Consider the following 243,793-nt stretch of genomic DNA (forward strand, 5'->3'; position numbering starts at 1 on the left):
CTTCTCCCGCCCTCCAGAGAAGCCCTTTAGCCATTTTATACACTATAATGAATCCTTTGTACCTAATCTATCTAGAATGAATTCTGTTCTCTGACACTGAATCCAGATGATATAACAGGAATGCAGAAAACAAAATATAAAGAAAAAATATGTTAAATACCGCCAAATAAAAGAGAATTCAATTACAACGAGAATAAATCCAATTATAATTACTAGAACAAACTAAACTCCAGCTAACAGAAATAATATTCTTATATTAAAATTTCGAAAAAATGCAGCTGGATGCTAGGAGACACATGAAAACAACGAAATACTACACAGTAGTTAAAAGCCACAAACACAAATGTATCTCAAAAACATAATAGGAAATGAGAAAAGTTGCAAAAGATTACTCAGCATGATGTAATTTTGAAAAACTGAAAATCGACAACTGGTGCTCTATACAGTTGGCAGATCCATACATCATATGTAATAACACTATAAAAACATGAGTAGGAATGATATGCACCAACTTGAGCCCAGTGGCGAGGGAGGAAGGAGAACTAAGGGTGGGGCTTTAGTTAGGTCTAATTTTGTATTTCTTTAATAAGCACCAAGTAAACGAAGCGGCGTGTTCTCTGTTTAATCTCGAGTGGGGGGCGTGGGTGTCGTCAATGGACTTTTCTGGACGCGTCCGCGCGTCTCTGGTTTTGTCTAGTTGACGAAACACAGCCCCACTCTCAGCGCGGTCCAGGTGCCATCGTGGGAGAGCAGCTCCGGGGCTGCAGAAGCAGGGGGACGGCGGGGAGACTGGCCCCTGGTCGGAGCCGGGCTCTGCGGAGGTCCCGGGGAGACTCGGCAAGAACCTGGACGAGGGGCCGGGGCTGAGGAGCCAAGAGCTCGCACCAGGGTGGGGATGGCGGCTCCCGGGTGCGCCCCTCCCCAGGTGGATTTTTGGGAAGCTCCGGGGCGCGCGCCCGGACGGACCATGAACTGAGCCCACCGAGGGCGGCGCGGGCCGGGGGCGGGCCTGGCGGGCGGGCGGCCGGTCGCCCCGCAGCGCGGGAGCCGCGAGAGGGAAGGCTCGAGCTCGGGGCGCCCAGTCGTCTCTCCCGGGAGCAAAGCGGCGGCCCGGGGGGCTCGGGGAGGCACGAGGGGGCGGCCAGACGCCGGCTGGAAAGTCGTAACGCGAACCGCGCGGCCAGGATGCCCCCCGCGCCGGAGCCCGTCAGTCACACAGCGGCTCCCGCACGTCGGAGGCGGCGTGCTCTGCCGACGGGGCTCGCGGCGAGTCTCGACGCCCCGGGGGCCCCAGGCCGGGCTGGGAGCGCGGGGCCGGGCGGCGGGGCCGGGGCCCGGCGGCAGGCGGCGGGCGGGCCGCGCCGAGGGCGGGGCCGGCCGCGCGGGGGCGGACCTCGGCGCGCTCCCGGCCGCTCGCTGGCTGTGGGGCCGCGGCGGCTCCTCTGCCGGGTCGCGCCGGAGGACGGGCCTTCGGGCGGCGGCTCGGGCGGCCTGCGGACGGACGCGCGGGCCGACTCCCAGGCCCCGCGCCTGCCGTCTCCCCCTCCCGCCGGGCCGGGCCCGCGCCATGGCCGCCTCGCCGGGCTCGGGCAGCGCCAACCCGCGGAAGTTCAGTGAGAAGATCGCGCTGCACACGCAGCGGCAGGCCGAGGAGACGCGGGCCTTCGAGCAGCTTATGACCGACCTCACCCTGTCGCGGGTGAGCGCCCGGGGCCGGGGCCGGGACGCGGGCGGGCGGGGACGGTCCCCGCGGCAGGCGAGAGCCGGCGGGGCCGAGGCGGCGGCGGCGGGGCCGGGCCGGGGCCGCGCGGGGGAGCGGGGTTGGCGCGGCCTCGGCCTCTCGGCGCTTCCCCGCCCGCCGGCCCCCGGCGCAGCCCGCAGAGGCGGGAGGGTCGCGGGGCCTGGTGAGCGGGGAGAGGCGAGGGGCCGGGCCGGGCGCGCGGGGCGGCGGCGCGAGGGCGGCCTGAGGGGGAGGGCGAACGGAGCCCCGGGAGGAAACCACAAACAGCTCGGAGGCGGGCGGTGCGGCTTCTCGTGGCTCCGCACATCCTCCGCCAGCCGGCCCTTCTGGACGGCGGGGCGAGGGGGGCCGCGGGGCCCGGGGCGGGGGTGGGGGAGGGAGCCGGGTGCACCGTGAGCCCGGGGCCGGCGCGGGCCAAGGGCAGCTCGGGGGGCACCGGGGAGGCGCTGCGAGCCGGGGGAGGCTTTCCTCTCCGCTTTACTGCGCTCAGCGCGGAGATTTAACGAGAACTGGCAAGGTGCACCGCGTCGCTGGTGACGGAGGAGGGTCCAAGAGCAGTGAGTAAGGCGCGAGCCGGGACAAACAGCCGGAGGTTGGGAAACTGTTGAGTGAGGCAGTGGAGGATGGAGAGCCAAGAGGAGTGTCCGCGCAGGGCTGCAGGGAGGAGGGTCAGCGCGAGCGGGCCAGGCCTTGAGGCTCCCGAATGCTGACCTTGAAGGACCATCGCGAACCCGGGGGAGGATATGCAGATGCTGGGCAGGGGGCAGGCTTGAAGGGGAGCTGAGAGCCTAGTTGCAACGCGACGGGTCCCCGCTCACTCAGCCGCAGACACCTTTTTTTTTTTTTTTGGCCAATTACGGGGTTTGGGAAAACTTCTTGCATCTGCTGCCTTTTAATTGGGGAGATTTTCATTAAAAACAAACAAACAAACAAACAAACCTCCTCTTTTTTTTTTTTTTTCTCTCTTCCTTCTTTCCTCCCTCTTTCTCTCCCTCCCTACCCGCCACCCCGCACCTTCCCTCCCCGGTCTCTCCACTCTTTTCCTATCTTTAGATCCATATTGAAAATTGGGAGGCCCGGTAGCAGTCATCCTGAATTCCCATATGACAGCTTTTGCCCGGAGCTGGGTGGTGGTTGCCCCCTCAGCTGGAACGTGGGTTCTCTAGTTGGCCACAGTTCACACATCCTGTCGTGAGCTCCCACGCCGAAGCTAGTTGTCATTGGCCATGTATCATATTTTTGATGTTTTCCTTTCATGAAATGAACAGGGAATGAAATATTTCTTATATATTTATATTTTTATGCTAAGTAAAAATAGAAAGAAGGCTGAGAATTTTTTTTCCTTTTTTTTAAGACTTTATTTATTTATTTGAGAGAGAAAGAGGGAGAGCACAGAGGGAGAAGCAGAGAGCAAACCCAGGGCTCGATCCCAGGACCCCGATATCATGACCTGAGCCAAAGGCACATGCTTAACCTACTGAGCCACCCAGGCGCCCAAAGCTGAGAATTTCAATAAAAGTTTATCCTCATGCCCTAAATAGCTTCACTCATTTATTTATCTGCCTGGTGTCCACAGGCATATATGTGTGTGACCTTGGTTAGATTCAGGGATGAACGTGATTAGCTCAGAGCACATTGAAAACAGTTGGGTTAATGCTGGAGGTGTGTTGTTACGTGTTGTTTAGATAAAGTATGTGTACAAATACAGGCACTGTTTGTCTACACTCTTAGAGTTGATCCAGTCTCTCACCCAATTCGTAAACCCTCTTTAAAGCATCCCTGATAGATAAAGCCATGAGTAATGTGTGGACTCTTTTTTTTTTTAAGATTTTTTAAAATTTATTTGACAGAGATCACAAGTAGGCAGAGAGGCAGGCAGAGAGAGAGAGAGAGAGAGGGGAAGGAAAGCAGGCTTCCTGCTGAGCAGAGAGCCTGAAGCGGGGCTCGATCTCAGGACCCTGGGATCATGACCTGAGCCGAAGGCAGGTCATGGCACCTGGCACTGCTGTATGGACTCCTTGTAGGCAAATTTTTTCACAGATCCTTCATGTTTATTTAAATGAGTTTGGTTATGTTACTTAAATATGCTCAAACATCCACTGTACATAAAGTCCTTTGGTTATAACTGTGGTACAACCATAACTAAAAGACACGCACAATATAAATTCACTCAACATTAAAAAAAGCAATAAATATTTTGCTGAACTCAGTTGAAACTCTCAGGGTGGGATGATGCAAAGACGTACAATTTAGGTTTTCTTGAGTTTAGTAAGGCTGATCAGGTATGCCCCATGGAGTAAGTCAGTTCAGCCATCACTTTCTGAGTTCTAATTACTACAAAATTAGGATGTCACTTTGCCCTTCACCCAGTACAGGACATCATTTATGTGTTAATTCCTTCTGTGTTCTTTCTCTGCTACCAGTTGCCGATAAAATACTACTACTTTGGTCCACTGTGTTTATATTTTTTAATGTATTTTCAATTTTTTAAAAAGTAATCTCTACATCCACCTGGGTATTGAACTCACAACCCTAAGATCAAGAGCCACATGCCTTACTGACGGAGCCAGCCAGGCCCTCCAGGGTCCAATGTATCTATAAAAACAAGGCAAATGAGAAAACTGCATTTGCTGAGTTGTATTTTCTTATTTAAAAATGTCAAGGATTATTTTCATAACGCAATTTGCAGAACTGAGCACTTCTCACAGTTAACGCGTAGATTCCCCAGCATGTATCTGTAAACCTACAAGCATCCAAAGATCCCAGATACAGAAGAATCCAGCGAGATCGTTTTATTCGTTCATTCATTCATTCATTCATTCACAATTAATTAATGAGAGCTCATTTTATTTATTTATTTATTTTTATTTATTCATTTGTTTATTTATTTATTTATTAATGAGAGCCAGGGGAAGGGAGAGAGAGAATCCTAAGCGGTCTCTGTTTCCAGTGTGGAGTCAGTCTCACAACCCTGAGATGACTAGAGCTGAAATCAAGAGTTGGATGTTTAACCACTGAGCCACCCAGGTGCCCCCAACTAGTTCATTATTGGTCCATGGATGGCTGATATACTGATTTTCCATTATCAGACATCGATAATCAGACTTTCTTTCTGAGCCTGTGCTGGGCTCCAAGGCAAGGCATTCTCTACATAATCAGAGTCAGTCCTTCAGAGTTCTGGTTAAATCCTATTTGCCTCGTAGGTGGGAGAGACTAGGTTATGGGGAATTTTTCACTCTAGCTTTAGGGGGTCAGCCTTAATGAGAAGCAGTGGGAATATTTCGAGAAGACAATGCTAGTGGGGTTACTTAAGTGGTGGTACCTGGGATGGTAAGAAGGGTTAAAAAGTAGAAAGAGGCTGTTCCTTTGTTCATTCATTCATTCGTCAGTACTGGAGTGCCCACTGTGGTTAGTGGGGCCTATGTGTGGCGGGGAGGTGAAGACATGGTGTTTCAAAGGTCTTCTTAATTTGTTCATCAAATACTTACTGAGTCCAGGTTAAGACAGACATTGGGGATTATAATAGTGAGCAAGCAAAACTCAGTCTCCTCTTAGATTTTAGGATTTAATGGAGAAGATATTCCTTTGACAAGTAAGGACAGATTTTAATGAATATTACAAAAGGGGAAGCGGCTGCTGCTCTGGAAATGAATGGTAGGGGGCAGTCCTGCCATTCATACCGTGGCGAGGGATGCCATTTGAGGGTATGAGGTTCAGCAAGGGGACAAAGAGGGTGGTTGGAGTTGAGGCATTCACAAGCATCAGATTGTAGAGACAGGATTTGGGACTTGATCTTAAGGACAATGATGGGGTTGAAGTAAGGGTGATTTGCATCTTAAAAGGATGCCTGAGTGGTGGATAGAACGGAGGGGGAGGTGGCAGAGAAACCTGAGGGAGGTTGAGGTAGGAGACCGGAGATGTGGTGATGGCCTCGACACTGGGGTGGCCGACACTGGGGTGGCCGCAAGAGGGAGGCAGACAGGTGAGCAGATCAATACTCAGAGCTAGAAATGACCAAACTGGGTGAATGCATGATCCCCAACTTTCAGACTTGAGCCATTTCAAGGTGTCCTGCATTAAGAGGGGGAGCACTGGTGGGAGCAGATGCCCCCCAGTGTCAGGAGATGCTGAGGGTGAGGTGCCTGTGAGGCGTTTTGGTGGAGATGGTCTGGCAGGCAATTGTCTGTATGGCCCTGAAGACATACAAGGGTCTCCAATTACAGAGGGAAGTCTAGGCTAGTGATATAAATGTGGGAACCTTTGGTGTGTGGTTGTGGTAGTAGATTCAGCTGCCTAAGAAGAATTTCTAGAACATATCTACAAATTGGTAACCTAAATTCTAATTTGGTCCTTATGGGGGGCGGGGCAGGGTATGCCTGAATGTGTTTGTTTGTTTGTTTTTAATTAGGACCAACAGTGAATATTGGCATTTTATTTATTTATTTATTTATTAGATTTTTATTTATTTATTTGAGAGAGAGACCGTGAGAGAGAGTATGAGAGGGGAGAAGGTCAGAGGGAGAAGCAGACTCCCTGTAGAGCCGGGAGCCCATTGTGGGACTTGATCCCAGGCCTCCGGGATCATGGCCTGAGCCGAAGGCAGTTGCTTAACCAGCTGAGTTACCCCGGCACCCAAATACTGGGATTTTATATTAAAGTTTGGATTCTGGCTTCTTTTGAAAAATGAAATCATCTAACAACACTCACTCCATTTCTGCATGGTAGCAGTTGCCTGGAGCTCCCATAGTGGCCCCCTGCCCTGGAAAGTGCATGTACGTGTTCGGTTTGCCTCAGTCCCCACCGCTCCCTGTGGTCCTCACAGTGGTCCCAGGGGCTTCCCTTACTTCTCTTCTGCACTTGGCACCTGTAGACATTTGAGTTTGTGAGCCCTGCTTCAGAGTGAAATGTGGAGAGGGCCAAGAGAAGCCCAGGGAGCTCCACCATGGAAGGGGGAGGCAGAGGAAGGGGGCCAACAGAAAGACCAAAGAGCAACCAGAGAGGGAAAGGAGAGCTTGTCCAGCAGCTAAGCCCAATGCTGCAGACTCGTCTGACAGGTTAAGGACGTGTCCTTCAGTCTAGTAAAGTGGAGGCCGTTGGTATCTGGGTGAGAGCCTCTGTGATCCCAGTGACCTGGTGGGGATGGAGGTTGCGAGGCAGCCAGGACCAAATGGAAGGAGAGAGAGACAGGATCGGGAGCTTGTTCTAGAAGTTCAACTTTGAAGAACAACTTGTAGTTTTGAGAAACCATGGCGTAAACACAGCACGTCAGCCTGGAGCATTCAATGAGCTTGTTTGGGGAGAATCATTTTTATATTAAAACAAACAAATATTAGATGTGTTCTGTAGCAGGGAGACCTCTAAGAGAGGAGAAAAGAGGGGTGCCTCAGTCGGTGAAGCGTCTGCCTTCGGCTCAGGTCATGATCCCAGGCTGCTGGGATGGAGCCCCACATCAAGCTCCCTGCTCAGTGGGGTGTCTGCTTCTCCCCTTGCCCCTCCCCCCTGCTTCTGCACACATGCGCTCTCTGTGACAAATGAATAAATAAAATCTTTTTTAAAAAAGAAAGGAGAAGAGACTAGACATCCTGGATTTGGGCTAACTATTGAGCACCGTCTCTTTGCCAGATGCTGTCCTTGCTCCTTTACATCCATTATCTCCTGTGGTTTTCATGGTGCCCCTAGGGAATGTGTATCTAGATTACTCGTCAGTTTGCAGATGAGTAAACTGAGGCTGGAGAGGTACGGTTGCATAGCTGCTTAGTGGCAGAGCTAGGGTTTGAGTATGGCTGTGCCCCTGCATGTCTGTGTCCTTGACTGCTTTTATTGCCCCCCCCCCCCCAGGAGATCTACTTACTCCAGCAGCATCTGTGGAAGACACTTTCCCCATTGCATTGCTGTGATACTTTTGTCAAAAATCAATTGGGCCAGATGTTGTGTGGGTCTATTTTTGGACTCTCTCTTCTTTCCTGTTGATCCCCACGTCTCTGTGACAGTTGCTCCTGCTTGAATTACTGTAGCTTTAGAGTAAGTCTGGAAGAAAGATAACAGCCTTCCGACTTTGCTGTTTTTAAAAATTGCTTTGACTACTGTAGGTCAGTTTTAGGATGATCTTGTCGGTTTCTATAAAAAGGCCTGCTGGGATTTTTGTTTGGGATTGGCCGCTGTGAGACTTTTTATCTTATTTTTTAAATTATCTTTTAAAGGTTTTTTTATTTTTATTTTTTTGACAGAGAGAGAGAGGGAGCACAAGCAGGAAGCCCGATGCAGGGCTCAATCCCAGGACCCTGGGATCATGACCTGAGCGGAAGGCAGAGGCCCAACCATCTGAGCCACCCAGGCGCCCTTGTGAGACTTTTTAAAAAGGGAGTTAGCGAGGCTTGGATTTCATTTCATACAGACATTAAAGGACATTCCACTAAAGTGTGTGGCTACAGGCTAGAGATTGCTAACTTAAGTTCCAGCATGAGGCACGTAGGGAAGAGGAGTGGAGGAGCCAGGAATGAGTAGATGGTAGCCAATCTCAGGCCGCGGAGGAATAATAGGGTGCAGTGAGGTCTTGGGCAAATGGTAGCTCAGGCTGTGTGCGGGGGCGGGGGGGGGGCAGCTGCTTCTCAGCTCCACGCACTGTTGCCACGCAGCGCAAGTCCTGCTTGATCTTGCAGTCAAGAGATGTTGGAAATCCAGGTTTTTATACAGTCTTCCAATCCAGAATGGCAGTTTAAAGCATTGAGTGGGTCAGTATCATATTTATGGGTCAAACAGAACTCTCTAAATGTGGCCCCTGGCGTGCCAACCCGTCCTCTCTCCTTAAGCTACTCATTCTTCGGCGCCCGTTTTGATCATCCAGGAAGCAGGATGGTGTTGAAGACAAGTCTCTAAGGTTCTTTTCAATTCATCGATTCTAGATTTCAAAAGAGGAGGATATCACAGTTACTCAGGGGTTTAGGAGGTAGCAGCAGGCATCAACAGTGATGATGATACTTTGAGAAGTTGTCCACAGCTTTCCGTTTTACACCCCACTGTCATGTCTTTCTCTCTTTTAATCCTTACGTTGTCTTTGTGGAGTAGAAGCCAGAGTAATTTCCCCAGCTCCGTGGGAGCTTCAAGGCACACAGGTCTTCCGGCTCCAAGTGCAGGACTTTTCTCCCCAAAGCACAGCAGTCTCTGACGACTCTAGAATAGGCACCTGTGGAGGGAGAGCAGGAATGGGAGACGGTGGGAGGGCCTTAGGCTCAGGTGAAGGCAGGTGTCCAGCTAGATTTAGAACTTGGTTGAACTTGGTTGAAGTGTCAAGGTTTTGGGTAAAAGTTGAAACCTTTGTGAGAACTCTGTAAAGGCAGGCACCTTGGCATGTGTTCATCTTAGTAAGACAACGCCTGGCACAGTACCTAACAGACACGGTTAAATGTTTTTGTTTTTGTTTTTAAGAATTTATTTGTTTGTTTGACAGAGAGAGAGAGAGAGCGAGCACAAGTAGGCAGAGTGGGAAGCAGAGAGAGAGGGGGAAGCAGGCTCTCCACTGAGCAGAGAGCCTGATGCGGGGCTTGATCCCATGAACCTGGGATCATGACCTGAGCTGAAGGCAGCCGCTCAACTGATTGAGCCAGCCCGGCACCCCACTGTTAAATGTTTTATATAAGTGAATAAATGGATGGATTGATGGAAGAAGGAATCAAAGGCTTGAGATCAAGGGGGCCAAGAATCTTGTCTAGAGAATTTCAAGGACAGAGAGTCAAAAGCTTCTGGTAAGTGCTTTAAGAGTGTTAACCTCAGAAGCTCAGACTTCATTGTTGTAATTCAGCTGATAAATGGAAAAGGCTCACTCTGTCCTTCTCATATTTGACTCTTGGATCTGGGCTCTGATGAATAGTGTATAGCTGCCTCCCAGGACAGTGTGTTTGGGAAATCAAATACTGTGGGTACAAAGAAGTTAAGGCCACCAAGGGGTTTTGTATGCCTTTAAAACCTCCAGCCAGATATAGGCTCTTATCTTTGGAGATGCATACTGAAATATGGAATGATACATCGTCTGGATTTCTTTCGGTGGGGTGCTGTGGGCCGTCAGTTGGTAAAGATGAATCAGGACTAGACATGAGATCATTGTGGAAGCTGGAAGCTGTTAGATGGGGTTTCATTGTATTCATCTCTATTTTGAATATATTTGAATTTTTCATAGTAAGTATAAAAATAATAAAATCAGCAAAGGCCCAGCAATGCTTTTGGTCAACCAAACTTCATTTTTCTCTGATCTTGTAAATAGTATGATCATTGAAAGAAATGGGGGGTGGGCAGCTGGGTGGCTCAGTTGCTTAAGCCTCTGCCTTCGGTCCTGGGATCGAGCTCCATGCCGGGCTCCCTGCTCAGCGGGGAGTCTGCCTCTCCCTCTGCCCCTGTTCTCCTCCCTGCTCGTGCTCTCTCTCTCAAATAAATAAATAAATCTTAAAACAGAGAGAAATGGAACAAAGAAAAGGACCGTGGCAGATATAAGATGATGTGAGTGTGTGTGTAAGAGAGGAAGGGTTGGGGGGGGGGTAGAGGGAAAGCGAGAGAGAGAATCTTAAGCAGGCTTCGTGCCCAGTGCAGAGACGATCTCACAACCCTGAGATTATGACCCGAGCCAAAATCAGGAGTCAAATACTTAACCAGCTGAGGCCTCCAGGGCCCGAAGAATGTGGGTTTTGTGGTAGCCATAGCTTGGTCTCCTCCAGCTGTGTGACCTTGGGCAAATGTTGAGTTTCCTTAAGTCTGGGTCTCTAGGTATGTAAAGGCAGGATGAGATGGTCTCCCTTGGTGGTGGTGGTGAGGGTTAGGGATGAAACGGGCAGAGCCTCTGAGGACAGCATCTGGCTCATCTCAGGGGCTTCTATTGGTAGCTTTTATTGTTATTAGACAAAGAGTCTAATGATGAAAGCCTTCAGGGTTCCCATCGCCTCTTCCTTCCCCACGTGAATATAAGTGCCAAGAGTTACGTAACCACAGAGAACTCTCAAAGACCAAATAGGATCACTTGGGGGATTACAAGAACTGTAACCAGTTTATTGCCTTTTAAAAAATGAAGCAAGGAAGAACTTGCAGAAGAAAGGCACCTGAAAGCAGTGGGATGCCATCTGATACCTGTTGAGTTAGCCTGCTCCTTTCCCCAGTTAAGGATGATATTCAGTGTTAGTGAGAGTTCTCTCCTGAAACGGTTTTCTCATATATACTTAGTATACCCGCTGGGATCGCATATTGAGAGCCATCGAAAGGCCTGGATGCAGAGACTCCGTAATCACTCTTTGGAATGTGTTCTTAGGAAATAGTTCGGAAGACGAAATGTTATATAGTCGTTAAAGATGATTAATACCGTAGGAAAGAGTTAAGATGTAAGCCTGCGAGATCACACCCAAGTTGTGATTACTGCCCTGCAGGTGTTACACACACGTGTGAGCGGAGACTGGACGGGCACCACAGAAGGGAGCACGGTTCCTATGTTAGTGTCACAGAGAATGGCTTAGTTTTCCTTTAAGAGACTCTTTTACTGCTGTTAGAGGTTGTGCCCACCTATACACGCACACTCAGAGACCTTGCAAAGACCTCACTATCACTGCGCCTGGGACATTTGGGACATGGGTAAATTCTTTCCAAAAATAGACTAGTCACAAATCAGAAGGCACCGGAAACCTGCAGGTTTTAGGTAGAAGAGAAACTGAAACCAAGACTTTCACTCTTGAACCGTCTCACTACCAAGTACCCATACTTCAGTGCCTCCCTCAGATCTTTGCTGTCATCTCTCAACCGTCTGGAAATCTCTTTGTTTCCAGGTCCAGTTTCAGAAGCTTCAGCAGCTACGTCTCACGCAGTACCATGGCGGGTCCTTACCGAACGTGAGCCAGCTTCGGGGCAGTGCCACGGAGTTCCAGGTACCTCCAGAATTCTCTCTCCAGGCCCAGTTGAGTGTGGAAGGATAGGCAGCTGTTGTCCTCAGAAAGATGGCATCCTGAAGGGTAAACTGGGCCCAAGTACCATTCGGAGTTCTGCTGGGAAGCCCATCATTCCGTCTCCTAGTTTCTATACCTTGACCTAGTATACCTCACAGGCCGGCTAGGGCGGCCCTGTCCAGGAGAAATGTACCGTGAGTCACGTACGTAATCAGACCTCTCTAGTAGCCACAGTAAGGATGAAGAAACAGGTGCAGTTGATTTTAATATTATTCAAATAATTTAAGTTATTATTTATCCCTGTAGATCCAGAATATTATCAGTTCGTTGTATAATCAGTATAACAAACACAAATGCGGTATTTCATGTTCTTTTTGAAACTTGTACTAAGCCTGAAATCTGGTGCACATTGTACACTTAGAGCTCGTCGCAGTTGAGACTAGCTGTATTTCAGTACCTTCATGTGTCGGTCTCTTCCATATTGGACAGTGCAGATCTAAGGCTCAGATACGTGGCCTATTACATTTAGGTTAGTACCTTAATCGTTTGTATCATTGAAGAACTTTGTTCAAAATAACATGGAATCGATATTTCAGGCAATGGTATAGGATATTGTTCCTAAGATCCAAATTAGACACCCCAGTCTCTGAAAAATAAGGTGTCTCTCATAGTTCTAATTAAGCAATTGAAGATTTGGGGTTGAGGTTGGGAACTTCAAAACAAGGTGTAGGTTGGTTTATTTGGATGTCCATATGGGTGTCCATCCATGGACATTTGGATGTCCATGTTAAAAGCACTGTCTTCTTTCTTTGCTGTAAAAGCTGGGTTCACTTGTTTGATGATGGTCCCATAAAGCAAAAGTATTATTTAAAATAGAGACTTCCATTTGAGAGAGCTAACAGGGGCTCTTAAATATAATGGTTATTAGAAAAGGCAAAATGTGAACATTCTTATACCTGTTACATTGGATCTTGTCTTTCTTGCGTTGATGTTGGAATCTCACTGTGCTGCTGCCAGTATCAGAGCCCTTCCTCAGTAGACCAGATGATCTTCTGCATTGGCCTATTGGCTCACTCAGTATCCAGATAAAGCAGGTCTCTGCTTTATGCTCGATTTCATGCTCCTGAAAACAACATTGCCAGCGTGTGCTGTGTTTGAGATCCTGACTTTGTGGTTCTTGGTAGTCAACTTCAGAGGACTGTAGGTAGAACTTGCTATACTTATACTGCCCCTGTCCTGTTGCAGTGGGGAGTGGAGGTGGAATGAACTAATAGCCCTTGACCCTCCCAGTATTCTTTCTTTGAATACTTTGGTTTTTTTTACCTCCTTTTTTTTTCTTAAGATGTTATTTATTTATTTGAGAAAGAGAACATGAGCACCAACAGGAGGAGAGAGAGAAGCAGACTCCTTGCTGAGCAGGGAGCCTGATGCGGGCCTTGATCCCAGGACCCTGAGATCACGACCAGAGCTGAAGGCAGATACTTAACCAACTGAGCCACTCAGGCGCCCCTGAATACTTTTTTTTTCTTGCTTTGAAACAATCACAAACTTACAGAAAAGTTGAAAGTTCAGTACAAATAACTTTTTTCCCCCTTGAGAAAATAAGTTGCTAACGTGGTGCTCTTTCACCTCCAAATATTTCACTGTGTATTTTCCTACAAGCAACGACGTTGTCCCTCATAACCCAAACAGAGCCATCAAAATCAGGAAGTTAACAGTGGAATGTTATTACCATCTGAGCCACGGGCGTTCGTGTGTGGCTTCACCGTGCGCCCACTGCCGTCTTCTGCAGCAAAAGGATCCACTTCAGAATCACCTGTGTTTACTGTCCATAGTCTCCTTCAGTCTGAAGGTTTTTCAGTCTTTTGACATTAAAGAAATTATTTCTGATTGTTATGACCTTAGCCACTTATTTTATTTTATTTTTTCAGTGTTCCAAGATTCATTGTTTATGCCCCATACCCAGTGCTCCGTGCAGTCCGTGCCCTCCTTAATACCCACCGCCAGGCTCACCCATCCCCCCATCCCACTCCCCTCCAAAACCCTCAGTTTGTTTCTCAGAGTCCACAGTCTCTCATGGTTTGTCTCTCCCTCCGATTTCCCCCAACTCACTACTCCTCTCCTCCTAATGTCCTCCATGCTATTCCTTATGTTCCACAAGTTAGAGAAACCGTATGATAATTGACTTCCTCTGCCTGACTTATTTCACTCAGCATAGTCTCCTCCAGTCCTGTCCATGTTGATGCAAAAGTTGGGTATTCATCCTTTCTGGTGGCTGCATAGTATTCCATTGTATATATGGACCACATCTTCTTTATCCATTCGTCTGTTGAAGGGCATCTCAGCTCTTTCCACAGTTTGGCAACTAGGACCATTGCTGCTATGAACATTGGGGTACAGAAGTCCCTTCTGTTCACTACATCTGCCACTTTGGAAGATTACCAGTGGGGTATTTTGTAGAATATTCCTCAGTTGGGGTTTGTCTGATGCTTCTTCATGATTTGATTCAGATTTGTGTCTTTGGCAGGAAGAGCACAGAGTGATGCTGTTGTGTCCCCGTAAGTGGATGACTTTCTTTTGTCCTGTTACCAGTGGTGCTCACTTTTATCGGTTACTGGTGTGTGTCAGGCCTCTTCATGTTGAAGTCTCTTGTCCCCTTTGTAGTTAACAGCTGTTCTGTGAAGAGATACTCCATCCTGACCCTCATCAGACTTTCATGCATCCTTTTATTTATTTCTGTCTATCTGGTTTTGTGGCTTCTGATTTTATTCAGTGGGTTATAATCTGGAACTGGTATTGTGATATTGGTGCTCACATTATCTTTGCTTTTTTTTTTTTTAAGTAAACTTTTTGGAGGTATAATTTACCAACAAGACAACTGACATTTTTTTTTTAAAGATTTTATTTATTTATTTGATAGAGAGAGAGATCACAAATAGGCAGAGAGACAGACAGAGAGAGAGATGAGGAGAAGCAGGCTCCCTGCTGAGCAGAGAGCCCCATGCGGGACTCGATCCCAGGCCCCTGGGATCATGACCTGAGCCGAAGGTAGAGGCTTAACCCACTGAGCCACCCAGGCGCCCCGACAACTGACATTTTTGTTTAAAGATTTACTTATGTATTTATTGTTGGGGGGGCAGAGGAAGAGAGAGGGCACGCACATCGTACACATGAGCAGGGGGAGGGGCAGAGGGGCGGAGAATCTCCAGCAGAGACTCCCTACTGAGTGTGGAGCCTGATGAGGGTCTCGACCCCAGGACCTGAGCCAAAATCAAGAGTCAGATGTGCCCCTCAAATGACCGTTCTTAGGCGTACACTTCTATGTTGTATAATCACTGCCATAGTCAAGATACAGAACAGTTCCATCATCCCCGTCCTGAAGTTCCTGTTATGTCCCTTTGTAATCTTCCTCCACCCCCCACCTCCAGACTCTGGAAATCACTGATCTGCAGCTTGGCCTACTCCCGTGTGCCCTCTAAGGGGAATCGAAAGTGTGTACTCTTTGGAGATCTTCCTTCATTAGTATATCGCATTTGAGATGCCTCTGGGTTGCTGCATGTGTTCGTTTCCTAAAGCTGCCCTAGCAAAGTGCCATAAACTAGCAGGCTTACAACTGCAGTAATTCTTCCTCTCGCAGTCCTGAGGCTGGAAGGCTGAGATCCAGGTGTCGGGAGGACGGTGCCGTCTGGAGGCTCTAGGGAAGAACCCTTCCTCGCCTCTCCCTAGCTTCTGTTGGTTGTTGCCAGTCCTCGGTGCCCCGGGCTGGTGGCTCCCTCTCTCCAGCCTCTGCCCCCATTCCGTAGGAACTTCTTCCCTGTGCGTCCAAAGCTGTCCCCACCTTGTCCCTGAAAGCCACCAGTCCTTAGGTCAAGGGCCTCCGCTAATTCCATACGACCTCCCCTTAAGCTGATTACCTCTGTCAAGATTCTGTTTCTAAATAAGATCCCAGTCACAGGTGCTGGGGGCTCACTGCGTCGCATTTATCTGTGGTTTATTCTTTTTTATTGCTGCGTAGTGCTCTGTAGTGGGGGGTACTGTCATTTCTTGATCCGTTCATCAGTTCACGGGCATTTGGATCATTTCCACGCTTTGGCAGTCGTGATAAAGCCACTCACTTGTGGTTTTTGTGTAAATACTTAGTAGTGAAATGGCTGGATCACATGTGTATCTTTAACTTTACGAGAAACTGCCGGCTGTTTTACAACGTGTCTGTACTGTTTAACTCCCCACCAGCAGTATAGAAAGTTCCAGTGATTCTGCACAGCTCTTCATATCCCAGTATTTCAGGATTGGGTTTGTTTTGTTTTGTTTTGTTTTGTTTTAAGATTTATTTATTTATTTGACAGACAGAGATCACAAGCAGGCAGAGGGGCAGGCAGAGAGAGAGGAAGAAGCAGGCTCCCCGCCGAGTGGAGAGCCCAATGCGGGGCTCGATGCCAGGACTCTGGGACCATGACCTGAGCCGAAGGCAGAGGCTTTAACCCACTGAGCCACCCAGGCGCCCCATTTTTAATTGTGACAAAATAACACAACATAATATTTACCATCTTAACCATTTGTAAGCTTATAGTTCAGTGGTGTTAAGTATATTCACAGTGTTGTGCAACTCTTCCATCTGAAACTATCTACCCTTTCGACAACAACTCCTGATGCCCTCCTCCTGCGTGGCCCCACGGCCACAGCTGTGCGCTCTGCCTGTGTGAACTGATGACTCTAGGCACTGCACGTAAGGGGGCTCACACTCGGCTGTCTTCTTGCGACTGGCTCGTTTCACTTCGCATCAGGGCCACGAGACTTATCCATATTATGGAACGTGGCAAGATTTCCTTCTCATTTAAGACGAATAGTATTCCACGGAATGTATAGACCACAGTTTGTTTGTCCTTTTACGCATCACGGATCCCTGGTCGGCTCCACCTGGCTCTTGTGAATGATGCCGCTACAGACGCGGGTGTGGAAACATCTAGAGATCCAGCTTTCCGTTCTTCGGGTGTGTGCTCAGAAGTGGCGTTGCTGGGCCATACGGTAACCCTATTTTAAATATTTGAGTACCGGCCCTACTGTTTTCCACTGCGCCTGCGCCGCCGTGCGCTCCCCCCAGCGGTGCGCCAGGGCTCGGGTCCATGCCCATCCTTGCCAGCGCCTGTCATCTTCTGTGTTTCTCTGTGGTTTCGTAGTAGTCGTCCGAATGGGTGCGAGGCGCTGGTGGCTCAGTTTAAAAGATTTCTGTTCCGGGGGCGCCTGGGTGGCTCAGTGGGTTAAGCCGCTGCCTTCGGCTCAGGTCATGATCTCAGGGTGCTGGGATCGAGTCCTGCATCGGGCTCTCTGCTCAGCGGGGAGCCTGCTTCCCTCTCTCTCTCTCTCTGCCTGCCTCTCCGTCTACTTGTGATTTCTCTCTGTCAAATAAATAAATAAAATCTTAAAAAAAAAAAAAAGATTTCTGTTCCGGTGCACGCGTTGTACTGTCTTATTATGGTTTTCATTGGTGTTTCCCTAATGTCTAATGAGGTTGGACATCTTCCTGTGTGATTATTACCTCCTCTCTTTGGTGAGACGTCTGTTCAGAGCTTTTGCCCAGTGTTTTAAATGAGTTGTTCATTTTCCCGTTATGTTGAGAGTTCTTCATATTTTTTGGATGCCTTTCCTTTTCTTTTCATTTTCTTTTTTCTTAGACAGTGAGCACTCACATACACGCGCGGCGCCATGGTTGTGGGGGAGGGACAGAAGGGAGAGAATCTTCTGTAGGCTCCAGTGCGGAGCCCGAGGCAGGGCTCCGTCTCGTGACCCTGAGATCGCGAAATCTGAGCTGAAATCAAGAGTCGGGCGCCCAACGGACAGAGCCACCCAGGTGCCCCAGATGACATTTCTTTATCAGATATGTATTTTGCAAGATATTTTCTCCCTGTCTGTGGCTTATCTTCTCATTTTCTCAACAAAGTCTTGAAGAGCAGACGTTTTAACTTCAGTGAGGCCCAGTTGATCAATTTTGTTGCTTTATGATTTGTGCCTTTCACGTCTTATCTAGAAGTTATTTGCATAACTCAAGGTCACAAAGAAGTTTTTCCTGTGTGTTCTTTGGGAAGTTTTATAATTTTAGGTTGTACACTTAGATAATTTCAAGTTAACTTTTTTTTATGTCATGCAAAGTATGGGTTGAGGACCACTTTCTTTGCAGATGGAGGTTAAATTGTGCCAGCACCATGTAAGAGAAGACTTTTCTTTCCCATTGAATTGCCTTCTCACCTTTGTTCAGAGTCAGCTGACCATGTATGTGTGGATCTGGTTTTGGAGTCCATCTTCCGTTCCACTGATCTCCAGGTCTCTCGTTTTGCTAATACCACACTTCTTATCTATCTGCCTGAAAAAGATTTTATTTTTCAGTAATCTCTACACCCAACGTGGGGCTTGAACCCACAACCCTGAGATCAAGAGTTGCATGCTCCACTGACTGATCTAGCCTGGTGTCCCTAATACCACACATTTTTAGGAAGTTGAGGTGTAATTGACATATAACGATATATTTGTATTAGGCAGCCATGGAATATAATGATTCAATATCTGTATCTATTGCAAAATGATCACCACAAGAAGACTAGCTAACTTTTGTCACAATTACCAAAAAATTGTTTTTCTTGTAATAAGAAGTTTTTAGTATCTACTCTTTTAGCAACCTTCAAGTAGGCAATACCATTTATTAAGTATAGTCACCATGCTGTACATTATATCCTCACAACTTTTTTATTTTATAACTAGAAATTTGTGTCTCTTAACCCCCTTTACCCATTTCGTCTATCTCCCCCACTCTTAAGATTCCCCATATAAATGAGATCCTACTAACACCAAACTATCTAGAGTGCTGTCTCTTTACGGGAAGGCTTGGAATCAGGGAGTGAGAGCCCTCCAACTTGGTTCTTTTTGAAGTTGTATGGCTTACTTTAATTCCTTTACTTATCCCACAATTGTAGAACCAGCTTGCTGACTGATTTCTATGAAGAAAGCCTGCTGGGATTCTAGGTGGGGTGGTGTGGAATCCATAGATCAGGTCGGGGAGAATTGACATCTCGGTAATAATGAGTCTCCCAATCCATAAACGTGGTAGGGATTGGGATTCAAGTGAAATCGCTTGTAATTTTTTATTTAAACACAGTCCTCTTCCTCTTAGGTTTATGGATCCCTTCGGAGTTTACCAAATACTTTCACATCTTGTTTTTTTACTTGATCTTTACTACAACATTGGTTTGGTAACCACAGTACTGTTTTAATATTGGTTCAAGATCAATTTTCTATCCTAATGGAGGATCTCAAAGCACATGCTTCTCCTCTCACCCATTGGGCACTTGCACAGAGAGCAGGGACTTATCAGATGAGAAAGCCAAAGCAAGCTTTTCAGGCTGCCTTCTGATAATCCTCCGTGAGGGGTGGGTCATCAGTCAGAGGTGGCTGGGGTTACAGCCCTCCTGTCTCTAGGCAGGGCCCAGCATGTGTACATTGAAGACAGAGAGGAGAAAATGGCATTATCTTCTCTGAAAGCTAGGGCTGTGTCTTCAGGGACACAGGGGAGAGTGGACTGTTCTGCGGCGTGTCCCAGCCTGCCTGAGAGCTCAGGCACCTGCTGGTTGTGGGGCTGCTACAGAGAGAGGGACAGAGGGCTGCTGTCTGTGTAGGGCTATTTGGGTGTAGTTCTGACCCTTCAGATCCTCCACGCAACCTACCTTGTCCTTTTGAATTCGATCGCTAAATCTAATGGCACTTTTTATATTTCTGATGACTGCATTTTAACAAAATTGCGTCATCTTGTTTATAACTGAGGGATTGTAAGTTCTGACTGATTTAGGGAACAGTCTGGTAGCCAAAGGAGAAAGCCGTGTTGCACAGCAGTAGAGGCGGGGAGGACCAGGTCCAGGCCAGTGATTTTCTCGAGGCCCTGCTGGCAGCCAGCGTCAGAGTGGGTAATGAGGCCTGGAGTCTGCGCAGTAGGTATGGAGAAAACCAGAACTTAAAAATCAAGTCTGGTTCCTAGTTCAATTTTTATGGCCTTCCCTCCAAATTTTTATAAGATTCTTAAAAAAAGAAAAAAAAAAAGGAAAGAAAGATTGGCAAAAGATATATGAGTCAAATTCCAGTAAATGGAAAACATTATGGTAGCATTAATCCGAGAGTGCCGTGGATAATAGCATTTATTGAGCAGGTGCTGTGAGTCAGACGCTTCATGCACTCTCTGCGTAGGTTACTTAATTTTCACAAAAACCCTCTGGGACTCTTACTGCCAGGGGCAGTCTCCTCATTTTTCTAGGACATTTTGCATTTCAAGATTTATTTCTGAGCACCTGGGAGGCCCAGTTGGTTAAGTAACCGCCTTCAACTCAGGTCAGTATCCCAGAGACCCAGGATTGAGTCCGCGTCGGGCTCCCAGCTCCATGGGGAGTCTGCTTCTCCCTCTGACCTTCACCCCTCTCATGCGCTCTCTCTCTCTCTCTCTCTCTCTCAAATAAATAAAGAAAATCTTAAAAAAAAAAAGATATATTTCTATGTTGCTTCAGCATGAAACTCGAATCATACCCGACAGTTGCCGGATTCTCAGAAAATAGGTAACATTTTCCCTGTTCACATTTTGGCTCTTTTCTCTACCCCCAACCCCGCCTTTTTTTTTTTCCTCTCTCTCTCTCTCTTAAGATTTTATCCATTTTTTGAGAGAGAGAGAGAGAGAGAGAAAGAGAGGCAGGCCAAGCAAGGGGAGGGGCAGAAGGAGAGGGAGAAGCAGACTCCCTGCTGAGCAGGGAACCTGATCACAGGGCTCAGTCCCAGGGCCCTGGGGTCATAACCTGAGCGGAAGGCAGATGTTTAACTGACAGGGCCACCCAGGTGCTCAGAAATACATCTTGAAATGCAAAATGTCCCTTTGGCTCTTTTTTTTCAGTAGTTTCCGCCAGGACCACAAATATTTTTAAGAAAATCAGCATCATATTTACTAAATGTATGATTTCATATCTTATTTTTTTTACATCGTAAACATTTTCCCATATGTTCAAATGGTCTTCAAAAGTATAATTTCTGGTGACTTAAGAATATTCTATCACAGATGTCCCTTAGTTTAACTGTCGCCTAATCATTGGACATTGGGTTGTTTTTCCTATTTATTTATTTATGGTGTGTGTGTGTGTGTGTGTGTGTGTATAAATTGTGCACTAGGCCAAAGAAATTATCAGTAAATTAAAAAATGAGAAATTGAATTCAAAGAAAATTGACAAAATTGTAATCAATTATTTAAAAAATCCAACTGATCAAACATTTAAATCCTTTAAAAGATTATTAGATATGTGGTCAATGGCAAGTTAGAATACATAAAGGGAAAAAAAGGTCACATTTGTAATAGCTTAACAATATATATGTATATATGTTTTACTTTTACTTACATTTGTTTTACTTAAGAAACTTACAAGAACTGTATGAAAAGAATCCATAAAGTCTGAGAGACTATAAAGGGCTAAAAGGTAGCCTTTACCTTGTAAATCTGATGGAAGCTGTGAGTCCCACCTGAGAAAAATATAGACACATATGCACCTGGTCTCATTCATTTTCTTTTTTTATAGATTTTATTTATTTTGTTTTTGCATATTTATATTTAAAGATGTATTTATTTATTTTTAGAGACAGTACAAGTGGGAGGAGGGGTGGGTGGGGAGAGGGAGAGAGATTCTCGGGTAGGTTCCCTGCTGGCACAGAGCTCTTCTCAGGGCTCGGTTCCAGGACCCTGAGATCGTGACCTGAGCTGAAATCAAGAACTGGCTGTTTGACCAACTGAGCCACCCAGGAGTCCCTCATTCACTTTCTTAAAGTTTTTTTTTTTTTTTTTTTAAGATTTTATTTGTCAGAGAGAGGGAGGGAGCAAGAGCGAGCACAGGTAGACAGAATGGCAGGCAGAGACAGAGGGAGAAGCAGGCTCCCTGCTGAGCAAGGAGCCTGATGTGGGACTCGATCCCAGGACGTTGGGATCATGACCTGAGCCGAAGGCAGCTGCTTAACCCACTGAGCCACCCAGGCGTCCCTCTTAAAGTTTTTATTAGGGATAATTTCAAACATACTACACTTGTATTTGCATGTATTTTGATCCCACATGAAGAATTGTTGGCCTAAGATGATTTCCATTTATTTATAAGTTTTTATTAAATATAAAAAAATCACTTTCCTTATCTTCCTATGCCTGGTTTTCTGAATCTGTAAAAGGCATCCAAAGAAAATTGTGGACAGTGTTTTAGTGACTTAGTACAAGGTTGGCCAGGCAGAAAGGGAGTTATCTGAAATCTTTGCCTTTTCTCCCTTAATCCTCAAACAGCCTTTTAGCAGCTTTTGATACCTCCTCTGTCCTCAAGCAGAAAATCCAGTCCTGTACATATACATACATATTTTTTTTAATTATTTATTTTAGGGGCTACTGGGTGGCTTAGTTGATTAAGCGTCTGCCTTTGGCTCAGGTCGTGATCCCGGGGTCCTGGGATCAAGCCCCACATCAGGCTCCCTGCTCAGTAGGGAGTCTGCTTCTCCTTCTCCCTCTGCCTGCCTCTCTGCCTACTCGTGCTCTCTCTCTCTGTCATAGAAATAATTAAAATCTTCATTAAAAAATTATTTATTTTAGAGAGAGAGAGTGTGTGTGAGGGGCAGGGGGAGGGGCAGACAGTGAGGGAGTGACGATCTCAAGCAGACTCCTCACAAGCTTGAGCACGGACCCTGATGTGGGGCTGGATCCCGGGACATCCTGGCCTGAGCTGCAAGCGAGAGTCGGATGCTTAGCCGACTGAGCCAAGCAGGTGCCCCTGCCCCAGTCCTGGATGTATATGTGAAAGCCAGATCTTGAGAGCTGCCATCTTTGAATTTCAGAGTAATGTTGTAAGTAGCATGTAGGTATTGGCGTGCACAATCTGAAACACCTTTACTTCCTGCAGCCAGAGCTCCCTGCTCAGAGCTCTGCCGGCTCCTGTCCCCCAAACAGTAGGCTTGAAAGCAGGCTGGGGAGCCATGGAGGGCTGTGCCCCCACGGCACAAAGAATGGTCCCGGCCGCAGCAGGTACGTTCCGAGCAGGTGAGAAGCTCTGCAGTGAGACAGGAGTGGACAGCTCTCCCAGAATATCCCCACAGAGGCATGGGGCGCGACCACAAGGTGACCCACACACCTGTGCATCTGGCAGTCCACCTGCCTGAAAGCAAGAGCTGAGGCTCCTTGATGCCATCCAGGCGGCTCTGGAGGGGCTGCAGACCACCCTCCCGCTGAGTCCTCTTAAGCAAATCACAGAATTCTCTGAACCTTTTGGTGATAATGACAGTGAGTCCTTGTTCTAAGGACTTAATGAACGCAGAAGAAGAGCAGCAGGGCTTTGGAAACTGGTGCCGAAGCAACCAGCAGTTGCTAACACAAATACTGCTCAGAAACACTTTTGAAGTAGGAAGGTTGTATTTACCACTTTCTACTAATTTTTTTTTTTTTTAAAGATTTTATTTATTTGACAGACAGAGATCACAAGTAGGCAGAGAGGCAGACAGAGAGAGAGGAGGAAGCAGGCTCCCCTCAGAGCAGAGAGCCCGATGCAGGGCTCGATCCCAGGACGCTGGGATCGTGACCTGAGCCGAAGGCAGAGGCTTTAACCCACTGAGCCACCCAGGTGCCCCTCTACTAATTTTTGTCTGTGTTCTTTTTTGTATTGTTTTAAGATTTATTTATTTATTTATCAGAGAGAGAGAGCGAGCAAGAGCGAGAGTGCGCGCACAAGTAGGCAAAGTGGCAGGCAGAGGTGGAGAGAGAAGCAGGCCTCCTGCCAAGTGAGGAGCCCAAGACTGGACTGGATCCTGAGCGGAAGGCAGTGGCTTATCCAGCTGAGCCACCCAGGCGTCCCTTTGTTTTGTTTTTTTAAGATTTTATTTACTTGTCTTAGAGAGAGTGAGCACACAAGCAGGGATAGTGGCAGGCAGATGAAAAGGGAGAAGCAGGGGCGCGCCTGGGTGGCTCAGGAGGTTAAGCCTCTGCCTTCGGCTCAGGTCATGATCTCAGGGTCCTGGGATCGAGCCCCACATCAGACTCTCTGCTCAGTGGGGAGCCTGCTTCCTCCTCTCTCTGCCTGCCTCTCTGCCTACTTGTGATCTCTATCAAATAAATAAAATCTTTTAAAAAAAATAAGGAAAGGGAGAAGCAGACTCTGCTGTGCAGGGAGCCCGATGTGGGACTCGATCCCACGGCCCGAGCTGAAGGCAGACACGACCAACTGAGCCACCCCGGCACCCTCTCTGCTCTCTTTTTATTTCCTTCCCCTGTACCCCCATGACTACACTCTCCAGGTATGGTAGTCACTAGCCATATGTGACTATTTACATTAAATTAATTAAGATGAAATACAATTCAGAATTCAGTTTCTCTGTCACACAGGCCCCATTTCAAGTGCTCAGGAGCCACATACGGCTGGCGGCTACGGCCCTGGGCAGCGCCGCTCCAGCCAGGGAGCGTCCTTGTGCCCAGCTCGCGTCCCCAGTCTCAGCCCCAGCTGGCCCAGGCTTCCCCTTCCTGTCCTGGCTGGTTCTTGAAGACCATCTTCCCCTCCCTTCTTTCCTTCCTCAGCCAGTCCAATTCCTGTGTCCTGGCTAAAGTGCTCATTTGGATGATAAGAAGAACATGTTGATTAAATTTCATACAAAAAATTTTTGCAGGGCACCTGGGTGGCTCAGTCAAGCGTCTGCCTTCAGTTCAGGTCACATCGTGGTATCAATCCCATACCTGTTGGGCTTCCAGCTCAGCGGGGAGTCTGCTTCTCCCCCTCCCTTTGCCCCTCCCCCCATTTGTTCTCTCTCTTTCTCTCAAATAAATAAAATCTTAAAAAAAACTTTTGCCTCCTCTGTAGCACATGCGTTTCAAAAGAGGATGCTTTGCACAATCAAATCTCTAGTGGGCAGAATGTCTCACAGTGAAAGGTAGCAGTTAACCTGAAAGCCTGTGTGATGGGCTCATCTTTAAACACATGCACACACACACGCACACTCGCGCACACACATGTGCACACACACACACACACACACACACGAGTAGGTGTTCATCTAAATGAACAGACCGACCCGGAGACAGCTTTGTGTTCTGCTCCCTCCTCTAAGAGAACTCACTACTCTTCTTTTTTGCTTCTCATTAACTGACTGATAGATAAATCATAAATCAATTCAGCACCCATTTCTTAAGCGCCTGCTGTGGTGGCAGAAATCTGGCCCTTCTGCCCGAGGCGTGGGAGACAGAAGCCATGAAGCCAGCCTCTCCCAGAACACGGCGGCCCAGTTTGTCCTCGCGAAACACCGCCAGGTTCACGTCCTGAGGTTTGGTGACCCGCGTTCAGCTGTCCCCAAGCAGTGAGCTCCCAAGTCTCCACAGAGGTCTCAAAGCTGCCTCCTGTGCCGTCTGATGTTCTTCAGACGTTCTGTCTGTCTCTGCCTCCAGCCCCCACCGCTTCATGTTTCTTGAGCGCCCCTCATCCGTTCTTTTATCCCCTGGCCGCACTGGCCCCAGGCCTCTGCTCTGCCGGGTGCTGCCCAGGAGGAGGCTGTGGTGTAAGGCAGGGTCTCCGGGTTTCACTCCACGAGTCTGGGCCCCTCTTCTACATTTCACGGCCCATCCGTTCCGTGTAAAGTAAAAACAGTGATAGTTACCCGCAGGGGATGTGGAGGGGATGGGCGACACGGAGGCACTGAGCAGGAGCTATGGGAACCAGAGCAAGTTAAGAAGTGAGGATGCAGAGCAACTGATTCCTTCCCAAGCCGCTAACTAAGCCCTGTTGCGTGTGCTCATTCGTCACAGCTCCTGGCTTCCATGGCGTAGTCATCTGCTCAAAAGTTAGAAGAGAGAGGGAATTTTGTTCCCAAGGTCATAAACTTACTTTGCCAGCCCTGCACTTGGGTACAGCACGCTCTCTGCCAGCACGAAACAATACCCTTTTATCCAAATACTAGTAGATACAATGAGATCGGGCAGTGACCTCCTGCAGGAGATATAGAAGACATTCTCACATTATCTTAGCATGTTTTAGGGAAAGATTTTCACTGATTACTAATAGCTATTTTATGTTATGTCTTAGTTTCTTTTTCAGCGAATGACGTTTTTCTGACCTTGTCCCCAAATTATGCTTTGGAGTCCGTACCTCCTAATCCACATGCACTTTGGAACTGTGACTTTTTTTCTTTCTTTTTTCTTTTGTTTCTGTCTCTGTGTTTGACTTGCTCACTGGTTCAGCTTTGACTTTGACTTCCAGCCACATGTTCGCCTCTTCTGCTTGAGGGAATCGTGAGACGCACAGAAAGGGGCTTATTTAATAGCTTTGGAATGCGCATCTGTCCCAAAATAGGAACTGTAACCAAGAATACAAGAATATGGTAGTCTTTTTTTTTTAAAGTAGGTTCCACGACCAGTGTGGACCCAACACAGGGCCTAAACTCACGACCCTGAGATCGAGACCTGACCTGAGATCAAGAGTCCAGAGTCCAGTGCTCAACCGACTGAGCCAGCCAGGCACTCCAATAGTCATATTTTTAATACAGATTTGGGTAGTACTTTCCCCCTCTGCTTTTACCTCACCTGTTGAGTAGAAGACTTAGGAAATGAAAGAGGAAAGTGGACAGCTCATGAATCTCTCGCAGTCGGGAATGAAGGCCTTTGAAATCGTGCAAGGGGCAGGAAAACATCGGCCCCACACACCGAATTAGGAACATCTGTGTCCATGGGAACGCGAGCATGGGGACTGGAATATTGCCACGTTCATTCCGCCTTTCACGTGCTCCCAATTATTCATGCACTGGAGGGTCAGGGACAGCATGGCTACGCCAAATAGTGCTTTTGAAGCTGACCTATATTCTGTTAATATAAAGTTTCAATGCCAGGAAAGTTGCAAGAGCTGGGAACTTCTGCGAAGTCCGTCTTTTGGGTGAAACCAATGAAAAGTCCTCCGTGAGGACTAAAGCACCAGCGTAAGTTTGATTTTCAAAGTAAAGCTTTAGGGTAATACAGAGGCCTCGAGGCTCACTGGCTAGAAGATCAGACTCTGAATTCCAGTCCGGTCTCTGCCGCTTCAGCTCTGAGACCTCTGGCCAGTCCCTTAAGGTCTCCCCTCGTCTCAGTTTTCAGCTGTGCAGGGGGTCATAGTGGTCATGCTAAGATCGGAGTTTTGTTGTGAGGAGTAAATGAGTTAATGTGTCTAACACTCTTTGAGCAGAACCGGGCGCGGGGGAACGCGGTGGGGGAGTCTCTCCCTCTGAGGATTGTTGCGCACACACTCTCCCCCGCACCGTAGTCCCCTCTGCAGCCGCTTCTGCACCCCGGGCTTGAGATCTGGCCCCAGCAGCTGGGCGTGCGACTCAAACCTGCCAGCCTCTGAGAAGGGGCGGGAATAAGGTCCACAGACAGCACGAGGGAGGCCCCGTGCCCCGCTGGGAGCAGCAGGTGCCGGCCCCCACGTCCCTCTCGTGACCGCGGTAGCTCAGCGGGGACGGTGCCCTCCGCTGCAAGTTGTGTCGTAGGTTAATTTGTCCTTTTTTAATAGGTAAAATGTATTTTTAAAAAGTCACGAGAGGGGCTCCTCAGTGGCAGAGTCGGTTAAGGTGGGACTCCTGGTTTGGGCTCAGGTGGCGGTCTCAGGGAGGTGGGAGCCATCTGTCAGCCGGGCTCGCACTCAGCGTGGCGTCTGCTCGGGATTCTCTCCCTCTCTCCCCTCCTCCCTGGTACACATATGTGCTCACTCGCTCTCTCAAATAATTAAATAAATCTTAAAAAAAAAAAAAAAAAAGAGCCGGGACCGAGTTATCCCCACCGTAACATTATTGCTGTTCGGCCCTATTTGGGGAAGTGCAGAGCATCTGTAGAAAGCAGACCTGCGCCCCCAGGGTTGGGCACAGCCCAGGGACACCGGTGAGCACACGGGTCCAACATCAGAACATTGAGTGTCCCGTGTGGGGGCAGAGAATGTGTTAGAGACTCGCTGGTGGTGGAGTGCGGTGCTTTCTGCCGTGGAGGGCACAACCCCCACTCCCACATTCGCGCTCCTCCGCGTGGTCCACCTGCTCGCCCTCCTCCCCGACGGCATGCCCGGCAGCAGCCTCTCCAGACATACGTCCACGCGAGGAGAAGGCGTGTTTGATGGCTGAAGTCATTTTTCACTATAGTCAACAGCTCCTGTAACTTGCCCTGACTTCTTATTCATTAATTAATATTGATTGAGTACCTGTTATGAATGAGATATTATTGGGTTTATGAGGGTTATTGAGAAAACGTCCATTTAAGAGGCTTACAACTAAGCTTGATGGACGACAGGTCATAGACGCAAGATCTGCAGGTGAAAACGTATTCCTTCAGCTTCCATTTTTAGACTTAGACATTCAGGAAAAGTAATTATTCCATAATTCTTAATTCCATAAAAGTAATTATTCAATAATTCCATAATTCTGAACGAGTTGTTCATTATAAAAGTAATACATGCTCACTGTGTACAATTTGGAAAATACATGAAATTTAAAAAGGAACAAAAAATTATATTTCATCAACAAAAATTTCCACTTAATGGAAAATTTTTTTAAAATTTTCATGCAGCTTATATATAGGTAATATTCTCCATATTTCTGCCCTATTGGGCTTTCTTTTTCATTTCAGCCGTTATATAATCATTATTTTCCTATGTTATTAAAACATTGTACAAGCAGAATTTTATTTTATTTTTTTTAAGATTTCATTTATTTATTTGAGAGAGAGAGAGTGTGAAAGAACATGAGCGAGGAGAAGGTCAGAGGGAGAAGCAGACTCCCCGTGGAGCTGGGAGCCCAATGCAGGACTCGATCCCAAGACTCCAGGACCATGACTTGAGCCGAAGGCAGTCGTTCAACCAACTGAGCCACCCAGACGCCCTATTTTACTTTTTTTTTAAGGGTTTTGTTTTGTTTTTTGAGAGAAAGAAGGCAGGAGGGGCAGAGGGAGAGGAAGAGAGATAACTTCAGACTGCACACTGACCACAGAGCCCAACGTGGGGCTCGATGTCAGGACCCTGAGATTGTGACCCGAGCTGAGATCACGAGTTGGACACTTAACAGACTGAGCCACCCAGGCACCCCTATAAGTACAATTTTAATAGCAAGATGTTTCATACATGATCTATAACCACTTCCCCATATGTTGGACGTTTTGGTTGATGACAGTTTTTCTTTACTAAGAGCAATGTAATAATAAACACCTTGGTGTATGAGTCACCTGTATTTCTGATCACAGATTTCCATAGGCAGTATTCTCCAGCCAAAGAGTAGAAACATTTGTGTTCTCTTTTTAAGAGGAGAAATATTCGTAAGATTATTAATACATGTGACTTCGTTGCCTTTCGGCACAAATATCTGACCTACAGAATTGCTTAGTTTCGCTCTGGATTTTTATTACCTTAACCATAAGAGATCCAGGGCCTTTGCACATGGAGCATTCCAGGTGTCGACTATTCGAGAATGACTCCAAAGTTCATGACATAAAGTCGTTTGCATATTTACTGAAGCACAGAATTAATCATACAGGCCTTGCGGCTGGTGTGTGTACAGTTCGGTCCCTTGGCCATGAGTGACTCAGGCTGCCTGGCACCTGTTCCCTGGGGCTTCGAGGTTCTCTGCAGTAGCTCTCATACATGGCTTTGGAAACCGAGTTCTTTCTTTTAATATGGAGAACTTCTGGGAAAACAGAAATGGCTGCTAATTTATGATGTACAAATATGCAGAGAACATCTCTGTCAGAGAAGTGTGACCCAAGAGCAAACCAGGGGTTGATACAGATGTTTACATATTAACAAGAGTGAATATTTACTAAAGTCTGCGTTACTAATTGCTTGCTGGTCTGTGTGAACCTGTCATTTCTGGAAAGTAAGTGCAATTTCATTTATAGTGCCGCCTGAAGAAATTCTTCTCTTTATAATGAATTATGAGGTGGTTAATATGTATCCTTATAAGAAAATAGGAAAATAAATATTCAGATGAAATCATCAGACAGTGAGCTGCTATAGATATTGTCCCCTTACTTGCTTTAATTTTAAAACAAAGTTCTCTGTATTTTGTGGGGGAGATGTCTTGTCCTCCAGCTAGGGAAGAGAGTGTGAGGAAGATGATTTCATCCATGTCTAGGAGTCTGAGAACAAGCTTAGCAGAAGAGACCTCTCTTGGGCCAATCACATGTTAATCTGCTTAACCTTGCACTTCTGAGCGAAACAGCTGTCCCGCCGGCCCTCCACGCCGCAGTCTGAGAGCAGCTCCCCCTCACTCCGTGGTCTGAGCTGTTGCTCCTTGAGGTTGCTTTCTCTCCTTTTGGGGACAGGGAGATGGCGGTAGCTATGGATGCCTCCCAGCTGGCCCCCAGAGCACTTCTTTCTTTTGTTTTGTTGTCCTCTGGGAAACTAGCACCCCTGACTCCTCCCCCCGCCCCCCGCCGGACCTGCCTTTTCCTCCTTCCCATGAGGATCTCAGACTCGTGCAAAATGGGGCCTCTTCGTGGGGTGTTGGCACGCCTGGACCACTCACGGAGTGACTGGCCTTGTGGCCTGCCCATTCTAAAGGCCTAGAATCGGTCTGTAATGCACCGACGTCACCAGATGATGTGGCTGTGGGTGGGAATAGAATGAGGTCTGTCTGATTCCTGGCTTCTGTGCTAGCCTCCTTTCCCAGGCTCCGGGACCACTTGACCCCTGACGAGCTAGCCTATCGCCTGTCTCTAGAACCCAGCCCCATCTGAGGCCGAGGGCCTGAGGCCGCCTCACACTCTGTAATTTGGCTTCAAGTCACCACGTTGGCCTTGTGCCTCCGCTCTGATAACTGGACTCTTGTCTGGTTCTTGGGTGCCAGAATCCCATGGTAACCTATTCGTATCCCAGTGCCGTGTTTTTTATCAGCTTCCCTCCCAGGGACTGAAGTCCTGCCCTCAAACACAGTGACCGATGCACTTTCCTGATTTTGCCTCTGACGGGATTCCAGAGTGCCCCAGATCTCTCATTGTTCTGCAGGGCCTGCAGTCAGGAAGGCTCTGTTCTGGACACTTATCTTAGCACATGGCAACTCCATTCTTCAGTGACTCAGGCCAAAACCTTGGAGACATTCTTAACACTCCCCTGGCGTGTCCCGCCCCACATCTGAGCCTTCAGCACATTCTCAGTGCTACATTAACAGTCTGTCCAGTCTCTGACTACCTCGGTTCGAGCCCTTGTCATCTCTGCCCCAGATTCCTGCAGAGAACCTCCCGAACACCCTCCTGGCTTCTGTCCTTGTCCCTTCCAGTTATCCCCACACCTGTTTAGATCAGGAGCCAGACCATATCGCTCGTCTTTTAGAGCCCTCCGACGGCTTCTCCTCTCAGAGCCCAAAGTGCAGTGCTGCCCGGGAAGGGCCCGATTCCCTCTCCACTCTTTCCCACGACTCATCTGTCTAACTCCTGCCTCCCTCGCTCTGCTCCAGCCACACTCCCCATTTTCTCTGCCTCTTGAGCTGCCCCTAGGATCTCTCCACAGGAATAGGCTCCTCCAGCCAGACTGTACGGTTCTGCTGCTTTATCTTGCTCATATTCTGTGTCCTTGTCAGACTGCATTAGAAAGCAAGCTCGCTGCGGGCAAGGGCACTTGGGTTCACTGCCTTGTTTTCCCAAGCCTGACATGACGCCGGGGCAGGGTCTGAGTTCACTGAGTGTCTGTGGGGGGCGGGGGCAGCCCTGCCCCACGCACTGAGCACGCGTTTCCTCATCAGCCCTCCCAGCACGCTTGGGTGATGGTGCTTCTGGGATTCCCATTTTGCCAGTGAGGAAACTGAGTCTTAGGTTAAGCGACTTGACTAACAGGATCCGAGCTGTGACACAAATATTCGGAGAGGGCAGCACGTTGGAACAAACATACACTTTGTTATTAGAGTTATGAGACTGTCAACTATTGTTTGAGTTAAAACTTCTTCAGGCTTAAGTTCAGTTATGAAATATGGGCAGTGATTCTATCTCTTTGGTAAGACTGTGTGAGATCGTGGCTCTGTGATTTTCATATTTTCATATCATTATTTTCTTGATCATGGGTCAGAGGTTGATATTTTGTTCACATGTTTATTGGCCGTTTTCATTTCTTCTGGCCATTTCCTGTCCATAAGCTTCGCACACTTCTCTCTCTCTCTCTCTTCCTTTTCAAGTGGCAGGAGTTCTTTGAGTGTTAGAGGTACAGGTGGTCCGTGTGTTACAAAGAGTTTCTCCCACACTAGCATCTGTCTTCTGACGTTTTTGGAGTCTTCCTTCATTCGTATGGTTAGAAGTCCAGTGTTCGTGACTGGTCAGGTCAGTGGGAATACAGGTCATTCACTGGGTGCTAAAACTCTGTGGACTCTTCTCTCAGCCGGGACAGCAGCCCTCCATCCTGGCTTTCGGTCTGCGTCACTGACGGTGGCTCTCCGCTTCGGTTTTAGCAGATTCTTGAAAGAGAATGTGTTTTCTTAGAGTCAAGTAGACCCAAACGTTTCCCAGACTTTGGCCACATAATCAGGAATTTCAAAAGAGTTCTGGAATTTGTGGGCTTGGCTCCCAATGGTCAGGCATACGTTGTGTTCTCTGCGGGCAGTTTCCTCTCAGCTCACCCCAGCCTCGTGCAACGACACAGCACAAACAGGGCAGCTGACAGATGCCTCAGACGTCCCCTGTGGGTGAGGTACACGGGCAGCCCCAGAAATCGGGCGACCAGCTTATCTGCTCCGAGCCCACGAGGCTCCCCACAGCTGTGTGACAGAAGCCCTACGGAGCCCCACGGGGCTGGGTGTCGCAGCCGAACGGAGCAGGCACAGCACCCGCGGCCCGCCTGCCCACCACGCGGGTCTGGTTTGAGTCCAAATCCTGGAAGCACCTTGACAGTCACCTGTGCTCCAGTTTGAGCACGAGTCTGTGGGAAAGTCTCGATGGAGAACTGTCCTGTCAGCCACCTGGGAGCTCAGCCACACGGTCCCTCGCAAACCTTAGACACCATACCCAGTCCCGGCTCTGAAAACGCAGCTTCAGGAAGTCTCTTCCCTGCGTCTCTACAACCCACGCCCCCAGCGAGTCAGAGTAAACCCAGTTTTCATGCTGTGCTGTGGTGTCGCAACACGGTGATCAGGAGTCCCGCCAGGGACCTGGTTCCTGGTCTCGAACCAGGAACCTTCGAACCGCGCCCAGCACATAGTTACTGCTCAGTCAATGCCGTGCAGCGGCCTCTGTGCTCTCCTCCCGTGGAGCGAAGTACCCGCCGCTGGGCCTCCCCGCCTTCCAGTTTGATTCAACAGATGGTTGACACCACTGCTCGCTCTCTCTCTTTTTTAGGATTTATTTATTTGAGAGAGAGAGAGCCTGCAGGGGGAGGGGCAGAGGGAGAGAGAATCCCAAGCAGACTCCTTGCGGAGCGTGGAGCCCGATGGGGCTCTACCCCAGAACCTGAGACCACCCGAGTGGAAACCAAGACTCGGCTGCCCACCCGACTGCACACCCCCAGGCACCCCGTCCTCTCTTTCATTGCAGGTACCCCCTCGGGGCTAGAGACCGAAGCTTTAGCTATTTATATGAAGCTTCTTCTCCTCCAGACAGGCTGGTTACATCCTACTCGGTCTTCGCTGACTAGATGAAACCACTTTCACGGAAAGTCTTCCTGGGCCTGTCCTGGGGTCAGCCGGACTGTGTGCCGATGCCCTGATCCCGTGCAGCTTCGGGGAGAGGTGGGAGGAGTGCCCAGAGAGCGGACAGGGCCGGCGGACAACAGAGCCAGCACCAGGACCCAGCCCAGGGCCCTGGATTCCCTCGCCCTTTGACTCCCATGCAGTTCAAGTCAAATAATGTGAAGCAGCTCTCCCCTCTTTCTTTCCCAGTCCATCCTTGGACTGCCAAGTCATAAAAGAGAGGGAGAAGCACTGCGTGTGGAGCCACGGCCGTCTCTAACTGAACTTTCAAGTTCTCACATTTTTTTGGCTGTGGAACCTGCCAAAGTTTTGTCCCTGTTCCCTGCAGTTTCACAATAGTTGGGAGTCAGAATCGGTCCCTGTATTATGAAACAGCCAGTTTTCATACTTTAAACTTTAAAATGAAGCTTTTGCTTGTTTATGATTACTTTGGACATTTTCCAGGAGTCATGATAACATCTGTGGAAGATTCTACACAGGCCTTGAAGCCAGATACCAAAGTGGTTTCCCTGTTCAAAGGCAACAGTCTGTGCCTCCAGGAACTCCCCGGTATGGAAATGGGCTGCCTGGACAACAGCTAGCTAACGACCGCCTGAGCCCTTCTCCGTCTCTACCCCCAGCCTCTCGGGACGCGAGTGCAGAAAGCGCTCCCCGGCCCATTTTCTCCCGCAGCCTCTCCGGGGGGCCGTCACCACGGTAACCACCTGCTTTCATGCTGGTTTGCTGGGGTGCTGGGGAAAACCCCTCCCCAGAGACGGCCGTTAGTGCCACGGCGGAAGGGAACAGAGTAGAGTCATACTACCCCCCAACTGCTGCTTTCACAGTCCTGTGCCCAAGGTCACGCAAAAGTTCAGTGACAGAGTCAGGAATCAAACTCAGATTTATCTTTCCCAGGCTTTTGCTTGTATTTTGCACATGAAACAAATAGAGACGCACAAACCGATTCGTTTTCAGTTAGGAAAAGTGTCGTCGTCTTCCTCTTTCTCAGCCTGGAGAGCTGCCTCTTTCTGGTCTCCAGGGGCCCTCAGAGGCACAGTTAATACAGTGTGACCCTTGCTTGGCTCCTTTGAGCTTCTATTCTGCTCACTCCCTCAGCTACCCGAGACCGCTTTGTGCTACTCCTTTCAGCCGTCACCTGACTATTGAGGAGTCTCTCCTGAGATTAGCCTCCCCCGCCCCGAACTAGGATTCTCACCCTGGAACGTGATCAGGGCAGGCCAGCCCTGGGAGGCTAAAGCCAGAGTAGAGGAAAGGGACCAGTTAGCCAAGGAAGGAGTGGGCCGATGGGGGTCCAAAACATTAGAGCTGGCGGGGGGCTGTTTGCCAGAGCAGACACAGCCACACAGGTCATGACTCGTCCTCCACGGAGGCTGCCCGGATGCCTGTGGCCTCAAGAGCTCGGGCTCCCAGTGCTGAATTAGAGATTGTGTTGCCTTCCCGGTATCTCCCATCTGCCATCTTGTCCTTCGTGAAATTGCCCAAGAGATGCTTTCAACTAGTCTGTGCCTGTTCAGTCTCTAAGTAGTTTGGGGCGTTAATTTAGAATTAATTAAGTTAGCGCTATCATTTAAAAGGTTTGAAGCGGCTTGTAAGTTGAAATGTAATTCAAAACAAAGCAGAGAGAATATTAAAGGGGGAACATTTATGGGAAGCAAAAGTCTCGCCTGGGCTTCTGCCAGTAATGGACGGCTCTAATTTGGAACAGAGATCTTTCCAGGACTACTTGCCCTGGCAGATGAGTTAGAATTCTTAGAGCCAGAATAGACCCCGTAGCTCTTTTGATGTAATACTCTCGCTTTATAGGTCAGAAAATTGAAAGCGAGAAAAATCAGGTAATTGGTTTAATGTTACTCTGCTAGTATAGTGAGTGGCTGGTGCTAAGATCAAAATCTGCTCACTTCGTGTGGAGATTGTCAACCACTTCCTACCATTGGGCCAACATATTTGCGCTTTGTTTCTGAACACAGTGGAAGAGGAAATTTACCCACTTCTTCCTTCCTTCCTTTCTTCCTACCTCTCTCCCTTCTTCCCTCCCTCCAGACAGGGTTACCTCTATTAGTGTAAGTGCTGCTGCTACTTCTTCCACTCCCACTGTTGGTGAAAATGTACCGCATTGGCACAAGGTACTGTCGCTCAGTGCTTTGTCCACATTATGTAATTTTCCTGGTACTCCCAGAGCTAGGCAGTTACTGTCTCTGTTTGTGGGGGATACGGCAGAGGCTAAGAAGGATTAAGCAACTTCCTTAGATCACACACCCAGACTAGAGGCAGATTTCAAGTCCAGGCTCTTTGATTCTGGAGTCCACGCTTGTAACTCCTAGCTATCCGTCTGGCAGGTTCTTTGGTTGTTTTTGTTGTTGTTCTTTTGTTGAGTTACTAAAACAGAACTATTTTCTCTGAATGCAGAAGTTGAAACCTGTTGAGGAAATTCAACCAGCGTGTTTCTTGAAGAAAAAAAAGAAATCATTTCCTGATTTCTTCATTTGTTAGCCCCGGGACGTCGTTAGGGCCGGTACCAGCTGCTCTCTCGCCCTCACATACAAGACTGAAGTGGGAATAATTCTGCAGAACTTCTGAAGCTGCCCAGGGGATCGGGCACTTGACCGTCCTCTTTGATTCTGTCCATTCTGCGCCTGGCCTTTAAGGCCGCAGAGCTCCCCATCCTGGCCGCTCGGGAGAGACAGGCTGCGAAGGCCCCGAGACTTGGCTGTGTAGTTACTGTGAACGTTCTTCTCTTCATTCATTCATTCATTCATTCATTCATCTGCTTTTACTGTAAACCCTGTCTTGCTCATTGTCAAAACCATGGCTCTGAAATGGCAGCTCTCAAGCTATGTCTGAGCCTTTGGACTTGTTAGTGTTTGCCAGGGACAGAAAAATCAGGTGCTAGGAAGTCCACCCAGCAAAGAAACCTTTGGGAGTGTGTTTGTTGTCGCTCTAAGCCATGACACACAGATTAGAACAGTAAGGAGACGCCAGAAGCAGGAGTGGTTAGCGTATGGCCATAGAGTTTAGACAGCTTGGGTTCCAAGCCTTCTTCCCCCTTTGTGAGCTACACATTCAGGAGCGTAAGATGGGGATGGTAGTAGGACCGTGTCATAGGGCCGTAGTGATGCTTCCATGGGATGACGGTAGGAAGGGCCTGGTTCGGTACCTGGAACATTGTAGATGCCAGTAAAGGTTAATTATTAGCCAAGCGGCAATTTATTCTTTTTGCTCATTAAATCAGGGTAAAAAATTTGAGTTAATCCTCAGAGCTGATGAAATGTGCTCTTGTCTGCCTTCTAGCTGTTGCTATCAGCTGGTACACATCTTTCTGGAAGCAGTTTAGGAAGGAAGAGTGTAGATATTTAGTGTGAAGAGTATAGAGATTGTTTTTTTTTTTAAAGATTGATTTATTTATTTTAGAGCGTGCATGAGTGGGGGGAGGGGCAGAGGGAGAGAGAATCCCAAGCAGGCTCCACGCACAGCACAGAGCTGACATGGGGTTCGATCTCGTGACCCCGAGATCGTGACCTAAGCTGAAATCAAGAGTCAGATGTTTGACCAACCAAACCGCCCAGATGCCCCTAAGGTATTCTTACTCTTTGATGAGTTCTACTTATGGTACTTTATCCTGAGAAAGTATTCCAGGGCATAAAATGAAAACTTGAGGCCTGATAATGTTGTGGGATTATATTTCATTGCAAATCATTGATTTGAATAAAATATCATACACCTGGAGGCGCCTGGGTGGCTCAGTGGGTTCAGCCTCTACCTTCGCCTCAGGTCATGATCCCAGGGTCCCGGGATCGAGCCCCGCATTGGGCTCTCTGCTCGGCAGGGAACCTGCTTCCTCCTCTCTCTCTCTCTGCCTGACTCTCTGCCTGCTTGTGATCTCTCTTTGTCAAATAAATAAATAAAATCTTTTTTTAAAAAAAAAATCATACACCAGCTCAGTACAGTGTAAAATTTCGATTGTAAAGGCTCTACAGCTACCTGAGGAGGCGTTGAGCAAAAAACCGAAAAGGAGATATGGATCATATGTCCCGGCGATTACAGGAGCGTGTGAAGCTTCTACGCGGCTGCTAGGACACAGCTGGTTTGTCTCCAGGGCCTTTCTGACAGGTGCCACTCTGAGACTACTTTTTCTTTTTGTGAAGCTTAAAGAAAAAGAAAAAAGAAAAAAAATCTAATAATGAACAAAGCATAGACCCCATGCCTAGATCTCATGCCCCTTGCCAACCTCTAACCTTGGGCTGGGGGTACAGGCTGGGGGTAGGGAGGCATGAGGCAGGGCTCCGAGAATTCACCTGTATCTTATGTGGCTTTGTCTTCCATCTTGACCTTCCTGGGGTAGAGCCTCAATATGGAGACGGGAAGGGACGTGCGCACATCCGCATGATCTCTTACTCTTTCCTCGGTGAAATTCTTAACAGTTTCTTCAGTAACACATACGTTATGTTAATGTTCTAATACTTCTTTACAGTGATAATTTTGGGGGCGTAACAGTAAGTTTTCAAAACAACCCACTAGGCTGTAAACTAATTAGTAAGTACACAGCGAAAGTCCCCAGGGATGAGAGGTAGGTTATGGTGAGAAAGGGTCTGGGATGCCTGTGGGCTGCTGTACACATTACTTGATTATAAAAACAGTTATCTTTACTTTGGCTTACAAAAGCCTCATGTTCTGACAGGGTGCAGCAAAATGTTCTCCAACCAAAATGACTGTGTCCCAAGGGTCTTTTCAGAATGTCTAGCTTGGGAATACAGCTATGAGAAAACAGGGCCAGGGAACACAAGTCCTGGCGGAACACTGTGGTTGTATTTGGACGGTAGGATCTTAATTCCACCTTCCTGCTTCTGGACTCCTCAACTATCTACGATGTGGTTGTATTTCCTTTGTAGTAAAAGTCCCACCTGACAACTAATTACTGAACACCAGCTACATGTCAGACATTGTGCTTGCTGCTGGAGATAGGACTGTGACCCGTACAGGCATGGTAACTGCGTGGTTGAACTTCAGTGGGAGAGGCAGACGTCTTTACAAGTCACTGTGAGAAGGACCATGTGAAAGACGCAGGGTAGAGGAGTTCAGAGATTGGGCTGAATGCATCTGAGTGCTGCCTAACTGAGGGTGGTGGGGGGGGGCATACCAGGGAAGGCTTCCTGGAGGAAGAGACGTCTGAGCTGGGACCTGAGCAAAAAGCAGCAGTGTTTGGCAAAGTTGAGAGATAAGAGTTTGTCCCGTCTGAGGAATGGGAAGTTGGGTGAGACCGGAGCATAGCTGAGTGTGAGGTGTGGTGGCGAGGGAAGGGCTGCAGGTCGAAGTAGGAACCACATCAAGAAGGACCTTACTTTCTCATTTAGACTTTGTCTAAGGGCAATGTAAAGCTATTGGAAAATACTTACTTGACCACTTGCTCACTTACTCTTCCAAATAAATTTTTTAAAAGATTTTTAAGTAATCTCTACAGCCACAGTCCTGAGGCCAAGATTTGCGGCCTTTTCCAACTGAGCCAGCGAAGTGCCCCACCAAAGTAATTTTTATATGAAAGAAATACACATTTGTTGCAAAAGCTCAGCTAATACAGAAACATATAAAATGAAAAGTACAGGTTTCCGTTGCCTTCACATTCTCCCCCAATTGCGATCCCCAGAGGTACCTCCTGTTTCTTTAGGACCCTTCCAGAAGTTTCCTGTGTAAATGCAGGCATGTATCATATGCACATACTTGTTCTTCACACCAGTGAAAGCACACCATACCAAGTAACTCCCACCTCAAGAGGGGACTTGAACATCTTGGACGTTTTTCCTGATTAGTACGTAAAGATAACACATTCTTTTCCTTGGCTGTATGGTACACCTTCATCTCGCTCTCCCATTATCTACCTAACTAGCTTCTTATTAAGGGACATTCAGACATTTAGACATTTTCACTGAAGCAACACTTCAGGGAGTGTTCTTGTTACACCGGTCTTTGAGTATTTCTATAAGGTGTCTGTAGGATATGTTCCTAGAAGGAAAGCGGCTAGGTAGGATTGTTTGCATATTTAAAATTAAGGTAGAGTGGTGCCTGGGTGGCTCAGCGGGTTAAAGCCTCTGCCTTCAGCTCAGGTCATGATCTCAGGGTCCTGGGATTGTGCCCCACATCGGGCTCTTTGCTCGGCAGGGAGCCTGCTTCCTCCTCTCTCTCTCTGCCTGCCTCTCTGCCTACTTGTGATCTCTGTCTGTCAAATAAATAAATAAAATCTTTTATAAAATAAAATAAAATTAAGGTAGATATTGTAAAGTTACTCACTAAAGAGATAACAGTTTTGGCTCCCATCAGTATCGTCAGAGTGCCTGTTCTCTACCCCAGACTTATGCCCATTGTCACCCTTGTAAGAAACATAAAAATTTACCATCTTTACCATTTTTCAACGTACTCATCAGGAATGTTACGTATATTCTCAGTATTGTGCAGCCAATCTCTAGACAGTTTCGTGTTACGAAACAGACACTCCGTACCCTTCAAACTACAGCTCCCCGTTGACCCCGCACCCCCGCAACCATCCGTCTATTTTTTGTCTTTGAATTTGACTCCTCTGTGTAAGTCATGTAGGTGGACTGTGCAGCACTCGTCGTCTTGTGGCTGCCTCATTTCACCGGGCAGGGTATCCTCAAGGCTCATCCCTGTTGAAGCAGACGGCAGGATGTCTGTCCTTTTTATTTTTTTTTTTTTAAATATTTAGTTATTTGAGAGAGAGAAAGTGAGACAGAGCATGAGCAAGGAGAAGGTCAGAGAGAGAAGCAGACTCCCCGTGGAGCTGAGAGCCCGATGTGGGACTCGATCCCGGGACTCCGGGATCATGACCTGAGCCGAAGGCAGTCGTCCAACCAACTGAGCCACCCAGGCGTCCCTGTCTGTCCTTTTTAAAGCTGAATAGTGTTCCGTTATATGTATCTGCCACATTTTGTTTATTTCTTCTTCCATAGGTGAACGTTTGAGTTGCTTTCGTGTCTTGGTTATTACAAATAATGCTCCTGTCAACATGGGATGCAGATATTTCTTTGAAATCCTGCTGCCAGTTCTTTTGGGTGTATACCCGGAAGCAGGATTGCTGGATCATGTGAGAATCCCGTTTTTGTTTTGTTTTTGAGGAGGGACCGTGCTGTTTTCCATAGTAGCACCCCACTTCATGTTCCTACCAGCAGTGCAGACGGGGGTTAATTTCTCCACATCCTCACCAATGCCGTTACTAGGGGGGTAGTGGCCATCCCAGTGTGTGTGCAGGGAGGTACCTCGCTGTGGTCGATTTGCAATTCCGTAATGCGCAGTGATGCTCGCTGGCGGTTTCTGCATCATCTTTAGGGAAATGTCTGTTGTCTGTTCAGGTTGCACCCATCTTTTCTGTCTTTGCCAGCCTGATGGGTAAAAAAACTGGTATCTCATTTTATTTGGCATTTAATTAATTAATTTAATTTATTTGGCATTTAAAGTGAAACGTGTTAATTTATTTGGCAGATAACGTTGAGTGGCCCCTATATGTAGGGTAGTGCTCTAAGGACGCAACACAAAACCCAGAGGGAGCCTCTCTTTATGCTTCTCCAGACATGTGTACTTCCTATTCTGTAGACTATGTTCTTAAGCCTGTTGCCTATTTTTTTTTTTAATCATAGTGCTTTTAATTTTTTTAAGATTTTTATTTATTTAAAAAAAAAGATTTTTACTTATTTGTGAGAGAAGGAGAGGGAGAGAGAGCGCCTGCACACAGAGGGAAAGGGAGAAGCAGACTCCCCACTGAAGGGGGAGCCTTACCCGGGACTTGATCCCAGGACGCTGGGATCCTGACCTGAGCCCAATGGCAGACACTTAACTGACTGAGCCACCCAGACGCCCCTTTTTGCCTCTTTTTCTACTGACTATTTTATCTTTTTATTGGCCTACATGAAGTGTTTATTGTGCATGAGGGAAATTGTTTCTTTGTGTATTGGTTTTCCATTGCTGTATAACAGATGACCACAAATAAAATAAAAATTACCTTTTATTATCTCACAGTTTCTGCAGGTCCCGAGTCTGGCTATAGCTTGTTTGGACTGTCTAGTGAGGGTCTCCCCAGCTGCAGTCCACATACTGACTGGGGCGGTGGTCTCCTCGGAGGCCAAGCTGGGAATATGCTTCTGAGCTCCTCCAGGTAGTTGGCAGAATTGCTGTCGCTGTGCTTGCAAGACAAAAGCATCACCTTCTTGCCAGAGACTCCCCCTGTTCCCCAACTCCTATGAGCCCCCCCCCAACTTTGTTACCCTGTGGGCTTCTCCAGCATAGCCTCTGACTTCATGGCAGCTGATTTCTTCCGGATGAAGAGTCTCTAGCAGCACTGCTAACAAGACGGTCTTACAAATACATAACATAATCACAGGAGCAATAGTCTGTCATGACATCCTGTTGACGAGAAGCAGGTGACAGGTCCGCCCTCACTCACAGGCAGAGAATTTCAGCAGAATGTGAACTCCAGGAGGTGGGGCCCGTCGGGTGAAAACCTTAGAGTCTGTGCACCACAGTCTGCCGTGTGTGTTCCACACATTGTCTCCATTTAGTCACTTTGGGAGTTTTCTGCGCTAATTTTAATGAGACAGATGTATTGGCCTTTTTTGTGGCTTCTGTATTACAAGTTGTAGTATGTTTTAGAAGGGCCTTCATCACAGTAAGATTGCTTAAACATTCATCCTTTTTTTTTTTTTTCAACTCATATTTTGTTTTGATACTATTATTACTTTAGAATTTGTGGTTTTTTAAAGGATACTTTTTTTTTTTTCTTTTTAAGATTTTATTTATTTATCAGAGAGAGGGGAGGAGAGAGTAAGCACAGGCAGACAGAATGGCAGGCAGAGGCAGAGGGAGAAGCAGGCTCCCCGCCGAGCAAGGAGCCCGATGTGGGACTCGATCCCAGGACGCTGGGATCATGACCTGAGCCGAAGGCAGCTGCTTAACCAACTGAGCCACCCAGGTGTCCCTAGAATTTGTGGTTTTTTAAAAGATTTTATTCTTAAATCATCTCTACCACCAACATGGGGCTCAGACTCACAGTCCTGTGACCAAGAGCCGCACGCTCTACTGACCGAGCCAGCCAGGGCCCCACTTTGGAATTTATTTTGATGTGAGATTAGAGACAGAGATGGTTCTTCCTGGTTTCTTGCTTTGGTTCCATTGATATGACTACCTGTTCTTCTCCGCATTCTGCATGTGGCTTTCTACTGTGGCTTTGTGATAGGTTTTGATTTTAATATGAATGTATACATTCAAAAAACAAATAGTATAAAAAATATGTATGTATTACATACATATGTATACATTTATCTGTGGTATTTGTTTTTTGGCTTTTTTTAGGATGGATTCTTTTTCCATATATATATGTTTGCACAGCTCAGGATTCAAGATGAAAGATTACACGGTGATAAATATTCCTTCCCTCTCTAGTCTACATACTTAATATATTCCCCAAAGGCTATGAGTATTGTCTGTCTCTTTATTCTCTCAGGGATATTTTATGTAGATATTGGCAGATAGAAACGTGTAATCCACTTTATCCTACCCATTTCCCCGAAGGTAGCTAAACCATACAGATATCTGTGCCTTTCTTTTTTTTTTTTTCACTTAATAGATCTTAGAGATCTTTCCATATCAGCTCACAAATAACATCCTTATTCTTGTGGTGTTTTTTCCTGAATACTCAGTAGTATTCTGTTTACGGTTCTACCATAATTTATTCAACTGGTTCCCTAATTATGAACATATAAGTTATTTAACATACTTTCAAAAATGCACACACTGTGTTGTGTTGCAATGAACGACCTTATAGACATATAATTTTATACACCTGCAGATACATCTGCAAGAAGAATTTTTAGAAGTGGACTCTCTGGGGCATTTTAAGATTTGGTAGATAGTGTCACTGTCCCTCCAGAAGTTATACCAATTTACATCCGTGTCTGCCACGTATGAGAGCGCTGTTTGCCCACATCCTCCCCGGCTCAGTGTTTTATCGAACTGTTGGATCTTTGTCAGGCTTGTAGATGAAAACTCATGCTTCTGTGTACTTTTAAATTGCATTTCTCTTATGATGAGTGAGCTAAGTTTTCTCCATGTTTGTGAATCATGTGTATTATCTCTCCTGTGAGCAATCTGTATCTTTTGACCTTAATTTTTTTGGGTGGTTAATCGTTTTCCTCTTGGTGTTTTTAGGAGCTTTCTATGTATTAGTAAAAGTAGACATTTATCTATGATATGTGTCTTTTGGCTTTCTTTAAGGTGCATTCTTTTTTTCATGCAGACATCTACTTTTTCTCTGCAGCAAAATTTAATGTTTATAAGTAGATTCTAGGTTTTTTGTCATGCTGTATTCTCTTTGTTTCTTGTAATACTTTATGGCTTCATTTTTAGATTTAAACTCTTTGATCTATCAGGAGCTTATGCTAATGTAAGGCATGTGGTGTGGATCTGACTTAATTTTTTTTTTTCAGTTCACTTGCCAGTTGGCCCAACACTATTTATGAGTAATCATCTTTTTGCCGCTAATGTAAAATGCCCCTCTTATCATATACTAATTCCCATGTGTTTTGATTATATTTTGAGACTTCCTGTTCCCTTTATTGATTTATGTGTCTATTCATACACCAGAATCTCACAGTTTTAACTGATTTTTGTAGCTTTATATTATGTCTTAAAGTTCTGGTAGGGTTAATTCACTCTCAGGCTTTTTTTCAATGATTTTTCCAGGCTATTCTTGCCTGTTTATTTTTCCGGGTGAACTTTAAAATCGGCTTGCTCGGATCTTTTTTTAAAAATCCTGTCATTAATGGGTTTTATGCAGCTGAATAATGTGATCAGATTGGTATTTTAGGAAGATTACTCTGACTGCTGTGTGGAAACCGGGTTGGAGGAAACAAGATTAGAGACAAAAAAAGACCAATTACAAGGTTGTTACAGTAATCCCGGGGAGAGTGGATAGACAGGGAATGGAGGACAGTAGTGGGTTTGAGAGGTGCTTAGAAGGTCAGAGTGGCCAGACCCAGAGATGCCTGGGATGGGGAGGTTTGGGGGAGGCAGTGCTCAAGGATGACCCCAAGCGTCCTGGGTTAGGCAGCTGGGTGGTGCCATTCTCAGAGATTCAAAACAGATGAAATTGGGCTGGTTTTGGAGGAAGGTGGCAAATTCACTTCCAAACATGTTGAGTTTGAAATGCCTGCGGGCTCTCCTAGAAGAGTCGCCCACTGGGCTGTGGAATACCCAGTTCCGAAGCGTTAGTCAGGGCTCTGGGCTGGGGAGGGAGAGTTGTTGTAGGACAGCTGTGAGGCGGGTGAGCAGGAAGTCCTGGAGTCTGCAGAGAAGACTGTGAAGAAACACCCAGAGATGCGGAAAGAGTCTGGAAGCCCGAAGAACATAGTTAAAAGAGTGAATTGTCACTAATTTCAGACGCTGCTGAGAGGTCAAATAACTTCAGCGCTGAGAAGTACCGTTGGCTTCAGTAACAAGGAAGGTCCATAGTTATCTTGGGATAACTTTTCAGCAGAGTAGAAGTGTAGGGGGCTGCGTGGTGAGTGGGGGTTAAGGCAGTCCTGGCCGGAACCCCTTCATCTTGAAGCTTGGCTGCAGAGACGAGAGAGCGACGTGGACGGATGAGCCTATGGAGGGCCGGAGAGCTGGGATCCACTTTGAGGCGGAGGCAACACTGGGATGGCTGTAGGGACTTAGCGAAGCTGGCCGGTGAGAACGGTCTAGAAAAGAGTGATCCCATTAGGACGTTGGCGTATGTTCTCGGACAGTTTTGACTCTTAACTTTGTGGAGTTTTCTAATATTTTTGTTTGGCTCTTCTTACATTTTTCGAATCCAAAGAACTAAGAATTTAGAAGCTTAGTTGGCGATTAAGTTTAAAAGCAGAGGACAGAGAAGTGTACTCATCTGCCACCATTTGTGTAAACAGAGGAGGAGCAGAAGTAATGTATATTCTTATTTTCTGTGCATGCATAATCCATGTTTGGGAGGGCTCCCGAGAGACTGGTAATCAAGTTACCCTTTGGGCAGTGGGAACCGGATAGAAGGAAAACAACCGTGGGAGGCCGCCTCTCCACTGTCAGCTGCGTATCTTTTTATTTAAGACTGTAAACATATTACTTATTCAAATCATTTGGTCTAAGCTAGGTTATCTCTAAAAGCCATGGTTCTGGCTGGCAGAGCCAGAAGTTTTAGTTAGTGATAGCTGTAATTGTCTGTGATTTCTCAGTCCTCTGCATCCACGGACCACTAAGACGGACCACTAAGAAGCAAAGCCGTGGTTTATGCTGTGAGGTGTGGATCTTTGCTTTTTCTCTCCTCTTCCTGACGGGAGACCAGAAACCTTGGGGAAGTGGATAGTCCCAGATCTGGGGTCAGGGAAGAGGACCGTGGCCTGGCACTGCATGGCTCTCTTGCGCACCCCATCCCACCATGGCCACCAGGGAGCGGTTCTCCTACCGTCAGTTCTGACACTGTCTGCCTGGAGACAGGATCCCATCCGACAGAGCAGGGGCCCTTGACTTCCCACCTGCCTGTCCCCCTCCCCCTCAAATGCACACGCTTTACGTCCCCAGCTTACCTACAACTTCTGCCCAACTTCAGGTCAGAGGTTCTTACGACCTCTCCCTCTTTGGATTCAGTTAATGTGCTAGAGCGGCTCACAGAACTCAGGGAAACAGTACTTACGTTGACCTGTTTGTTATAAAAGGATATAATGAAAGTTGCAGATAAACATCCCGATGGAAGAGAGGCACAGGGCAAGGTATACGGGAAGGGGCACCGAGCTTATGCGTTCTCTACTCTCCCCAAATCTCTGTGTGTTGAACCCCATCTTTTTGGGTTTGTACCAAGGCTGCATTACTAGGTATGAGTGATTAAATCATTGGCCATTGGTGACTGAGTCAACCTCCAGTCCCTCCCCCATCCAGGGAGACGTGGGGGGCACTGAAAGTTCCAGTCCCCTAACCGTGGGGTTGATTCTTCTGACAACCAGCCCTCACCCTTAGGTGTGTTCCAGAAGTCACCTAATTAATATAATAGAAGACATCTTTGTTGCTTTCATCACTTGGGAAATTAGGAGGCTTTTAGGAGCTCTGTGCCAGAACAGGGATGAAAACCAAAGTATTTGTTATAAATTACAGTATCAGTTACAAAGCTGGTTTATGGGGAAAGGAAAGGAGAAAGGGGATCTGTCTTTACCCTGACACCGGCAGAAGCTTCACACGGGCTCTCCCCTTCCCGCTGTGGCACATCCCAGTGACAGTCCTGTGACTTTCTGTCTCTCCGTGATGGTTATAAATTATTCCCAGGGAGTTTTTACAAGATATCTTTTTTTAAACAAGATTTTAACAAGATATCTGCACTCTTACGTTAATTGCAGCCTTAATCACAATAACCAAGATATGAAAACAACTCAAATGCCCGTGAACAGGTGGATAGATAAAAACGATGTGGTCCCTATGCACAATGGAATATTATTCAGGCCCGAGAAAGGAGCATATCCTGCCATTTGCGACACCACAGATGGACCTTGAGCTCATTAGTGGGAAGCGAGATAAGTCAGAGAAAGACAAGTACTGTACCATTATCACTTACATGTGGAATCGAAAAAGATTAACCTTGTAAAAGAGTAAAACAGTGGTGACCCGGGGATGGGGGTGAGGGGAGAGGAGTGATGGTGTTTAGGGATACAAGCTTGTCACAAGTAGTAAATGAGCTGTAGAGATGTAAGGGGCAGCATGGTGAATATATTGTGATTTTATTGATGTGACAAGTAGCGCTATACCAGCAATCATACTACAATATATAAAATGTATTAAAGTAACATGCTATATAATTTAAATTTACACAGTGTTAGGTATCAAATTTATTCAATAAAAAGGTAAGTGTAGAAATGGAAAAAAATTATTGCCTGGAACTCCAAAAGTTTTCAAAAGATCTCAAAAACCTTCCAAAGAACAAACAAGTAAAATACACTGAAAATGAAAGAAAAACCCTTTAGCATTACTCAGGAGTGTTTCATTGTGGCTTCAGAGCAAATATCTGAATTCTTGCGCAGGTTAAACATATTTTAATCTCTAGTTTTATAGTCCACACGATCACTACCCCACCGTGGAACATCACTGCAAAGTATTGAAATCCCACAGACTTAACCAAGTTCACTAGTGCTAGTTTTCCACTTTTTAGGGTACCAGGTACTGAGGAGTAGTTGATGTTAGGGCTGTGTTAGTGCCTAATCGGAGCCAGCTGCACTCTCACTCTTCCGACAGCTGAGGAAGCTGGTTGTGACTGTTTTCTTCTCTGGGTTACACTGGTGGGGACAACACAGGACCAAATCATTAGCTTTATGACCTTCATTCCTGGCCACTCAGTAGCTCCCCAGGCTCCATGGAGCTGGGCCCTGGGCTCAGAATAGGACATCCACCTGGCCCCCGCCTCCTCCCCCCTTCCCAGAAGTGAGGCTACCTGAGCCTCCCTAGGCAGGGTCAGCCTGGCTCATCCCTCCGGCCGCAGGCCAGAGCTGGAGAAAGGCCCCCCGCCCTTGTAAGGGACAGACCAGGCCGACCGCTGAGAACTGACACTTGTCATGTGCTGCCCCAGGCGTGAGCTCAGTAGCCCATCCGATGCAGGGCAAGCCGCTCCTGTCTGTTTTCCCCTCCCCGTCTGTAGGCAGAGGTCGGTTCTTGCGGATAAGAAAAAAAAGGGCTTCCTTTTGTGAGTTCTGCCCATTTTTTTTTATTTGGTTGAGAAGAGGAAGGCCCAGCTAATGCCCAGACTCGCAGTTTTAACTCAAATTCAGTGAAGAACTTGGTCCCACCAGCATAGCCTTCCACTGAGGCAGCTTGCGTCCTTCTGGAGAAGAGGATGAATTTTTAGAAACTTCTCATCCGGGCACAGTCCCTCAAGAGATTCCCCCAGGGACATGTCCCAGCCCCATGTGAGGGAGAACATGCCAGATGCACGGCTGGACGAGGGAGGAGCGGCCGGCCTGGGAAAGTGGTGGTCTGGCTCCTGCGGCTGCTGGGGGGGCTGCAGGGCCCCGGTTGCGGATGGTGTGGCGGCCACGGCCGACCTGCATGGGCCTTCCTCACTCGCGTGACTGCGAGTGCCTCCCTGAGCAGGTACCCACATGAGGAAAAGTACCCTAGGCTCTTTGAAAACGAAAACAGGATGTATTTTTTTTTTAAACTCGGTGTGCTTTATTTAGAATTGCCATGTGCTGTTGTAGCTAACTAAATAGACCAGATTATTTAATTCCCCCCAAAAACATTTTCTCATGATACTTTTCTAACTCCTTTGAGAAATTATACACTGATTTTGTCTTTTAAAGATTTTATTTATTTATTTATTTGACAGATCACAAGTAGGTAGAGAAGCAGGCAGAGAGAAGAGGAAGCAGGCTCCCCGCTAAGCAGAGAGCCCGATTCGGGGCTCCATCCCAGGACCCTGGGTTCATGACCTGAGCTGAAGGCACAGGCTTTAACCCACTGAGCCACCCAGGCGCCCCTGATTTTGTCTTTTAAAGTCATGTAAAAAAAAAGTATTTTAGTCATAATTTCTGCTGGCTCTGTGGTAGAAAACCTCCCCTTTCATGTGTCTTTGGAAGTTATTGGGGGTAAAGCTTAAAAGGGCACCCTTCATTTATTACAGTGCCACAATTTTAATTTTTAAAAAGTTAACTTTTGGGGGCACCTGCGTGGCTCAGTTGGTTAAATGTCCAACTCTTTTTTTTTTTTTTTTTTTAAATTTTATTTATTTGAGAGGGAGAGAGGAGAAGGTCAGAGGGAGAAGCAGACTCCCTGCAAAGCTGGGAGCCCAATGCAGGACCCAGTCCTGGGACTCTGGGATCATAACCTAAGCCAGACCTGAGCCTGACCTTAACCAACTGGGCCACCCAGGTGTCCTAAATGTCCAACTCATGATTTCGGCTCATGTCATGATCTCGGGATTTGTGACATCGAGTTCCCCGCCCCTCGCTCTGTGCTCAGTGGGGGTCTGCTGGAGATTCTCCATCTCCCTTTGGCCACCCCCCACATGCTGCTATGCTTGCACCCACTCTCTCTCTCACACACATAAATAAATCTTTTTTTTTTTTTAAAGATTTTATTTATTTATCAGAGAGAGAGAGGGAGAGAGACCGAGCACAGGCAGACAGAATGGCAGGCAGAGGCAGAGGGAGAAGCAGGCTCCCTGCCAAGCAAGGAGCCCGATGTGGGACTCGATCCCAGGACGCTGGGATCATGACCTGAGCCGAAGGCAGCTGCTTAACCAACTGAGCCACCCAGGCGTCCCCAATAAATAAATCTTTTTAAAAAATTAAACTTTATATTTGGAAATGTAAAATGTACCCAAAAGTAAGGAATAGAATAATGAACGCCCCCCCATACTCATCACCAGTTTCAATATTTTTTCCAGTTTTGTTGAGATATAGTTGACATATAAATTACTTTAGTTCAAGGTGTACAGCATAATGATTTGCTGTATGTTTATGTTGTGAAATGGTCATCACAGTAAGTTTAGTTAACATCTGTCACTTCAAAGCTCTATGTTTTTGTGTGTGATGAGAACTTTTATATCTACTCTTCAGCAACTTTCCGATGTACAGTAGAGTTAATTACTGCCACCATGGTATGGTGTCCATGACCTTCCCAGAGTTTATTTACCTTAACCTGGAAGTTTGTACCTTTGGACCACCTTCACCCACTCCCCGCCCCACCCGCCGTCCCCCAGTAATTTTCAACATTTTGTCAGTTTTGTTTTCTTTATCCCCCCTTGTTTTTTTTTTTTTTTTTTTAAATTCCAAATTACAGATTTCTTCTGGACTCAGTGACTTGTCTTACCAAGTCCCATCACAGTGGTGTAGGCAGCGTGATGGGGAGTGCAGCCAGAGGGAGAAGGAGAAGGGTGGTCGGCAGCGGTGGGGGGTGTTTCTTACCTCCAGCCCGTGCCAGGATGCAGCTGGGTTCAGGCGCTGAGCCCCTTTCCTGCCTGATCTGAACAACCCACCTGACCCTTCTGGCGTCTGAGGACACCTGTGGCCTCAGTCTACCAGCCAGCTGCTGTCCCGTATAGCCTGCCTCCGGGCCGGCTCCTTCGCCCTCTTACTGCTCCGGCTATAGCTCGCAAAAAACAATCCTTGGCTTCCACAGTCCCTCATATCACTGTCATCATTCCAAGAGGCAAATCAGCTTCTCCTGGGGAAATAACTGGGCAGACCCAGTTTACCCAGAACTAATATCTCGGGTCACGATCACAGCATCAGAGTTCAAGGTCAGACTGCGTTCAGCAGAAGGCCTCCCTCTCCGCCAAACACACCACACCAGGCAGGAGGACGGGGTGGGAATGGGCAGCCTCAGACTTCTCCCTTCGTGGGGCATTTCCTGGAAAGATAGTACGAGGCCCGTAGAGGCTGGGGGTCTGCACTAGCCTTGCCATGCCCACGCTTATCCCGGAGGGGCTGGAAGGGAAAGTCATCATTTTATTCTGGAAAATTTTAGCCAGCCACAAAAGAAGAAGGAAGAGAATAACAAACTCGCATATGGCTGTCACCAGTTTCAATAATTACCAACATTTGGTCACTTAAACTTTCTGATAATGCACCCTAGCAGGAAAATAGAGTTTTGTATCCCCACTCAGCATATCTCTGTTTATAAATTACATACATTTACACTCTGCTGTTACATCGTGTGCACAAGAAGTAGAAAGCTGAGTGGAGGGGCGCCTGGGTGGCTCAGCCTGTTAAGCAGCTGCCTTTGGCTCAGGTCACGATCCTGGGGTCCTGGGATTTGAACCCTGTGTCCCCAGGGTCGAACCCTGTGTCTGGCTCCCTGCTCAGTGGGGGCTCTGCTTCTGCCTCTGCCTGTGCCCCTCCCCCTGCTTGTGCTCTCGCGTTCTCTGTCAGATAAATAAATAGAATCTTAGAAAAAGAAGAGAAAAAACTGAGCGGAAACAGAGCTTCTTGTGTCTTCTCTACACCCCATACCCTCTTGTACGCCCCTCTGAGAGGCACACACTCTGCTTTGGAGCCTGGTTATTTGGAAACGTAATAATAGGGCAAACATGTATGAGAACGTGCTGTGCTGGAGAGGGAAGGTGCTGGGCGCAGGACGACGGGTCTCACGGCTTCTAGCCCACTGCACCCGTGGGTGCCATCCCCACCTCTCCAGGTAAGAAATGGTGCAGCCCGGCCCAAGATGCTGACCCACCTGCCTCTCCCTGAATGGGAGCCCCCAGTGTGAACCCTGGGCCCTGCACTCTGGGTGTGTTTTATGCTTTGCTGTTCGTTGGTTCTTTCTTCCTCTCTCTCTCTCTCTCTTTAAGATCTTGTTTATTTATTTGATAGAGAGTGTGAACAGGAGCAGGGAGAGAGGCAGGCAGAGGGAGACAGAGAAGCAGGCTTCCTGCTGAGCAGGGAGCCCGATGTGGGGCTCGATCCCAGGACCCTGAGATCATGACCTGAGCCGAAGGCAGAGGCTTCACTGACTGAACCACCCAGGCTCCCCACTTTGCTGTTATTTCTTGTTTTGACAGATTATTTCTCCTGGCCCTCTGAGGTCATTTTGATTGCTTTCTTTGTGTGTATGTGTGTGTTTGGACTTTCGCTGCCATAAAAAACAAATTTTTATGTCTTTCATTTTTTAGAGTAATCTTTTATCTTAGTTTATCTCATTAACTTTACTTCCCTTTTAGTTTTCGTTTACAATAAGGAGGAGGAAGGGGGAACATAAGGGCCCCAGATGTGGTAACAGGACAGGTCTCCAGCGGAAAGTGGGGTGCCAGCCACCCCTTCCCTCGCCCCCACGCCCCCGGCCTGCTCTGTTCTATGTAACTTCTTTGCACCTTCACGGTAGGGCTCATTTGGTCCTTTGGAGATCGCATCCCAAATTCATTTGGTCAAAAAGGCAGAGTCTCCAGGTTAAAAAATCCACAAACAAAACCCAGAACGTCCCTGTGGTGATCCAGGGGCTTTGAGGGCCAAATTCCCCTGCCAGGCTGGAGTAAGCCTGGCCCACGGACAGTGCCCACTGGCGCGCAGCTGAGAGAGAAGCCTCCCCTGGTTCCCAGGAGTTAGGAGCTTTACAGTCTGGCAGAGCCAAGACCTTGCCCTGCGGCAGGTGTGTGAGCGCCAGCCCCGGCCCGTCCTGACCCACAGATGGCAAAGGAAGAGCCTGTGGCCCGCAGGGAGGGAGGAGGAGTAGGCCAAAGGCTGGTCTGGCCCTGGAGAGTTGTAAAGGAGTTAGGTTTTTGGTTTTTTTTTTTTTTTTTAATCTTTTTCTTTTGATGGTGGTATAACAGAGTCTCTAATCCAGCTATGAAATCCTTTTTCTTCTGCACAGTTTATAAGGTAGAAATAAAATAGCCTGTGTAACCCCAAGGCAGTGAGTTAATAGCTCTTTTCTGTTGTGGGCAGGTCCTCATGACTCCCTCTCTGCATCATGAGAAACAAAGGAGATACAGGCTGTGGCCGGAATGATCCCTGGCTGGGTTCCCAAGAGGGGCACAGTTGTCCCTTTGTTAGACTTGCCCTTTGACAAAGAGCGGGCCGGTAGCAGCTTCCATTAACTAGAGTTTGCGTTAAAGCTCAAGGAACCTGCCTTACTTCCCACACTCTTCCCCGCAAGCAGTCCATTCAGTCCCTGTGGCCAGTCTTTTATAACCTTCCAAGAGCTGAAGCAGGGAACTAAAGCAGAACGCCATCACGGGCAGGCCGGAGGTCCTGCGGAGCGCAAGAGTGTAAGTGTGGCCTCGAGGCCGCGTGTGAGCTTGCCCTCTCCACCTTAAACTTCAGCCTGTCAGCTGTCCCAACCCACCATGCTGGGGAGGGGGGACACAGATGCGAGCTCCAGCACACAGAGCACTTTAGAATGATTGAGGAAGCATCTTAATTCCCTGGGAGGAAGCCTGGGGTAGACAGTAAATGGCCTTCGGACTTGTCAGCTCACCTTTAATAAAATATGAGGTTCGACACCTGCCGCAGATGGCCCTGGGGTCCACCAGCAAGGGGTAGGGGTGCCGTTTATGCCGCAGGACAGTCTGAGATCCCAGCAGGGCTGGTGTCCTTCCCTCAAACCTGAACTCTCTGGTAGATTTACTAGAACGTAATTTCTTCGGGAAAATTTCTCACTTTTACTTTCTGTCTGTGGGGTGCCAGCAAAAATCACTCACAATCTCAAAAGTATCTGATTTTATGTAGGCTCCTTAGATAAGGAGGCAAAACGGCAAGGTGAGGCCAACACTGCATGAGGCCCAGGGTCCACGGTTCAAGTTTCCTGTTGCTACCGGCTGTGTCATCCTGAGAAAAGTCCCTCCCCATTCTGGATCCCAGTTTCTCATCTAGAGGAAAGCATGGAGATTGGGGGGCCGGTGTGGGCAGTGGGCAGTAGTCCCTTTGTTGTCACTTGTGAAGCTCACCCTAATGGTCCAGCAGCCCCGTTCCCTCCTCTTGCTCATCCTGTGGCTCAGGGGGGCCATTTATTAGGTTCAGGTAAGATGTGATGGGGACCTGAGGGGCTCCCTTCTGAGTGCTCTCGTTGGGGGACTTTCCCCCCCTTTTTAAAAACAAGATTCTGTATATTTGAGAGAGAGAGAGAGAGCACACAGCAGGGGGGAGCAGCAGGAAGAGGAAGAAGCAGACTCCCCACTGACCAGGGAGCCCAATGCTGGGCTTAATACCAAGATTCCGGGGCCATGACCTGAGCCAAAGGCGACTGAGCCACCCAGGTAGCCCAGTTCTCTTTCTTTTAATAACATTGTATAGAAATGCCATCATAAGCTAGAATTGATCTTTGTGGCAAGAAAAAAGTGCTACTTGGTCCTTCACGGGTAAAGAATATATTATAGCCAGGCACCTGGGCGGCTTAGTCATTTAACCGTCTACCTTCAGCTCAGGTCTTGATCCCTGAGTCCTGGGATCAAGGCCCACACTGGGCTCCCTGCTGAGCAGGGAGTCTGCTTCTCCCTCTGCCCCTTATCCCACTCATGGTCTCTCTCAAGTAAATAAAATCTTTATTTTTTTTAAAAGGTTTTATTTATTTGACAGAGATCACAAGTAAGCAGAGAGGCAGGCAGAGAGAGAGGGAAGCAGGCTCCCTGCTGAGCAGAGAGCCTGATGCAGGACTTGATCCCAGGACCCTGAGATCATGACCTGAGCTGAAGGCAAAGCCATAACCCACTGAGCCACCCAAGCGCCTCTCAAGTAAATAAAATCTTTGTAAAAAAAAAAACAAAACACACATGCTATAGCATAAACAGGACATGCATATGTAGAATATACTGTAGGATACTTTTAATAATGATCTTCCTCTGGAGGTGACAATAAACAGCTCTCCCACTCTCAAGCTCATTTCCCACTCTTGAGCTCATTTCGTAACAAGGGCTTAGTAGTCACATGGAAGGATCTGGGGTTTCTAATAAACCACAACCTGATACGCCAACAATGTGATACATCTGCTGAAAGTTAACTCCAATACAGGGCATAGATCAGCAGTGCTAATCTGAGGAGGAAAGGAAAGGAAAGGTAAGGAAAGTCAGCGCAGCTTTTCAAACATTCGTGCTGGGCCGCTGCTCTCTCTGGGGGTGTGAGGAGGGCAGCAGACGGTGCCCACACATGCGAAGATGCTTAAATGAGATCTGGGTCCCCTGGGGGGCTGCTTGGAGCACTCGGTCCTCTCTGCTGTTGGCTCTCGACTTTTCCCCAGAAATGCACAACTCTGCTCATCTGGAAGGTTCCTACGTCCTGTTTCATCTCAGAAAGCATTCTCCATCAGTCCTGGCCCCTTCATGCCTCCGCCTCCCCCAGCAGCCATCCTGATCCCTGCACAACCTGAACCAGTTCCCATCCACGCAGAGACACCTTCAGAGAAACAGTTGGGGAACCCGAGAGCAGGGCCGTGTGCACTTGGACAGCCAGTTCTCAGCAGCTTCTCTTGAACCGTTCGAGACCTGCCTCCTTCCCCACAAAGCCACCCACAGAAACTAGTTAAGAACTGGCTGTGGCCGTCTACTTGCCAACTCAGGAGTCACTCTGACCCCTGCCCCCCACCTGAGCCCCGCTCATTGCCCCTCACTGTTGAGGTCTGTGGGCTGCGCGCCATCCTCCGTCGGCCTTCTCTCAGAGTTGGGCACTTTCCCCTGCCTCGGGTGGCCACGCTGTCCTTTCTTCCCACACTCAGCCCCTGGCACTTAGATCACAATGTGAAGCTGAGTTTGGCAGCTCGCCCCTTCGCCGGTGAGGGTCCCGGGTGAGCGTCCCAGTGTCACCCCCCATCGTCAGGCTGCTGACACGGGTCCCTCCGCGGTGCGCCGTTCCCATCTGCTCCGTGCGCCCGGGGCGCGTGTGAATACTCGTGCTCGCCCGGGCCCCGCAGAGATTGCTGGACCTCCCGTCTGCGCCTGTATTTCAGAGTAAAAACCAGTGCCCCATCCAAGGACAAACAGAAAGGAAAGGAAATCCAGCTCAATTCTGATTTTTCCCACAGTGCCACTTGGAATGTCATGGGGCGTCCTCTCAAATCAGTCCTGCCTCCTCTGTGTCGCCCCTGCCCTGCTGCTGCCCTAAACATGTGCGTGGTCTCCCCGCGTGCGGTCCAGCCGTGGCGCCCCGACTCAAGGGAGAGGAACTTCTGTAGATGGAGGCACGGAAGCCTTCTCTTCTTCATTTGGTGTCTGCTCCCGTGTTCCGAAACAGGATGGCATCGGGCAGAGTTTGCGCCTGAGGCCATCCTCAAAACATGCCGGAGCCAGTCTGTAGGCCCTTTGGACTTGGCACCCCTCTTGGGGCTCTTCAACAAAAGCAGGACTCTCCGGCTCACCACGGCCTCTCTCCGCTGTCACTGCCGTATTAGTCGGCGCCACTGTGGACCAACCATTCCTGAAACTCTGGAACTTTGAGCAAACTTTTTCTTTCTTTTTTTTTTTTTTTTTTTTTTCCCCTAACTCCGATCTGCTGCTGGTGACAGCTGTGGCTTTCCTCCATGCTGCTGTTCCCCTGCAGAGCCGAGGCTGAGCGAGTCATGGAATTCTCACAGCAGGAGGAAAAAAGTGTGAGAGTTTCTGTTTGGACAAATGTGTATCATATCTCCTCATGAGCCCTTGGCCAAGGCCAATCACAGGGCCCTGCTGACATTCTCTTCATCTCCAGGTGGCAGCTCTCAGAGGCGACCCGGCATGGGTACCTAACGAAGATCTGGGTCCCTTGGGGATCCTCGGGGAGGCTCAGAATACTGGGTGAGCCCCTAACTGTGGTGCTGCTCTTGCCATCCCGAAAGGGACTCAGGGTGGCCTCACCTTTGACAAGATGCTTCTCCGTGTCCACCCCCCTAGGCATGTGTCGTCTGCTTAGTCGCCTTGGGCTGCCCTGACAGTAGTACCACAGACTGGGTGGCCTAAACAACAGAGATTTATTTTCTCACCGTTCTGGATGCTGGACGTCCAAGATCAAGGCGTCAGCAGAGGTGGTTTCTGGTGAGGCCCCTCTTCCTGTCCTCACACGGCCTTTCCTGTGCGAAGCGCTCCCCTTGCCTCTTCCTCTGCTCGTAAGGACCCCAGAGCTGTTAGATGAGAGCCTCATTACCTCATTTCACCTTCAGTATCTTCCTGAAGGTTCTAGGTCCACAGACAGCCACACTGGGGGGTGTGAATGAGGGCGGGGGAGGGGACGCTTCAGCTGGCAACGCCCAGGATCCTTGGGATAAGGCAACTTTCAAGTGCATGATCTAATTTCGTTTTCTCCACAAGCCTGTGGGAAGTTATCGGCAGCATCATTTCCACTTTACAGATAAGGTGAAGTGACTTGCCAGTAAGGAAAGGTTCTGGGCTGGAATGGTTTGACTCCACATGGTCTTTGAACTGCAACATGGAGGGCCTCCGGAACATTGGAAGTAGAGCACTGTGCACCTGCTGAATTAGGAACTGTAAGGGTCACCAAGTATACGGAAAACTGTTTACAAAATACTGTTGAGTACAGATTACAGACCACAAAAATAGATGTGCTCTGTGGGTCTGAGCCTCGTACAAGCTGAATAAAACTTGAAAAGGAACAGAAAGCATGATGTACTTGGCCTTCAGTGTGTCAGGGCTCTGTTTCTCTTTTGTATTAAAGTTGATCTAAGAAATACATTTTTAGTGAGCGCGAGCATGGGGAGGGGGAGAGAAGAGTCCCCAGCCGACTCCCCACTGAGTACAGCAACCAAGAGTTGAAGGCTTAACCCCCGGGGCCACCCAGGCACCCCAGAAATACATTTTTAAATAACAGAGTCTTAGCCCTCAGCAAGCATCACACCATAGTGTTTCACGGGTGTCCTTGCTCCAAGTCCACTTTGGTCCCCAGCTTCCGTGACTGAACACCAGCTTGAGCTCGTTTCATGAACAAGGCTGGTCCCTGTGAGCCGAAAAGGCTAAATCGCCCAATATCGTTTGGAGGGAGATCAGCTGCCACAGGGATAGAGAGTTGCAGTAGTGCCACGGTAAGGAAGAGGAGAAAATTAAAATGGTAGCCAAGGCCATTCCCCCCAGCCCCCAGCCAAGTCCAAGTAGCAGTTACAGGATTTGGGCCCATAGGGACGAATGCAAAAGAGGCACAAGTGTCAATAGCGCATATGCGTGTCGTAGGAAGTCTCTAAGATGTTCTAAGAACTTTCTGCTTTTTCGGAACTGCTTCTGGAGACTCTCAGCCCACCTCTGTAGGCCGGCCTCTGAGAGCCCAGTGTGGTAGCGTTTGTGCTCTGAGAGCCCTCAGTGAAAATGCTGTGTCTTCAAGTACATGTAACCTCACTGTCGTGAACATCGGCTGCATTTCCGGAGAATCTTTCCTTTCATCCTGGAACAAAGTCATCTGTCCCTTATGTCTCCTGTGTAAACAGGCTCTGAAAAAGTGTGGGCATGTCTCCTCCTGATTCACAAAGGGATTTCAGCCTGTCAGTCCCTGGAGGGGTGTGCAGATCGCCCGAGACCAACGCCCTGCTTACCCATCACAATGGCTGTTTCACTCCGTGAAAAAAAGTTGTTGCTCACCTAGATCTCTTTAAGAGTTAACAGATTTGGGTTGTAAAAATAGAGTAGAACCGTTAGATTCCATTAGCCCAGACATTTGATTAGCCCACTGAAGAGAGAGAGGAGTCATCCCCAAATCCAGCGTGAGAAAATCCGTATGTTTAACAACAAAAAAAAATTAATGACCCATTCTTAGCTAAAAGCAGCTCCCTTAGAAAACCATATTCTATCGTATGATTCCTTTCAGAGTAACCTCACTATTTACATAATTCCATTTACATAAAAGAAAATCTGTTTTTAGCTGTTTCACAAACACGGCTCTTGCAGAATAGCATGTACAAATTACACGCTTGTCACATGCGCGATATAATGGGCCCGCTTGGCATTTGGTCTTTGACAACCAAAAAATTGCCTTTTATGATGCCAGGCTCAAAAATGTTACGAATGTATCCCAAGCCTTCCTTAACTAAGGACTTTGGATTTATTGAGCACGGATTTACCCTGAATCTGTTTGTGTTTCACCTGTGCCATGTTGGGGAATGAGTTGCATATTTTCAACTTGTATTGAGGTAGTATTTCTTCTCTCTTTGCTTAACTCAGGGACTACAGACTCAGATGTCTGATACAGTAGGTCAACCCAGTGGTCTGGTGTAAGCATTAAAAGTACGAGAATGGGGGTCCCACCTACAGAGAGCAGCCGCTCTCGATTTCCGGGGCTGTGGGATTGGTGTGGGCAAAGGGTTCGGGTTTTTCACTGGAAGCCTCAACCCTGAATTTTTAAACACTGTTGATTCAAAATTTCAAAAAGACTCTGTGCAGGACAGATAGTCCACGGTCTGTAGGTATCCCATTCTTGTTCTCGTATCCAGCCTTTCTCCGGCTTAGATGAGTACATTTCAAGGGTACTCCTGAGTTGTCTGGGGTGTGATGTATGAACCCATGGTCCTGCCTCAGGTTTTAATATTACCATTAATATTAAAATTTTAATATTACCATTCTTTCAGCTTTCACCTTAACACACTGAAGACTGTTCTCAATTGCTCTGTAACCTTATGGAAACAGCCCCACGTGCTACGTGATCTGATTTGCCTTGACTCGAGGCCTAGTTGTAAACACTTGTAGAAAGCTGAAACCAGTCTTTCTGTCTGCTGTTGTTACCTGTTGCTGTTCTTGATGGTGAATGGCAGTGTCAGTCCCGGGCTGACTCCTGTCCCTTCTCTCTGCAGCCCGCCCTTCACCAGGCTGATAGCGTGCGTGGGACCCGCCACCACGGGCTGGTGGAGAGGCCAGCCAGGACCCGCTTCCACCCTCTCCACCGAAGGTCCGGGGACAAGCCAGGACGACAAATATCCTTTCTCATTGTCTTGGGGGGAGGCGGGGGGGAGTATGAGTTTTAAAATGTTTGAAAGGTTTTCGGGATTTATCTTCCCCACGGTTCCCCTTTGGCCTCAAAGCCTTCATTTTATCTGATGAATGGAGGCGATAAAAATAAGTGAGTTGGAAACTAGAAACATCTCCACAGCTAAAAGCTGGTAAGATCATCGTGGGTATTTACTTGATGAAAACACAGATAGAGTTGAGTTGAGTGAAGGAGAGGAACATAAACAAGCTGTAATTCAGCCCTCTTGCAAGGCCTGCTCAGTTCTTCAGAAAGCAGCCAGGTCAGAGCAACACCTGACTTTGAACCAAGTTAGAGAGTTAGTCTAGCTAAAACAGAGAGGTGTGTGACTAATTTTTATTTCCGTTGACCTGGTGACCTGCCATTAGAACTTAAAGAGGAAATTTCATAGGATCTTCTATTTATGGAGTTTCAAACTCAGCAAATGACACCCAAGATAAAGAGCTCGTAGTTAGGAAAATTCTCAGGCACGGCATACCCCAGATCCTATGCTGTTAAGTAGGAATAAGGAGAAGGAGATTGCGAATTCCCCGGACAATTTCGTTCATCAGGGGGCTGGGGCCCCGGGGGTCAGGGACAGGCACTGCTGGGCCACCAGCTCTGTGCTCAGGGCTTTGGGGACACAGAACCGAGCCAGGTTTTGTGGGAGAGGACAGAGAAGCAGTGTGCCAGCAGAGCCGGGGTTCTCCCTGCACGCTGCTCACGGGTAGAGGAAGGCGCAGGAAGGCGGGGTGAGTGTTACTGCAGAGCCGAATTCCTGGCAGTGATGGCAGAGCTGGCTTCTCGAGAAACCAGGAAGTGGGGGGAGGGCACGCACGTTTGCTGAGCACCTACCCAGGCCAGGCACTGTGCTGGGCAACGGATGTGTCATTTAGTCCTCAAAACTACTGAATTTTCGTTTCTTTTTAACCCCCGTCTTCCAGGGAGGAAACTGAGCGTCCAGAGTCACTTCTCTGAGATGCCACTGCTGAGGTTGAAAGGGCACCAGTTCCACCCTGGGCCAATTCCACCCTGCACCACTAGGTGGGTCAGCCCCAGGGATACACACACACACACACACACACACACACACACACACACACACCGTACCACTAGGTGGGTCAGCCCCAGGGATACACACACACACACACACACACACACACACACACACACACCGTAAGAGAGGCCCTAGGGGAGGAGGTGTAGGACCCACAGACAGAACGGTTTCTCCCCTCTTTGGCCCCCAGGGACACAGCACATTTGGTCCACGAGAGACCCTGACTTGTAGTCCTTGTGTACTTTGTGACCACTGTCAGGGAGGGTGGAGATGACGACTGAGCCTGCAGGTTCTCTTCTGGAATGTGTCCTCACTTCCACAGAACGCTCGGGGGAGAGGTGAAGCCCGCCGAGTCGCCCGCTGGTGCGCATGCGCGGGTGGCGTGAGCGCATCTGACCGTGGTCTAGGCGGCGGGGAGTTCTCAAGCAAAAGGCTTTGAGTGTTTCTTTGCTTGATTTAAATATGTCTTTCTCCAATTTCTCAATTCTCTTTTTCTCCCGTCAGTGTTCTGAATATTGTAGTACGTATGTGGCATATTTATAAATACATATTTGTAGCTATCTCGGAACCTTTTTGCAGCAAGTGTGGTGTAAGGATATACATACGCTCACCCCTTTTTTAACCGAAGGAATAACGTAGAAGAGGAGGGGATCGAAGGAAAGTGACAGATGGGAAACATTTTAAGTAGTCACCAGTGTCCGGCCCCTGCCCTCGCGGTGCTCGCGGTGCTTGCGGTGCTCCCGGTGCTCCCAGCCCGGTGTGGTCAGTTGTGGCCCAGACCGAGAGGGCTGCGTGAGCTCATAGAAGGGGCAGCCTGGACCCGGAAAAGGGAACCTGGAGGCAGATCCGACCCTGGAAGGTGAAGCCACAAGTGAGGGAATAATGCAGTCCTGTATTCAGCAGAGATCAGAAGGGATATCTACAGTGTCCCTTCTCTGTACAGATACTGTTCTTTTGTTTGTTTGTTTAGATTTTATTTATTAATTTGAGAGAGAGCAGGAGCAGGAGGGGAAACACAGGGAGAAGCAGGCTCCCTGCCAGCACGGGGCTTGATCCCAGGACCCTGGATCATGAATTGAGCTGAAGACAGATGATTCACCACCTGAGCCACCCAGGCGCCCCCTGTACAAGGGCTGTTCTAAACAGAGGAGACTCGGTGGTGAATAAGATGTGTCCCTGCCTTCATGAGTTTATAGTCTGGGGGAAGGGACAGAGGCAAACAGGTAAAACAACGATTTAGGCAAATGACTGGTGGTAAGTGGTACAGAGAGAGGAAGGCTGCCAGAGAGGGAAGGTCTTGTGCAGAGTCGCACAAGGAGTGACTACACCTGTGTTCAGGGGACTCCGTCTCCTGCCAGGTGATCTACTGTAGGGTGTAACTTGACCCCATGTATGGGTCACCTTATGGGAGCAACTGCAGAAAACCAGTCACCTCCAAAGGGGAGGGGAAGCAAAAGTCAAACATGCAGATAAATTAAAGTTCATCACAGTACAGGTCTGAGACGTCACTCTGTATGCTCTTCCTGCGCACCTAACCCGGGCCCAGGGACCGGACATTTGCTGGTTCAAAAAAGCCTCTTGAGCTTGGGGCTGTCCGTAAATGGACAGCGCGTCTCTCCTGCAGGGACCGTGAGCTCCCATGAAACACAGGAGAGGGATGATTTTATGTTGACGATGCTAATAGAGTCAGGAGAAGTTAGAGAAAGATTCCATCTTTCCTTTCATGGCAACTTCATTTAGAAATAATTTGCTTAAAATGATGGCCTTTCACGTGTGTCTGGTGCCTCCCCAACGTCTGTCTCCCGCTTCTGTTCTTTGCAAGTGTTAACACTGATTTGAACATTTGTTAGAACAAAAAGAGAAACTGCATTCAGAATTCTTTTCTTTCAGCTGTTTCCTGGCTTGGAAGTTATTTTAGAAGGGGCAGACCAGCGTAGACAAGGATTCAGTCCTATGATACATAAAATGAAAGTTGTTTAATAAATATTCTGGCTTCCTCCCAGAGTGGGCAGCTACAGCAGGCAGAGCTCTGGCATGGGGAGATTCCTTCTGCAGTGGGCGGCTGTGGCCTCAGTGAAGGCAAGTGCTGTGGGCTTTGCTGCCTGCGTGGGCAGCCACCAAAGGCAAAGACCAGGACACTATCCAGCTGGGCTCTGGCCTGGGGCCACCCTCAAGGCAGAGGAGAGGCACTGCCTGGTCCCTGGCTGGGGCCCGGGCTTGAGAATTCAGAATACAGGCTCTTCTACCCTTTCCCAAGTGCTCATGCCTTCACCACCCTCCTCACTCCTCAAGGGCCGCAGACACGGGTCCCAAACACCATCTTGCTGAATTTCTGAGCAATTAACATAATATTATCCCCGTGGATAACACACTGAGAAAGAAGGGGACACACTGAAGAATCATAGAAAATGCTTTCCTCTAAATATATTTTTAGAAAGAGGGGAAAATAATAGATGTCTGGAAAATTTCTGACTTTTATTCCCAGCAAGGTTCAAGAGCATATGGTGTCTGGGAAACCAGCACGAACAGTCGGGAGGAGAGGCATTAGGACCGGCCACAGTTCGGAATGGCTTTCCTCTTTGGAACAGGCTCTGCTCTGATTCTTCTCACACAATGAGATGAGGATTTTAGGGCACCGGTTTATAGAACACTGTTTCTTTGACACAGACGGCCTGCTAGGTTTGAGAAGCCCTGCTGTCTCTCCCCCCACCCCGAGCCTCACCGTTGAAGTCGGGGCTCCAAGAAGCCGTGCGGTTAAGAAGCGTTCTCTCTTGCCAGGACTAACAAAATGTATTTAATCACAACACCCAGTTTTTACCTAATACCCATCAGTGATTTCCACTATGAAGGACAAGGAAATGGGGTGGGGTGCGGAGTTTTCAGACTTCAGGATTCCCTGTGCCACCGAGCTGTCACTCACGTGTGGAGGGAAGCAGGTCGCCCTCATGCAGGCAAGGACTCCAGAGGATCCCACTCAGACACTTTCCCAAACATCTGACTTTTAATTTAATTAATTTTTAATTTAATACATGTAAGATGTATTCTAGTAGGATGTAGTCGGGAGGCAGAAAGGGCAAGAGGAAGTAGCACGATGGTGAAGACATGGTTGAGCAATTAGGAAGGAACCAAACTGTGACCAGCTTTAGGTCTTAAATCTGACCCTGGAATTCGTCTCGGTGGCGGGTTCTATTAAGCTGACTCGGAGATCCGTCACCCCGGGAGGTCCCAGGCCTGCCCCGCAAATGCTGGCCCTGGGAGGACCCAGAGTCCCCGAGACTGGGAGAGAACGTGGCCAGCATCCAGGCTGCCTGGAGCAAGCTGCTCCTGAGCCCTGCCCCAGGTGCCCTCACCACAGGGGAACAGGAAGCCAAAAGGAGAAGCCTGGCTGTGCTCTCCAGCCACGAGGCAGGCAGCCCAGAAGAGAGGGTGGAACTCTCTGGGCTTCTGTGGCTCAGTGACCCCACCCATGGGTACGTGGGCCAACAGATGTCCTGTCTTATCAGCAGAAGAGCTACTCCCCTTCCTCTGGGGAAGAGTGAGTAAGAAGCTTCCCTCTGCCGCTGCCCATGCGGAGAAGGAGTAAGGGCGCCCCTTTGTTGGTGGGTTGAGGCAGGAACATGAGGAGGAGTTTCCTCTCCGAGCTCTAGGCACTTGGGGAACACCTTGGTCGGTGAAGTACTGGTGGACGGACTACAAAAGGGGCAGAGGTGCCAGTGGGGAGGAGGAGGAGGAGGTTTTCAGGGGGAGTCTGGAGTATGTTTGGTGACGAAGCTGAAGGGGCAGCAGGAAACTCGGACTCTGTACACTGTTGGCAGCCGGGGGTCTGGGTTTGTGACTTCCTGGGCTCCCCAGCCTGCAGCCAGAGGCCGGGGTGGGCCCAGCTCACACCTCCCCAAGTGTGTCCAGGCCCCTGGGGCTGCTCCCCATAGCGGGACACCTGGCAGTTCTGCAGCCCTTCTCCCCAGCAGCTCCCTTTGCCAGCAGTGTGGGCTGAGAGGCTGTGGGCCGCAGAACTCAGGGAGCGTTAGGACTGGAGGGAGGCGAGGAGGCAGCCAAGGAGCTGGGGAGGAGGGCCCTGGGGCGGGGTGGGGAGGGGGGCAGATACAGAGGTGCAGGTGGGACCATCTTCAACCTCACTAACTGATGTGCGCAGGACGCGTGGATGGCCAAGAAACTGGGCTGGCTCTTTGAAAACCCTGTTGCCAGTTTCTTTTCTGTTTGGTTGCTGGCAGCTGGTAGGCATTCCAAAAATGCTTGTTGAATTAGTGATAAATTCGGGTTTACAAATAGGCTCTTTTCCCCCCATCTTAGGTTATTCCGTAGGACCTCTTGGTCTAGTGGAATTGTCAGAGCCACCCAAATGAACTTTTCTGTAATCTTTTCTAGGTTGTCCTTAGGTTGGCCTTTTTTTTTTTTTTTTTAAGATTTTATTTATTTTTGTTGATAGAGCACAAGTAGGGGGAGCAGCAGAGAGAGGGAGAAGCAGACTCCTCGCTGAGCAGGGAGCCGGATGTGGGGCTCCATCTCAGGACCCTGGGATCCTCACTTGAGCTGAAGGCAGACGCTTCACCGACTGAGCCCCCCCAGGAGCCCCACCGTTTGGTTGACTTTAACTGTAAGCCAGTAACACTAGTGGTTGTCTTGATGCCAACAGTTCTTGGGTTTTTTTTAATATGCAGTAAGTGAGATATGATAGTGAGAATTAAGAATGCTCAGAGGTCACAACGTTTCATGTTTGATGCTTCATCTCAGTCGTATTAAAAATCCCAGCTGGGGGGGGTGCCTGGGTGGCTCAGTGGGTTAGGGCTCTGCTTTTGGCTCGGGTCATGATCTCCGGGTCCTGGGATCGAGCTCCATGTCGGTCTGTCTGCTGGGTGGGAAGCCTCCTTTTCCCTCTCTCTCTGCCTGCCTCTCTGCCTGCTTGTGATCTCTCTCTGTCAAATAAATAAATAAAATCTTAAAAAAAAAAAAAAATCCCAGCCGAGCATGGTGGCATGGCCTAGGCCCCAGCCTCTCGGAAGGCTGAGGGGAGGGCTTGAGCTCAGGAGTTCTGGGCTGGAGTAAGTCATGCCCGTCAGGTGTGCAGGCTAAGTTCCTCACTGACCCAATGCCCTGCAGGAGTGGGGGACCACCTGGCTACCTAAGGAGGGGAGAACCTGACCCGGGCGGAGCGGAGCAGGTCAGCAGGGCCATCGAGCCTGTCGGTAGCCGCTGCGCTCCGGCCTGGGCAACAGAGCCAGTCCCCATGAGAAAGACCTGTCAGGAGATCGCTGCATGTTCATGTCGTTACTATGTATCAGAAAGTCCGAAATGCTACCTGGAACCCCCACATTGAAGTAGTTGGTGTTTGATCATGATGTTCCCGTTGTGTCCTTGCTCGCTGTTGGTGTGAGCGGGACGAGTGACGGGGACTGAGGACGGCCGTGTACTGAGGGAAGCGGTAAGCTTTGGCTTCGTGAAATGACGCTTTTCTGGTTGGAGATTCATCCAACTGCAGGAAAGGGAAAGCTAGATAACCATGGGACGGGGGCGTCCACACCCCCTCCGTCCCTTCTGCTGGTGAAGGTGCTGGAGTGTTCCATTGCGGGGGAGGGGGTGCTTGTCCTGACTGTCTGCACCTCTCCTGTCTCCTGTGGCCACTCTAGTCAGCACTTCGCCACCCTGAAGCCTGGCAGTTAATGCTGAAGAAATGGTTCTCTTCTGAAAATCATCTCTTCTGCTATATTGACTTGGAGTCAGCTGAAGGCATAAGCTAGCTGGATAGGGCAAAATGGATCCACGGAGGGTGAAACTGGGATCATGACGCCTCCCCTCACAAAGGAGGCCGCTCACACCAGATCGCTGGGAAGCTCTGAGTGCCGCATTCTGGGACGCCCAGCCCAGGCCTGCAGGATAGGCCCCGCCCCTCCGTCCTGAGCCCAAGTACGTGACAGAGGATCATTAAAGATTTTTTAGCAGGAGAATATTATGATTAAAAAAGGTTTGGGGGCACCTGGGTGGCTCAGTGGGTTAAGCCTCTGCTTTCAGCTCAGGTCATGATCTCAGGGTCCTGGGATCAAGCCCCGCATCGGGCTCTCTGCTCAGCAGGGAGCCTGCTTCCCCCTCTCTCTCTGCCTGCCTCTCTGCCTACCTGTGATCTTTCTCTCTATCAAATAAATAAAAAATCTTAAAAAAAAAAAAAAGGTTTGTTTTAAGATTTATTGATTTTTTTGGAGAGAGAGAAAGAACAGGAGAGAGGCAGAGGGAGAGGGAAACCCAAGCAGACTCTACACTAAGTGCAGAACCCGACATGGGGTTCAGTCTCCCGACCCTGAGCTTACGACCTGAGCCAAAACCCAAGAGTTGCTCGTTTAAACGACTGCACCTCCTAGGCGGCACCCCTTGATTGAAACTATTCTATGCATTTAATTAATTTAATTAACCAGACAGCTCTCCTGCCCTCCGCACAGATAGCATCATGTCTGTTTCTCTGTGCCTCTCGAGTGTGTTCCAAGGCATGCTAGACCCCCAGAAGAACACGGAATTTATACAGTGGAGCCCCTGACAACCCAAGGAGCTTAGTGTTTCTCCACAAATCTAACGCAGCTCTCTTTTGGCTGTAAGTAATGGGAATCCTCAGCTTGGGAAAAGGACACTCACTGGCTTATGTCACTGGAAGCCCAAGGGCTCGATCCGGGGGTACATCTGATAGCATCGAGGCTGTCTGCGAGGTGCCACGTCTGTGCTGACTTTCCGTGTGGGCAGGCTTTCTCTTCTCGTAGACCTTTACAGTACTCTCAGGCTCACCAGCTGACGGCACTCCCTTTTCTCCTCCAACACACTCTTCGGGCTTGTGTCATGAGCCCGTCCCTTAGCCAGTCACTGTTTCCGAGGCTATAAGGTACCTTGACCGGAAATACTGAGCCTGATCTATCCCATGGGACAGAGGGGCCTGCGCAGAAGGGCGGCCTTACCAGGTTGGGGGTGAAGGGCAGGGCAGTTCTCAAAATCGAAAGATGCTACGCAGGCAAAAAAACAAAAACAAAAAACAAGAGACCCCACAAGAATCACACGAAGAGGGCAGTGGTGAGAGCAATAGTCCTTCCAGGGCCAATTTTCCAATAGGCTTTTCAGAGGGAGCGTGGAGGAAAAGCTGTTGGTGTAGAGGGGTAAGAACCAGAAACTCAGGTGTTTAACTCTCCATAATTCTGCCGCCTTCATTCGGTTTCAACTTCCCATTAATTTTATTTTTCCTTTATTAAATAATTTCACTTTGATGGTAGTACTTTCGGAGCCAATTACTCCTCACAGCCCTTGGATGAGAGCTGGCCAAGGTAAGCGAGCTGTGTTTTAAAAAGTGGGCACGTGTTGTTTGTCAATGTTTTCACTTTATTTTATCCTTTGAATATTGTTTTAGAAATTTCTGACATAAATCTTGTTTTCTCTTAGAAAACGTAGGTTTTTCAGGTAGGATCCTAGATTAATCTGGAAGTCTAAGATGAAAAATCATTAAAAAAAAATCTAGATCTTCATATTTAAAATCAAATGGAAACATACTCGGGCTACACCTACCAAGAGAATACCCTGATGCGGTTTCCTTGTATTTGAGACATGGGAAAATAACCACCTTTGCTCAGGGTATCTTAGTAAGCTGTTGGAAGGAGTGAAAGATTTAATAAGCTTCTCAAAATGTAATTTGCTTAGTGGGTTTGATTTAGAGTCTCTGAGTATTTTTGTATACAGAGGATATGTGCCCCCCAAAATTGAGTATTTTGGGGTCTAGAGAGTGATGGAATCTAAAACCAGCTGCAAAGACTGGTGTACCCATTGCTTGTGTGGCACGTTCCCAGTTCACCAAGTCAGAATCAGGAGACACTGAAGTGTACACATCAAAAAAGAGACATTCAGAGCGCTCTTGGCATTGAGGCTGACTCTCTGTCTGTTCTCTGGGGAAATCCTGACTGAGCACTTACGGTGATTAACACAGTCAGGAACTGCGACATCCGTATGGGTGACAGTCAGGAACTGCGACGTCCGTATGGGTGACGGGGGCTCCTGCCTCCAGGCGGTTTTCAGCTGCCCTCAAGAATCCCGGGCCCCAGGGTCGTGGGAAAATACAGTATTGTATTTTCAGTCAGAGAAAGAGATCTCCAGACGAATATTTTGAAAGTTAGCGTCCAAGGAAGAAATGTCCACAGCTGCCCAGAGCAGTGCGAGAAGTGCGAGAAGTGTTTCCATGAGTGCGACACCCGTGCCAGTTGTGTTCCTATTCACAGTATCTCCAAGGGAAGATGGTTTCCACCTGTAGGGTTGTCAGGGTGCCCCCCCCCACGCACCCTTGGGGTGTGCTGAACGGTGACTTTTTCCACATCTGGACGGAGACCTCATATCCCCTAGAGAGGAGACGGTCATGGATTTTGAACTATTTAAGGTGCTTGTTGGCCCTTTTTAAGACAAAACCAAACCAAACCTCAGTATATGCCCCACTAGCTAATCCTGTTTTTACGGATTTTGGGGGGTTTTTAATCATGGAAATCAGGATCATAGGAATCGGAGAGATCTCTCAGTCAGACCTCATTTTAACAATGTTGAGCAAAGTGAACGAGGCATGGAGCATGCGGGTGACTTTCCCTGGGTGAGTAGAAGAGCCAGTTCCCAAACTTGGGCCCGAGGCTTGCCTTTGCTCCTATGAATTGAACGTCTTTACTTTCTCTGTCATTCTGGTTTTTAAAGGCAGCAGCATCCTTGGAAAGAAGAGAAGCACCCCGGATTCAGGCTGACATCTGCTCTTAACAGGTACCCGGGTTGGTCACTCATAGAAAGAAATTTAAAGAAGACCAATTGATTTGATTTTCCTGATGTTCTTTATGTATTCTCCAGTTACTAGAGGATATGCCTGTCACATGTGTTTATAGGAAGTATTTTTAAAAAGCCTAAATCTCCCACCATTTATTGAATGTCTGCACAAACAGTACCAATCCATCGATGGGGTCCTGGGGGGACTACGGGGTTGGGTCTTACTATGTGACTTTGAGTAAGTTGTATAACTTCTCTGCGCCCCAGTTTACCCATCTGGAAAAGGCAGATCATCATACCTCTCTCAAGAGGGTGGTGTGAGAATCAAATAAGATCTGTGAGAAACAGGGGTAGCATTAGCATCCAGCCAGCGTTCCCTCCTGTCGTGATCGCGCTCGGCCCAATGCCAGGGTTGACTGTTTTGTGGAGGTCGGTGTTTTCGGTCCTGACAGCTGCCCCCAAGAACAAATATTATGTTCTGTTTTAAGAGACTAGAGGACTTGTCCAAGGCAATGTAGCTAGCATGTGATGGAACTGAGACTTTTTTTTTTAAACCATTTATAGTGTAAAATATAAAACATACACAGAAGAGAGAAGCATGACCCCAAGTCCCTGTGCCCACCCTTCAGCTTTCGTCCTCATCCATGTCCTGCCATATACCCCATCCCCGTCCCATTTCCACCCCACCCCCACCAGATCGACTACTGCCTCTGTAAATGTCTCTAACAGGAAAGATTGATGAGAACTTCTTTTAAAGAAAACACAACCACAATGCCATTTTTACACGTAACAAAATTAGTAGCGATTCCTTCATGTTAGCCAAACTCAGGCTATATACGGATTTTCCCAGTTGTCTCTCTGCGTTTGATTGATATTCTCTTGTGCCTCTTTGTATCTGTGAAGGAGCTGGAATCCAAAGCCAGGGGTCTCAGATCCCAGGGTCCATGCTCTTTCTGCTGCCTCATGCAGCTTCCGACCTGCCCTCCCCGCTCCCACTCCCACCCCATACCCTTGTCTGAACATGGCACCACCACGGTGCACAGTCAGGCCACATGGCTTAATGGCCACCTGAGGCTGTCACCTAGAAGAGACCACAGGAAGCATTTTCAGCTAATCTTACATCTCTCACAGGTTCTTTTCATGGCAGATAGTTTGACTCATGGATGAGAAAAAGTAAATAATCATCCCTTAGAGTTAAGAGTTAAGAGTAGAAATTGGAGCCATTGGGGGCAATTTCCAGAATTTGCTGTAGATCGGGGTTTCCAACCTTTTTGTCTTAGGACCCCTTTACAGTCTTGAAAACCACTGAGGCCCTCAAAGAGTGTTTGCATATATGGCTGTGTCTGTTGATATTTATCTGTTTATAAAAGATACTTATTAATTTAAAAATTAAAGAATAGCAATAATAGATTCATGACACGTCAACATAAAAGATGGCTCCCTTTGGAAGCGCGTTATTATTTTCTAAAACGAAGAATTTACCAAAAAGGGGGCGCTGTTTTACCTTTCACGACCCTCTCGAAGGTAGCTAGGTTCTCGGTTTATGCGTTCTGTCCTTCGTGACCTCACAGGTCACTGCTAGAAACTGCTGTGCTCATGAGAGAATGAGCGCGGAAGGCAAAGAGCATTTAGTATTATTTGCAGAGTCGTCTTGACCTTGCACGCCCCCTGAGCCACGGCTATAGGCAACCTTTCACACAGGAGGACTTACTCTCACATGGAGAGAATCTGGAGCAAAGAATGCACTGGGCCCACCTGTCTTCTGTGTCGCAGGGAGAACAGGGAGCCCCCTGGGGGAGGCCAGGAGTCCAAGCTCTACGTTGTTGAAATAGAGCATTATGCCATTAGCTTCGAAGTGTGAGACTATACACGTACAGATTAAGGTCTTGTTGGGTGTGGGCCACCCTCAGAGGCTGTTCCTGAGGTGAGGGACTTCAGGTAGGTTCAGACTCCTCATCTTATGGGTGCTTGAGTTCTCTCCTCTTGGTAATTTTCAGAATATTGCATTCTCACTAAGGAAAAATGGATTTTATTACTAATGGATCTTACTAATGGATTTTTCTTGCTAATATTTTCAGAATATTGCATTCTTACTAAGGAAAAATGGATTTTCAGTCAGACTCTCTCTTCCTCCCCTTAGGACCAATTCTGATTCCGCGCTTCACACGAGTGCTCTGAGCGCCAAGCCCCAGGACCCCTACGGAGGAGGGGGCCAGTCCACCTGGCCTGCCCCATATATGGGTAAGACACACAGGCCCACTGCTCACAGCGTCTGCTTTCTCATTCTGTTTGAAGTGACTCCAGCTCTGGGATTTGTCCCTCAGTCACCTCTGTCGGCCACAACAACCACTCTTGATGTGTCTTCTGCCTCCGTCTTTTCCTCTCTGATCTACCCCAGCCTACCTGACCAACACCCTTGGCTTTGTTGTCATTTCCTTGGGGCCATCCTTGACCTTCCTCCCTTTACCAGCCCAGAACCACCCGTGTCCGTGTCACAGCCTGGAGCTCCTCTAGGCTCAGGCCTACCTTGGCAGCTGTGCCACTTGGCTGCCTTCTGCCTTCTCTCCCGCTGCTTGGTGTAGATTTCTTGAAAAGTCAGCATCCTGATGGTCTTATCTCCAGCACGGTGCATGGCACAGAGGAGTGACCCTCAGTGATGGAGAAATTACGTAGTGGCTCGCAGGCACAGAGCCCTTGCTAGAACACTCTAGGGGCTGACATCTCATCTGCCAGGAACCCAACCTGCTTCACTAAGACACACTGCAAGCCTACCTTTCCTTCCGGGGATGATAATCTAATAGGAACCATGGTCTTGCATTACCTCCTTCCTATGCAGGTTGACTCTTGTCCACAACCCTTAGGGCTAGGTGGTCGGTCTTAAAACAGGGGAGAAAATAAATCTTGGTCAAGAGAATCCCAGGCTTCCTGGTTTACTTTATTTTTGAGACCATTTGAAACCCAAATAGCCTCTGTTTGGAGACTGTTCAAGGTCTTCCTTCCTTGCACATAGTAGAGGTGGGGTTAGTAATGACTTTGCTGTGTTTGTTCCATTGGTCTCACTCGTAGATGACTGCCTTGGCCAAAACATTCCCTTACACTTCAAGCACGAGATCTTTGAGAGTCGGTCTGGGCCATCTGGCCGTGTTTCCATCCATGGGAATGGGAGCATCAGGCTGGCAGGAATGTGGGAACTGGACAGGAGCCCGCCGCTCACTGCTCGGAGGAGCAGGGTCTATGGAGAGACGCGTGAGTTTAGCTCCAGGAGAGGCAGAGATGGGACCATATACACACAGGCCAGAAAGGCAGCAGCTGTGATCCGTGGAGGTGCCAGGAAGTACAGCGACATCCTGGTCTCCCCGGACTGGGAGGGAACCAGACGGATGGGTTTTGACCCTCGGAGCCCCTGATAAAGAGCCACCTTTCGGCCTCTGCCATACCTTCGCGTCTCCTGTCCTCTCTGCAAAGTTTTTGCTTCTGCACAAAGGGCCAGAGACCCAGAGACCAGAAGGCAACTGTAGATCATTTAAATAAAGAGCCTTTGGGGCCTGCACGCAGAGAGAGAGAGCACAGAAAGGGGTTGACTAGGTGAAGTAGTCATACAGGGAGCCGTCGGGCCTGTGAGGGGAGAGATGCGAGATGTCAGAAGGGGTGAGTGAGAAGGAATCAGGCAGAACTGTGGCAGAGCTGCTCTCGGCAGACGGAGCAAGAAAGAAATCGGGAGGAGAATTCCTGGGCCGACTCGAGAATCGAGGTGGTCACTCTTTGTCAAGTCAGCGACTCGAGATTGTGGGGCCGCAGCGTCTGTTGGGCATGGGGGGGTCACAGGGGGGAGCCTCCAGCCCCAGCGACCGAGCTGTGGGCCTGCTTGTGCACACTTGCCGTGCAAGGACAGCACAACTCAGAAACACGGCCAAATATGGATGTGTTTACATGGGAAAGCCAGTGTGTTTAAAATATTATTCAAGTCTCCAAGGGTGGGGATTATTTCTGGAGAATTATATTTGTCGGTGGGAGCTATTTTAAAGAGTTCTGTGTATTTTCCCCCTGTAATTCATTAAAAGTTTTTCATTTTCTTTCCCTTTGGATTTTAAAAATACCAGCTAGCTTGGCAAAAAGGTATTTATTATAGAACCAACCAAATAAAGTAAGGATTTAAAAAGTGATGGGAAAATGCAGTTGAAGCCCAGGATTCAGGCTCCGTAGCAGAAGTAGCAGTAACCGCTCTTTCCCTGGGAATCCTTCCTGAGCTCAGTGATGCAGCCACCATGTCCCCACTGTCTGTCTGTCTGTCTGCAAGCTGGTGATGAGGGAGTGCCTGCTCCTAACTTAGCCACATGAGCAATAAACTGGTACGTCTGTGAGCAGGACTGTGTATCCCCAGAGAATGAAGCCATTGGTCTGTTCATGCTTAAATTTTCACAGTGGTTATTGAGTTGTGTGACAATTAGGCGTCAGTGGTAAGTAGGTGATGTAAATAACAGGAATAAGCTTCTACACCAGACAAGATTTTTAGTTTCTTCTCTTTTCATTATTCAGAATCTACGAAGAGAAGCCTTGACCAGAGTTCCCTGGCGGCCGGGGTGCTTCGCCATTTCACATGCACACTGCCGGGCAAGCGTAAGGGCTCGCTGGGACCCTGGCTCTGTCCTGTAGCCCAGGACTGTCCCCTAACTGCCCCCCACTCCCACGTGGTCATGGACATGGGGGCTGGAGTGGTCCCTGTCCTTCCCGGGAGCACTCTGGAGCTCAGGACCGAAGAGTGTGGGAGAATGATCTTTTCTGCACCCACAGCTTGTAGATAGATGCTGAGCTGTACTGGTTTGGGAGCCGTAGCCCCGAACCCCTCCTCCGGGAAGAAGGCGAGTCTTGGACCTCTGTTTTAACGATCCTCTGTCCTCAGGCAAACACTGTGACCTGCACAGTTACGAAGAAGGTCTAAAATGCAAACAACCCATAAGGAAGTGAGCCTGTTAATGACCCCTGATTGCACGGAGGAGCGGGCGGGGAGGGGGAGGGCACAAACATCTCAGATCGAAAGAGGGGCGAAAGCATCACCCAGATGGCAGGAGTGCCCGAATGGGGAGGCTGATGCCCCAGAGGCTTGTTGCGAAGGGACCCAGCTCTGCAAATCCTGCTGCTGGAGGACTTTTATCCATCCGGCATGGAGCAGGCAGAGGGCACGTGGTCTGTGTTGCACTCAGGAGGTCAGGGCCCAGCGGCTCTGAGGCCTCCTGGGTGCCCAGAACACAGATGCAGCCTTGGCCGCGGCCGTCCCTTAGCCCTGTGGGACGGATGTGAGTGAGTTTCCTCTGATTCCAGATGTCCAGTCTCAGTGCTCCCTTTTTAGGCTCAGTGCTTTATTTCTAGTTGTATCCTACGGTATTTTGTCATCCAGTAATACAGATCCGGGTGCGGGTATGTCGGCTCTGCGTTAGCTTGGCTCTGACAAACCAGTCCTGATCGTCACCATTGTTCCGCTTACCTGGACGCTGAACCTGGGGGCCTCACCCTCCCTCCCACAGCCCTCACAGCAGTCAGCAGCCAAGTCCCAGCCCTCCTGCCCGCAGCGAGCCTCAGAGCAGCCTCTCTCCTGCCCTCAGTGCCTGGCCCCCCTTCCTTCTTGCCCGGACTGGCCTCCCAGTTTCCCACACCGTCTCCCTGCCTTTGGGCCTTCTCCTCTCCGTCCATCTCACACGCGCTGCTGGAACACTCTCTCCAGAGCTCTGCTGTCATCCTGTCACACCCCTTCCGTGTCTCCCGCTGAGCCACCGGCAGACTGCTCCAGTCCAGCCTCATCTGCCGTGTCCCTCGCCCCCCGTCTCCCGCTCCAGCCCAACGCTATTCTTGCCCCTGCCAGACACATTCGGCCTCATGTCCCCTTTCCTGTCCTCCTCCTCCCGTCTCTGCACGGGGGTGTCCCCTTCAACCTCACTCCCCAGTGTCCACATCCCTCCCATTACAGCAGCTGGACTTCCTGGAGGCACACAGGCCAGTTCTAGTCCCAGAACTTAGCGGTGCAGCACACGGTGCCTGCCTCAGGGCTGCTGTGAGGACAATACGGACTGCCTTGCAGTGCTGTGAAGCCTGGGCCGTGGTATGCGAGCCGTAATGCTGGCTCTCATTATGGTCATCCTCGTCATTATCCTTCAGGGCCTAACTGCAGTGCCACCTCCTCCATGAAGCCCTCCTTCTGTGCCCATCTGAGGGAGAGGGGTGGCACGAACAGGAGAGCCACCCAGTTTCCTCAGGTAGCCCTCCACCGGGTCCTCGTGTTCCAGGGCCAGGGCAGCTATACTAAGGGAGCGAGGGGGGCTTGGGGTCTTGATGAAGCGATGTAGGCTCATACCATGCCAGGTTGCTGAGTGAAACCAGTCTGTTGTTTGCAATGGGATAATCCTGGTGTCGTGGTCAGAATGGTCACGTTCCCAGCCCCTTCCCAAGATGAGGGCCCCAAGGAAGCCAAAAGATGCATGAGAAGTTTCTTTTCCATCCTGCTGACAGTTGCCGTTGTAGAGCTTCACCTTCCCTCTCTCTGCACCTCATTTTCTGATGCTCTGCTCACCTTGCTTTGTTTTTTGTCTGTTTTAAGGTTTTATTTTATTTATTTTTATTAAGTGGGCTCCACGCTGGGTCTGGAGCCCAACATGGGGCTTGAACTCATGACCCCGAGATCAAGAGTGCAATGCTTAACCTACGGAGCCACCCAGGCACCCCGCCCTTAAGATTTTATTTTATTTTATTTTATTATTATTATTTTGTAAAGATTTTGTTTATTTACTTGACAGACAGAAATCGCAAGCAGGCAGAGAGGCAGGCAGAGAGAGAGGAGGAAGCAGGTTCCCTGCTGAGCAGAGAGCCCGATTCGGGGCTTGATCCCAGGACCCTGAGACCATGACCTGAGCAGAAGGCAGAGGCTTAACCCACTGAGCCACCCAGCCCCCCCACCCCGCCCTTAAGATTTTAAAGTAATCTCTAAATCCACTGTGGCGCTCAAACTCACAACCCCAAGATCAGAAGTTGCCTGGTCTACTGAGCCAGCCGGGCAGCCCTCACCTTGCCTTCTTTGGAGATGTCAAATCAGAATTCAGGTCTAGCCTCGTCCAGGTCCCTCAGAAAGTGGGCCAAGGATGGTCTGCGGACAGTCCTCAGAGGTGATAGTTAAAAACAGATTCCTGGGCCCATTCTCACTCCCTCCGAATCAGTCTTTGATGCTTGGGCCCACAAAGCTACATCCTAACAGGCTTTTACCCAAGTCTTTCTGTGCACTAAAATAAAGTCTTTTTTTTTAAAGATTTTTTATTTATTAATTTGACAGAGAGAAATCACAAGTAGATGGCGAGGCAGGCAGAGAGAGAGAGATAGGGAAGCAGGCTCCCTGCTGAGCAGAGAGCCCGATGCGGGACTCGATCCCAGGACCCTGAGATCATGACCTGAGCCGAAGGCAGTGGCTTAACCCACTGAGCCACCCAGGCGCCCCTAAAATAAAGTCTTAAATTACTAAGTTGATTTCTGCTTCCTTGGGCTGAGAGAAGTTCTGTCTTCATGAGCGTGCTGGGTTTATCAACCTGTTAGTGCTCCTGGGGATTCTCAGTGTTGCCCCCACCTCAGACTCTACCGAAATGGTCGGTCTTCTACCTGTTTTCGAGAATTTGCTTCAGCGTTCCAGCTTCTCACTGGTCCTCTCCCCCCTGGCCTAGCACACCCTCCTTGCAGGAACTTGACGAATCCATGTTGAAAGAATGATCATTACAGCTGGTGTTGAAGCTGTAGAGGCTTATCAGGTTCTCCAGAAACTTATCAAAACTTTAAGAAAGCATTTAAGTATATTTAAAGGCTCAGAACTTAAAACTTTGTCCTGATTTTTTATTGAAAACTCATTTAGGGGTGCCTGGGTGGCTCAGTTGGTTGGGCGACTGCCTTTTGTTCAGGTCATGATCCTGGAGTCCCAGGATCGAGTCCCGCATCGGGACTCCCTGCTCAGCAGGGATTCTGCTTCTCCCTCTGACCTTCCCCCTCTCATGCTCTCTCTGTCATTCTCTCTCTCAAGTAAATAAATAAAATCTTAAAAAAAGAAAGAAAGACGGGCGCCTGGGTGGCTCAGTGGGTTAAAGCCGCTGCCTTCGGCTCGGGTCGTGATCTCAGGGTCCTGGGATCGAGTCCCACATCGGGCTCTCTGCTCAGCAGGGGCCTGCTTCCCTCTCTCTCTCTCTGCCTGCCTCTCCATCTACTTGTGATTTCTCTCTGTCAAATAAATAAATAAAATCTTAAAAAAAAAAAAAAAAAAAAAGAAAGAAAGAAAGAAAACTCTTTTAGTGTATTTGCTCCAAGGAGGATGGTCACCTAATTCATGGGTTTTAGCTTAGAACAATGGAAAATACTATGGTTGGTCATCTGCAGTATATTTTATGGATTAAAAATATTTGATTCATAAATAAATAAAATCTTAAAAAAAAATATTTGATCCAGCCAGAATTTATTCCAAGTCAAATGTTTAAAACTTTGTGAATAGCTATCATATATTCTATTTAAATTGACAGAGACTAGATAATTTTTAAAAAAATAACTTGACTCTTTTCAAGCAATACATATAACAACATTCAACATGGGACTTGCAGTCTGTCCCTCTAAACACGCATGGTTCGTGTGAGCCAGTCACGTAGATTTTTGGAGTTACCAGCCCTTCCCCCACCCCTGCAACTTGCAAGAGTTTTGATCTGAACTTCTTTATTTTGTGATTTGAATAGAGGTTCTCAGACTTTGTACGTTGTTCTTTCAAGACAGAGGCTGTTTTTTAAAATAAATTAAGACTGAGATCATTTTAAAGGAAGAGTAGAAAGGAGCCAATTATTGACTCAAATGGGCCATACCTATTCTAATTTTAGTAACACTAGTGCACCTTGGATGAACATCAGCATACCAAAATCACCCTGGAATTTTCACGATTCTATTTCAAATCAGAAAGAGTCACTAATTCTTAGATAAATAAAATTGAAAGCACCACATAAAAGTGTGTTTTTTTTCCCTTTCCCACCAGGTTTCTGTGATGGTGAGAACGACATACATGGGGAAGGTATGACCTGCTTTCACCTGCCGGCACTGAGCACAGCATCTCTAGGCTCCCTTCACGCTCCCAAGACTCCTGCTCTCAGGACTTTACCAAGTGCCCATGGCAGCTGCTCGGTTCACTTTCTGAGAGGCCGTATAAAATCCAGGCTAGCCATGATCAAGGGCACGGGAAGGAACCATGTACTTAGATCACAAAGGCTCCCTGTCATCTGAGTCCTCACAGTCCCATGGTCACAAGGTTGTGCAGGGAAGCAAAACTGTATCCGTATCCACATGAAAGTAGGAATGAGTCAGTCACTCGGACCATTAATTATCCCAAGGCCCCTTCCTTCTTAGCTGTCTGTTCCTACTTAGAAAGTTTTGCAAGTCAGTAATTGACACACGTAAGTAAACAATGCCAGAAAAAGGCAAATTGGTTGCAAAACGAAATTGCAGATCTGGCAGGAGATACTGAGCTTCGTGAAGCCAGCTGCTGTCGGAGATGTACCGAGATGACCCCCGAAGCCACTAACAAAGGAAAGAGTGACACGGTTCTTCTATTCATTCGGAACCACCGGGCACTGTTTTCTTTCTCTGAATCTCTATAACCTGAGCTTTAACTTGGCCAAATAAGCTCTTCAAGAGAGAGTGGCTGGAGTACCAGAATTAAGAGAGACCTCTGGGAGCGCTGGGGCAGGCCCGAGGAGCTGAGCAGACCTGACCGCCGTCTTCCTGGCGCCGAGAAAAGAGCACTGCATCTCAGACTCTCCTCTGCAACTTTGGTCTCTGTTTCAAGTGACTTCTTTCCGGGTTCTGTTATTCTTGGGTTCGGAGACTGTCCTGTGTGGGGCTGAGACGAGGCAGCCATGACCGTCACTGAGACCTAACAGCATTCCTAGTTTCACAGTCACTGGTGTCTCTCGTGATGTATCCCCTTCCTGACATCAGATGACATGATCCGCGTTTCACCTGGCCAGACTGAGAGCGATAACGCAGAAAACCGTGGGATGGTCCCTCAGCACAGAGCTGGCCATCCCACAGCTCTGCCTCAAGCCCTCTGGGTTTTCAGTTCCCTTCCCTCTCCCAGCCCGTCACCAGGCAGCCCCATGGCCGCCTTGTCTTCCCTATGGTGTTTCTCTTGTCTTGTTTATCCTCATTCATCCCTCCTGGGCCACTGTGTGATCCCCATTGCATCGGCTTCCACCATCCATCTCCTGGCCAAGGTTGGGGGCCCGTCGATCTGGCCTTGACCTTCTAAACTGGATCTCCTGCCACTCCTTTACTTAGGCCATGCTCCACTGAGAAGAGCAGCTCGACTCCATAGTGATCCACCCTCTAGTCTGTCCTCATTTCTAGGCCATTTTTTCTTTTCCTTTTTCTTTTTTTCTAAAAAGATTTTATTTATTTATTTATTTATTTATTTGAGAGCGAGAACATGAGAGGGGAGAAGTTCAGAGGGAGAAGCAGACTCTCTGTGGAGCTGGGAGCCCGACACGAGACTCGATCCCAGGACTCCGGGATCATGACCTGAGCCGAAGACAGTTGCTTAACCAGCTGAGCCACCCAGACACCCTAGGCTTTTTTTTCTTATCTCTCCATCTCCGTAATGCCCTTTTCCTGTGTCTCCAAAGTCCTTTGCTCAGTGCCCGGCTGCAGAGGCCCACACCAGCTCTTCCCCAGTCAATACACAGTGCCATATCAGTCATTTTTTGCGAAGATGATTTGGCTGAGGGTAGGATGGCTGCCTTCTAAATGGAGTGAATATGTCTTTTTCCCCCTTCAGTGCTGTCTTTTCCGGGCCCACTGAAAGAAGAGAATCTGTTAAACGTTCCCAAGCCACTGCCGAAGCAACTGTGGGAGACCAAGGAGGTAGGGGAGTCGTCTGTGTTTGTTATCACTGAATATACTTACGAGGTCACTAAAATCCAGCAGTGGGGGAGATAAGAGCTGAGAAAAAAGGAAGCAAAGATGTCAGGGGACAGAAATGGAAGAGTGTATTAGGGAATGATTGTTTAAATGAAACTGACCACAACTGTGTCGATGAATTAGGACAGGGATCTCTTGATGCTGTTCACGCAATTCACACAGTTTTCATGCGCATTTACTCATTCAGAAAGTCCTATCCATCCTTCACTCCTCATTTGTGTTTCTAGAAGCTCCGAAGCCCGGTGACTAGTCATAAGCAGATTTTTCTGTTTTAGAGCCAAACCTTCTCCCCATCACCAGCTTCTGTGCGTGGCTGGTTCACCAGATACCTGTCTCTTTAATGAAGGGTGTTTGACCTGAGTCCTTGGAGTCAGTAAGTTGACTTCTGTTTTGTGACTTCTGGGAGCCTCTGAGTATTTGCGTGTACAGCTTTGCCAGCTGCCTGCCACCACGGCTCTTGTGAACCTTGCCAGCTGTGGAAGGAGCGAGGCCCCATGGAACTTGACGTGGCCTCTCTTCCCGTAGGGAAGCTGTGTTTCCTTTGAAAGAAAGGGTATTAGTGATGCTTGTACTGCCTTATGGTCAGATTCCCAGTTTCTTCTGCCAGATCTACCAGAGTCACCATTAGCATTAAGGGTGGGCTTGAAAAGACATTTTTTAATAAAAGCAAGATATACATGATGTTTCATCTTTTGGGGATGAGAGGGGAGATAACATTTTAAATGCATGTACTTCGGGGCACCTGGCTGGCTCACTCAGAAGCACGCGAGACTTTTGATCTCAGGGTCAGGAGCTCGAGCCCCACGTTGGGTGTACAGGGGACTTAAATAAACTGAAATAAAAAATGAACATACTATAACAGGAGGAGGGGCCATACTGTCCTTGTGACCGTGGGAGGCTTGGGTGGTTTTGGAGGACAGCACCACCTTCTCCAGCGGGAAGGGTGGTAGCACCCACTCTTCCCCAGGTGCCAGGGACTGCTGTCTCTGGAAGGAGGAGCTCACCCTACTTCTTAGGGATTTGCAGCACTCCGTAAGCGATTTCTGGTAGAAGAGTTGAGTCAGTGGTACATTCATTTTTCCCCACGGTCTTTTTATCGAGCCCTTATCACCAGGCCCTCTAGCTGAATATTTATGAATGAACAGAGTTAAAAACCCTGCCCTCCTGAAGCTTAAGTTCTAGTGGAAATACATGTTTCCTTCTGAGGTTAATTTCCTCCTCCTTCACCCTGTTTTGTTTTTGTGTTTTTTTCCTTTCCTCTGAGGCCAGTTCGAAAAATAATGTTGATTTAAAAACTCTCTTAACAGCATTGGCCTTTTTGGATTTTTTTTTTTAAGATTCTATTTATTTATTTCACAGACAGAGATCACAAGTAGGCAGAGAGGCAGGCAGAGGGGGATGGGAAGCAGGCTCCCTGCTGAGCAGAGAGCCTGACGCAGGGCTCGACCCCAGGACCCTGAGATCATGACCCGAGCCAAAGGCAGAAGCTTTAACCCACTGAGCCACCCAGGCACCCCAAAACATTGGCTTTTTTTTTTTTTTTTTAATTTGACAGGCAGAGATCACAAGTAGGCAGAGAGGCAGGCAGAGAGAGAGGAGGAAGCAGGCTCTCCGCAGAGCAGAGAGCCCGATGTGGGGCTTGATCCAAGGACCCTGGGATCATGACCTGGGCTGAAGGCAGAGGCTTTAACCCATTGAGCCACCCAGGCGCTCCACGTTGGCCTTTTTGAAGGAAATAGTATTCACCTAGGAGATAATTAACAAGGCAAAAATTAAGAAAACTCACTAATGTCATGCCCCCCTTGTGCCAGGAAAAATCCGGTCCGAACTGAAATGGCTGCCCCGTGTATGTGCTCCTTACCGTGCTGGGAGCCCAAGACACTTACAAATACACTTTCAAAAAACTTGAATTTGACTTTCCAGTGAGTAATCCCAGGCTTTTTGTGTCTCTCCCCAGATTCAGTCCCTGTCAGGGCGCCCTCGATCCTGTGATGTTGGAGGTGGCAAGTAAGTTTTGCTCTTCCTGTTCAAGGCTCAGAGACCAACTGTCCCCAAGGTTTTTCCCTAAGGAAAGTCTTGAGACTTCTTTGTCCCAAAACTCTGAGCAACTTCCCTTGTAAGGTGTAACTTGGAAGTCAGCCGAACATTCACAAAAACAGCAGCTCCCTTGGTAGTCACATTTCATTTGTTTCAAATAATTCAGTGGCCGAACGGCCCTAGCAAGCTACGGTGTCATAAATACACTTAAGAAGAGCACAGCTGAGTGTCGGTGAACACACCCACCAATGCAGATGGACAGCGTGTCTGTGCGCACTTCCGGCCGCCGAGCCTCACACTTAGATGTTTGAAACCTCCCAGCAGGTAGATTTTACCAGTTTTTAAAACTCAGTGCCTGCCGCCCATCAGTCAGAGAGCCTGTCCACTGTCAGGGTGAGCCACCCTGGTTCTCAAGTTCACTTTCCTAGTCCTTGACCTTTGACCCTATCACCTTTCCTCTACATTCAGCCAATCAGAAAAACAAGGTACCACATTCAGTTTTCTACAACCAAAATCTTTCTTCCTCATCTGCCAAATTGGACAGCTTTCCTTCTTCCCCACGTCCTCCCAAACCTGCCAGTTCCGTCCATCCCCCTACCTGTACTGGGAAGAGGGAGGCCCCCAGGGAGGCAGGTTCAGCTTCCCTCCTGGCCCGGATTCCCCTGGCCATTCTCTCCTCCTGGTCTCAGAGACACAGGTGTCCTCCTGGCCAAGGCTGACGCCTTACCCACTCCCTGGTCCTTGCCCGCACTGGCCTTTCTGAGGCCTCTCCCTCCTCCCTGTCCTGCCCTCCCCTGGGTGTTCAGCCTTGTCTGCCCTGGTAGGTTTTCTCTCTGTGTTTAAATGTACTCACTAAGGAGTCTGCACAGAAAAAATCCTTACCCCTGCATTCCCTTGTAGTTACTTACAGTTACTTCCTTCCTGCTCGTTTCCAGAATTCTTAGCCACACTTTGGAAAGAGTATTTACTTCTGAGGCTTCTCCCCTGACTGCTTGTCCACTCTGCAGCCCACAGTGGCCTGGCCTCCAGCTGCACTGTTGCAAGGGAGCTGTCCTCAGGAGACATCCCTAGTACGCGTCCTCTTGTCCTGTGGAAACTCGGTGTCTAAGACAGAATTCCTTGTCATCCCCACAGCACACGCCCACCACCCCAGTCTGCTCATACGCCTCAGTGTCCCCATGCTGGAAAGTCAGGAGTCCTTCTCCAGTAGTGCCTTCTGTCTCTTCGACTCAGTCCCCACGCTCTGTCTTCGCTCTGTCTCCCTTGACTACCAAGCCCCACCAGCCACCACTCACCTCTCTGCCGCCAGGCTCCGCTCCGTATGCCAGTCCTCCTCCCCCGTCTGTTAGCCACATTGTCCTCCGTGGGATTATGTTTTTTCCTGCTTCCCACCTTCCACCGGCTTCTTTCAGTCTGAGCCTCATGTGCTCTCTGCCTACCTGTCCAGTCCTGCCGCCCTCACCACTACCTCTCCTGAACTTGACCTTCGTGTCGTAGTTCCTGCTGTATCTAAATTCCTTGGGCACACTGTGTGGTTTCATGCTTCCCTGCTTTGCCCATGCCGTGAACTCTGCCTGAACTGGTTTTCCCGCCGAGACCCACTGGGGCTTGGAACTCAGCCCAGGAGCCCTCCAGGAAGCCCCCCAGCCCGCTGGTTAGTCCCTCCACACCTCACGCCACTCCAGACTTGTATCATGTGGCTATCTCCCTGCCTTGTCTGAGTCTTCTGTGGCCCTGATGCCCGTGGCTGGTCCCTGGGAGGTGCTGTTGGACAGCAGCGCCCTCGGCGGCATCCACTACCACCCCCCCACTCCCCGCTAGCGTCTCCTTCCTCCGGCTCCTCTCTTCTTCAGCCTCGTGGGTCAGACCTGGGCCGTCGCTGCCTCACTCTCTGCCCCCTTACACCGTCCTCCAAGCTGTGACCGCAGTGGCATTTCTGAAGTGTCGTTCTCCAGCTTACACTGGGCTCCCTACCTCCCACAGCCTCTGGTCAGACTCTTGAGAACAGCATGTCGTCTTACCCTTGCTCACTTCTCGCCCCTCCTACCTCCTCCTGCTCCCCACCTTTTCCTCGCTCTGCCATGACGTCTGAGCACCCTGTCACGTGCTTGGTAAAGCGTTCCCTTCCCAGCCCAGCAGCTCCTGCAAGTCTGGTCCCTAATGATCAGCCCACCCCCTTCAGCCCTGGCCCCATGCTTCCTTCTACATTGCAAATGCTTGCTTTACCACTCTTCTGTCTCTCCTGTCTGCCCATGAACCCCAAGAGCAGTGCCCCTCAGACCGGGGCTAGGCAGCCTCCCCCAGAGCCCCACACTTTAGAGACCCCGTTCCCATGGGGTCTGGAGTCCAAGGGGCCGCTGGGGAACCACACCACCTGCCTGATGGATGCAGTCGAGGGGGCGTGGAGTATGGCCAGGGCTTGGCCTGTAGGCTGGGAGAGCTGCGTGGGGCCCCTGTGGTTGCGGAGCAGGCTGGGGCGCACTGAGGACCACGGCCACCTCCCGTATGTCCCAGGGCAGAGCTTCCAGGAGTCAGAGGATTCTGAATTTGAATCTGACCTTCCAGGCTCTTACGGAGGTGTCATTTGTCAGGACAGAAACATAGAACATAGTTCAGTTAAGGGTGTGTTAATTTGATTCATAACTTTTAGACGTGTAAACAGATGGTACGTGGGCCTCCACGCGCACTCTCGCTGCAGACCTGCAGATGCCAGGGGCGGGCCTGACGGCGAACCCACACGCTCGGCTCCTTGGTCTTTGTAGCACCAGCTCAGCCCAGCGCCTGGCACACAGCAGATAAGCGAATGCTAACACCCCTTTCTCACTTTAAAATTGATGAAAACTGTAACTAAATATATCTTGGAGGGTATCTGCTCAAGGCAGAGAGACTTGTGTATGTGTGTGTGTGTAGGAAAGATACTTTTAAAATCTAGAAAAAGAAGCATGCAAATACAAAGTAGTGCCTCCCGTTTTATATAGGGCCTTATGGTTTTCAGAGAACTTTTACACCCATCGTCTGATCTGGTCTTGGAAAAATATTCCTGCAGAGTAGGCATAGATGACGTCCTTAGTCTGACTGAACCGGTAAGGCCATTGCCCTTCAGAGAGTTAAGCCGAGGAGGCAGGTCCTCAGAACGCGGCAGTCTCCGCTTCTGTAAGGACTTGGGTTTCCGATGCCACAGCCTTTCCCTGACAAGTCTCTCCTATTCCCTAGCCACCAAATGCACTAGAGAAAGTAACACTTCTCTCTTTTTTTTTCAGTGCTTTTCCACACAATGGTCAAAACATAGGCCTCTCACCCTTTCTGGGGACCCTGAACACTGGGGGGTCATTGCCAGATCTAACCAACCTCCACTACTCTGCGCCCGTGCCAGCCTCACTGGACACCGGCGACCACATCTTCGGTAGTATGAGTGTGGGGAATAGCATGGGCAACCTGCCGGCTGCCATGACTCACCTGGGCCTACGGAGCTCTTCTGGTAAGTGTCCCCCACCCAGTGAGGACGTGCTCACGTATGTGCACCGGTGGCTTGATCACAGGTGGTCCCAGTGAGTGAGAATGAGTCATCTGAGTTAGAGATAGCGACGTACCTGTTCCTGGAGCTCTTGACCCTGCTGACTTTTCCCTTTGGTCTGTTTCTGCTGGATTCCATGAGCTCTGGAATGCTCTGCTAGACCTCCTCCTTCATTGTCTTCAGCAGCCCAGGTGTCCTGGGACTTGGAGAGTAAGATGCAAAAGCCAAGAAGAAAGTGTCCATTCCATGCCCTGTTCACTGAACAACATTAGTGGCGCTTACGAACATGCCACAATGGTTTATCATTACAGCTATCTTTCTAGAACCCTCTCATTTCCCACCGGGTTTCAAAAGAGAATATTTTGAATTTTAGAACATTTATACTGGCTATGATGAAACTGTTTTATACTCCAGAGATACGCATAGTAAATAGGAATCTGCCAGCTTATTGGTTCAGGTCTTCAGAAGCGCTTAAAGGTTCGCATGAGGCTGTACGAATGCTGCCCGCAGTGTGACCTGGGTTTTCCTGCACCATGTGTGAGCGCCTGCAGCCCAGACCCCATGCTGAAACCTGTCCATGTTTACCTGAACCTCGACAGACGCCCGCCGATGTCTGAGGCAGGCATTGGTCTCTTACTCCCAGGGCTGCGATTCAGCCCCTGGCTGGCTGGGTCCGAAGAGCTGTGGTGTGGACCATTTCCTTAGGAGGGGGTCCCCAGTGGTGGTCCACCAGTGGGGGACATGGCTGCTGGTTTCCACTCTGGGTTCAACAGGACTTGTCCATGCAAATCAGAATCCACCACTCACCTGACAGAGCTCCCCTTTACAGCAGTCATCTGGAAGGTTCTCTAAAGCTTGCAGAAGGTGCTGCCATTGTCCCCCATAATTTTAGGTTTGAAGAATTGATTTGAGATAACCTCTACTTACTCACTTAGGTCATTTTATTAATCTGCTGCTCTTCCAAGTGTCATGGTGAATTCTACATGAACAAGGACATCCAAGGTCACACAAATAATGCAACATCGGCAGTTAGCTCCCTGGGGCCTTGGGGAAGCTGGCATTCTCCAGGGAAGCCTCTGATGCGTTGCTTCAACTGAAAATCCTGTGTTTATCATTGTGTGTTATTTTCCTCAAAACATCATTTTGTCCAGAACTGGATTCAAGATTCTATAGTTTCTAGGCATTCCTTAAGATGCATGGTGAACAAACTCATAGAAACATGTCTGAGCTTTCCTTCTGAATGAGTGACTTTGTTTCTTTTTTTTTTTTATTTTTTTTTAAAGATTATATTTATTTATTTGACAGAGAGAGATCACAAGTAGGCAGAGAGCTAGGCAGAGAGAGAAGGGGAAGCAGGCTCCCCGCTGAGCAGAGAGCCCAGGAAACTGAGATCATGAGCTGAGCCGAAGGCAGCGGCTTAATCCACTGAGCCACCCAGGCACCCTAGTGACTTTGTTTCTTAACCAAAGCTCACGTCTTCAGCTCTGATTGGGACTCGAGTCAGCGGAGCTTTCCGGGGAGCTACATAGGGTTTTACCAGAGACCTTTCCGGGGAGCTACATAGGGTTTTACCAGGGAGCTTTCCGGGAAGCTACATAGGGTTTTACCAGAGACCTCCTTCCTGTGTTTAGAAAAATCATTTTCCAGGAAAAAAAAAAAAAGAAGAAGCTTTATTTTGTCCTTGCTCCATTGCAGTAACTCTTATCGAACACTTAGTTTTTTATGAACGTAAAAGAACACACATTTGTACGCACCCGGGCTGCTGGTCCCAGAGTAATAGGCTGAACTTTGAAACACAGGCACTGCCTTCTGAGATACACAGAAGCATCATTAAGTCACAGAGCAAAGCCACTCCGTGCCTGGCCCGGTGCCAAGGCTCTGGCAGGACACAGGACATGGTCCCCGGCCTCACGGGCTTGTGCCCTGGCAGTGTGTCATGGAGATGCCTTTCCCAAACTCTCCAACTCAAGTTAAAAATTGCAGCCCCTCCCCCCAAATAAAGCAGAGCACCAGCAAAAACTTCATTTTCCATGAATTGGAATAGACTGTGACGAACAATTTTTCAGGAGCCAGGAAAACAGGAGACATGAGAGGGGGGTCCCTTCCTGTGACTGTTGGGGTGTTCACAGTATTTTCAGGGTCCCCGAGGCAGCGCCCCAGAGCCATGACTCTCAGAGGAAGGCAGCAGAGGGTCCGGGCAGGGTGCCGGGACAGAGGCATTGGGGGGCTCTGAACAGAATGTGTGCACAGCCCTGGGGTCTCTTGCCCAGGTGGCTGTGTACACGTGTCCTCGTGAGTCAGACTCCCTGTCATCCCACTGCCACCAGCCCTCAGTGTGGGCGCAGCCGTTCTCCACTGTGTGCACAGGAGGACAGCTGCCCCAGAGCCGCCCCATCACAGAATCAGCATCAGAGACCGATAGGTGGAAGTTAAGTGTTCTTGAGTCTTTGGAAAATGAAAGCTTTGTCCTGCAGTTACCCCAAGTGACCTGTGCCTTTGTTGTCCCTAGGTCTGCAGAGCTCTCGGAGCAACCCCTCCATCCAGGCCACGCTCAATAAGACGGCCCTGTCCTCCTCCCTGAACAGCCACCCGCAGACGTCCGCCCCCAGCGCCTCCGCCCTTCACCCTTCCCTCCGGCTCTTTTCCCTCAGCAACCCGTCCCTGTCCACCACAGCCCTGAGCGGCCCGGCCCGGCGGAGGCAGCCCCCAGTCAGCCCACTCACGCTCTCTCCGGGCCCCGAGGCACAGCCGGCCTTCAGCAGACAGCTCTCGGCCACCAGCCCCCTGAACCCGTATCCTGCGGCGCAGGTGAGAGCCAAGCCACGGTCCGACGGGGAGGCATGCAGGGCCTGATTGGGGTCCCCTCAGCAGGTGAGGCCGCGAGGTCTCCCCTGAGATCGCGGGGAGCAGGTGTGAATGCCTCGGGAAGCCCTGCCGGTGTCCTTCCGGCGTCTGCTGTGATGATCACTGGTGGGCAAGCAACCACCTTGGGCTTGGGGCCTGGGAGGGCGTGGAGAACACTCCAGACGTGTCTTGTGTGGCTCAGGGAGACCAGGCCCGGGCTTTAACATTGGTGTGGAAAATGATCAGAAACTGAGTCTGTGAGTATTTTAAGCCACAGGGGAAAGCCAAAGACCTTTAATACCTCCCTGAAGCTTTGGTATTGGGTAAGACCTCTTCCCTAAACACGCCTACAGATGTGAGAAGCAGTGCTTTTACTGCTCATGGCATGAGTGGGATTTAATAAAGATCCTCCACAGAAGGACCCAAAGGAGTCTGTTCAGAAGGAGGCACATTTTGGGACCCCTGGCTGGCTCAGTGGGTAGAGCATGTGACTCTCGATCTTGGGGTCGTGAGTTCAAGCCCCATGTTGAGTATAAAGATTAAAAAGTAAAGTAAAGGGCCCCTGGGTGGCTCAGTGGGTTAAGCCTCTGCCTTCGGCCCAGGTCATGATCCCAGGGTCCTGGGATCGAGCCCCACATCGGGCTCTCTCCTTGACAGGGAGCCTGCTTCTCCCTCTCTCTCTCTGCCTGCCTCTCTGCCTACTTGTGACCTCTCTGTCTCTCTCTGTCAAATAAACAAATAAAATCTTTAAAAAAAAAAAAAAAAAGTAAAGTAAAAATTAAGAAGGAAGCAGAAAAGAAAAGGAGAAAGGCGCATTTTGAAATCACAAGCCTGTTACAGAAATTCAGATGTCAAAACATCATATTTTTGTCTTGCTGACTTTGTTTTTATTCTGAGCACTTAGGGTGGTTCTTACTATAATCATCAATGAATATATTTTCAACCTATTGGTCCCTCCCTAGATACACTGTGACATCATTTACTCCCCACCTCGCCATAAATGAGTCATGATTTAGCAAGAGTTGACAGAACACAGCGGAAGGACTTAGCAGATCTAGTCATTACTCACTCGTAACATGAGTAATCCCTTTCGGGAGAGGGTGAGAGGGTATTTCATAATTGTTTTTTTTAATGGTTCTTTTTATGTTATTGGATTGCTAATTTAATTTTCTTTTGCAAGTTTATTTTATAGGTTGTAAGAAATGTTACTCTTGCTTTCTAGCTACATTTTAAGGAGAGCTGTAGGTATAGAGAGCATCCTTTACCAGATGTTTCCATTTATTTTTGTTTGCCTAATATTAAAATTTTTTAAAAAATCAGTGTTATCCCTGCACAGAGTTTCATAAGAAAGGGCTTGTTATGGAATAACATTGTCTTCCCCTCCCCGACTCCCTGTACTTCTCACTCCCTAGAGATGGCGCCTTCAACACTTTAGCTAATCTCTTTGGTATAACCGTATTATTTCATGCTTGTTATGTTTTTAGTGTTAGGTATTTTCTGATGCTATCCTACCATTAGGATATGGTTCTCTTTCACCTCTCCCCACCCACCCACCCACACGTTTCTTCCTCATTCGCACTGGGCTTTGTTTTTTCATCAGAGCAATATTCGGTGTTTAGTGTTTTCCCAGTTATAATAGTGCAGAGTTGAACCACTTAATATGCCATGAAATAACAAAATGGAAAATATTTTTCTCCTGGGAGTTAATAAATGTCTTACTTTATTGTTAGTCTGCTTTTCTACGTATGTATTTCTTATCCCAACCCCACCTCTTGGAGTCAGGTAGGTCTCCTCTCAGTAGATTTAAAAACAAGCCCTCCGTGGGCGCCTGGGTGGCTCAGTCGGTTAAGCGTCTGACTTCAGCTCAAGTTCATCTCAGGGTCGTTTAAGATTGAGCCCCAGGTGGCATAGGGCTCCCTGCTCAGCGTCTGCCTGTGCGCTTGCTCAGTCTCTCAAATAAATACATAAAATCTTCAAAACAAAACAACAGGGAAAAAACCAAGCCTTCCAGTAGATTTCCGAGGAAGGCTATGTGAGCCTGGCATGATTCAACTATGTCCTCCTTCTACCCATCATTTAGCTCATAATTGGCCAGATACAGAATTCAAATCTGAAATAATTTTCTCTTAAAATTTTGAAGGTATTAATTCTTTGCCTTTTAGTTTCTAGAGTTGCTAATGAGAAATCCAGTGCCATTCTAATTCTTTTTTTTTTTAATATATGTATTTTTTAAGATTTTATTTGACAGAGAGAGCTCACAAGCAGGCAGAGAGGCAGGCAGAGAGAGAGGAAGGGAAGCAGGCTCCGATGCGGGGCTTGATCCCAGGACCCTGGGATCATGACCTGAGCCGAAGGCAGAGGCTTAACCCACTGAGCCACCCAGGCGCCCCTCCAATTCTTAATACTTTGAACAAAATGTCTTTTTCCCCTCCAGAGGCCTATAAGATCTTCTTTTTATTTCCCAGAGTTCTGAAGCTTCAACATCACATGAGTCTGGATATTTGGTGGGTTTCCTCAATCTGGAAACTCCTATCATCCTTCATTTCTGGAAATTTCCTGGATGGTTTCTTCCCTTTGATTTCTCTGTGTGCTCTTTCTGGAACACCTGTTGTTGAATCTTGGACAGCCCATTCTTTCCCTCTCATACCCTGTTTTTTTCCCTTCTCTTCTCGTCTCCTAATCTTTTCACCCTGCTGTCTGGGAGAGCTTCTCACCTTTATCTTCCTGCTGTTACACTGAGTTTTCATTTCTGAGTTCATCCTTTTAAATTCCCAAGAATTCTCTTCTGTCCTTTGAGTGAGTGTTCCTTTTTATAGCATTATACACTCGTCCTATGGATGCAATATCATTTTTTCATCTCTCTGAGGTTTTCAGTAGTAATTTTCATTCTAGTTTGTGCTTTTTTTTTTGTAACATAAGTTTTCCATGTAGCATAAAAGTAGAGAATATAATTGAACAAATCCTTCTATACCTGTCATCCAGCCTCAAAAACATTTTTGAAATCTTGTTTCATCCACATCCCCACTTTGAAAAAAAAAAGTATATAGAGATACACATCGTAAATATTTTTTATGTATTTTTAACAGATTTAACAAGGATTTTTTAATAGTTTAAATAGTATAATAATTTGGTGTTTCTCTAAAGATTTTTAATTTATTTTTGTGAGAGAGAAAGAGAGAGAAAGCACAGGCAGAAGGTGGAGAGAGGGAGAAGCAGACTCCTCGCTGAGCAGGGAGCATGATACAGGACTTGATCCCAGGGCCCTGGCATCACGACCTGAGCTGAAAGCAGACGCTTTACCAACTGAGCCACCGAGGCCCCTGATAATTTTGTTTTTCATGACAATTTCTTCCCGCACGGACTTCTCCAAGTTCCTGTTCCTTGTATGTCTGCCTTGGTCTCTGATTTCCATTCAGAGGCTTTCCTCACAGTCTGGTGACTTTTGGCACTCGGCACACGTTTAAGCTCAGGGCCCAGAAGCTGCATAGACGGGCGGGCTTGTTGAGCGTAGACCGACCCGGCGTGGCCATTTCCCTGGGGTGCCCTCGGGTGCCCAGGATTCTCTCTCCAGCTGGTCCAATCTCCAGAGGATGCTGGCATCCCTGGACTGCGCCTCCTGAGAGTCAGGGTGGGAAAGAAGGGTGGAGGCCTCAAGACTGAGTGGTGAGCTCTCTGGAGCCTATGTTTCCAGCAGAGCGCCTCACCCACTGGGCGCTGCTGTTTGCCACCCACAGACCCTCAGCTCTGCCCTCTCCAGTGTGCCGCCCCCCAGTCTCGGCGCAGGCGAGAGCTGTGAACCCTAACCGTGCCTCCTCCTGGCTCTCCCCTGCCCACTGCTGTCCCGCAGGCCCCGCAGGGACCCTGTGATGGCAGTCCGGTTGCCTCTCGGCTTGTTCCCACTACCAGCCTCCTCTTGTCATTCTCAGCTCTGCTGACCCAGGCACGGCTTGTCTGTCGCTTTTCGTTTTCCAGATTGTGCTGCCACTTTCTTCCATGCCATGATCTCTGTCCTTGTGCTGTTTATTATCCGTTTAGTCTTATTTTTTTCAAGGTGTTGTTCATTAATGTCTCCTGTTGTTTAATGTTTTTAGTCGAGGCTTGGGAGACAGAGCTATGTTTGGTTTTTTCTTTTTCCTCCGATCTTCCATCCTAAACCAGAAGGTGTGACTTTAAAAAAGAAAAAAAAAAAAAAAACACAGCATGATTTTCACTGAGGACACTGGTTAAATTGACAGGTGTTTTGTGTTTTAAGACAATAGAAATTGTTGTTGAATAGGAAATGTTTGGTGGGGAAGTGAGATTTAAGGTCACTTTGAAGGAGCAGAAGTAAGACATAGGCTTCGGGGAGCATAGCACAGCATAGTCCTGGGGAAGAAGGACTCACGTTTTTCCCTCACTTTGACACCTCCTGATTTTAAAGGATTTACCACTTAGAAACTCTAATCGAAGCTAACTAGAGGCTTTGTTTTACAGATGGTGTCCTCAGATCGCAGCCCGCTTTCCTTCCTGCCCACAGAAGCTCAAGTGTCCCCGCCACCCCCTTACCCCGCCCCCCAGGACCTCTCCCAGCCCCTCCTACAGCAGCCCCCTGCCCAGGAGCCCCAGGCCGCCTCATCCCTGCCTCCATCTGGCTTCCCGCTCCTCACAGCCCAGGTGGGTCCTAGCAGGGACACCGTTCAGAAGGGAACACTTACCTTGCCCCAAATTCCAAGCTAAACGTTCCCTTCCTTATTCCCTGAAGGGTTCATCTTTGACCAACTTCTTCCCAGATGTGAGCTTTGACCAGCAGTCCATGAGGCCAGGCCCGGCCTTCCCTCAACAGGTGAGCGGGTGTCCAGTCAGGCCTCTTCATCGGAGCAGCACGTGCATTGTTGAGGCTGCTCAGGGCACAGAACCCCCCACACCAGACAGACCAGGTATCCCATGGCCCAGATTTCAGATGTGCCCAGTGGCTGAGGGACCCTGCAGTGTCCCCTAGCTCTAGAGTCCTGGTGCTGGCTGCCTTATCTGGTGTCAGGCCTCTGCAGAAGAATTGTTTGAACAAGTGCTAGCAGAATTCTGGTGACACTCCAGTTCTAGAATTATAGAATGGCTCAGAAGGAAGGGACCACCTACAGAGGAGACAGAGACACAGGAGGGGCTCATCCCACAGGCCTAGCTGCGGGAGCCAGCCCAGTGTGGCCTCCCAGGGGAGCTCAGTGCAGTTGCGGCCAGACATCCCTCCCTAAGATACTTTCATTTGACCCCTAACTTTTGCTTTGTAGGTTTCCCTAATGTGGACCATTTAAAATAACTCTAGATTTTGTAGTGTCCATTAAGTACGGATTGGGTTCTAGGATGAATTAAGGAGAGAACGAAGGGTTTTGAGCATTTTAGAGATCTTAATAATAATTACAACAGTAAAATAAAGACAGATGTTTCCTGAGTGGGCCACGGTGAAGACTCACGGCATAAACCAGTAGTCTCTGCCTCCTCATTTTCTGAAGAAGCCCATTGAGTTTAGATGAGTCAATATCTCCCTGAAAAATGATAGAAATACCTATTTTTGTAAGATTTAAGACAATAGTTTGGCATATTATTTTCTGGAAAGGCACCTAAGATAGGCCCCAGTTCTCACCAGTCCTCCCAGAGGCTTTCTCGTGGAGAGGGGCCTGAGGTTCCTCCCTCTGAGCATCAGAGGGAAAGGGTCCCCTGCCTCCCTTTCCTAGAAACCAACAGGCAGAAGAGCCCCTTTGTCCTAACACTTCCTTGGTTATAGATGGAGCCTTGGAGGGGTTCCCACAGATGGTGTTTCCAAAGGCCTCGGTGTGGCTGGGAGGGAGGGGTGTGTGACACCAGAGGGCCACAGAGACCATGACTGCTGGTGTCTCCTTGGATGGCTTAGTGGGCCGGGCTGTGTGTGAGCCGAGATGAGTCACCCACACTGCGCCTCAGGGAGCTCTCCTCCCCCCGCCCCAGCACCTGCCTGCCTGAGAAGAGTATTCTGTGTGGGATCCTTGAGAGAAGGCCCCCAAGACAGTTTCCATGTCTGGTTTTGCTCTGGGTGTGTGTTGTGTCCTTCACGCCCGGGAAGCAGAGGTCATTCCTTACCGTGTGTCCTCTGATGCCTCCAGGTGCCCCTGGTGCAGCAAGGTCCCCGAGAACCACAGGACTCATTTCATTTGAGACCAAACCTGTATTCCAACTGCGGGAGTTTCCCCAACACCATCCTGACGGGTGAGTGCGGGCCGCCCCTCAGCTCTGCTGTCCGTCTTTTGCTGTGTTTTCGCAGATCACCACTGTAAGAGAGTTTAAACAACATGCTATAAAGCAAAGAAATGAAAGTCCCCCGGCTCAACTTTAGCTTTTCGAAAGGCACGTGTCTGGCCCCAGAGACCATTAACAGTGGGGAAAGGCCCAGTGATCCAAGCCTGTTCTCAAGAATTTAGCTTTAGTGATTGACAGCTGCTCAAAGGGAGAAAACCTGCAAAAACAGGGAGTGGTGGAACTGAGGGAAAAGACTGTAGAGTCCAGAGCAGAGGGGACGCTGGGAGTGGTGGGGGGACGTGGGCCATCGCTGTGCTGCCTGGACGCTGGGAGTTGGGGGGACACAGGCCATCGCTGTCATGCCTCGATGCTGGCTGTTGGGAGCATTGGGCCATTGCTGTCCTGCCTGGACCCTGGGAGTGGGGGGGAATGTAGGCCATCGCTGTCTTGGCTAGAAGGTAAAGGGCCAGTGTTTGTGGGGCTGTCGTCTGTTGTACATGCCTCCTAACCTGCACTGTTTTAACCCGTTCACTGCTCCTTCCAGAAGACTCGAGTACCAGCCTATTCAAAGACCTCAGCAGCGCACTGGCGGGCATGCCCGAGGTCAGCCTGAACATAGACACTCCGTTTCCACTGGAAGAAGAGCTCCAGATTGAACCCCTGAGCCTGGACGGACTCAACATGCTAAGTGACTCCAGCATGGGCCTGCTTGACCCCTCTGTGGAAGAGACGTTTCGAGCTGACCGACTGTGAACAGGATGGAATGGGCCAGAATGTGTTGCTGAAGGAGCGGAACTAGAGCGGCACAGCATGGAGCCAGCTACACCCCCTGGGCCGGAGGGGTCCTGGGCTTTTGGCATGGAAGCAGCCGGTTCCGTGAGTCCCAGCGTTCCGACGAGGCCCCGTCACACCCCGTGGCTCACTCGAGACCTCAGAGCTGCGCGCTGCCTCTCAGGCCCACGGCCCCGATGATGTGGCCACAGGTGGTCCACCTCGGGGCTTCTGACGACTCGGGTGGGGTGACACCGGGACCAGGACATCTGCTTACCAGCCATCTAGTCTGTCGGCGCATAGAAGCAGAACAGTGTGTGCCACGGGCCGCGGTAGCGGGTGCAGCACCAGAACCAGAACCACTGACTTAGTCCACACTGAAGAGCCGGCCCGGACTGCGAGGCGGTGAGGGGCTGCGGGCCTTCGGGGGGTGACTCGGCTGCCAGCCGCGGCCCCGCAGCACCACGCCGCCTTCCCCGCTCCTGCCGGCCCGGCCCGGCAGCCGCCCGCCACGGACGGGACACGCCACGATCACCCCGATGCCTTACTTCCAACATGAAGAATTTTTACCACGATGTCAAGAACAGATTTGAGTTAAGCAAAGTGAATGCTCATTCGTTTTCTCCCAAGTATGCAATGTCTCTGCTGCTTCAGGACACCTTTTCCTGTGGACAAGGGAAAGGAGAACTGTTCTATTCAGTCACTGGAAAAAAAAAAAATCCCCCGGTGATGAATGAGCCTGGAGAGAGAAGGGCTTCCTCTCGGTGCCAGGGGCAGCATCTCCAGACCCACGATGTCTTCCAGACGAGCTCCCGACCAGAGCAGGCCGCCCTCTCCACCAGCCGGCTGCGGGGAAGCCTGGCCAGCCGCCGACAGCGGCAGGGGGAGGCTCTTTCTCTGTGGAGCAGGAGTGTTCCTGGAACCCCACTAGCCCGTAAGCTCCTTGAGCGCGGGGACTGTGCCTTACTCTTTCCAAACCCCAGCAGCAAGCAGATGTGGGCCCCGGGAGATGCTGTGAGCTGCACCCCGAAGGCATGAACAAGGAACGGAGAAGTGCATGGAGGTGCCCCGCTGCCCCGGCAGTCCCGTCTTCAGCTCGACCCCTTCCTTGCCAAATCCCGGAGCTTCAGCCTTTCTAACACTTGTGCCTGTGGTGAAGCGAGGCCTGCACTTTAGTAAGCTTCTGACGCTAGGAGACCAGCTCCACGGTGATACCGGGCCCCGTTCTCCTCAAGGGGATTCTCCAGGGCAGGCGGGTGGAGACCGTCTTCGGAGCGCAGCCAGGATGGCTGGGCACGCTGAGGCCTCGGGGCTCAGTGCCAGGACCTCGGGGATCCCAGCCAGGCCCCCACCTGAAAAGATCTTCCCTTATCAGATCCATGTTTTGTTCTGAATTGCTTTTAAAGGAGATTTATTCTTTGAAGTTGTAGAAAAAATCTACAGTAAAATGAAGACCTAATTCATGAAGCCGTCATTAGTCATCAGTCCCTTCACGTAAACTAGTATGACTGGGTTTCCAGCACCGCTTGCCTCCTCTGCTTAGCCCCGGGCAGAGGCCTGATAGCTGAGTCTGAAGAGCACCTCTGGGGAGGGGTGTGGGCACGGGAAAACAGGACGGAGAGGACAGGAGTGCTGAAGGAGAGAGAAAGGATGCTGGAACTTTCGCCTGGACAGCCACTGCCCTTCCAGGAGACCCCAGGAGTGTGGCTGAAGCTCGCTAGTCTGCCCCCACCCAAAGAAGCAAGGCTCTACTACAGGTCTGAATCAGAAGGGTCAGTGCCACATGGCAAGAAGAGTCTGGAACGGCATGCTGGGCTGTTAACCTCTCTAGACCTCACCCCATTCCTGTCTCCAGAAGGATCGCCTTACCTCCGGTCTCTCAAAGAACCCCGATGGCCCGCCACTGCTGCTTCCTCTGTGGGGCCCAAGTCCTGAGCCTCACAGTCGCCCCAAATCTAGCCAGGGTCCTCACCTGAGCTCCAAGCCCCAGTCCCAGGGGAATTTTCAGATCCCTTTATCCTGAGGATCTCAGGAGGGAGTGACTCTCGCTGTTCAAGTACAAGCCCTTTGCTTGTCATGGTACACAGCTCCCTGGTGTGCCGAGAATGAAGCTAGCTAGCTCCATGCTGCCTTGCCTGGGTCAGAGGCCCCCCCAAATCTGACCTGGCCCTTCAGACAGGGAATGATGCTGATGGTAGAAGTTTGGTTTTTGTTTTTGTTTTTGTTTTTTTTTAAGTAGAGGCCCCAGCATAACCCACTCTTTGCACAGTGCCTTACCTGGAGGGGTCAGTGGCATGGGGGGTCCCAGCTCTATCTGCACAGCAGGAGCCCCGGGACCTACACAGTGAAGAACACTGCCCCCGGGGCATTCTCCCAGTGACTCATGGAAATGGAGGCTCCCAAGGAACAGTGCAGTGTCCCAGGGGTATATAATGATGACAGTAAGGTTAGCACTGAATTAAATTTGTCCTTAGGTCTGCCAGTCCAGTCTTTTCCTGTGAAAAGGTTTTAGGCATTATCCAACCCACTTTGCTCACATGGCATCAAGGACACCCATGGGCGGGTGTCACTCTGACCTTCAGCGGGTAATTCTGCCCTCACTGCTGCCTTTGCAACAAACCAGGCGTGGTCCTCTGCATCTGAAGCAACTACATGCATCAGAATAAACGATCTTCCAATATTTAGTCTTGTTACAAGAAAGCGACAGCTGTACTACTCTCGTTTACTAGCAGTTAAACAGTATAGAACTAAAAACCTACCTGTGTTCTACTTTTTCTTTGCGTACAGTTGTGGTTTTTAGGACACATGGTGTTAGGAGAAAAATTTTTTTGATCATGTCTCGACGACCATAAATTCTCCCCTGTCCTGTTTCATTTCTCCTGAGTCTACTGTATATTAACCGAGCTGAAGCCCCGTGGGTTCCAGCCCACCTGCGGATCTGAAGACCCTTCCGACTCTGACTCTCTCGTTGGCTCTGTTACGCACGGTGGTTCCTTCGCTCCGCGGCGGGACCATCACAGCAACTAATCAGACTTCCCGCCAGTGCCCTAACTCCCAGGTCCCCTGTTAAAAAAAATATTTAAAGATTGGAATTTGTATAAAGTAGCTCCCAAGTTTTATAATACGTCGTTTTACATCTTTCGTAATTAAAAGCAGCACAATAAGGTTGTATCTGCACGTGATGTTTTTCTTCGGCCTCAGGTGAGATGAACTGATGGAAAGCTGTCCCCACGCCCCCTACCCCTAGTGCCACTTGGCCCACAGGCAGGCTTCTGGTCCTTGGCTTTGGCGGGTCCTGTCCGGGGCCCACCTGTCAAGTGCTGTTAATATAAGTGCTATCGCGCCCACGTCCAAGAAACTATAGAGAAAGATGACGGGGCACAGGGTTCCTTCAGAGCCAAGGAGACTGAAGACAGAGCAGCCTGGCAGCACCCCGCTTCCTGCTACCCACGGGCAGGCCCCCGCTCCAGCCCTCACCTCACACACCTCCCCTTTTGAGGTTCAGGCCGCGGATGCGCTGTCCCTCAGTGCCCTGCTGCCCTGTACTGGCCTCCAGCCGTCCCCTCTTCACCAAGGGCTTTGGCTTTGTTTCTGCCCCAGCCCTGTCCCCTCCCCACTCCCTCAGGGTTCCCAGGCCTGTCCCCTCCCCTCCCCCAGCCCTGCTGCCTTCAGACAGATCAGCCACACCCAGCGTTGTCACAAAGGTGACTGTTCCGAAGTCTTACTCAGAAATCCCATCTTTGACCCCAACTTCCTGAGCCACCGAGTCCACTCTGGTCCAGACGCACCCTGCTCTTTGACCCCACAGAGAGTTCTGCCCGTGGTGCCTGCTCTCAGCCTCCTTGTCGTCTCCTGGCTTCCCTCCTCTCCCTGGCCTAGCCCACTGGGCCAGCAGCCTCCACGAGCAGCATCACAGCCCTCCTCCTGCTCTGGCCCTCGGCCTTGCCCTGCTGGGGGCTCCGCAGGAGAAAACCAGCAACCCCACGCTGTCTGCTGACCTGACCCTCTCCTGCCATGCCCGGGGCTCCAGACCTCTCCAGAAGCTCTCTCATTTCTCTCCTCAGGCCCAGAAATTCCAGGCCCCTGGGGGCAGCTCCCTTGGCTTCCCACCATACTGTCCCCTTTCCCAAAAGGTCCCGAATCTCTGTCCCTCCTGGCACCTTCCCCCAACCTTGTCTAGTCCTCGCTCGCCGCATGTGTGACTGACCTTCGAGGATGCCCTGCCTACCCCAGACCTCATCCCTCTCCATGTTCTACCCATCAGCCCACGCAGATGCCTTGTTACCTCCTTGCGAAGAACAAACAGAAGGAAACAACCCTTCCTCAACCTGGCTTCTCCTTCTTTGGACCACAACCTTGTCTGCTTTCCCTCCTGGAAGAGTTGCTCATGTTTTACTCACTCCCTTCTCTTGGCATCCACAGCCCAGCACCCTCTGCCCAGTACACCCCCAGACCCCTCCAGTCCTCCTCCTGCCCCTTCCCTGACCCTTGAGCCCTATGGCCACTCACTTTCCCCCCAAACCCTCTCTTTGGCTCCAGTAAACCCCCTTCTTGTTCCTTCGGCTCACACGTCCATCTCCTCGCGGACCCTCCTCCGTCTTCTTGAGATCAACTGTCCAGTCCTCCAAGTTGACGACCCCCACCTTCAACCTCATACCCCTCTGCCTGTGAGCTCAGGTTCACCTGCACTCCAGGCCGCGTCGCCGGCTGCCCTTGTCCTTTGTGGATGTCTGCGCACCAGCAAGCACTCAGAATCGGCCTTTGACACCCACCTTCCCGCACGAGGCTCTGGCCTGCGAGGACAGGAGCCTTGCCCGGCACTTGGGTGCTCAGTAAACATTCTCTAACTGCCCACCCCTGTGTGCTCTGTCTCACACTACAGCCTCCTTCCTGACACGAATGCTGGACGTGAGCCATCCCACACCCTCCTGCCCCCTCACCTCTCAGACCTAGCCCAAGTCCCAGGGCTGTCTCAGCCCCCGTTTCCTCTCTACTCAGCCTGGAGGAGCTTCCCATCGGGCTGCGTCCTCATCTCCAGCCCCATGACATGGCCTCTACCTGCCCTCACAAATCAAGAGTGATGAATTTTACTGTTACCTGTGTGCCTCAGTGTTCCTATCTATAAAATGGGACAATAAGCACCTCACCACCACAATGAACTCACACAATTAAAGGACCCGGAATGGTGCCCAGCACATGGTAAACATTCAATAAATATCAATTATTGTAAGTATTATTTGTTGCGTGAATGTGCTATCCTTCCAAAGACCGGAGGCACAAACCTTTAGTAGTACTGAACTTGTATAAAGCTTGCTTTGGAATACCAAATCTCAGCACAGGGAGGAATGATTTAAATTGATCTTATGTACATCCTGTTTGCCCAATGAATGCTGTACCTTCACAAGTGTAGAAATGAGGGGAAGTCTGTCGCAAGTGACCGTGTCCCAGTGTGGACACTAGATGGAGCTGAGACCATGAGAGTGGCTGTTCGGACCCAGAAACAGCTGCAGGGAGCCCCCTGACCGACCTACAGGCAGCCCTCAGACCTGGTTCCAGCTGGATGCCCTGCTGAACAAGACGCTAAGAAGTCTGTCCCTTTGCCCTTTAGCCACGGAGGACAGGCCCTGCACTTCAAGTGTCCCTCACCGTCACCTGAAAGTGAGGCAAAGCAAGGGTGACTTCCTAGGTTTACAGCGGAAGACACAGCCCTGGGGAGGCTCAGTCACCTGCTCTGAGCCCCCGCCGAGGACCTCCCTGTGGCTGGTGCCTGCGGAGCTCAGGAAGTCCCCGGGACCCCGTGGAGGGGAAGACACGGAGAGGCGGCCCCTTGGGGAGCTCGGAGGGTATCCCCACCCCCATTGTGGGATTGTCTCTTTTCCAGAAATGTGTTGTGTTTTTTAAGGTTTTGTTTGTATATTAGCCATGCCCGCTCACTATAAGAAACTCACGTCACACTGAGGAGTACACACAGAAAACGTCCAGGAGGTGCCAAAACCAGCACCCCCAGCAATGCTGACGGGGACCCCTTTCTACGTCCATCTTCGGAGAGTAGGCCAGGTAAAGGGCTCTTGTACAATACATGCTCTTCTGGGGAAAGTATTTGAATTTCACAGAAGGAAAGGAAGCCTACATGTAACCAAAGAAATGGCCGGACCGCAAATAATTGTGCTCCTTATGTTTCTAAATTATTTCCCTAAAAGGGAAGAAAAATACCAAGAGGCTGGATTCCTTTCTTGAAGCATATTTCCCTGTAGATGGCATCTCTCGACAGCCTGGGATTTAGGAGGAGGAAATGAGCTCACCCACTTCCTATCTCCTTCCCCTCCCAGAAGCTGTGACTTCTTATTTTTACATGGTCAAGGTTTGTGCTGTTTGCATCCTGTCCTGTAACCATCCTTCCCACCATTGTCTCGCGCAGTTCCGTGTGCACAGGGGTCCTCTGCTCCCTGCCAGCCCTTTCCAAATGGCCTTCCCAGTCCCGCTGCTGAGTTCGCTTTATTGTGGTGCTCCTCCTGCTGTCTGGACTTGGTCTTCGAGGAGTCCTTTCCCTGAGAGGGCTATGTTGGTTCAGGCTTCAAGCTTCAGGACTGGAGACCTGAGCTCCATAATGGGGATAGGGGACCATAACATTGGCTGATTTATGCGGGGGGGGGGGGACCAGCACAATTTCCCTGTTGGGGACGGCCACTACACTTTCCATTGTGACTCCATGTCGAAAACTAGGTCTTGAACTTAACACATGGCTGAAGTTTCAGACTCTGGAAATAAGGGAAATGATGGGTAGGTGGGGATGGTGAGAGTATTGGGTTCAAGGAAAGCACATGCCAGGCTTCAAGCCCAGGGGAACCTCCATGACCACGCTTCCCATCGCCACCCCCACCCCCATACTCTTCATCCCTTGGATAGCCGTGCCCTATCCTACCTTCACTTGGGAAAATCCAGCTTCTTCTTCAAGGCCTAGGACAAATGACACCTCTTCCATGCAGCCTTCTGTGAAGCTTGGATCATCATTTGGCAAAGATGCACTTCCCTCTACTCCCACTGTGGGAATAATATACCTCCAGCCCCCTTTGGTCAACAAGATGCTTGGAGACCAGGCCTGGTGCAAAGCCTTGACATGGACTTGATGGAACAGCATACCCACTACTTGGGCTGCTGTCATTGCCATGGGCATGGTTTCCCCCTGCACTGCCCACCAGGCATTGCCCACCAGGTCCAAAAGAATGAGACAAGGCAGACTTCAACCAAATCCCCGCCCAGGAGCCAATCGAGCTGCCCAGCTGAAGTTGGCAGGGCTGCCCCAGGCAATCTGCAGATGTGGGAGTCAGAAGTAAGAGCTCACAAGGCAAGCCACTGAACGATGGGGTCGTTTGTTACACAGCACTGTGGTGACAGCTGACCAGTTCACTTTTTCGGTCCATTTCCTCTTTGGGGCTTGAGTTGTACTTTGTCCCACAGATTCAATTTCTTAACCGTAGGGCTGATTTTGTTGTAGCGTCTGCCTTCTGCCTCCCCTCCAGTCTACGAGAAACTTGAGGCAAGGACTGTGTCTTAACCAATACTGACAACCCAGTGCCCAACTAAATGGCACCCAACATGATCATTTCCCTCTGCACCCTCTCCAGGACAACTCAGTCTGAGTGTCTGCTTCTGTGACACATCTGCAAATTTGGACAAGAAGATTCAGAAGCCCCAAGTTTTGGTATCCACTGCGGGAGAGGGGAGGGGCGGGGACACTCGGAGCACAGCTGTCCTTCCTGGGAGCATTGGGAGGGACCACACAGCTTCTTTCACAGCTAAAGAAGGGAAACAGGGAGAAGATCCGGTAAGTTCGCATTAGAGGGGTGGGGACAGAGAGAATATAAACAAAGAGGCTTGGAGTCATAGAAATCATGGAAACCCAGTTTGCAAACATGCCCAGCTATCCAGGGGGCAGCGATGGAGGTCTGCCCCAGGAGACTGAGCATGGGAGCCAGAGTTCTGGGCTAGTGAGGGGCAGCTGCAGACCCAGTTTTCCAAGCTCTGCCCACCAGCATCTTGCTAGGATATTCTAGGTTCCAGCTAGCCTAGTTTCCTTAAAAGTTGTCATCCAAACCAGGACACTTTGTGAGAGTGAAAGGAGGCGCCTTTAGTGGCTGTGCCGGGACAAAGCCTTGATGTGGGCTTGGTGGGCAGAGCATGCCCACTCCCTGGGCATAAACGGGGCCTGGCAAGCAGAGTTGTATGGTCAGCCTGTGCACGAGGAATAAGAACTACAGGCAGCATTGCTCTGGGGCCAAGTGCATGGGCTCTGGAATCAGAGACCTGGCTTCACACATGTCCCCACCCATCCTGGCTGCAAAGGCACTGGTGTCAGTCTCCCCAGCTGGGAAACAGGGACGGCGAGACCCACCTCACGGGCTTGCGCCTGCCCTGGTCAGCACTTCCTACCTGTTATCTGTCATGTTGGCTCAAACTCATTTTATTAAACTGGTCCTTTCTTCCTAGACTTCAGAAACACAACAGAAGGATTTGCTGAGAAGACCAAGCTCACGCTCTGAAGGGAGTACGGCCCAGAGTTTTCTCAGCGCACAGAGGGGTCCCAGCTGGGCCTCCCCACTCTCTCCCTGAGGCGCTGGTGTGACTCACCCATCTAGCCAGGGGGCGGGGGCCGCCCTCAGCTCTCTCCCGGTTCCAGAGCCCCAGCACTGACCTCAGAGGAGGCTTAGTCTTCGCCTGCTGGTCAGGCTGACCTGGTAAGCCCCGACTCTTCCTTGCCGGCTTCAGCAGAACCTTCTTTTCCGCTCCAGAGCCCTGCACCTGGCCCGCGCCGGCCTTCCTGAGCACAGGGGAGCCCGGCAGGCTGGAGTCTGCACGGAGCCCCCCACTTCTAGAAGTCAGGCCAGGCTGCCCAGGCCCTGGATCCACCAGGCCAGTCAGACGTCCTCTCCGGGGAATCTGAGGCTTGAGGCGGAGAGACAGAGAGTCTGGGTGTCACATTATGCCCTGGAGGGAAGGTCCCACCAAGGCCCCCAGTATCGTGCCTGGGTATCCAGCTGTCCCTCTGGTCTGCGCGCTGCCCCTTTCACCTCCTTGGGAGCGCCCTGGGGTGGAGAGTTAGAGACTGCCTTCCTGGGGAGCACTGTGGGGACCACTGCAGCATGGTCTGGTCCCCAGCCTGGGGGGCTGTCCCTGCCTTGCCTGACTGCCTTGGATCAGGCGGTGGTGGTGGGAGCTGCCCCGACACTTCCTGCTCCAGGCTCTTCCTGGAGATAGCCCCCCCCCACCCCCCCCCCACCCCCGCCAGCCCAGCTTTGGGGAATTCCCAGTGTCGCACTGTCACACACCTCTCACATCTCTCCCCGCCTCCCTGGCAAGGCCTGGCAGGCACCAGCGGGCAGAATGCTAATGAGGGACACACAACTGAGTTCCCCGCAGGCTTCCAGAAGTCTTCCCGGAGGAGGCCGAGATGGAAGGCAGCGTTTCTGAAACAGACTGGACCCCCAAGACGTTTTTGGTGGGACCCCCTTGTGAGATGTTCAGTGGAACACGCTGGGGAAGGCCGGGAAGCAGGGAGGCATGGGCGAGGGCAGGCTGCATGGGAGTCTTAGGGACTTGGAAAAGATCCAAAAGGGGGGGAGGGGAAAGGATGAACCCGGAACCGATAAAGGGGCGCCTGGGGGACTCAGTCAATTAAGCGTCTGACTCTTGATTTTGGCTCAGGTTGGGATCTTGGGGTCCTGGGATGGAGCCCTGTATAGCGCCGGGCGCTGGGCTTGGAGCCTGCTTGAGATTCTGCCCTTCCCCGGCCACACCCTTTCCCCCAGCCCCTCCCTCACGAGCTCGCGCACGCGCACTCTCTCGCGCGCGCTCTGAAAAACCAAACCAGAGAGAAAGAGCTAGAAGAGGACGAAGGGCAGTTGTGGCCGTACTTGTGGGCTCCCGCTCACGTTAGCCTGAGAGGTGCCCCTGACCCATGGGGAAAATGACTATGAATCTGATCACCAACTTTAATATAAACAAGTGACTCTCCGAAAAGCCACACCCGACACTCGAACCCCGGGTGAAGAACAGCCCCACCCCCACTCCTGTTACACACTTGGGGCCCCGGTCCCCAGGACACCACGGACATGCGGACCAGCAGCCTCTGACCCAGAAGCTGATTTTTTTTTTTTTTTTCTCTTCTCCAGTGCAGAATGGTCTGCCCGGCCATCGAGCCTGTGTGAATGTATGCATGGCTTCTTAAGATATTTTTGATAAAATGATCTTTATTTCCAGGTGATATGATTCTAGGCCCGAAAATCTGGAGAACATTTAATATATGTATGTACATATTTTAGGGTTGTTGACACACAAGAGAACATCAAATGGACGCCCACAGGAGCAGGAAGAGAACCCGGCGGACGGAGCGCGGAAGCGAGCGCGTAGGCGGTGCGGGGCAGAGATGGCGTCAAGATGGCCGCTGAGAACCAGTTACGGCCTCTGCGCTCCCCCCACCCTCTAAACGTGACTGAAAAGTTTTTGGGTTTTTTTTTTTTTTTTTGTATTTTATCTTTTTATTAGAGAGAGATAGATGATAATGACAGAGACAGCAAGAGCAAGCGCAAGCAAGGAGAAGTGGGAGAAGGAGGCTCCCAGTCGAGGGAGCCCAATGCGGGGCTCGAACCCAGGACGCTGGAATCATCATCCCCTGAGGCGAAGGCAGATGCTTAACCGACTGAGTCACCCAGGAGCCCAGAGAAGGTATGCGTTTCAAGCCTCTGTCATAGGACTAGAAACTGCAAACCGATATCCTTCCGTATCAGAGATGATGAGAAATACAGGGCAGTGGAAGGTAAAAATCTAGCCTGAAATGTTCAGGAAAAGACGCTAGGAAGAGAGGGAGCTAGCTCTTGGGGTGTGTGCAGGAGCAGGGAGAGTAAGGTCCAGGCAGCTCACCAGGCGACAGGTGCCGTGTGGGGAGGACTTGTTCGCAACCCCATCCAGGGCACTCAGCAGCTGGCGACAGATGCCTCTAAGGGACAGCAGGACAGCAGAGACCAAAGACAAACTGGGGGGATGGGTGGGATGCAGGGCTCATTTCCTTTGTAAACAATGAGCCCTTTATCAGTAAGATAAAGGCCAACACCCAACTGAAAAACTGGGACCAAGATAGGATCAGGCAGTTCACAGGGAATGAAATACTGAGAACTGACACCCGTATTAGAAGGTCCTGGACCTCACTCATAATTAAGGAGATGCTAATTAAAATAGGGAGCTCCTGGTGGTTCACTCTTATCAAAGATTTGAAAAGACTGCTGAGCTCAGGGCTCGTGAGGGCGTGGGCAGACAGGCTGATGTGATGTAAATCTGCACGACCTTTCTGGAGGACAATTTGACATTGGCGAGCAAAGGGAAGGTAAGGGACTGAAAGAAAATATGATAAAATATATATATTTTACATTCTTGGAGTGGGGAAACCCTACCTAAAGCAAGACACCAAAATCTAGGGCGCCTGGGTGGCTCAGTGGGTTAAGCCGCTGCCTTCGGCTCAGGTCATGATCTCAGGGTCCTGGGATCGAGTCCCGCATCAGGCTCTCTGCTCGGCACGCTCCCTGCCTCCCTCCCTCTCTCTCTCTGCCTGCCTCTCCATCTACTTGTGATTTCTCTCTGTCAAATAAATAAATAAAATCTTAAAAAAAAAAAAAAAGACACCAAAATCTAGAAAGTCTAAAGGGAAAAATGGACAGATTCAGCCTCAAAAATTTAAAACTTCTGTAGCACTAAAGACCACATCAAAGGTAAAATACAAAGTATAGACAACAGGTGCAACGTGCGTAATGACTCTAAAATACTGAGGGGCCCTTCATAATAAATACAGAGCTTTATGTTCCAATATACAAATGGTCGAAGGACAAGAACAGGCAACTCACAGGAGAATTCAAATGGCCGCTAGTTGAGAAGGGACATGTACGCTTACTAGGGATCAGAGAAATGCAGATTTAAAATTGGTAATATCTAGTGTTGGCAAAAGGAAAGGGGTGTTCTTGTATGCTGTGGTCATTGTATGCTAGTAGAGTTTTTTGATGGGCCATTGGGAGAACCTACCAACACGTAAAATGTTTAGGTAAAGTTGAAGGAATCTATTCTTTGGAAAGAATAGATTGTACCCGCTCAGGGTACATGGCTGTGCGAACAAGTATGGTCATCACAGCACTGTTTGTATTCAAGAAATACTGGACGTGATCTCAAGAATCAGAGTGTGGAAGAGAAATGATGAAGTCCCAGAACCTAAGTCAGGTTCGGTGGGGTGAGGAGGTTCGGAGCCGATGACTAAGGAAAGAATTCTTAAGACGTCGTTGGTGCAAAAGGTGATTTATTAGAGCACGGGGACAGGGCCCGTGGGCAGGCGGAGATGCGGCTGCCCCGGGTTGTGAGGAGTGGTTGGTTATATACACAGGAGTTGGGTAGGTGAGGACAAAGGGGTGTCCAGAAGGGCTATTAGGGCAAAGAATACTATCAGGATATTGAAGGCTTAGTTGCTATCAAGTGAAGACAATTGGAAGTCTGGTGGAATGTTACATTCCTGCTATCAAGCATCCTTGTTAATGAGATTTATTGACATTAGGGCTTGAGGAACTGAGTTCTGGGTCTTTGGAAATTGGGCTATTGATAAGGTTAACTTCTTTGTTGTAATCTCAAGGACATTTGCAAACCAAGGGAGACTCGTGTCTTGCAGGATTGTGATCTCAGCAAGTTAACTATTTATCATTTTATGGCAGTCAGGGGTGCCTGAGGAATGCTACACATATGGAGGGGAGCGGATGAAGGGGGGGGTGCAAGGCGCCAGCTTTTGCTTTGTCCTCAGCCAGCCTCCTGCTCCCTCATCATTAAGACAGGTTCACTTTTTATGTTTTCTTTTTTTTTTTTTTAAATATTTTATTTATTTGACAGAGAGAGATCACAAGTAAGCAGAGAGGAAGGCAGAGAGAGAGAGGAGGAAGCAGGCTCCCTGCTGAGTAGAGAGCCCGATGCGGGACTCGATCCCAGGACCCCGGGATCATGACCTGAGCCGAAGGCAGCGGCTTATCCCACTGAGCCACCCAGGTGCCCCACTTTTTATGTTTTCATATCTGAACTTTTTCTGTTTAATATTTTTTAAATTAATGACCCAGGTGGGAATGCTGTGTGTGATTTTCCAGAAACTATTATAATGAGCTGAAATTCTAGTACCTCCTATCCCGAAACCCATTTGAGCGTCCTTGAAATCAACACAAACGAACTCTTAAGACACAGCCAGCATAGAGAGGGAGAACCTTGCTCAGAATGCGGGGTCCTTATGACCCAGCCCCTCGGAATGGGAAGAGAGAACAAAGCAGATTTCCCTCACACAACCCCTTATCCACCTGGCTGGGGAGGCGGCTGTGAGGTCAGGATGTGACCTTAACTGTATGGAGGCAGAAGGAGCTCCTGGGCACTGACCTGTGCCTGGACTGAGCACTCTCCCCAGCCCAGAAGAAACCAGAATAGCAACCCAACCCTCCAGTGTCAAGTTAAAAACTGCTTGAGTAGAGCAAGGAGGGGAACTCCTATCACCCCAAGTCGTGGGGCATCATAGCCTGGTCTCATAGCTCAGGAGCCCAGGAGAACAACCCGGGTACAGGAAGAGCCAAGATGCTAGTCAGGCCGGGCGGTGACAGGCCTTTGCTCTACCCTCTTCCAACCAGCACGGGTGACTCAGCCCTCCCAGCAGTGCGCCTTTCTCTCTGCTTCTATCTACCATTTGGTCTCACCTCACTCATGACTCCCCTCTATGTGATGACTCCTGCTCACGCTGATAATCCAAATACCGAACAGCTTCGAAAGCATGCTCCCACCCCCCGCAGGCAAAACAGACACCAGTTGTGAACAATGGAAGGAGGTAGCAAATAATCCCTAAATTCACTGGTTTAGAATGACAAACATTTACGGTCTCACCCACTTATGGGTCAGGAATTTGAAGCTGCTTAGCTGGGTGGTTCTGGTTCAGGCCCTCTCAGGAAGTTATGGTCATTTGAAGGCTTGACCGGGGCTGGAGCATCCGCTTCCGAGCTGTCTCGGTCCCAGGACTGTGGGCAGGAGGTTCCAGGGCCCCACTGGTGGACCTCTCCATAGGGCTGCTTGAGCGTCCCCACCACATGGTGGCTGGCTTCCCCAGAGGGAGTGATCCGAGAGAGCAAGGCAGAGTCAGACGGTCTGTTATGACCTAGCCTCAAAAGTCACCCACCGCCCTTTCTGCAGTGTCCTGGTGGGTGCACAGATCAGCCATACTCTCGTGTGGAAGGGCTTGCGCAAGGCTGTAAATACCAGGAGGTGAGGCTTGGTGGGGGACATTCAGGAGGCTGCTCCCTCTTTGAGGTCCTCTCAGGGATTTCCACCATCCTTAGAACAAAATCCGAAGGCCTGACCCTGGCCTGGGAGGCCTGGCGTGACCTGGCCCTTGCTTACTTCCCAGGCTGATCATGTCCTTGGCCTACTTGCACTGACCTCCGGACCCAGCAACCTTCCCTCCATCCCTCAACCTCCCAGGCTCATCCTTCATATTTCTGCTCTCTCTGCCTACGAGTCTCCTTTCCACCTCTTTGCATGGTTGGTTCCCTCTTACCTTTCAGGTCTCAGCTCAATGGCAGCTCCTTAGATCGGCTTCCCTGAGCACCCTGTTAAAAAGAGCCCCCACCCCTGCTTGTGTCTGTCTCACATCACCTTGTGTGCTTTCTTCCCCCCACTATGACAAATTTGTAGATCCTGCGTGAATGATGATACAGATGATACATAATTTCTGATCGGATGTATTTAGACATGCAGTCAGTACCGATGTCATGCTGCCGGGCTACATTTTATTCCTTCAGTTCCGTTGGAGAGGCCCATCACATCACCCTGTGCTAACTTCTTCCCAGCACAGCACAGACCTGTAGCTGAACTGATCTTGTCCTCGTGTATCAGGTTATTGCCCTTCTCCATTTGCGTGCCAATGCGAGCCCTGACTTCTAAGCAACAGACTCCTTTCTGGCTAGTTTAAGCTGAAGAGGAACTTATTACAGGATAGTAAGCACCTCAGAAAACGTCAGGGAGGGCAGAGAACCAGGCTTGGGGGTCATTTGTGGGGATCATTCCTTGTAGGAGCCCCACTGCGCGCGCGCACACACACACACACACACACACACACACACTGCTGTTGCCCGGGTGGGCAGAGACCTCCGTTGGGATGGGGACCACCATTGGGATGCTTGCTACCGCCACCTTTGGGAGCCAGATGGATCTGCTGGATTCTCCAGAGAAGATTCCTTGGCACCTGCTTCTCAGTGTCCTTTAGTGTCATGCACGTGCCTCTCCTTGGTGGCATCTTGGGTCACATGCTCTGCTCCACCTGCCAGAGAGACCAGGAGCTTAACCTGATCCCACCCTGGGGAGCTGTGAGTTCAGAGGATGGGGAATTCTCAAAACCAAGGAAGAGTAGTCCATGGTTTCCGTCAACCCTTCTTTCCTACTTCAGCTTAGAAACAACAACAAAACCCAGTAGCGAGCCGAGAGCTATCTCCCAAAAGGAAAATGGTTACTTGGGAAAGGAGTTCACGGCTCTGCTCCAACACTTGAGGGCTTTCTGCCTTTCTCTGGCCATCTTGCTCTTGTATTTACTGCTTGCCTCTGGGTAAGTGCTATGAGAACTGGGACCTGCTTTATCTCTGTATCCTCCGTACCTAGAATGGTGCTTGGCCCGTCCCAAGAGCCTGTGGATGTTAAGTTAATGCACGGGGTACACGATGTCCCTTCCCATGGTGAATAAGGCTGACCTGAAGAAATGACAGTGCGTGACCTTCAAACCTCAGCTCTTTTATGGCTAACCGCCCCTTCTCCGTGGGCTAGTCCCAATTTTAGGTTCCAGACAGGAGGAATCTTGCTGGTCATCTTGTCTACTTGTACCAAGCCACTGATGGTCAGGACGGCCTATAAAGGGGAGGGGTGTCTGCCGATGTTAGCCCATCAGAAGGCCTGCGAGATCCCCATTGGGCGTGAGGTGCTGACCTGTCTGGTACAGTGGGGTCACTTCTCCCCAGAGGACAGGGTTCTAAACTCTCCATGTAAGACATTATGTCATCTGGTCAGTGACTTCTGACAGTCCCTTCCGTTACCACGAATTTCTCTCCAGTACCACCTAGAAAAATCCAGCTCAACTGGTTTCCCTGCTGAGTGGGGGCAGATGACTGTCTCTCCGGTGAAGCCCCAGGCGTAGCTGGATTTTGCCTTATGGGTCCTGTGGTGTGGAGAGCATACATGAGACACTCACAGCCTTAGAGGCACAGGGGACCTGACCCACTGAGAGAGCCACAGATGCCACCACACCTTTTTCCTGTTGCTCCCTCAGGGTCACCCACCATGAGGTGTGAAAGGCAGGACCTCAGCCCGACCTCCATTGTCCTCCCCTGCCCCCTTCTTTCTGTTTTCTTCTTTCTCTTCCCTTTTGGGCACATATATACTACTAGGTTCGGTGATTTTTTTTTAAAAGATTTTATTTATTTGACAGATCACAAGGAGGCAGAGAGGCAGGCAGAGAGAGGGGGAAGCAGGCTCCCTGCTGAGCAGAGAGCCCGATGCGGGGGCTTGATCCCAGGACACTGAAATCATGACCCGAGCCAAAAGCAGAGGCTTAAACCACTGAGCCACCCAGGCGCCCCTCAGTGATTTTTTAAAAAAATATCCACTTGCTCTTACTGGATTTACACATGAATTTTAAGAAGTCTGAATATAAGAGGAAGAAAATGAATCTGATCCCAGTGAGAAAGCCCCAGCACAAAAGTAAAAGGAGAAGGCAGTGAAATCTTGTTGATAATCCTATTCTCTGAAATAGATCTCTCAACTGAAAGGAAAAAAGATTTGAGAAAACAGCTATTACCTATTGTTGGGAGGGCTGGGGGATGAGACAAAGACAGGGCAGGGGAATGGGGGCCTGTCACCTCCGCTTGTCACTGTTTGCTGTGGTGAATAAGCTTACAGGAGGCTGGGTGATTAAACAGAGGAGCGACAGGGAAACCTGTGTGGCACGTGGGGGAAATCACTGAGAGAGGGAAGGAAAGCCGGGGACCGTGCCAGACTTCCAGGAGAAAGTGTGAACATACAGGGCGACAAAAAAGTCCCTGAAATTTCAGAAAAAATCAAGTGGAACAGAATTAATCATCAAAACAAGTTTATATTTCCTCTCCCTTTTCCTCTTTTCTCCTCTTCCTCTTTCTTCTCTCTCCTTCCTTCCCCTCCTCTCTCTGCCCCCGACCTGCTGTCTGTCTCACACACACACACAAACAGGCACATGCACACACTCACAGGTAGAGAGTCTTGTCGGTTTTCTTCACGGCTGTTTCGCCAGAACTTGAAACAGTGCCTCGTCCAGCAGTGCCTGGCTGGCTCAGTCCCTGGAACATGTGATCTTAATCTCCACGTGCTGAGTTCAAACTCCATGTTGGGCCTAGAACATACTTTAAAAAAACAAAGAGGAGCGCCTGCCTTCGGCTCAAGTCATGATCCCAGGGTCCTAAGGTCAAATCCCACATTGGGCTCTCTGCTCAGTGGGGAGCCTGCTTCTCCCTCTGCCTCTGCCCTTTCCTGCTGCACCTGTGTTCTCTCTCACTCACTCATAAATAAATAACATCTTAAAAAAAAAAAAAAAAAAACAAAACCCAAAACAGTACGTAGGTCATAGTAAGCCTTTAGTATTTGTCAAATAAACGAATGGAAGACGTTATAATGAACAGAGATGGGTCATCTTGCACTAATTAAAATGAGAGGCCCACTAGCCCTAAGATAACAACTTGGTGGGATCCCTAAACTTGATGGAAAAACAATAAAAACTTCCCCCAGATTTTGGGCAGAAAATGCAAAGTTAAATAACTTTCCAAAATCTTGATAACCAAGACAGCTTTGAACTTAGCAGGGCAACAGTCAAGTCCTGTGACAATGGAATGAAAACCACAGAGTTGAGGGAATGAGAGGCTCCCAGGACTCCTGAAGCCCAGAAGACAATGGAAGGAAATCTCTGGTGGGGAAGCAGGACAACTGGCTTCATGGGGCCTTTGGCAAAGGCAGAGGTTAAAGGCCACCTGCGGAGGGAGAGCACTTCCTCCCTCCAGCAACACTTCTGGAGCACCTTCTGAGCCCTGCCCGCCCTGTTCTTTCTCCCAGGCCCGGAGTGACAAGGGAAGGAAGATGGAGCCAATGTTCAGAGCAGGGCTGGCCCTTGACAGGCCTGGCAGGGCAGCCTCAACCCTCCTTGGCAGTCCGCTGGGCAGATCACTGCCCAGCCCACCCCTGGCAGCTTCAGCTCTGTGATCCTGCGGGCCTCTTGGCCCCAGAGGGTAACCCACAAGACCATCTTCCTAGAACCTATGATCACGCTGTGCCCTGGGTGGGCTCAGACTGGGCACTCCTTTCCCCACGCAGAGTTGGGGAAGGGACGCTAGAGGCCACGGAGGGCTCATGGGGATGACGTCCTCGGAGTCCAGTGGCGTGTTTGTATTTATTATGGTGTGGAACAGGCAGCTCGGTTCTTCTCCTGGAGCCCCTGTGGCCCCCGCCCTCCAGAGCTCAGCGCCTGTGGACCTGGAAAAGCCTTATGTCCTTCCAGGTAAGCCAGACCAGAGGCAAGCAGGCGCTTGCCCCCGACCCAACCTCAGTCTGCCTGCTGGGCAGGAGTGGCAATGGAGAGAGCACCCCTGAAGGCCAGCTCCTCGGCCCCCTGCTCTCCTTCCTTCCCCCCTGCTGGCTCTTGGCCACGTTCCTTCCAAAGCACTCACATGTGCGTCCCTTGCCCAGCCTTTCTAGTGTGTTTACTGAGTTCCCACTATGCACTACGAGCTGGTGGGCAGACGTCTCAACATGTAGTTGTGGGATTTTTGACCCTACAGAGGTCATGACCAAGGCAGATCTTCACCACAGATCAACCATTCCCAGCCCTCTGAAGCTCCGGAACTTTCGCCTTGGACACATCACCCCGCCTGTACACAGTAAGAAAGTAAGCAGCACTTTTTGTACCTTGGGGACAAAAATAAAACCCAGTCACTTCAGTGTCACTCTTACAGCAGCATTGACTTAATGACTAGGAAAAAAATACCATTGTCTGGACAAAGAGACGTATTTGGGGAATTTTATTATACTGACATACTGAATTCCCAGTCCTCTGGGGGAAAGAAAGCACCAAGTGTTCCCCCCCAAAAAAGGATGAAAATAGATTCCCAGAACAGACACAAAATAGCAGCCCCAGCTCCCTTCCATGCCAAGCACTGTCTGGTGACTGACTCACCCAGGACTCTTCTGGAAGGGACAGAGTCCTGTCCATTAGGTTAAGAGGAAAGGATGATGAGACTGTTGGTGGCAGGGCCAGCCCAGGGATGTTGGCGGAGAGTAGCCGGGGTGGGGGGTGGATTGTGGAGGGTGTAGGGGGACGTGTGGGAAGCCAAGGCCAGATTTCTGTCCCTTTGTCTCCTACGTCTATTCATCTGTCTCTCTGTCTTGCTGTCTCTCTGTCTCCTGGTCCCTGTAGGTGTCTGCCGGCTGGCCTCTCTCAGGACATGAGATCTCTCCTCTCTGCTTGCCCAGAGCATCTGCTTTTCCTTTCTCCCTCTCTTTGCAGAGAGGCTCTCTCATCTCTGCTGAACCATGACAGTTCTTTTCATGACCCTACACATGTGGTGCCTGTGCCAGCTGATGGGGTCTCCAGGTGCCCGAGGTCCGAATCTGTAGGCCCGAGGGAGCACTTCCATCAGGCCAGCCCTCCCCACTGTCCTAGGGCTCTGGGAGCATGCATGCTCGGACATGGGGCCGGGGACAGCAGGACCCCACTCTCAGGAATGGTGGTGGGTGTGAGAGTTCTCAGATACGGGGGCAAACCCTGGAGCTACACCTCCAAGAAGTCTTCTATGTTACAAACCCCACAGAAGATGTGTTCTTGGAAATCTCTGGGGCGGGCCACACGGGTAACGCTCCCTTTCGCAGGCTTTAGAAATACATACAACTTTCCAAGGCTTAAAAAAGACATAGTTCACATGTGACTATGAAATAAAATAGTAAAATAGGTCCCTGTTCTACACGATGCGGGCTGAAAGCTTTTCTAAATGCAGCAAGCTCTATTAGCATCTTCACGCAGCCTCTTCCTAATTTAAAGATACTATAATTATATATCATGCATTGACATTGCTGAAAATCTGTGTAGAAACTTGGCCTGGGAAGGACCAAACCAAAACATGCAGTTTCCTGGATTTAAAACGGCCAGAATCCCATCGGAAAAAAATCCTACATACTGTCCAAGACAGCTCTGGGAATGGTGCTCCCTATCCCTCCCACCCCCGGTTTGTGCAAGCCCTCCTCCTCCTCACCTCTCTGCAGAGGACTGGGAAGGCACCCATGCCACCAGGAGGAACCACCCAATAAACACATCTTCTTAAATGTGGGGCCATGACAGTCTGTAGGTTTCAGGGAAAACAGCCTGGGGGAGAGACTCCAGTCTCTTCTAGATCCGAATGCCCAGCAAACTGCAAGAGAGAGACGCCTGCGCTACAGAAACGAAATGCAGCAAAATTCTGCCATCCTGAATCGTAGACTCATTGTTCAAGTGGCTGCGTCTTATCTAAGGCATTTGGAGGTTCTCCTCCTTGTTTCCTGGGCATTCCTTGAAACCGTGGTTGGTCTAGTTTCCAAATGTGCCGTTAAAGTCCCGGGGATGGGTGGGACCAGATCAGCCCTCCTCACCCAAGCTCAGTGGCTTGGAGTTGATCTGTTTCAATTGTTTTCCTAATTCAATTTTTATTTTGTCCGTGGTACAATAAATATTGGCGCAATAGCAACACTCCCCGATCTAGACCCGCAAAGTTCACATTCTTTAAGTTAGTTCTTTTGGTATTTACTTCCGTAATCTTCAGTGATAAGCTTCCATGATTATTCCTTGGCTTTTCCCTTTTGAACCGTCCTTTCCTGATTCTCGACCTCGGGCTGTGCCTCTCCCCCTGCACACTCCAGCGCCCACATATAAACACACCTTTCCCCCTCCCTTACCTTCCCCAGAGAGTTCATTGTTTACGCTATTCTGACTGGCCAAGCAGCTATTAATACCCTCCCCCATCATAGGAAGGGCACCTAACCGCAAGTCGGGGGTGCAGAAAGGTTTCTGGAAGAAGACAGACACAGAAGTGGGAGTTCAGGAGCAAGCCTGAGACAGCAAAGGGACGGGACCCCGGGAGCCAGAGGCTGGAGCAGGGGCTGGGGGGCTGGGGGGCTGTGGGACACAAGCTGGGACGTCAGCAGATGTTGGGATCCACGGGGGAGCTGGGCATAGAGCTGTGTTATGATCAGACGGCATTTGAGAACCGCGCCTGTGGCTGCCCTGTGAGGACGGATGGAAGGTGCGGGCCCGAAACAGTTTCCCTGGGGGAGACGTGGTGCAGGCCTGGACCCCGGGCCCAGCAGTCTGGGAAGCCCTGGGCACCTGACCCGATGGGGACGCCAATCATGGGAGCAGAGAGAGGAGTAGCTGGCTTCCAAGGGAGATGATGTGCTCCGGTTTGGACGCGCTAAGTCTGAGGTATCCATAGGACATGTGGGTCTGGAGCGAGGGGAAAACAGCGAGGCTGGAACAAGGTGGAGAAATATATTTTTTATTTTATTATTTTTTAAAGATTTTATTTAGAAAGCGCATGGATGCGGGAGGGGGCAGAAGGAGAGAGAAAGTCTCCGGTAAACTCCCAGCTGAGCGCAGAGGACCCTGAGAACATGACCTGAGTCGAAATCCAGAGTCCACCGCTTAACTGACCGAGACACCCAGGTACCCGCTTAAACAGTCTCCTGCAGAATTTCTGTTACAAATCATGCTAAGCATTTGTTTTGGAAGGTGAGACCCCCCACTCCCGAGGGCCTGGGAGTCCACAGCCCTCAGGATTCAGAGGCCAGGAGACACTTCAGGGCATGGGGAGGTCTGGGGTTTACCACAGAAAAATGAAAGGTAAAGGGGGTGGGCAGGATGGTGGGAGGCTGTGCAAGGCCTAACGTGACCCCTGACCTGGAACACCCCAAAACCTTTAGCAAAGTCTAATAACCCCACAGTGTGGGGTATGATTACACGGCATGGGAAACCCAAGAGGAGGCTGTATTTTTCATTAGTGTCTACATAGTACGGACAGAGAGACAACATGCCAGGAAGCCAGAGCTCAAGATTAGAGTCCCTAGAGCGTCTGGAGATCAGAAGCGGCCTGGGGGAGGCCTCTGAGTTCTACCAACTGTGACGTAGGTGATTCACCCAGACTTCAAGAGAGCCCCGTGCTGAACATCCCTGGCTGACCTGGAGTGACCAGGGCCCCCAGGATTGGGGGACACAAAGGGAAGAGGGCCTGGGGAGGTGGTGTCCCACACACTCAGGATGGGGTGTTTCAAGGAAGAAGAGGCCCCAGATGTCCAGTGGCCCTGGGAAGCCAGGAATGATGAGGGCCGAACGGAGTCTGTTGGGTGACAGTGGCAAGGACGCTGGTGAGGTCCTGGGGGAGAGCTGCCTCGGTGGGTGGATGGAAATGAAAGAAGTGGGAATACAGACGGGGAGAAATAGGTGAGAACATATAGTTAGGGTAGAAACAGTGCTTCCTAGAAAATTGGCTTTGGAGATGGTCCAGGGGCCCCTGTGGTTCCAATTCTCCTCCAGAAGCGGAAAAACCATGTAATACCACCATGCAGCTGTATTGTTTGCTTCTCTTTATGGAAAGAAAAAAATATCTGCTTATGATTCAAAACCCCACCAAGGGTGCCTTCTTAAGCATCTGTCTCCTGCTCAGGTCATGATCCCAGGGTCCTGGGACTGTGTCCCAGGTCAGGCTCCCTGCTCAGTTGGGGGTCTGCGCCCTCTGCTCTCCTCCCCGCCCCCCAGCTTGCACTCGTACACATGCGCTCTCTCAAATAAACAAAATGGGTTTTTTTTTTTAATCTTAAAAACACACAGCAGGGCGCCTGGGTGGCTCAGTGGGTTGGGCCACTGCCTTCGGCTCAGGTCATGATCTCGGGGTCCTGGGATCGAGTCCCGCATCGGGCTCTCTGCTCAGCGGGGAACCTGCTTCCCTCACTCTCTCTCTCTGCCTGCCTCTCCATCTACTTGTGATTTCTCCCTGTCAAGTAAATAAAATCTTAAAAAAAAAAAAAAAAAAAACCACAGCAAAATCTGCATTCTCCTTTCACACAAAGACACATTTTTACATCTTTGGTACAAAATGAATATGGAGTGTTTTCATAAATTCCAAGAAAACTCTTATCCCCAAAAGGTGCCAGTTGCAGGACAGAGAGGGGCCTGCCTTGACAGGGAAATGGTGCTTTGATTGGAAGGCATTTTTGCTCCCAAAAGAGGCTATCAAAGGGTCCAGAAGACCCCTCTGAAGCAGGCTGTCTGGCTGCGGGCACTATGCCGGCTTCTCAAAAGGTCAAGACAAGAGGGAGTTTTGTAAAGCTGCTGTGGGCAAAGAGGTAAAGAGGGAAAGAACTATCCAGGGAGCTCTACTGGGCTGGAATGCCAGGAGACTGGGGGGGCCCCCATTCGTGCTCCCCTTTCTTGTGATGGCAGAATGTCCAACAGTCACCCCAGGACCAGAAACAAGGGTCAGGATTTCGGTTTTGTTCGTATGCCTGTTTGGTTTTTGTCCCGCTTGGCTGTGTCCATCATATCCGCCTCCTCCTCTCAGATGAACGAGAAGCCCACCCACTTCCTGGGGGAGTCTGTGCTTTCTGCAGCCTGAGCAGCGCCCACAAAATGCTGCTTCATTCTCGGAACCAAGGGCAACATCTCCCAGGACCCTGGACCTGGCCTGCACAGAGGTTCCAGCACCATTGATGGGCCCAGTCTGAGGGGTACCCCTGCTGGTCTCCAGACTCCGCTGGGAGGGAAGTAGGGTGCTCAGCTTTGTGGTAATCTTTTTACAAAGCTTTTTATGAAATATGACATATAAAAAGGCATTAAAACTAATAGAGAATGCTCACGTCCCATCACCAAGTATAAGGAAAAGAAAATATCACCAAGAGAGTCCAAAGCCCCAGAGTGTGTCTCTCTGACTGCATCCCTTCCCCATGCCTTGAGGCACCTGCTACCTTGAGTCTGGGATGTATCCTTCCAGCACCTTCCACTGCAGCAACCGAGACAGGATGGTCTTGTGTGTTGGGTCTTGTGGGTGAAGGGGCTGCCTCTCAGCGTTGCAGGAACAAGAAAGAAGAGAAATCACGGCAGCAACAAGGGGGCAGGAAAGCCCTAACAACAGAAACAAGCAATTGCATGGGGCTCCTGGCTGGCTCAATCATGGGAATGCACAGCTCTTACTCTCAGGGTTGTGAGTTTGAGCCCCACATTGGGTATAGAAATTACTTAAAATCTTGAAAAAAAAGAGAGGTGGGGCACCTGGGTGGCTCAGTGGGTTAAAGCCTCTGCTTTCGGCTCAGGTCATGATCCCAGGGTCCTGGGATCAGGCCCTGCATTGGGCACTATGCTCGCTGGGGAGCCTGCTTTCTCCTCTCTTTTTCTCTCTGCTGCCTCTCTGCCTACTTGTGATCTCTCTCTGTCAAATAAATAAATAAAAGCTTTAAAGAGAGAGAGAGAGAAATACAGTTACTGCAGCGAGAGAGAGACCAGAAACTCTCTCTCACTGATACATCAGCTCCGACAGGAGGGACAAGTTTAGTGAGTGGCCATCTGACAACACTGGGAGTGGACAATGACAAAGTACAGGGCCTAGACCAGGATGGACCCCTCCCAGTGACCTGTTGTAAGGTGTCACTGAGTTCCGAGGAGCTGAGGTGTTCCCAGTTCATACCAGAGAGTGTGCTGTTTCCAGAGGGGCCCAGTACCGTCCGGCTGGCCCAGTGCACTCAGCCCGTCGCATGGTAAGGGCTCCGTATTTCCTACAAGTCAATGCTCAGCCCACCAGGCTCACATTTGGCTCCGGAAAATCAAATACAAGCCCTATTGGACTATTGGGCTGTCTTGGAGCACTTCCTAGGGGACAGATGGATGAGAGGCTGTTGGTTGACATTTAACTACAGTTCCAAATTGATCAAATGTCTCTGCGCACTGTCCAAGCCAGCCTAGAGGTGGACCAGACCCGGTGGCCAGAGGGGCTGCGGGCTTGCCGGCTGTGCTGCCTGCCCTCTCCTCCCCTGCCACGCTGGGCACGGGCCACCTGCCTGTGTTGTGAAATCACTTGCCTGAGGTCTTATCAGGGGTAGTTTTCTGTTCAAGACGTCTTTCTCCTCTCTTTGTCCTTTGTATGGGTCCCATGGTGTATTAATCTGCTCAGATGCCAAAACAAAATACCATAGACCCAGTGGCTTAAACAACAGAAATGTATTTCTTCCACGTCTGGAGGCTGGTAGGCCAAGATCTAGGTGCCAGCAAGTCGGCTTCATCGTGAGGTCTCTTCTGGCGTGTAGGTAAGGGGCCACCGTCTCAGGGTGCTCACAGGACCTCATCTTTGTGCACGTAAGGGAGGGGCAGGGGAAGAAGAGACTGAGCTGTGGTGCCTTTTCTTCCTACAAGGACATCAGTTGTGTTAGATTAGGGGCCCCCCCTTATTATTTCATTTAATCTGAATTACATTGTGCAGACCGTATCTCCAAATACAGTCCCATGGGGTTAATGTTGTAAGACATGCATTATGGAAGAGCACAACTGAGTCCATTGCACATAGACACCCAAGAACTGCTCATAATCTGGTCTGCAACTCCACAGAGAATAGAAAGAGTCAACTTTCTGTGTTAGAAATGTTCTGTATCTGTGTGGTGGTTATACAGGTGTGTGTGTGTGTGTGTGTGTGTGTGTGTGTGTGTATAAATTATTTGAGGTATATACTTAAGAATTGTATGCTTCAATATATGTATGTTACACTTCAATTTTTTTTTTCTCAATTTTAATAAACACACAGAGAAGAGAATCCAATTAAATCCCTGAGGACTTTGGGAAGGAAGAAGGTGGCCCATGGTATCCTTAGGCTAGGAATTGACACCAAGGCCTTAACATGCAGGAATGGAAGGATCTTCGCTTTCACTGAGCATTTTGTTTGTCAGGGTAGTTCTGCCTATAGGAAAGGGAATTCTACTCACTATGTCAAGTAGAAAGAATCTTCCATGAATCCAAAAGAATCTGAAGAGCGAGACCTCACAAGGGGCAGAAATTGGGATATTCCCTCACTGCTAACTCAGTCTCTCTGTCTCTCTTTCTCTCTCCCTCTTGGTCTCTCTCTCTACCTCCCTCTCAGTCTCCCCCTCTCTCCTGAAATTTCTGCCTATGCTTGTGTATCTACTCAATTCGGTCTTTGGACCCGTTTTCTCTCTTTTCTCTTCGTGGTTCCAATATGGCTGCCACAGCTGTTGGGTCAGTATGAGTCTCCCTCCTTAGGTCATTAACTATTCCTTCCCTTTGTGTCTCTTAGGTCAACCTCCCAAGAATGGTCCCAGCACACCTTTTTGAGCCAGTGTCCCGATGTAGGTGAAAAGGCTGCCTTTGGGCCCAACATCTACAGCAGAAAGAAGGAAGCCATGTTGTACAGTTTGAGGTTATGTATGGGCCAGGTCCTGGGTTAGAAGAACCCATTTTCAAAAGAGCTGTGAAGGAGAAGGCAGCAAGAGATGACTTTCTCAAGAATGGTAAGTTTGAAGGATCTCTCTATATATTTTCTTATAATGTTTTTAGTTCAGGTCTTAAGGGAAAGCTGGTCAGAAACAGTAAGTTGGGAAGTGTTCTCTCCTTTTCGGTTTTCTGGAAGAGTTTGTGGAGAACTGCCATTCTTTCTTCCTGAAAGATTTGGTGGAATTGAACAGTAAAGCCATCTGGCCCAGAGTTCTCTTTCTGAGGTTTCTTAGCTATAAATTCAATTTCTTCAATAAATATAGGACTATTCCAGTTACCTCTTTCTTTCTGAGTTGGCTTTGGTAGTTGGAGTCTTTTAAGGAAATTGTTTGTCTAAGGGCACCTGGGTGGCTCAGTCTGTTAAATGTCTCCCTTCCATTCAGGTCACAATCTCAGGGTCCTGGGATTGAGCCCCACATCGGGCTCCCTGCTCCGTGGGGAGCCTTCTTCTCCCTCTGCCCCTCCCCTCTGCTCATGTTCTCTCTCTCTCTCTCTCTCTCTCAAATAAATAAAAAATCTTAAAAAAAAAAAAAAAAGGGGGCTGGGGAGGGTATGTGCTATGGTGAGTGCCGTGAAGTGTGTAAACCTGGCGATTCACAGACTTGTACCCCCGGGGCTAATAATACATTATATGTTAATTTAAAAATTATTTTAAAAAGGAAATTGTCCATGTCATCTAAGTTACAGAATTTATTCACATTAAGTTGTTCACAGTATTGTCTTACTAGCCTTTTCACACCCATGCACTCTGTATTGGTGTCCCCTCTCTCCTTCTTGATATTGGTGAATTGTGTTTTCTCTCTTTTTTTTTTTTTCCTGGCCAGTTTGGCTAGAGGTTTATCAATTTCATTGATTTTTCTCATTGATTTTTCAAAGATTTTTCTCAAAGATTTTCACTGATATTCTTTATTGTTCTTTTTCCTGTCTTGCTGATATCTTCTTTAATCTTTACTGTTTTGTTTCATTTGCTCCTTTTGGATTTAATTTATTCACTTTTTTCTAGTTTCTTAAGGTAGAAGCTGGGGTCACTGATGTGATATCCGTCTAATTTTCTAACCTAAGCATTTAGTGCTGTGAGGACACAGGTTTCTGATGACAGTCCATGACTTGAGCCCTGGGTTAAGTCTCATCTGAGGCTACTGGTCCCCAGCTCTGGCTATATCAGAGCCGCCCTGTAAACTTCTGAAACACCCATGCCTTGGCCCCACCCCAGGCCAATTAAGACAGAATCTTTGGGAATGAGCTACAGGATGAGGAGTTGTCAAAACTCAGCAGGTAGGTTTAAGGGACGGCTGGGATGGTGAATCACGACCACACTCGGCTAGTGTTTCTCAAACTGTAACGAAGGCAGTTCTTTTTTTTTTTTTTTTTTTCCAAGTATGTTCCCTGTTACTTTATGAAATACTTTGTAACATATGGTAAAAATGAACCTGTAATTTAAAGAAGTTTCCCTCCTGAAGAGTGGCACTTCTATTGCCTCTTAAATCTAGGTGTTCTCATTATCCTTTATTATTTTTTAACGATTTTATTTATTGATTTGACAGTGAGAGAGAGAGCACAAACAGGGGAGGGACAGAGGGAGAGGGAGAAGCAGGCTTCCCACTGAGCAGGGAGATGGATGCAGGGCTTGATCCGAGGACCCTGGGATCATGACCTGAGCCGTAGGCAGATGCTTAACTGACTGAGCCAACCAGGCGCCCCTCATTATTCCTTATTATTATCAACAACAGAGGAAAGGAGGTTAGTACAAAGAGGATTGTGCATGTGGTCATTTCAGCTGTATAGTTGTACCCCCTTATGGGATTGTAACAGTTCGTGGAACATTCCAGTCCATGGACCGTGCTTTGAGAAGCGCCGTCTACATGTCTTGATTGTATGAGCCCATAGCTTCTTTTTATTGTTTAAACTTACTAGAGTTGGGTTTTTGGAAGAGGAAGATTCCAGCGAAAGTACCCTCCCACAGACATACCCATCTATTTTGCAGTCACCTGTTAACACATTTCACGCCCTCTCCCACACAAGAGCTACAAGCATCCCAGAGTAGTGTGCAGTCCTGGTTTGTTTGATGATGACTGTGTGGTTACCATGTGCCTCATTCTGGCTCCCTTTCTGGAGCAGAGCCCAGATGAGGCAAACTTCCTTCCAGCCATTGTGGATAACGCTAAAGAAAACTGAGAACACCTAAGTTTGAGAGGCAATGGAAGCACCATTTCTTTTTATATTATAAAAGAAAATTCTAGAAGCCACAGGATAGCAGATATGGATTTCAGCATATTGGCATTTTTTTTCGACACCCAAATCATCCCACTTGCGAGCAGAGACTGCTCCTTCAGGTTGCCTCCTGTGTCCTTAAATCCACATCATGGTCTTTGCTGTTTTCCTTGCTTGCCTGTTCCAGTCCTGGGAGAGCCATTTCTCAGAAGCCCTGGCTCTTTTCAGCAGAGAATGGTACTTAAAGACTAAGTTCTTGGGGCTCCTGGGGGGCTCAGTTGGTTAATCGTCCGACTCGACTTCCGCTCAGGTCGTGATCTCGTGGTCGTGACATTGAGCCCGGAACTGGGCTCCACACTGAGCACAGAGTCTGCCTGTCCCTCTCCTTCTGCTCCTTTCCCTGCTCGCTCTCTAAAATAAATAAATAAAATCTTAAAAAAAAAAAAGATTAAAATCTAGGCAAGGTATATATGGTTGATCCTTGAAATAATGCAGGACCCCTGCACTGGCATGGACCACTCCACTGTCAAAAATCCATATAACTTGAGTCCCCCAAAACTTAACTGCTGAGAACCCCCAACCCCCTGATGACTAAAGGTTTGCCGATAACACAATTTATACACGTTTCGTATGTTATATGTATTATATATTATTTTCCTATAATCAAGTAAGCTAGAGAAAAAAAAACATTATTAAGAAAATCATACAGAGGGTGCCTGGGTGGCTCAGTCGTTAAGCGTCTGCCTTCAGCTCAGGTCACGATCCCAGGGTCCTAGGATCGAGCCCCACATTGGGCTCCCTGCTCAGCGGGAAGCCTGCTTCTCCTCTCCCACTCCCTCTGCTTGTGTTCCCTCTCTCGCTGTGTCTCTCTCTCGCTGTGTCTCTCTCTGTCAAATAAATAAATGAAATCTTAAAAAAAGAGAAAATCATAAGGAAAAGAAAATACATTTACAGGACTGGACTGTATTTATGGAAAAAATCTGTGTATCAGTGGGGCCCCACAGTTCAAAGCCATGTTGTTCAAGGGTCAACTGTATAGTTTTTAAACAGAAATTTCATGATTTTTCATGAAATCTGTTTGGTGGTTGTTTTTTCTTTTTAACCATAACTCGAGGCCTTTTCATTAAGTCAGTTAATGACCTGAAACCATCAAGTCACTTGGGATTAAGGGTTGGTTTGGATTAGAGCAGTTTCTTAACCTTAGCTCTGTTGACATCTGGGGCTGGAAAATTCTTCGTTGTGGAGACGGTCCTGTGCTCTGTGGGATGTTGAGCAGCCTCCCAGCTCTCTGCAAACTGGCGGCCAGGAGTCCCCTTCCAGCCACGACAGCTAAAAACGCCTCCACCGGTGGCCAGATCATCTCCCATTCGGAACTGCTAGATAGGCTCCGGGATTCTCCGGGAAGCGTCATGGACCAACCAGAGAAAACCTGGGCCCCTGATCGGACACCCATGGCAGCTTGTTTGCCTCTACTTCCCCCGTGGGTCTAGTCGGGATACTGGCAACAGGATAAAGCAACACGGTACGGGAAGCCCTCTGACCCGTGAGGAGTCATTGGCGCGAAAGTGAGGAGCAGACATTCCGTCATGGGCCGCCCCACACTGAAGCCACATGTCGCTCTCTGCTTACTTTGCTCAGCCCGTGCAGCATCCAGCAGGACCGTCTCCAGCCCCGAGGATTGCTCAAACTCTCTCGGAGCTCCCACCCGGCTCCTTCTCACGTTAGCCCTGTTTCAGATCTCGCATTTTCCTGTCACCCAAAGAAAGCCCCACTTAACTCACACCAGATGCCGAGGGAGTCGTCGTGAATCAATACAACATCATCCAGAAACCACCAACATGAATCATAAGGACAAACAGGACTTTCTTCCTCTCTGCAAAACAGTGACTAAAATAGTGTTTTTCCCTTTTAGAAGAAAAAAAATTTTTTTTACGAGGTCAAGAACGGGTTTAGGGCTCCGCTTGCACAACCCGCCTATCTGTGGGTGTGAAAGGGGGCAGTGCGTGTCCCCCCGCGAGACAGTGCATAAGGCCTGCTGCAGCAGGAGATGAGTCTGGACTGGGGGGTTCAGCGACCACCAGGAGCTGTCTTGCAGCTCTGTGTCCATCCAACTCTGTCAGGAAGGACGGGCCTCTGGGGAGCCTTCCAGGAAATAAGCGTCCAGACCACTCTCCCGAAAGCCTGCCTCTACTTCCCCAGATGCTTCCCCAACGCCTGTGGGTGTTAGATCCCGTGTCTGCCCTCCCTGCAGGCTGAGGCCACTGCTCCCCCCACCCGCCCCCAGAGACTCTGTCCTGGGACTCTGAGCCTTGAATGGAAGGAGGAAAAAGCCGAGAAGAGGTAGGAGCTGACCCATCCGGCAGCAGCTGGTTGAGACTGTCAGTTGCTCTTTCTGGGTCCCCAAGGCCTCCCTGCTTTCTGGCCCTTTCAGAGCAGGTTCTTCATCTTTCCTCCTCCTTCGTTGAGGGCTGTGTCCTTGCCGTGAACTTCCGCCCCCCCCAACCCCCATGGTCAGGGCCAGTGCCTGTCACTCACCACACAGCACCGAGGCCATCTGCAAAAGGCGCCTCATGCCAAGAGCATGTGGGGCTCAAACTGCACTCGATGACATTTACAAGGTGCAAGTTAGGGGGTCTCCTCTCCTTAAGGCAAAGCGGGAGCTGCCAAGGTGGACACCTCCCTGCACTTAGCACGTCATGCCAGGCCGAGACCCGGCCCACGGATGTGGCTGGTAGGGGATGCCGACAGCGGACTGAGGCCTTGGGCAGTAAGAGAAAATGGGCCTGCTAGCAGGGAGGACCCCGGTGCCACTCCAGGGCCAGGCGCGCTGTGCTGCCCCCCCCCCCACTCCGGGAATCTGTACGGACTCTGTCTCTGGACCCTCCATTCTCTTATGGGGCCCCTGTTGCTCTCTCCTGCCTGTTGTCTGACAACCCTGTCCTGTGTCACCTAGCTCTCCCCCTCCTAAAACGACTGTCTCCATTATCCATTCTTTCCAATCTCCGTGGCCTCCACATTGCCTTCACTCCTAGCAGAAGACGAGTTGAGACCATCATACAGGGACTCGCTCGCTCATACAGGGACTTTGCCAACACAAAACCTGCACTCCTTCCCCGCCTTACTGCCCCAGCTTGCGCCCTGCAGGGTGTGTAGCTGCGCCCCCTGCATGCCCACTAGATGACCGCCCCCCCCTCATGAGTCACGATGATTGAAGTGTTTCCAGACTTTGCCAAATGTCCCTGGGGGCGTAGGGTCTCCCCAGGTGAGACTCGTTAATCTAGACCAACCACCGGTCACTCTGTCTCACACTCGGGGTGCACGTCTGATCCACACAGTTGACCAACCTTCACCTGCCTCTTAAACAGAGCCCTTCGTGAAAGCCCACAGCCACAGCCTCCCCTGGATTTCTGGGCATGCCTCAGGTACCCCTGTGTATCCCCTGCTCTAGGGACCACCCTTCAGGTCCTGCAGATGGCCCCCCTCAGTTGATCTTAGAAAAGAAAAAGCACACCTTGCCTCTCCCCCTGCACTCTACTGTGCAGACATCTCCTGCAGAAATTGACTTCAGAATTCCTGGTTCCTTCCTAGGCCTCTCCAACCTCTTTATAAGCTGAAGGTGGGCAGTCAGTGTAATGACTCAGACCCAGTGCTCTGACATTTCCCTTCCTGGCCCTGCTCGGGAGCTCCAGCAGCCCACGTGGAAATGGGGGAGCGGCTGCCGCACTTGTCGGAGCCTCAGCCAGCCGGGAAGCAGAAGGAGCTGGTATTAGCATCCGTGGGCCCTTTAGAAATGACTTTGTTCCTCTTCTCTGGATTCTTTCTCCCTCCTGTTTCTTCAACTTCCTCCTCCTAACTGAAACCTTTAAACATGTTTAAATCTCTCCCCAAATTATAAAAAGAAAAGACCTGCTTTGACCCCAGAGTTCCTTGCAGCTATCACCCTAATTCTCTTCTCTTCTTCGAAGCCAAACTTGTGAAGAAGCTGTGGACATCCACTGTCTCCCTGTCCTCACCTCCCACTCACTCCAGTCTGGCTTCCACCCTCACCAGGCCCTGGAGACAGCCAGTATGGTCATGATCCGGGCAGGGCTGAGCTGTGGCTGGAGAGCAGGAGGCCGGACTGACCCCAGTGGGGACTCTGGCCGTGGGAGCGGCAGCAGGGGACGGCCACAGTCGGCCTTCCCCAGGGTTGTGAGCGGAACTGCAGATGATAGCTTGGCCCTTCTGAGCAATTCCAGAAAGAATAGCTGGCCTTGAGTCCTGGGAATGCGCCAGCACCTCCTTGCCTTCATTCGTTCCTTCCTTCGTTTGTTCTGTCTACTGAGCACAACTCAGGCCAGCCACTAAGGCACTTGGCATCCACCATGTGAATGAAACAGATCTAGTCTCCATGCCTAGGGTTCATGGTCTCCTCGGGGCAGTAGGTAATGAAGAGTCAGGAAGATACACAATGACCACCTGAATGTTTTATAGAGGAAAAGTGCAGAGCAGAGAACAGTAGGGTCTGATCTCCCTGGGAAGTCAGAAAGACAGCTTGAGGCTGAGGTCTGACTGTTGAGAAGGAATTAGCTATTCCAAGAGGACTGGGGAGGAAGAAGGTGACAAGGGGACTGGGGGAAAGGAGGAAGGGCAGTCTTCCCCCCCAGGGGACCAGGGATTCCAGAACGGGGAGAGACTGAGAGGCTGGGGAAGAGATGGACAGGGCTGGGAGAGAGGGATGAGATGGGCTGGGTAGAAATTGGGTTTTTATCTCTGCCTCTGTGCATGCCTTTCTCCTGCTGAGTTCTGAGGATTGTCCTCGGTTCCTTCTGTGGGGTCAGCTCTGCGTTTCCTCTGTTCTGTCAGGACCTAGCTCTGACCTACCCTGGATGGGAGTGTCCCACAGAATTCCACTCTGGCTCTGGCTTTCACCCACACTCTTCTCTCTTGACATGGTCTCCCAGGTCAGACCATGTGACAGATGTGCCGTCCAGAACTCTCTCCTGGTGGCCAGGTGCAGAGCTCCATCGGCCCAGTGATCGTCCCCACATGGGGATCCTGCCACCGTCTCAAACACAGCAGATTGCAGTTTTAAAATCTAGGTCTCATTTTTGTGGAAATAAATATAGAAAATAATATAAGTCATCCTTTCCTTCCCCCAACCTGATGAGAAAGGGATCAGCTAAGACGGACAATCTTGAACAAGGTGTGAACATTCGACCCAGACCTATAGAAATCGGGCACAGATGGTGAGCTGTGAACAGCCTTTCTTTACGCTGATAAGGAAACTGAAATCAGACAAAGAGCTTTGATTAGCTGATTAATCAAGTTGGAGCAAGTTCCCAGGAAAGCTAAATTTAACTATGCCCTGTTCCCAAACTACAGACTTCCTGTTTCATGATTCCTTCCAACTTAATTGGAATGTTCCGTCTGGGTGATGGGTATAGGAGGGGGTCGTTTCACTATTCTTCTGTGTGTGTTTGAAATTTTTCATGAGGATCTAAAAAAAGAAGTAACATCTCTGTGTGTGTTTTATGAAAGCAACTGGTCTGTCTTAATTGGCGGGTGAGTGCTTATCTGTCACGCAATCCTTAACCTCCTGGTTTGAGAGAATTGTCTGGACTCGTGAACGTTCTTTATTGCAGGACATCATGAGACATGAGATGTGTAACCGTGCACCAGAATTGCAGATGACATCATCAATGAATTATTTTTCTTTGTGCTTTTTTTCTTCATTCTTCCAAACATATGTGTATATAAAGTGTGTGTGTGTGTATGTGTGTGTGTGTACACGTACTCGGAGTTTCTGAGCAAGGAGGAAGTGGTTCAATCTGCTTGTCTCTGAGCAGCTGTTGGCTTTTAGAATAAAGAAGGGTCTCAGCCTCGTTTCTGATTCAGATGCAGCATGAGACTTGCTTTCCTTCACCACGTCTAAATATAAATGCCTGTCTTCTCCCTCCCATAAAACTCAGCCCTCTTCCCTGTAACACTGAAGGAAAGACTGGGGGCTTCGCATGAGGTTTAGGTTAGGGCTGCAAGAGGCGTTTCGGTGTTGGGTGTCAAGAAAGGTCTGGAAGAGGACCCAAAGCGGACTGGAAGGCTGCTGCGGTTCAGAGAGCTCCACATGGCCGAGCTCCCAAGGCGCATGCACGGGGGCGCGGGCGTGCGGGTGCGCAAGGCGGGGCCACACGTGGACCTCCAGGCTAAGGAATCGCTGGGGGCATCGGAGGGCTCAACCTGCTGTTCCTTACTACGCTTCTCCCTCTCCCGTCTTCCATTCAGCAGAACACAGACCCTCTGGACAGAGATTCAAGTCGTTCCAGATTATCAGTTGGCACACTGCACCCACTTGGTTTCAGTGTGGATCCTGAGATACGGTAGTCACCCCTTCTCTGTGGGGGATACGTTCCAAGACCCCCCAGTAGATGCTGACACCGCAGATAGTACCAAACCCTATATGCGCCATGTCTGTTCCTACACCCACATGCATACCTGTGATAAAGCTTTGGGGACCAATCAGGCTCCCTAAGAGACAGACAGCAGTCATTCACGTTCAGAACAGAACAATCATCACAGTACTCCGTGACACAAGGTAGGTGAATGTGGTCTCTCTCTGTCTGGGCATCTTACGGTCTGTCCTCTCCCTTCTTCTTGTGAGGATGCCAGATGATGAAAGGCTCCGTGATGAGAAGACAGGAGGCCCCAGCAGAGACACTGTGACTTAGCATTAGGCTGCCCAGGAGCTTCCGATGAGGACCACGGTTGACCTCGAGTAACAGACTGTGGAAACGAAAACTGGAGGTGGGAAGGGGGAGACCACAGTGACTCTGAACATTCAGAGCGCCTATAGGGTCAGGCACCGTCATAGAGCCTTTTCTCTGGCCTCGCTTTTTCTTTTTTTTTTTAATTTTTAAATTTTTTAATTTTTATTTGACAGACAGATCACAAGTAAGCACAGAGGCAGGCAGAGAGAGGAGGAAGCAGGCTCCCCACTGAGCGGAAAGCCAGATGTGGGGCTCCATCCCAAGACCCTGAGATCGTGACCTGAGCCGAAGGCAGAGGCTTAACCCACTGAGCCACCCAGGTGCCCCACCTTTTCTTTTTTCTTTTTTAACTGAAGTATAAGTAACACAGCGGGACATGAGTCTCAAGTACACAATGCAGGGATTCCGAACCTTCATTCCCAGGACTTACTCGTTCTGTCTCTTCCATCTCCCCCCACCCGCCCCCCACAACCATCAATGTTTTCTCTGTATTTATGAGTCTGTTTCTGCCTTTTGTTTTCTTTTCTTTTCTTGGATTCCTCTTTAAGTGAAATCGTATGGCACTTACCTTTCTCGTCTGAATTATTTTACTTAGGTTATACCCTCTAGGTTCAACTATGTTATTACAAATGGCTCAATCTCATCCCTCTTTAGAAATGGCTGAGTAATATTCTTCTGTGTGTGTGTGTGTGTGTGTGTACACCACATCGTCTTCATCCATTCATCTATCAGTGGACACTTGGGCTGCTTCTGTATCTTGGCTATTGTAAATGATGCTGCTGTAAACATAAGGGTGCATGCATCTCTTTGAATTAGTGTTTTCATTTTCCTTGGTAAACACCCAGTAGTGGAATTCATGAATTGTGTGGTAATTCTATTTGTAACTTTTTGAGGAACTCCATACAGGTTTCTACAATGGCTGCACCAGTTTGCATTCCCATCAATGGTGCATGAAGGTTCTTTTTTCTCCACATCCTCGCTAACACTTACTTTCTTTTTTTTTTTTTTTTAAAGATTTTTTCTTTATTTATCTGACAGAGATCACAAGTAGGCAGAGAGGCAGGCAGAGAGAGAGGAGGAAGCAGGCTCCCTGCAGCGCAGAGAGTCCGATGTGGGGCTCGATCCCAGGACCCGGGGATCACGACCTGAGCCGAAGGCAGAGGCCTAACCCACTGAGCCACCCAGGTACCCCAACACTTACTTTCTTATAAGTGTTTCTTATTTTAGTCATTCTGACAGGTGTGAGGTGATCTCTCATTGTGGTTATGATTTGCATTTCCCTGATGACGAGTGATGTTGCTTATCTTTTCCTGTGTCTTTTGGGCATCTGGTTGACTTCTTTGGAAAAGAGAACTTGTCTATTCAGGTCCTCTGCCCATTTTTAATCAGATTATTTGGGGCTTTTTTTTTTTTTAAAGATTTTATTTATTTATTTGACAGACAGAGATCACAGGCAGGCAGAGAGGCAGGCAGAGGAGTGGGAAACAGGCTCCCTGCTGAGCAGAGAGCCCAATGCGGGGTTCGATCCCAGGACTCCGGGACTATGACCTGAGCTGAAGGCAGAGGCTTTAACCCACTGAGCCACCCAGGCACCCCTATTTGGGCTTTTTTAGTGTTCATTGTGTAAGTTTGGTGTTTTTTTAAGGATTTATTTTAGATAAAGAGAGAGAAAAAAAGAAAAAAGAAGGGCAGGGGGAGAGGGAAAGAGAGTCTTAAGCAGACACCCACACACAGCAGGGAGCCTGACGCAGGGCTCCATCTCACAACCCGAGATCACAGCCTGAACTGAAAAAGAGTTGGTGCCACACAGGCACCCCAAGTTGTAGAACTTTTTATATATTTTGAATATTAACCTCTTATCAGGTGTATTGTTTGCAAATATCTTCTCCCATTTGGTAGACTGCCTTTTCATTTTGTAGATGATTTCCTTCACTGTGCGTAAGCTTATTATGTTGGTGTAGTTCTAACGGTTTATTTTTTCTTTTGTTTTTCTTGCCTGAGGAGACATATCTAGAGACATGTGCGATGGGTGATGTCAAAGAAATTACTGCCTGTTTTCTTCCAGGAGTTTTATGATTTTAGGTCTCACATTAGGTCTTTAATCCATCGTGAGGGTTTTTTTGTGTGTGTGGTAAAAGAAAGCGGTCCAGTGGCGTTCCTCTGCATGGAGCTGTCCAGTCTTCCCAACACCATCTGTTGAGCCTGTCTTTTCCCCTTGGATATTCTTGCCTCTGTTGTTGTAGGTTAATTGGCCATATAATTGTGGGTTTATTTCTGGGCTCTCTATTCTGTTCCATTGATCTGAGTGTCTATTTTTGTCTACCCTGGTCTCACTATTACTTTCTGTCTCTCTCTTTTTTGCGAAGTCTTTATAGGGTTTACCAATTTCATTGATCTTTTCCAAGATCCAACTTTTGGTTTTCTCTATTTTTGTTAGTTTTCTACTTCACAGATTCCTATTTGTCTTTATTGTCTCCTTTCTTCCTGTTACTTTTGATTTAATTTTTCTTGATTCCTAAGGTAGACCGCTTGATCATTGATTCAAAATTTCTCTTCTGTAATAAAAGCATTTAAAACCGTAAAGTTTCCTCTAAGCACAGCTTTATCTGCACCCCACATATTTTGATATGTCATATTTTCATTCTCTTTAATTTAAGGTATTTTTATTTATTTAGTGAAGATTTTATTTGTTTGTTTGTTTTAGAGGCTGGGAGAGGCAGAGGGAGAAGGAGTGAGAGAATCCCAAACAGACTCCCCACTGAACAAGGAGCTTGACTCGGGGCTCGATCCCAGGACCCTGAGATCATGACCTGAACTGAAACCAAAAATCAGATGCTCAGCTGACTGAGCCACCCAGGCACCCCTAACATATTTTTAAATTTTCCTTGTGGATTTTTCTCTTTGACTCATGAGTTTTTTAGTAGTGTGTTGCTTAATTCCTAAATACTGGAGGCTCCTCCAGGTTTCTTTTTGTTATTATTTCTCTTTAAAAGAAAACCACAGACCCAGAATTGTATCACCTAGGTTAAGGCCCTAAGTCAGTAAACCAAGACTTAACACCTAACCTAATTACAGTTTCAACGCCCCGGAAATGTAACCTTTTACCAGTGGATATGGGGATTTCCTGATCAGCATTAGGAAATACACTGATATATACTGATAGGCTCCTTCCGTTCCCCTTAAGAGGGTAACCTTGCCTAAGAATGGATTCTGTGCTTTAATTGCCTCTTTTCCACTCCTGCTCTACCTTTAAAAACCCTCCCTTTTCTGTAGCCCTTTGGAGATCTGCTCTACTTGCCAGTTGGGATGCTGCCCGATTCACGAATCCTTTAACAATACCCCTTTGATCTGCAGATTTACTTCATTAAATTTTTTTTAACATTTATAATTCCATTGTAACCAGAGAACATACTCTAAGATGTCAGTCCTTCATTATTTATTTATTTATATCATGGTCTAGCGTGTGGCTTATCTTGGGGAATGTTCATGTGTTCTTAAACAAAAAGTGTACTCTGCAGCTACTGGGCACAGACGTAGACAGAAATGATGAGCGAGAAAATTACAGTTGTAGCCAGTGTGTAGCCAACAGTTCTAGAGCCAAAAGGGTTTGCAAAACTTGTTTGGCAAATACCTTTGACTTGGTGTTGCAGATCTTCAACTGAGTAGGAAATCAAAACACAAACCCAGGAACATTCCTTTTTGAAAAAAAAAAAAAGAAAAAAAGATTTTGTTTACTTATTTATTTGAGCGAGAGAGACAGAAATAGCAACAGAGAGCACGAGCGGGGAGGAGAGAGAGAAGCAGGCTCCCGGCTCCATCCCAGGACCCTGGGATCATGACCTGAGCCGAAGGCAGATGCTCAACAGACTGAACCACCCAGGTGCCCCGCCCCTGCCTAGGAGTGTTTCATGGGAGTCGGGAGGAGCGGAGTCCCTACCAGAGCCCCCATAGCCGCTCCTCTTGAAGCACAGAGGATCCTGGTGGGCATTTCACTGATAGCTCTTGCCTTCTGGTAAGCAGCAGAGCGGCAGGCATTATCACTCTGCCTCTCTCCTCCCCTCCCTGCCTACACTGAAGCCAAATTCTCTCTGCAGTCAGAGATTCAAGGCCAAGGACTTTCTGCCATGTCTCAGTATGGCTTTTTTCCTGGTGGACTTTGATGTGTATCCCAACATAAGGCTATTCACAACTACATGGTTTATAGCGATGTTGGTTTCCTAGGTTGGGTTCCCAAAAGCAAATATTGAGACAGGAGTCAAGTGCAAATGATTTATTAAGGAAATACTCCAGGGAGAAACAAGAGAAGGAGTGGGGGAAAGACATATAGGAAAGGTAAGACGCCAGCAAGAGTGTGGTGTTGGCCATGCACCAACAGATACAGAGGGGAGCTCTGAAGGGCAAACCTTGCCTCGGGGTGGGTCCCTCAGACCCCCGCACTGGTCAGTAGCCCCGGACTCAGAGGAGAGGCACATTAACTCCTGGGCACTTCTGGCAAGCTTAGTGTGCAAGGCAGCCTCTATAGCCCAAGGGAGATCCTCAAACAGTCGCAGGGAGGAGCTGGAGGGTCACAGAACAGAAAGGGTGAAAAGGACTGTTATATTGGGATTTATAATAAGAGATATATATCTGGTCTTTGTCCCTATTCCTGGCACAGAGCTCCTAAAATCCTTGGAATTGTCTAAATGATGGGAGTCATGAAGGTGTCTTTTCAAGTTGTGTGAATCGGGTGACCTGGGAAACCCTTAGGTCTTCCTAAAGGGAAGGTCTTGCTAGGTGAGCAAATTTTGCAATCAGAGGGTTGGAACTTTCAGTCCTACCCCCTGACCTCCATGGAGTGGAGAGGGGCTGGAGGTTTGTCATTTGCCGGTGGCTAGTGATATTATCAGTTGCCTACGGAATGAATCCTTCATAAAAAACCAGAAGGATGGGGTTTGGAGAGTTTCTGGGTTGGTGAGCAAGTATAGATTTGGAGAGACAGATGGTTGGAGAAGGCATGGCAGCTCTGTACCCCTTTCCCCATCCCTTGCTCTGTGCAACTCTTCCTTTGGGCTGTTAGTAAGTTACATCCTTTTATAATAAATTGGTAATCTAGCGAGTTCAGTCTTTTTCTGTGAGCTGCTCTAGCAAATTAATTGAGCCCAAGGACAGAGCCATGAGAGCCTCCAATCTATAATGTTTGGTCAGAAGCCCAGGTGACAACCTAGACTTATGGTTGGCACCTGAAGAGGGGAACAATCTTGTAGAACTTTGCCTTAACCCGTGGGATCTGATGTTATCTCCAGGTAGATAGTGTCAGAATTGAGTGGAATTAGATAGGTGGTGATTCAGAGAATGACCTGATGTGGGAAAAAACAAGACCTGTTGGAATTGGAATCAGAATTGGAGGGACTGAAAGGGATACAGGTGAAGCACCATTGCTATGGTAGGACACTTACGAATGAAAGAGCTTGACATACATTTTTTTTAAACGCTCTGCACTACTTTAGTAAGATAGCATTTAGTATATGTTGGTTTTTAAGTGGGTGCCCCTGAGAGTATAGAAGAAAGTTTCGTGAGTCAACCCATTAATATTTACAGATGAGAAAGTTTTGTCTCTTTGATAGCTATGCATCTTGTGCTTGCAAGAACTGAGGGCAAGATCAAGGCTGTTAGATTCAGGTATCTGCACATTCCTTGGACAGTTTTGTTTTCAAATTCCTATTTTTGCCACTTTATGGCCTTGCTGAACATCTACAGTGAATTTCTTGCTGTCTCTGAGAGGCTTCACAGATTTCCTTCTCAGTATCATCTATAAAGTGTGTGTCCCATCTTATTAAAGGACAGGGGTACTTCAGATCTAACTGTGGAATCTTTCCACAGCTCTTTGATGACAATATCATCTTACATTTTGCATATGGTGATATTTCTATATCTCCTATGAACATACATTTCTGTTTCTGTGGTCAGTAGTTCTTCATCTGGACGAAATTAAACAGAATAATCCATTGTATGCTTTAAAAATGGCAGGCATGGGGCCCTGGGTGGCTCACTTGGCTAAGCGCCTACCCTTGGCTCAGGTCATGATCCCAGGGTCCTGGGATTGAGTCCACAGTCGGGCTCCCTGCTCAGTGGAGAGTCTGTTTCTCCCTTTCCCTTCCCTCTGCCCCTCTCCTCCCCTTCCCTCCCCTGCACTCCTGTTCTGTCTCTCTCTCTCCGGCTCTCAGATAAATAAATATACAAGTAAAGAAATAAACAAAATAAAAATTGCAGACACAAGAGTACTGTGACCCACAATGGGACATGTAAGAACACATCAGTAGCTCTCATCAGACTTCTTTACCATAGTTGCTTTATTCACCTGAGCCGTCCCGGGATCATGTGAGCCAAGTGAAGGAGAAGATTCTTGGGCACCATCAAGTGGCCATCTGGGGTATTACCTCAGGTCACCTGGGTGAAGAGTCCAGCCTCTCAGATGCCCCCCCCCAACCCCTGCCCCCTGAATGTGGGGGCTGGTTTTGGAGCAGAGCAACTTACAAGAAAGTTGTCAGAGGAACCTGGTTGGTAGGTGAGGAAAACAAAGCAATGGCCTGAGAGGAGAGAAACGGTTGCAGCAGCCAAAGCATTTTCAGCTAGAGGAACTTGCAAGGCTTCTTTGGAAGACAGTGTGTAAGGCATAAAAAGTCCTTAGTCTAAAGACATTTGGAGATTTCTCTTCATTGATTTACTGGTTGGCCGTAAATACGAACACCCCCAAAGTCACCTGCAATCAATAAAAACATTGATAGATTTATTAGAAGGTACGTGTGTTGAAAGTAGTCAGCCCATCACCTGTGTAGATAGGAGACATCAAAGGGGAACGTGAACTGAAACCAGTGAACAGATCTATCTATGTACAAGACAGTAAAATGTCTCTGAGGCCATTATAGTTCAGTCAGGTGGACAGTAACAGCATCCATTGAAAACCCGATATTTTAGTCAGGATCCCAACAGGAAAGAGATGGCACGTTGGAAAGGGCACATTTCAGAGAGGTTAATGGAGAGATTACAGAAGTAGGGGCCGAGTTCAGAAACCAACAAGGGATGTAACTAGTAACAGAGAGAAGCTACCCTCATACTTGAGAGGGAGAAGAGAGGCATGGTTATGGGAACAGCTCGCTAGTCCCACCCTTTGATCTACTATTGAGGCATGCCATTGGCCAAGCCCAGCTTCCTGATCCAGAGAGGAATGGACAGTGGATCTGGAGTGCCAAACGGACAAAAATGTAATATACTCAACTTCAATTTGGCTTTAAAAATTAAGAGCATTTTACTTACTTAACAAGATTTCCTGAAGTGGGGAAGCTCCGTGGTTGGTATAATTGGGGATGTCATGGAGGACCCAGTCTCCATCCTTTCCTCCCCATCACAAGAAGGTTGCTGGAGCTCCAGCCGCTTGACTCAGACCTGATCATGATCAGCAGAAGAAAATGACTCTCCCCAGAGGTCTGTTTCTGGGAATGAGGAAACCTTTCTCAGAAGTCTCCCCAGGAGATGTGTCCACATGTGTCATTGGAAGAACTTGATCCATACTGGAACAGTCCCACCTAAGGAAAGGGGACTCAGCTAATCAAGATTTGCCCTGAGCTGGGGACAGTGTCAGTTTCTAGGAGAGGAAGGGGTGTGCATAGATGTTTGCATGAAATCAAGATACCGTGAAGCAAAAAAGAGGGCAGAAAGCTTGCATGAGGGCAAACAGAGGGGATGCAAAAACTGTGAGGCAATTATCAGGTTTCTAGTATGTTGCAGTTGGAAATAGAGTGCAGGGTCTATTGGGGTCCAATGGATGAAGATAATATGACCACCCAGGATAGGTAAAATTAACACGAACGTACTTGGACAGTAGATAGGAATTGTAGTTTGGTTTTCAGAAGGAGTACTGTACCTGCAGGGGAGAAGCTCCCTCTCCTTTCAGGGGGCAACCAAGTCAAAAATAGAAGAAAGCTCCAACCAGATATATGTCCTAATCACAGAACACAGGCTGGAGGCACACCTAGGGCTACCAACTGTGTGGAGAATTCTAATAGGCAAAAAGGAGTTGTCTCCATGAGTCTTTGTACAACAAAGGTGCTTCCCTCCCCCGCACAAATGGCAGAGAAGAGTGAAGTGCTCACTAGAATCGAGAAAATTAATGTTGAGGCTGACAGGACTTGTTTAAGGAAAAAGAAAGCCTTTTAGATTTTTACACCTAGGTAATCATTTAATGTTCTAGCTGGAGTTACAAGCAGTAGAGGTTTTATATTTGAAGCACAATTTAATATTTACCGTCATCAAAGGCCAGACATGTCTAAGAATGTATGCATTTGTGGTAGTCCCAAGTCCCTTGAGGAGGGCTACTTCCTTAGAAGAAAATGAGTCTCTCTCTCTTCCTGATTTGTCATCTCCAAGTAATGGGCTTGGGATTGGCATAACTATAATTTATGTTAGAGGCTTTGTGGCCCCTGAGAACACAAGAAGAAAGACAAATTGAGAAATCTCATTTGAGGCCTTTTAGTGAGGAGGAGGCAAACAGAAGGCTCTTCACATACTGGATGAGAACAGTTTCCAGGAAATGTTATGTTATTTAAATCACTTTTGAGGGGTGCCTCGGTGACTCAGTGGGTTAAGCCTCTGCCTTCAGCTCAGGTCATGATCTCAGGGTCCTGGGATTGAGCCCCGTGTTGGGCTCTCTGCTCAGCGGGGAGCCTGCTTCCCCATCTCTCTGCCTGCCTCTCTGCTTACTTGTGATCTCTGTCAAATAAATGAATAAAATCTTTTTTAAAAGAGAGAGATATATTTATTTATCTGAGAGAGCACAAGTTGGGGGGGGGAGTAGGCTGAGGGAGAAGGAGATTCCCTGCTGAGCAGGGAGCCTGACTCGGGGCTCGATCTCAGGACCCTAAGATCATGACTTGAGCTGAAGACGAGTGTTTAACTGACTGAGCCACTCAGGTGCCCCTAGATTTTTATTTTCTTGTAGTATCCTCCATCCTCCCCTTTTTCATCAATTTAAGACAGTTCTGTGCTTATTGGCTCAGATGAGAGATGAAGCAGTAATCAAAGCTACAGCTGTCCCCCGTTACCTGTGCTTTCATTGTCCATGGTCACCATGGTTCAGAAGCAGATGGTTCTTCCTTCCGACATAGCATCAGAAGGTTGGTAGTAGCCTAATGCTACGCCACGATCCTATGTCATTCACCTCACTTCATCAGTCACGTGGGCATTCTGTCATCTCCCCTCCTTATGAGAAGGGTGAGGACAGAGGAGGGCCTGGTGGTAGCGGTGGTTTTGACTCAGGTCATGATCTCAGGGCCGTGGGACTGAGCCCAGCATCGGGTTCCACACTCAGCATGGAGTCTGCTTAAGATCCTGTCTCACTCTCCCCCACTCCTCCTCCCTGCACACTCTCGCATTCTCAAATAAATTAATAAATCTTCAAAGGGAAAAAAAGGGTGAGTACAGAACAATAAGGTAATTTGAAAGGCAGGCCAAATTCATATAACTTTCCTTACAGTATAATGTTAGAATTGTTCTATTATTCATTATCTTTATTTATCTCTTAATTTATACATCTGATATGTATAAACTTTATATGATAAACTTTATCATAGGTATGTATGTATAGGGAAAAAACAACATATGGGTTCAGTACAATCTGTGGTTTCAGGCCTCCACTTGGGGGGCGTGGTCTTGGAAGGACCCCCGAAGATAAATGGGGACTACTATAGTCTGAAAACAATAGTTTCCAGAGGCCTACACCTATTAAGAAGACAGGGTTCTCTACGAAGACCAGATAAAAGCCCCTTATAAAGGGGAAAGATAAATGAGGAAGTGGTTTGTGAGAACAGTGATGAGGTGGATTCAGGAAAGGAAGGCCTGGGGCCCCGCTTCCTGGCCAGCACCCCAGGGAACATGACTGCAGAGAGGGCACTGCTGTCTAGATGTCCGGGCCAGCCATGCCCAGGCAGCCTCTCCAAGATCCCCAGGTCCTTGCTTGGCGCTATGGCAGCAGAGAGACTCCCGTGGCCCCCAGACTGGGAATGGAAGTTGAGGAGAGAGCCCACTGTGGGAAGAAGACACAGGCCCGGGGACAGGATACTACTTTGTGACTATGGAGAAAGATGACCAGGACCGCACACCCTTGACACACTGGCACAACGTGAGCCTCTAGAACTTCGACAGCAGAAAGGAAAGAAGACCCCAAATTCCAGAGATGAATGTGCTATCACTCTAGCTGATTGGGGTTCTACAACATAAAATTAACTAAAAATAAAGAAAATGGTATTTATTGCATACCTGAGTTGTTGGTAAACTGAAGTTCCTGCCATAGTAGGAAAAGTCACCATTTGTAAGGGCTTTATGGAGAGCTTCACACCTATTATCTCATTTAAAACCTCATTTCATGCAATGAGAGTTCGCTGCCTCATCCTCCCCTGAGGACTCTTCTGACAAGGCAGACGTAGCACCCAAGAAAAACTTAATACAAACAGATGTTTACTCTGTTGAGCTATCCAGCGATAACTGCAAAGTTCGTCTAGAATATTCAGTGTTATCCACAAGGAACCAGGCATTATGCTAAGGGCTTATGGCACTTCATCCTCACCCTAAAACTGTGAGACATGTACTACCACCTCCATTTTTCAAATATGAAAATAACTTCAGAGTTGTCAGATGATGTGGCTTTTAGATTCAAACCTGCTTGAAGCTTTACTTTATAATCCATGTGGAAACTAGATCCAGGTGTCCAATAGGAACACCTACAATAGGATTTATGAAGTGAGTTTATTTATAGTTTAAATACACAAATTCCCTTTTATTTTCGGCAACAACCATTTTAAGATTAAAGGAATAATCTTTTTGGATAAATATTGTATTCTGGGAAGCCGTTAAACAAGACCTTTGCAGTTGACATTGTTCTTTCTGTTCTTTTATCTTTCTGAACTTGAGTTTGGATATTTTCCATTAGCCTGTCTTCAAGTTTACTAAGCTCTTGCCTCTGCTGTGTCCACTCTGCTGCTCAGCCCATCTGAATTCTTTATTTCATCCCATTCTTTATTCCATTCTAGAATGTTCATTTGGTTTTCACATATTCCAGTTCCCTATCGAAATTCCCCACTTTGTTAGCATTTTGTCCCACTATTTATTTTTTTTAAGATTTATTCATTTTAGAGAAAGAGAAAGAGTGGTAGGAGGAAGGGGCAGAGGGAGAGAGAGGGTTTCAAGCAGGCTCCCCTCTGAGTGTGAACACAACTCGGGGCTCAATCCCATGACCATGAGATCCTGACCTGAGCTGAAATCAAGAGTTGGATGCCTCAACAGACTGAACCACCCAGTCACCCCTTCTTTAACATATTTAAATTGTTATTTTAAATCCTTAACATCCAGATCAGGTGTGGGTCTACTTTTATCATCTCATTTTTCTCTCTTGATTATCTGTCACACTGCCCTGCTGTATTAGTTTTCCTATTGCTGCTGTAATAAATAACCACAAATTTAGTGATCCAGGACAACACTGATTTATTATCTTCTGGTTCCGGAGATCAGAAGTCCAGCAGTTTCACTGGGCTAAAGTGAAGGTGTTGGTATTGCTGGCTCCTTCTAGAGTCTCTGGAAAGAATACATTTCTTTGTCTTTTCCAGCTTCTAGGGACCACCTGCATTCCTTGACTTGTGACCTCTTCGCCACATAACTCCAGCTTCTGGCTGCCTCACATCTCTGACTACTGACCCTGACTCTCCTGCCTCACTCTCACTGGAACCCTTGTGCGTTTATCAGTGCCCCACCCCCAATAAACCAGGACCCTCTCTCCAACTCAAGACCCTTAGCCACATCCACAAAGTCTCTGCATCCACAGGTTCTAGGAATTAGGACACATACATCTTTGGGAGGCCACCTGAACGGTCTACTGTACCTGTTTTTTCTATGACTTGTAATTTTCTACTATATGCCAAATATTGTGTATGTATGAAAGAACCACAGAAGTTGAAAATAATCAAATTTTCTCCTGCAGAGTTTACCCATCCCATGGCAACATAGCCCCAAGGGGTGATGCCTCAATCCAATCAGGAATTGAGTTGAGTTGGAGTGAGTTGCATCTTTAATTAGACTCTGTCCATGTCTGTTTTTAATTATCTTGAGAATGAGACCTGCCTTATGTTTGTTGCAGGCCCTTCCCTAGCAGGACTCGACCTTTCAAACACGAAGAGACAGCAGATCTTACTCTGTCTTTCCAGCCCAGGCCCCAGACAGGCCCCCCCCCAACCTTACCCCAATCTACTCTAGCACTTACCAAATATCCCAAGGGGTAAAGAACCTCATATCTAGATTCTAGCCTGTAACAATAGTCTGAGTGGCCTCAACAGTTCAATGTAAACCAAGCCCAATCTTTAGCCTATGCCCAGACTTCACAAATGACCCAGGAAAAAAGGACGAATGATCCCAGCTCCCCTAGAAAGGGCTCTTCCTTCTCTATTTCCACTGCTCTGTGATGTCTTTAAAAATATGATTTTTGAAGTTTATCCTTTCCACCCCCTCCCGCACCCAATCATTATAGCAGGAACGATGACCTACTGATACCTAGTACATCCTACTCAGACACAGAAGTTCCTTGTGGGTAACACTGAATATTCTAGAAGAACTTTGCAGTTATCACTGGAAATCTCAAAAAGCTTCTTGCATCTTCTCAGCAAACATAACACAAGGCAGGCTATGTATATATAACCTTAAATTCATTTGGTTGTTTATTTATTTATTTATTTAAGGCATGGAGCCCAGCACAGGGTTTCTACTCATGACCCTGAGATCAAGACCTGAGCTGAGATCAAGAGTTGGATGCTTAACTAACTGAGCCACCCAGGTGCCCCTATTTATTTTTTTAAGATTTTTTAAAAGGTTTTATTTATTTGAGAGAGAGAGTGCATGCTTGTGCACAAGCAGCGCGGAGGAGCAGAGGGAGAAGCAGGCTCCCCACTGAGTAGGGTGCCCCACAGGGGCTCAATCTCAGGACCCTGGGATCATGACCTGAGTCCAAGGCAGCCACTTACCTGACTGAGCCCCACAGGCACCCCTAACCTTAAATTTAATTAAGATCTTTCTCCATACCTGGTCTCTCTCTTTTTTTAAAGATTTTATTTATTTGACAGAGAGAGAGAACTCACAAGTAGACAGAGAGGCAGGCAGAGAGAGATGGGAAGCAAAACCCCTGCTGAGCAAGGAGCCCAATGCGGGGCTTGATCCCAGGACCCTGAGATCATGACCTGAGCCAAAGGCAGAGGCTTAACCCACTGAGCCACCCAGGCGCTCCCATACCTGGTCTATTTATTCATTTATTTATTTATTTATTAATATATATATATATATTTTAATTTTTAAAGATTTTTATTTATTTATTTGGCAGACAGAGATCACAAGTAGGCAGAGAAGCAGGCAGAGAGAGAGGAGGAAGCAGGCTCCCTGCTGAGCAGAGAGCCCGATGTGGGGCTCGATCCCAGGACCCTGGGATCATGACCTGAGCCGAAGGCAGAGGCTTTAACCCACTGAGCCACCCAGGCGCCCCCCATACCTGGTCTCTTAACTACTTTTTTTACTTTGCTCCTGGGTGGTTAGGGATATAAATATACTTATCTTACTAACACACACTTTGAAAATTCAATACAGTTGATGTAATAGGATTTGTTCTTCCTAAGGTTTATCAAATACCATTGCAAACCCTGGTTTTATATTTTTAGAATTCTGTATTTAATACTATGAATAGGTAACATTCTCAGATGTGTAAATGTCAAAAGAGATTAAAAAATACACAGTGAAGTCTTTCTATGATTCTTTCCCCCTTCCCATTCCATAATAGGTATCCTTGATTGTTTCTTACTTATCAGAAAAGATTAAATGCATTTGCAAGCAGATATGTATAAACACTACCACCCCCTTTTATTACACAGACCATCATATATTATGCTCCCCAGTTTGCACCTTGTATTTTTTTAGTTGAAAGGGAACTTACCAGTTCATGTACTTGACCTCCCAGCAGGATTCAGGGCATGGGACAATCCAGTCAGAACCCGGTTTCTTTCCCACTCCCGCCCATACTCTCCTCTGTGGTGGTTTCTTCCAAAGTTAGTTCCCACTCCTCCTCTACGGGGTGCTTCCTTCCCAGTCCCGGTTCTAAGATGTCACCCTAACAGGCTAGCAGCCCCACCAGAAAGGGTGCACCTGCCAGGCTCCCAGTACATTCTAACAATGGACTAGCTGGAATCCCAGGCCCATCCCTCAACCAATCATGGGGACCAAGACAGTGGGAGACGCTAACTGGCCAGGCGAAAGTCACTTGACCACCTCTGGAGCGCTAGGCTTGAGAGGTCAGTCCCCCAAGGGCATGGGCTGGGAGTTGGAGGGGTGGCTCTCCAAAGGGGTATCATGGTGCTGCGAGCAGAAAGGTAAAAATGACAGACATCTGCTACTATGAAAGATGCTGTTTCATTGTCTTTGGAGTTGTTTGGTGGGGGGTGGGGGGGTGGTTTGGCTCCTTCATGCCTGGAAGCTGTGTTGTTATGCCTAACACAGGTGTTACTATCTCAGGTGTGGCTGAGGGGACACAGCCACTAGCACTGACCTCTTGGAAAACGCCTCAGGGCGCAGAGGGCTGTTCAAACTGTGTTTTGCTGGCTTCTGTATTGGTCTCTGATGTCTGTTAACCACGGGGCCCAGGGAACAGCCAAAGCTGTTTACATCTCACCTGCAATCCACTTTTGCAAGCTTGGAAAGACCTTTTACAAACCCTCCAACCCATCCCAAGTCTGTACCCACAGCCACCTCCTTTATATAATCCCCACAATGCTTGCTGGGATTTCCCCTGCTCTAAATCAACCCAGGGCTAGGAACCAGACATCTAGGGGCAGCTTCTATGCCCCCAGATCCTGATGGAAGTATTCAGACTAGGACTTTATCATTAAACACTCAAAAGCAAAAAAGGGGGGTTGGTCAGAATGGTCAGGGACAGGAGACAGAAAAAGGGGGGGGCAACATTACCCACCTAGAGATACAGCTGTCTGACTGTTCTGAAAAATTCTTCTTAAGAGAAAAACAGGCGTGTATTGGGGGATTGGCAAGAAGGGGACAGAGTAGGCTGTGGGCAGGGAGAAGTTGCCGCCTAGAACCAGGGGTCTCTTCCTCCTCCTTCTTTCCTCTCATCAGCCGGAGACAGAAACTAACAACCGCGGCTTCAGGCAGCTAGAAGCCTGAAACAGGAGAAAACCAGTAGGCAGAGAAAAAAAGAACAAAACAAAACCGAAGCCCAGATACAGGGGGAGAAAATAAAAGGTAACTAAATAAATTATGTGTCTGCCTAATATTTTAACACAAATGTGTAATAGATAAATTACATATGTACATACGACATCTAACTAAAAAGAAATTTTCTTAATTTGACCCAATTGGAAATCCAAAATTTGTGTACAGACAATGTATATAGCAGAAGAATTTATGTAACAGAGATAAAAACGGTGCTGATTGTCTTTTGTGTGTCTGCAACCCAAGTTCTAAATTAACTTTAGCATTTGCTAAAATGCACCAATTGACGTAACTTCATGGTCTTAATACTGGGGCTCAAATTACAGTTATATCCAGAGATTCCACTATATTTAAACATCGTGTCTGCTATAATCTTAAGAAAGTAACTAAATATAAGATAGAGAAAAGAAGTAGGAATGTCTCACTTTAACTATAGCTTTGTCTAAATTTCCCATAGTCATAATACCCATTGTCCTAAAAATATCCCACATTGGCACACACTCTAACACAACGAGTAATAAATTAAAACTAAATCTTTGGCACTTTCAAATTGGCTTGGTACAATGGGACTCCACGGACCCCTTAGTTAAAATAGCTATTATAGCCCAATGTAAGTTAAAACAGGGCCTTCGAGGATTAAAACTTATTATATAAAACCTAATTAACAAAAGGGTGATTATCCCTGATGCTTTTCCGTTTGACAGCCTAATTTCGCCTGTTCTTAAACTTGGACAAAGTAAAGGGTGCTGGATTCGTTTGCTGGGGTTGTCATAACCAAATACCACAGACTGGGTGACTTAATCAGCAGGAATTGATTTTCTCACAGTTGTGGAAGCTGGGAAGTCCAAGGTCATGGTGTCGGTTGATTCAGTTTCTGGTCCAACCTCTCTTCCTGACTGGCTTGTGGGCCTTCTTGCTGTGTCCTCACGTGGCCTTCCCTCTAGTGGTGCAGAGAACGAGAAATCTCTCTCCCCTCTCTCTCCTCTTCTTTTTGTAATGCCACCAGTCTTATTGGATTCAGGGCATGCCCTTATGACATCATTGAATCTTAGTTATCTTTGTAAAGGCCTTATCTCCAAATCCCATGAGGGTGGGGGTTGGGGCTTCCACTTATCAATCTTAGAAGGACATTCATAATCAGTCCACAGCAGGTGACTCATGGTGGATTACTATGACATGAGTGCTCTCATCCCATCCATTGGGTCTTTATATTCAATACCTAATACTATTAAGACTACTGAATCTATCCAATCGACAATAGGTTTATATTTTGCTCTTATAAATGTGGCTAATACATTATATCGTGTGCCTGTTCCAACAGCTTCTCAGCTGCATTTCACCTTCACCCCTGAAGGAGCATAACCCACCTCTTCCGGGGTTGGGGAACCTCAGCAGCTTCACTACCGCATACAGCCAGCACAGACAAGATCTTCCCACGTCCCCCAGGAGCACAGGCATTCCATGACCGATGACATGCTTCTCCAACGAAACTCATTTGACACACTCCTTGCAGACATGTAAGTCCCGTATCTTTTAGTCCTTTGGGGGCTGGTGGTGACATATTCCTCATTTACACCCCCTCCCATCAGTGCCCTCAGAAGCTCCTTCACTGTCGTAGAATCTTTAGCAACTTCTTATGTCTCCTGGAATTTCTAGACTACTTGAAATGGCCGTAAGTTGCCTAAGAGCTTGTGATACAAGAAACTCTCTCTCTTAGCCTCATGTGACACACAATTAAAACAAAAAAGTAACTGGTTACACATTGGGCTTTCCTGGAAATAGAGACTCTCACAGACCTTGAGTCTATGACTTTCCAGATCCATTGTGCTTTTCTAGATATCAGCTCATACCCTCCAGCAACATAACTGCTGAGAAATACACTTAACCTGAGAATTACACCAAGACATTATTGTCAAACTTGTGTTTTTAAAAATATTTTATTTATTTATTTGATAGATAGAGATCACAGGTAGGCAGAGAGAGGCAGGCAGAGAGAGAGGAGGAAGCAGGCTCCCCACTGAGCAGAGAGCCCGATGCGGGGCTTGATCCCAGGACCTTGGGATCATGACCTGAGTCGAAGGCAGGCTTTAACCCACTGAGCCACCCAGGTGCCCCTAAACATGTGTTGTTGTTGTTTTTTTTAATTTTATTTATTTATTTGACAGAGAGAGATGACAAGCAGGCAGAGAGGCAGGCAGAGAGAGAGGAGGAAGCAGGCTCCTTGCCTAGCAGAGAGCCCGATGCGGGGCTCGATCCCAGGACCCTGAGATCATGACCTGAGCCGAAGGCAGCGGCTTAACCCACTAAGCCACCCAGGCGCCCCTAAACTTGTGTTTTTAATACACTTTACAAACCTGACCAAAATATTGTTAGAGACACCAAAAATTTCCCATTTGTTTTTGTTTTGGCTAATGCTATATAAATGGAAAACCTGGTTACGGGCTGGCGGAGAAGGACTTCTTATATGTCTCCATTTCAGGCTCAGAGTAAAATGTTTCCTGTGTTGTATGAGGAACTTGGGCCCTACTTCCTGAAAGTCTCCGCTCTCGTCACCCGAAAGTTCCACTGAAATGATTCTAGATAGCCACCGGGCCAACTGTTCTGTGCTTTTTTTTTTTTTTTTTTTTGATCCAGTATTTGTCCTTTTGACATATCTTCACCCATGAATAGCTAAAGTCTGTGATCTTGCTTTTTCCAGCACAGTAAAGTCCTATTACAAATCCTGCCTCTAATCTCCAGTCCGTAACCAGAGCCCCCTCCTCCTCTGACTCTCACACACCATCCCAGTGTTTCCCCCAGCCAAAATCCATTCAGGGACAGGCACTAGATCTGGGAACATCCCCCGTGCCCCACAGCCCACCAGCACTATTCACACTAGCCAGTCCTAAGCTATTTTCCCTGCCCTGCCTGCACACACCCCAATAAGTCTCTGGCTTAGGCTTTCCCTTGTTCCTCTCTGCATCCTGACCAAACCTGTTGCTTCCCCATGTGGCCCTGTGAGGTGTGCTTCCCCCTTTCAGGAAACATTAACTCATAAAATCTTTCTGTGTCCTCATTCAGGCACTTGCATGAATTAGAATTTTGCAGGTACAATTGAGACAGGAGCCACTGCTCAGTACTCAGACGCAGAATACCAGGCTCGTGTGTGTATCTCTGTCCCCATGTGTGTTTGTGTGTGCACATGCATGCGCACACGGGTAAAAGCGCATATGACATAAAATTTACCATCACTATTTTAAGTGTACAGTTCATTAACATTCATTCCATTCAAAGTGTTATCCAGTGTTATATTGAGGATGTTATCCCCAACATCCATCTCCAGAACTTTTTTTTCCCCAACATCCATCTCCAGAACTTTTTTTTTTTTTAAAGATTTTATTTATTTATTTGACAGAGAGAAATCACAAGTAGATGGAGAAGCAGGCAGAGAGAGAGAGAGAGAGAGAGGGGGAAGCAGGCTCCCCGCTGAGCAGAAAGCCCGATGCGGGACTCGATCCCAGGACCCTGAGATCATGACCTGAGCCGAAGGCAGCGGCTTAACCCACTGAGCCACCCAGGCGCCCCTCCAGAACTTTTTTATCCCCAGAAGTTTTTCATCATCCCAAACATAAATTCTGCCTGGTATCCACCATCTCACTTTCTGTCTCTGAGTTCTGGGTACTTGATATGAGTGGGATCATACAATAGCGGTTGTTTTGTACCTGGCTGGTTGTATTTAACGTACTGTCTTCAGGGTGCATATTGTTACGTGTGTCAGAATTTCATTCCTTTTTGAGACTGATGCATGCTCATTGCATGTATATATTTATTCATCCATTCATCTCCCAGGGGACACCTGGTTTGTTTCCGCCTTTTGGCGATCATCAATGACACTGCTGTGAGCACTGGCATACAAATGTGGATCTCCACATAAGGACCAGAAAGAGCTTTCTGAAAGCCGTTTAACTTACTTCCCTCCTGAAAAACCTTCTATGGGTAACTAAACAACAGCGAGGCGCTTGCGTATTAAGTGACTGAAGCTCAGGTCAGGATCCTGAGAAGAGTCCCATATCATGCTCCCTGCTGGGCAGGAGGCTTGATTCTTCCTCTCCTCCTGCTCTTCCCCCTTGCTCATTTTCTCTCTCTCTCTCTCTCTGCCAAATAAATAAAATCTTTTTAGAAAACCAAAAACAGGGGCGCCTGGGTGGCTCAGAGGGTTGGGCCTCTGCCATCAGCTCACATCGTGATCTCAGAGTCCTGGGATCGAGCCCCGCATCAGGCTCTCTGCCCAGCGGGGAGCCTGCTTCCCCCTCTCTCTCTGCCTGCCTCTCTGCCTACTTGTGATTCTCTCTCTCTCTCTCTGTAAAATAAATAAATAAAACCTTAAAAAAAAAACAAAAAACAACGAGCAACAATGAGATACCATTACACACCCTGCAGAATAGCTAAAATGTAAAGGATTGGCAATTTCAGTGTTGGCAAGGATGCAGACAATGGGACAGTCACATAGTGTTAGTGGTAGTATAAAATGATACCAACCACTTTGGAAACATGACTGTTTCTACCCGATAGCCCAGAAATCCCATTCCTAGATACTATTTACCCAAGAAAAAGTAATGCATACAATCACAAAGACTTACACAAAAATGTCCATAGCAGCTTTATTTATAACAGCTACTGGGGGAAAAAACGCTAATGTCCCTCTGTAGATGAATGGATAAATAAATTGTGGCATGCTCATACAATAGTGTACTCATGTTAAAGAATAACTTTTTAAAAGATTTTATTTATTTATTTGACAGAGAGAGGTAGAAGTCCAAACTGAGATCTGGTCCCTATTTTGTCTCCTGTCATCTATCTCTGTTGCTCATTTTCCTGACATTTCCTCAAAGGTCCCTTACGGTGTTTTTTCCTGTTCCCTGGCCTTTCCCACCAAACCATACCTCTCACTCATCTCGCAGTCTTACCTAACGCTGCCAGTCTGTGTAGGTGTCCCTCCTGGGTGCTCCCAAAACATCGATCAGTGTTCCTATCACTTTTGCCACCGACCTGCAAGTCTAACATCCTGTGCGCTCCCTGAGAAAGTTCTCAAGCTCAGCACAATGCCTGGCAATAGGGAAGGCAGAGATGTGAAAGACAAGAAAAAAGCTAAAGGAAAATTAAGGCAGTGTGTGGCCCAGGAGATTTCAGCTGAGTGTCACCCTTCATTGAGTTCTGAGACGATCCTACTTTCCTTTCTGGGTAGTACCCTTGAGTCTGAGTATTCGGAGCTCTCTAGATTTTTCATACCTTGTACTTTGTCTCTATCCTGCTATTTGGCCTTCTCACTATTAAAAACCTGCTTTTGCTTTTCCCCATGTGTTTTGTTTGACTGCAGCGTGTTATCTTTGTAGCATTTTAAAATCGGCACATTTCACATAAATTTTCAATTTTTCTTAGAAGAAAGAAAGGGAAGGAGGGAGGAAAAGAGGGAAGGGGAAAGCGGGGTAGGAAGAAACATCTGGCATCACAGGGCCCCAGTCTGGCGTGGCAACACTCGGCGGCAACAGCAGCGTGGCTTCGCACTCGGGGAGCGCACACGTCCCCCGAAGCAGCTGAGTTTGCGACCCCTTTCCCGGTCGATGACACGTACAGTAGCTCGGGTGGGGCAGAGGCCAGCGTTTCAAGGAGGTGGAGGGGAGAATCCGTCGAAGCCTCACAGAAACATTGGGTAAGAGCCTGGGCCTGGTCTGTGGAAACTGCCAAGTCTCGGGCTCCTCTCAAACTCCGGGGGTTTTCACTCCCGCCCCAGCGCTCCGTTTAAGGGGCCCGTCTTATTGAAAGCCTCCACCGACAAGAAACACAGGGCACACAAAGATCCCGAGAGTACCGGAAGCCCGGGGGTTAACCGAGGTCACGTGACCCCGACTTCCGCACTCTGATTGGGCGTGGGGGACGCCCCCCGTCCCAGGGGCGGGGACAGGTGCCATGGGGTGACGACATTGGTCGGTTTCCTCAGGAAACAGCCAATCGGGATCGGCCGGCTTCCGGCGCGAAATGAGCTGGCGCTCCGCGCCGGGGCGGAGGAGGCTGCGCGGGGAGTTTGGACCGGGTTACCGCCCGCTGCGAGCTTGCTGGATAGGTGAGTGCGGCGCGCTCGGACTTACGGGCGGACAGGCCTGGCCCAGCTCCCGCGACTCGGCCCCCGGGCCGAAGAGGAAGGCTCTCAGGTTCCTCCGTTGCCCGCTCTGGTTCGGCGCGGCCCGCGAAGCCGTGCTCGGTCGCGGCCAGTAGCCTGAGAGGAGAGCCGAAAGCACGCGTGTTCGCAGACCCGCGCACAGAGGCGCGGGGGTGGGGCCGGGGCCGCCCCGGGCGTCGGTGGGAGAGCCGGCCCAGCACCCACGGTGTTTGGTTCTGTGCGCCGGTGCCTACCGGGGTCCCAGCCCAGACCCCTGGCACTCCGCACGCCCCCCAAGACCAAAGCTCGTCCTCTTCCTGTGTCCTTCCACGGGCACGCGCTGGGCTCTGGGGTTTTGGGTGCGCTGCGTGTCACGTGCTCGGGACCCATTATCTTACAAGTGTGGCTCCACGGCACCTCCGCGAAGGGGAGTGGTTGCGGACACAGGCTGCGTCGCATTGCCTGGATCCAATCCCGGCTCTCCCGGTACGAACCCCGTGGCGGCCCACTCGTCATTTAAACTCTGACTCGGTGTCCCTCTGTCTTAAGGCGGAAATCATCTCTTCCACATCCTGGAGGTTTCGTTAGGATGAAATGGCTTAATGTAGCCAATGGATGCTTCAGGGAGTACTTGGTACGTAGTAAGGGTTCCGTTACCCCAAGTAGGTAAAACTGCCCTCCTTTTGACGAGGAGAATCTGAAGCACCAGTAGGTTGTCCCTGTGTTAAAAGAGCTGCCTGACTCCAAGGCGTCTTCCACACCAGACTTCCTCCCGTACCCCTCACGTGCCCTCAGGTTACTCAGCGTTTTGGACATATAACGGGCTGAGATGGGGGAGGCACATGCCAGCTCCTGGTGCCACCAGTGCAGACAAGTAGCACTTCTGTGTCCCGTCAGGGTTCAGGGGCAGTAACGGCAGAGACTGGGGTAGATGTCAGACATTGGGGGGCGCCTGGGTGGCTCGGTGGGTTAAAGCCTCTGCCTTCGGCTCGGGTCATGATCTCAGGGTTCTGGGATCGAGCCCCGCATCGGGCTCTCTGCTCAGCCGGGGAGCCTGCTTCCTCCTCTCTCTCTGCCTGCCTCTCTGCCTACTTGTGATCTCTGTCAAATAAATAAATAAAATCTTTAAAGAAAAAAAGAAATTGGGAAGGCAGACAGAAGTATTGCATAGGAGGAATGTAAATAGAACTATATTGAACCAAAGTTTTGTTAGCCAGGCTGCTGTTGGAAGGTAGCTTATAGTCTGAGAGGGAACAAAATTTCTGGGTCTCGAGTTCTTTTCAGTGCGGATCACCATGATAGCCACCATATTCATTCTATTTCTTTCTTTTTTTTTTTTTTTCCCTTAAGATTTTACTTTTTTGACAGAGATCGCAAGTAGGCAGAAGGGCAGGCAGAAAGAGAGGGGGAAGCAGGCTCCCTGTGAGCAGAGAGCCTGATGCAGAGCTTGATCCCAGGACCCTGAAATCAGGACGTGAGCCCAAGGAAGAGGCTTAACCCATTGAGCCACCCAGGTGCCCATCGTTCTATTTCTTTTTTTTTTTCTTTTTTTTTACTGATAAGAAAACCCAGAATTTAAAAACTACACAAAGCCCTTGGGGTTAGGTGTGTAGTGAAAGTCCAATATGCAGAGAAATCATATGCATCCAGTTGGGGATAGTCAGTAGTATCTATGAACGAGGGAGAAGGGAAGAGATAAGAAGAGTGGGAGGGATTTGAAATATATTTGAAGCACTTTATGCCTTTGAAAGAGAGTAGGACAGAATTTGACTTCTTAAATTTGGTTGGTGAGTACATGGGTATCATTTTTTTTGTATGCTTGAAATATGTAAGGTTAAATATATATTAAACGATTATATTTTTCATACTAGTTTTAACCAAATACACACTTATTCCAACATATAATACCTATTCTCTGTATATACTTTTATGTACTTCTTTTAATGGAAGAAAGGATAGAACAAAGAGGCCCAAAGTAATTGCAAAGTACCCGGGAATGGAATGCTAAAAGCCCTAGGGTTCGCCATTGCTGGGAGCATGTCTTAAGCAGTCTCCTTCTCCAAGCACCTGCTGTTCCATTGGCACAAATACGCCATGGACACGCTTCACACCCCCCACCCTGTCTGGAACTGTACACCTGCCCTTCAAGACCCAGTTCAGTATTCTTTTGAAAGCTTCTCTGGTTTTCCTGAGTTTTTCCTTCATCTGGGAAGCTATAGACCTGCCCCCACCTCCACACTGGCCCATTTTGTTTTTTAAATTGAAGTATAGATGGCACAGAATGTTACCTTCGTTTCAGGTGTGCACCGTAGTGATTTGACAGCTCTAGACTGCATGCGGTGCTTGCTGCAAGTGTAGCTACTACCTGTCACCGCCCAAACCCGCTACGATACCATTGACTCTATGCCCTGCACTGTGCCTTTCATCCCCGTGACTTGTTCATTCCCTGCCTAGAAACCTGTACCTCCCATTCCCCTTCACCCATTTTGCCTGTCCCCAGACCCCTCCTCTCTGGCAGCCATCAGTTTGTTCTCCGTATTTATGGGTCACAGACTTTTAAAAGAAGAGACGTTTTCTGGGACTTACTTCATTGAGTTGTAATTACTTGTTGACATGTCCATTTCCTGCCGGTCTAGAAGCTCATCTAGGGAAGTAATTAGGTCTTGCCTGCCTCTACTCCAGTGCCCAGAATGGTGCCTGGCATGGAGTGAAAAACACATGCTGAAGTCAGCTTGTGGAAGGTCGTGGGGTTATGACATATGGACTTGGTTCTTTAGAATTGCAAGGAACTATTAGATTTACTTTGTTTAAAAATTCCTGTATCTTAATGAAACCCATTCGCAGTATCTAGGAAAATATTACACCCATAATTCTAGCTTTCAACCACATCAGCTATTTTCCTTTGTCATGGGTCCTTCCCGAATTTTAGCTATACAGATTCTTAGCTGTAAGCATAATGTACTCATAATTTACTCTTTTGTTTTTCCAATATCAAAGTACTCCCATGTAGCCACTAGGTCTTCATGACTGTGATTTATCTTATAAATTATCTCAGTATTGCACTCTCTTTGGTTTAATCGGTATGCAGTGTTACTTCGTGCTATTAATTCTTAGAAAAGAAAATGTTTTCCCATAAGTTTATTCAGTGTCTGTGTAGTCTGGCGAACTGTGTGTTTATACTCTCTGATCATTTGTTCATGGGAACTTTGGTGTTCTTTGTATGGTGGTTTTTTTTTTAAGATTTTTTAAAAAATTTATTTATCTGACAGATCTCAAGTAGGCAGAGAGGCAGGCAGAGAGAGAGGGAAGCAGACTCCCCACCGAGCAGATAGCCCGATGCCGGGCTTGATCCCAGGACCCTGAGATCATGACGTGAGCCGAAGGCAGAGGCTTAACCCATTGAGCCATCCGGGGGCCCCTCTTTGTATGTTTTTAATACTAATTCTTTGTTTTTGCCAACTTTCATTTCTCACAGAAATTTTTTAAAAGGATTTTATTTATTTTAGAGAGAAAGAGCTCATGCGTGGCGGTGAAGGGCAGAAGGAGGTGGGGGAGAGAATCCTAAGCAGGGTCCAAGTTGAGCACAGAGCGTGATTGGGGCTCGATCTCATGACCCTGAAATCATAACCTGAGCTGAAACCAAGAGTCAAATGCTTAACCAACTGAGCCACCCAGTGCCCCTCTCAAAGAAATTTTTTGAGAAAGAGGCTACATAGTATCTTAGGAAGTACATAGTATATGTATATATACAATTTAAAGATTAATTATTTAAAAATTGCAAAGTTTAAAAATTATAAAGTTTAATTAACAGTAAATTATGTAAACATAAATAATGATTATAAAATAGTAATTTCACATAACCATCAAACAGATCAAGAAATAGAGTATTCCCGGTGTCCCTGGAGTATGACTTCCCTCTTAAGCAGTCTCCTTCTCCCCGCACTAGAGAGAACTATTCTGATTTTGTGATGATTATCTTGTCTTCATAGTTTACCCTATGTATGCATCCATGGGTAACATAGTTCAGTTTTACCAGTTTTGAGATCTGTAGTTCATGTATATACTCTCCTTTGTCTTATTTGGTTTGACATTATGTTTGTGAGATTCTTCCATATTGTGGATACAGGCTTTTTAAAAATTTTTAAAATAATTTTTAATAAACATCTATGTTATTGCTGTATTTATTTATGTTATTATGTGATTGTGCCACAGTATCTGTCCTGGTGTTTTGGGTTTTGTTGTGGGTTTTCTGTTTGTTTGTTTAAAGATTTTACTTATTTATTTGACAGACAGAGATCACAAGTAGGCAGAGAGGCAGGCAGAGAGAGAAAGGGAAACAGGCTCCCTGCTGAGCAGAGCGACCTATGCCGGGGCTCGATCCCAGGACTCTGAGATCATGACCTGAGCCGACGGCAGAGGCTTAACAACCACTGAGCCACCCAGTTGCCCCTATTTGTTTGTTCTTACCTATCTTGCTTTTTATGGTATTTGGATTGTTTTCAGGTTTTGGCTATTAATGTCGTTGTGAATGTTCTTGTACATATGCCCTGGTGCACATGTTCACAAGTTTGTATATGTAAGTCAGAGAACTACCGGGCCGAAGAGTGTGTGTACCTTATACTTTATAAGGCCAAATTGTTTTCAAAGGTGGTTGCACTGCCTCCCACCAGTGTGTAAGACTTTCCTTTGCCCCACATTCTTGCTAATATTTGATATTGTCTTGTAATTTTTGCGTATTTAGTAGGTATATGTATAGTAGTGTTTTCTTATGGTTTCAATTCCCTGGATTATTAGTAAAGGTGAGCTCCGTGTTGTTTATGGAATGTTTCCTTATTTGTAAAGTGTCTGTTCGAGTTTTTTGTCTTTCTTAGCAGCCATCTTGCTTTATCTCATTACTTTGTAGGAATTGTTTAAACATCCCAAACCCTACTAATTTGTCAGGTATATATAATGCAAATGTCATCTCTGTGGCTTTTGAACACAGATTTTAAATATGGTAGTCTACCATTGTTAAGCATCTTTTTTTGTGAAATGCCATAGGTAAAAGTGCAAAAAACATCTGTATAAGCTGTGTAGGAATGAGTTAGCATAGTAGGCCCGAGACTTCTCTTTAGAAGGACCTCCTTGCAAGATTGGTTCTTGGCTGGTGAATGGGAACTTGGCTTTTGAAACGCTTCCTAAGCCAATATGGTTGTTTTGCCTACCTGGGACACTAACATCTGCTTTCATTCTGAGAGTCCACGTTTTCGGTGGACAGAGGGTTCCTTTGTAACCAGCCCCCAGTAAAAACCCTCGATTTTGCATCTCTGGCAGGTTTTCAGGGGCAGAAATGGTGCATCTTCCCTGAGCGAGAGTGTGCTCTCATGGCAGGTAGAGAGCAGTATCCTACAAGCTCTGCGTGGTAGGCCTTTTCCCCTTGCTGACCTGGCTGATCCCTGCTCTCTGTTGCTACAGTAAATCTTAGCTGCGAGTAGTACTTACTATGTGCTGAGTCCTAGAAGTTGTTCAGTGAAGCACTGAACGTGAGGGAGTGGTCTGGGAACCCCCAAAATAGCTTAATGACATATTTGTCAAAGCTCAGAATATGAGCTTTCTGCTCATATTTGTCAAAGCGAATACCCCTGTACTTAGCAAAAAAGCACATAGCTAACACCCTCAGAGGGTGTCTGCCCCATCTCATCCTGTACCCCAAAGACAACCTTCATCCTGACTTTCGTGTGATCATTACCTTGCTTTTCTTTACATTCACTTGTCTCAAAAGTCTTGATGCTCTTTTAGGCTATTTGACACATAAAAAGATTCTTAAATTAAGATGTAATTCTCACAGACCTGTACCCTTGGGGCAAATAATACGTTGTATGTTAATTTTTTTTAAAAAGGTGTAATTCAATTTTGCAGTCTTTTTTCTTTTTGTTAGTGCTTTTTGTATCTTATCTGAGAAATCTCTGGGAAGGTATAAAGTTATTTTATATTATCCTGCAGAAACTTGATTTTTTTTTTTTAAGATTTTATTTGCTTGAGAGAGAGAGAAAGTGAGAGTGCACGCATATGCTGGAGAGGGGCAGAAGGAGAGGGATAAGCAGACTCCCCCGTGAGTGGAGAGCCTATGTGGGGCTTGATCCTTTGGGATCATGACTTGAGCCAAAGGTAGACATTTAACTGACTGAGCCACTCAGGCACCCCCAGAAACTTTATTGTTTTGCCCTTTACATTTAGATCTGCAGTTCACTTGAAAGTGATTTGTGGGGCACCTGGATGGCTCAGTGGGTTGGGCAGCTGCCTTCGGCTGAGGTCATGATCTCAGGGTCCTGGGATCAAGTCCTGCATCGGGCTCTCTGCTCAGCAGGGAGCCTGCTTCCCTCTCTCTCTCTCTGCCTGCCTCTCTGCCTACTTTTGATCTCTCTCTGTCAAATAAATAAATAAAATCTTTAAAAAAGAAAGAAAGAAAGGGATGTGTGTGTATGGAGTGAATGAAGTAGGGTTTAAACTTCATTTCTTTTCCATGTAGCTATCCAGTGTCCCAGCACTAACTATCAGAAAGATTGATTCTCTGATGTGCTGCAGTTATAAGTGTCATAAATTATTATAATTTGTCTGTGTATGGGTTTGTTTTGGGGTCCTTTTACTCTTCCACTGGTCTTCCTGCCTGTCCTTATATCATCACTGCTTGCTTTTTTTTTCTTTTTTCTTTTCTTTTCTTTTCTTTTTTTTTTTTTGAGACAGAGCACCTACAAGCATGGCGGGGAGCAAAGGGAGAGGGAAAAAGAATCTCAAGCAGGGTCCATGCTCAGTGCAGAGCGCAATGTGGGTCTTGATCTCATGACCCTGAGATCATGACCTGAGCTGAAATCAAGAGTCAGACACTCAAATTTACTAAGCTACCCAGGCACTGCATCACTACTATGGTTTTAAACAAGTTTTTTATTACGTCTTTATGTGTCTGGCAGAGCAAGTCTTAAGCACAGATATTTGCTTGAAGTGGCTATAAGGCTATCAGGTTTTCTGGTTGTTGTTGTTGTTTTTTAAGGTTTTATTTATTTGAGAGAGAGAACGTGTACACAGATGGAGAGTGAGAGGGAGAAGTAGACTCCCTGCTGAGTAGGGAAGCCAATATGAGCTTGATCCTGGGCCTCCAAGATCATGACCTGAGCCAAAGGCAGACACTTAACCAACAGAGCCACCCAGCGCCCCTTCTGTTTCTTTTTGAGTGACTATTGATAAATTAATTTTTAAAGAAGTTAAAGATTAAGATTAAGATTTTAAAGTTTATTGGCACAATGTTCAGGATCTATTATGATATTTCAATGTAAATGGTATATGTAATTAAGTCTCTTCTTTCAGTCCTGTTACTGATTTGTGTCTTTTCTCTTGTTTTTGGTAAATCTTTTCACAAAACAAACTTTTTGCTTATTGAGCCTCTCTAGCATTTGTTTATTGTTTTTAGTTGTTTATAATTTTCTCCTTTCTATTCTCATTAGGCTTAGTTTGTTTTACATTTTGTAACTAAATTGGATAGATGCTTTCTGCTCACTAACTTTCTGCCTTCTTTTCTGACAGTATGACTCTACATTTCCTGCTCACTACCTCTTTAGTTGCATATCATATTTTTATATATGGACTTTTGTTATTTTTCAGTTGCAAATATATCCAGTTCTCATTGTGATATCTTATTTGATGCACAGTTTATTTATATTTATTTCTAAACATGGAGATTTCCTGTATTTTTTTTTCTTTTACTTTGAAAAATAAAAAATCTTAGGAAAAGTTGAAGGATTAGTACCGTAATGCTCTTTTTTTTTTTTTTTTAAAGATTTTATTTACTTATTTGACAGAGAGAGATCACAGTAGGCAGAGAGGCAGGCAGAGAGAGGGGGGGAAGCAGGCTCCCTGCTGAGCAGAGAGCCCGATGCAGGGCTTGATCCCAGGACCCTGAGATCATGACCTGAGCCAAAGGCAGGAGCTTAACCCACTGAGCCACCCAGGCACCCCCCCCCCCGCCTTTTTAAAGATTATTTCTTTATTTATTCGAAGAGAGGAATGGGCAGGCCAGGGGAGGAGCATGGAGAGAGAGACAGGCAGACTCCAAACTGAATGCAGGGCCCAAGGCCGGGCTCGATTTCAGGACCCTGAGATCATGACCTGAGCCAAAAGCAAGAGTTGGACACTTAACCAACTGAGGCACCCAAGTCCCCCATGATCTATCTTCTTAAGTATACATTTGCATTCATAAAAATAGTTCATATGATAGGTTGCAAGGAAAAGATTGGTAATTTCTCTAAAGTAGAAATATTAGAAACAGTCCTTATCACTATACAACAAAACTAGAAATTTAAAATGAAATTTTAAAAAAACAAAAGACTGGTCTATATGGAAAATGAAACCCTCAATTAAAAGAACTCTTGGATGCAGGGGAACTGCAAATTGATATAAAGGATTCCTGAAAATTAATTAAATGAAAACACAACATTAGATTCTGTAAGATACATATAAAGTAGTGGTTGGGGGGATTTATTGTCTTACAATTCAGGAAGGGAAATAAATGAAATAAATTCTAAACTTAGAAAGTTAGAAAAAGAACAAAGTAAAACAAAAGAAAGCACAAGAGAATAAAAAACAATAAAGATAAAAGCAGAGGTTAATGAGATGGAGAAGAGAGAAACATCTGATTGAGAAATCACAATCTTAGATCTCAAACCATTTAACAAACCAGGTAAACTAATTGCTAAGTTAAGAACATTAGGAGAAATCACAAATACAAAATAACAAGTGGAGAAAAATGTTAATAATATTAATTTGCATACTTCTGTGTTAAGTGATTTTGAAAATTCAAATGAAATGGAAAATTATTTAGGAAAATACAATTTACCAAAATTGACGCCAGCAAAGATTGGAAGTTAAATCACTCAATTTTCATAGAATAAGGTTATGAAAGAACTGTCCCATTGAACACACACCAGAAAAACCCACTAGATCTAAATGGTTTCACAGAGAAACTTTATTGAAAAATTTTTGAGTCCATGTAATCCCAGTGCTAAGTACATTGTTTCAGAGCATAGGAAATGAAGGAAAACTTCCAAATTCTTTATTAGTTAGCTTTTTATTCTTAGAATTATTGGTTTAGTCATCTGTCTTTAGTTGTTGAAGGGCTAAAGTGAAATAAAATTTCCCCCAAACTTTTCAGTCTTCTAGATATCTTTGGGTTTTATGTTTTTAAAAGCAGCTTTATTGATCTACAGTAAACTGTGTATGTGTAGAATGTATGGTTTTTTGCAGGGGTGGGGTGGAGGGAGAGGGAGAGAATCCCAGGCTGACTCTGTGCTAATCATGGACCCAGCGGTCATGACCTGAGCCAAAGTCGGGATTCAGTTGCTCAACCAGCTGAGCCATGCAGGTGTCCCTGTGAAGTGTACAATTGGATTAGTTTTGTTAGGAGATATCATCACTATATTCAGGTTCATTAACCTGTTCATCTTTCCTAAATTTTCCTCATGCCCATTTGTATTGCCTCCTTCCTGCTCCCCTTCCCCTAGTCCAGAATGAAGAACTCTTATAGTTTCTTAAAACAAACAAATACAGACCTAATTAAAAGTGGGCAAAGGAACAGCAAAGGAAACAGTTAACAAAACCAAAAGACAACTGACAGAATGGGAGAAGATATTTGCAAACAACATATCAGATAAAGGGCTAGTATCCAAATTCTATAAAGAGCTTAGCAAACTCAACACCCAAAGAATAAAGAATCCAATCAAGAAATGGGCAGAGGACATGAACAGACATTTCTGCAAAGAAGGCATCCATATGGCCAACAGGCACATGAAAAAGTGCTCCACATCACTCGACATCAGGGAATTACAAATCAAAACCACAATGAGATATTACCTCACACCAGTCAGAATGGCTAAAATTAACTAGTCAGGAAATGACAGATGCTGGCTAGAATGCGGAGAAAGGGGAACCCTCCTGCACTGTTGGTGGGAATGCAGGCTGGTGCAACCACTCTGGAAAACAGCATGGATTCCTTAAAAAGTTGAAAATAGAGCTACCTTACGACCCAGCAATTGCACTACTGGGTATTTACCCTAAAGATACAGATGTAGTGATCCAAAGGGGCACGTGCACCCGAATGTTTATAGCAGCAATGTCCACAAAGTGAAAGAACCTAGATGTCCATCAACAGATGAATGGATAAAGAAGAAGTGGTATATATAGTCAATGGAATACTATGCAGCCATCAAAAAAAATGATATCTTGCCATTTGTGACAACGTGGATGGAACTAGAGGGTGTTATGCTTAGCGAAATAAGTCAATCAGAAAAAGACAACTATCCTATGATCTCCCTGATATGAGGAAGTGGAATGCAATATGGGGGGCTTAGGGGGGTGGGAAAAGAATAAATGAAACAAGATGAGATCGGGAGGGAGACAAACCATACGAGACTCTGAATGTCACAAAACAAACTGAGGGTGGCAGGGGGGGGGCGTATGGAGAGGGTGGAGGGGTTATGGACATTGGGGAGGGTATGTGATATGGTGAGTGCTGTGAAGTGTTTAAACCTGGCAATTCACAGACCTGTACCCTTGGGGCTAATAATACATTACATGTTTATAAAAAAAAATTAAAATAAGGGGTGCCTGGGTGGCTCAGTGTGTTAAAGCCTCTGCCTTTGGCTCAGGTCATGATCTTAGAGTCCTGGGATCGAGCCCCACATCGGGCTCTCTGCTCCGCGGGGAGCCTGCTTCCTCCTTCCCCCTCTCTCTCTGCCTGCCTCTCTGCCTACTTATGATCTCTGTCTGTCAAATAAATAAATAAAATCTTTTTTTTTAAATTAAAATAAAAAAATAAAATTAGAAAAAAGAAAGAAAAAGTGGGCAAAGGATTTGAGTGGACATTTGAGCGAAAACATGAAAAGATGCTCGACATCACTAATTTATTAGAGAAATGCAAACTGAAAACACAAGATATCTCACACTCACTAGGATGGTTACTATAAAAAACAGAACAGAAAATAACTTGTGTTGATGAGGATGTGGAGAAATTGTGCCCTGTTGGTGGGAATGTAGAATGGTATAGCCACTGTGGAACATAGTATGGCTATTCCTCAAAAATTAAAAATAATAGAATTACTATAGGATCCAGGAATTTCACTCCTGGTATAGACCCAAAGGAATTGAAATTGAAAGCAGGGTTTCAGAGATATTTGTACACACATGTTCACAGCAACATTATTCACAATAACCAAAAAGTGGAAACAACCCAAATGTCAATCGACAGAAAAATGGATAAACAAAATGTGTTCGATCCATACAATAGAATGTCACTAAGCTTTAAAAAGGAAGGAAATTCTGACACATGCTACAGCATGAATAAACCTTGAAGACAATATACTAAGTGAAACAAACCATTCACAAAAAGACAAACACTGTATGGGTCCACTAAAGCAGTCAAATTCATAGACGCAGAAAGAATGGTGATTGTTAGGGGATGGGGAAAGGGAAGTAGAGAGTTATTGTTTAACAGGCATAGTGTTTCAGTTTTGCAAGATGAGAAAGTTCTGGCAATTGGTTGCACGACAATGTGAATATACTTTATTCCACTGAACCAATGCTCAAGATGGTAAATTTTATATTACATGTAATTTAGCACAGTTAAAAAAGGATATAGGAGCAGCTTTAAGGAGCTCCATTCCCACTAATCAAATATGAAAGCGTTTAAGTGTGGAAATAATGACAGTAATGGATGACAACCCACCAAATACATTAAGAATCCTTCCTGATAAAAAGCAAATAGGGGAGAAGGGAAAGTTCTTTATACTCACATGCCAGCTACTGAACGATAGTGCCCACTACAAAGACTGATGGATGGGGTTATGAAAACCATCATTGCACAATTCTGCTGTTTACTATCACACTATTATTTCTTCAGGCCTGAATCATCAATGGATACTAAAACAATTACTTTTTCTAATTATCTTATTAGTGATTTCTGGCATAATTAATTTGGTTGGACAACATCTTGTGACTTCAATCCACTGAAATTGTTGAGACTTGCCTTATAGCCTAGTACATGGTCAGCTTCTGTAGGCATCTGTTCTTGAAAAGAATGCACATTTTGTAATTGTAAAGGTTGTGTTATTCAGAGCTGGGTGGTTGCTGATTGTTTAGTTACTTATTCTATCAATTACTGAGAGCTAATTTTAAATCTATAATTATAGTCTTTTGCTTATAATTTTATCAGTTTTCCTTCATGTAATTTGCAGATACTTCATGGGCCATACAGATCTAAAGTTTTCTATCTTTCTAGTGAATTGAATTTTTTTTTTTAAGATTTTATTTATTTGACAGAGAGACAGCAAGAGAGAGAACAGAAGCAGGGGGTGGGGGGAGGGTGGGAGAAGGGAGAGGGAGAAGCAGGCTTCCTGCTGATCAGGAAGCCTAATGTGGGGCTCGATCCCAGGACCCTGATCTCATGACCTGAGCCGAAGGCAGATGCTTAATGACTGAGCCACCCAGGTGCCCCAGAATTTATCATTCTACCGTGACCCTCTTCATCTCTAGTAAGGCATTCTGTCTTAAGAATCTGTTTGTCTGGTATTAATATAGCAATCTCAGCTTGCTTCTGGTGAGTTTTTACTTTTTTTTTTTCATCTTTCAGCCTTTCTATACACCTAGTGTTTCAGACATGTCTCTGACAAACAGCAGATACAGTAGTTAGATTTCATTGTTTAAGTTCAGATTGATAATCTTTTCAGCCAGAGTGGTCAGTTTATATTTATTGTAACTAACAAATATTTGGATTTAAATCTACTACCAACTTATTTTGTACTTTGTATTACATTTTCCCTTTTCTCTCCTTTCTTATAGCTTTTCTTAAAGGTTTATTTGAGAGGGAGAAAGCATGCAAGCAGAGGGCTGGTGGCGAGGGAGAGGAAGAGAATCCCAAGTAGACTCCCTGCTGAGCATGGAGTCCAAGCCGGGGCTGCCCTGAGATCATGACCTGAGCTGATATCAAGAGTTTTAAGTCATTATATTTTTATTCTTCAGTGGTTACCAAGAAAGTGCAGCATGCACATTTGTCTTCTCAAAGTGTGAAGCTAAATAACACCATACACCCCTTATAACACAGGCCTTGGAGCACATTAACTCTCTTTATTTCACTTATGTGTCATTATTGTTGGGTATTTTAATGATTTATTTCAGCCCTGCAAGACATTATTGTTGCTTTGCACAGTTAGGGTTTTCATGGATTTAGCCACATATTTACCACGGTCTTGACTTCCTTCCTTGATATCATCTGTCAGTTATCTAGATGATAGTTCCAATTATCATCTAGAACTTCCAGATAGGCTCACTTTTCTACTACCTGAAGTACCTCCTTCAGAATCTCATTTAATGAGAGTCGCTGGTAGAAAATTCTTGGTTCTGATGATCTGAAAGTGTTTTTATTTTACCTTGTGTTTCTTTTATGACAACTTTGAGATATAATTCACAAAACATAAAATTCACCCATTTAAAGAGTACAACTCAGTGGCTCTTACTATATTCGTAGACTTGTATAGCCATTGTCACAGCTGATTTCAGAATATTTTCCTCAACCCAAAGAGAACCTCCACACCCCTTGCCGTCACCCCCAATCTGATCATCACCCCCATCCCCAGGCAAGCACTAACCTACTTTCTTTATACAGCTTTGCTTATTCTGTACATTTCATATAATTGGAATCCTACCATATGCCTTTTTTTGTGACTGGCTTTTTATCCCTTAGCATAGTATTTCAAGGTTCATCATTATTGAAGCATGAATCAGTACTGTATTCCTTTGTATGACCAAATAATATTTCATCACAGGGACACACATGTTTTATTTTTCCATTTGTCAGTGGATGGCCATTTGGGTTGTTTCTACTTTCTGGCTATTGCAAATAATGCCTCTATGAACATTCAGGTACAAGTATTTGCTTGAATCCATGTTTTCCATTCTTTTGAGTGTATATCTAGGAGTGAAATCGCTCTGTTTAGGCTTTTGAAGTACTGCCAGACTTTTCTAACACAGCTGCACCATTTTGTACTCTCAATAGCAGTGTATGAGTGTTCCGATTTCTCTGCATCCTCAACACTTATTATCCATTGCTTTTGTTATAGTCAGTTTAAAAGTAACAGCTTTACTGAGATGTAATGTAATTCACATATCACAAAATTCATCCTTTTAAAGAATACAATTCAGTCTCAGTTTTTGAGGGATATTTTTGCTGGGAAAAGAGTTCTAGGTTATTTTCTATGAGCACATGGAAATACCATTCTGCTGCCTCCTGATTTTCATTTGTGCTAAAGAGATCAATTTTCTGTTCAAATGTTGTACAATGATATAATGTGATGTGGATTTCTTTTTTATCTATCCTGCTCAGAATTTGTCTGCATTCTTGAATCTGAAGATTCTTGTCTTTGATTCTGGAAACTTCCCAGCTGTTACCTTTTTAAGTATTAGTTCTGCCCCAGTTTCTCCTCTTTCTGGAACTAGATTTCTGTTTAATTTCTGTAACAGTTTCTGACTGTATCTTCCATGTCTTCTAATTTCTCATATTTTGTACCTGTTTATATGCGTATGCATTTGTTAAGTCAGAAACCATGAAGGATCTTAGATTTTGTCCTTCTTTTAAACTAGGAAGTTAGCCTGTCACAGGATTTTATACACACGTACATGCACATTTGCATAGGTATTATTGAGACCCAAGACCCCTGGATCAGAGATAAAGACAAGTTATTGTAGCAAACACAGCCAGCAATATCTTGCATCAGTTCCCCCTGCCCTAATTCCCACAGGGTGAGGTGATAAGGGCAAGGTGATACTGTGAGTATATACAGTTTAGTGCATTACAGAAAAGGAACTCCAAAATTCAGAGACTCTGAACAGTTAAGGGTTGCTGACACACTGCACGTCCTTCCCTCCAGAGAGATTACTCGTTACCCTAGGATGTAGGCAAATCTGCCCCGGGTGAGATGGGGAAGGTGCCTTAAGGTTTGTGACCCTGAAATGTAAGGAAATGTCTCCAGGGACTTTGTCTTTACTACTGTGGGTTGTCTCTGGGGAGGTGTGACTCCAGCTCTCTCTGGAGGGACACACTATGTCTAACTGCCAAAGATTTAACATGTCCTTTGCTCAGTAGGCTTGGACCATGTAGGAATGTGAGAAATCCCTGGAAACTGATTCTGGACACTTTCTTGTGATTTTCCTTCCCATTTAGTAATTATCTCTTTAGTTGTGTGTAATGTACTGGTAAATCCATTCATTGAATTCTTAATTTTGGTTATTGTATTTCTCATTTTTAGAAGTTCTCTTGGCAAGATCATTTTTATAGTTTTCTGTTTACTGCAGATACTTCCAAACTCGTTTTTGATTTTTCTAAACATAATAAATGCAAGTGTTTTACACTTTCATGCCTAATACTGCTCAGCTGTTTTTCTATTACAACTAGTTCTCATTTCTGGTGCCCTGTTTCCTTGTGTGCTTGGCTATTTTTGTCTGTGTTTGCTATGCATTGTCTTGAAGAATTATTTATGGGAATTATTTAAGCCCTAAGATAAAGGTATATTTCTCCAGGGATGTTTTTGCATTTGCTTCTGCCAGGTGTTCTGGAGTTAGGATCACTTTAATCTAAATTCATGACTCAAAGTTTTAAGAATTTATTCAGGTGTAAAAATTGATTCGAAAATATTTTTGGACTTGTGGTCTCATGGTCTGTTCCACTTAGTCCCTCAGCAGCTGGTAACTTCTCTTCGCTTACAGACACCAGGGATAGAAATCGAGTTTAATTTTGGTTTACGTTTTCCCAAATCATATAGCCATTGGGGGTGCTGGTTTTATAGGGGAACATTTCCCACCCTGGTTAGGCCTTAACTCTCATTCTGTCCACCTTTTCCCTCCAAAGCTATAAAAATTGATGTCCATATTCTCAGGATCAGACATCTGTCTTAGGACAAAAGCAATTTCAGAGCTTTCCATGACACTCTGGTTGCCCACTTTTGTTTAGATTTTGACCTGATAATTTTTTTAACTTGTCATAGATTTGATGTATTTAATAATTCTTTTTTTTACCCAACACCAATCTAGAGCAACTGTCAACAAACCTTTTCTATAAAGGGCCAGATAGTAAATATTTTAGGCTTTGCAGACCAGATAATCTCTGTCATAACTACCCAACTATGGTGTTAAAGCTGTCATAGGTAGTATGGAAACAAAGAAGTATGGGTGCGTTTCAGTAAAACATTGCTTACAGAAATTGGCTGCAGGCCAGGTTTGGCCAGTGAGTTGTAGTTTGCCAGCTCCTGATCTAGAGTATATTGCTTGCTGTATACTCCAATAACACTTGTTAAATACTCATTATTTCCCCATTTTGTTATGTTTCTCTCACCACATGTTAAACATTATGTTTTAGAGACTAGGGTTTTTTTTTTCTTTTTCTTTTTTTTCTTAAGATTTTATTTACTTGAGAGAGAGAGAGCATGAGAGGGGGAAGGGTCAGAGGGAGAAGCAGACTCCCTGTTGAGCAAGGAGCTGGATGTGGAGCTTGATCCTGGGACTCCAAGTTCATGACCTGAACTGAAGCCAGTCGCCTAACCAATTAGGCACCCTTAGGTTATTCTTTTTTTAAGATGGGTACCATGCCATTTAAATTCCTGTTACAGTTAACATAATTGTATTTCCCCAATGTTATTTCATATTCTTGTCTTGTGCTTTTGTCAAATGAACTTTAGAAGTATTTTTATTGAGTTTTATGAAGTATTCTTGTGGTGTTTTCATTGAAATTTTGTTAAACTCATGAATTAACTTACCAAAAACTGTTATCTTAATGATATTTAAACCTTTCATTGAAGAATATGAAGCTTTTGTCTATGAAATATTTTTCCAATTTTTTCTTTATTTCTCCCAGTAATATTTGGTCATTTTCTTTATATCATGAAGATATATGTCTTTTGTTAGGTTAATTGGTAGTTAGTACTTTTCATTGCTATTGTTAACTGAATGCTTTTTAAAAATTGTATTTTCTAGTTAGTTATTACCACTACACGAGAATGCACGTGACTTCTGTGGATTTCTACTTGTCTTTTATTTAACCACTTCGCTGAAGTTTTAATTATGTATTGTTATGACTGATTTTCTTTGCATTGTGTTGGTGTATAATCATATTGTCTGCATGTAATGATACTCTAATCTCTTCTAGAATTTTCTTTTTTGAATATTTTCACATTGACAAAATGTCCTGTATGAGAGAGAGAAAATAAGAGAATGGCCTTGTCTTTTGTCCCTGGGTTTAATGGATTCACTCCTATTGTAAAATATAAGTGTGGGCCTTAATTTTAACTTCCAGTTCTGTGGTTCAGTCTATCTATTAGAAATGGTTTGAGTTTTATCAGATGGCTTTTCAAAAATGCATTGGTAATACGTACTGTATAATTTTATATATATGGATGAAGAAGTTCAAGAAAAACTAATCATTGGTAATAGAGTAAGAAAGTGGTTACATCTGGGGTAAATTAACTGGGAAAGGGGACAAGAAGGCATATTGCAGTATTAGAAATGTTCTATACTATGTTTTGAATGTCGTTTATATAGTTGAATATGTAAGTAAACCTATATTGAGATTTACATTTAAGATCAGTGTACTTTACTGCCTGTATGTTTTACCCCAGTAGAAATGTATTTTTTAAAGTCTATTGATCTGATCGTACTGATTTTTATTAAGATGACATATCATATTAATGATTTTACTTAACGTTAAACCAGCTTTACATTTCTGGGATAAGGCATAGTTGTTCACAGTTATAGGTTTTTTGAGGGATGCCTGGGAGGTACAGTTGATTAAGTACCTCTTAGTTTCGGCTCAGGTCACGATCTCAGGGTTGTGAGATTGAGCCGTGCATTGGGCTCCATGCTCCAAGCCAAGTTGGCTTGAATTTCTCCCTCCCTCTCTCTCTGCTCCACCCCCCCCCACCCTGTGCACATATGTACTCTCTCTCTCATTCTCTCTCTCTCTCAAATAAATAAATCTTTAAAATAATAAAGTCCTTTTGAGCCATCTTTTCTATACTCTTTAAAATTGATTTTATGCTTTCATTTAATAAGTTTTAGCTAAGTGCTAGGTATTTAGAGATGCTGTGGGTTATGAAATCAATAAGGGTCCAATCTTTGCATTGTACTCACAATCTAGTAGAAGAAATAACCAATCAAATAATTTTTTAAATGTATGTAGAGTTACAACTATGATAAGAACTGCAGGTGGGAGGTATTTGTTATTATGAGAGTGTGTTATAGGGGAATTGTTCTTCATCAAACACACACACACATATCTGTGTAGATACAGATATATATGTTGCTTACTCTCTACTGGAGACCATTCTAAACACTCCACAAATACTAATTCATTCAAATTCACATAGCAACCACATGAGGTAGGTGGGCATTGTATAGATGAGGTATCTGAAATGCAGAGTGGTTAAATGATAATGTCTAAGGTTCAGGAGAGGCTCTCACATGTTTTGAAGGTAAAGGGATGCCAGTTGAGAAGGATGAACTAATTATACAGGAAGGAGAAAAATCAGTAATAAACAGAGTAAGGTTTTGGGGAAGATGGAGGATGTGTAGGGGACCTGAGGGTTCAGGTAGAGAACTTGACCTTGTCAAAGAGAGTAGGCTGGATCCACATAAAGGGGGAGCTTGCGTGTTTGGCAGCAGAAAGGTGAGGAAGTTTCCTATGGTCTTTTCTCTGTTCTCTGTAATGTATAAAGGAAGTCATCTGCTGAGAGAGAGGAGTAAGAAGTTTGAGGAGAAGTAACTTGAGAGTAGATTGGTCAGAGAACTATACTTTTACCCCGCAGAGCAGCAGGCCCATTTGAGGTTGGTGAGCATGAATTTAAGTTTCTTATTTGGTTCTTACGATGTTTTAGGGTTAAGACCATGCTTGTGTTGTAGAATGAATTTGGTGCTTTTTAGAGAAACTTTATAGTTCTTTTCGGTTTTGACTGTTCATTTTGGTTTCCTATTATATCAATATTGAAGACATCTCTTTTTTAATGAAAAGTCTGTTTAATTTAGATTTTTCATATCAACTCTAATACGTTGGTACTTAGTGTTTCTGTTTCCCTTTTTTTTTTTTTAAGATTTTATTTATTTATTTGACAGAGATAAATCACAAGTAGGCAGAGAGGTAGGCAGAGAGAGAGAGAGAGGAAGAAGCAGGCTCCCCACTGAGCAGAGAGCCCGATGTGGGGCTCGATCCCAGGACCCTGAGATCATGACCTGAGCCGAAGGCAGCGGCTTAACCCACTGAGCCACCCAGGTGCCCCTGTTTCCCTTTATGTTTTATTTCTTTTTTTATATTTTACTTTGTCCTTTCATATTTTGTTTTACTATTTGTCTCTTTATTGTGCTCTAGAAACAACTTCTTGGTTGTTTCAGTTCCCCTAATTTTTCTTTATGGGCTTTCATTTCATCCAGTTTTTTTTTTTTTAGGGGTGTGTGGGTGGCTCAGGTAGTTAAGCAGCTGCCTTTGGCTCAGGTCATGGTCCCAGGATCATGGGATTGAGCCCCACGTCAGTCTCCCTGCTCAGTGTACAGCCTGCTTCTCCCTCTCCCTCTGCTGCTCCCCCTGTTTGTGCTCTCTCTCTCTCAGATAAATAAATAAAATCTTTTTAAAATTTTTGTTTGAATTGTTATTCTGTGCTTTTTCTAAGATTAGTATATAATTAGTTTCTTGTTTTCCTCTCCTTCAGTCATACTCAGATAAAGGAGATTCTTAGCAAGGGCTATGGGCTTCTGGTGGGACTCAGAACCGCCTGAAACTTTTTACAAAATTGTGTTCATTTTTCTGGACAGAGGGTCCATTACTTCCATCAGATTGTTATCAGAATCTATGACCTAAAATGCTAAAAACTAAAAACCACTGCTAACTAAGAGTTCAGTATATAGTGTTTTAATTTTCACTGTTTAAAAATAGTACCATTCTATAATATTGAGATTTTTCATCAGCTCCAGTTGTTTTATTTAGACCATAATTTAAACATTCTAAATTTTACTTTTATTTTCCTTATTAATTTGTTTTTTTTTAATATTTTATTTATTTATTTGATAGAGACACAGTGAGAGAGGGAACACAAGCAGGGGGAGTGGGAGAGGGAGAAGCAGGCTTTCTGCCAAGCCAGCAGCCTGATTCCGTGCTCAATCCCAGGACCCTGGGATCATGACCTGAGCCAAAGGCAGATGCTTAATGACTGAGCCACCCCAGTGCCCCTGTTCATTTGTTTTTATTAACTTGTGCCTCCAAATTGAAACTGTGTAATCTCTACTTTTTTGTGTGTGTATTCTTTTTGACAGCTTTTTTTATTGCTAATCAACATTTTTTAAAGGATTATATTCTCTACTTCTCATTTTATTCCTGCCAGCTACCATTTAGTTCTGGAATCATAGAAGACTAATTTTAGAAGGAAACACAGATACTCTCCAACCCAACCTCCTTCTTTTACAAATGAGGATGTTAGAGAGAGTAAATGAATTCCTCCAAGCCACATGGTGAATTTGTGGCAAGACTGACCAAAGAAGCTGGGTTCTTAGTACATTTCTCATTTCCACTGGTCTTTGTGTTTTGTAGTAAAGTGATGCTGATTTCCTTACAATTCTGTTTCTTTCCATTATTTCTCCTTGCATTTTTAACAGTTTTAGCTTTATTGACTTTCTTGCTGTGTTGTTTGGGTCATAGAGATTGAATATAGTTTGGGTTTTGTTTTTTTTTTTTTAAGATTTTATTTATTTATTTGTCAGAGAGAGAGCGAGCGAGAGCGAGCATAGGCAGACAGAGTGGAAGGCAGAGTCAGAGGGAGAAGCAGGCTCCCTCCGGAGCAAGGAGCCCGATGTGGGACTCGATCCCAGGACGCTGGGATCATGACCTGAGCCGAAGGCAGCTGCTTAACCAACTGAGCCACCCAGGCGTCCCTAGTTTGGGATTTTTAATCATTCTGCAATGACTATTTATTCCCTTTGCCTTGGACTCTTTGATATAATGTGTAGGTTCTTTTTATAGCTCTTATCCATTGTTTTAATTTTACTTATTAAATATAACTGGAAGTTAAATAAAAGTCTGAAAGATGGAGAATTACTTTAAGTACATTTTTACTATGGATATTAAAGAGAGAGATAATTAAAACCTTTGTAATAAAAATAGCGATAGGAAGATCTTTGGGAAAATGGACCTGACAACCACCTGATACCCAGTAATTAATAAATTTCCCTTTCTTGTGGGATGTAGTTGGATTCCACATTTTGACAGCTCTGCTTTTCTTAGGTAACTAACACAGATATGCCTCTTCCCAGAAGATAAACTATGTATGACAATAAATGAAGAAAACATATATTTATGAAATCCTAGTCAAAAGTCTCTCTTCGTATAGAAATTGTGTTTGCTTGATTTGTTTAGAGAGAGTGTTGCTTGTCCTTGGTGTGTGTGGAGGTGAAGTTGAGGTTTGTAAGGTTATGATTGGCCCTCACTTTTGCCCCAGGAAAGGTAGCTCCTCCCTTTGAACAGTAACCAAGTGGAGCTCACCCCTGAAACCTACACCTCCAGCACAAAACTGGAAACAGAGCAAGACCTGAATGTTAGCTGGCCCTGAGTTTCTTAAGAGCAGTCTTTTTGGCCAGTCTCTCCCTGTGTCCTGAGGTAGCCATCCTAAGACAAGAAAAAGAAAAGAAAAGCTTGACCTAGAGAGAAGGTAATACTGATTGTGATAGATCCCAGAATATTAACTTTAGTCTCATTTATTTGAAAGAAAAGGAATTCTGCCTTTTAAAAAAGGCGGAGGGAGAAAACTTTGCTTTCTCTGTCGTCTGTTTTTCTGCAGTCTTTAACCTTACTTTTATTGTAGTAACTGCATTTCACAGCAACAGTCCTTTTCCTGCCAGTGTTCTCAGACCACATTGCTGACATGGTTAACTCAGATGACCCTCTCCTTCTACGAACTTTTGAAATTTTTGTTTTTGTTCATTTTTGAACACTGAAAAGTTAACGGTTTATTATAATTTATCATACTTAACAATCTAGAAGTTCGCAGCCACCAGCAATCCCAGCCCAGTTTCAAATGCAGTTGGGAATTTGGACATTTCCGAGGAGCTATTAGTATAGTGAATCTTGTAGGTAAAATACACATGTACTTTTTTTTTAAGAGAAGTGGGTGGTAAGGGCAGAGGGAGAGAGAGAATCCTAAGCAGGTTCCATGCCCAGTGCAGAGCCCCATGTGGGGCAGTCTTACGACACCGAGATCATGACCTGAGCCAAAATCAAATCAGATGCCTAACCTACTGAGCCCCCCAGGAGCCCCCACGCATATCTTTGATGGCACACATGAAATTGACAGTAGTCTCATTCTCAGCAGACTGACTCAGGCCACGCAACGTGGGTTTTATTGTTCCGGATGTTAGCACATGTTCTCTTGCCACATGAAGACATGAATTTGGACATTCATGGCATCAGGGCCTTCATAGCCATCATAGGTGTTCTCTTCTCCACCCCTTACATCCTTAAGAAATTCTGCTTCACTGGCACAAGAACTTTTGTAGTTTCCTGGCAAAGCAAGAACACAGAGTCTGCAAGCCACTGCTTGTGTCTACCTAAATTTGTGTTTTTAAAATCATTGTTGCTATTTGAACATTTCTCTTTTTTTGAAGATTTATTTTAGAGGGAATGAGTGTGCACATGTGTGCAAGCTGGGGAAAGGGCAGAGGGAGAGAAACAGACTCCCTACTGAGCACAGAGCCCCATCAATGTGAACATTTCTTAACAGCCAGTTTGGGAAATAGCCATGTACTTTTACCATGTTAAAACTCTGGGCACCTGTGTGACGCAGTCAGCCGAGCATCCGACTCTTGGTTTGGGCTCAGGTCATGATCTCAGGATTGTGAAATCGAACCCCCCATCAGGCTCCACACTCAGTGTGGAATCTGCTTGAAATTCTCTCTCCCTCTGTTCCCCACCGCCACTCACTCTCCTACTCTCTCTCTCTCTCTCTCTCTCTGTCAAATAAATAAATCTTAAGAAAAACAAAAAAAGAAGATGCTTCTCTTCTTGTCACCAGTGAATGAGAGTTGCTTGGATCTTTTTAATTTTTCCTTTTAGGGGCGCCTTACTGGCTTAGTCAATGAAGCATGCAACTCTTGATCTCAGGGTTATAAGTTTGAGCCCCATGTTGGGTGATTACTTAAATTAGAGATTACTTAAAAATTTTTTTTCCTTTTAGTTTAATGTCATTAGACGACTACTTAGTATCATAACATGCTTGTTAAATAAAGATCCTTGTAAACTATTTTTGTTATTCAAGATACTGTTCAGATAGGGCCCCTTTAATCATTTATTTTTTGCCATTGGTTTCTTTTAATTTACAAAGATTTGAAGAAGTCTCTTTTACTGGGTATATGTTTTGTATTCCAGCTCTGGATTCTTCTCATCCTCTCATTCCTTCTTTTCACTGGCTTGTTCTTTCTTTGCATGGATATGGTCTTGCAGTTTACTTTGTTCCATTCAGTAAACTTTTTCACATTTTTGAATCAGTGTTTTGCTTAATACAGTGGCTTAAGAATGATTTCCCTCCGCAAGTGAGAGAAAATTGTTGATCATTTTCCAAATTACACCTGCAATTCCTGTGGGGAGCCTAATTCAGAAGTTTTCTGGGCCCATTGCTTAGTTGCTCTTCTTTGGTATTGTGAAACTTTTTTCTTTTTAATATTTTATTTATTTATTTGACACAGAGAGAGAGAAATCACAAGTAGGCAGAGAGGCAGGCAGAGAGACAGGGGGAAGCAGGCTCCCCGCTGAGCAGAGAGCCCGATGCAAGGCTCGATCCCAGGACCCTGAGATCATGACCTGAGCTGAAGACAGAGGCTTAACCCACTGAGCTACCTAGGCGCCCCTATTGTGAAACTTTTCACTGGTCTCTGTGTTCAGTTTATTTTCCTCCTTTAATTTTATATCACTAATCTTTGCTGTTAGTGAACAATTTTTTGTGTGTCAGTTTTAATGTTTTAATGTAGTAGGCACAAAGGCGACACTTCCTTGCTTCTCAGCACTCACCCAACTTCTTAAGAAGTGTTCCCACTGAAGAATATTGAGTAGAAAATTGTGAACATAATAAAAAGAAGAGAAAATTGTTTGCTTGCTGCCATGCTTTGGGATATGTCTCTGGCTAGAGGTTGCTGCCGTCTGGGAATAACCACAATGTTGTGTTGCTTAAAAATAGGGAAGAGTGCCCCAGGTTTCAGGCTGACTGCATGCTAACTATGAATCCATAATGTGTCACTACAGTTATGAAGTATTTAATCAACCGTTTGTACTATTGAGATGACTAAGTACACATGTCATCGTGCTGTGGAGTAATGTTGGAAATCTCTTAAGAGTACCATGGCTGGTTTTGATGCAAAAATGAATGAGACATGGAAAATTCATAGAGGGATAAGATAAAAGCTGTAAAAACTTAGAAGGAACGTGGGGGAAAGTTCTGTAATGATGCCGTGGACCATTTTGTTCTGCTTAGTGTCTTAAGGATGAAGGTCTGTGTGCCTCTGCCTCTGTATCAGTTGCAAAGGTTGAAATGCTGAGACGTGGCAGTGTGACTTCACTCTTTCTCATTTATACTGCAAAGGGTTTCCACGCTGGATGGACCTTGGAGAGAGCATATTTCAACAAAAGACCAATCCTTTTAACTGGATATAAAACTGGGGGGTGCCAGGGCTTCTGGTAGGCTCAGTCAGAGGAGCATAGGACTCTTGTGTGACTTTTGATCTCGGAGTTGTGAGCTCAAGCCCCACATTGGGACAAAATAGGTAGGTGACTTTGGACACGTGGAGGCTGTGGTCTTAACATATTCTCCATGAAAAAAATCAGGGCTCTTTGGGGGAAATGGCTGATTCTAAGTCTGGGGCAATATCTTTTCATTCAAGAGAGCAAGGGAGCTCGCAAAGACTATGAAGGTTAGATGTAAAAGGACTTTGGAGATGCCCACTGGCCAAACATGAAATAATTGGATAATCAATGAGGATGATAACTATTGGACTAAGATGTACCTAATATGTTTAACCTGTGAGCTTATAATACTGGGAAAAAATTGACCATCATTGCGGGTTATTAGAAAATCAAGTCATTGATTTGAAAATTAATAAATAAAGGAAAGAATCTAACATTTATCCTGTCTTTCCTGTGTGAACTGTACCATACTAGGTAGCAAAATAGTAGATCAGAGGAGGTGTCTCTTGATAGAAATACTCCAGGTAATGCATAAAGAAGTGACAACAGGATTAAAATACATCATTTGAGGAGGTTAATTCCCAGAATGGTAAAATGAGGATACCAGGATATATGTCCAGTGAAATGATTTTGGGCAAGTTGATAAACTGTTGAGACTGGGTGATAGATATGTAGGAGTTCATTATAACCCTTCTGTCTTCTTTTTTTATGATTATTTTGGTAACAACTTTATTAAGATATAATTCACATCATCAGTGTGAATTATACAGTGTTTATTAATTAGCTGTTTTACTTAAAATATATTAACAAGGAAGAAGAGGCAGAAATCATTCCTTCTGGAGAACAGGGAACAAAATTTATATCATAATCATCTTCATCAAGCTGGACAAATGGAAATTTCTCAATTGAATACAATTCCATTTCTTCCAAATTGTTTTTACTACTATTTAAAGTAAAATAGGGATGCCTGGCTGGCTTAGAGGAGTATGACTTTGGATCTTGAACCCCACATTGGATGTAGAGATTACTAAAATAAAGAAACTTTTAAAAATCAAGTAAAACAACTGTTAAGCAGATAATTTTAATAATCAGTGAGTGGAATATGATTTCTGTAAAACTTCGTAGTTCCATGAATATCATCTAGTGTAGTCGACTCTTCCTCTTAAGGTACATGGCATATGATAAAAGTATCTGGTCAGGATGGAATGGGAAAGGGGTTGTAACTGTCAGCCTGAAGGAGAATTTTTGCCTGTGCATGGATTCCAGCTCTCCTGTCTTCCTTCGGCCTCAGGAACCTTCAGGGGACTGAGGCTGTTTGTTACCATGAGCAGTATCCCACCAGGGGTATGAAGGTGCTCGGGGAAGGTCCTCTTTCTGCTCATCTCTTCTTGGGGTTTTCCGTGTGCTTTCCTCGTTCGCTCCCACCTCACCCCCACCCAGCTTCCATTTATTCTTCAAGCCCAAGCCCCGTCCTGTTTTTCTCCAAATCCTTTACAAATAATCTCTTGTCTGATATCTTTTGTGCTTATTTTAGCATTGAGGGAAACCAGGTCATTTTGCTATTTAACTGAGCCTTCAAGTGAGTTAAAGGTTATATGGTTCAAATACCACCACTTGTGAAAAAATGTCAGAGCAATTTATTGACCAAAAAAACCCCTAACTGAGCACAGTCGGAATAGTGCTCCACGTCCCACCGTCCCCCCAAGAATATGATGATTAATCCAAAGTACATAACTCCACTGATAAGTTCTTTTCCTCACGTTTAGGATCATGGCTGCTGTTCCCCAGAATAATCTACAGGAGCAACTGGAACGCCATTCAGCCAGAAAACTTAGTAACAAATTAAGCCCTTCAAAACCGAAACCTTCGTAAGTATTTTGGCTCCCAAACAGGCACTGACCCACAGTATCATACAAATGAAATACCTTCCCTTTCAACCCTGTGCAGATGAGGAAATGAAGTTGAGGGGTCAGTGATCTTCCCACTTTGCAAATTACCAGTAGCGCATGCATTAGGAGCTCTAGGTAATAAATGTTCAGTACCTTCGCCTGGTTCCTGGCACATGATGCTTGCTCAGTAAATATCTGTAGGATGAATGAATATTGAATCTTCTTATAAATTTGGGAAAATGGGTATTTTAATATTTTAATATAATTTTATAGCCATTTCAGAAAGTTTATAAGGACACTGTAGCTCTCCAGTTGTGTTCTCTCCTCTGAGCTAGACTCCAAACTCCTTATGACATTTAATAATAATTTCTAGAACTTCACCAACTGTTCTGGGAGCTGGACTTTAAAGTTACCATTGAACTTCATGTCACCAAGGCCAGCAGACATCCAGAACGCTTGCCCCTTTTACTTGTCCTTCAGATTCCAATGTAGCCTGTCAGTCGTCACCTCTCTTCCCCATAGACCATGCGTCAGAGAGACAAGAAGTCACTACACTTGCGTCTCTTCTCTTTTTCTTTTATGCTGTCCCCTCCCGCTGGAGGCGCTACTCATTAAGGACGACCTGCCTATGAAATAGGCCTGGACACTCTCAAAACTGAATAATTAGCTTCTAAATTGGAAAGATCAGAGCAGACAAAGTATAATTGAAGTTACCATATAAATTTCAAAACCAGAGAGGGAGATAGATTTTTTGCTCATTTGTGATACAGTGAAGGAGTTGCTGTGTAAATCAGTAACAGATTTTAGAGTTTTCTATAATTGGTGGGTTTGTTAAAACTAACCAGTCTAATTCAGTTTTTCAATTGTGTTTTTCAATTATGTTTCAGAGGTTTCACTTTTAAAAAGAAAGTAACATTGGCCAACAATGTATCTGTCACTGGTGTCTCAGTAGCGAAAACACCTGCCTTAAATGATAAAGATGTTAATGTCGCTGAGGCCTTTTCCTTCAGTGGACCACCGCCCCTCCCCGCAAGTCAGCAGACAAGTCCCAGTGACTTCAGAAATGCTCCAGCAGGACAGCAAACCAGGAGAGCTGTTTCAAAACCATTATTGCCAGATGTGTTGCAAGTTCCACAGGGAGTTTTATGTAACACCCAGAACACACCGATTGTAAAAAAATCCAGTAATGCTACTTTCAAGAAATTAGAATTTAGTTCTTCATCAGATTCTTTTGTTACCATCAACGATTGGGATGATATGGACGACTTTGATACTTCTGGAAATTCAAAAGCATTTGTCACGCCATGCAGAAATCACTTTGTGAGAGTAAGCACTGCTCAGAAATCAAAAAAGTCTAAGAGAAATGTTTTGAAAGCACAGCTTCCCAAAGAGAATACAGTAAAGGCTGATTTGACTCTATCCTCCTCTGAAAGCAAGCAAGCATGTTTGACTAAGAAACAGAATGACGACTCGGAATGGTTCAATAATGATGTGATTTACATTGATGAGGACCCCGGTCCTGAAGACCTTATACCTGGCAGTGCTCAGGAGAGTCAGCCTTCAAAAACTCATTTGGGAGTAGAAAGAGGTAAAAATGATGTTTTATCCCCTTTCAGTATGTTGACTGTTTTAATTTATTCAGAGCTAGGCACTGGGAACAATAGCAAATAGATCCAGCCTTTGTCCTTGGGCTCTATGGAGGGACCTGCTGCACAGTCTGTTGGCTACTTCTTGAGGCGGGACCCATGGATGAAATGAAAGATTTTATTCTGCTGACATAAACACCAAGGATAGCTCTATAAGGTCCATGGAGGTTAAATGGTTTCTTAATGCCCCGTGGGCTAGCTCGTGGCAGAACTGGGACGTGACACTAAGGCTTTCCTTTTAATTCCCTTATGGCGTGCTCCCACTGACTGTGGATGTATGACGTGATCTGGCTATGCCAATAAGCTATTCCCGATGACATTCACATCATTCTCTGTTCAGGTCTCCTAGGTTTTAGATTAGCCATGTGTGGAAGCACCCACCCTGTGAAGTGGTGGTAAATGTGAGGCTGACACTTCTGAATGCCTGAATGCCGGGGCTCCTAGGTGCCTCAGTGGGTTGAAGCCTCTGCCTTCGGCTCAGGTCATGGTCCCAGGGTCCTGGGATCGAGCCCCACATCGGGCTCTCTGCGCAGCGGGGAGCCTGCTTCCCTTCCTCTCTCTCTGCCTACCTGTGATCTCTGTCTGCCAAATAAATAAAATCTTTTTTTTAAAAATTTTTAATAAATAAATAAAATTTAAAAACAAACACCTGAATGCCATCAGGTTTCTATGGGGTGAGAGGCGATGGAGTCTGATCAAATGCGAGGCTGTTTATGAAGAGAAAATGGGGTCAGAGGTAAACTGACGAGCAACCACTGGGCATTATAATCCTACACAGTCAAGAGAGAGACACTGAACGTGGCGACTTCAGTAACTAGGGTGCCTTTGTGGTAAAGTTAACAGTGTTTGTACGATTATCAGACTCATTTATTATACTTCCCTCTTACTGAAATATGAGTGAAAAATAGGAAATCAGAGGTGCTAATACTGAGTTTGGGTTTCCTAATTGAACTGGAGACCATCACGCAAATCCGTAAGCAGATCGTCAGCCTCATTCCCGCATCCATTAGACTTAGTCCAGATGACTCAGTCATTACTGATGAGGAAACTCCCACATGTCCGTGCAGAAGGAGGGCGCATGGGCAGTGCTGGCACCACCCTGGGGGTCCTGCCCTATGCTCTCTGTCTCAGGAGCGATGAAAGTAACCTGTGTCTGTTCACGGTTTTACTTTAGATAGTAGTGAAAAGAAGAACTTGGAAGAAATAGAATTCCTTTCGGTCAAGAGGTCTCCATGTATTGAGCTTGACGAGGATGATTACGATACAGACTTTATTCCACCTTCTCCAGAAGAAGAAATGATCTCTGCCTCTTCTTCCTCTTTAAAATGTTCCAGGTAAAGTAGCAAGTTACTCAGTGAACATTATTGTTTATTTCTGGGTAATCATTGGGGCATAACTGGAGGTAGAAATGAAGTAATTCTGTTTAGCTAGGTAGGGTCATTTCTGTATAGATGCATTCCATGCTTCTGCAAAGTTTATATCTGCATGAAAGCATAAAAAAATCCTTATTTACACATTTTATTTAATTGGTGGTATTCTATAGCTGTAAAGTCACACTATGATTAATTACATGGGACCTCCAGTTTTATTTAGTTGATTTTGACGTGTGGAATATATTCCTAAAAATACTATATTTTCAAACTCCTAGTCTTGAAATGACACAAAACTAGCTCCTTATTTGGGAAGTGACTTAGTAAATATGTCCTGTTCTTTCCTTTCCTTTCCTTTTCTCTTTACCGTGCAGGATAGAATTGGCCATTTTATTTGCCATTCACTGAACTTCAGTAAATCAGTGACATAATTGTGGCTAATTGGCAGTATTGTGGGAGAAAGAGGTGGTACACATAACCCATCAATAGCTTAAAATACCAGTAGTCAGTCTTACCTCCATCTTTGACCCAGTCCAGATCAGTCGAGTGGCAGAGTATTTACTGTATTGGTAACCAGTGTTTTGATGAGAAACATGCCCCTCTAAGATCCCACCTTAATTAAGGAAGGCAGGCAGGAAAGAGATGTTTGCCTGTGCAGCCTCCTTTCTCTGGGGTTGTGTTTTAACGGGTAGGTTAGGCTGTTTAAAGAGGAGGGAAAGGTCAGAGCATGATCACTATTGATGACAAAACTAATAAACTGTAGGAGCTGTCCTCTCCTCCCTTCCCAAAGAAATTAGGACAGAATTACTGAAAGAGCAAGAACTGAGCAGGAGTTCATATAGATTGAATAGGGAGGAGAGGGGATTGCCTGGGATGATACAGTTGATGGCACATGGACTAGGATCCAGTGTAGGGCTATTTCCTAGACCATACTGATTTCTACTGAACATCTGGGGGTTTTTTCCTGTTTATTAAAAAAGTGTATGTTGCACCAATGACCTTCCAGACAGCTTCCCAGGATGCTTATAGTCTTGCAGTTCCAAAAAACTGGATGTTCTGTTTCATGTTAGGTTTGTTTTTTTTTTTTAAAGATTTTATTTACTTATTTGACAGAGAGAGATCACAAGTAGGCAGAGAGGCAGGCAGAGAGAGAGAGAGGGAAGCAGGCTCCCTGCTGAGCAGAGAGCCCGATGCGGGACTCGATCCCAGGACCCTGAGATCATGACCTGAGCCGAAGATCATGACCAGCAGCTCAACCCACCGAGCCACCCAGGCGCCCTCATGTTAGGTTTTGATACTGTCTGCATATGTGTGTGATTTTTGCATCACTATAGTCAACATGTATCTATAATTTCTGGTTCTGCTTTTCTCTTAACATTTTGAAACATTTTTCCATATTGCTAGGTAATCTTTATTTTTATTCTTTTTAATAGCTGTGTAATTTATTGAGTTGTCATACCGTGGTTAACTTTACCTAGATTTTTAGCAGTTGGAAAATGCTTATTTCCAAGGTTATTCCCAAGGTAGATTCCCTCTATATATTTTCCATTGCAATCTCAAATACATATTTGTATATATTTTAAAACTGAAATAGAATTTTCACAAATGATACTCTTACTGCATGCAGCACACACATAAATTTTCTTTTGTATTTGATACTGTTTTAAAACACTGTTGTGACTTCTGGATTAATTTCAGAGGTGCAGTCATCAGATAATATATAACAGAAAAGAGAGAGGTGTTTGTGTATCTCCTGTGTGCCCGAACCTCTTGAGCCAGCCCTCAAAGTCCTCTATCTTCAGGCCCCACATTACCTCTTCATTTCTACCTCCAGTTATGCCCCGATGATAACCCGAAGCTCCCATGAGGCAGATGAGACAAACCAACAATCTGAAAAATGTTGCTAAAAATATAAGGCCTTTTCATTAATTATATTATCAGTTTTTAAGCCTATATAAAGTATAGTTATTTATCACTGCTCAATTAAGTTAGAAGATTGCATTCCAAAATCCTGCTTTAGGCAAGTACAGTTGATATCAAGTAAAGAGAATTATCCTGTGTCTCTCATGGTGTTACTTTTCCCATACCTATCATTCAAAGCTTCCTCAAATCTCCCTCCTTGGCAAAACCTTCTCAGGTTCCAGAAAGTGTTATCTTTGTTTGGATTTCCGTGGTATTCTCTCTTAACACTAATTTTAGTGCTCATTTATTTTGTACCTTCTAGTCAGGCTGACTGTGTGTATATGTGTTAATAATTTTTGTATAAAATGATAAATTGTCAGAAGAGATTGGACAGTGGTTTTCCAAACTGAGAGGAGAGCAAGGCGGAACCCCTCAAGAAGATCAAGTAGACCACACTGGGCTCCTGTGAGGAACGTAAGTCATGCCCCATGACACCATACAGGGTTACCGAAAGGACATAGTTGGAGGTAAAATTGAAAAGGTCTCTTGGGGCCAGAGGATGGGAGTCCTTGAAGGCCAGCCAAAGAGGTTCTAGAATAGAGGAGATAAAAAACCATGTTTTTCTTTTCTGTTAGGTATTGTCTGACCAGTTGTGGAAAAACATGAGAGGAAAAATTACACACTTGGTCTAAGTCTGTACTGAGGTTGGTTTTATGTTTTTCAATTTGCAGTATGTTAAAGGACCTTGACACCTCTGACACAAAAGGTGGTCCTAGCACATCCGAGGACTTCCCAACACCTGAGGGGACGACGACGCAGCCACCTGATCAAGAGACCAGCACAGACTGTGATGGTACAAAAAGTATTTTGACGTAGCACATATTTTAACCACATAACCTTGGAAAACAAAGTACAGTTGTATTTTTAACTGTGGCTGTCTAGCGTGAGATGGCAACCTTACAGTTACTCAGTTCTAACACCGAACCACCCCTGGGCGCTGATTAGCCAGCATTTGCTCGAACAACTTAGAGATTCGTGTTCCTGCAAGATAATCCATTCTCTATGGTGAAAACACAACTTGTTAGAAATTTTTTTCTCAACGTTGAGCCAGAATTTGCCTTCCTGGAACTTTAATCCTTGTGAGATAAATCTAAAACTCCTAGAAGCTCCCCCCCCCCACCCCCCGCTCCTTTTCCTTTAAGGGCTAAATATTGTTAGATCTTTTAACTCTTCTTTATAGATACTGGTTTCTAGACCTTCATCTTCCTGACTTCCCTCATTTGTACTCTGGGTTTATGACCTGACGTCCGTGCAAAGTTTAGTACTTTCTGTTTGATTTGTTTCTAATTCATTTTTAAACTTTCTATTCAATATCAATAAAAATAATGCAGCTGCCCTACAAGACTTTGGAAAGCGACAGCCTCCTTTTCCTCTCCTGATTTCTACTTCTTGGGGGCTCTGTCAGTCGCGAGGTCTGTGTCCTTCTATCCTGGAAAGTTTTCTGGTCTTATTTCTTTGTCTTTTCTTTTTCTGTCTGTTTTCTCTTTCACTCTTCCTGAAACTTCTGTTATTTGGATATTAGGCTTTCATGAGTTATCTTTTCTATTTTCCTTCTCTTGCTTCTCTGCTTTCTGGGAGATTTACCAGATTTTATCTTTAACTCATCTGTGGGGTTTTTCCTTTTAATCAGCCATCTTCCAAGAGTTCTTTCTTCATTCCTTGAATATTTCTGTAACACGTTCTGGTCTTTTTTGATGGGTTCTGTACTTGCGGGGTGTGTTTGTGTGTGTGCGTGCACGCACACGTGCTCATGTGCAGTGGTATTTGTGTGCGCGTGTGTGTGTGTGTATAGTGGGCATGTCACACGTGTGTAGTGTGTGTGCATGCATGGGGTGTGTGCACAGGCACGCATGTTGGGTGTGTGCACAGCCTACAGCCTCGCAATTTCATTTTCTTTATTTTGGTGTCTAAGTTTATTGTTAGAGATATCCCTGAGACACCTGATGTCCTAGGTGCTCTTCTAGATCTTTTATGCTACTAACTTCATCCTCTCAGCGGCCCTTTAAGGTAGTGTCTCTTCTCCCCATTTTACAAATAAGAAAACCGAGGCACAGAAGTGTTAACTAGGACTACATGGGCTCACAGAACTAGACAACAGAGCAAGGCTTGACACCCAGTGATGTGCAGGCTCCCGGGTTTACACCTGTGGCCGCACGCTCTGCTGCCTGTGCGGCCTGGTCTCACTGAGGCAGTGGTGGGAACAAGGACAGCATGTCATCAAAGGTTTCCCTCTCAGCCGACATCGTGTTGTCACAAACACGTGCCGTGAGACCGTGCTTCTCTTGCACGGGTGCAGGGTCTGAGGTGGCGAGGGGAACCACGGGGAGGAGCGGTAATGACAACACACAGACTCCAGAGTGATACGGTCTCAAGGTATGAACCTATCCCCTCCTGCTCCTGGCCGGGAGACTGTGGAAAATCAGTGAAGCTTCTCTGAACCTCAGTTTCTTCTACGAAATGAAAAGAGTAACATCTACCTTGTTGGGTGTCAGGATTCACGGTGAAGGGCCCAGTGTACTGTTGGCCTTCGATAAATGGTAGCTATTGTTATCTGCCAGTCTCCTAATCCCTTCAAAGAAGGAAATACATTAAGATTACTGATTTATTTATATGAACTCTTGCTAACTCTATAATTGTTTCCTCTCCTTCTTAGAGCTCACAAAGCAGACATTTGATAACATGTTCTAGAATTTTGTCTTGAATTAACATCCAAAGCACGAGCCTGTAGCTTTTGGCAGTCTGTTTAGCATTTTTTTTGAAAATTAGAACAATGTTTGCCTGTTTTGCTCTTCCATCAACTGTCCTGTTCACTGGATGCCTCGCATATCAGCGGGATCTTCTTTGCAGGTTTCCTTTGTATTCTGAGGTGTAATCTGTCTAGACAAGAAGACTTGAGCTCCTTTTCAATACCTGTATCTCTCTCTGAGCCTGTCTTGGCTTTCATTTTGGTTCAGACCATTGTTCGTTCTCCTCTTTCCAATCTGATACCCGTTCTCTGTGTAGAGAAAACAGGCAAAACAGGGATTCAGCAATTCCACTTCGCCATCTTTGACCTTGCGTCCTGATCCATGCCGGTCACCAGGAAAAGTCCATGTTTCCCAACTCATTCTGACATAGACACTTGTCCCCCTGACCCCCCCATCTGGCCATGCTCCCTCTCCCTCCTGCCCTTTGGACCTTACAATGGGCTGCCCTCTTCCAGCGATTTTCTGGTAGCCTCATTCTCTTCCCTGACCATTTTCTTCTGTTAGCTCTTGGATCGTCTCCTGGGAACGGTTTCCTCGGCAGCCCGCCTCAACCATTTATTTCTTCCACATCCCTTAGGCCCTCGGGGGGGAGTAGGCATCTTCTTGGCTTCCCATTGCTACCCATGACCCTTTCTTTTCTTCCTTCATTTAAAGTATTATCTCCTTTGACATTCTTTTTCTTAGTTCTGTAATGTAAATTTTAAAAATGTGGAGTGGTCTGGCCGGATTCTGATGTGCAAACATCATCTTCAGGCATTTTTTTCTCTCACACCTGTCTTCTCCCCTCTCCCCCACCCCCTGTTCCCATCTCAGTCCCCTGCTCGTTTCTTTTTCTGTTTTTCCCCTTTCCCTTGTGTGGGGCTTATTTTCAAGCTTTGCTTCCCGGGGTGGTGGCAGGGGCAGCCACCAGCAGCCTATCCAGCTTATTGAAAAGAGAAATCGTTTTTTCTGATCAAAAAACTCCCAGACCTAATTCTCTTTGAGCTGCCTTATATCAGATGCCCACTGAGTTTGGGGGCTTAAAAAGAGAAAAGAGAAAGAGAAAGTCTTAGTGCTGTGTTGTTCCTTTGAAGGAAGTGTGGGTGCTGGGCAGCCCGGGATTGCAGGTGGGGTGGGGCTCTTGCCTGGCTGGCCCTGTACATCCCATGTATGGGCGTGGTGATATTTACCCCTGCAGTTAGTGAAAAACAAGAGTAAACTGATAAACCTTTGCGTCTTACAATGACATTGGTTACCCTAAGAGAAATAATTGAAAACTAACATGAAATGAGATGATGATAACACAGTTTTGGGCCCTTATGATAAAGAGTACAGATAACACAATTTCATATTATTTCACAGACAGATAATAGGGCAATATATGGTAGTTTATAATCTTGTTGTTAAACTACTATATGTGCATGACTGTCATAATTTTAAATCCTTGCTCAAGGGAAAATATTAACAAAATAACACTTTATAGCTAGACAGACAAGTGTGCAGCAGCAGCTTATTCATGTGATGGACCAGATCTGTAAATTAGTCGATACTATTCCTGACCACGAACTGAAAGCTCTGGATTGTGGGAATGAACTGCATCAGCAGCGGGACATAAGGTATCTCACTTTTTCTTCTTCTGGTATATATCTAATTACATTTCAACCAACCTAAGTCAGAACATACGGGGCAGAATTTCCAAGCATTCTGGCCAGGAAATTGAATAGGCTAATTGTCATTGTTCTATTTTAAATTTATTTACCTTTTCGGGGCACCTGGGTGGCTCAGTGGGTTAAAGCCTCTGCCTTCGGCTCAGGTCATGATCCCGGGATCCTGGGATCGAGCCCCACATCGGGCTTTCTGCTCAGCAGGGAGCCTGCTTCCTCCTCTCTCTCTCTCTCTCTCTCTGCCTGCCTCTCTGCCTACTTGTGATCTCTGTCTGTCAAATAAATAAATAAATAAATAATCCTTTTTTTTTTTTTTTTAACCTTAAAAAAGATAAATTTATTTACCTTTTCAAACTGCCCCATTATCATTTGTATTCACATTTTCAAGACTGAGGAAAAGAGGATCTGTTTCGCCACTAAAGACAGACTTGTGTGGCCTCACATTTCATGTGGTATTCTGTTTCCTCTTCAGAAGGAAGCTCCTAGCTGAAGCTGACTTTAATACAAGTGATGCCAGTATTCTTGCTTCCTGGTGGAGATGCAGGCCTGCTTCACATGGGAACCCTGTGGAGGATATGGCTTCTGTTTCTGCTCCCTGCGCTTTTCCAAAGGGCGACTCCTGTCCTACAGGGAATTCTGTTAAGGAGTTAAATTTTCCACACCTTCCCTCGAATCCCAGTTCCGCTACGGAGTGTTTAGTGGCTGCTACCCCAGGAAAGACAGGATTCACAGCCACCACGAAGAATCCCTCTGAAAGACCGTTATTCAACCCCCATTTACAGAAGTCCTTTGTAAGTAGCAACTGGGCTGACACACCAAGGGTAGAAAAAAGAAACGAGAGCTCTTACTTCCCGGGACGTGTTCTCACAAGCACGGCTGTGAAAGATCAGAATAAACGCGCTGCTCCAGTAATTGACTTAGAAAGAGAATTCCAGGCTGCCTGTGATATTGACAGTTTTGACATAGATGGCTTTGATGATGATGACGATGATGACTGGGAAAATATTATGCATAGTTTAGCGGCCAGCAAATCTTCCACGGCTGCCTGTCAACCTATTAAGGAAGGTTGGCCCGTTAAGCCAGTACCAGAAAGAAGTTCTTCAACCAAGACAAACTGTCTTCCAATGGCATCTGCTGCTCAAAATAAAAACTCAGAGTCAATTCAGAAGAACACTGGTAAGTTTAAAGTAAATGCTTATATTTTGTATGGAAGCATAACTGTCAGAATCGGAGTTGTGTAAGAGAATCGATAGCACATCATCCTTGCCTGAAAAGTACATTGTTTCTATGCAAATTCCTGCTGATGACACAAGTTACAGATCACAATTTCAAAAGCATTTGCTCCTTTGTCTCCGTAGCAGCTGTTTTATAAAATGACTAATTATGACCTATTGTAGTAAAGCGCTAAAGTCATTACAAATGTGCTTTGCCTTTAAATTAATGTTTTTTAGTCCCTAGAACAATGAAGCTCATGAGGACCAAGTTTTTAATGATTTGGGGGATGAGTAAAATCCAGGCTAAATTTATATATTAAAACTGTAATTGTGTGTATTTTTAGAACTCTGAATTAATGAGAACTGATCAATTTATAAAGTAGAGAATCTGTTTTCTGTCTTAAAATATTAAAATTCAGGACAGTCTAGGAAAGACATGAAGTCAGAAATTTCTTAAGACAAATTATTTCTTCGACACTGGGTTGCCTCAGGCGGTTAAGCATCTGCCTTCAATGCAAGTCATGATCCCGTGTTCCTGAGATTGAACCCCATATTGGGCTCTTCTGGCTTATGCTCTCTCTCTCGTTTTTTGGGGTTTTTTTTTTTTTTTGTATTTTTTAAGATTTTATTTATTTATTTGACAGACAGAAATCAGAAGTAGGCAGAGAGGCAGGCAGAGAGAAAGGAGGAAGCAGGCTCCCTGCTGAGCAGAGAGCCCGATGCGGGGCTCAATCCCAGGACCCTGGGGATCATGACCTGAGCCGAAGGCAGAAGCTTTAACCCACTGAGCCACCCAGGCACCCTGTTCTCTCTCTCTCTCTCTCTCTTAAAAAAAAAAAAAAAGACAAATTATTTCTTTCGGCCTAAAATCCTTTTAATTCATTCAACAAACACTTATGGTGTGCGCACTTCGGGCCCTGTTCTATGCCGGGTTCTGGTCATAGATGAGTAACGAGTAGTCCCTGTCCTCCTGAAACTCACAGTTTAGTAGAAGTTTGTCAAGAAGTGCAATTAACCACTGGAAAGGCTGCAGAGAGAAGCCAAGATTAATTTTAAAATGTTACATCAACTCTGTAAAGTTACTGCCAAGTGTTTTTTAACTGAAACAAGTTTCTGTGTGTAAGGTTTTATAAAGTACAGCCTTCCCTATTTTTGCCATTGATGACTTAATACCATGGAGGTTGTTCTTAACAGTTATGCTGTTGACCTTTAGAATAACCATTAATGGATTTATTTTTGTATCATGTTAGAGTGTGTCATCCTTGATGTTCGCAATTATCTTTAAGACAGTCAAGTGGTGGGATTAGAGAGACTGTCAGAGCTGGCGTGAGCACCTCTTGTTCTGTGTGCCGAACCGGGGCTGGAAGATCAGGGCTGCAGAGCAGGAAGCAGAGCAGGGGGGGTGGATGTGAGAGACACGGCGGAAGGAGAGCCAGAGGAAGCTGAGATGCCGCCAAGGTTTCAGACCCGGTGACTGAGAAATCTATGACACCATTAGCAGAGCAGGGGAGTCAGGAGACAGAGCAGATTGGGAGAAAAGCTGAGGAGGGCTATTTTAAGACTTGTGGAGCTTAAAGTGTTGATAAGTCATTCAGGTGGAAATGTCTTCCAGACATCTGGAGACGCGCCCAGGACCAGAACATGGGCAGGTATCGGTGGGGACTAAAATCAGAGGACTAAGAGAATTCCAAAGCAAGAATGGCTAAAAGTCCCAAGCATCTGCAAAGACTCCCAAGTGTAAGGGGCAGGTGGAGGAAGTGGAGCTCAGAGAGAGAATTTGAGTAGAAACCCCATGATTGTCTTGAACGTCAGGAGAGGAGGAAGAAGGGAATAAATGAAATAGTGGTGGGTGCTGCAGAACGATCAAGGAAGAGACTGGAATTTGGCCTCAGGAAGTTTCTGGCGCTTTGACATTTGGCAGGGATGAAACCGTGATAAGTGGTTAAAGAAAGATGTGCTGCAGGGATATGTATGCCTTTGATTTTGTGTGACAAGGGGTAAGGGCTAAAACTGACTTGGTAACAATAACGCGCTGATTTTTCTTAACATCGATTGTTTTCTCAGACAAGTCGGCACAAAATTTAGCATCCAGAAATCTGAAACACGAGCGTTTCCGAAGTCTTAGTTTTCCTCATACAAAAGAAATGATGAAGATTTTTCATAAAAAATTTGGCTTGCATAATTTTAGAACTAATCAGCTAGAGGCGATCAATGCTGCGCTGCTGGGTGAAGACTGTTTTATCTTAATGCCCACTGGTACGTATTTTTAGATGTCAATTGGCAGGAGTCCATTGGCAGATGTTAAATGAAAGTCCTTTAATAGAAATAAAATGCACACCCACACAGTAATTCCATCATGAAGGGACCTCTAGAACTCCCGTGCCATAGTGAGAAAGTGTACAACCTCACGTCTTCTGTCAACGTGATAGCGCTAATGGCCCTTTAAGATTTTCAACTCAGAGCTTGTTGTGTTCAGTCAATCTAGAACCTCTCTCACTCTTTCTCTTTCTTTAAGTCTAAATTAGTCTGGCACTTAAACAAAGAATTACTGTCCGAGGCCTTGCTCGCCTCTGGCACTTTTTTGGTCCAGTGGAGTGTTGAAGGGTGGTTAAGATCTTTAGCTCTGGAGCTATGGCCTGGCCTCATCATGCAGCCCTGCCACTTACTCGCAGCATGACCTTGAACAAGGCCCTTCAGCCCACATGCCAGCTGCCTCCTGTGTCCAGTGAGGATGACAGTAAAGCACCTACTTCACAGAATGTCGTGACCATCCGACGAAAAGCGTTTAGCCATAGGTAAAGAGGTAGAATGTGATGTATAGTTCAAAACCAAAAACGAAGTCTTGGAAACTGCCAGGCACAAGCTTCTACTATTAGTGGATGGGAGAAGTTGAAAATTAGAGACGAATCATTTTAGGTAGCATTTAACGTGTATTGTTTATCTTACCATTTTGAATTTGAGTTACATGGAGAGACGGGGGTGCGTCTCAGGGTGTCTTTCTCTTCATGTTCTGTTAGTATACCCCAGTGTAGTTCTATCCTTCTTTAATCTCAAAGGAATATTGGGAACATTCCCTTATTGATAAGAGTACTGGGAGTCAAAGCATGGGTATTTAGCGTTGACAGGTTCATGCTAGTTTAAAAAAGTGCATCCTACAAGTGTTTTCTGATCATCTAAGAAGTGTTAAACCGTGGTCACTATGGTACTACGTGATGTATATTTTGTCACATTTTAAGTCTTTAAAAATTAAATGTTATATCAGGTAATTATTTTCATCCTAACACTGTGCTAGAATACCCCTTTTACGGTGTTTGGATTTCCCAAGTAGATTTTTAAAGCAATTCTATTGCTTCTAAGTTCCCTGCCCTGATTCCTGCTTTTGCATTCATGTAAGCCTACACAAGATGGCCTAAAAGGTAATTTTCACACATTTAAATTGTCTAAATATTTTGGCTCATTCAGATAAGGCAAACTGTTGGCACGGTGCTGAATGTCACTTGGTGTCCTATTAGTTAATTGCTTTTAAATATTACTGTATGATTTAGTTCGTAACTTTTGCCTTCATGCTCTCAAGATTGAACCTGACAGGTTTTGGGGGTTTTTTTGTCCTTTCAGGAGGTGGTAAAAGTCTGTGTTACCAGCTCCCTGCCTGTGTCTCTCCTGGCGTCACAATTGTCATTTCTCCCTTGAGATCACTTATAGTAGATCAAGTCCAAAAGCTGACTTCCTTGGATGTAAGTTAAAATACTACCAATTACAATAAAAAATACTTATAAAGACGTAAAGATAATTGTATTTCAGTACTCTGAGTAACCTTTTTCATAAAGCAGTTTGTGAATTGCAAACATAAAGCACAGCAGTTTCATTAAGTTGTACGAGTCTTTGAAAATTCCAATACAGATAACCTTCTGTAGTTCAGTCTGATTTTATTCTAGAAAAATGTAATTTAGCAAGAACTTTTAACCTATATTTTCCTGATTTGAATTTCTTTTACTAATGTGAAAGGATTTCCTTTCTTACTACTGCGAGATCCCCACAGTTCCCCCTCTCTTCACATCTTAAAATGCGTACACAGGAGCACCCCCACACTGGCGTCCTTTTTCCTCTTGGCCGAGGTTAAGAACGTATATGAATGTATTCTACCAAATCCAAATCCTGCATATTTTCAAGAGTATGAGCCCCCACCCCTCAACAAGACCGCTGGTTTGATTTTTCTTCCAAAGAATGTGTTTGTGCAGTGCCCATCCCCTGTGGCCCATCAGGCCTGATGCTACTCTCATCATCCCTGAGCTTTAAAACGCTGGAGATACCTTTGCCCAAACTAAAACGAGCCATACCTCAGGATGCGACGCTCTTGGGTACTGAATTCATATTTATCTTACTTACAGATATGAAAAGCAAAAGCAGTAAAGAAAAGAGGAAGGAAAAAAGAGAAGGAAATAAATAATGGGATATTTTGAGTTATGGCTAAGAGAAGTTTTTTTGTTTTTTTTTAAATAGATGCTATCTGTTTACTTCCACTGCGCTGAGATTGTCTTCCCTTTGACCCATTTTTGATATATGACTTCTAAAACATAGAGACTGAGGACACGTCTGTGTTTATGTTTGCTACTTTTGTGCTTAGATCCCAGCTACCTATCTGACGGGTGATAAGACTGACTCAGAAGCCACAAGTATTTACCTGCAGTTATCCAAGAAAGACCCAATTATAAAACTTCTGTATGTCACTCCAGAGAAGGTGTGTATTGATACTGTTATTTTAAAATATGGTATTAAAGCTGTGTTAGAAAAACAGCCCAAGTCTGCCTCCTGAGGAGGGAAGAACCCAGTCTTCCCCCTCTTGTTTTCTCCTTTACCATCACATAGAGTGTTTGAATCCTGGTGACCAAATGTGTGGACTGTTTCCTCGTTCTGAGCAGCTCTCTGTAACCCCGGCAGTGCCACTCCATACTGACAGTGTCTGCATGGAGATAGCATCCGATCCCGTGGGTTAAGAGCTCGGGCCCTCGAGATGGTTCCCACCCTTCTTTAGATGCCAGCAGCAAGTTGAAAGTCCCAGGGAGGACTTCAGGGAGGCTTCAGGTTACCCATAACTTCTGTCCGATTTGGCTAATAAATCAGAGGTTCCCATGGCTCCCCTCCTCAGGTTCAATTGGTGTACTAGAGCGGCCCTCAGAACTCAAGGGAACACTTCACATTTACCATTTTATTATGGGATGTGATAAAGGATGCAGATGAACAGCCAGTGGAGGGAGACACAGAACAGGGACTAGGTGGGTCCCAAGCGCAGGAGCTTCTGTCCCTGTGGCACTGGGATGCCTGACCCTCCACATGTGGACATGTTCACCAACCTGGAAGCCCGCCAAACCCCCAACTCTGGGGGTTTTATGGCTGCCTCATGTCGGCAAGATCATTTCCAGCCCCTCTCCTCTCTCTGCAGGATGGGGTGCTCCTGAGAATTCCAGGCTTCTGATCATGGCTCGGTCTCCTGGTGAGCAGCCCTCACCCAGAGTCACTGCCCCAGAACAAAAGATGCTCCTGCTGTTCTTAACACTTAAGAATTTCGAAGGGCGGGGCGCCTGGGTGGCTCAATGGGTTAAGCCTCTGCCTTCGGCTCAGGTCATGATCTCGGGGTCCTGGGATCGAGCCCTGAATTGGGCTCTCTGCTCAGCAGGGAGCCTGCTTCCTCCTCTCTCTCCGTCAAATAAATAAACAAAATATTAAAAAAAAAATAAAAAAAGAATTTAGAAGGGCTTTAGGAGCCCTGCATCAAGGATGGGGTCAGAGACAAATATTAGAACCAGGGAGGCTTCTGTTCTTATCACTTAGCAAATTACAAAGGTTTCAAGAGCTCTGTGCCAGGAACTGGAAGCAGAGACCAATATATTTTACTATTATCTCATTAAAGCCCACTAGAATACATAATATTTTTAGATTGTTGACATAATCTTTTTTAATAAAGATTTTATCTGTTTGAGAGAGAGCACGAGCAGGGGGAAGAGGGAGAAGCAGACTCCCCATTGAGCAGGGAGCCTGCTCAGTGGGACTCAATCCTAGGACCCTAGGATCATGACCTGAGCCAAAGGCAGGCTCTTAGCCAACTGAGCCACCCAACCGACTGAATCATTGACATAATTTCTGATACACATTATATAGTACAAGGATTCCTGTATTACTTTTACCCTGAAACCCTAATGGTAACACTTTACTGTCACTGCTTTATTGTTCTCTCTCTTTACTTTTTTCCTAAAATAGTTGAGAGTAGGTTGCAAACATGCTCTCCCTTTCAACCCTAAATACTTCACTGTGCATTTCCTAAAAACAAATTCCAGGGTGCTGGCTGGCTCAGTCAGTTAAGCATCTGCCTTTGGCTCAGGTCAGGATCCCGAGGTCCTGGGATGGACACCGCATCAGGCTCTCTGCTTAGCGAGGAGCCTGCCTCTCACTCTGCCTACCATTCCCCCTTCTTGTGTTCTCTCTCTCTGTGTCAAATAAATAAAGTCTTTAAAAATAAATAAATAAATAAAACAAATTCTCTTGCATAACCTCAGAACAATCGTTAAAATGAGAAAATTTTTACTGATACAGTACAGTGGCTTAATCGGTAAACCTCATTCCAGTCTCACTAGTTGTCCCAGTAATGACCTTTATAGCAAAAGATGATCCTGGATTATGCATTGCATTCAGTTGTCATGTCTCTTTAAGGTTTTCCTGTCTCATGATTTTGACAAGTTGTGAAGAGTAAAGGCTACTTGTTTTGAGGACTGTCCCTCAATTCAAATGTATCTTTGTTTTCTCATGATGAGGTTGATGTTACTCGTCTTGGCAGGAGTATCACAGAGGTGGCAACATGTTCTCGCATCTGAGTGGGAGGCACCGGATGTCTGTTCCTTCTGTTACCGGTCATGTTAGTTAACTTTGATCACTTGGTTGAGGTGATGTCTGTCCAGTTTCTCCACTACAAAATTCCTTTTTTTGTCGTTGTTGCAATTACTATAATAATTACAAAAATAAATGTACATTTTGGCTTTTGCAATTGGCAGATATCCTGCTGTGGGATACTCTGAGACTGGATAAGTATCTTGTTACTCATCAGACTTACCCAAGAGAGTTTTTATCATCCGTTGATGACTCCCTGTCAGTGTTTACTATAATGGATGCCAAATGATGATTTTTCTGACTTAACTGGCGTTCTCTTATGATGAAGAGCTTTCCCTTTTATCTACTTATGTATTTATATCAACTTAAAGTCATGGGTTCTTTTTTTTTTAATTTATTTATTTTTAAGATTTTTTTTAATTTATTTATTTGACAGAGAGATATCACAAGCAGATGGAGAGGCAGGCCAAATTTTTTTTTTTTTTTTAAGATTTTCTTTATTTATTTGTTAGAGAGAGAGAGAGAGAGCATGAGCACAGGCAGACAGAGTGGTAGGCAGAGGCAGAGGGAAAAGCAGGCTCCCCGCTGAGCAAGGAGCCCGATGTGGGACTCGATCCCAGGACATTGGGATCATGACCTGAGCCAAAGGCAGCCACTTAACCAGCTGAGCCACCCAGGCGTCCCAAAAGTCATGGGTTCTTAATTTGTCAGGGGGCTATTATCAGTTCTCATTGTTTACTTGGATGTTCTAATTGTCCTAGATTTGGCTAGTAGAAGAGTTCCAACTCACTGCTTCTGTGTCCTTTTGACATGTCCTTGTCTAGATATGGATGCCAGGTTTTATCATTGCCACTGGGACATCATTGCTTCTAGGCCCTGCATAGACGGAACCATGAGGTACATACATACATACAAGTGTGTGTGTCGCCACCCCCCAAATAGCATGCCCTCCCACAACATACATCTGTAACCTTGTTACCAGCATAAATGTGTGGTGAACCTCAGGTATATTGAGGCAGAAAAAATGCTTTTAGGACTACTGACCTAATACATAATTGCTTGCTAAATGGGGGTGAATATTCTAGAAGGTCTTATTCAGAATTTTCTATTACTTCCGCCAATTTTCTTCATACATTGAAGTAAGGACTTCTTTTATATGGAGGTTTTAATACAGCTTACGTTGTAGTGAAACTTAAAGACAACAGAGCCCTTAAGGTGATGTGGTGTTTAAATGTTTTCAGATTTCTCATGAATACATTCCTGCTCTAGGTCTGTGCAAGTAATAGACTGATTTCCACGCTGGAGAATCTGTATGAGAGGAAGCTCTTAGCACGTTTTGTCATTGATGAAGCACATTGTGTCAGTCAGGTAAATACTGGTTTATGTGACTTGAAATCTCAATATGTACTATCAATAGGATATGTATTTTCAGAATAGAGGGAAATCGGTAACTTATTCTTCTAGCTCGCTGAAGAATACAGTGGTTTTCAGTACAGTGAGCAGTGTTTTCTCTTTATGTAAGGAAGATCCAGATAGTCTGAAAAGCAGTATTTTTTTTCCAACTAGTGGGGACATGATTTCCGCCAAGATTACAAAAGAATGAATATGCTTCGCCAGAAGTTCCCTTCTGTTCCAGTGATGGCCCTTACCGCCACAGCTAACCCCAGGGTACAGAAGGACATCCTCACTCAGCTGAAGATTCTCCAGCCTCAGGTGTAAGTTGCTAAAAGTCCTGAATTAAAACAGGAGAATCACAGACTGAGCTTTGAAAACCCCGAGGCACAGATTGCACTCTGTCATTTAGATCAGAATTTGGGGGGCTGGGAGCCATTATGTTTCTAAAAAGTCCCCGAGTGACTCCAGTGTGCAGTGAAATATGGGAACCAAGCCCTACTAGCTTTTTCCTTACTAAAATTAAAGCTCTATCCCCATAGCTATTTTGGAAGTAGGGATAAAGTATGCTCTGTACCTGATAACTCTAGGAGGTCCCAGGAGCAAATTAGCTTTTGTTTAGGTGATTCCGGCTCCTGTATATCCTAGAGCGTACATCAGGAAGTGAACGGATGACCCTGCTCTTTCATTTTCCCCTGAAGCCCCACTTAATCCAAGATGCTGAAACCCATCCAGAAACGATGTGTAACAGCTTTTATACTTTGTTTTCATCTCAACAGCAAAGTGTTTCTTCTTGCCACCAAATCATAATTACTCGTAACAGAAACTGCTATAAAGGAGTAGCCCCGCATATCTGGGTTGTACTGGAGTGTTCTTTCCATGAGTTGGTAGAGGCAGGTGCATTCTCTGAGGTGCACTCGCTTAGCAGATACTTACTCAACAGCTGCTGTGTGCCAGTGAAAATACTTCTCCCTTCTGATTTATCAGGGGTGCTTTGAGTTTGAGGAATGCCTGAAGAAATGACTGATGTGTTGGTTCATTTGGAAATACAGACAGTAAGCTGGCTCTCTAAATATTTTCGGTAAAAACAGCAGCCTCGTTCTGCAGGTTACGGGAAGAACCGAAAGTGCCACATGAAGGATATGGGGGAGTATGAGATTAAGACAGCTCCAGGGACCTTTGCAGATTAAACTGGCATTCTTGAGCACATGAATTTTTGAGTCCTCAGAATTTTCTCTGTGAAATCCCAAAATTTGATTTGGAATATTCTACTTTAATCCCACTTGCAGAAGGGTGTTTGTGTAGAATTTGGGGGTGGGGGGGATTTTGCTTCCATAATTAATATACTTTATAACATTATATTTAAGTATCATATTATGCTTTAGGTTCTAGGGAATAACCTACATGCTAGAAATTCACTTCTGTAAGTACCGCACTGATCTGTGGGAGCCTTTCTTTTTTTTTAATAGGCAATGTTTTTAGCTTTTTTCCATTAAATTTATGCCAGATGCAGTCTGCTCCTTCTTTTAGGCCAGTCATTAATTACCAATGCACATAGTTAAAAGAAATTATATAAATTCAGTTCACCTTTGGAATAATTTTTCTAAGTACAGAACTTGTCGTTTTTGTTTGAGTAAACATTGCTCTTATGCATTCAGAGACAGACACCTTTAAAATCTTTTCCTAGTCATGTGAGGAGATCAGCCTGGAAAAGCAATAGTTTGTACATTTCCTAAGTCTAGCATGTGGCACCCTGTGCATAATTGGCACTCAGTAAGAATGAATAAATGGAACATATGGAGGAATTTTGGTAAATGTGGGTAAAATATGAAAATTTGGGCAACTCTGTTGATTCCTTAATATATTTGGTATTTCTATATTTGGGAGAGTTTAAATCTCTTAGTGGAAGTAAAAGATTTTAACAGACACTTTCTGATACATTTTTTCCTGATCTCTTTTGCCAATCGGCCCTTGTTTAGATTAAATTTACCCAGCTGCTGCTGTGTCATGGGCCCCAGTGAAGGCAGGTCTCCCTAGGGTTCGAACCTGGGCCCTGTGCTCCTCTCCTACAGCTACTCTGCTGATCTTCTTTGGGAAATACGAGGGTAGATAATAAAATAGAGATTTTATTCCTTTTCCTTAGGACCTTAAAATATAAGCTGAGAAAGAGGAGACAGACGTATAGAGAGCTGATACAACAATGTAGTGTAATACGGTAGTAACAGGAGCGGACAGTTACATATTTAGCCTATAGGATGTGCCAGGCACTATTCTTGACCTTTTATGTATGTGAATTCATTTCTCCACCCAAAAGGCTTATGAGGTAAGTACTCCTATTTTCCTCACTTTGGAATGAGGAAACAGAGGCACAGAGAAGTAACTTGAACAAGGTCATATGCTTTGCAAATGATGGAGGGAGGACTTAAACCCAAATAGTCTGGTTTCAGAACCCTTTAAATACTTTTTAATAAGTTGCAGAATGAAGTAAGTGGTAATTAGAGATGTAAATTATGACTGTAGGAACTCAGGAAGGCAAGACTGACGATAACCCAAAATAACAACTGGTTGTTAATGAGGAGGGGTCGGATGGGGTTTTATATGGGAAGCGGGCTTTGTAGGCTGAGTAGTCTTTTTTGTAAGCAGCTGCATTGAGATATAGTTTACATACCTTAAAATGCACCTTTTTAAAGTGTCCAATTCTAGGATTTTTTTTAATTTTTAGTTTATTCACAGTGTTGTGCAATCCCACCACTACTTTTAGAACATTTCTGTCTCCCTTAAAAGAAACTCCATACCCATTAGCAGTTCCGACTATCCCCCCACTTCCCCAGCCCTAGACAACCACTGATCTACTTCGTGTCTTTATATATTTTTGCCTAAGCTGGACATTTCATATAAACAGAATTTTAGGGGTGCCTCGGTAGTTCAGTGGGTTAAGCCTCTGTGTTCGGCTCAGGTCATGATCTCAGGGCCCTAGGATCGAGTCACGCATCGGGCTCTTTGCTCAGTGGGGAGCCTGCTTCCCCCTCTCTCTGCCGGCCTCTCTGCCTACTTGTGATCTCTCTCTCTCTGTGTCAAATAAATAAAGTCTTCAGAAAAACAAACAAACAAAATTTTACAGGACGTGGCCTGCTGTGGCTGGCCTCTCACGTATCACATGTGTCCACAGTTCATCTGCCTCGCGGCATGTGACAGTACTTCATTCTGTTTTCAGTGACAAAAAAATATGCCATCGTATGTGTACGCTCTGCATTTTATTCATTTGTTTATTATGTGGTAGCATTTTGAGTTGTTTCCATTTTGTGGATGTTATACTTAGGAATACTTCTACGAGCTTTTGTGTCTAAGTTGTCACATAGACAGGGGCTTTCATTTCTCGGGGACATCTGTCCAGCAGGGGCGTCACCGGGCCATGCAAACTGCAGGCGGTTTTCCAAAGCAGCGGCAGCATGCAGTGTGTGAGGGTTGTGGTCTCTCCCTGTCCGCTCCAGCACGTGTTACCGTGTGCCTCTTTGGTTATACACATCCTTGTGGGTGTGAAGTGGTGAGGATGGCACTTTCATGGGTGGAGAGTGAGGATTCGGGGCTGGAGTTTTGGGCATCAAAGTACAAGTTGGTTCCAAGGAACGGATGATGAGTCATGGCGTGAGTGGAGAGACCTGGAGAAGGGCTGGCCCTGGTTAGGCAGGTCGACGCCCAGTCGCGGGGATCTTGCATTTCGCGATGATAAAGTGTTTGGACTTCGTCCTGTGGGCAGCGTGGCCGGAAGTGGCTTGACCTGAGCCCTGTGGTAGAGTGATCATGCTGGCAGTGAAACAGAAGGTTGAGCAGAGGAATGAGAGATCGGAGGCCAGAAACCTCTAGCATTCTAGGAGATGGTGACGATGGTGGCAGCAGCAGAGCATAGAGGGGACAGGGTGGAGGGAAAGCACAGCTGAATCTAGGAGACGGGCGGCTGATGGCGTTAGAAAGGCAGATGTCATGGAAGTTTCTGTGTACAGTGTCTTATGCGGGTGACCACCGCCACTGACCATAATTGGACGTGCAGGAAGGAAGCAGGGGTGGAGGAGTGGGTAATGAATTTGATTTTTAGCTCAGTGGTACGGGGGATGTTTAAGGGGTGGGTAGGGATGGTCATGGCCTCAGTCTTCCTGCTTTTTGTGGTCATATGGGCCTCCCGCAAGGATTTTGGAAAACCGTACCCCTTGTGTGTTTCTAACCTAACACCAGAAATTTTTCAGCATGAGTTTTAAATAAAGAGAATGTGATCTGTGGTAAATAACATTTTTAAATAAAATTATAACCTGGCCCTTTTAAATTTAAATGTCTCCAGTAGAATATAAATATAGTGGAAATTTTGTACCTACTTTCACTCACTTAAAAAATACATTAAAAATTTTTATCTTCAAAATGTTCTTTAACAGATAGTTTATATCTTTCCTTTTTCGCTGTGAACTCCTATTTCTCTTTCAGTTTCCCCACAGATTTTTATCCTAAGGCAGTATATTTTTATGCATGAAGTCTTGTTGCTTAGTCTACTATACTTACCTGCAAGGAAATAGATGCATAAATTAAAAGTTGTTTTTTTTAATTTCCCATACCAAAATTTTTTTCCAGATTGAACTATTATAATCATTAGTTAACCATATTTTTCAAATTTTAGCATACATTTCGATTGGGAATGTGTAATTTGATGAGATAGGACTTCTTTCAGCTAGCTGATACAACATTTGTTTTGACAAATCAAAACAGCTCGTATTTCTTATTTTTATAGATGTGAGCATTGAGAACCGTTGCTCACACAAACATGTAGATGGGAATGGAAGGCATTTATTATAACAGTAACACTCAATTATTTGAATTTTTTCTGACGTATATGCCAAAATTACATACTGATCTGTCATCAAAAATTATTTTTAATGATCTGTCAGCTGACATCTCAAATCCTTTCAATTTTGTGGAAAGTGAAGAGTTGTAAACTATTTGACTAGCAAAATAAGTCAGATCATTAGTTACTCACTTTACTTTTTCTGGGAAACATGCTGTAAAAAAATACTTTACCAGGACTTTTCTAATGACCATTAAATATTCTTGTTCCTGGGTGCCTGGGTAGTTCAGTAGCTTAAGCATCCGGCTCTTGGTTTTTTGCTTAGGTCGTGATCTCAGGATTGTGAGTTTGAACCCCACATTAGGGTCTGCGCCGAGCATGGAGCCTGCTGGAGATTCTCTCTCCATCTGCCTCTCCCCCACTAATTAATCAATCAATCAGTATTCTTGTTCCTCTCACTGAAATGCATCTTGTATCCTTTACATTTGGAAGGGTTGGGGAAATCAAAATGTTGTTAGTTTCAGTACACTTTGCTGAAACATTTTAAACATTATATATAATTTATATTATATAACATAAATATAATTGATATATTAATATATATAATAAATTTTATATAATATAAATATATGACATATATTAATATATAATTAATATATTATAATATTATTACTGTGTTACATATTATAAATCTAAGGTATTTTTATTGTGGGATATGCTTTTAAATAATAGTTTTATCAAAATTTGTGGCTACCAGTTAGCTCTTTCAAATACTGGGACGTGACTTCTATATAACTTGGTTGGCCAAGCCAGCATTTGTTGCCAAACCCATCACCTAAATTAAACTTACTTTCATTTATTTAAAAGGAAAATTCTGACTTTCTCAATCTACGTAAACTGTGTGGTACACATCCCCTTGACAACTATCTCAGTTTCAAAAGCAACAAGAGCTGAGCACAAATTGATTCCATTTCCTGACACATCACTTAAAATGACATGAGTTTGACACCCTGGACCTAATCATAGTTACCATGTTAATGTCAACTGATAAATTACTCCCTAAGTGAAGATACCATGGAGTCTCAAGCTTTTTTAAAAATAAGATCTTAAGATACAATTTGGGTGCCTGGCTCACTTAGTCGATAGATTGAGACCCTTGATCTCCAGGTGGTGAGTTTGAGCCCAACATTGGGCATGAGCCTACTTAAAATAAGAGAGAGAGAGAGAGGGAGATAAGTGACATACCATAAAATTCACCCATTTAAAGATAAGCATTCGGGGATTTTTTTGTCTTCACAGAGTTATCCAGCCATCCCCCAAATCTAAGCATAGAACATTTTCATCACGCCAGAAAGAAACCTGGTACTCGTTCGTGGTCACTCCCCATGTTCCCCTTCTCTGGGCCCATCGGCTTTTCCCGAGCACAGTCTTCTCACGCACGGCTCATCCCTGTGGCCGCATGTATCAGTACTGGGTTCCTTAAGGCTGAATAATCTTCCATTGTATGGGCCTTCCGTGTTTATTTATACATCCATCAGTTGATGGGACCTGTCTCTGGCTAGAATATTTGGTAATTCCAGGGGTACCTGGGTGGCTCAGTTGTTAAGCATCTGCCTTTGGCTCGGATCATGATCCCAGGGTCCCGGGATCGAGCCCCGCATTAGGCTCCCTGCTCAGCCAGAAGCCTGCTTCTCCCTCTCCATTCCCTCTGCTTAATGTTTTTATCTTAAAAGAAAAATATTTGGTAATTCCAAACATCCCATTTTCCAACAGAACAGGTAAAACAAACTCTAAGCAACTGCCGACATTCTCAACGTAGCAAACTGGCCCGTGTGCTGCGGTTCAGCAGGCCTTTTGTAGTAGAGAGATCTGTTGTGGTTTTGAGTTTGAGATTGATAATTTTATTTCCTAATGTCATGTCATTTTATTATTTTTAGTAATTTGACTAAGGTAATTAAGTAACATTTCTAAAGTGGTTTTTTTTTTAAAGATTTTATTTATTTGTGTGCCAGAGAGAGAGAACACGCACACAAAAACATGGGGAGCGGCAGGCAGAGGGAGAAGCAGACTCCCGGTTGACCAAGGAGCCTGATGCAGGACTCGATCCTAGGACCCTGGGATCATGACCTGAGCTGAAGGCAGAAGCTTAACTGACTGAGCCACCCAGGCATCCATCCCTAAGGTGTTTTGTTGTTGTTGTTGTTGTTGTTTTAATTATGACAGAAATATTAGAAATTTTTCAGATGATGTGTCAGTTTTGTTTTGTTTTGTTTAGATTTTATTTATTTACCTGACAGAGACAGAGAGATCACAAGTAGTCAGAGAGGCAGGCAGAGAGAGAGAGGAGGAAGCAGGCTCCCCGCTGAGCAGAGAGCCTGATGCGGGGCTCGATCCTAGGATCCCGAGATCATAACCTGAGCCGAAGGCAGAGGCTTTAACCCACTGAGCCACCCAGGTGCCCCTGATGTGTCAGTTTTTGATAACTGCTTTATTGAGATGTAACCCATGTACCATACAATTCACCTGTTTAAAGGGTACAGTTCAGTGGGCTTTAGTGAGTTGTGTGATCATCACCACAATCAATTTTGGAATGTCTTCCTCACCCTGCAAAAACACCCATGTCCAGTAGTAGTAACTCCCCTTCCCTCACATGCCTACCCGCAGCCACTAGTCTGCCTTCTGCTTGTAGATTTGCCCGTTTTGGCTATCTCATACAAATGAAATCATCTGACCTGTGGTCTCCTGTAACTGACTTCTTCCACTTAACATGATGTTTTCAAAGTTTATTGCTGAATAATATTCCATTGTATGGGTGTGGCCCATTTTATATTTAGTAAATATCTAGGTTGTTTCCATTTGGGGCTCTTATGACTAATGCTGAAATATATGTTCACACACAGGGTTTTGTGTGGACCTCCTCCTTCCCTTCTTGTGGGCATTCACATAAGAGTGGAAGTGCGTACTTGTTGGGTGACTATTTTTCACCTTCTGCAGAACTGCCAGGGGTTTCCAAAGGAGCCCTGCAGTTTCCCATCCCCATGAGCAGAGTCGCGGGTTCTCATGCTACCTGCACTTGCTGTGGTCTCTTTTTTGACCCAGACCTTTTTTTTTTTTTAAATACATAAAACATTGTTCTGAAATTAAAACATGATGTAAAATTTAGGGAAAGGTAACAAGGCCATTCTTGTCTATAGTCATTTCAGTGTTCATATGGGTAGGGAGACTCATGCACCATTCCCAACCTAAGCCCAAAGTAACTCAACTGATTTTTTAAGACCAGCTACACCGGGGCGCCTGGGTGGCTCAAGTCTTTAAGCATCTGCCTTTGGCTCAGGTCATGATCACAGGGTCCTGGGATCGAGCCCTGCATTAGACTCCCTGCTCAGTGGGAAGCCTGCTTCTCCCTTTCCCACTCTGCCTGCTTGTGTTCCCTCTCTATCTGTGTCTCTCTCTGTCAAATAAATAAAAATCTTTAAAAAAAAAAAAAAAAGACCATCTACATCATTTGTATACCTGGGCAGTTCTTTTTATGCCATCATCCTGTCAGAACTGTGGTTTCCTTTGCTGCAACAGTGATTGTAAATAATTGACTGAGAACGATTGATCGAAATAGTCCATAGACGGATCAGTCTTTTATCTACTGCCCTTTCTTGCCACAATCCGCTACGTGTTCCTCTGCCATTTCCAGCCCTAGAAGAGAGCTCTCAGTGTTTCATGCATATAAATAGCATAAGAGGGATGGTTTCAAAGTGTTGGTTAGCAGACGTCTCACAAGACTCTTAGAGCAGGGAGTTCTGTGACAATAGCCAGCTATGCAAGAAGCAGCATCATAAGATGAAAATCATCTCCCCTGCCACCACTTTGCTCTCGGTGTGTCTGAAATCAGAATATCCCAGCAAAGGTCAGCGTACTTCATGTCTCGTGTCACACTTTACTCCCAACAGAACTATGTAAAACCTTTAAAAGACATGAAGCCCTACCAAGGGTTTCTGGTACTTTGATTAAAGAAAGTTTCAGGGGCACTTGGGTGGCTCAGTCGTTTGAACACTGAACTCTTGACTTCAGCTCAGGTCACGATCTCAGAGTCGTGGGATCGAGCCCAGCATCGGGCTCCACACTCAGTGTGGAGCCTGCTTAAGATTCTCTCTTTTCCTCTTCCCTCCCTCCACTTCTGCTTGTGCACGCACACTCTCTTTTTAAAGATTAATTATTTATTCATTTATTTAAGAGATAGAGAGATAGTGTGGGGGAGGTTAGGAGCAGAGGGAGCAGGACAAGCAGACTCCACACTGAGCACAGAGCCCGATGCAGAAGGTCCACGTGAAAACAGAGAATCTGCTGGTTGATTCCTCTACAGCTATCTTTGCTTATGTAACTTTAGAAGTCTTTGTGAACCCCTCGGGTACGCATACCCCTGTTTCAGCCACTGATTTATAAAGAAGTTGGACTGTGTTTTAGAACGCTAAGGTCTAAGTGGGGTCGGGGGGACAGAAGTTGGGGCAAGTGGAGATGGCACTGGGTACTGCTTAGACTGGCAAGTGAAGTCCCCGAAGAAGGTGATGTTCGGGTGAAGAGATGAGCTGGACATTGGGGAGTGGTCCCCACTCAAGGAGTAAGCAAAGGAAGAAGATACAAAGACAAATGAGAGGAGCATGGTGGGGGCAAGACTGTGGACTATGAACATGTCGGTGCTCGTAGCAGGTTTTTGTGAGGCCGGCCAACAACGCGGAGTGAGGGAGAGGTCAGAGTGAGGTCCTCACGAAGACCAGTGCGCTCCCCGCACTCGGCAAGAACATGACCATGGCCTGTTGCATGGCCTTCTGACTTGCGTAGCAGTCTGTTCACACGGACGCTGCCCTCCACACACAAGGCATTCTTCTGTCCTCAAACCAAATGAGTGTATCCTGCCGCTGCCAACAAACCTGGACCCAGCCAGCTTGGATTCATGGACAAAGACAGAAAGCAAGATGTTTTATTCCCCATCGTACTTCCCTCTGATCCCCACCCCTCGTCCGTAGGCATCCTCCTTAACCATGGGTTATTATAGTTACCGTCTCTTTCTTCCCTTCTGTCAACGCAGGCACGGACATGTCTTTATGCCCTGACCTTAACTGTTACCTCTCCTTCCTGTGAAGATGTCAGAACCAGGGGCTGTGTTGCAGGGCCAAGGACTCTGTAACTATCCCTTCACCTTTCTTTAGGTGTTTTTTGCTTGTTTGTTTTAATTTTATTTATTTATTTGACAGAGAAAGGGAGCACAAGCAGGGGGAGCTGCAGGCAGAGGGAGAAGCAGGCTTTCTTGCTGAGTGGGGAGCCCAGTGCAGGACTGGATCCCAGGACCCTGAGATCATGACCTGAGCTAAAGGCAGACGCTTAACCAACGGAGCCACCCACACGTCCGTATTTAGTTTTAAAAGCCTAGACGGAAAAATGTGGGCAGAATGGTAACAGCAGAGGCCAGAATGGAGGTGCCAAGAATCGAAATTGGATGTGTGGTTAGTTGGTTGGGGGTGTAAGTGTCTTCTGAGAGACTTAATACTGGAGGGAAAGAAAGAGGTGAGGTGCCGGCCGCAGTGGAATATAGGGTGCAGGGGCCCTTCTGTTGCTTTTAGGATTGGTGGTCCCATAGAATACACTCAGACAAAAGGGAAAAATTTGTGGAAGAGACTGAAACACAAGAGACGAAGGAATGGGGAAAAGCTCCCTAAGGAAGCGGGAGGGAGGAAGTGGGCCAGCCAGAGCAGAGGGCCAGCGGAAGAGGATCATGTCCGTCTCCGAGTCAGCCACATCCCCTCTGGGGCACAAAGCGGAGAACGGTGACCCATGATGTGGAGGGTGTGAGCTCCCGCTACCACCCTGCCAGCAGCTCTTCACATACTCAGTCAAAACTTGGGGACACCGATAGCCTGAAATGTGTGTTTTCTCTGATTTTCTTAATCTTTGGAATGTTTTATCGTCTCTGCTTGTCAGCCTCATCCTGGCGACTCTGCTTCCGACTCCCCTTTCTACACATTCTCTTCTACAGCCCTCTTGACTCCTTGTCATCTCGTCCATACGCATTTGCTCCTTATCCGCGTTCTGTCCGCGAGCCCTTCACCTGACTTCCGTTCCGGGGTTCTGATAGGCAAGCTGCCAGGGACCGTGTTCAGCTCAGGATGGCTTGGTATTAGGTTGGCAAAGGGGAAAAGCGGTGTTCGATGTGTGAAGGTGGCTAAAACTATATTTTCTTATAATAACAAAATTTTATGTTTGGGACTTCTAGGTTCAGCATGAGCTTTAATAGACATAATCTGAAATACTACGTGTTACCGAAAAAACCCAAGAAGGTGGCATTTGATTGCTTAGAATGGATCAGAAAGCATCACCCACGTGAGTGCGGCCGCGTGACGGATTAGGTCTAGGAGTAATAAATGTCTTTTAGTACCACAATAGAATATATCCGTGTGCATATTAAACATTCTTTGTTATAATAGCACTAACTAGCTATTTATAGAACAGAATATTGCCAACTCTCTCAATCCTGGAAATTATAAAATCACATTTGGTTTGATAACAATAAACCCTAAGAAAAAAGTATATGAAATATTCCCTCCTACACACCCGTGTTCTACTTCACGATTTCAGTGTCTCTCCTCGGGCTTCTGTTGGTATGCATTAAGCCGCTTTCTGTGTTAGGGCCTTCTCCCAAGAGTGCCTCAGAGTTCTGTTAGCTAAAATGAGATCCTGAAATGCCTGGTGGTTTTCCACGTAACGCCTTTTCTACTTCCCCAGAGAGAGGTGTTTCTGTTAACCAAGTTAACCACCTTTGTTTCATTTCTTAAAAACTAGTATACGTGTTTGTGGGGCACCTGGCTGGCTCCATCGGAACAAGTGATTCATGATCTTGGGGTCGTGAGTTTGAGCCCCACATTGGGTGTGGAAATCACTTTTTTTTCTTCTTTTTTTTTTTTTTTTAAGATTTATTTATTTGAGAGAGAGCACAAGCAGAGGGGAGGAGGGAGGCAGAGGGAGAAGCAGGCTGCCTGCTGAGCAGGGGATGCAATGGAGGGCTTATTCCCAGGACCCTGGCATTGTGACCTGAACCAAAAGCAAACGTTTAACCAACTGAGCCACCCAGGTAACCTAGAGAGCACATTAAAAAAAAGTCTTAAAAAAATGAGTATATGTATTTGAACAAATCAAATGATGGAGGGGGATAGACCAAGGAATCATCCACAATCTCCCTCCTAAGCCTCCTTCTCCCGGGCAGAGAATATAGATGGTTAGCATGTTTGTCTATACCTTTGGCTCTGCCACGAGCAAGGACTTTTTCTTTCATACCTTTCATTTTGTGATTCTCATAAAAGTACACATAACATGTGCTCATGAAGAAAACCGAGAAAGCAATAAGAAGAAAGAAGCAAAAGACAAATCTTACTTCCAGACAAGTCACCATTACCGTTAGGGGTTTATTTCCTTCCAGCAATTGTGTGCATTTTTCTTTCCATTAGCATACCGTGTCTGCAGTTTTTCTACCCTTAACCTGTTTTATATCTTGAGCATTTTCATAGGGTTTTTTAAAAATTTGGAAATCACTTAAAATGTTTCAGTATATCTTACTTCATAATTCCTTTGTTAATTTCCTAATGTTGGCCATTGAAATTTTTCTAATTTTCAAAAGGAGAAACAAAACTATTCGTAGAAGTCCTGTACCACTTTATTTCCTAGATTAGTTTCCTAGAAGGAAACTGAATTAAAAACTAGGAGAATTTGTAAGGCTGATATGTACTGCTACATGCGCTCTGCAGCGTTCGTATAAGGTGCCCGCCCATTTTATAGCCCATGTGAAGGAGAGCCCAGGCTTCCTGCAGGTCCACCCCAGGAGTCATTCGGGGGACAGAACAAAAGGTCACATCTTGTGGTTTCCAGTACACCTGAGCTCCTAGCTTGAATTACTCTCCCTGTGTGGCCCTGCCCCACTATAAGTAGACTGTGAAGATCTGCTTATGGTTTGTGTATTTCTAAGAACATAATGAAGGGCACCTGGGTGGCTCAGTTGGTTGAGCATCCCACTCTTGGATCTCTTGGTTTGGCACTTGATCTCAGGGCCGTGGGTTTGAGCCCACACTGGCCTCCACACTGGATGTGGAGCCTACTTTAAAAAAAAAAAGAAGAACATAACGAAAATTGTGTTGTTATTTGTGTTAAAGGCTCTCATGTCTCAATACTGTTTTGGTTTCTTGGCAGATGACTCTGGGATAATCTACTGCCTCTCCAGGCGGGAATGTGACACCATGGCGGACACTTTACAGAAAGATGGTCTCGCTGCTCTTGCGTATCACGCTGGCCTCAGTGACTCTGCCAGGGACGAAGTACAGCACAAGTGGGTTAATCAGGACGGCTGCCAGGTAACGTTTTTGGAATAAACAGAGGAAGTCATCTTTTTTAGTGTATGAACAAACCTGCACATGCCAGATGAGAACTGTTTTTACTTTAAAGACAGCAAACATCAAAATAAGACTGAAATTTAAAAACAGATCATTTTGAGGCTTTCTTAAGTTGCTTTTTCTTTCTTAAAATTTTTTTTATTTAGTTGTGATTTATATACCATAAAATTCGCCCTTTCAGAGTTTACAAGTCAGTGGTTTTTGGTATATTCACAAGGTTGTGCAAGCTTCACCACTGTCTAATTCCAGAATATTTCATCATCCAAAAAAGAAACTTCGTACGATTTAGCAGCCACTCCCCAGTCCCCAGCAGCCACTAGTGGAACCACTGCTAATCTGTCTGTGTAGATTTTCCTGTTCTGGACATTTCATATAAATGAAATGATACATTATGGGTTCTTTTGTGACTCATTTCTCTTACTTAGTATAATGTTTTCAAGGCATTGTGTATCTTGTTGTAGCATGTATCAGTCCTTCATTTCTCTTTGTGCTCCGGATAGCATTGCATGGCTGTATCCTCGGTCGTTACCCATTCAACATTGAGTTGCACCCGCTTTCTGGCTATTGGGAATCGTTACCCATTCAACATTGAGTTGCACCCGCTTTCTGGCTATTGGGAATAATGCTTCTGTGAACATCTGTGTACATGTGTTTGTATGAACATATTTTCAGTTCTCTTGGATAGATACTTAAGAGTGGAATTGCTTAGTCATATGGTAACTCTCTAACTTTTTGAGGAGCTACCAAACTGTTTTCCAAAGCAGCTACAGAATTTTACATTTCTACCAGGGATGTATGAGGTTCCAATGTCTCTGTCTTATTATTTCTACTTTTTATTTTATTTTACTTTATTTTTTTTACTATATCTATCTTGGGGGATGTGAAGTGACATCTCATTGTGATTTTAATTTTCATTTCCCTGATAACTAATTGTGTTGAGATTTCCGAGATGATAGATTTTTACCCACAAGGATCAAGAGGGAGGAAGCTAAGAACACTCTAGGCGTCCTATCCGGTGACGGGTGCCAGTGGTGGATAGAGCTCTCTAAATACAAGGATGAATTTGAGAAAAACAACTAATAACTTTTTTTTTTAGCCTGTGAAGTTTTCAATTCACAAAAAGAGAAATTATCCCAAAGACTCAAGGGAAAAACATCTCTCAAAATTATTTTGTAACAGAAAACAGGAGAAAATCTTAGAGGATATTAGCCTACTGTCCTTGGAAAGGTGTCAGAATACTCAGTATATATGAATTAGAAGTATTTTGCCATAAGATGACAGGCTAAGAGGAAGGCACAAATTTTTAAAAATGTAGTTTATCTAGATAAGAAAATGCACAAAAGGCAAAAAACAAGTAGAATCATTATCAAGACACAAATGGTTCAGCTTGGTACAGACATCTGCATCAGTGAGGTAGTGAGTAACTTGAAAATGTCAGCCTAAGAATAATCATTGTATCCAAGGAAGAAACGGGGATGGCTGAAGCAGATACAGTAGACTGATGTGTTCCAAATGAATCCATAACAAATATTTAACAAATTTAAAAGCATTATCTCAGAGTCACTGGGGGAAAACATACATGTAGACATAGTTCACCACCTTGTTTGGTTTACGGAGAGCTGAGAGAAATGATCCGCATGAAGATACAGAGGTAGGGTGCTCTATAAAAAGCAGGCAGGCCTGAGACCGTCTGATTAAATAGTAAAAGCAGGAACACACTGTCTTCAGGATCAAAGGAGGAAAGCTTGGGATTGAAGGATTCATAGCCAGCTCATTGTCACAGATGTTGGGCACAACAGAAAGGCACTTTCAGATAGATCACATCCAGAAATGTATCACCAGCGTATCTTGAGTCAAGTAATCACAGATATCAGTCTTCCCTAATTTGTATATTGCAATAAGCAAAATTCCAGTGTGGTTTTTTTTTTCCCTTTGATAAACTTTTTCTAAAGTTTGCCTGGAAGAATATTCATGTTAAAGTAACTGAAAGAATTTGGGAGGAAAATGAAAACACATGAACGATGGCTTTGCAGTACATTACAGACAGATCAGTGACACAGAAATCCAAAATTAGACAGGAAAACATGTAAAACGGAGTACCTGGTTGGTACAGTCAGTTGAGCATCCAGCTCTTGGGTTTCTTGATCATGAGATCAAGCCCCAAATAGGGCTCCATACACAGGGCGGAGTCTGCTTGAGATTCTCCTGAAATAAATAAATAAATCTTTAAAAAAATAAAAAAGGTAAAAACAGTATGTAGCAAGGATGTTATTGAAAAAAAAAATAATGAGGAAAGAAGGATGATCCAACTAGTGGTACGCTTACCTGCTGGCGGGGAATCGTTTTTGGATCCTCCTATCAAAATGAATCACAGGTTGGGACGCCTGGGTGGCTCAGTGGGTTGGGCCGCTGCCTTCGGCTCAGGTCGTGATTCCAGGGTCCTGGGATCGAGTCCCGCATCGGGTTCTCTGCTCAGCGCGGGGCCTGCTTCCCTTCCTCTCTCTCTGCCTGCCTCTCTGCCTACTTGTGATTTCTCTCTGTCAAATAAATAAATAAAATCTTTAAAAAAAAAAAATCACAGGTAAATAAAAATTTTGGCATTTTTAAATGTATGAACTCTGGCTGGAAGAGAGCCTAAGCTTAAAAAGAGCTCGAAAGATTAAAAATCTAAATAAACACTTCTATGTCGAACAAAATTAAAGGCAATAGCAAAGAACAAACAACTAGGGAAATAATGTCTTTTGCAAATAAAATATCCCCAAACTTCAATGAGAAAAACATAAGTCTCAAATAGTAAATTACCCCAGGCTATCAAGAGATTTTGAAAAGAAGGAGCCACAAAAGGCTAAGTAGAATTGTTCTTCAATGTGCAACTTTGCTAATTATTAAAGGAATCCAAACAAATTAGTGAGAGACCATTTTCACTTCTGTATTAGCAAACTTTTATTAACTATGGGGGACAGTGCTCTAAGAGGTGATTTCCTGCAATGCTCCTGAGAGCCTTTCTGGAAAAGAATATGGCAGACTGTTCCAGGAGCCTCAGATCTGAAACACATGTGTGGAATTTACATCAGTGTTTATATGGGTTTTGGGGATTTTTATAATTGAAGTATACCTGGTGTATACAGTATTGTGTTACTTTCAGGTATACAACAGAGTGACCTGACAACTCTGCATTATGAAATGCCAGCCATAATAATTGTACCAACCACTTACGACCATACAAAGTTATTACAGTGTCATTGACTGTATGATAGCGTTATCCTTTTTTTAAGATTTTATTTATTCATTTGAAAGAGCCAGCGAGAGAGAGAACACAGTAGGAGGAATAGGAGAGGGAGAAGCAGGCTTCCCACTGAGCAGGGAGCCTAATGTGGGGCTTGATCCCAGGACCCTAGGATCGTGACCTGAGCCAAAGGCAGACACTTAATGAGTGAGCCCCCCAGGTGCCCTGATAGAGTTATTCTTAATAGTAAGTAGCCTAAATTTCCTGAGAGAGTGACTGGGTACAGTATAGTGAATGCCTGGTGTTGAAAATGGTTTATGGGGTGCCTGGGTGGCTCAGTGGGTTAAAGCCTCTGCCTTCGGCTCAGGTCATGATCCCAGGGTCCTGGGATCCAGCCCCGAGTCGGGATCTCTGCTCGGCTGGGAGCCTGCTTCCTCCTCTCTCTGCCTGACTCTCTGCCTACTTGTGATCTCTGTCAAATAAATAAAATCTTCAAAAAAAAAAAAAGAAAGAAAGAAAGAAAATGGTTTATGAAGCGGGTGCCTGAGTGTGGCTCAGTTGGTTAAGCCTCTGCCTTTGCCTCAGATCATGATCCTGGATTCCAGGAATCAAGCCCCACACTGGGCTCCCTGCTTAGCGGGGAGTCTGCGTCTCCCTCTGACCCCCCTCTCATACTTTCTCTCCACTCTCTCTCAAATAAGTAAATAAAATCTTTTTTTTTTTAAGTAAATAAAATCTTAAAGAAAATGGTTTATGAAGAATTTCATAATGATATGAAAATGTTCAGATGCCAGGGATGGAGAAACGCAGGGACAAATGGAACCTAAATGTGTGAAATCTCAGCTGTAGAAAAAAAAATTGAGGGGCACCTGGGTGGTTCAGTCGGTTAAGCGTCTGACTCTTGGTTTCGGCTCTCTGGTCGTAATCTTGGGGTCTTGGGATCAAGCCCCACATTGGGCTCTGCGCTCAGTGCAGATACTCACTTTCTGTCCCTCCCCACTGCTTTCTCTAGCTCTCTCTCAAAAAAATAAGTAAATCTTTAAAAAATTTTTTGAATAGAAAAATAGATGAGAAAAAAGGAAAAAAGCCAGTTCTTTGTAAGTTCTTTGAATCTTAAATATAGTATAAATGTTCTGTAATAGCCATGCACACATATATACATATCTGTATATATGTACATAAAACACTTTGATCAAAAATACAGTTTAAGAAAATGGGTGCGTTTTTGTTTCTGTTTTCAGACTGGCTAATCCTTACAGTCAAGGTGTAATTATACAGTCACCGGACAACCTTGATCTTGTTAGACTTATAAGATAGACTAAAACCTCATTGTTTTTCTCCACAAAGACATTATTATAGTCTGAAGTTTCAAAAGCAACAGAAATAAGGAAGTAACAGCTTGACTAAGCCAGTTTTCCCAGTGACTCAAAGTAAAGGCTTTCAGAGGGGGAGTTGGCATTGGGGTCACCTCACTGGGAGCCTGCACTCTGCACCCAAACAGGGGAGCCGCACCCGCATCCCACTTCTTGGAACGCAGCAGGCCTGCTGGCTGCCTCACCTCTCCGCACAGCCTCTCCACCTGCTCTCCACCACTAGAGGCTCCAGGAGACTTTCTCTTTTCCAAGGACACTTCCTTCTATCAAAGTGCCATAAATTTAGAGGGCTGATGAGGCCACAGCCATCCCCAGTGCCACCAAGCACGCCTGTTTGCTGGCCATGTTCTCCATGGCCTGCACTTGCTCACCCTGGTCCTCGGTCACTGAGACCATGTCCTCAGCCTCCGTCTGGCTGCCAGGTAGTTCCGCTGCTTTTGAAATACTGTTCTTACAGCCGCTATTTATTTTCTTGAAGGTGGGGGGGGGGTGTCTTGCAGCTTTATTTCTATAATAAAGCTGGAGATGTAATGGTTTTGTCTGGGTTAATAAGTCCTACATTTGCAACTAAAATGGATATTCTTGAAAATGATTTTTTTTTTTTTTTTACTAAAAGTGGATTTATGAAGCTCCTGAAATTTAACTGCCACCTTTCCTGTCCTAAGTAATTTGCATAGGCTAATCCCACAGTCTGCAGTATTTTTTGTAGTAGAAGCACCTCTCAGACTTTTACCCACGTGAGTTCCAATAAAAATTTCACCAGTTTTTCCTTTGAAATCAGCTGTTGAGGAAAAGGAGCCCGTGTGTGATCCGTCAGCTGCTCCCACTGGGAGCACAGATGGTAAGCACGGGGGCAGATGAGAATGCCATTGTCTCCAAAGCATCAGAAAAGCTGGCATTGGTGACATCTGGGAGCAAAAGCCCTGGGAACACTTGTTTGTGACAGTGCCCCTCATGCCTCCATATCAGCAACAGAAGAGAGCAAGCAGTGGCCACCCCCCCAAGACATCATGGCTCTTGATTCTGGCCCCTTCCATGATGCCAGATCCCACAAGAAAGTGCCTGCCACCGCGAGCTCCTCTTCACCTTCTCGGACCTTCCTAGGATTGCAGATTATCCATAGGAAGACCTCACATTAGTCATCCTCAATAATGGGGCCAAGTTAAGATACTAGATTGCGGGATAAAGTGGAGGATAGAGCTTTTCGAGGTGCCTGTTACTAAAATGTCCCTTTCCATCTGTTCTGAGCCCAAGAGGTATGTGCTGTTTCCTCAGGTTATCTGTGCAACAATAGCATTTGGAATGGGGATCGACAAACCTGACGTGCGGTTCGTGATCCACGCATCTCTCCCTAAATCTGTGGAGGGCTACTACCAGGAGTCCGGCAGAGCTGGGAGAGATGGGGAGACGTCGCACTGCCTGCTCTTCTACACCTACCACGACGTGACCCGGCTGAAGAGACTCATCCTGAGTAAGCCAAGCCCCGGGGCCCTATGGTCTCCCGGGAGCATCTGCTTCTGGCTTTCTTTAAATAGTTATACAAGCGTTACACAGGCTTGTCATGTAAAACTCAAATGGTGTGGACGTGTGTATGTAGACATGGACACGGTGGAAAATGTCCAGATCATGCCTTGCACACAGTCTGGCCCTAGAAAGTCATTCCAGCTTTTGGCTTCCCGTGTAGCCTTCTAGATCCAACCTCTCCGTGCGTGCTTGCATGTAACTCGTATTTCAAACATGCAGAAACAGTAGAATGGGAAAAAGAATGAACCCCCCCCCCCAGCCCTCCATTCGCCCATCAGAGAGAAGCAATATCCTATATTTGGTGTTTATCCCTGCCAAATGCATATATTTTGCCATTTGTGCTTGGGATTATATTATATGTAGACATAGAGTTTGTTATCAGTCTACACTAGGATGTAATTAAGACTCCGACTGATAACGTGTGGTTCGACTGCATTGCATTCCATGTCCGTTTCCCCGGTCCTCTTGGACGAGAGACTTTGAGTGTTTGCTGTTCTGCGCGGTTATCAGCAGTTCGGTGCTGAGCACCTGTTGCACATATCTGTGGACGTTTGTGCAGCTGTCTATCTAGGATAAATTTCCGGACCTAGACTTGCCAGGTTAAAGTGAATTCATATTCTAGAATCTTGTTGTGCCCTTTGTCCATTTTTCTACTAAGTTGTGATAGTTAAGTACATTTCCTAAATAAATTTACTATTTTGAGACCACTTCTGAATGGATCCTGCCACAGGTACTGTACGTGAGGTATGACACTTAACCAGGCACTGTGCCAAATATCCGGTCACTTTTTGTGCCTGTCATCCCTGGTTTTCGAGATGGCGTTCACCCCATGGTGAAAGGGAGTTCCTTTAAGGTTTTGTAACTTGCCTCCAAGAGCGCTGATGAGCAGCAGTAGTGGTAGGAGTTGGGGGCCAGGGGGACTGCGAATCTGGTGGTAGATAGATGACGTTGTTTAGCACCTACTGTATGCACTGTCTTAACTGCTTGATTATATCCCTTCATCCAGTCTTCACAACAGGCCTCACAGGTACTACTGTTACTGTCCTCATTTTACACAGGAGCACGGCAGATGTAGAGCCGGTAGGTCACGGAGCCCTGATGGGGCCCAGGTCTGTCTAACCTCCAAAGCCCACGTCCCTTGCACTCTACTAAGATGATTCTCAGTGAGAGCACCTGGGTGGCTCAGTTAAGCCTCTGCCTTCAGCTCATGTCATGGTCCCAAGGGTCCTGGGATCGAGCCCCAAATCGGGCTTCTTGCTCAGCGGGGAGTCTGCTGTTCAATCAGACCCTGCCTCTCTCCCTCTCGTGCTCACGCACACGTGCTCTTTCTCTCTCTCTCTCAAATAAATCTTTAAAAAAAATAAAAAGATGATTTTCAGTGAAAAAAGTGAGACTTTAAAACAGTGTGACATGGGGCACCTGGCTGGCTCAGTCATTAAGCATCTGTCTTCGGGTGAGGTCATAATCCCAGGGTCCTGGGATCGAGCCCCAAATCGGGCTCCCCGCTCGGCGGGAGGCCTGCTTCTCCCTCTCCCACTCCCCCTGCTTGTGTTCCCTCTCTCACTTGTGTCTCTTTCTGTCAACTAAAATCTTAAAAAAAAAACACAACTTAGCGTGACCATTTGTGTTTTTAAGCAGAGCCTATATTAAGTTAGATCCAAATAATTCAGTAAGCATTTAAGTTTTAAACACTTAGCAACATTTAAAAAAAAAGAATACTCATAAACTAGAAAAAAAAGTTTTATTTTCATTCTTAACAAACCTCAGGTTGCTTACAAACGGAAAGTATGTGCGTGTGATTCTCAAACCTTGAAATTAGATTAGACACTGCCACCCTTATTTCCTGTTTCACATGGATTTTTCTGGAGGTTTTTGTATTTATCACAGCAACTGCCAAAACTTCGGTTTCACAGAGATGGCATTGGAAGGAATATAGGCAGCATGACCTCGGAGTGGCAGTTTGTATGGTGTTCAAATATCACTGTTTCCCTTAAATTTAAAATACCCTGCCAGCACCCCGTGAGTTCACTGCAGCACCCCGGGGCTCCTTGGCCCGTGGCTCTGGCACCGCTGGCATAACTACTCTGATCCCAGGCACCGGGGGTTGGGGGGGGCTGGCCCATTGCCATGGTTGCTTTGCTCTGCTGACTTCAAACATCCAGCTGAGCCGGCGTGCTTGTCTGATAAATACAGTAAATTTGATTCACATCATCATTGGGAGTCATGAAGATTGGGAAAATTTTTTTATATTTCTTCATTTCTTCCTATAAAACTAGAAATCTGAGGGATAAACATAAATACATGGTTTGTCATAATATAGAAATGATGTCATACTGATAGATGGTGCTATTAGTAATTTTATTTCAATTAGTATTTAAAGTTATATGAATCTATTCCAAATATTTGTGTTATTTTCTTGTTTTCTACTCTAATAAGTATTTTTATTTTGTTCTTTACCTCTTTTAGTGGAAAAAGATGGAAACCATCATACCAGAGAGACTCACTTCAATAATTTGTACAGTATGGTGCATTACTGTGAAAATATAACAGAATGCAGGAGAATACAGCTTTTGGCTTACTTTGGTGAAAATGGATTTAATCCTGATTTTTGTAAGAAGTACCCAGATGTTTCTTGTGATAACTGCTGCAAAACAAAGGTAAAATAAGAAAGTTTTAAGTTCCTTGTGATTCAGGAAATTGCCAAGACTTTAATTCGACAAAGTTAGATGCAAGTTAGGTTACCTTAAGTGGGCCCTCAGGGACTGAACCAGGGAAAGGTAGCTTTCTCCCCATGGTAATTTGGAATAGAAATATTTAATAGTAATTCTGTGGAATAACTTTTGAATTAGAAGCCTATAAAAAATACCCTGAACCCATACCAAATATTGAGGTTATATATGTGTACAATAGGATATTTTAGAAGTATCATTCATCTGTAAATACCCAAAAAGATCCAACTTGGGCAGGAGAATATGTAGATTCAAATCTCAGTATATATTTGAAGTTCTCATTCTGAAGAATTATAATAAATAGTATACTGTGTGTTCGAATCAGGTCAATTACGTTATAATATAAATTGGTTGTTTAAAAACTATGAAGAATTAATGGCCATTTGTCTGCCCTAAAAATAACCATGGGAAGTTAAATTCAGTCATTAGGTACTTAATTTTACCTCTCATGGTAATTCTATGTTCTAATGTCTCCATCCTTTACAGTTTACAGAGCATTTTCATATTCGATACATTATTTGAAATGTCTGTGCAAGTTACTGGGGACTCACAAAAGAGCACCCTGTTCATAGACTGGAGGGGGACAGACATGGCATGTGATAAGCACAGTCACAGAGGTCTGCAGCACTAGCCAATACAGAAGGTTGGGTCTGCGGATTCGTGGCCAGTTCTACTTGGATATTGCTGATCAGTATCCGTTCTTGTTTCACAAACGTTTGTTGAGTGCCTGCCGTGTGGCAGGCGCTGGTCTAGGAGATTGGGATGCATCCCTGAACAGAATAAAAAGATCCCTGCCCTTGTGGGGCTTACATTCCCGCGGAGGGAGGCTGAGTATGGACAGCATAAGGGCACGGGAAGCACAGCGGTGTGGGAGCCTGGCGCAGTGAGTGGGATGCCAGGAGCAGGACCAGGTGCGGTGGCCCAGGGAAGTCTCCTCACAGAGATGCAGCCTGTCTGAGCCACGGACACCTGAAAAGGAACTTAGCTGAGCCATTCCCTGGACGTGGGCATTCTGGGCTCCCAGATGTGGGGGCATACCTGTGCATTTGAGGGATAGCAAAGGGAGCCCGTGTAGCCGAGCAGGGCTAAAAGTCAGTTGGGGAAAAGGAAGCGGCAGGCCAGAGCCGCAGCTGGAGGGGTGGTGTGACTGACCCTCAGCAACAAGGCTTGGGGATGGCCGTTTGACAGGGCAGATCAGTTCGGTCTGGGGTGTTTTGAGTTAGATAAATCTGTTAGATTCAGAAATTCTGAAAAGGGGCTTGTGGTACCTACCAGTTCAGGAGTGGTTGGCGTACAGATGGTATTCAGAGCCACAAGAGCAGATGAAATCTTCAGGGGTATAAGGTTAGGCCAAAGAAAAGAAAACCGAATGACTGAGTTCCAGGACATTAAGAGATTAAGGAGAAGAGGAGGGACTAGGAAAGGAGACCAAGAAAGAGAATTAGCAAGGTAAGGGGAAGATCAGCACTCCATACAGGAAGCATTTCAGGGAGGAGGGAGTGCTCATTGCTCCAGTGCTGCCGCTAAGCCGAGTAGGGAAGGAGCCCAGAAGACACCACTGGCTTCAGCAGGAAGCGTGGCTGGAGTTGTCTGACAGGTCCAGTAGAGAGGGACAAACCCGCAGGCTTTCATATATATATGAATATACAGAACTTTTTCAAGTTTTGCTTCAAGGATGATCAGAGAAGTGTAACAGCAGCTGGCAGGGGAAGTGGAGTCAGGAAAAGACAGGAGAAGTAACATCCATTAGTGCTGATAGGAACGTACCTGCCTAGGATGGAAAGCTGATGTGTAAGGAATGGGGAGAGCCGCTGAAGCAACATCCTTGGATAGGTAGGGGTGGTGGGGAGAGGGATCTAGTGTGCAAGTCCAGAGATTGCCTCCAGGCAGGAACCGAGAGAGCTCATCTCTAAGCACGAGGATGGAGAGGACTGTGGACGTTTGCTGGTGATAGGTGTTGTGAGGGAAGTTTGCGAAAGCTCTCTTGTGGTTATTTCAGGTTTCTCAGTGAAGTAGCAGGCCAGGTCGTCAGCTGACAGTCAGGACAAGAGAGAGAGCTGAAGAGAAAGGAGAAAGTGAAGTAGTCCAGTCATCTGGGACAGCGGTCAGCAAACCTTATCTAAAGGGCCAGAGTGCATACTTAGGCTTCGTGGGCCTTAGAATCACAGGCTCTGTCTCAAGTACTCAACTCTGCTCTTTTAGCCCAAAAGCAGACATAAACAATAACTACATCGATTTTCCATGGCTGTGTCCCAGTATAATTTGACGTACGGAAACAGGCATCCAGCTTATGGGCCATAGCGTGCTGACTCCTGTCTAGGGCGGAGGAGTGCGACACCAAGGGTGTGTGATGATTATCCGGCCACTTGGAGGGCCCGCTTGAGGTCTGTGGCCATTTGTTGAAAGTACACACTTTCAGCATGGTTGTTTGTGTGTCTCCAGCCAAGGTCAGCTGCCACGGTTTAGGCACAGAGTGGTGAAGACTTGAATCTAGAGTGTATCATGAAGCAATGAATGGGATGAATGGACCTAAGGGCAAAGCTGCAGGCCCATGAGAGGCAGTACTGTAATGAGGGCAGTACTGTAATGAGGGCAGTACTGTAATGAGGGGCTGTGGAATCCACGCTGACTCAGGGGAGCGTGCAAGGACGGGAACGAGCGGATAGGCAGGCCCAGTGGGCTGTGGGGATCAGAATATACGAGATGGCATGAAGGGGCATTCAGAGAATGAAGGGGTTGCTGATTTTAGTGAGTCCAAGGTGGTAGGTGTGATCAAGGGAGTGGCTGGCATACGTGGAAGATGGGGTTACTGGGGCAGAGGAGATCAAGATGCCAGAGGCCAAGATGGGAGGATCATCTGTCCCCTGAGTCACCAAGAATTAGGGCAGGGATGGTGTTGGAGAGAATGACAGAGCACTGTTTTGTGATGGTTCTGGATAGAGTCTCAGAATCAATACCAGCTGTTAGAATAAGACCAGAAACCTGTTAGTCTTGAGGTCGTGAGATTGTGGCAGAAGAACAAGGGTTAGACCGTGAGGAGGCTCCGTAGACTGAGGCCAGAAGTATGATGCTGCTTTTTAGAACAGTGGCTGGTTAGTATTGCTAGTTTGGAGATCTAGGCTAAAAGAAAGCAGACAGGGACGCCTCGGTGGCTCAGTTGGTTGAGCAGCTGCCTTCGGCTCAGGTCATGATCCCAGCGTCCTGGGATCGGGTCCCACATCGGGCTCCTTGCTCAGCGGGGAGCCTGCTTCTCCCTCTGCCTCTGCCTGCCATTCTGTCTGCCTGTGCTCGCTCTCTCCCCCACTCTCTCTCTGATAAATAAATAAAATCTTTAAAAAAAAAATAATAAATAAAAGAAAGCAGACAGATCATATAGTAATGGGGGCTTTAAAAAGTAAGCTGAGTTTTCAGACCAGTGAGGAGAAGGAAAAAGGAAACTAACAGGAGATCATTAAAAGGGTTGACTGTGACACCCCATAAGCGATCAAACCCCATAAGCGATCAGAACTCCCAGATTTGCATGGTTGGACAGTGTTTTTATCCCAGGAATCACCATCTAAGTGTCAGAGCACTGATCTAGAGGGTGTGAAGGGCTTGAAAAGGAAGAAAGGATGTTCCTCCCCACAGCATGCTGTTGGGCAATTGAAAGACTGAGATGTATGTCTATAACCCAGTAATGACATAGATGTGGTCGTGCTAATGTCCTAGACACAAGGTTAAGGTTAATGTAAGAGCTTAGAAAAGAAAGAACATTTGAAGTTTGGGTTTGGATCTTGGTTTTGGACTGGAAATTGTTTGTTATGAGACTATCACAGTATGAAACCTTAGTGATCTCAGTATCATCTTAATTACAGCAGAAGGTAATCTCTTCTTACTCACAGGATTATAAGACAAGAGATGTGACCGATGATGTAAAAAATATTGTAAGATTTGTTCAAGAACATAGTTCATCACAAGGAACAAGAAATAAAAACCACATGGGTCCTTCTGGGAGATTTACTATGAATATGCTCGTCGACATTTTCTTGGGTAAGTTATCTTTTTTATTGTTTGAGTTATAACAATTAAAGTTGAACATCTAGGGGCACCTGGGTGGCTCAGTCTGTTAAGCATCTGCCTTTGGCTCAGGTCACAGTCCCAGAGTCCTGGGATTGAGCCCCGCATCAGGCTCCCTGCTCAGTGGGGAGCCTGCTTCTACCTCTCCCTCTGCCTCTGTGTGCTCGCTCGTGTAGGCATGCGCTCTTTCTCTCTCCATTAAATAAATATTTTTAAAAATAAAATTGAACATCTAAAGAATTTATCACAAGTACATAGAAAAAAATCTCTTGCCTGTTTTCTTATAGAAATTAAAGATTTCAGAATAAAACTTTTTCGAGTAATGAAAGAAAGTTAGCTTTAATGAATTGTAACAATCGTTGTATAGAATTTATATGTTCCTAATGTGAGGTTTTCACATTCAGAAAAGCAAATAATAGGGCACAATGGATGAAGGGGATTAAGAGGTACAAAATTCCAGTTATGAAGTGAGTATGTCATGGGAATGAGAAGGACAGGATAGGAAATGTCGTCGGTGACATTGTGATAACATGACTGCCGAGCATACATAACGTACAGAATTGTTGAATCACTGTGTTGTACAGCTGAAACTGATGAAATATTATATGTCAACTATACGACTATAAAGATAATAGTAATAATAAATACAAAGAAAATATTAAAGCATATACAATTTCATCTGAATGAGTGAAATATAACTTGCTTGGAAAATTACCTGTTGAGAGGCGCCTGGGTGGCTCAGTAGGTTAAAGCCTCTGCCTTCGGCTCGGGTCATAATCCCGGGGTCCTGGGATCGAGCCCCGCATCGGGTTCTTTGCTCAGTGGGGAGCCAGCAGGCTCCCTCTCCCTCTCTCTCTGCCTGCCTCTCTGTCGGCTTGTGGTCTCTGTCTGTCAAATAGATAAATAAAATTTAAAAAAAAAAAAAAAGAAAGAAAGAAAATTACCTATTGAGTGATTTCCAGTTCCAGATGGCAGCTTGAGCAAAAGGATACCTTCTTCTTTGTTTGTTAGAGGCCCTATTTAAATAATAGGAAAGAAAATGAGGATTCACTTCATTGAGGCAAAGAGAACCAGAGAAGAGACATCACCAGATTCAAGATATTTCAAATCTTTTAGGAAATAGAAACATGGTGACAAGTGGAATGAAATACAGTAAGCCACCTGCAGAATGAATGTAAAGTGAGAATCGTGGCGGGGGGTGGTGCTTGACCAGGCAGAATTCCATTATCAGGCCTCAGAGTGAGTCTACAGGTCCACGGGATGGGAGTGAAGAAAGCAGGGGAGCCAAATAGGAGGAAAGAACTGCATCAAATGCCAGCCTGAAATTGATTCTAGAACAAAAATGAACACTGTGAGGAATAGAAGGGAAGCTGAGTTAGGGGCCAGAACCCCTGAGTAGCATTTGGGGACCACCTAGGCCACCCACTCACCCTAAAGCAAACCTGAATATTCCCATTCAGGGGAGGAATTTGAGGGGAAATAGATAGAAAATAACAGAGGAAGGGCACCTGGGTGGCTCAGTCAGTTAAGTATCTGACTCTTGGTTTCGGCTCAGATCGTGAATTCAGGGTCATGAGATCGAGCCCCGTGTCAGGCTGTGAGCTCAGTGGGGAGTCTGCGTAAAATTCTCTCTCCCTTTGTTCCTCCCCACCGTGCACTCATACTTCCCTCTCACCAAAATAAGTAAATAAAAGCTTTTAAAAAGGGGCGCCTGGGTGGCTCAGTGGGTTAAGCCGCTGCCTTCGGCTCAGGTCATGATCTCAGGGTCCTGGGATCGAGTCCCGCATCGGGCTCTCTGCTCGGCAGGGAGCCTGCTTCCCTCTCTCTCTCTCTCTCTCTCTCTGCCTGCCTCTCTGCCTACTTGTGATTTCTCTCTATCAAATAAATAAATAAAATCTTTAAAAAAAAAAAAAAAAAGCTTTTAAAAAAAATTTTTTTAAGTAACAGAGGAAATCCACCTTAAAAGTTTAACCTGATCCCTGAAGGTTAAGTACAACTTGACAACCAAGAGAAACCAAGTAACTATTTGACCCTGGGGATAAAGAAAATTTAGAAAGTAAGCAGTAGCTTTAGGAGGTATAGAGGAGAAACTCCTAATTTAGAATCTTCACCAAGACTTAAGTAACAATAGAATGTTACAGAAAAGAAACAAAGAATGAGAAAGAACTGTTAAAATTTTTATTTATTCATCTCTTTAGTTTTTTATTTTTAAGTAATTTCTGCATCCAACATGGGGCTCAAACTCACAACCCTGAGATCAGAAGTCACAGGCTCCTCCGACTAAGCCAGTCAGGCGTTCCAAGAGCTGTTAAAATTTTTAAATGAGGGGCGCCTGGGTGGCTCAGTGGGTTAAAGCCTCTGCCTTCGGCTCAGGTCAAGATCCCAGAGTCCTGGGATCAAGCCCCACATCAGGCTCTCTGAGCAGAGAGCCTTCTTCCTCCTCTCTCTCTGCCTGCCTCTCTGCCTACTTGTGATCTCTGTCTGTCAAATAAATAAATAAACAAAATTTTAAAAAAAAAATTTAAATGACTGGAGCACCTCGGTGGCTCAGTGGGTTAACTATCCTGCCTTCAGTTTAGGTCACAATCCCAGGTCCTGGGTTTGATCCCCACATCGGGCTTCTTGCTCAGGCGAGAGCCTGCTTCTCCCTCTCCCTCTGCCTCACTTCCTGGTTTGTGCTCTCTCTCTCTCTCTCAAATAAATAAATAGAATCTTTTAAAAAAAAATTTTTTTTAATGATTGACAAAGTAAGTTTAGTGAAAATGTTGAAAGGTAATGTCAGCGTTTTCTAAGACCTAAGCAAAAAGATATATGGAAAATATAAGGAAAAATATAGGTTAGTTCTTAGGAGATGTGAAATCTGACAAAAAATTTTTGAATTAGAAAATAAAGAGATGGAGTTATCAAATCAATGATAAGAGAAAATATCCCTGAGTGAAAGAGAAAAAGACCTTCAGATTAAAACGTCCACTGAATGCCAAAGGAGATGCTTTATGAGATTTGAGAATAACAAGAATAAAATGATGTTGGGGAGGAAAAACTTTTCCTCCATCCTGTTAGATTTAGTGGTTGGGGGCCTGTGAATTAAACTGACAAACGACAGATTTCATAAAAATGTGACTAAAAGGACCAATTAAAATTGAGGCTTATATACCATCTTAATAATGGAAAGGGAGGGAAAAAAAAATAATGGAAAGGGAGGGGGAGAAGAACACTTATGGGAAAACAAATGGTGTTTTGGAAAGATAAGGGCCCTTAGGAGAATAGATGAGAGGGAGATAGGATAGTTTTGTTACAGTGTTTAGGAATGGTATGGAGACTTCTCATCCCTGATGATAAGTAAGAATCAGTCTTCTTCAGTTGCTTCCAGGGAGAGAATTTATGACAATTGGGGGGGGGGGGTCTGCTTTTTTATTGCAGATAAGAGGTTCCAGGAACTCTGATGCCTTCTGCTCAAAATAATTTTTATGCCACAGTGGCATATTCTGGACCCATTCCAAGATAATCCTGAAAACTTTGGAAGAAAGAAACCAAAGCCAAACCTGTGATTAATATCAGTGACTAGAGCCCAGAAGGCAAAGAGAGTGATACCATAAACAGAGGAGCTGACCCATGGGTCCAGGGAGAAGGAGGCCCGGATCCACGGGTATGTAGCAGGTCCAGTAAGCTGTCCGTACAGGTTTTAACAAAGTCAAGAAAAACAGGTCCCAAGCAATGTGAGAAGGAATAAGAAATGAAATTTTTTTTATGACAGTAAAGAATGCAAATGTTAATTCTCAACAGAAGGAGAAAGACGTTTAGAAATCCCATGGGAAAGATTATACAAAGAGAGCCAAGGTCAAATGTAAAACAAGGGAAGTTGTTATACAATTTTGAGTAATTGATAAGCCCCCGAAAGCAATCCAGTCTTCTGGGTGCGGTAGACATTCTCTTGAGGGTTACACAGGAGTCAGGACCTTCTGTGTGGGGAAGGAAACCTATCATAAACACTGCTGACAAACTGCAACAGTTAGAGGCAACGTATGGACTGAAATACATTTAGGGAACAAGACAAGATGTGTTCATCTTAATGATGTAAAAATAAAGGTACAATAAACAAAAGGGGGAGCACTCGGAAGGCTTGGGGTGCTAATAACCTCTTATGTAAAAGGTAGAGAGGAACCAGAAGTTCTGTCTAAAGTTACAAAATAGGGTCATCTGGGTGGAGCGTCTGGCTTGGGTCATGATCCCAGGGTCCTGGGATCGAGCCCTGTATCAAGCTCCTTGCTTGGAGGGGAGCCTACTTCCCCCTCTCCCTCTGCTCGCCAATTCCCCTGTTTGTGCTCTCTCTCTTTCTCTCTCTCTCTGTCAGATAAATAAAATCTTTTAAAAATAAATAAAACTAAAGTTACAAAATTATCAGTAGATTAACCCATATTATATAACTAGCCAAGTTTGGGTCGAGGTGAAGTGTAGGGAGTAGTGTCTATGAGATGAAGCCTCATCTTTCATAGCAGGGTGGGGGGTCATGGGTAAATGGCAGGTGGTAGAGCTGGCTGGGGGAGTGACAGCAAGAGTTTTGAGTTCCTTGCGGAGGTGGCCACGGGAAGAGCTGAAAACAAAAGCTATTTAAAACAGGACTCTGGGAATGCCTGGGTGGCCCAGTTGCTAAGCGTCTGCTTTTGGCTCAGGTCTTGATCCCAGAGTCCTGGGATCAAGTCCCGTGTGTGGCTTCTTGCTCAGGGGGGAGCCTGCTTCTCCCTCTGCCTACCACTTCCCTGCTTGTGCTCTCTTTCTTTCTCTCTCTCTTTCACAAATAAATAAAATCTTTTTTAAAAAACAAAAAACAGGACTCTGCCAGGGTGCCTGGCTGGCTCAGCTGGTTAGGCACCTGACTCTTTGTTTCCATTCAGGTCCTGATCTCCGGGCCCTAAGATGGGCTCCTGAGTCTGCTAGGGAGTCTTTCCTTCTTGCTTTCCATACCTCTCTGCTCCTCCCCACGCTTTTGGCCTTGCCTGCACACCATGCTCACGTGCTCGCTGTCTCTCTCTCTCTCAAATAAATAAAATCTTAAAAAAAAAAAATTACTGCTTTGGGCACCCAACTGGCGCAATAGGGAAGAGCACAACTCATGTTCATACATAGATAGATAGAGATTTGTCCTTAAGGTTTTATTTTATTTGACAAAGAAGAGAGAGTACAAGCAGGGGAGCCGCAGGCAGAGTGAGAAGCAGGCTCCCCACAGAGGAGGGATCCCAGTGCGGCGCTCGGTCCCAGGACCCTGGGATCATGACCTAAGCCGAAATCGGACACTTAACCCACTGAGCCACCCAGGCACCCCAGGAAGAGCACAACTCTGGATCTCAGGGTCCTGAGTTCAAGCCCCACACTGGGGGTTGAGATTACTGAAAATTAAAATTTAAGAAAAGGGGCGCCTGAGTGGCTTGGGGGGTTGGGCCGCTGCCTTCGGCTCAGGTCATGATCACAGGGTCCTGGGATCGAGCCCCGCATCGGGCTCTCTGGCTCAGCCGGGAGCCTGCTTCCTTCCCTCTCTCTCTGCCTGCCTCTCTGCCTGCTTGTGATCTCTGTCAAATAAATAAATAAAATCTTTAAAAAAAAAAAAAATGATTGCATTCCAAAAGAGTGGAAGGTGGGGGAGGGAAGAAGGATGGGACAGAGGAATGTTGGTTTTCATCCTAAACCTTTCTGTACTACATTTTATTTTTCCCATGTACATGCCTCACTTTAATTTAAAAAATAGATAAAGCAATTAATAGGTGCATTTATTTTTTAAAACATTAATAGCCTAGACTGGTGTAGGAATGTGGTTTACTCAGTTCCTCAGCTCTTCCTTCTGGACCTGCTCTTTCCTCCAGACAAAAGCAACTGTTAGTGTTGGTCTTCCCTTTCTGAATTTTTTTTTTTTTTTTAAGCAGAGAGAGAGAGCATGAGCTGGGGAAGGGCAGAGGGAGAGGGAGAAGTAGGCTCCCAGCAAGGAGCCCACCTCTGGGCTCCATCCCAGGACCCGGGATCATAACCTGAGCCGAAGGCAGACACTTAACCAACTGAGCCACCAGGGCATTTTGTTTTGTTTTGTTTGGGGGATTGTATTTATTTGAGAGAGACAGCATGAGGGACAAAGAAGGAGAAGCAAACTCCCTGCTGAGCACAGAGCCCATGTGAGGTTGGATCCCAGGACTCCCCAGGACCCTGAGATCATGACCTGAGACGAAGGCAGACACTTAACTGACTGAGCCACCCAGGCGCCCGTCCCCCCACACACACCCCCGGTCTGGATTCTTGCCTTTGAGTTTGGACCTCATTCAGGGTCAGGAGGAACAAGAGGTTGCAGATAAAATAATGTATTACAGGAGTGATGCGTGATCACTCCACATTGCAATATGTAGAAAATAAAACTAACTCGGGAAAAAAGCGCTATTATTTTAATGTGTATTTATTCACAATCACATATTTATCATACTGTACATATAATTTATATCATTTCTACATAACAAGATACAAGCATTATTTAACTTTTTTATTATAGCTTTTAGTAATTTATATTTTATCATATTGATGAGCTGTATTTTAACTAGTCTTATTTTTTTTTTTAAGATTTTATTTATTTATTTGACAGACAGAGATCACAAGTAGGCAGAGAGGCAGGCAGAGAGAGAGGAGGAAGCAGGCTCCCTGCCGAGCAGAGAGCCTGATGTGGGACTTGATCTCAGGACCTGAGATCATGACCTGAGCCGAAGGCAGCGGCTTAACCCACTGAGCCACCCAGGCGCCCCTTAACTAGTCTTATTTAAGGACATGTTTTTCTGTTATACATGATGATGTGATAAATAGCCTTTTAAATACACCTTCAGCTGCACCTGTGATTGCTCGTTTCATGTAGATTCCCAGGAAGATTACTGAATCAAACATTGTTCTGGCATACCTAGTTCCTCACTATCTCTTTCATGTTAAGAAGATTGTGTTTAGCTTTTTTTTTTTTTTTTAATCATTTATTCATTTATTTATTTATTTATTTATTTATTTATTTATTTATTTTAGTGACCTCTACAACCAGTTTGGGGCTCAGACTCACAAGCAGCTCCCACACACACACACACCTTTTTGTTGTTTATTTGTTTTTCCAGCTTTCTTAGTTACTGCCAGCTCTAGGGCTGGTCCTGTGATGTGACATTTCAGGGATTCAAACCACTTGAAGGAAGGAAACCTTGAATCATGGGGCATAGATGACCAGAAGCCATCTGACATTTACAATAATGTAATTATTTGGAACTCTTAAAATAGAACTAAAGCTTTACAGAGTAACTGTTAATTCCGATTATAATCAGCGTCACGAGGCTTCTTAAGTAGATTGCTGTAATGAAATTATGTTTACAATGAAGACATTAATAATTACAGCAGATTGGATAGGAGACCAGATATCCAGGCCAGTGCAGTGCTTTCAACCAATAGGAAGAGGAAGGAAGGAGGCAGTCTCCTGGAGTGATGTGTTTTTGTCTTATACTCTATCAAGGCTTCCTCCGTGAGGGTCACAGAAAGAATGGGCTTAAATAATTGGACCACACACGAGTTTCAGTACAGGACCAGAGATAGCATTTGTGAAAATGTCCAAATTTTTCTGTAAGGAGATCAGTAATGCACTGTTATCTTAATGTAGCACAGAGATACGAAGTGCTTTGAGTTATGTAACCCTCTCTTTGATTTCTTTGCTCTAATGTAATTTTAGAAGTTGTAAGTGCAACATCCTAAAGTGATAAGCTTTATTTTGCTGCTGTTTTTGTTCAATCTGTGTTATAAAAAGATGAGGAAAAGTATATATAACCATAGAAATTTTAGAGTTCTACTCAGATATTCTCACTTTATGGAAATGGGTATGTTTGTGCCATGGGCTTTCCTGTGGCACAGATTATCCACTCCATTTATCCAGACCTGTCCATAAATGACTTTTTCAGCCTCTCCTACTGGAGGCTTCTGACATACCTACATTTACTAATCTAACTCCTTGGGCCTCCTTACCAGGGAGTAAGAGTGCAAAAATTCAGTCGGGGATATTTGGAAAGGGATCTACTTATTCACGACACAATGCTGAAAGACTTTTTAAAAAATTGATACTTGACAAGATTTTGGATGAAGACTTATATATCAATGCCAATGACCAACCAATTGCCTATGTGATGCCAGGAAATAAAGCCCAAACTGTCCTAAATGGGCATTTAAAGGTAGGATATTTTAAATGTTTATTTTATTTAATTATCTTACAGTGAGTGGGCAAAAAAATATATTACTGCAAATTAGAGGGGCTTCTCCAAACTACTGCAAATTAGAGGGGCTTCTCCAAAGCTTATGGATATTGAATTTATATATACTGTCCTACATGAATGTACTCTGTTCCCCTTAATTTGGAAAGAGCTTAAAATCGAACCCAAGTAATGTAGTAGCTGTCAGAGCAAATTCCGTTGGGTCGTCTGGTCTCTGAATCATCATACATTCATTAGGTAAACATTTATCAAGAAGCTGTTCTGTGCCAGGCACTGGAGATGGAAAGATGAGGAATCCACAGCCCTTGTTCGTGAGGCGTTTGCTATAGCTGCTTGGCATAACAGAAATACCAAAAAAAAAAAAAAAAAAAAAGAAAGAAAGAAAAAAAACCCATGCAAATGCAAGTAAGAATTAAATGAAGCTTATATTTGGATACAAGTGTGCGTGTACCTACTCCTGTGATCACTTTCTCTCTCACAAAGGTAGACTTTATGGAAACAGAAAATTCCAGCAGTGTGAAAAAACAGAAAGCTTTAGAAGCAAAGATATCTCAAAGGGAAGAGGTGGTGAAGAAGTGTCTTGGAGAACTGACAGAAGTCTGCAAATCTCTGGGAAAAGTTTTTGGTGTCCACTACTTTAATATCTTTAATACTGTCACTCTCAAGAAGCTTGCAGGTACGTATGGTCTTCTGTTACGTGGCATGAATTAATAAGCCAAAAGTTAATCTGGCTAAGGAACATTTTAAGAGCATAGATCTTGCTTGGTTTATTTTCGTTATTTTAATTTAATCTCTAAATTGAAAGCTCAAAGAAGCAACTTTTTTTTTAAAGATTTTATTTATTTATTTGACAGACAGAGATCACAAGCAGTCAGAGAGGCAGGCAGAGAGAGAGAGGAGGAAGCAGGCTCCCTGCTGAGCAGAGAGCCCGATTCGGGGCTCGATTCCAGGACCCTGGAATCATGACCTGAGCTGAAGGCCAAGGCTTTAACCCACTAAGCCACCCAGGTGTCCCTCAAAGAAGCAACTTAAACTTGAGATGAAATACGGTCTTTAAGATATATACAGTGGGGTACCTGGGTGGCTCAGTGAGTTAAGCTGCTGCCTTCAGCTCATGTCACGATCCCAGGATCCTGGGATCAAGTCCTGCATGAGGCTCCCTGGTCAGTAGGGAGCCTGCTTCTCCCTCTGCCTCTGCCTGCTGCTCCCCTAGCTTGTGCTGTCTCTCTTTGATAAGTAAATAAAATCTTTTTAAACAATAATAATAATAAGACATATACAGTACTATGTTATTTGGACACAGTATAATTTTAATTTTATACTTCTCCCTCTAATGCTGGATGTTAGGATGTGGATAATTGTAATCTGTAATACCTGCTGTGTCACTCATTGATTTTGTCTTCATTATCTGCCTGCTTTATGATGTTTGGCTATGTTAAGTACGGATGTCTATGCAATGAGGAGCTACATTCCTTATGTTTCATGCTTCTTTGAACCCAGATCTGGCACACTGCTTATCTTGAGTTCAGCTGACCTAAGTTATTTCCATAGCTATTTATTACGACCATAGTCATTTCCATAGCTTCTGACAGCTCCACCCAGAATCCTAATAAGAAAGCCCCTGAGAAGTAAAGTAAGTCCCTCACATAGTTGACTGGTTAATGTACACATTGCCTTCTGCATTCTTCCTTCATAAAATCTCATGATCCACACCTCCTCTCTCTTCTGTTCCCATTCCTACCACCCTGGGTCATCACAGCGTCTCATCAGCTCTGAGATGCTGTCTGTTTTCAGAGACTGCTATTTTCTGGACTATTAAGAGAGAAAACATTGTGCTAATTAAACAGTGACACAGTGCTTTTATGGAAAAAAATTGTTTCTGATTTACTTAAATACAGATTTCTTATTATATATAACTCTGTGCATATATAAAAATCGCATAAAATCATAGCAAGTTGATTTAGGTACTTAGAGAAATTCATATCCAAAACCTGACTCTCGGGAACCATTTGTGGCCTTGGCTATATGTGTCTTTCCCTTGTGTCTTTTTTTTTTTTTTTTTTTTTTTTTTTTAAGATTTTATCTATCTATTTGACAGAGATCACAAGGAGGCAGAGAGGCAGGCAGAGAAAGAGGGAGGGGGAAGCAGGCTCCCTGCCGAGCAAAGAGCCCGATGTGGGGCTCAATCCCAGGACCCTGAGATCATGACCTGAGCTGAAGGCAGAGGCTTCCTGAGCCATCCAGGCGCCCCTCCCTTGTGTCGTTGAGAGTGTTAGTGGCACAGCCTTTTTAGCACTCCACTCTTCTCCCCAGCAATTTAACCAAATCCGCCAGTCAGCTACTCTGATGTGATGGTGGCGTTTCTCCAAGGGTGCCAGAAAGCATCTGCAGGAGGCCGCACAGCTCTCGGGGACGCAGATGTCCTGCTGCCCCATTGGCTATGGGCATCCTTTTCAGGTCCTGTTAAGCACTTGGTTGTGGCTCATGGAATCGTGGCCTTTTCCTCAAAGGCAGATACCTGCTTTATTCATGCCAAATCCCTTCCCCATGACCCTGAGCTTTTCTGCATCACGGTCACTTCTCCAGTGTCTTCACAGTCTAATCTTCTGACCAACATTGCGTGGGGCACTCAGGACACTGCTGAGGCGCCCACAGCACGGCCAGCCGGGACGAGGCCTCACACACACGGGTGGTGGCAGCTGTTCGGCCAGCGGCCCCTGTCGGATGCATCTGGACCTTGGGAATGGCACAGTGTGGAGCAGTGCATGTCAAGAAAATACAGCATTTTGTGCCTAGGCTATTAGTGAGTTCCCTGCCTGGTCTCTAACTCCAGATAGGAATAGGAGACACATTTAATCTTCCACAAAGTTCGCTGAAACGCCACCAGTTTCTCGAAGAGGGACAGATTTCTGCTTGCCTGCCCAACGTCATCTTTCATTAACCCTCCATAAACCTACTGGTCTGTCCCACAGGTCTCTTCCTTCTCCTCTAAACACAGAAATTATGTGAAAATTACAAATTTGAGATCTGCCCTTTATTTGCTCAAAGAGTAGGAATTGTCACTTCCTCACTCCCCAGAGCCAGTGCCTCGACAGATCCCGCAGACCCAGCCTCTGAAATATGGGTCTCTCTCTTCCGTCCACGTGCCCTGCCCGACTGTAGTTCCCGCATCCTGGCCTGCTCCCGAAGGGACTCCTGCCCGGTCACAGTTTCCTCTCTCCCTGACAGGTCATTTTCCATGCAGCAGCCAGAGCAGTCTTTAAAACGACAGGCTTGTCTAGCTGCAAGACTGATGGGCCATCTGTACGCTGAGGACTCTTAATGGCCCACTTGTTCCCGTCCAAGGACTTGCTTCACCCCACATGGCAGAGAGACTGGAGGAAGCACGGGTTTGGGTTGGGAGTGGAGTACAAATTCAGTTATGGGCTTCTGGAAGAGGAGATCCATGTCTGGAGTGCTGGGGAGCACTCGGAGCTGGAAAGACAAATGTGGGCGTTCTCCAAAAACAGGGAGCATCAGCGGGCAGGAGCAAAGTCTGGTTAAACTCTGAGACCCGTAGCACAGGTACCCGCCTCCAGTCCCCCCTACACACACCCTTCTCTGTCTGCCCCCCTCTGCCCTGACTTAGCGCCTCTGCTGCTGCAATTGCATGATGGGCTCCCGTCCTCAGGGCCTGTCGCCTGCCTCTGTTGGCACCAACTGCCGGTTAGAAAATTGGCCCGTGTGCCTGGTGCCCTGCAGTTAGTTGGCGCTTCACAGGCATGTGCTGAATGAGTGAATGAGCGTGAATTCAGTGGGTTTCCTATGGGTGGTAATTTAAATTCCTAATTTTATGCCCATACACAGAATCTTTATCTTCTGATCCTGAGGTTTTGCTTCAGATTGATGGTGTTACTGAAGATAAACTGGAAAAATACGGTGCCGAAGTGATTTCAGTATTACAGAAGTACTCTGGGTGGACATTGCCAGGTACGGTATACAGCTAACTTTCTTGAAGCCTGTTTGAATGTTAAGCAGTGCATCCCACTGGATTAGACTTTTGTGGTTTCTGGATTGTGTTAACGCTTCCTCCACCTTGTCACACTGACGTTCAAGTACAGAGCAGCCCCTGTGCTGTTCCAGGCAACTCTTGGAGGACACTGGCACTTAGCCCCGCCTCCCAGGAAGGCCAGTGACTCAACCTGCTAGTAGGACCCAGAGGAGGACTTTGGGCCCAGGAGCTCCAGTTCTGTTAAGGCAAGTGCCCAGGGAATCCTGTCTCAACTCTGCTAGCTGTGGCAGGCCACAAGTAACTTCTTTGTGCTTGGTTTCCTTATCTGTGGGAGGGACATGTTATCTGACAAGCATGTCTAAAGATAAAATTTAAGAGTGGAGTTTAAATGTTTTGGGAAAATGAACGCAATTGGAATGCTAGATAATCATCGTTATCCGAGAGAATCTGCCCAACTGAGGGCGTCGCTAGTAGACAGTCCCGCGGGTTACAGTAGGCCGGCCATGGAGCCCCTCACTGTGAGCCCCTCACTGAGCTACAGACAGCATGAACCATGAGAAGCTCAAGACGGAGCTCTTGTAGGAGATGGAGCTCTTGTAGGAGATGCGAGGTCCCATGCCCTCCTCCCACATATTGCCCTGCAGTAAGACAACGGACGGGCCAAGTTCAATGATTCTTCTGTTTGTGTAATAGACGGCAGGGGTTTCTTCCCAAGGCTGATGGGAAAGATAAGCAGAATGAGGAATGAGTGCGCATTTCTTTCAAGTTGTGTCCCTCCTCCTCCATTTTTTACCCATTAACAAAATGCTGAAAAGCGAGGTTTTTATAAATTCCTCTGTGTGGTAATTATTCCATTAAGAGCCTTGCTTTGAATATTGGTAGGGACTTAACATTTGTTTAGTGTAGTAACTTGTTTGGAAGGGGATTTTTGCCCACATAAGACGGGATGCTCTGTGGAAACAGCCCACAGTGTGGTGATGATCGCTCCCACTTACTGAGGGACAGACAGCGTGCCAAGAGCTTTGCCTGTTTTGTATCATTCCGTCCTCACAACACCCCATTTCACAGCCTTTTTAGTGCCAAGTCCCACAGCTAGGATGACGGTATGACAGCTCCCCGTGTGAACCAGTGTTGGACGGACTCTGCAGTCCCACAGCTTAGACCCCTTCCTGCCAGGCAGGCGGGTAGCCCGAGGGGGAGCCCAACCAGCCGGGAAATACCTTCCTTGGGAGAATGGAGCTGGGGTCCCCATGACCCAGGGGAAGATTTCCTGCTTTTTAGGTGCCTTAGGGTGCCAGTACCTCGTGGAAATTACCACCTTCTTTGCAAACTAGTGCTTTTGTAGCAACCCATTTCCTGCAGAGTATGTGATATGTTCCGAACCATAACATAAAGAAGCATTTTTTTGTCTTTGAAGAGTATAATAGGGCCTAGGGTTTTCTGGCACATGTTTACTGCATAACTGTTGTTCAAGATGAGGTACAGAGCATAGTCGGTTATGTTTCCCTTATATTGGGCTCTTTTTTTTTTTTTTAGGATGTGTTAAATTATAAATAAAATTGTCTTTTATATACCTTTATACTTTTCAAAGAGCTTCACAGGATTAACTCCCAAACAATAACACGGACACAGGCCGTGTATGACAGAGTATGAGCCACACCTGATGTCCTTAGTTAAGTTAAACTTTTACAAATTTCTGGGGTGCCTGGCTGATTCAGGTGGTGGAACATGTGACTCTTGGTCTTAGGGCTGTGAGTTCAGGCCCCACATTGGGCATAGAGCTTACTTTTAAAAAGAGAGATTATCATAGGTTTCTTTAATAAATTCTGATCTCATTACTTTAAAAGTAAATTTCCATTGAGGACTCTGGCAGAGTCCCCTGACATCAAGAAATCTTCCATTCTTGTGGAATTACTGAACCCAGGTGACAGGAGGCCCCCAGGAAAGGAGCTGGGTGTCAGCCCAACTGCCCCCCTGGTGGTGGTCCTCCCCATGGACCGTCATGGCTCCTGGGCCAGCGCACCATCAGGGACAAACATCTGCACTGTCCACTTGTAGCTGATGACGGTTCCCCGCTGAGAAGCCCGGGCAGCAGCAGGGGCACCAGAAAAAACGGCCCCGAAGAGTTTGATGAGGAAACGCCGATATCTTCTCACTACTTTATGAATAAAACCAAAAATGAAAGAAAGAGGAAGAGGATGTCAGCCTCCCAAAGGCCTAAGAGGAGGAAAACTGGCTTTGGTGGCTCCAAGACCAAAGGGTAGGTCCTGCCCCATGGGCCACGGGGCGGTGGGTTCCTCGGGGAGAGAGGACAAAAGCCCCATGGCTCGGATTTGCTCTGAAGCATTATTAAAATAAGCCATTGTTAAATGTTGCCTCTAGTTAATGGAATGATGACTAAGACTGAATCCAAAACAGAAACATTTGTTTTAGATTTTTAAAATCTCTACTCCTAAGTTGATGATCACTCAAGTTTTCTACTTTGCAAAAATATCTCCAGTTTTGACATTACCTTTGAAAAAAAGTTTTTTTCTTTGTAATCACTCTCCTTCAGGTTCTTTTCCACCTAGTATGTTATGAATCCTGTACTAGCTGAGTAAACAAAGGCTTTTGTTTCCCCGTTGCTTTTATGATCCCATTGTACTGCTACACTCTGCTTTCTCTGCTGCGGCATCTGCGGCCCCGCACGCTCCCTGCCAAAGCTCCCAGCCCTGTGGTGAGACCTAGGAGAACCGACCTCCCAACCTGGGGTCAGTTAAGCCAGGCCTCCAGGGGCTGCATGAATGGCTCCCACCTCCCATCTCCCACCTTTGCCTGGCCCCAGGGCTGGGATGCGGTGGCTTTGGCGTGCTCCCTGCACGCTGGTGGGCTGGCGGCGCACAAGGACCTGTCAGGTCCTGGCTGATGATCTGTGCAGTACTTCTTTTGTCTTCATAATTGCACTGCCTGTGCCCTGTAGGTGAGCAAGGTCTGGCAGGATCAGGACCACCCCGTCAGCCTAGAGAATGTGGCCCCCAAGTAACCACATAATATAACGGAAATGCTTACAGGAGAAAGGAAGCAAGTCCTCAGCAAACTTTTGCAAGCTATTGTGTTTTTCTTTCGCAGTTTTTCTACCTCTTTTCTTTCTGGGTAATAAAAAAACAAAAATCGAGTGGGGGAAGAGAAAGGAAGGCAAATGTTACCAAATTGTCATTTTCTTGTTAAGTCCATAAACAAACATCTTGTATGTGCTAATCCTTCTGCCAGGGTACAGAAATTAAAGGCATTAGTAAATGTTAGTTTCATTTTGTGGTTTTTAGTGCGCAAGTGACCAGCAGATGTTCTTCAGTGGGGACATTTTCTCATTTTCCTCATTTATTCCTCTCTTTTGGGAAATACTCACTTGCTCAGGAGCTCACAGAGTAAGAGGAGGATTTAAAAGGCGTCTGGTCCAGCCTCCTGGGGTTTATGATGAGGTAGCTGAGGCCTGGCCTGGGGAAGGCTTGTGGGAGGCTTTTCCCGGCCGGGTCTCAAGTTTCCCAGGTAGGACCGGCCTCTGGCTCACCCACACCTGCCCAGAGGCCTTTCATCTCTGCACTTGTCCGCAGAGCCCCTCACACACAGGTCTTATCCTCACATTCTTACTCGTTGGAGCAGAACCCACCACATTTCAGTGTTCATTGCCCTTGGCTCCCTTTGCAGTTTTTCCAACTTCTGTTTTTAAGAGTGAAGCACTTCGCCCTGTGGGTTAGAACCTAATCTAGGAAGAAGTAGTAAAACTCACACTTCTCCAAAAGCCAGTACCAATTTGAATGCTGGTTGTTAATTAGCCTGCGTGTTTACCATGAGATTCTTTCCTAATCTCTTCTGACCAAAACCAGGGAGTTTTGTAACTTTTTTTTTTTTTTTTTGACCCCTTGTAGCAGCCTCTTCTACCCCTGCTTCATCCGTGTCGTTGCCGCTGAACCACGGGCTCGGTTTCCCACAGCTTCCAGGCTGCTCACCTGGCTGAGTCTGCTCAGCCCCAGAATTCCGTGGCCGCGTGCCAGAAACCTTAACTCCGCGACGCGCCCTCTGAGCTTTACATCTTCCCAGTAACACACAATGAACCTGTTGTGTTCTGGGCTCTCGGATGGCCCGGCTGTGGCAGGGACCGCTGCTGGCTCATTCTGTAAATCAACGTAAACAGCAGGTTTTCGCTCAGGGCTTAATTTCTCAGCAGGAAATCAGTACAGGGAAATTGAAGACTGCTTCTCTGCCCGGTATTGCCCTCAAGCAGGAGTTTAAAAATGTTGAAAAAGCGCTCTTCCCCATGGGCCAGCAGAATGCCTTTAACCAGACGGTGGCCCTGAGACCCTGGCCTCCCCATTCAGAGATGCGGAAGATCACTTGCAGGGATTACCTCTGGGCACCGACTTGGCTGGTTATAAACCACGGGGAGTAACCTGCACAGTCTGGAAAGGCTTCTTCTCTTATCCTTGTAAGATGCTGGCCTTGTGGCTCTTCTCTTGCATTTCCTTAGCAGGGAGAAAAGAGCTGGTATCTTCAGGTCAGTAAGGGAAGTGAGGTGCTGGCAGGACTTTGTCACAGGCTGTGGCCGGGCTTCTTAGCTGGTTTTAAAGGCAGCAAGTGGGAGAGGAGAGTGGGCCGGAGAGCGAGCTGCTGGCGGCGTGGCCCGACAACACGCGCCAGATCCGAGTGCCTCCGCGGTGAGCTACGTGGGCCACCTTCCCTGCGCTAGGGGGCCGGCTATGAGGTTCCCCCGTGCTCTGCCGCTGCTCCCCACTCACCCACAAAGCTACCTTTCTCTTAGCTGCGCCAGCACTGTAATTCCACAGTGTCTGTTGTCCGAGCATCTGGGACTTTGAATCAAAGTATTTTCACCTCCTCACCTGGTCATAATAGATCAAGGACTGTGGATCTGGGCTCTGCTGTCCAGAGGGAGGTGTCTCATCATTAGCTGTGAGCAGTGGGGGTGGAGAGCAGGCACAAGGGGTCCGTCTCAAGTCCCCAAATTAAGAAACAACCCTTGCCATTTTAAGGAGACAAATTGAGAACAAAATTGTGCGAAGGGCAGCAGTCCTTTATTCCTTGAACCGTAAAGGAAACTTACGGGGCATTTGTAGGCAGGAAGTGCACGGAGACGCGGAAGAGTGAGGAAAATCACAGACTAATGATAGAACTCTGCGCAGGTTGAGAGCAAGACTCTTCACTTCTGGTTTTATTTAACCTTTTGATTTTCTTTGTCACCTTTTAGGGGGTCCACCACATGCAGAAGGACATCTTCTAAAAGTAGATCCTCCAACGTATTTGGACCCCAGTCATCTGTGCCTGGTTCTCAAGCAGCATCAGGAGCCCCTAGAAGATTGGGGATTATGGCTCCACCAAAGCCTATAAATAGACCTTTTCTTAAGCCTTCGTATGCATTCTCATAACAACCAGATCTCAATGTACATAGATCTTATTTCTTGTTTGTCAGCATCTCACCATCTGTGACCATAAAGCTGTTAGTTTTGTTAGACCATTTATAATTTTTACCCATAACTATTAATATTTAAATAAATGCTTAGGGTGACAGTTCTTATTTTTAAAATAAACGTTTTCTTTTGAATAAGCATGATTTGCTGCTGCTGCAAGCCTTGTGGCTGTCGTTTCTCAGAACGTCTGAAGCAGCAGCTGAATCATCTCAGTGAGAGAAATTCTAAGCACGACATGAAACACAGAAGCCGCAGGAAGAGACACGCATGGGACATGGTGAAACTGTAAAACTCTGCAGAAGGTGACATAAACAAAATTAAAAGACAAATGACAGAGAAAACAAAAATATCTGACGAGGAATTAATATCCATAATACAGAGTACCTGTATGAATCATTTAAGAAAAAGAAAAGAAAAGAAAACAAACTGGGTAGAAAAATGAACAGAGACTGTGACAGGCTCTTCCCAGAAGAAGTACAAATGGCCCACAAATATGTGAAAAACGCCCAGTCTCCCCAGTTACAAATATAAATTAGAACAATGAGATGCCATTCTTCTGCCTCTTAAGTTGTCAACACTGGGTAATATCTCAAAATCTGGGGCCAACAGGAGAACGGCCAAACGTTTGACTGGTGAGACTATAGGAGCTGTTTACGGTGAATACTAGGGAGGCCTCACTTTTGAAGACCTTCCGCGTATAGGCTGATGGACCAGAGAGTCTTAATGTGGGATTTTAGCACCTCTTTTTGGAGCTCTAGTACCTTGTTTTTTGAGACCTTTCGCATCTTAGCTGTAAGTAACCTTGGTGACCTGTTTGGCATCCCACTTCTGGACCTCAGTCAGGAGAGTGGAACACAGGAAGCTCTGCCCAGGTGGAAGTTCCCGCAGTGGGATGTGGCTGGAAGCCCTGTGGCCTCTGCCCACCGGCTCAGTGCTGCGTGGAGCCTGCACCCACCGTGAGGGGCAGGCCTTAGCGGCACACCACCTTCTGGCTTCCGTGTCTGTCACCTGGGGCTTTGGGATCCACACTGAGTGAAGGAGGCTGCCCGGACGGGAGTCCGCTGAGCGCTGTGCCCTATTCTCTCAAGATATCTTCCAGAGCTGACATTTTCACAGAACCCATCTTCCCAGAAAGCTCTGACTCAAGTAGCCAGAAGAAGCTTGTCTGGGTGAGGAAAGGACACAGGACAAAGTAGCCTGTGGCTGAGGCTGCTGGGACAATGTCCCCGGCACAGGGTCACCTGGGAGTGTTAGCGATGCATGAGGGCATCTGGCAGGAGGTCACATCCTTCCACATGTGGCAGCTTCGACTTGGGGGCACGGGGTGGGGGGGGCTCTGCCCAGAGACATTGGATCATTTCCTGGTTCCAACCTCAGTAGTTCCTTTACTGAGAGGCCTCTTCTGCCCAGATCCTGGAGACCACTATCTCCAGGGGCCCTCAGGGCCAGGGGGCAGAGAAGGGTGGTGCAGAGGGAGCCACAGGA

General features: G+C 46.3%; 2 protein-coding genes and 4 long non-coding RNA genes across 14 annotated transcripts; 2 read left to right on the forward strand and 4 right to left on the reverse strand.

The window, feature by feature from the left end:
• Positions 1-1,389: 1,389 nt before the first annotated feature.
• Positions 1,390-99,109, forward strand: CRTC3 (CREB regulated transcription coactivator 3). Of its 2 annotated transcripts, none has more exons than XM_045067314.1 (15): positions 1,390-1,699; positions 11,539-11,637; positions 59,572-59,691; positions 68,032-68,093; positions 69,493-69,555; positions 71,696-71,796; positions 78,590-78,625; positions 80,384-80,469; positions 82,484-82,533; positions 85,824-86,041; positions 88,587-88,885; positions 93,395-93,574; positions 93,663-93,743; positions 95,035-95,137; positions 95,715-99,109. In XM_045067314.1, the coding sequence occupies exons 1-15, from the start codon at positions 1,568-1,570 to the stop codon at positions 95,918-95,920; spliced, it is 1,836 nt and encodes a 611-aa protein (XP_044923249.1). In that variant the 5' UTR covers positions 1,390-1,567; the 3' UTR covers positions 95,921-99,109. The 2 variants fall into 2 exon arrangements, with proteins under 2 accessions (XP_044923249.1, XP_044923248.1); XM_045067313.1 differs by having other exon boundaries at positions 1,391-1,699; positions 95,712-99,109.
• On the reverse strand, positions 34,098-39,425 carry LOC123388126. The gene is made up of 3 exons (XR_006602689.1): positions 37,635-39,425; positions 37,321-37,484; positions 34,098-36,496 (listed from the first exon to the last, which is right to left on the reverse strand). It is a non-coding gene; the product is annotated as an uncharacterized LOC123388126 (long non-coding RNA).
• On the reverse strand, positions 92,037-95,100 carry LOC123388125. Its single transcript, XR_006602688.1, has 3 exons — positions 95,012-95,100; positions 93,616-94,440; positions 92,037-93,088 (listed from the first exon to the last, which is right to left on the reverse strand). It is a non-coding gene; the product is annotated as an uncharacterized LOC123388125 (long non-coding RNA).
• Positions 99,110-100,869: 1,760 nt separating the features above from the next.
• LOC123388127 lies at positions 100,870-105,132 on the reverse strand. The gene is made up of 3 exons (XR_006602690.1): positions 104,567-105,132; positions 102,861-103,734; positions 100,870-102,696 (listed from the first exon to the last, which is right to left on the reverse strand). It is a non-coding gene; the product is annotated as an uncharacterized LOC123388127 (long non-coding RNA).
• A 20,557-nt stretch (positions 105,133-125,689) lies between these two features.
• Positions 125,690-142,536, reverse strand: LOC101672844. Of its 5 annotated transcripts, none has more exons than XR_006602680.1 (4): positions 138,806-139,129; positions 138,026-138,251; positions 135,144-135,207; positions 125,690-131,528 (listed from the first exon to the last, which is right to left on the reverse strand). It is a non-coding gene; the product is annotated as an uncharacterized LOC101672844 (long non-coding RNA). The 5 variants fall into 5 exon arrangements; XR_006602678.1 differs by lacking the exons at positions 125,690-131,528; positions 135,144-135,207 and adding exons at positions 135,401-136,069; positions 137,088-137,139; XR_006602677.1 differs by lacking the exons at positions 125,690-131,528; positions 135,144-135,207 and adding exons at positions 135,406-136,069; positions 141,803-142,536 and having other exon boundaries at positions 138,806-139,074.
• A 5,595-nt stretch (positions 142,537-148,131) lies between these two features.
• Positions 148,132-242,704, forward strand: BLM (BLM RecQ like helicase). 4 transcript variants are annotated; one of them, XM_045067224.1, is made up of 22 exons: positions 148,135-148,308; positions 179,466-179,567; positions 180,476-181,176; positions 182,409-182,568; positions 185,238-185,359; positions 188,776-188,908; positions 189,429-190,132; positions 192,235-192,426; positions 193,786-193,904; positions 194,795-194,908; positions 198,319-198,417; positions 198,616-198,764; positions 209,532-209,638; positions 211,496-211,656; positions 217,570-217,765; positions 220,285-220,475; positions 224,429-224,576; positions 232,620-232,819; positions 233,342-233,534; positions 236,705-236,827; positions 238,908-239,109; positions 242,089-242,704. In XM_045067224.1, exons 1-22 carry the CDS (start codon positions 148,253-148,255, stop codon positions 242,264-242,266), a joined length of 4,350 nt encoding a protein of 1,449 aa, XP_044923159.1. In that variant the 5' UTR covers positions 148,135-148,252; the 3' UTR covers positions 242,267-242,704. The 4 variants fall into 4 exon arrangements, with proteins under 4 accessions (XP_044923162.1, XP_044923159.1, XP_044923161.1 ...); XM_045067226.1 differs by lacking the exon at positions 148,135-148,308 and adding an exon at positions 152,783-152,891; XM_045067225.1 differs by lacking the exon at positions 148,135-148,308 and adding an exon at positions 152,933-153,561.
• Positions 242,705-243,793: the final 1,089 nt, after the last annotated feature.

Source organism: Mustela putorius, unplaced genomic scaffold, assembly GCF_011764305.1.
Source record: "Mustela putorius furo isolate JIRA1106 unplaced genomic scaffold, ASM1176430v1.1 tig00003875_pilon_pilon_pilon, whole genome shotgun sequence".
Classification (NCBI taxonomy): Eukaryota; Metazoa; Chordata; class Mammalia; order Carnivora; family Mustelidae; genus Mustela; species Mustela putorius.

Coding starts and splice junctions, on each gene's coding strand:
- CRTC3 (XM_045067313.1), top strand. CDS start 1,568: ATGGCCGCCTCGCCGGGCTCGGGCAGCGCCAACCCGCGGAAGTTCAGT. Junction 88,886..93,394: donor ACCCGTATCCTGCGGCGCAG/GTGAGAGCCAAG, acceptor TTTGTTTTACAG/ATGGTGTCCTCAGATCGCAG. Junction 95,138..95,711: donor CCCCAACACCATCCTGACGG/GTGAGTGCGGGC, acceptor TGCTCCTTCCAG/AAGACTCGAGTACCAGCCTA.
- BLM (XM_045067224.1), top strand. CDS start 148,253: ATGACCGATGACATGCTTCTCCAACGAAACTCATTTGACACACTCCTT. Junction 148,309..179,465: donor GACACACTCCTTGCAGACAT/GTAAGTCCCGTA, acceptor CCTCACGTTTAG/GATCATGGCTGCTGTTCCCC. Junction 232,820..233,341: donor TCCTAAATGGGCATTTAAAG/GTAGGATATTTT, acceptor TCTCTCACAAAG/GTAGACTTTATGGAAACAGA.